This window comes from Ceratotherium simum, chromosome 2 (assembly GCF_057802395.1).
Source record: "Ceratotherium simum simum isolate JZ-2026a chromosome 2, ASM5780239v1, whole genome shotgun sequence".
Taxonomy (NCBI): Eukaryota; Metazoa; Chordata; class Mammalia; order Perissodactyla; family Rhinocerotidae; genus Ceratotherium; species Ceratotherium simum.
This window is the reverse complement of record NC_141901.1, coordinates 58225008-58513365: the sequence shown is the minus strand read 5'-3', so window position 1 is coordinate 58513365 and position 288358 is coordinate 58225008. Positions and strand designations below refer to the sequence as shown.

Genomic DNA, 288358 nt, shown 5'->3' with positions numbered 1-288358 from the left:
GAAGCACAGAAAAGTGACTTGCCCAAGGTCATACTGCTAGTAGGTATCTCCTTCTCTTACCACCCAAGCTGGTTCTTATTCATCCTTCAGTTCACTTGGTTGTTATTCTTTCTTTCTTTCTTTCTTTTTTATTGAGATAACATTGGTTTATATTATTATGTAAGTTTCAGGTATGCAACATTATCACTTGATTTCATATACTCTTCAGCGTGCTAACCACCAAAAGTCTAGTTTCCATCTTTCACCACACAATTGACCCCCCTTACACATTTCACCCTACCCCTACCCCCTTTCCCCTCCGATAACCACCAATCTGTTGTCTGCTTCTACGAGTTTGTTTTTGTTTTGTTTCATTTGTTCATTTGCTTTTTTTTTGATATTCCACATGAGTGAAATCATATGGCATTTGTCTTTCTCCATCTGACTTATTTCACTTAGCATAATACCCTCAAAGTCCATCCATGTTGTTGCAAATGGCAATATTTCCTCTTTTCTATGGCTGAGGAATATTACTTCATGTATACATATATGTATACATGTATGTATACATACACACACACACACACACACACTGCATCTTTTGTATCCATTCATCCATCAGTGGGCACTTAGATTGTTTCCAAGTCTTGGCTATTGTAAATAATGCTGCAGTGAACATAGGGGTACATATACCTTTTCGAATTAGTGTTTTCATATTCTTTGGATATATACCCAGAGAGGGAATAGCTGGATCATATGGTAGTTCTATTCTTAATTTTTTGAGGAATCTCCATACTGTTTTCCATAATGGCTGCACCAATTTACATTCTCACCAACAGTGCACAAATGTTCCCTTTCCTCCATATCCTCGCCAAGACTTTTTATTTCCTGTCTTTTTGATAATAGCCATTCTAAAGGCATGAGGTGATATCTCATTGTGGTTTTGATTTGCATTTCCCTAATAATTAGTGATGTTGAACATCTTTTCATGTGCCTGTTGGCCATCTGTATGTGTTTTTTGAAAAAATGTCTATTCAAATCCTCTGCCCACTTTTTAATCAGGTTGTTTGTTTTTTTTATTGTTGAGTTTTGTAAGTTCTTTATGTATTTTTTATTTTAACCCCTTATTGGATATATGATTTGCAAATATCTTCTTGCATGCGGTAGGTTTTCTTTTTATTTTGTTGATGGTTTCCTTTGCTGTGCAGAAGCTTTTCAGTTTGATGTAGTCCCATTTGTTTATTTTTGCTTTTGTTTCCCTTGCCTGAGGAGACATAGCCAAGAAGATATTGCTAAGACCAATGTCAAAGGGCACACTGACTATGTGTTCTTTTAGGAGTTTTATGGCTTCAGGTTTTATATTTAAGTCTTTAATCCATTGAGTTAATTTTTGTGTATGGTGTCAGATAGTGGTCTAGTTTCATTCTTTTGCATGTGGCTATCCAGCTTTCCCAACACCATTTATTGAAGAGACTTTCCATTCTCCGTTGTATGTTCTTGGCTCCTTTGTTGTAAATTAGTTGTCTATTTGTTAAGTTATATTTTCACCATCTTAACTATATCAATAAACATATTTTAAATGCTTGTGTTTTTATTTATTACAGTAACCTGCTCTGGAAGTACACTTGGAATGGGTAAGTCATTTTTCTCACGGATGAGATAGAAGGGAATTTTTGTTTTTGTTCTCTAGGGTAACTTAATGAACTCAGGATCAAAGCTGACTTTTCGATTAGTCAGAAAGGCAAATGCTTTCTTACTGTGATGTGAGGAGTTCTTGCTCCCCTCTTCCCATAAGTTTTTCTCCCCTCTTAGAATGCCTCCCCTCAGGTTCCATCAGCTGAGATTCCTTTGGATTCTGAAGTCTTTTCAGTCTTCCAGAGTCCCACAGGAAAATGTAAATATGTTTCAGAGAGGCAGCCGCTTCATCACTCTCTTCAGAAGAGTGGTCCCAGCATTCCTGTACACTAAGTCTCCTTGAGAGCTTAAGGGTAATTGATGCCTGGGCTCTATCACCAGAAAGTCTGATTTAATTCATCTGGGGTAAGTCTGGGCATCAGGATTTTTTTGTGTGTGTGTGAGATCAGCCCTGTGCTAACATCTGCCAATCCTCCTCTTTTTTCTTTTCTTTTCTTTTTTTTTGCTGAGGAAGACTGGCCCTGGGCTAACATCCATGCCCATCTTCCTCCACTTTATATGGGACACAGCCACAGCATGGCTTGACAAGCAGTGTGTCTGTGTGCGCCGGGGATCCAAACCGGCGAACCCCGGGCCACCGCAGCGGAGCGCGCGCACTTAACCGCTTGCGCCCCAGGGCCGGCCTGGGCATCAGGACTTTTAAAAGCCCCTTAGGTGATTCTAAAGTGTAGTCAAGGCTGAAGACTGCTGCTTTAGAGCAGTCCTTCTCAAACTTTATCCTGTATACAAATCCTCTGGGGCCTTGTTAAACCAGATTCTGATTTGGTAGGTTGGGGAGGGTCTGACACTTGTAACAAGGTCTTGGTGATGCTGGTGACATTGATGCTGCTGGTCTGACCACACTTTTTTAGTAGCCAGGTGTTAGAGGGGATCTGTTGACAGCCTGCAGAGAGCTAAGATGTCTGCTTCCGGTTTGCATGGGTGGATATGCCAGTGGAGGAAAAGGGGTGCTGAAAGGGGAATCAGAGTAGAGGTAACCCCCACTGCCTCATCAGGTGTGCTCAGGGCTGATCCTGTCTAGGCTATTCTGAGCGCCCCATTCTGGAGGCTACTCTTGGACCAGGCTGTGGAGATGACCACACAGAGCTGTGTGTGCCAACCCAGTAGGCAGCGTGTGCTACCTCAGGAGGATTCCTTGCAACACTCTTCTAGGGGCCTTGCTTGGTTTGGGGCCTTGGGAAAACCCCCAGGGAATATTATCAACCTCAAACTACAGACAGGACATGCACGCACACACACACACACACACATGCACACCCAGTCAGACATGGCTGACTTCAGAGGGTATCAGTGAAAATGAAGCCTTCCTACCACTGGACAGCCTCCCAGTCTGGGCCAGCTCCCCATCTAAATTTCTTTCCCCTGGCAGGGATTGGGTCTAGTATCTGTCTCCACCGCCTGTTCTCTATTTCCTCTTCCAGCCCATTGCTTCTCTGAGCACAGCAGGACACATGCTTTCCAATTCTTGCTCCACCTGTGGGTCAGAAATAAGCACAATCTCTATTAATTTTTAAAGGGTTTCTGTTTCCAGTGACAACAGGGAAACAGACATGGCTTATTAAAAACAAACTGTGAGGAAACTTCTAAATTATAAAGAATTATTTTAAAAAACTTCTGGAGTACTAATGACCATAAGCCCTGGTCTTCAGTGAAATGTATGCAGACCTAGGTTTGCATTCTTGGAAACTGTTCCCAGTATTATGGTGTTTTTTAATCAGTGTTCCCTGAACCATAGAGGGTAGTAGAAGAGTCTTGGAGGCCCCTAGGAAGATAGGAATGGTGTATTTTATACTGGCCTTCCCTAAGATGTTGTTAAAGAAAGAGTTGCAATCCTTTAAAAAAAAGTACTTGAAAACCATCAGTCTTAGACCTCGCTACTCGTTGGCATCACCAGAAAGCTTATTCAAAGATTTTATTTATTTATTTTTTCCCCCCAAAGCCCCAGTAGATAGCTGTGTGTCATAGCTGCACATCCTTCTAGTTGCTGTATGTGGGACGCGGCCTCAGCATGGCTGGAGAAGCAGCGCGTCGGTGCGAGCCCGGGATCCGAACCCGGGTCGCCAGCAGTGGAGCGCGCTCACTTAACCACCAAGCCACGGGGCCGGCCCCAGAAAGCTTATTCAGAAGGTACAATCTCAGGCCCACCTTGCCTGACTAAATCCCCAGGTAATTCATATGCATATTCAAATTTGAGCAACACTGCTTAGGTAGTAGTTCTCAAACTTTGGGGTGTATCAGAATCTCCCGGAAAGCTAATAACATCGAGGCCCAGGCCTGTTGAAGTGGGAGAGGGCCTGGGCCTCTGTTTTTCTATCAGGTTCCTGGTGTATCTGATGCTTTCAAAGTTTGAGAAGCACTGCTCTAGGTCACCACCCTCCCCTTCCTCTGTCCCTCTGGGCTCCCCTGATCATTGCTTCTCCCTTCCTTAGCAAGGTTTAGTCTTCATCCTGAAAATTTGGCCCTCTCTTTAAGTAGATCTTTGCAGAAATCCTGCAGGACCCTCAAAAATAAGAGTAAGCCGGGCTGGCCCTGTTGCTTAGCTGTTAAGTGCAGCGCACTCCGCTGCTGGCGGCCCGGGTTCGGATCCCAGGCGCGCACCGACACACCGCTTCTCCGGCCATGCTGAGGCCGCGTCCCACATACAGCAACTAGAAGGATGTGCAACTATGACGTACAACTATCTACTGGGGCTTTGGGGGGAAAATAAATAAATAAAATTATAAAAAAAAAAAATAATAAGAGTAAGCCAGGTCATTTGAGGGCCGCTACATCATATGGAATTCATTACATCTAGGGAGAAATTCTAAAGTGGTGTCTCCAATTTCAGCCTCCCTGTACACAGGACTAGTCAAATTATGACTAGTGGCTGAAATGAGGCCTCCAGATAAGCCAAGGGAAGCCTTGGAAATCTTGTTGGTCTAAGATTTTTGGTCTTCGTTGACTCTTGAATTATCCTAAAGCTTGTCAATGGCATGAATGAATTTTTTTTGTGTGTGTGAGGAAGATCAGCCCTGAGCTAACATCTGATGCCAATCCTCCTCTTTTTTCTGAGGAAGATTGGCCCTGAGCTAACATCTGTGCCCATCTTCCTCTACTTTATATGGGACGCCGCCACAGCATGGCTTGACAAGCGGTGCCTTGGTGCGTGCCCGGGATCCTAACCGGTGAACCCCGGGCTGCCGCAGCAGAGCGCGCGCACTTATCCTCTTGCACCACGGGGCCGGCCCCCTATGAATGAATTTTTAAGAGACAGATCTGGGTTCAAATCATGCCACTATCACTTACTCTTAGGCAAGTTGCTTCAATTCTCTCTAAACTTCGGTTTCCTTAACTGAAAATTGGAATAATAACCTCATAAGATGTTATGAGGATTAAATGAGATGTAAATTATTGGACACAATGACAGGCCATAGTAAGCACTTAATAAATGGTAGTTATTATTAATTCAGGATCAGCTTAAGCTCATATCACACTCTGTTATATTATGTGCCAGTTATTAACATTTTAATGTGCTATTTCTAAGATATTTGCATTTTAATCCCAGTTCTCATAATACCCTAACTCACTGGTTCTCAACATGTGGTCCCAGGGCCTACTGCATGAGCAATATCTGGGAACTTCGTAGAAATGCAATTTCTGGGGCTCCACCATAGACTGATGAATCAGAAATTCTGGGGTTGGGGCCCAACAATCTTTGTTTTTTTGTGAGGAAGATCATCCCTGAGCTAACATCCATGCCAATCCTCCTCTCTTTGCTGAGGAAGACTGGCCCTGGGCTAACATCTGTGCCTATCTTCCTCGACTTTATATGGGATGCCGCCACAGCACTGCTTGAGAAGCGGTGCATGGGTGCGCGCCAGGGACCTGAACCCGGGCCCCCAGCAGGGAGTGCGTGCACTTAACCGCTCCGTGACGGTGCCGGCCCTCAGCAATCTTTGTTTTAACAACCCCTCCCAGTGATTCTGATACACGCTAAAGTTAGAGAATGATGGCTCTCATTTAAGGAAGCTACTTTGGTGTTGGAAGTTTGATGCAAATTGCAAGGGAGAGGGAAAACAATCTATTTGAGGTGAGGGGGGCTTTAATAGGAGGTAGCCTAGAGAGGTTGGTGCCTGACCTCATTCCGTGGAGGCATACATGGTCTTCAGCATCCAGCCTGCTTCAGTGTTACCTGCACATTCCGAGGAAGTTTCCTCTCCACAACTCCCTCAGCAGTTGAACAGGTTTATGTTCTCCCTGCACCACTCACTGAATCAACAAAATTTTGGAGCTCTCTGACAACACATGGAGTTGGCCTGAGGGTGGAGAGGAAAGTTCTTTGTCCTGAGTTAGTAGTCTGAGCTCAAAGAAACTCTGGGAGGGAGGATTCATTTCATGAAGCAGGAGAGACATCACCCTGGTGAGTTAGAACCTGGTCAGTTTCTTCTTGCCCTTTGAACAGTTCAGATTATCTTAATTTCCTGCTTACTTGCTGTGAAGTGCTGTAAAAATAGCATTCCAAATTAAAACAGTAATCTAAATCTCAGAGACATTGGAAGGATTTTTAATTTAAGAAAATGTCTGCATATTTAATATATCTTGTGGCTTCTCCCCTTTCTTGTCTTTTTCAGTGATTTACAGAGGAAAGAGAAACGCAGAATGATATCGTGTACCACAGATAAAAACAGACTTGACCTAGTGAGTAATTTAAATTGAAATGGTGTGATTTAAAGGCAAAGTTTTTTGTTATTGTTTTTAAAAATTCTTCCCATATCTTTTGCAGAGTTGTCTCAACTGTTAGCGAGTGATAGAAAAAGATCTACTAGAATACAAAATGCCTCCAGGATAGGACAAACTCTTTGGGCCTTTAGAAGAAAACTCTGACTCCGCTTTCTGCGAGCAAGGTCAGATGTGTCCTCACCTGCACAGGAGTTCAAGATCTGCTGCTGAGAGGACTCAGTAGAGAAATGGATCTAGACAGTCCTCTGGAAGGCTGCCAGAGTGAGCCAGCACACTGGGAGAGTCCTGGAAACATGAAAGGAATCTGCTTAGCAGAAATTCTTTCTGAGAATTCACATCCAGACATACATCAGACTTCAACATATCCACTTCATAATTGTTTCATCAACGCCAGCGCTTGGCATACAGCCCTGTAGCCATTCAAGGGCTGGAAACGTTTACTCCCAGAGAAGTCAAAATCAAGCCACCATGCAGAGACACTGCTCGTTCCACGACAAACCACCACCAGGACTTCTGCGAGAGTTGGATAGCAGCAACTTCCAGGGCAGCCTGTAGTAACAAACACCCTCATCTCAAGTTAGGAGGAAGCTGAGCTGCTTGCAGGCTTTGCCGAGTCAAAGCATCACGTGATGTGACCTCTGTGTGAGCATCTGGGAAAGCAGAGCTGCTGGCTTGCTGCTAGAAGGATTGCAGTCACGCTTTTGAGTGAGCAAAGACTTCGGATAGAGGGACAGCCGGGGCAGAGCCTCAAACTAACATACGTGCATCTTTTGGGGAGAAGACCATCCATCTTGTTGGCTGTATCCCCCACTCTACTGTAACTGTTTTTTTCGTCTTTGGAGAGGAAAGTCAATTATATATAATATAAATCTGGTGTACCTAGAAAAGTTTTTGTGCCTCAAATACCAGTAACCTTATTAAAAATTATCACGAGTAGGACTTGTGTAACACACACACAACTAAAGTGTTTATTCCCCAAAAGCATAGCTATGGAGCCAAGAATGTCCGCAGTTAGGAACAGCCATAAAATTCTGCCCAGAGGGAACTGGAGCAAGGAGTTAGGCTTGAGGTAAGCTGGGTGGGAGGGCAAACTTCCCTTTCTATGTCTCCTTTCCCTTTCTGTGTAAGAATGATGAGAGATATATAATGTTTCACTGACAAAAGATGCTCTCTGGAGCATCTGCACTTGAAAAGGAGACAAGCCAAATACATAGATAAAAATGGAATTTGCTGCATCAGAGAGCACACGCAGAGTAGGGCGGAGTTTAGTTTGCTTTTGTTCCTAAACACCAGTGAATGAACAGGGGCTGGGCTAGGTGCATCCACATCACTTGGGGAACTCATTACTTAACAGAGATTCCCTTCAGGGTTAGAACCCTGAAGATTCTAACTCAGTAGGTGAGGGACCAAGCCCGGGAATCCATATTTTTAACAAACTCACCAAGTGATTCTGATATACGGCCAGGTTTGGGAAGCTTAAAAGGGTTGCCTTGGGGCCGGCCCCGTGGCTTAGCGGTTAAGTGCCCGCGCTCCGCTACTGGCGGCCCGGGTTCGGATCCTGGGCGCGCACTGACGCACCGCTTCTCTGGCCATGCTGAGGCCGCGTCCCACATACAGCAACTAGAAGGATGTGCAACTATGACATACAACTATCTACCGGGGCTTTGGGGAGAAAAAGGGAAAAAAAGGAGGAGGATTGGCAATAGATGTTAGCTCATGGCCAGTCTTCCTCAGCAAAAAGAGGAGGATTAGCATGGATGTTAGCTCAGGGCTGATCTTCCTCACCAAAAAAAAATAAAATAAAAGAGTTGCCTTGGTGAGCTCTTCCTTGAAGCAAAATTTCAGTGATGGGAGGCTGAGAAGTATTAAAAGATAAACTGAGGCATATTAAAAATTGTAAGAGTTTATTTGAGCAGAAATTGATTTGCATTCAGCAGCACCAAACAGGAAGTGGTTGTGAGCTCTCTTGGGGGAAAGACTTTTGTGGAGAGGCAGAAGCAAAACAAGGGTATTATTTGATTGGCTATAGCTTAAGCGGTTGCCTTTTTGGGGAAAGCCTAGTTGGCTGTTTGTGATTCGCTGTCCTTAGATTTTGATTTCTTAACCTTGAGGCATTTACAGGCTTAGGTTTTGGTTTGCTTACGTAGGCTGCTAAGGCATTAGAACCACCCTAGTCTATTGGCCTCCTTGTTTAATTAATTTAACAAAAGATAGAGGGTTGTGGCACATGAGGAAAGATTGGTGAGAAGCTCTGGAGGGTTTAGAGTAGGTGTCTGCCCTATGAGGGCAACCATGAACTGGGTCAGCATTCTGGGCTGTGTTTCCAGAGCCCATGTGAGACTGTGTGCCGAGCCCAGTTCCCCACAGGGTGTGCCCTCTGAATAGGCTTGTGTCCGTGGCTGACTGGAATGGCCAAAGACCCAAGGGCAAAGGCCAAATGGAAGGCCAGGATCCCTGGTCCTAGAACACTAGGGAGCTGAGACCATTATACACATATCCTATAAATACCAGGACACAGAAAATGAAATGGCCATGTACTTAGTGAGGCATCTAAGGCTGGGCTGCTTTGGTCAGAATTCCACAGAAGATGATGCGGTCCATACTTGGTGAACGGGAAACCAAAACATGGATGTAGCACATACTACGTGCTTCTAAGTGCTTTCCACATACTTATTTCCTTCTCATAGCAACACTATGAGCTAGGGTTATTCCTTTATACAGATTATTATACTATTCCTTTATACAGATAAGGAAAATGAGACCCAGAAAGGTCAAGTAACTCATCCACAGTCATAAAAGTAACCAGTTGAAACACAAATTCTCAGGGGCCAAGTAAATATGTAGCATTGATTAGTCCTGTTAATCTATGATATTTTTATAGAAAATATTTCTCTGGATAATCATGATTAGGTCACCAATTATTAGTGAAGAAGACCTGGGCATAGGGTGGGGAGTGAATGATCTGCCCTAACTCCAGAGCTTGGTTATTTTGGCTGTTTAACTGCTCTGCGAATTACGCAAAGCAGATTTTTCATTTCTGACCCATTGTTGGTCGATTTTACCTTCCATTCTGCCATTTCATGTTCAGGAATTAAAATTCCTTGTTCATTTTATTGAGGCAAACAAACTAGAGGAAACTAGAGAGAGAACTCAGGGAGGTTATGTGAAACCAGGGGAGCGAGAGAGGGGAGGCAACACGGAACAACAGAAAGGGCAACGGTCTTGGAGCCATCTTGAGGTCTCATGTGATTTATTTAACTTCCCTGAATCTCAGTTTTCACATCTGTAAGATAGCAAAAAAGGTTATCATCTTGTTGGGTTGTTGTGAGGTTTGAGATATTATATTCAACACATAAACGTAATGAAACTGAGGTGTCTGAAGTCACACTGCTAGTAAGAAGCAGGGCAATGATTTGGAGGATGTGGACCTGTGTCTATGTGCAGCTAAAGCCCACACTTGCTCCACTATGCCACACTGCCACCTTGGAATCTGGCCTTCAGAGGCACGAGCCATAGCTGTAGCCCATGTGACCCAAGTCAACCTTCCAACCCAGAAGGGCTTTTCTGTGTTGCTCCCCAGTACCTGGTCATTCTCCTCAAGGGTAGTAGATGGAGGCACTTCACCCACCTCACTCCGCTGTCTTAGTTTGACCCTCTAGGGCAAGGAGCTCCATTTTAGAAGGGTGAGTCTACATTGTCATTCTTTTTATTATGACTTGGAGCTCCACCCTGCTATACTAAGCAAAATCTGATCTAAAATTGCAAAGGGTGAGGGAAATAATGTGTGCATTTGTTTAAAATTCTGAGCATCTGAACTCATTTAAGTAGATTTAAAAGGGGCCAGGCTCCAGCTTCCATTCCCATATAAGCCTTGACTAGAAAAACCATTCACACCTTAGGTTGCACGTGAACCCATTTTATGGCTCTTTTTATTCTTCATTCTCCATTTCTCTCCTAAAGTGCAAAAACTGCAAGTTATCTCACAGACTGCTCTATTGCTTCCTATGTAGCTCAAGCCTGATCCTGGTTCCCACTCCACCTCTAGCTCTGCATCCTTGGCAAGTTACTTAACTTCACTAAGCTTCAGTTTCCTTGTCTGTAAGAGTTGCTTTGAGGATCAATGAGATAATCCACTTCGCATGGTGCCTGGCATATAGTAAGCACTCAGTAAATGTTAGCCATTATTATTACTAGCAATAAGTAACCGTTTCCACTTTCCCTATGTGACCAACTTGAATTAAGACCATTGGTTCTTTGCAAATCTCTGTGGGAAAGTCTACTTTCTAGTGTATATGATGGTATGTCACAGTTGGAGCTCTCAGCAACTTAAACTGATTTAATTCAAAACTGATTACTTTGATTTCAAGTCTCAAAAGAACCATCTCAGGAAATAGATCTCTACCTAAATTTTCTAAGTCTGAGCTCAAATCACCTTCCTTGTGAATCAGCTTTCAACAATAACTCCCTTCTTTTAAATCCTAAAGCACTGATAGTCCCTCCCATACAATTTTGCCATGAATTTATGTTTGTTGAATAATTATTGTTCTGTTGGTTCATTTACGTATATTGTCATCATTAAGCATTCACTTTTTCAACCAACTTTTCAGTACCTTCAGCCCGCCACGAATTGAGCTAATTAGATTTTAAACTGGTCAGAAGCGGGTCTCTCATTTCTTTGAGTTTCCTGAAAGTCCTGCAGAGTTCTCGGCACACTGGAGGGTACCTCACAGTTTTACACAATTATTATGTCCCCGAAAAATAAATAAAATAAACTCTTTGGGGGGTAAATTTTCCATTTGGTAGTTGGGCTGGCTACAGAGGGAAGTCTATTATGAACGCTTTGCAAAGAATCCTTTTGTAAAGCGAAAGATCCCTCCCTTCTTCATGCATCACATGCATGAATTCGAAATTTCTTGGATCGTGTTCACAAGCCGTCGCCACGGTTCGCTTTCTGACCCCACAGGACGTCGAAGTTCGGTTGACACAACTTCCCGCTAGGGGGCGCCCGACTACCCAGGGAGATTCCACCCGCACTGCGCAGCCTCCGTCCTGGAGTGGGCGGGAATTCGCGTGCAGACGCGCGTGACGTCACCGGAGGGCACGGCGTGTGGGTGGGGGCGGGGCCCCCCCCAGAGTTTCCATCTCACAGCTAAAAAGTAGGTTACGAGCAGGGGGCGGCGGCTGCAACTCTGCAGTATCGGGAAGATGGCGCCGCCGGTGACCGATCGGGGGCTGAAGAGCGTCGTGTGGCAGAGTGAGTGCGGTGGGGCAGGGGCTGAGAGAGGGAGGGCCAGCAGGCCGCCGCGCCGGGCCTTGCTTTCCCGCCCAGCCTGACAGTCTCTTGGGGAGCCGCCGCGGGCACTTGTTGCTCTGGGGTCCGCGCCCCTGTTAGGACTTCCTCCTGCTTTCCTTCCCAGCCCTATTTCTTGCCGGCACCAGGGACGCGGGCTTCTTGCTCGCGTCGGGCACCCCTCGCCTCGGCCGGGCTCTGGCCCCGAAGCCCGGCCCTGGGCGGGCGGCCCTCCGCCCTGCTTTTTCTCCCGCGGCCCCTGCGCGTCTCCCCGGCCGTGCTCCCCACGCTCCTCGGCTCCCGCCCGGCCCACCTGTCGCAGATGTCTCTCCACTCGAGATTGTGTGGGCAGTTTCTGTCCCGCCCCTCCTCTCCTCCCCACACTTGCGTTTCCGAAGACTGCTTATTCGGCTTGTTCGTGTTAGTACCAAGGAGGGTTTTACAACCGTACTTCTCAGTGTCTGTCCTTAAAAAATAAAACTGTTGAGCAGACCCTTCTTACTCTACTGCTAGAGGAGCCCACTGTCTAATGAGTTCTTGAGAAGGGACCATTGGCGTGGTTAACTCTCCTGCTGTTGCAGCTCTGCATAGCCGGGGCCAAGCTGCACCTTCCCCTCTCCCTTTGCACTCTCCGGGCCACTCCCTGCTGCTGGGACTGTGCTGCTGCTTGGTTCCTGATGGTCTGCCATTCTGCAATATCATCTACGACTTTAATAAAAGTCCCTCCAAACCTAAGTCTGCCGGGTTAGAGAAGAAATGAAACCCCTAAACAGGAAGAACCATCATTGTTTGGCATTACTGGGTTCAGAGTAATTATGGTCTAGTAGTGGAAAGAGAGTAACATCTAATTAGTATTTCTGACTCCAGCTTGTTGCACTGAGAACAGAGATGACCCAGTTAACAAAATTCTGGGAGTTGCAGAGCTCCTTGTGTAAAAACGCTGGATCAGTAACTGGCATAGTGCTTAACATGCCAGGCACTAAAAACAAGTGTATAAATAGGTGTGAAAAAAAAAAAATTATGAGAACATCTTTTTAAAAATTGGATAATTTTAAGGTTGGCGTTTTGTTTTTCAAGATTTACATGGGTGACTTAAGATTTGGTAATATTTTAAAATCACAATGACATTTAAATACGTTTATATGAAAATGGGTAACGATTGTGCTGTATAAATAATACGCAAGATATATATGCTCTTTAACATCAGTATTTTGTCAGCAAAAAGGTTAATGGTAGTACTTTTAGTTTTGATAGTGTGGAAACTTAGGTAAGAGGGAGAGTTTACAGATAACAAAATTTCTGTCTTGTGCTGTTAACTTGAGGTCACACCAGGATATCCAGATGGAGTGTATGGTAAAGAAGACAGGCGACTGAATGGAAGGAAAGAAATATAAGGGTTAAAAAATAGTTCTTTGAATCTTTATGTAAGTAGAAGCATAACCAAAGACAAGATGATTTTCTCATTCAACATTTATTGAGGTGAGAGAGAGAGGAGGGAGCTTCTGAGTTCTGTTAGCAAAAGATGACAGTCTGAAAGAAATGGTGAAGGAATCCCCTAAGTGGTAGGAGAATCATACATCTGACTGGGAAAAGGTTTTGCTAGGTTGAAGATAGTACAGTTAGGTGAGGGTAGAAAGCTAAATAACCTCCAATTTACCCGCAAAGTAGGGAAAAGGGAACTAATATTTCTTGAACATTGACTCTGTGCCAGGCACTATTCTTTGCATATATTAAAACTTCCTGAGAATTATTATCTCTATTTCACAGATGTTAAAACCGGTATAGCTATTATAGCTGCATTATTCATATAGCCAAAAAGTCAAAACAACCCAAATGTCCATGGATTCATGAATGGATAAACAAAATGTGGTATGTCCATACAATGGAATATTATTTGGCAATAAAGAGAAATGAAGTACTGATACATGCTGCAACATTGATGAACTTTGAAAAAATTATGCCAAATGAAAGAAGCCAGTCACAAAGAACCATGTGTTGTCAGCTTTTATCCCTTCCCCTGCTCATATCTGACTTACTACCTACCTATAACAGTGTGACTCCATTTGTATTAAATGTCCAGAATAGGCAAATCTACAGAGATAAATTAGTGGCTGCCTACATCTAGGGGGAATGGGGAGCTTCATGGATGACAGCTAAGGGGAACGGTTTCCTCTTGGAGTAATGAAAATGTTCTAAAATTGATTATGATGATGGATGCACAACTCTGAATGCACTGAAAGCCATTTGATTGTACACTTCGGGTGAATTATATGGTATGCAAATTTTATCTCAATAAAACTACTTTTTAAAAACTCAATGCAGCTATTAAATATAGACAGTATTCACACCCAGTTCTTTTTGGCTGCAGAGTTAATGTGTGACTTGTTTGAGACTTCCTGTAATATTTAAACCTTAGTTCAGAGCCTTATCTTATGCTCGGTAAGTTGCACTAGCCTCCTAACTGAGCCTCCAAGCCCTTGTTTTTCCTCACTCTAGTCTGTCCAGCCAATAGCTGCCAGAATAATTTTCCTGTAACAGTACTGTACTGTGGGCTTACTCATCTCCTGCTTGAAGACCTGCAGAAAGAGACCCCTGCAGTTGCCTAAAGATTTTCAAACACTTAGTCTACTTCTGAAGACTGATAACCTGGCCCCAGCCTACCTTGTTATCTGCTTTTTCCTCATATAATCTTGATATTCAGCTAGTCTGTATTGTTTACTCTTCTTGAAATCATCTACCTCCACGTCTTGATGCCAGTTCCTCTGTCTAGAATGCTTCCCTTACCCCTACTCTTTACTCTTCCAAATTTCGGCCAGCCTTCAGGTCTTTGCTCAAATGAGGCTACTACCTCCAGAGTGGCTTCTGATTTTACCTCAGCCTCTTATATTTCTGTAGCATTTAATTTATCTTTCTCAAATGGCACTTCTCACTACTGCCTAATGTGAGCCTCTTGAGAAGCTTCTTGAAGGTAAGTCCACTATTGTGTCTTCTAGAGCTTTACATTCCTAACAGGCCCTAGCAGAATGCAGTGGATAACAATGCTTAAAAGTAAACAGTATATCAGTTTTATAATTTTTCCTCATATTTTGCTACCTAAAGTCCCCTATTTATTCAATAAGTATTATAGAATTCCTGTGGAAATACAGCAATAGAAGGCAGACAAGTTCCCAGCCCTCTCGAAACTTGTATTCAGGTGGGGAATAACAAAAAATAAATACGTAAACAAAGAATAGACATGATTAATTCAGTTTGTGATATATATATGGGCGGGGTTACTCTAGGCAGATCAGGAAAGGTTTCTTGAGTAGGTGACATTTGAGCTGAAATCTAAAACATGAGAAGGAATCAGCCTTTAGGGACTACCTTAAAACTGTTTTCTAAAAAAACTTTAATATTTTGAGTGCAAAAGACTACATTTATTTACCAAATTCCCATACTTAAAATCAGTGAAAGTTTCTAGTGTTTGATATTGCTCATTTGCCACTTTCTGCTACAGGGAGGTGGTAGCAAAAATATTACTGATAAAAGGTTTTAAATAAAAATTTGATGAAGTGTATTTAAAAAATAATCATGGAAAAACAACAGTAATTAAATCAACTACAAAGCAAGTTCAAACCACCTATGATTTTTCTTTTCCTTATTCATGATATTATTCAATACAGTCTGTTTTCTTTTTTGTCTATAAACAGTAGTCTAATGTCTATAATTCATATCATATTTTAGAGGAAACAGAGAAAATAAACCTAGGAAAATTACAAATGCTTTTATTTTGTTTTGTTTTTTTATGAGGAGGACTAGCCCTGAGCTAACATCCTATGCCAAGCCTCCCCTTTTTTCTTGAGGAGGATTGACCCTGAGCTAATGTCTGTCACCAGTCCTCTTTTTGCTGAGGAAGATTGGCCCTGGGCTAACATCCGTGCCCATTTTCCTCTACTTTATATGGGATGCCGCCACAGCATGGCTTGACAAGCGGTGTGTTGGTGTGCACCTGGGATCTGAGCCTGTGAACCCTGGGCCACCGCAGCGGAGCGCGCACACTTAACCGCTGCACCACTGGGCCGGCCTCACAAATGCTTTTAAATAAAAGTAATCAGAATGTATTTATTTGAGCCAGTTCTTTACATATTAAATTATAAGCTTTTCCCTTTTTTCACATTCCTTCTAGTCCTTATATAGATCCAGATATATTTTTAATTATTTGTCATTCTGTGACTTCCTTTTTTTAAATGCCTAGCAGTGACATAACATTCTCCATGCTCCTTCATAATCTTAGTAATTAACATTTTAATCATTTTTAAATACGTTGATGTGGCAAAAGATTTTGGTAGCAGAAAAGATTATAAAACAAAGTTTATCTTCCTCCCAACCCAGACCCCCAGCTTCCCTCTCCAGAGACATCTACTCTTAGGTTTTTAATAAATTTTTCTAGAAGTTTTCTATGCAAATATAAGTATATATAAAATCTATTTTTGTTTTAATCAATTATCTTTGCTTTGTGTCATTTTTCGTTCTCATCTCTTCAAGTTTATTTTGTTGAGCAAAATTTTCTTCTTTTAATTTTTGGATGTTTTCACAGTTATGTATTCACTTAAATCCATATTTATTAGTATCTGCCCTGGGCTACATACACACTGTCCTAGGTGCATATTCCTTGACCTCCTGGAATTCACAGTTCAGTGGGAGAAGACAAGTACGCAAGTCCTAAGTGCTGTATTAGCAGTATGAAAAAGCTCCATAGGAGAAGGGAAAGGAATTATTTCCTCTTTGGAACTGCATCAGGGGAGACTCCGAAGAGGAGGTAACGTTGAAAGGTAGTAGGATTTTGCCAGACAGAGGGAAATCTGAGCCAAGGCCCGAAGGTGACAAAGTACATGATGTTTTATGGAAAAGGGAGCAATTCCTTTTGAGTACAGAGTATTTGTTGCAAGGAATAAGAGGATAAAGACTAAAAGGTAGGTTGGAGCTAAATGGTATAGACATTCTCTAGGCCGTGGGGAGCCATTAAAGATGGAAGATGTTTGTGGTTACCAGAGGGGAAGGGGGGAGGGAGGAGGGCAAAAGGGGTAATTAGGCACATGTGTGTGGTGATGGATTGTAATTAGTATTGGGGTAGTGAACAGGAGAACGCGATGTAATCCATGCAGAAATAGAAGTATTATGATGTACACCTGAAGTTTATACAATGTTATAAACCAATGTTACTGCAATAAACAAAAAATTTAAAAAACAAAAAAGAAAAAATAAAGATAAAATTCTTCTATCAAAAAAAAAAAAAAAAGGATGGAAGATGTTTTCCCCGTCTTTCTCAAATAGCTGTCACCAGTGTTTTGGGGATGCTATTAAAACAATGCTGAACGGAAGTCATTTTCTTTTTCCTATTTTGAAGGCAATGGCTCTTAAGATTTCATTAAGTATAATGGTAGTGTAAAGTGCGCTAATGCTAAGTGTACAGCTTGATGAATTTTTGTCCATGTAACTACCACCTAGATCAAGAGGTAGAATGTTTCCAGGCACCCCATAACCCTTCCCAGTCCAAATCCCACTCTCTTTCCCCGAGTAACTGCTATTCTGATTTATATTGCCATCAAATAATTTTATAATGGTGGCTTTTTACCTTTATGCCTTTATGTTTAAGAGAGAACTCTTCCAGACCCTTTATTGTAAACTATTTTCTTTAAGAATAAATACAGAATTTACTAAATGTCTACCTAGAAATGATTACTTTAATATTTGCCTTTGTATATATTTAGTTTGTTTTATAGCAGTCCTCAGTTTTCATATGTTCTACTTTCATACAATTTTTAAACAATGTACCGTGAAAGTCCTGAGTGGTCTTCCCCGTGCACAGTTCAGTCTGTTTTTATTTAACTGACCGACAATGAGTATTGCTTTTGCCTCTGTCCTAGGCCCATGGGATTACCTTTATAAAGATTCTTACTTGTTCACTAAATAACTTGGGCCACAGGTAGGCAGAATCTGTTGGAATCATAATTAGGAATTTAATAACATGTTTTAGTTTTCTGAGAATGTAAATCGCTTTATGGCCCACAAGTGTGTTTTTTGACTTTTGTCTATTCGATTTTCAAACACATTGTCATTAGGCATTAGTTATAAAAGCCTAGTTTATTATGTCTCCTCATTGGACTAATAGTTGGAAGACTTCGTTTCCAGTCCAGATTATACTTCACTTTCCTAACCTAAACAATGAGGAGTTTGGACTACGTTTTTCTTGAGCTTGAATTCTCCACCATTCCGTTTTTTAGATCTTCGTTTTCTTATATTTTCTTTATTTCTGCTTGCATTCCTGATGGTTTTCTCTTATGCCATAGTTTTCTTTTAAGTTATTTTGTTTAGGTCATAAATATTTAATGTTAGATTTTCATTGCTTAATGGCATTTTACAAATTATTTCTGTCTCAAGGCTTTTTGCTCTGACATCTGCTAATCATGATTCCTTGCTCTTTTATTTACTTAGACATGATCTTAGTCCAACTTTAGCCAATTAAAAATAAATTCTATATCTATTAAAAATCTAAAATGTAAAAAGTAAAACAATAAAATGTGGAGAAAATATAGGATAATGTGGGTTAGACTTTTTAAAACATTAACTGATAACTCAGATCCTATAAAAAAAAAGATTTCGTTAAATAAAAATTGTAAATTCCTGTGTGGTAGAAGACACCATGGACAAAATCAAGAGCTAAACTATAGACGTGAGGAAAATATTGACCACACATAGGAGAGAAAGGCTTCATATATAGAGAGTGCCTACAATATTGATGAGGAAAAGATAATCACTCAATCGAAAAATGAGCAAAGGATATAAACAGGCAGTTTGCAGATGAGGACATTCAATTGATTGTTTTTGACTGGCTAGTAACCTGGGAAATGCAAATCAAGACCAGTTACTCGCAAAAAGTAAAAGGACTAGTTACTCATCTTTTTTGTGTGTGTGAGGAAGATTAGCCCTGAGCTAACATCTGTTGCCAGTCCTCCTCTTTTGCTTTTGCCCATCTTCCTCTACTTTATATGGGACGCCGCCACAGCATGGCTTGATAAGCGGTACATAGGGCCGCACCCAGGATCCGAACCTGGGAACCCCAGGCCTCTGAAGCCGAGCACATGAACTTAACCACTACGCCACCGGGCCGGCCCCCAGTTACTCTTTTTAACCCGTCAGATTGATAGAATTGGGGTGATTGATACACACAATGGTTGGGAAGCTTGCTGGTGGGAATGTGAATTGTTATAACATTTTAGAGAAAGCTTTTGCCAAAGTTTAGTAAAATAAGAGACACGTATCTTTTGATGCCAGCAATCTCACTTATGGGAACTTCTGCTTCAGAAATAAAAGTAATGGTAAATAAAGATATATATATAAAGATCTTCATTGCAACGTTATAGTGGCAAAAGTGGCAAAAGGGTGACTGCCTGTCATATAGAATAGTTGAGTAAATTATGGTGTGCCTGAACTAAGGAATATTATTATGTAGCTATTAAAAGGAATGATTTATATGTATATGTTTATATTCTATATGGAGGATGTCCATGATGCCTGTTTAGTGAAAAAAGCAAGTGACATAGTAATGTATGTATGCTGATTCCGTTTTTGTAATAATTTGATTATTAGAAAAAAACTCTTAGAGATTAGAAGAGGGTGTGCACTTGGGGGATAAACTGAAGTGGGAGACAAATATATTGGTTTGGTTACTGTGTTGGTCCAAGAGAGAAGGCTGAACTGTGGCAAAGGAGATAAGAGAGGAAGAGATAGATGAGACTATGAGAGAGATTTAGGAGGTAGAATCAATAGGAGCTGAGGGAGAGTCATCCTAGACTAGGATTCAGGTCTAGGAGACTAGGTAGTGAGTGATGCTATTTATTGATAAAGGGAAGAGAAGGAACAATTTTGGAGGGTAAAAATAGTTTAGGTTTAGAACACAGTGAGTTTTAAGTGCAAGTTGAGGTATCCAGGAGGCAGTTCAAGGTAGATACGTCTAAATATCAGAAAAGGGCACTGAATTAAAGATCTAGCTTTAGGACATAGCATATAGGTGGTCTTGGAAGCCATGGATTTAGATAAGGAAAAGCAGAGAGAGAAAAAAGAAGAGGCTAACTATTCCAGGTCCATATTGAGATTACCTTTCAGGACTGGCATTTTTCCCCCTCCTATTTCCTTAACTAAGACTTACACGTTGCTAGGCTTTTTGTTTGTTTGTTTCCTTAAAAACTCTGTTAGTCATAGATTATTTCCTATTTTCCAGACAAATCGGTTTCTCTTGTTATTATCAGGTTTATTAATAGTTTCTCTGTGACTAAGATAGCTGTGCAAGTATGCCTTCAGCATTGCTGATGCTGCACACTAACTACTTTGTTAGTTCCATTGTCATATTTCCCTTCAGTGTTTTCACTTCCTCTTTGGCATTACAGTTCTTTTTTTTTTTTTTTTTTTTTGTGAGGAAGATCAGCCCTGAGCTAACATCCATGCTAATCCTCCTCTTTTTGCTGAGGAAGATCAGCTCTGAGCTAACATCTATTGCCAATCCTCCTCCTTTTTTTTTCCCCCCCAGAGCCCCAGTACATAGTTGTATGTCATAGTTGCACATTCTTCTAGTTGCTGTATGTGGGACGCGGCCTCAGCATGGCCGGAGAAGCGGTGCGTCGGTGCACGCCCGGGATCCGAACCCAGGTCGCCAGTAGCGGAGCGGACGCCCTTAACCGCTAAGCCACGGGGCCGGCCCGGCATTACAGTTTTAAATACATTTCCTTTTGCATTTAGGAGAAACAGAATGAGCAAAGATAGGGTAATTGGTATCAATAGGTAATTATTTGGGTAGCATTTGGACTGGGGAAGATCAGCTTAGAGATTAGGTAGAGGCCAGTTGGTGGAGGATGTGGAATAGTAGAGTCTAGGTTTTATTCTGTAGCCAAGAGTGAGCATTTGAGGGAATTTTGAGGTGGGTGTTGATATAAACAAAGGTTTGTGCTTCAGGAAGATGACTCTGACAGCAATGTGAAAGATGGATTGAAAAGGCAAAGAGGTTGGAGGTGGACAGCAGGAAATCCAGATAGGAGACTGTTGGCAGTAGTTCAGTGAGAGATGATGAGAATCAAGGCAATGCTGGTGACAGTGGCAGTCCCCGGAAAGAACAGTCAATACTGCCTAATGATTGGATATGGGGGAAGGAGGAAATAGCCAAAAACTATGACTAAGAAAAATCACAATAAAACTCATAGAAATGGAGAAGTCTCGAGCAGTTTTTAGGGAACTGTAATCTCAATTTGAGGCATGTAGGTACTTAAACCTTATTGTGTAATTAAGCGAAGTCCAAGGAGAGAGGGGCTGTAGGGTTTGTGGGAAATTGAAGGGCTGCTGGAGGTTAGGGGAAATGGGAAAAAGTTGATCAAAGAGTACAGACTTCCAGTTAGAAGATGTTAGTCGAATGTGAGAACCACTCTAGTTAGAAGATGAATAAGTTCTGGGAATCTAATGCACAGCGTTGTGATTATAGGTAACAATACCGTACTATATACTTGAAAGTTGCTGAGAGAGATCTTAAATGTTCTTACTCCAAAAAAGAAATGGTAATTGTGTGAGGTGATGGAGGTGTTAACTAATGCGGCAGTGGTAATTTTATGTGTATCAAATCAACAGGTTGTATACCTTAAGTTACATAATGTTACTTGTCAGTTATATCGCAATATTATTGGGGGGAAACATTGAAGGACTGATCTGATAGATGAAACTTTGATGATGAGTATCATCTCTGAGGGAGAGTGTACAGCAAGCAGAGCACAAGTAAGAGATTGAGTCTTAGGATATATCTATATTTAGATATATCCTAGATATATTTAGATATATATCTAGAGAAATGGATAGAAAGTCAAATAATTTTCATTAGTATTGAGAGAAAATACCTTTTTTCAGTTCTGAATATTAGTTGATGTATTATTTCCTTTGACTCCTCTCCAAACATACCTTAACTGGAACTATATCCCTTTTCGTGAATGCCCCTAATCTTTGTCCAAAGAACTGGTTATTTCTTTATCATTTATTTTTAAGATGCTAACACTGACTGTCTAGTTATCCTCAGATTCTAAGGCAGCACTGTCCAGTAGAAATATAATGCAAACCACATATGTAATTTAAAATTTTCTAGTAGCCACGTTAAAAAAAAGTAAAAAGAAACAGGTAGAATTAATTTTAAGAATATATTTTGTTTAACCCAATATATCCAAAATGTTATCATTTAAACATGTAATCAATATAAAATTTTAGGGCCGGCCCTGTGGCTTGGCGGTTAAGTGCGCGCGCTGCGATGCTGGCGGCCTGGGTTCGGATCCCGGGTGCGCATCGAGGCACCACTTCTCCGTTCATCCTGAGGCCGAGTCCCACATACAGCAACTAGAAGGATGTGCAGCTACGACACACAACTATCCACTGGGGCTTTGGGGGGAAAAAATAAAATAAATAAAATCTTAAACAAAAAACAAAAAAAATATATAAAATTTTAATGATATTTTACGTTTCTTTTTTTGTTCTAAGTCTTTGAAATCTGGTGTGTATTTTATACTTGCAGGACATCCCAGTTCAGGCTAGCCACATTTCAAGTGCTTAATAGCAGCTACATGTGGTTAGTTTCTACCATATAGGACAGTGTAGTTTCTACAGTTTTAAAGACTAATGAGATGAGTTCTGCCTGGGGAGCTCTTCAGTTTGCTCCATAATAAATTCTGTGAGCATTCATTTTTTAAGAGAAAGACACAAATCCTATAAAAACAAGCAAAATGTCTTTGATTTTCAGCTTGTTTGAAGGATACAGGAATAAAGCAAGCTTAGAGAGTAGCATAATATTTCAGTATCTGAGCTCTGCGTGAGAAAAATCCCTCATCTTTGCCTGTAGAGTACCAGAAACCAGTACTTTAGGCTTAAATTATGATTACATAATTCAGGCTTTTGCCATAATTCTCATATAATATTATAATCTTCCTGGCAAATATATATAAGCACCTTAACTAATATTTCTGAACCCTTTCAGATCTTCCCAATCACAATAAAACCTTCCAGATCACAATTCTTATGATGAGTATTAGTAACCCTTATTAAATATACCCTCTGTTTGAACATGTCATTTTTTAACATGATGCCAAAAACTTCATGGTAAATTTCCGAAAGCATTAACTTAAAACAAATATAAATCAAGAAATAGAAAAGTTTAAATGAGTTATATAAACATCTCATTACCAAGAATTAATGAAAGACAGAAGAGTTACTATAATTTACATTTTAATTATATTTTATAACATACTACATATTACTACGGTTTTCAAAATTAATTGAAAATTAATAAAACATTAAATATGAGAAATTGCCTTATAAAGTAGAACAGATATTTGTGTGAATTGCCTATGTGTATTCTTTAATACATAAATAATACATAAGTAAAATACCTAATTATTTATGTACTTTTATTTTGATTAATTGTTAAATTGTTTTAATTTTGAATAATTATAAAAATTATTTTATTTTAATTAACTTCTTTTATTTAATGCATAAGAAAAACGTTTTTGTAAATCAGTGAGCTAATTTAAAAAATAGATTAATTTTGAAAATCATTGCAAGGAACATATTAATAATATTTATTGGTTATGAATCAAGACTGAATATTTGTATCCTAATGCTGTGCTATATATTGTTGAAAATTGTAGTAAGTCAGAAAGAAAAGTACTTATCCAATTTTGATTGTCAGATGTAATTTAGCATTGGACTAGTTAGGGATTTTCTTATGGGTTTTTTGTTTTCATCTTGTTTACTTGGAATTTAAGTAGAATAGGAAAAACCAAATCAGATAATACTTTCAAAAATATTTTCCAGATATGTTTGTATACTTAAATATATGAACCTTTTTATAATACTCATATTCTCAAAAGTTTAAAAATATATTACAGTTTAAATGTACCATATAGGTTAGGTATTAAAGAAAATTGGATTTTTACTAAGAGTTTAACAAGTACATATATATGCTTTTTTTGTTTTTTGTTTTTTTTTCTTTTGCTGAAGAAGGTTAGCCCTGAGCTAACATCTGTTGCCAATCTTCCTCATTTTTTCTTGAGGAAGATTAGTCCTGAGCTAACATCTGTGCCAGTCTTCCTCTACTTTATATGTGGGTCACCGCCACAGTGTGGCTAATGAGTGGTGTAGGTCTGACCCCGGGATCCAAACCCACAAACCCAAGCTGCGGAAGCAGAACGCCCCAAACTTAACCACTACGGCACGGGGCTGGCCCCTATGCATATGCTTTTTATGTAGTTTAGCAGGTTTTCAAATTGGATATTTCCCCAGCCATCTTGGACCTTTTGAGTAGTCTGTTATTTATTTTGAGAATTCTACCATTCTATTTCTGTTGATTAATATTCATTTATTATTATTATTTTTTTTGCAGAGATAAAAGAAGCAGTGTTTGATGACTGTAAGAAAGAAGATGAATGGAAGGTAGAATTTTCATATTTTGCCCTTATATTAAGGACTTCAATATAATTCTGTCCTTATTTACTTCTGTAAGAGTATAGGGTCTGGAACCGTACTGCTTACATTCCAAGCCTAGGTTCACCACTTAATAGCTGTGGCTTCTTGGGCAAATTACTTGACCTGTCTGTACCTCTGTTTCCTTGTCTATAAAATGAGGATGATAGTACCTCATAGGGTGGTTGTAAGTATTAGGTGAATTAATCTGTGTAAAATGCTTAGAACAGTGCCTGGAACAATTATTATTGTTCCACAAGTGGCATTTTATAATTTTAAGAAAATTTGATGTTAAACGTAAGATACATTTAAAACGAACATGTTCTCTGCTTCAAAATGGAAATATTTCTATTTGTTTACTTATATAACACTATATATACATACATTGAGAAAATAAATCTCTAGGTCATGTAAGTTAAAAGATGAATTGAGATAATTTTGCTTACTGTCCTGATATTTTAATTTTATGTTATAAAAAGTTTGTAAGTTTGAGTAGGTATAACAGATGAAATTGTCTTTTGTGAATTCTTGGCAATCAAATGCTTATATTATTTCTTAATTTATATTCATTTTAAGATAATGCTTTTGGATGACTTTACCACTAAGCTTTTGGCATCGTGTTGCAAAATGGCAGATCTTCTAGCAGAGGGTATAACTGGTAAGTGTTCCAATACTCATCATGAACGCTTTTTTTATTGTGATCGGGAAAGTTTGAAATACTAATAAATTTTAATTAGTAGTTGTGTTTCTAAGGGGGTTATGTTTTATTTTTTGATAACTCTAGCCATAATAATTACACTGGATATTCTTCTTTTTTCTGTGAATCTTCAAAATAACCTCTGTAAGTCAAGTTTTTTTTTTCTCAGCAGAGACATACAATTAAGTTCCCCTAACCAAGACTAAGTCAGTTGCCTTGTTGAGTTTGTTCTCTAAATTTTTTACTCTTACATATTTGTTACAGTTTTGTATGTTGCTGCACTAGGTTTATCAGTGTTTTGATTAATGTTTGTGGTTTTCATATATTGCTTTTAATGGATAGTAAGATTTATGTCATAAAATCAACTTTTGTTCAGATTTACAAGTGTATAATACTGTTTCTCTATATTACCTAGAAATGAGGCAATTAATTATGTTTAAATCAGCTTTATTATGAGATTATGAAAAACATGCTGCCACAAGTTATCTTCCACTAGGCAGGATTGTGTCAATGAGATTTTAATCTCTCTTACCTTTTGGGGAAAATACCACTATCTTATAACATTCATAATTATATTATCCTTAATTCATCATCCTTTAACTCATTGATTTAAATTTGGCCTTCATAATAACCCTCTAAAAACAAATATTAAATACTCCTATTTGTAATGAGGAAACAGACTCAAAGTCAAATATAATTCTTTTATATTTTGTATCTTAAAGTAGTACATGCACCCTCCATCACTCCTAACTTGTGAGGTTCAACAGTACACCCGCCATTTTCAAGAAAGCCTGAGCAATGTGTGCAATGGGAGAATTGTCTAAAAATTTTTGTAATATTTTTTGATATTTATATATAAAATAATCTTTTATTGTTGATTACATATTCAGTTTGTGGTCTTTATGACCTTCAGTGGAAAAAGCTCGAAACTAGAAATTAGAAAATTAAATTATACTATTGTATAAGGGTACTATTGATTAAGCCACTTAAGTTTTTTAAGTTTCCAGAGGTCATTGTGATGTGGCTCTAGAGGGAGAACCATTTGGTAGTATGTGTGAAAGCACTATGAAACCACAGAACCATTTTGCAGTGTGAGGAGGTTTTATTCAATTTTTGTAGACCATTGTTTCTTACTGTGTACTCAGTATTGATAGGTATTCTTCAAGGAAAGGATTCTGTGGCCAAGTAAGTTTGGGAAGCAACATTAAACGGCTAACCAGGTTTCTTTAGGACTTTTCGGCGTTTTTTATATGCCAGCGTGTATGTGGGTCCCTTGGGTCCTGGTATAGTATGCAGTTTTCTAAGCTTATTTGACCACAGAGAGCTTTTTTTGAGAAGCACTTCATAGGACTATGTATTGTGAAGCACATTGCTGTGGACTGTTCTCAGTATCCTCCAGAGTCACCTAGGTTTGCTGTGGTTTAATCATAATCGTATCTGCTAACTTGAACTTGTCATAATCCTTTTGATTTCCACATGAGCTCTCCTGAGAATCCCCCTGTTAGACTTGGCATTGGCAGCTTCAGTGATAAGACTTTCTGTCGATTCAAGTCATTTATGAAAATATTCAGGAATGTCTTGGAACTTTTAAAAAATAGGTGAGAAAAAGGTATACGTATGATACTACTTGGATGGAGAATAAAGTCAAATAAAAACATTTAAAAAAATAGACTGAGAGTTAGATTATTCCTTTGTCGCTATGATAGGAATAATCATAAAAACCCTTCTTTTTCTTTAATCATTTAGTAGATATCCACTTTTCAGTGAATTGAAGAAGTGGCACTTTCTGTTATTGGTAACCAGACATTTCAGAATATTTTCAAAGTCTGTGTTCTAAATCATATCACAATATTTTCACGACATTTTAATATGTACATTATTCGCCGAACATAATAGTATAAATAGTATAAGGTGACTGTAAGACACTTCATTTTGAGTATTAAGCAATAAAGATAAATTAAAACAGATTTAACGTTAATCTTTTAAGGGTGAAATTACAGTTATTGGGAATGAAGATAAAAATAAAATTAAATATTTCCTTGGAAATCTTACTTGATATCTAATAGAAGCTATGATAAACCTATACTTTACTAATATAAAGTTAGGAATGCGAAAATGAATCACCATATTGAAAAGAGAAATCCGACAGTAACCTCCCTTGCATATCAGATTAATATTTTCATTCTTTCTAGGCCCTTTGCCAACATGAGTCTTGAAAGATGGTTCTCTTGATTTGTAAAATGATACTTTAGGTTTTCTTAAAATATAGCTTTAATAGTTAATTTGACAATTTAGAGTTGACTAGTTTTAAATTCACTTTGTTTTATATTAGGTAATTTTATAAACTTCTTAATTTCAATAATAAAGATGTAATTGAGTAAATTATGGTAATATTTTATTGTTGAAAAATACTTTATAAATATTAATGTGTAGTTTTAAAAGAATAAGAGTTAATTGGCAATTTATTTAAAGAATATTATAGTTGTTAAAAACTTGGGCTCTGGAGTTGGACAGATCTAGGTTGGAATCCTGCCTGTTCTACTTTCTAGCTATGTAACTTGGACAAGTTACTTAACTTCTTTAAGCCTCAGTTTCCTCATTTGTAAAGTACTTACCTTATAGGGTTATTATGAGGTTTAACAGATAATTCATGTAAAGTATTTAGCCTGGTATCTGGTATCATATTTGCTATTATAGTAAAATATTTTTAAAAAGAAATACATATTTTAATTTTTAATGCATTTTCTTGGTTTCTTCATGGCATGTTGATTGCTTGTGCAGGTAGACCTAACTATGAAATAACTGCTTATCTTTTCTCATAATGAGCACTTAGCCCAGAGGTTAGCCTTAGGGAAGACACATTTTCAGGATTTTCTGGTTTATCAAATGAAGACAAAGAAAACGTTAAACGCAGAATATGTAAATGTGTTTCCCTATCATTATAAATAAGAAGTACAGTAAAGTTTATTTAGAAATTGTTTCAAGTGTATAAATATTTGGTTATATAAAATGACTTTTTTTTCTGTTAGTTGTGGAGAATATTTATAAGAATCGAGAACCTGTCAGACAAATGAAAGCTCTTTATTTTATCTCTCCAACATCAAAGGTGAGTATTTTGAATCTTTAAAAAGTACGTTCTTCAATATTCTCACTATTGACATGATTTTCTCATGGAAAATTCAAAGTAATAAAATATCCTTTATTAGAAAAATAAGTGCCGTTAACTAGTTTGCTTAGGAAAGTTTTTCTGTGTTAGAAGATTGTTTCATTTGCATTCTTTTCGAAGAGAATATATAAGTGAAAGAATTCCTTTCTCCCCCATATATGAAAGCAAAATTTAAGTGTATAAAATGGTAGAATTTCTTTGAATAATTTGTTACTCATGCAGTTCCTATTCAATCATAATTTTTGGGAGGATGGAAATATAAAAGAAATAGTCTTGGATTAATCCTTTGTTTATCTTAGTGACTTCCCTATAGCATACATATATGTATGTGTATACATGTGTGTGTATATATGCATGTATGTATACTTATTTTTTATGTCAAAGGAATTTCTTTAGTTTATAATCTATCCATGATTTAACTCAAAGCCAAACTTTTAGAGCCGGATAAAGTATCAGATTTCTTTATTCTGTACAGTATCTAAGAATGCATTTTCCAACACATCCTAGGTCTTATTCTCACCTAGAATGTTAATTTGGCAATTCCAGTTTCATTTCTTCTAACTCTAGCAGACAGTAGGAAAAAAACCTAGATATGCACTATTTATTCTCTACATATTGGCTACTGATGGGATTTAATGACATTTTATATCTTATCTGTGATATAATTCCATAAGATAAAATTCACGATTGGAAAAAATGCACATTAAAAGCACCATTTTTCACATAGTAAATTGGCAGAGGGATTTAAAAATTATGTGTATATATTTATATATAGATAGCTAGAGATACATATATACATATAGATGTGTATACATGTATATTCTATATACATATAAATCTCATATTCTAGCTATTAATGGGTAATGGAGCAGAAACTACTACCTACTGCTAGTGAGGGCATAGATTGATACAGCCTTTTTGGAAAATAATTTGCCATTCTTTATCAAGAACCTTAAAACGTTCTATATTTTGGGCCAGCCCCGTGGCTTAGCGGTTAAGTGCACGCGCTCCGCTACTGGCGGCCCGGGTTTGGATCCCGGGCGTGCACCGACGCACCACTTCTCCGGCCATGCTGAGGCTGCGTCCCACATGCAGCAACTAGAAGGATGTGCAACTATGACATACAACTATCTACTGGGGCTTTGGGGGAGAAAAAAAAAGAGGAAGATTGGCAATAGATGTTAGCTCAGAGCCGGTCTTCCTCAGCAAAAAATGGGGAGGATTAGCACGGATGTTAGCTCAGGGCTGATCTTCCTCACACACACAAAAAAATGTTCTGTATCTTGCAGTTTATTGTAAAGAATAATCAAATGGTCAAATTGAATTCCTAGCAATAAATAAATCCAATTAAATTCTTAGCATTAACAAATAATGGTATGAAGGACCATGTGGCCATTGAAAATGATGTTTCTAAGAAATTTTAATGGTCTAAGTAAATGTTCACTTTTAATGTTAAGTGACAAAAGCAGAATACAAAATTGTATATTCAATAAAGGAGCAAAGGATTCAGAGAAATTTGGATTGATAGCCTAGAAGATCAAAATGGAATATCTCAAAGCAAAAAAACAAAGTCAGGGAAATAATGGGGGAGAAAGATAAGAGACTTGCAGGGTAGATTCATGAGCTCTAACAGAAATTTAGTTCTAGGAGTTCCAGAAAGAGAAAAAAGGACAGATGGAGGAGAAATAATTAAATTATTTGTTGTTCATTTTTGCTTCCAGACCATTGTATCTTTAAAACTACTAGCATTGAGGCATATACTACCAGACTACGTTACTGGCTATTCCTCGTTGCAGTCACCTACCAACCTGTGGGTCTTGCATTCTAATCCCTTGACAATTTTGGCTCCTAGCTCACTGTCACTCTCTTAAACATTTCTCCACTGATGGTCTTGGTGGTTTCATTATCCATGTAGATAAGACTTCCAAATTTGTTAACTTCTCAGATCCTTGATCTCTTATCTGTCAGTGGTCTTGTGTTTTGTGTTACTTCAGCTTCTCAGTCACTTGATCATTCATTCCTAGATCTCCTCATCGCCAGAACAGCACTCTGTTCATACAGATTATGTATGTATGAACTTTACTGCTTATTACATTTCTAGTTATCACTGGCTAGACAACATAATATCTTAAAACTCAGTTTATAAATTAAACATTTAGACAGCTAAGGTTTTATTTTATCATCGAAATAAAATAATCTTAGTTATTTCAGAGGCTAGCATGTTTAAATTAGTATTTGATGAAACGTACATTGACATCTAACCTCTTTTCAGTCTGTAGACTGTTTTCTACGTGATTTTGCAAGTAAATCGGAGAACAGATATAAAGCAGCATATTTGTACTTCACTGACTGTAAGTAGCTTTGTAAAGGTTATTGCTTCATTGTTTAAAATCCTATAAATTATAAAATATTTCTTATAATACTATTCCAGTACCAGTGACTTTCTGTTTATTGTTTGTTCTAATTAGGTTAAAAAGAATCTAAAAATACAAGATTATAGCTATCCTAATTCATGTTAAAGTGATAAAAAGTTAAAAGAAATCATTCCAAACTAGTTTCAAAAGCCAGTCATTTTCGCTGGTATACAGGGGTCGGGGGTTGGTGGAGAGGGTATCCCTCAAGTTCTGTGCTGATAACAGGAAGAATTCTTTTTTAAATCAGAGTTTCAATTGGGGATTTGATTATATAATAAAAAGTAAGACCCTTGGGAGGGCACTGAAGAAACTGCCGTCTGTTTGGCAAATATTAAGGGAGAAAATCGATCACATTTCTCTTACTATGCCGTATGTTCAAATAGAAAGCAGCCAAACTAAAGAATCACAGAGAAGTCCAGAGACACATATAATTCTGTTTTATGTTGTATCTTATGTAATTATGTTGTGAAATAAAAATGCCGTTTATCTAAGTCTTGGTCTCTGCTATTAGAGATTCATCATTTTGAGTAGTATATTATTTTTCCTGTAAATTATTATCTCATGCCTAGTAGTAGTTTGCGATTTTTAAAATGTCATACCCTAAGTATTTGTCACTTAAATAAGCTTATTATACAGCAGTTCATTTTTGTGGAATTGATAAAATTTAATGAATGTGAAGCCTCTTTTAACTTAAGGAATCTTGAGGCTAAAGGACATCACGTTAAAAGACACTAGGAGCCAACGGTTGATGTTCCAACTTAGATTTAATGGAACTATAAACAGGCAAAGGGGAAAAAAAAGTGCTCTAAGGTCCAGAACTGACTAGTTTAGAGTCTTAGAATTTACTAGCATTAGAGAAGTTCCTCTGATTCAAGGAAAAATTAACAATTTGTGTGATATGGTTGCGCTTAGTGGCAGATTTAGAAAAGTAGTGTAAATTCCTGAGAAGTTTTGCACGTCCTACAAAAGTTTATTAAAGTCATGAGTTTGGACCTGATTTTCCTGCCTAACAATTTTAGTTTGCTGTATTAGTAGCGCTCTAAGGAAGTGTATCTTAGGGGCGGGCCCCGTGGTGTAGTGGTTAAGTGTGCGCGCTCCGCTGTTGGCAGCCTGGGTTCGGATCCCGGGTGTGCTCCGATGCACCGCTTGTCAGGCCATGCTATGGCGGCGTCCCATATAAAGTGAAGGAAGATGGGGACGGATGTTAGCTGAGGGCCAGTCTTCCTCAGCAGAAAAAGAGGAGGGTTGGCATGAATGTTAGCTCAGGGCTGATCCTCCTCACAAAACTAAAAAAACAACGGAAGTATATCTTAGGTTATGGTGGATATGAATGGGGAAATGGAATTTCTATTAGAACCCTCTTGACTAGAATACATCTGCTCTGTAAAGTGAAGAATAATATTTACATGTTATCTCTGCCCTCATAGTAAATTACTTTGTGAAAGTCAGTAATTATATATAAAAAATAAATATTCTTGGATGTTGGAATAATTCATTCAAAAGAATAAAAATTTAGATGGAGTTATATGCTTTGATTTTTCTTTTTTCTTTCCCTTCTCAGTTTGCCCTGATAGTCTCTTTAACAAAATTAAGGCTTCTTGCTCCAAGTCGATAAGAAGATGTAAAGAAATAAATATTTCCTTCATTCCACTTGAATCTCAGGTACTTTCTATTTTTATTTTTAATTTTAGTTCATAATGGATTTTAAGATTTGGTTTTATGAGCTTTTTTGTTAATAAAGTATATCCTAAAGATGTTTGGTGAATTTTGAACAATCCATAAATAAACATTTCCCATGATGAAGGGAGAAACATAAGCACTAAATTGGAATACAACATTAATAATGAAAGTGGGCGTAAATTTCACATCTCCCACTAAGTCTTGTGTATGTCAAGTTTTACGGCACTATTAGATTATGAAATCAAAAGATTTTGAGCATAATCTTTGTTAAATGACTCCAAAGAAATAAATACTTGTAGCTTCTGTAACCATTTGTGATATTACAACAAATGTTCTTTAGTAAACTTTTTATATAACGTTATATAAATTATTTTAATTTATAAAATGAAGGATTTTTGTTGATTTGTTTTGCCTTTGGAATAGTTAATGAGCCTTCAGTTAACGGTAATAGCAAACGCATAGTACTCTCTGTGTGTCAGATACTTTTCTAAATATATTCATGTAATCTTCACAATAGCCCTCTGAATAGATGGTAATTCTGTCTCCATTTTAAAGATGGGGAAATCAAAGAGGTTAAGTACATAACTTGCCCCAGATCACACAGTTAGTGCATTGTTCAGCTTTGTTGTGTTCTGTTCTCTGTGTTTGGATTCTAGCATTTCATAGAATTGAAATAGTGTACTGTTTTTTGGAACTATAAGGTCAATATTTTAAGAGATAGAAAGGTCCTAGATAAGGGATTTCTCTTTTAAGATATTGCTGTTTTTGACAAAGATTATAATCTAAAGTATAAAATTTTAAGATATCTGCTTAATATTAAACTATTTTCCAAATGTTACCTTTAGACCTTTTCCTTTTAATATGGTATGTAAGTTTAGTGTAGGGTGAAAATGGGCTTCCTAAAATGATGTGGGATATAAACAGTGTGGTAAATGTTATAAACATATCCAGAACATCTTGGTGCACAGCAGATAAATACAGTTTTAGCCTTTAGATTTCATTAAAATTCTACAATTGCTGTATTTGAAGGAGAGGTTTGTATAGATATCTGACCAATTTGACAGCTGATGGAAACAGCTTGCCTTTGTGTGTATAGAGAAGTCTCATGAAAATCTTCTACTTAGCAATCTTTGCAAAATGCTGTGATTATTTAAAGTCCTATCTGTCTGCTATGTTTTTCCCCTAAGAAGTTTTTCTTTTAATTTACTTCCTTGATAAACATCTTAAGAGAGTTTGCTTAATAAATTTAACTGTTATGGAGAAATTACGGTGAAGATATTTTGAACTTTTGGTTGTTTGCAAGTGAAGATATAAATAAAATACCACTAAGTGCTTTGAGCTATGAACAGAGGACTATATGAACGTTTATCAAGATCATGTGCAGTGGACATTGTCTGAAGAGCAATCTGCTGTGAAAAGATGAGCAAGATACATGCCCTACCCTCATCTGAATGCTGTAAAAGAGATAGAGTATTGTACATTTTAAAAATGATATCAATTAAGATTAGGTTCAACTGCACGTAACAGAAAAATTTAAACTTTCAGTGGCTTAAACAAGTTGGAAATTTATTTCCTGCCAATATAAAGGAAGTCAGGAAATGGACTGTATAAGGCTTATATGCTGGCTCTGCAGAATTGTCAGGGGCCTAATCTCCTAGGCATGGCCCTCATGATCCAAGATGACAGGAGAATTATTACATCCTCATTTAAGGAAGCAGGATGAAGGAGAGAAAGAAGGAAGTACATAGTTTTCATTTATATCTTATTAGCTAAAATTTAGTCACATGGCTATCCCTAAGTGCATGGGAAGGGAAGTGTCATCTTTTAGCTGGGCCTATGGCTGCCTGCCCCAAAGAATTTGGTCACTGAAAAGTGGAGGAAGAATGGTTTGGGGGAGGCAGCTCACAGTCTGCCACAAGAGAAGAGAGATTAATTCTTACTAGGAGAATGGGAAAACATTTGAAGAATGGTTAGAATTTCATAAGATAGTAATGAAGAGGGAAAGAATATTCTAGGAAGTGAGAATAGCCTGAGTGTAAAGATACAGAAGCAGAAAAGTGCAAAGGAGCAACAAAAATATGGATTATAAGGGATAAAGTTATGATAGATAAGGCTGTCTGTGTAGGTAGGTTGGAACTGTGTTGTAGCAGCCTCCAGGTCCCATCAAGGACGATGGCAGAAAATGGGCTGGTACAGAAAACTGTGGGACTAGTCCTGAAGTCTTTAAGGAAAAGTAGAAGTCAGGAGATCATTGGGGAGAGATTAGTAAAGTCAGATACGATAGTGCTCTAAAGGAGAAAAGTTGGACATTCAACACATTTAGAAGTTGCGTGGAAAGGAAGGAGGTTGACTCACTCCTCCTGAATCCATGAGTCAAAGGGTTTAAGAAAGCTCTCTCTTCCCTTTCAGAGAGTTTAAGGTAATTAATGCTATCATATATACGTTAAGGCAATTAGTTGAAAATCATTCAAGAATACAGGGGAGTTTATTTACAGTGGACCTTAGGGAGTACAGAGTCTGGTATAGTTAGTGGAGAGAGTACTAGAAGGTGTCTAGGTAGAAATAAAACTAAGCTAGCTATAGATTATAAGAAAAGTAGATGGAAGTTGGGGGGGTGTCTATACTTAAGGAGCTGATTGTGGGTCATAAAGGTGAAGAAAGCATTTGGTAATAGTCTAAAGGAACATGTAATGGTGGTGATGGAAAGTGAGGAGGAAGAGGAGGAGGAGGAGGGAAAGGGAAGAAATGTGATTGTAGAATGAAAAGCAGCTCCAAAATTCTTTTTGGTTCATTGGAGTATTAGATAGTTTAGATTAATTTAAATTGTGGTAACAACTCCCCAGCTCTCAGTGCATTACAATAACAGAGTTTATTTCTCATTCATGTTATTGTCCATTCTGGTTTGACTGGGGCTTTGCTCTAGATTGTCCTCATTCTGGGATTGAGGCTGAATGAAGGAGTAGCTGCTGTCTGGGACATAGCAGAAGGAAAAGAGAAATGGTGGAGCCACACGATGGCTTTTAAAGCTTCTGTGGGGAAGTGGTGTATGTCACTTCTACTCACATTCCAATGACCGTAGCTAAGCCTGACATCAGGGAATGGGAAGTATACTCCGATAGGGACAGGCCCTGTAGGGAGGGGCAGTAAATATTTTTGAGTAGATAGTATTATCTACTGCAGTGGGATAGTATACGATGAGAAAGCCACAGTCTAGCTGTAGTGTGCTTGTTGGCAGTTAAAACAGCACTCAAGACTTTGAGTAGCACAGACATAAGTAGATTAGCTACAGCTAAATCTCAGTCCATGTTCAGGCTCCTATAGTTGGTGATGAGTTATGTTCAGAGAAATGAATGGCTTTATGTGAAAAGAAATGCAAGGAAGTTTATACATAATTCATTAGTTAACCTATAATGTTTATTATATACCTCTTTTACACTCAATACATTATCCTAGGCTAAGAGGGATAACCATCATTGTTTTAAAAAAACAAAAATTAGTTTAATGGAAAACTTTCAATCCCAAAGAGAGAGCTGCTGCTTTTGTTCTTGAAATAACACAGTAATAGTAAATCTCTAATACAGTTCTTTGTACATAAGTAAATGCTTTTGTTGTTGAATAAATGCGTCTGTGAGGTTTCATTGTATATATGGTAACACCAATGCTATGTCTGGCACAATGCCGTTTCTTTTAAGGAAGTATATCTTTATTTTAAGGACATGAAGAGTATAAGCTAAAGAATTGAAGATATATATCAACTATGGAAAGTTTCTAGGTTATTCTCTAATGGGTTAAGATTTTTAATGTATGTCAAATGTATAGACCAATTTTGGCTTTGTTGTACTTCTTTGTGCCAAGTATTAGATTTTTATTTTAGTTTGACTACCTCAGATTCCTTCATCTGTTGCACAGGTAGTGAAAAGCAAACAGTACACTCTGTATTTGAAACAAGAATTGAAGGAGAGGTAGACTAAGCAGGAAAGGAGAGAGAGAAAAGAAATAAAGGATGAAATCAAGATGACAGAGAAAATGAGATTTGATTAAGGTAAAGACACAGTTGTTTCAGGAAACAGCATGGTTAGTGCAAGCATTTTTTTTTTTCAATCATTTTTTTTTTAATTTATTTATTTTTCCCCCAAAGCCCCAGTAGATAGTTGTATGTCATAGCTGCACATCCTTCTAGTTGCTGTATGTGGGACGTGGCCTCAGCATGGCCGGAGAAGCGGTGCGTCGGTGCGTGCCAGGGATCCAAACCCAGGCCGCCAGCAGCAGAGGGCGCGCACTTAACCGCTAAGCCACGGAGCCGGCCCTGCAAGCATTTTTTTTAATGTCCCAAATAATAGCCGCATTTTTGTTAATATATTTTTTTAATGGAGTCTCCAAATTGACAGTGTGACTTTTTTTTTGGCCTAACTTAGGTATATACTCTTGATGTACCAGATGCATTCTATTACTGTTACAGTCCAGACCCTAGTAATGCAAACGGAAAAGATACCATAATGGAAGCTATGGCTGAGCAGATAGTTACAGTATGTGCTACCCTGGATGAAAATCCCGGAGTACGATATAAACGGTGAGACATTTGATAGTATCTGTATATGTTATGCTTTCTATTTGCTCTTCAGTATAGAGGTAAGATATGTCTCTGTGCTTATGTGTATTGGTTTGCAGAATTTATTTTCCTTGTAAAATTATGCTGTACGTATAGGAGATTTTAAGTTTAAGGTTTAAACTTCAGAGTAACTAATAGCCTCTGTTAACTGAATTTCAGAGCTTAAATTTAGTATGATTTACGGACATATTTTTTCATGAGTTTAAGGAATGCTTAGAGGAAATGTCTTTGTTGTCATATGGGAATACATTTTTACATTAATACTTTATTAAATTTCCTCTAAATTTAAATGGTTATATTATCTGGGTACCAGTTATAGTGTCTAAGTATGTATAGTATCTAATCCCAGTGGCCTTTTAAAATAGATTTTGGGTGTTTTTTAAGAGGTAAAGTTTGACTTTAGTACTATTTGCTTTATTTATTTGCTTCTTTTAAAAATAAAGTTTACTGTAAAGTGCATAAATTATATATATGGCTTGATAAATCATTCCACATACCCATCTAACCCCACCAAGCTCAAGAAATAGAACATTAACAGCATCTCAGAGGCCCCCCTCATGATCCCTTCTAGTTACCACCTTCTCTCTCCTCCCCAAAGGTAACTACAATCCTGACTTCTAACACATATTTTAGTTTTGCCTGATTTTGAACTTGGTATAAATGGAATCATGTGATATTTTTGTTTCTGTCTTCTTTGTTCAGCATTATGTTCTGAAAGTCAACCATGTTGTTGTGTGTAGCCAGACAGCTTAGATTTTAATCTCTGCTACTTGCTAGCTATGTGACTCTTTTGCCTTCAGTTTCCTTATCTATGAAATGGGAATGATAATAGTACCCACCTTAGGAGGTTGTTGTTAGAATTAAATGAGTTACTATCTGTAAAGCACTCAGGATAATGTGTGGCACTAGTAAAATGGTAGTAGTAAATATACTGTACTACTACTAATAATAAGTATTATCACACATTTCTCTTTTAAAAGGTTCTTTAGTTTAAAAATTGGCATTTGTCAAGTTAGTTGACTGAATTGTTTAATTTCAAATTCATTTAGTACGTTACCTTCAAGTTACATTATTCTTAACCATTTAGGAAATCTGTTATTTACTTGGAAAAATTATAGTAAATCTCCTTAATTCAAATGTTAACCAACAAGCTCTTTATTCATACCTCAGGTGTTGGAAACATTCTTTTTCTTGTAGGTGATGTGCTAATTACATTCTGAACTCAGCAGAGCAGAGCTAAGTGGTTTATTTTCTGCTAGAGTTCCATCTCTGTTCAAGCTTCTGCTCTTGGTGATTGACTATGTTCAGGGAAAGGAGTAAATATAACCAATTTATAATTTAATAGCTCACCTAGGGACCTGTATTGAGTTACTGTACCAGTTATATCTAGGCTTTTAAAATCCTACCTGTACTTTCACAAAGTATTCCTTTATGCCTTATGGACTTTTAAAGTGTAATTCTAGCATGAAATTACTTCCTTTTGGAAATATTTTAAAGCAAAACATGTAACAAATTATTCTTTGTAGTTGCCGCTTTATTTATTTTTAAGGGATAAAACCTAAAGATTCTTTAACATTTTGAAGCCTGCACAGTGAGACCCTCCATTTCTGAGATTGGTGTGCTAATTGAAGAGCCTTTTCCAACATTTTTCTTGTAGACTCGGAAGTTATACTAATGCCACTGGTCATGAAGTTACAATTTAGAGTACAGTTTTATCATTTTAGAAGACAAGTGATATACAAGATTTTATGCAAAAGACTATATTGGAAAGTTGACTAAATGTTAGAGCACATGTGGGAAAATCTCACACTGCTAGTGGGAGGGATAATTGGTCAACTAATTTGGAGAATTAATATGGTAATGTCTAGAAAAGTAAAAAACGTACATACTTTATGACCCAGCAATTATACTTTTAGATGTAATATATCTAGAGAAACATGTACGTGGAGATATATGTCCAAAGATATTTGTTTCAACGTTGTTTGCGTTAGTATAGAATTGAGAATGACTTAAATGTCCGTCTTTAGGGGAATGAATACATAGAATCCAATAAAAGCATATAATGGAATACTATATAGAACTAAAATTAATAAATTTGATATATGTGTCAACATAGATAGATCTCATATATATAACCGTAAAAACATATACTGTTAAAACATACATTAAACTGTAGATGTATAATAGTAATGACGGGAAGAATGCACACCAAATTCATCATAGTGGTTGCCTTGGTGGGGGGATAGTGGTAGGGGAGAAGACCGGGAATTGGGAGGGGAATAAAGGGAACTGCAATTTTATTTATTATATTTTATTTCCTTTTATTGAAAAAAAGTCTGAAGCACATATGATAAGGTTTACATTTGTAAAATCCAGGCAAATTGGTATAAGATTATATTTGATATATTATTATCAGAACTTTTCCATGTTTATAAAATCTTTTAAATTAATAAATTACATGGTTTAATTTTAGAATTCAATTTTATGATATTGTAAAGTATGTCTTGAAAGAAAGATAATTGTTTGAACATTTTTTCCCTTTCTAGGAAACCTCTAGATAATGCCAGTGAGCTTGCCCAGCTTGTTGAAAAAAAACTTGAAAACTACTACAAGATTGATGAAAAGAGCCAAATAAAGGTAATGTGTAAAAGGCAAAGAGTGATTATGCATAAAGTCTGTCTTATTTCTTTATAAACCAAAGAAACTGTTGTTCATTGATTTTCCAGTATTGAGTTGGGAACCATAAACATAGATCCCCAATATTGACTTGGGACTCGTTAACATAGATGGTAGTGGAAACCATAATAGACAGTGTGGTTTAGTGGGGAAGATATGGGTTTTGAGGTAAGCACTGTGTCCAAATCCTGGCTCTGCCATTTAATTCATAGATGTGTCAATTTGGGCAAATTATGTAACTTCTCTCTGTAGCTTCTCTAAGTTTTCTTATCTATAAAATGGGGGTAATAAGAGAATATCTATTTTATAAAGTAGTGAAAGGATTAAATGACAGTACATGTAAAGTTTGTAGGATAATGCTTGCCACTCAGTAAGCATTTAATAAATATGGTTATTACTGTTATTACTAGCTCTATGACCTTGGACAAATTATTTACTTTGAGTTGTATTTTCGTCTATAAAATGGATGAGATAATATGTACCTTGCTTGGTTGGCGTGAAGATCAGGTGAGTTAACATGTAAGTGTTTGGCATATAGGAGTTTAATAAATGGCAGCTGTTATTATCTTATGAAGGTAGTATAATCAGAGACTAAGGTTAGAACCCAGGGAATACCCACATTGAGGCTTGGGTTGGAGAATGAAGAGCCTCAGGAGACTGACAGAGGTGGTGCCTGAGGGCTAGGAAGCCATATTGCAGTAGCTGAAGAATGAAAGGAAGGAACTGTTGATAGTTTGGAAGAGGAGATGGGCAAGGAAACCACTGGTTACAGTGCTCTGTAATAAGTGGAATGAGAGAATACATAGAATGTAATGGGAGCATAGGCTGGAGCTTAATCTTATTCTGACTGGAGTCTTGGAAGGCATCCTGGAGGAAGAGGCCCTTGAGCTTGAAGAGTAAGTATAACATTATAGAAGAGGGAGTTTATTGCATGGCTAACAGGATTCTTTAGGCAGAGGCATAGAGAAAAAGGCAAAATTCATAGTCAAACAAGTTGGCTAGAATGGAAGGTGTAAGCTTAGATGTAATGTTAGTTTAGAACTTTAGAAGTTATTAGTTTTGGGCCGGCCCCGTGGCTTAGCGGTTAAGTGTGCGTGCTCTGCTACTGGCGGCCTGGGTTTGGATACCGGGCGCACACCGATGCACCGCTTCTCCGGCCATGCTGAGGCCGTGTCCCACACAGCAACTAGAATGATGTGCAACTATGACATAGAACTATCTACTGGGGCTTTGGGGGGAAAAAAAAAGAGGAGGATTGGCAATAGATGTTAGCTCAGAGCCGGTCTTCCTCAGCAAAAAGAGGAGGATTAGCATGGATGTTAGCTCAGGGCTGATCTTCCTCACCAAAAAAAAAAAAGAAGAAGTTTTTGTTTTGGAGGTCTAGTGAAAGCTAGTTCTGGTTGTAGTTATGAAGACAGTGGCTCAGTACACATAGCATAGTAGCTAGTCAATAAATGTTTGTTGAATGAAGGAAGAGATATTTGATCAATATATTAGTGAATATCCTGGTGGTCCTTTGTGATTTCAATGGAAAAAAGGCAAAATCCACAAAACCAAACTTGTTCTTTCCGTTCCTTGGGAAATTATACATCCTTCAAATGCTTGATACCTTTCCTCCATTCAAGGACGTGGTAAAGTGTCACCTCTTCTTTGAAGCCTTTACTGCCTCTTCAGGTCAAGTGATGCTTCCTCCCACATACTGTCATAACCCCAGGCCCTCATATAGCCCTTACATTGCATTATCTTTTTCCTATTCATATTTCTGAAGACTCATAATTTACATGTAGTGTTGAGCACTTACTAAGTTCCAGGCACTGAGTTAATTGTTTCATGGTATTATTACACTTAATCTTTGCAGTAATCTTATAAGGCAGAGGTTCTGATTATATTTTGTTTTACAAATGAGAATACTGAGATATTAACAAGTTAAGCACTTTGTCCAAAAGTCTTAACAACAAGGAAGTATTCAAGGCTAGACTCAACTCCGGATCCATCTCATTCCAGAGGCTATGCTCTTTACCAGTATATCATACTGTCTCAAGGTTTATTTAAATGAGTGAATGATTAATTAAAAAAATTTGGGGGGGACCAGCCTCGTGGCGTAGCAGTTAAGTGCGCACACTCTGCTATGGGGGCCCAGGGTTTGGATCCTGGGCGTGCACCAACGCACTACTTGTCAAGCCATGCTTTGGTGGCATCCTATATAAAGTGGAGGAAGATGGGCGCGGATATTAGCCCAGGGCCAGTCTTCCTCAGCAAGAAGAGGAGGATTGGTGACAGATGTTAGCTCAGGGCTAATCTTCCTCACACAAAAAAAATTTTTTTTAAAGATCTCGTCTATGTAATTTACCTCTGTTGCTATATGTAAATAAATAGGAAATGTTTGTCTAATGAGTTATAGTTATCTCTTACTACTTGGAATAATAATCCAAAGAGTTTATTACACTTTAAAATGAAGTATGAAAGATACTGATATTAACAATAATTTTTCTAGCACTATTCACTGTTTAATGATTAGTGCCATTTGTGAATTAATGATAACAAGGCCTTCATTATGATTTATCATCTTAGCTCTCATCAGTATATTCTTTTTAAATAGCATAATTGTTAAGAGCATAGGCTGTGGAGTGAAGCTGACCTGGGTTTGACTCTCCATTCCACCACTTACTAGCTGTGTGATTTGGGCAAGTTACTTAATGTTAAGCCTTAATGCCCTTATTGTCAAATGGAGATAATAATACATACCTGTCTCATAGGGTTGGTATAAGAATAAAATAATGTATATATTTCTTGTTTAGCACGATATCTAGCACAAAGAGCTCAAGAAGTAGCTACTATTCATAATTTATATCAGCTTTAATGTTTATGGAGCTAAATTTTTAAGAAAATAGATTTAGTGCAAGCCAAATGTTACTTTTTTTAAAGGAATTTTTACCATATTCTTGAGTATAGCCTCTTAATCTAATCATGAAAGCTTCTGGTGTGTTGTAATCTTGTTTTTTTCCACTATTGTGTCACTCAGATTTTTCTGTTTTAATATAACTTCACATTCTTAAAGTAATTAACCATTTTTTGGTATGTTTTTGGTGGGGAGAAGGGACAGAACTTAGGAAGATTCTGCTTTTGTTTTCTAAGATATTAAAAATGCATTCACACAGAGAAATTGAAGTTTCTTAAGATAATTTTATCTTGTTATTCCAGGGTAAAACTCATTCCCAGCTCCTAATAATTGATCGTGGCTTTGATCCTGTGTCCACTGTCCTGCATGAACTGACCTTTCAGGCAATGGCATACGATCTACTGCCGATTGAGAATGATACATACAAGTAGGTGTTACTTGAAGGGCTTATAAAGGACATATGCAAACAGGATAGGATATGAGCATTTAATGATTTGCATAGTCATCAGAAATCTAAAGGCCCTGTAACCTTTTTTATTCAGAGACTTTATCCTTCTCTTACCCCTATAGTCACAATCTATTAAAAATATCTTGACCCTGTAAGTTGATGGGTAATTGGACTGCTTTGAAGCTTGTTTGGTGTATTTGCTTCCTTAACTATGTCTAAAACAAAGCTACATTTAAACAGGTGGAATTTGGACTTTTCACTTACGTTAGGAGTAAATACCAGGCCCACTACTATATTTATTAAAGTGTGGAAACCATATTCAAACTGGCTAAGCTGTAATTATTCTGAATCACACAGGCAAAAGTATCTGTGTCTTTTCAATATAGTGTATTTAAAAAGATTAGAGGACTGGAAAACTAAATAGGATAGCTATTGAGAATAGAAAAAGTTTTACCAATTTGGTACCTATTATTGATTTAACTTGATATAAGAAGATTTACTTTAAAGGTCAAATAGAAAGCTAAATGAAAAATGAAATAGCTTTTCTATCAAGGAACCGTTTTACTGTATCTTTGTATATCATTTATGAGTGTATATATGTGTATTACGTGTGATTTGATATCATAATCTCTAAATCCAAATTGGCGTTTTTCAGCTAAGATTTACTGCTTGAACATAGTAGTAAAAATGAAAATTAGGCAGTTTTCTGAAATTTTATGTTTAATTTAGTAATTTTAATACATTAAAAAGATCCAAACACTAGTGATAATCATAATACTTAATATTTTTTCTTAAAGTATTCTTAAGCTAATTTTGTATTTTCTATTTCTATTTGCATTCTGGTCAAATCTTGGCTTCTGAGTTTTTCTCTGTGTTATTTGTATTAACGTCAAATGACATAGAGAAATCAACATAGCTATTTTTCTAATATAAAAGTAGTTTGAAGCAGTTTACAATCATGTGCCACATAACAATGTTTCGGTCAATGATGGATTGCATGTATGAGGGTGGTCGCATAAGATTAGTACCGTATAGCCTAGGTGTGCAGTAGGCTACACCATCTAGGTTTGTGTAAGTACACTCTGTGATGTTCACACAACAACTAAATCTCCTAATGTCACATTTCTCAGAACATATCCTTACCATTAAGCAATGCATGACTGTATTCAGAATTTTCAGAAGGGATATTATATTACCTCTCTTATCCTTTAGGTCTCTAAACCTGTATTGCTCAAGACCTTTAGAAAAGAATTAAACTGATAGATACTAAAGGATTTGGTTCCAGACTATGGACATACATTTCAGACACTTCTAACCTAGTATTTAAAATATTTTTCTCAGGGCCGGCCCCGTGGCTTAGCGGTTAAGTGCGTGCGCTCCGCTGGTGGTGGCCCGGGTTCGGATCCCGGGCACGCACCGACGCACTGCTTCTCCGGCCATGCTGAGGCCGCATCCCACATACAGCAACTAGAAGGATGTGCAACTACGACATACAACTATCTACTGGGGCTTTGGGGAAACAAAGAAAAAAAAAAAGAGGAGGAGGATTGGCAATAGATGTTAGCTCAGAGCCGGTCTTCCTCAGCAAAAAGAGGAGGATTTGCATGGATGTTAGCTCAGGGCTGATCTTCCTCACAAAAAAATAAATAAATAAGTAAATAAATAAAATATTTTTCTCCCTAAGTTTGCTGGCAAGCAAAGGAAGGTTTAATTTTTAAGAGTAAGGGAGAAACTTAAAAAAAAAAAAAAAATAGCCAGGGGGCTGGCCCAGTGGCATAGCGGTTAAGTTTCATGGGTTCCGCTTCGGCAGCCTGGGGTTTGAGGGTTCAGGTCCTGGGCGCAGACCTACACACTGCTCATCAAGCCATGCTGAGGGGGTGTCGCACGTAAAGCAGCTAGAAGGATGTACAACTGTGACATACAACTATCTGCTGGGGCTTTGGGGAGAAAAAAGAGAAAAAGGAGGAAGATTGGCAACAGATGTTAGCTCAGGGCCAATCTTCCTCAAAAAAAGGAAGAAAAGCCAGAGATACTCCCTTTTTTATGAATCAGAAATGTCCAGGGCTGAGACTAGTAGATAAGCGTGAATGCCCTGTGGTTTGTGCTCCATCACAATTTTTAATAGAAGCAGAAGACAAAGCAGGGAATTCTAAGTATCCAGATTCTATTTTTCATCTTGGTGACCTCTTTAAATTTACTTTTAGAATGGGATTGTCATCATCTTTTAGAGTTGTCAGGCTTGCTACCTAAATCTTTGTTTATAATTAAGGTTAAACGTATTGTATAAGTACAGAGTGGCATTTTAAATGACAAGAGGGCTTCTACTCTTAGTGCAAGTCTTGTAACTAAGCACACATCTGCAACTAAGACCACGTAGGTAGATGGTTTTATAGGTGGGACCTGTAATCTCTTAAGGGGCTATGAAATTAATTGTATTCATACAACAGAAATCTACATTTATTGTCTTCAGTCCAGAACTAGGAAAGCTCAGTGCTGTCCTTTCTAATCTTGGCTCAGGAAATTGACAGTCCCAAGGATGATTGAATCTCCCTAGCTCCACAAATGGAAGCAGGCTATCTGCATATAAAGAGAAGGAAGAAATTACATTTGGGGAAGCAGTCAGGAAGCGCGTTTTGAGTAATTTCATGAACACCTTGAATTGCTGCTCACTTCAGCAGAACTCATTAAAACAATCAGTTTTTTTATGGCTACATTAGTTTTTCTCTCATTGCTTTTCCCATTCTTTGAAGGAGATGTGGTTATAGGGTTAGGGAAGAATATAGAAACAGACATGTATGTTGGTGAATTTTGTAACAAATCTGAAACATATTAAATCTTCAATATTTAATATGCTTCATTGGGGGTGACATTTCTGTTCTTCACTTAATAGATGTTTGATAGTTGTGCTGGTGGTTATTAGTACATCAAAATAGTGTTTTAAGCAATTAGAATACAAATTGTTAGTATATTCGGTCTTAAAGTTCATTGTAGAATGTTGAATTTTTGTTTCATAAGATACCATTTTGCTGAGGTAAAACTCTATAATAATGACAGCTAAACCTAACATTCGAAAGTAAAAATGTTGAGGCTGGCTCCATGGCGTAGCGGTTAAGTGCGTGCGCTCTGCTGCTGGCGGCCCAGGTTCGGATCCCAGGCGCTCAACGATGCACCGCTTGTCAGGCCATGTTGTGGTGGCGTCCCATATAAAGTGGAGGAAGGTGGGCACAGATGTTAGCCCAGGGCCAGTCTTCCTCAGCAAAAAGAGGAGGATTTGCGTGGATGTTAGCTCAGGGCTGATCTTCCTCACAAAAAAATAATCATAAAAAAAAAAAAGAAAGTAATAATGTCTTGGTAGGCATAGCACTTAGATTTTTAACGTAAGCATAGCAGTATGCCTTAGTTTTGAGTGGGTATTCATTATCCTCCTAAAATAGTTGATTGAATGTAGGTACTGTTCAGTTTGTTGAGCTGTGTCTCAAAATTATTGTTTGACAAATGTCTCCTCCACTTTTTTGGGAGAAAAATAATCCAAAAGTTTTCTACTTCTTTCTACTTATAGATATAAAACAGATGGGAAAGAAAAGGAGGCAGTCCTGGAAGAAGATGATGACCTCTGGGTCAGAATTCGACATTGGCATATTGCAGTTGTATTAGAGTATGTAAACCTGTTTTAGTGTTTATTCCATATTTTTTAGGCACTGAATACATGATAGTACATTTTGTAGACTTAAAACATTTCTGTAAAGAATTACACCTTAGAAATTTAAAGAATTCTCTCACAATTTGACAGGGAAATTCCCAAACTTATGAAGGAAATTTCATCAACAAAGAAGGCAACAGAAGGAAAGGTAAGAGTCTTATTTAATTTTCAAAATAATGATCAAGGTGAATTTTAAAGTTTGTTTAAAATTTTTCTTTTACCTATGTAACTTTCCATTTAGGGGAATTTCTAACATATACAAAAGCAGAGGAATTGAACTCTCATGGATCCATTACCCTAGCAGCATTTGGTCTGTCTTGCTTCATTAAAGTTTATTTTTAAAAGGCCATTTAGCCCAGTTTCATCAGTGTGTTCTTGTTAGGTTTTTTATATTGAGGTATTATTTATCTAAGTAAAATGTACAAATCATAAGTGTATACTGAATAATTTTTTACTTATATATGTACACCTGTGGAACCACCACCTAAATCAAGATATAAAACATTTGCATCATTCCAGAAGGTTACACAATAATATCTATGAATAAAGAAAACTTAGCCTGATCCTTCCCAATCTTTATACATTTTAAACTAGTTTTCTTAGTAGTTGATACCTCCTAGCTCTGGCTTATATACCTCCAGTATAGTGTAGAATAGAACTGGTGATAGAGGATATCCTTGTCTCATTCCCAACCTTAGGGGAGATGTGTTTGATATTTCATCATTGAGTATTATGTTAGTTTTAGGTTATTTTAGATATATCCTTTATGAGATTAAGTTCTCTTCTGTTCTTAACTTGCCAGCAGATTTTTTTATTTTTGTTTTTTTAATCAGGAATGGGTATTGGATTTCATCAAATGCTTTCTCAGCATCTATTTAAATTACACTTTTGTCTCCTTTATTTTGTTAATATGATGGATTATATTCATTAATTCTCTAACGTTAAACCAACCATGTGTTCCAGGAATAAGCTTCACTTGGTCGTGGTGCATTGTCCTTTTCCTATATCACTGGATTTTATTTGCTAATATTTTGCTTAGGATGTTTGCTTCCAGGTTTATGAGAAATATTTCCCTGTAACATTGCCTTTTTTGGTAATGTTCTTGTCAGGTTTTGGTAGCAAGATTATATCAGTCTTGAAATGATTTGTAATGCTTTCCCTTTAATTTTATTCTCTGGAATTGTTTGTGTAAGATTATTATTATTTGTCTCATTATTGATTGAAAGAATTCACCATTGAAGCAGTCTGGGCATGGAGTTTTCTCTATGGGGAAGACTTTAATTACAAGTTCTTGAATAGATCTAGAGCTATTCAGATTTTTAATTTTTTCTTGTATGGTTTTGGGATAATGCATTTTTCAAGGAATTTGTCTGTTACATCTACATTTTCGAATCTCCTCTTATTATATTTTCAATATCTGTAGAACCTGTAGTTATGTTCTACTTATTTAATCCTAATGTTGTTAATTTGTGTTTTATCCCATGTACTATTAATATCCCCTATATATATTATTGCTGTTTCAAAGAACCAACTTTTGGCTTTGTTGATTTCTCTGTTGTATGTTAGTTTCATATTTAATTGATTTCTGCTCATTTTATTTCCTTCTTTCAACTTTCTTTGGCTTATTTTTTTCTTTTTCTAGCTTCTTGAGTTGGATGTTTAGAGTACTGATTTTCAACTTTTTTCTCTCCTACTGTATATATTTAGTTATTTCCTTCTCAACTTTGCTGTAGCTGCATCCTTCAAGTGTTGGAATAACATTTTTATTTTGATTCAGCTCAAAATATTTTCTAACTTGCATTGTGATTTCTTCTTTGACTCGTATGTTATATAGGAATATGTCTTTTAATTTCAAAGAATTTGAGAATTTTCTACTTATCTTTCTGTTATTGAGCTGTAATTTAATTATACAGTAGTCAGAGAATGTACACTCTATGATTTCAGTCCTTTGAAATTTGCTCAGACTTGATTTGTTACCCAATGTGTGATCTATTGTGATAAATGCCCTGTGTGTGCTTGAAAAGGATACAGATTCTATATGTGTCAATTAAATCAGTGTGGTTAATCATGTTATTCATATCTTCAGTTTCCTTACTGATTTTTTTGTCTGCTTAGAAAATATCAATTACTGAGAGTGGTATATTAAAATCTCTAATTATGACTGTGAATCAGTCTTTTTCTTTATAATTCTATCAATTTTTAAAGCTGTATCAGTTGATGAAGGCATGTTAGAGTCGTTATAAATTTAAGAGAGTTATCTCTCTGTTGAATTTATCCTTTTATCATCATAAAGTGTTGTTTTTTTAATCATTTGCAGTATTTCTTGCCTTAGAGTCTGCTTTGGCTGATACTTATATAGCCATACCTGCTTTATTTTAGTTAGTGTTTACATAATATATCTTTTCCCATCCTTTATTCTCAACTATATGTGTCTTTATATTTAAAATGTGCTTCTTTAAAAGAGCTTGTAATTGAGTTTTGTTTTTTTATTGTCTGGCAATTTTTGTCTTTAATTGGGATATTTAGTGCATATATATTTCATATAATTATTACATAGTTGAGTTTGTCTTCCATCTTGTTTACTATTTATCTATTCTTTTTTCTTTTCCTTTTCTGTTTTCTTTATATAGCAAATCTTTTTTTTTTAACTATTTCATTTTATCTCTAATATAAAATTCTTTGTTTTACCTTTTAGTATCCTTCTTACAGTCATTATGCTGGGTATTACAAAATGTATCCTTATTTTATCACTGTCTGTCTTAAAATATACTTTTGCCATGTCCTGAATAATTCAAGAACTTTATAATAGTTTAACTTTGTTTACCCCCGTCCTCTTTTGTGCTTTTGGTTGTCATATATTTTACTTCAAAATGTATTATAAACTTGATGTTATTTTTGTTTTAAGTACTCTATAGACTTCTATATTACCTACATATTTATGAAATCTGCTGTTGTTTACTCCTTATTGCTCTTCAGTTTTCCCATGAGGGCTGGATGAATTCTCTCAACTTTTGTTTTTATCTCAGTATATCTTTTTTTTTTTTTTTTTTTTAAAGATTTTATTTATTTTATTTTTCCCCCCAAAGCCCCAGTGGGTAGTTGTATGTCGTAGCTGCACATCCTTCTAGTTGCTGTATGTGGGACTCGGCCTCAGGATGAACGGAGAAGTGGTGCCTCGATGCGCACCCGGGATCCGAACCCGGGCCACCAGCATCGCAGCGCGCGCACTTAACCACCAAGCCACGGGGCCGGCCCATATCTCAGTATATCTTTGTTTTGCAAGTTTTTCAGAGACACTTTTGCTAGATTTAGAATTCAAAGTTGGTAGTTTTTTTTTTTTCCTTTCAGCAATTTAAAGATTTCAATACATCATCTTCTGGCTACCATAATTTCTGTTAAAGAAGTCATCTGTCATGTTACTGTTATTTTCCGAAGATAAAATGTCTTTTTTGAAGATTTTCACTTTATCTTTGATTTTTAGCCATTCTACCATGATATGCCTTACTGTGCTGTGTTTTTCTTGGTATTTATCCTCCTTGGGATTTGTTGAGCTTCTTGAATCACTAAGTTGGTAACTGTCATCATACAGGCATGCATTGCTTAATAACAAGGATATGTTCTGAGAAATGTGTCATTAGGTGATTTTGTCGTTGTGTGAACATCACAGAGTGCACTTACACAAACCTAGATGTTATAGCCTACTACACACCTAGGCTATATGGTGTAGCCTATTGCTCCTAGGCTACAGACCTATACAGCATGTTACTGTACTGAATACTGTAGGCAATTATAACACAATGGTAGGTATTTGTGTATCTAAACATATTTCAATATGGAAATGAAACAGTAAGAAGAAAAAATGCGGGCCGGCCCCGTGGCTTGGTGGTTAAGTGCACGCGCTCCGATGCTGGTGGCCCGGGTTCGGATCCCGGGCGCGCACCGAGGCACCACTTCTCCGTCCATCCTGAGGCCGAGTCCCACATACAGCAACTAGAAGGATGTGCAGCTATGACATACAACTATCTACTGGGGCTTTGGGGGGAAAAAATAAATAAATAAAATCTTTAAAAAAAAAAAAAAAAAAAAAAAAAAAAAGAAGAAAAAATGGTACACCTGTAGAGGGCATTTACCATGAATGGAGCTTGCATGATTGGAAGTTCCTCTCAGTAAGTCAGTGAGTGAGTGGTTAGTGAATGTGAAGGCCTAGGACATTATTATACACTATTGTATACTTTATAAACACTGTATACTTGGGCTACACTAAATTTATGAAAAATATATTTTTCATTCTTCAATAATAAATTAACCTTAGCTTACTATAACTTTTTTACTTTATGAACTTTTTAAACTCTTTGTCTCTTTTGTAGTAACACTTAGCTTAAAACATAAACATTGTAAAGCTGTACAAAAATATTTTCTTCATATCCTTATTCTGTAAGCTTTTTTCTATTTTTAAAATTTTTTATTTTTTACTTTCTAAACCATTTTATTAAAAACTAAGACACAAAAACACATTCACCTAGGCCTACACAGGGTCAGGATCATCAGTGTCACTGTCTTCCATCTCCACATCTTGTCCCACTGGAAGGTCTTCAGGGGCAATAACATACATGGAGCTGTCATCTCCTATGATAACAATCCCTTCTTCTGGAATACCTCCTGAAGGACCTGCCTAAGGCTCTTTTTGAGGAAGTGTCACTCTTTTAAGAAATATGTCCATGGTGGTTTGCTTGGTTTGTTTCTTTTTTTCATTATAGATTTGCTTGTAAGCAGATAATGCACCATGAACATTGCTCTCATTTATTAATGAAAAGCTTTTGGTGTTGGGTTCCATGTTTTCAAACTTTTTTGTTTTTTGGTGAGGAGGATTGGCCCTGAGCTAACCTCTGTCAATCTTCCTTTTTTTGCTGAGAAAGATTAGCCATGAGCTAACATCTGTCCCCATCTTCCTCTATTTTGTATATGGGACCCCGCCACTGCATGGCTTCACAAGCGGTGCATAGGTCCACGCCCAGGATCTGAACCTGCGAACCCTGGGCCACCAAGGCGGAGTGCACGAACTTAACCACTATGCCACCAAGCCAGCCCCTTTTCAAACTTTTTTAAGGAGCTTGTTGAGGTCTACAAAAACCTTCTGCTAAACCCTTCACTGTGAGTTTTCTTGAGGGTTCTTCTTTTTCTTCTCCTTCAGTTTCCTTTTCTTTTGCCTCTTCTTCAACCGTGCGATGTTACTACGACTGTGATGTTGCTAGGCAATAGGAATTTTTAAGCTCCATTATAATCTTATGGAATCACTATCTGTCATTGACCAAAAGGTCATTATGTGGCACATGACTGTATTTGTAAAATTCTTGGCCATTATTTTCTCATATCTTGATTTTGTCCTATTTTCTCCTCTCCTTCTAGGACTCCAGTCACTTGTGTGTTAAATTTTTTGACCATATTCTACATCTCTTACATTCTAGTCCTTTTTTAAAAAAATTTTTTCCCTCTCTGTGCTTTAATTGAATATTTTCTATTAACCTGAGTCCTCTACTTCTCTCTTGTCTAATTTTCTGTTAAACCCATTCAGTGTATTCTTTTTTTAAATTGAGTTGCAAAGTTCTCCTTTTATAGCATACAATTGAATGAGTTTTGACAAATGCTTACTATCATATAACCACAATCAAGATATAGAATAGTTTCATCACCCTTCCCAAAATTTCCTTATGCCCCTTTGTAGACAACCTCTCTACCCAACTCTGATTCCCTGGCAACCACTGATCTGTTTTCTGTCCCTATAGTTTTGCCTTTTCCAGAATGTCATCTAAGTGGAATATAGTAGTCCCCCTTTATCCGTGGAGGATACATTCCAAGACCCCAGTGGATACCAGAAACTGTGGATAGTACTGAACCCTACATATACTATGTTTTTTCCTATACATACATATCTATGATAAAGTTTAATTTATAAATTAGGCATAGTAAGAGATTAATAACAATAACTAATAATAAAAAAACAATTATAACAGTATACTGTTAGAAAAATTACCATAGATCTTAGCAACCTCAGCATATGATTTTTTTTCTTTCTTTATTAAGTCAAGAAGTTTCACCATTTTGCTTAAAGGAAGCACTTTACAGCTTCTCTTTGACATATCCAAATTGCCAGAATGATTGCTCTTGGGCTTTAGGGCCATTATTAAGTAAAATAAGGGTTACTTGAACACAAGCACTGTGATACCACAACAGTCTATCTGATGAGCAGGATGGCTACTAAGTGACCAACAGGGGGTCATATATAACATGGATGTGCTGGACAAAGGGATGGTTCATTTCCTGGGTAGGACAGAGTGGGACGGCATGTTATTTCATTTCAAATGGCTACTCAGATTGGTGCACAATTTAAAACTTATGAATTGTTTATTTCTGGAATTTTCTATTTAATATTTTTGGACCACAGTTGATCATGGGTAACTGAAACCACAGAAAATGAAACTGCAGATAAGGAGAGGCTACTGTAATACAGTATGGCTTTTTTCATTTAGCATCATGCACTTGACGTTCATCTATGTTGCATGTAACTGTAGTTTCATCACTTTTTATTGCTGAATGGTATTCCACTGTATGCGTGTACCACAGTTTTTCTAGTCACAAGTTGCGGAACATTTAGATTTTTTTCAAGTTGTTGGCAATTACGACAAAAGCCACCATAAACATTCAGGTTTTGTGTGAACAGTCATTTTCATTCACTTGGGTGAATAATTAAGAATGGGATTGCTAGATCATATAGTAAATGTATGTTTAACTTTATAAGAAACTTCCAAATTCTTTCCCCAAGTGGCTGTGCCATTGTACAGACCCACCAGCAAAGTATGAGAATCATTCATTGTGTTTTCGATTTCAAATATTGCATTTAGTTCTAGGGTACCCATTGAAATTTTTTTTTTTTTTTTTAAAGATTTTATTTATTTATTTTTTTCCCCCCAAAGCCCCAGTAGATAGTTGTATGTCACAGCTGCACATCCTTCTAGTTGCTGTATGTGGGACGCGGCCTCAGCATAGCCGGAGAAGTGGTGTGTCGGTGCGCGCCCGGGATCCGAACCCGGGCCGCCAGCAGCGGAGCGCGAGCACTTAACCGCTAAGCCACGGGGCCGGCCCTGAAATTTTTTTTAATAAATTCTAATTTTCTGTTGAAATACTCTTATCTTTTCATCCATTTATCCTATCTTTTCCTCTATTTTCTTTACCGTAAATATGTTATTTTGAAGTCCTTGAATGCTAATTACAACATCTGGATCATCTTGGGTCTACTTTTATTGACTATTTTATCACTCAAGTATCAATCACTTTTTCCTATTTTACATGTCCAGTAATATTTATTTTATGTTAGAAATTTTGGATGATACATTGCAGAGGCTCTAGATGATATTCTCTCTGCAAAGAGTATTGAGTTTTGTTCTGGTAGGCAGCTAATTTGCTGATGAATAACCTTGGTTCTGTTGAGATTTCATGTCAGACTTTGTTATGGCAAGTATTATTTCACTTTTGCACTTAGTCCAAAAACACAGTCCTAGGACTGAATGTCTGAGTGTTCACTTAGGACTCGTGGTCTACTTTGTCTGAATCAGAGAATGCCAGTATTTTCTTAGCACTAAGACCCTTCTGAAATCTCTGTCCAGCATTTAGCCACCCAGCAGTTGTTCTCTGCTAGGCCTTTAAGAGTTATGCCCTGTACATGTACAGCTTAGTATTTGGCAAGGAATCTGGAGGCAGCCCTTCTATATATCTTTGGGTTATGTTGTGACTGACTTTTTTCTCTCTGGTACTCTGCCCCCAGACCCTACCTCAGCAGCCCCAAACTCTGATCTTTTTCCTCTGCCCAGAGAGACTGTTGCTTTCTACTTGAACTGTACTTCCTTTCACTGTGTTTTGGGAGATGTCCCAGGGAAAAGCCAGAGTGAGTGCAGGGATCACCTTCTGTGCTTCCCTTTGCTCAAGTATCTTAGCTGTGGGCTACTTTTTTTTATCCATTCCTGAAAGCTGTTGTCTTATTTAGTTTGTCTTATTTTATTTTTGTTTATGGATGAATAGTAATTTTGATATCAGCTGCTTTATCGTGGCTGAAACTGGAAACCTCTTGAATTTTTTTTTTTTTGAATTTGCCAGATATTTAGTAAATTAACAAATATTTAAAACTACAGGATTTTAAAGATGTTATGTAGAATAACTGAATCGTAAGTTTGCTTTAAAGATGTTTGATTTTTCCTAGATATCACTTAGTGCCCTTACCGAACTGATGAAAAAGATGCCGCATTTCCGTAAACAGATCACTAAGGTAAGCAGTATTGTGTATGAGATACCTTATCACTTTTACTTTATTAGTCCATCCAGTTCTGTAGTCAGATTTAGCAGTGGGTGTCATGGAATACTTGGTGTTAGTTGTCCTCTAAAACCTTACTCTAGGACTGAGAAATATCCCAAATATCTAAGCTTCTCAATAGTATTCTCTCTATACATAATCCATATTTATCCAAATCCATCTTAAACTTTTTTACGTATTTGTCCTGAACAAATATGTATTTAGTATTTATTAACAAATTTAGTATTTATCAACTTAATAAGAAAATTCAACATTGGATTGACCAGTGGTTGTTATTCTACTTGGTTCTTTAAATTAATAGTTATATATTAGTAGATTTAAGAGCAGTTAAGCTGTGTGGGCAGGTAAACTTTTTTTTGGTGTTCCCGTTCTTCTTATGAGTATTATCATAATAATCTTCACACATTTTTTTTTTTATCATATTGCTCCCTAATCAAGAATCAGTAATACAAATTTAAACTTTTTCTGCTGGACTTGAAAGACTTCACTATTTTTTTCTCACTTTATTTTTCATGACTTATAAACCCAACACAAATTCAACCCTTCCATTCTCTTTTTTGCTATTGGTTGTTTGCTATAGATCATGTTAATTCTTACTTTTTTTCCGTTTCTTGAGCTGTTTCCCTTGCTTTTACATGGTACCTCCTTTCCACCTAAGCCCATACTTTTCTGCACGCCCATCTCAAAAGTTTAATATTATCAGTTGCACAAAAAGAAATTAAAATGCTTTAATGATTGATTTCTTCTGTTTTTCAGCAAGTTGTCCATCTTAACTTAGCAGAAGATTGCATGAATAAGTTCAAACCTAATATAGAAAAGCTCTGCAAAACCGAACAGGTATGTGCAGAGTCAGAAATACCTATGTTCATCATAGATTTCTGGAATGATTTTGTAAGGTAAAACCTAACTTTTTGCTCAGTACAGTGCCCTGAATTACAGAATCTCTCTTAGAAGGGGACTCCACCTGGGCAGTATTTAATACATCATTCCCCACCAGCATTAACAAGTAGCATTAATAGTAGCATAGTAAGCAGTCCTTCCTAATCTGTGATTATGTATTTTTGGTTGAATGGGATGATTTAAGTGTTTGGAGCATGATTTCAGGGTAGTGTCATTGGCAGGCCTCTCTCAGTGGCTGCAGCATTTAATGTAGCATCCTGCAGAGCACCGCATAGGTACATCTAACTTGTTTTAAGAGGCTTCTTGTATAATGTCAAAACTGATTATATTGGTGCTGTCTAATAAAAATAGAATGCAAACCATATGTAATTTTAAATATTGTAGTCACATTAAAAAGGTAAAAAGCAACAAGTGTAATTTTAATAATATATTTGACTTAACCCAATACACCCCAAATATTATCATTTCAACATGTAATCAGTATAAAAAATTATTAATGAAATAGTTTACATTCTTTTTTTCACACCAAGTCTTCAAAAACTGGTATTTTAATTTATGGTGCATCTTAATTCAGACTAGCCACATTTCAAATGCTCAACAGCTGTGTGGCTCATGGCCACCATTTTAGATAGCACAGGTTTAGAGTAATGATTTTCTTCTCTGAATTATTTTTTGACTTTTTGCATTTTGTATAGTGAGTAGCTTACAGGTGATGCCCACATTTTCTTGTGAAATAGCATCAGTGTTCCATTAAAATTTGGCAAGATTTAATAATAGACATTTTTAACTGAAAATGAATTTGAATTTTAAACCACTGACTATATTTCATTTTCATTAAGGACTTGGCACTTGGAACTGATGTAGAAGGACAGAAGGTGAAAGATTCTATGCGAGTACTCCTTCCAGTTCTACTCAACAAAAATCATGATAATTATGATAAAATAAGAGCAATCCTACTTTATATCTTCAGTATTAATGGTAATGGAGATTTTATTTTCATGAATATATTAAAATACTCAGCTCTGAAAGCACTTTATAATAAGTGGTTTACTATTGATCATAAGAGAATCTTAGAAGATTCAATTAGCTGAAGTTAGTTAAGATAAATAAAAGGGGGCTGGCCCCGTGGCTTAGCGGTTAAGCGCGCGTGCTCCGCTGCTGGCGGCCCGGGTTCGGATCCCAGGCACGCACCAATGCACCGCTTCTCTGGCCATGCTCAGGCCGCGTCCCACATACAGCAACTAGAAGGATGTGCAGCTATGACATACAACTATCTACTGGGGCTTTGGGGGAAAAAATAAATAAAATTAAAAAAAAAAACCAACTTTGTTTAAAAAAAAAAGATAAATAAAAGGAAAAATAAGAAATTGGGAGAAGATTGAAGGATATACAATTTAAGTGTTTGCTTTTTATTTGAAAAAGTTTATTTATTGGTACTACCTAAAACCTAGAAATGATTGTGGTAGCAATTCTGTGACTGTGCATTCATATTTTTACTTATCTAAGGAACAACGGAAGAAAATTTGGACAGGTTGATCCAGAATGTAAAGATAGAAAATGAGAGTGACATGATTCGTAACTGGAGTTACCTTGGTGTTCCCATTGTCCCCCCAGTAAGAAATCTTACATTCTGTATATACTAATATATATGCATGTGTGGTGGTTTGCATTAAATATGTTTTCTTATATGGAAATGCATGTGGACAGTTTTCTTAATTTCACTCTATAAATTTGGTAAGTAAAAAATTAAAAATTTTGTTTTCTTTCCGTATATGAGTAATTTAGACAAATGTGAATTCATATCTTATGGCTTCTGTTGTAATTTGTATTTATGCTGTTTATGATTCATTTATAACAAATTTAAAGGACTCTATTTAGAATCTCACTCTTTCCCAAGTTTTATAGCATTTTGAGTAAACATATTTTCTTATACTGTTAAGAAAATACAAAATACTATTCAGTGAAGTTATGTGACCCCACCTATTCAGATTTTTTGAGTTTTAAGTCAAATAAACTTAGTTTGTGCTGTAAATTAAATATCTTCATTAAAAACTTAATAAGAGAATATCACTAAATAAAATTTTTCCTCTAATTATGTTAGTCTCAACAAAGCAAACCATTAAGAAAGGATCGATCTGCAGAAGAAACTTTTCAACTCTCTCGATGGACACCTTTTATCAAAGATATTCTGGAGGTAAAATTCCTTAAGTTTTACTTATACCTTAAGTGCCTTTCTGTAGAGTATTCTTTATCTTGTTATGTTTATCTGTCAGTCTAAGCATATCTATGGGTCAGGAATTTTCTGCAGTACTAGAAGAGTTCACAAAAAAGGCTGTATCTGGGGTCAAGGGAGGAGAGGAAATTCTGGAAGATTCTTCCCTTGAAAACTTCAAATAAACTCACACCACTGACTGCCTCAGGATAAATAAACTAAAAAAATAAGCACACACATGCTTTATGAAAAAAAGCTGCCATTGTTTTAAATAACTGTATGTAACAGAAGGATAAATAATTTATGTGAATGAAAATTCAACAAATAACATTTATACGTGACCACTATTAGAAAGTATTCGACTCCAATATTCTTGAAAATGTATTTGTTTTTAAAATGTAAACCTCACTGTAGGGCCGGCTCCGTGGCTTAGCGGTTAAGTGCACGCACTCTGATGCTGGTGGCCCGGGTTCGGATCCCGAGCGCGCCCGGAGGCACCACTTCTCCGTCCAGTGCGAGGCCGAGTCCCACGTACAGCAACTAGAAGGATGTGAACCTATGACATACAACTATCTACTGGGGCTTTGGGGGGAAAAAAATGAATAAATAAAATCTTTAAAAAAAAAAAACAAAAAAAAAACCTCACTGTAGTTTGCTGTCAGATCCAACAGAGGGTTGATGTCTTCCATACTGTTTGCTTTTAGAAAATAATACTCAATTATAGGAATTTGGAAAATGAGCTAATAAAAATTGCATTATGAACTCAATAAAATCATGTGATTCTTCAGTCGTAATCATATAGTTCCGTTTATTCTAGTTTTCCTTTGACTTAAAACCCCAATTTCTACTTTCCTTTGGGAACTAATTGTGTACAATTTATTACTATAATTTTTCTGTTTTGCTTGGCTAATTTTATGTCATTCACAGATGCTTAATCATAGATGAAAAATTTAAAGGATTTAGACTTTGTTTTCTGCAACATAAGATTTTTTTTTCCTTACCCATAACAAGGATGTAGAACTAAGTAGTTTTTCTTGGCTAGTATTTTTAAAATAAGAATTGACTTTCTCAGATCCCTTAACAAGAATCTGTATGTTAAATTCAGGAAATCCACTTTTGGTTCAGTAGCAATGTAAGGCCTTCAGAATTTCTCCTGAAACTTGGTTTCTTCACTGCTTGCAGTCTTATTGAAATTTCCTTGGACTACTGAGTACCTTGTGCCCATTCCTTGTGTCTACTTGTTAGTACCATTTGTAATACTGTGCTGTAAAGCAGTGGTCTCCAAACTTTTTTGATTGTGCACACTTAACCATAAAAAATGTGGACACCAGCCTATGGTGTATGACTATTTATAAACTATTTATTACTGTACTAATAAAACATAATCTGTGTATACAGTGTATCCATACACATAAGTGTATCATATAATGTAACCCTAAAAAAAGGAAAATTTAAAAAATAATGAAGTGAAAAGGAAAACCTTCCCTATTTCATTGGATTCTTTTGAGTACCTCTAGGCGAGGTGTGCACATCCTATTTTAGAGCCACTGCTATGAAGGGCAAGGCCTGGACTTTCTGGTAGCCTGAGAGGTATGTCAGGACTAGGATGGTATTTAGAAACTAACTCCTAGTACTCTAGAGATAAAGGTCCTGGTAAGGTGCCTGGAATCCTTACACTAGTGTGGGGACCCCCCAAATGAAGAAATAAAGGCATGCAATAAATATTGGTTTAATAAATAAGTAAATGATTGCATTAACTTTTGAAGTAAGATTTGTGAGTTTCAAAGAGAGGGCTAACCTTATTTTATTAAATATATATCCTTATGTTCCTTAATTGTAAATACAAGTTTTAAGTTTTATGCAAAACAAACAAAAGAATCCTGGAATTTACAACATTTTCTTGATGGTGTTAACTCTTTTCTTCCCTAGGATGCCATTGATAATAGATTAGATTCAAAAGAATGGCCATATTGTTCCAAGTGTCCAGCAGTGTGGAATGGATCAGGAGCTGTAAGGTAAAATCTATACATGAAAGTGAGTGAAATTTTCAGTGTGATATTGCAGACTAATAATTGAAAGGTACTCTTACATTGGCAACTCTCCTTGAGGCACATAGTCACTTAAGAGGCAGTTTTTCTTTAACTGTAACCTGTTTTAAATGAGTCCAGGTAAGCAATATGAAAACATATTTTATTATAAAAAATATTTTCATGAAACTAAAAAACAATTTTTCCCGTTTATCTCTTTTTTCTTCACATAGCAGAGGACATAATCCTTTTTGATAATTTTTTTTGTGGTGAAATATTTGAAACATTCAGAAAGCTATAGAGAATGTTCTAATACATACCCTGTACTCAGGGCCCAGCTTAAGAAATGAGTCATTATAAATACAATTCAAGCTTCCTGTATATCACTCTCTGATTTTATTATTCTCCCTTTCTTCCCCATCCTGAATTGGGTATTTATCGTTCACCTATATATCTTTATACATTTTCTACATATATTTGTATTCTAAACAATGTATATAGTCGTGTTTTGCAGTATTTTCTCCTAGTCTTTGGCTTTCAGCAGCTTAGCTATGATGTGTCTAGGTGGAGTTCTCTGTGTGTTTATTCTGTCTGGGGGTGTTGAGTTTCTTGGATCTATAAGTTAATGCTTTTCATCAAATTTGAGAAGTTTTCAGGCATTATTTCTTCAGAATTTTCTTCTGCCCATTTGTCTATCCCTCCTCTCCTTTTGAAACTCCCATTGCATATATGTTTGAAAGGTTTGACATTGTTTTCATGGGTTACTGAGGCTCTGTTTACTTTTATCTTTTTTCTTTCTGTTCTTCAGATATGGTGATGTCTATTGATCCATCTTCAAGTTCTCTGATTCTTTCTTCTGACATCTCAAATCTGTTGTTGAGCCCAGCAGTTGAGTGAATTTTTCATTTCAGTTATCATACTTTTCACATTTAGAATTTCAATTTGTTTTCTTTTTTTTTTAGTTTCCATTTCTCTTTTGAGATTCCCTATTGGTTAACTTATTATTAGCATAGTTTTCTTTAATTCTTTGATCATATTTATAATAGCTGCTTTGAAGTCTGCTAAATCCAACATCTGAGTCCACTCAGAGTCAGTTTCTATTGATTGCTTTTTTCCCATTGTGGGTCACACTTTGCTGTTTATTTGCAGATCTACTAATTTTTGGTTGAAAACTGGACCTTTTAGATAATGTAGCAACTCTGTTGTTTTTTGTTTTTGTAACTTGAGTGGACTTAAACTGTGGAGTTATTCTCCCTTGCAGTTTGTAGCCACTGATGTCATTGTTGAGGTTTTTAATTTTAATTTTTTCGCTTGGCTCCTCAGGGTTGCCCCTGTGTCTGTGTAGTTTGAGGTTGGCCAGTTACCTGGGCAGAGGTTGTGTTTAGATACCTCAAGCCTGTAAAGCTTCCATCTTCTGCTGATCAAGCTGAGTGTGGGTTAAGAAATGCGTTCCAAGTCACAGTCAGTTCTTGAGTCTCCTTTTCTTTTTTTTTTTTTTTTTCCATTTTTTCCCTGGGCTTTCTCAGGCTTTTCCCCAACATGCATAGTTTGGCAGTCAGCCAAGGATGTGTGGCAAGCTTGTCCTTGCCTTTCTTACTTCTAGAATTTCCCTGTTAAATTTCTGGCTAATTTGCCGCCCACCCCAAACTGGGACCAAAATGTTGGGCTCCCAAAACCGCAGGCCTTTCTGCTCTGAACCAGGTCCACCATTTTTAACCAGCAAAGCTGCAGGATTTTGCGCTCCCTTTGCCACCCTACCTTGAGTCAAGTCTTCCACCTCTGGCAGTAAAGCTTCAGGTTTTCACAACCAGCCTCAAGTCAATAAAGCTATAATTTCTGCCAACCGAGTTGGGGGAACAGTCGGGGTTGGGTGCAGCCTCAGGCTAGAAGGTGACATAGTCACCACCACTGTTCTTACCTGATAACGCTAGCATGTATTCAAGAGGAAATGCTTCTTAATTTGTTGTCTGCCTGTGGTTGATTTCCAGTTGACCTGAAATGGTTTTTTTTCCCCACAATTTCATCCAGGTTTATACTTGTTTTCTTAGAAGGGAATCTCCTGACCATCTTATTCCACAATGACCACAGTTCTCTCTGTAGTTTTGTTTTTAAACTTAATATGAATGGTGTCATCTCATGTGTGTCCTTCTGCAACATGGTTTTTTTGTTTCCCTCAATATTATGTTTGTGAAATTTGTCTCAGATTGATACATGTATAGATTTTCACTGCTGGTTGGTATATTCTTATAAGTATTACAGTTTATTCATATATTTTCCACGATAATTTACGCTGTGTCAAAACTGGTACCATTACAAACAATATTCAGTGAACATTCTTGTATGTTTACATGTATTTGAGTGTTTCTCTTCCACTGAGGACTTTTTCTTTTGTTTTATTTTTTCCTTTTCTCCTGGTTTGGAAGTTATATAGACTATTTGTATTTTTGTTGCAGTTATCCTTAGAATTTTAGTACATTTCTTTGACTTGACAAAGTCACAGATTAATTAGTATCTTTGCCCTCCTCTTGCACAATACACGAACCTTAGAACAACTTAATTCAAACCACACACCCCTTAAATGTTATCTTAATACTTTATTTTTGCTTACCTTATATCTTTTTTACTTCCCAAATTAATGATCAGCTTTATTATTTTTTTAATTGTATGTGCATATTAACCAATTATATTGCTTACCACTCCTTCTCACATCCCCTTTTCTGGGCTCAGATACCTTCTTTTCCAAAGTATGTCCTTTAGACGTTCCTTCAGTGTGGGTCTGTTGATGGTAGACTTCATGGTTTTGTCTGTCTGAAAATATCTTCATTTTGTCCTTGTTCTTACATGTTAGCTATGAATTTCTAGGTTCACAGTAATTTTCATTCAACACTTTGAGATTGTTGTTCTCCTGTTTGTTTCTGTTTTAGCTCTTGGGAGGGGGTGGGTATGGGGGTGGGGTGTTTTCTGTCGGTTTTATCATACTTTTTATAGGTAATTTGCCTTTTCTCTCTGGTTGCTTGTTGTCTTTGATGTTCTGTGTGTTCCATAAGCTGTGTCTGCCTGAGGATTTATTTTTATTTCTTTCCTTGGGAGTCAGTGTGTTTCCTGAATTTGAGGTTATGTTTTCATAAATGCTTCAAATATTGCCACTTTTGCGGTTTTGCTTTTGTTGAAACATCTCCTTCTTTCTTCATGTTATGTAATCTCTTAAGTTTCAACATTTCTCTTGTGTTTCATTCTGGAAATTTTTCTTCAGATTTAGTTTTCAGTTTTAGTTTTCTCTTAAATTTGTGTCTAATCTGCTGAGTAAACTATTTTTTTTTTTCTATGTTCAGTGACTTTGTTTTTTCCATTTTAGAAGTTCTGCTTGTTTCTTTTTCAAATATGCTTGGACTTCTTCATTATTTCTTATTTTGTCATGCTTTCTGTCCTACTTTATTATCATTTATCATTTTAAACATACTTAGTTTTAGTCTGTTTTTACTAATTTTAGTATCTGACAGTCAGTTCTAATTCTGCTGCTTTTTATTTCTGTGGACACTTATGGTTGCATATTTCTTCACGTGTTTCATATAATTTTGGATTCAGAGCTTATTTCAGTAGCCAGGATTGAGAGTGGGTGCCTTCGGAGAGATTTAGCATTTGCTTCTGCCAGGATAAGAGACTTTTTCTTTTATGTGTTAATTTCTCAGTTGGGATTCCCCCGACTGCGAAGATAGTGTAAATTAGAACTCTCATGGGAAAGGCCTATGTTGGAATTATTGGGAAAAGTTTCTTTGTCATCTCCCCTTGCTTTTGAGGGTGTCCTAACCTTATCCAGACTCCCAGTCCCTAACTTGCACAGTACCTAATGCTCTGTCTCCTTTCTTCATTAAACAGGTAAACACCCAAGCCCCATGTTTGCTCAGATTAGACTAACACATCACAAGGCGGACCAAGCCTCGACTCAGTTTACTACCCTAGTTTTAAGCTTCCTTTTTACTGCTGGCTCTTGGAGATTTCTCTTACTTGTTTACTTTCAGCTGTGCTTTTAAAAAGATGTTTGCTCTTATTTTAACTAATGCTTCTAGGAGGTTTCCTGACTGAGATTTTCATGATCTAGGGATTTAGTCTTATTTTTGTATCTCTCAGAGTCTAAAACGCTAGCACAGTGTCTTACATGTGTATGTGAAAAAAATTAAGTATAATCCCATTGTCCTAAAATTGCTATTCAGAGGTTTAAAAATGGTTAGAATCACATAGTTTTGAGTAATATCTCCTTTTCTTTTGCTTTCTTACTCTATTTCACTGTCTTTTGAAAGTTTTTAAACCAAATTTGCACTTTTAGTATGTCCTTGATTTATTTGTATGGGAACCAAGAATGTATCTTGTTCCTGTTTTATCTTTCAAAGCCAGCTACTAATTCTCTTTACTTTTCCTGTTGTTTACTACCTCATCATTCATTGAGATGGTAGATGAAAATTATCATCCCAAAGGCTAGACTAAGAACAATATTAACAGTTTACTGTGGGATCCTTCATTGCAGTCTTCAAGGTCATCTAGAACATGGTTTCCAAAGTGGGTAACAAGGTGATCTATTGGGTAATTATTTTTACCTAAAAAAGGCAGAAATTAAGCTTTATTAATATAACTAATACACATATATAATTTATAAACTAAAGATGTACACAAATGTTTATTTTTAAAGACTTGTTTACTCTTCAAATAAAAGCTAAAAATTTTTACCAGTGGGGTATGGGAACAAGAAAAAGTGATTCCTGTGATCTAGAGCAGTGCTATCCGATAGAACTCTCTTGCAGTGATGGAATGTCCTATATCTGAACTGTCCAACAGCCACATGTAGCTTTTGAGCACTTGATATGTGTCTAGTGTAACTGAGGAACTGAATTTTTAATGTTATTTAATTTTAATTAATTTAAATTTAAATCGCCTTGTAGCTGGTGGCTACTGTATTGGACAGTGCAGGTCTAGAGCAATCTGGGGGAGGAAATGGTAGAAATAATGGCTACTATTTATTGAATGCTTTCCTGGTACTAGAGTCCGTACTTAGTGTATTCTGTACATTATTTCATTTAATCCTGAAAACGCTTGAGGTTTAGAGAGAGGTTAAGCAACTTGCTGAAACTCATACTGAATTAGAAAGAAGCAGAATCAGAGTTGAAACACAATAACAATAAAACAAACTAGAAAGAGGGAAATTATAGTAAAGATAAAAAGGTGAAATTAATGCAATAGAAAATGAAAAAAGTAAAAATGATAAATAAATTTCCCCTCCCAGAAAAAGAGTTGAAACCCAGGTGAAACTTTTTTTTTTTTAACAACTTTATTGAGGTATAATTGACTTAATAACATTGACTGTGTTTAAGGTATACAACTTGATGTTTTGATACATATATGTTGTGAAATGATCACCACAAGCTAAGTAATATATCTGTCACCTCCACAGTTACCATTTTCTTTCTTTCTTTTTGTGTAAGATGACTTAATTTAAGATCTACTCTCTTAGCAAATTTCAAGTATAAATACAGTTTTGTTAACTATAGTCACCGTGCTATACATTAGATCTCCAGAACTTATTCATCTTGTGTAACTGAAACTTTGCCCTTTTACCAATATCACCTTATTTCTTCCTCCCCTCAGCCCCTGGCAACCAACATTCTATTCTCTGCTTCTATGCGTTTGAGCATTTTAGATTCCACATATAAGTGAGATCGTGCAGTGTTTGTCTTTCTGAGTCTGACTTATTTCACTTAGCGTAATGTCCTCCAAGTTCATTAATGTTGTTGCAAATGGCAGAATTTCCTTCTTTTTTAAGGCTGCACAATATTCCATTGTATATATACACTACATTTTCTTTATCCATCTGTCTGTCGAGGGACGTTTAGGTTGTTTCCCTGTCTTGGCCATTGTGAATAACGCTGTGGTGAACATGGGGGTGCAGATGCACGTTCAGTATCTCCTACCATCACACTTCACTGAGCTCCAGCGAGAGATGTCGCTCTACCGCGCCAGCTCCAGATCAGGACCTGCAGCCCCTCCCGTGTCTTTAAAATTCTGTTGTTTTAGTGCCACTCCCCTCTCCCCTTTTTGTTTAACTTCAAGAAATTATAGACTTTTCAAGTATATTATTTCTTCATATGAAATAAATAAGAGCAGGTGTTAGCTTTGTTTTATAGGTAAACATACTGAGCTAGATTATGAGTGATTTGTCCCAACTATCTATCAAATGAAAACTACATGTGATGTGGGGCTGGCTGTCCTGCCTAATCTTGGTGCTCTGGTCATACCATAGTGAAGTCTTTTCCTTAGAAATCACTGTAATTGGAGCCAATGTGAGTTTCCTGAAGTTAGGCTTTTTAAAAAGTCCACAAGCAGTATGGCTTTGGAAATTTTTTTAACATGTTTGTGTTTTTTCATTTTTTAGTGCTCGCCAGAAACCCAGAGCTAATTATTTAGAGGACCGAAAAAATGGGTCAAAGCTGATTGTTTTTGTAATTGGAGGAATTACATACTCTGAAATGCGTTGTGCTTATGAAGTTTCTCAGGCACATAAATCTTGTGAAGTTATTATTGGTAAGACTTTTTTTTCCTCTCTTCTGTTTTTTTAAACTCTAAATGCAAAAATATATGTGTAAAACTTGTATTTTACATTTAGGACTAAATTGGTAAATGCAAAAATACTTTTTAATCATAGTATGTTTTATCTGATGTCCTAGAGTTTTTTCCTGGCTGACGTTTTTGATAATTTTATTTTTAAATATTCTGATTGTAAGGGAATGAGCTTCAAAATGTTATATTCTTTAAATATTATTAAATGTGTCCTTTAAAATATTATGTTCTATACTTTTCTTGCTCTCATTAAATGATTTTTGAGAAATAAATACATTTTTACTGCAGAAATATTTTGAACTTTTTTGTGGATGTGGAGCTGACGTTGGCAGGGCCTGCATGGAATTTAGTTTTAAGAATGTCAGTGAAAGCCACTGATGCGTAACCTCTCCTGACCGTGGAGGTGCAGCACCTGTGCAGAAAGCCTGGCTCTGCAGCTTCACCTGCTGGATGGTTCTCTGTGATGGGACAGTGACTCTCGCTGTTCTGTCATGAGGACAGAGTAACCTCTAATTTTGCTCTTCAGTGTATCAGGATATAGCAGAAAGGAGACAAAGCACGAGGAGTGGGCAGTGTTTCTGAAGGGTTACTGAGCATGCTCAGTGAAGAGGAAGGACTGAAATATTGTAGTATAGGCACATTTCAGGAAGGTGTCCTATAGAAATTTTGTTAAATTGCCCCAAGCTACTGCACTTTGCATATTTAAGGACAGGACAATATAGTCAGCCAATGAAAGTCGATGTAACTGCTGGCCTCTGAAAATTTATCTTTTCCCCTACCAGGTTCTACGCATATTTTAACACCCAAAAAGCTGTTGGATGATATAAAGATGCTGAATAAATCCAAGGATAAAGTCTCCTTTATGAAGGATGAATAGCTTTTTTTTTTTTGGAAATTCTTATTAATATGTTCAACTAAAATAGATCAAGATAATGTTGCTATCATGTAATTTAACCAATGTAAATATTTTATGGAATAATGACTTTTCAAATGTATTTCTTAAGGGACTGTTTATGATTATGTATCATTGATTTGCCATTTTTAATAATTTAAATATTGTTGCTGCTTTGTAGATGATGAGAAGAAATGTTAAAATGCTTTCTAAAAGGAAATTTTTTCACCTTTGGAACAGAATATATTAGAGTTGTGGGTAATTTTTCACAGCCACCTATGTACATACTAATTACTTATTAGATACTTTATCTGTCTTATGCTGAAGTATAGTTTTTTGGAAAAGAATGATTTTAAATGAAAAGGTTGTAAAAGTAAACACTGTAAATGTATATGTATGATAGAATGATTTCCTATAAGTGCAGTTTTTCTTTCAACTGAAATTCCTAATTTCTTTTATGTGTAAAATAATTCAGTCATTAATAGAAATAGAATGATTTCACAATGTATACTGTCTTGCTGGATACTTCTAAAGAACTCAACTTTATATAATTTTGAAATCATGTATGTTTAAATTAGAAAACTAAAAATAATCACGAACATTCTAAGAGAAAATAAATATATAGTTATAAAAATTATCTCTTTTTTTTATGGGGGAGGAGGGAGAAGTTGGAAAGTTTAAAAGTTCTGAATCAGAGAGTTACAAAGAAGAAAAAGAATGCACCATAGTCTTCCCACCAAGATAACCCCTGTTGACTTAAAAAAATAATAGTATAAGGTTGGATAATACAAGGATATGTCTGTAATATGTTACACAAAGGGAACGTGTTACACACGCAAAGCACGTTTGAAGCATGTGTTACACAAAGGGAACATCTTCATTTCAAATCTCTCCTTTTCCCTGGCCTCATAGTCTTCTGTGATGCACCATAATTTTATGTATCACTCGTCTTCAGAGTTTTGCTGTTAAAAATAATGCTGCATTGTTTGGGTACATACCTTTGCAGACTTACACAAATATTTCTGTAATATAAATTTCTAGCAGTGACATTGCTGGTCAGAGTACTTGTGCGTTTAAAATACTAATAATGGACATCACAATTTTAAATTTTATGTAGATCACTTTTCATCAGTTTTCCTTTCAGGCTTCTGAATTTTATGTTGTACTTAGAAATACCTTTTGCACCCAAGATTATAAATTGGCCCATTGTTTCTTGTAGAACATTTTGATAGGTTCATTTTATTTTTTACCGGTAACTCTTTCATCCATCTGGAATTGATTTTAGTGTGAGAATGTATGCTAGATATTGTCTCTTAGCACTTGGCATTATGTCCCATACCTCCCCCTCTCATACCACAGCGATGAAAGGCTAAAAATGAAGTTTTGAAGACTCAAAGGTAAGTAGAGTTCTAAACAGGTTAGATTCTGCCATTTGGTAGAATTTGCATTTGGTAAAGATTTGGAAGGTAGAAAGGAGGCAGAGGCCGTCCACCGTGGCTGTGCCAGTGGACAAGCTCCTGCCGAGAGGAGGTGTTTGTAGCAATCAGACTCCACGTGTTACTGTCTGTCACCTGCTTCGTGGCTATGAGGTCGTGCTGATGTCAGTGGCAACACTAGCTTCCTGTTCCCGGGATCGCAGATGGTGATATGACCTTGAGTCTAAAAGCACGGTGGCCCCCAGTTTCTGTCCCTACAGCCTTTTCCATTATTTTTAAGGCCCTAATTCTCTGTATAAATCCATTTCTGCTTGAATCTAAGAGGAGTTTCTGTTCCTACAGTGAACCCTGACTGATACAGTATTTAACAGGGATCCAGCTTCTTTCTAAATAGCCAGATATCATACCAGGTTTTATTGGGTAATCCCTCTTTCCCCAACTAATCTTAAATGCTACCTTTATAGTAGTAGACTAAATTTATATTTGTATTTTGGTCTATTTCTGGATTCTGTTTTATTGACCTACGGTTTGTATTTCCTTTTCCCTATTTTAATTCATGGTGTGTTTTAATATGTGATGGATGTAATCTCCACCCACACCTAAATTACTATTATTTTTCAGAGATTTTCTGGCTGTTACATTTTGCTAAATGAATTTTAGTGTCATTTGTTAATACCAAAAGTTACTTTGGTATTTTCATTAGGTTTGCAGTAAATTTATAGGTTAATTTAGGAAAAATTGACATCTTGTAATGTTGAAACTTGATATGCAGGAATATGGAATGTCTTTTCAATCACCTAAATCTTGATGACCTTGAGAATCTTCATTTTCTTCATATAGGTCCTGCGTATTGCCATAATGTCTTTCGTAGTTCTATGTGATTTGGCTCTTCTCTTCTTTTCAAACAGATTTTTTATATACATAAAAATTACTGTTTTTGATATATTAACTTCATAACTTGCTATTTTACTAAGTAATGCTAATAAAATAATAACACACAAATGCTTACTTAGTGCTTTATATGTGCCAGGCACCATTTTTAAGTGCTTATATTACCCCATTGAATTCTGTGAGGATAGGTACTATTATTATTATCTCCATTTTAAAGCTGAGCAAATTAAGCACAAAGAGGTTATGTAATTTAACCTGGTTGTGTATGTGGAGAGGAAAGGCTTGACGTTAATAAACAGCCCTCTTTGCATGTTGAGCATGAGAACAGTACATTGCCAGTGAGAGGGTTAATTTTTGGTGTCTGCATTTTATCAGAGATTTTGTATGCCTTGGTAACTATCTGCCCAGGGTTAGTACATGTGTGGAACAGAGATTTAGACTAATCCAATGCCCTGTGGCAAATGGAACTAAGAGTGTGATGACAGCAAACATTGGTCCGGTCATTCAGTCACTTACCACCTCAGTGATCACTTTGCCCTATCACACTGATAGGGGATCCTTTAAGGCCTACATTTCACATATATTTCAGGCTTATAATTGGACAGACCCTTTGTTTCCTAAATCTCTTACTGAATTTGAAGACATAAGAGATCATCTCACATAAATTCCTAGTATAAGCTAATTCCCCCCTCAGGATTAGCAATTATAGATTCTGATATCAAGACCCTGAAAAAGGGCCGGCCCCGTGGCTTAGCGGTTAAGTGCGTGCGCTCCGCTGCCGGCGGCCCGGGTTCGGATCCCGGGTGCGCACCGAGGCACCACTCCTCCAGCCATGCTGAGGCCGCGTCCCACATACAGCAACTAGAAGGATGTGCAGCTATGACAGACAACTATGTACTGGGGCTTTGGGGGAAAAATAAATAAATAAAATCTTAAAAAAAAAAAAAAAAAAAGACCCTGAAAAAGACTTTTTTTGTTGTCGAAACTAACCATTTATTCACTATCTCTGAGGCACAGTTTTTCTTCCTGTTGAAATGTGCTTGGTTTATAAAATATAGTGGATTCACATTCTTGAGCCATATTCACAAAAAATAAATATATCAGCAGTTCACACAAAAATTCTTGGATTTGAGCCCAAAAGGCCCAGATCCTGGCAGTTTATTTTGTAAGATGTGACGCCTCCATAACTCAGTTCTGCTATAGGTGTTTGTACCTTTTGTGAATCCCATCAGGATGCAGGCAGATTTCTTTTAAAATCAAAGGAGCAAGAAATGTATTCTCCCACAGTAAAATTTCTACTATCAAAACAACATTTTGGGTATTAAATATAAATAAATATATATTCATATTTAGTATGAATTAGGTCTATTTTAAGTAACTCATTAACAATAAAATTACAATAGAAAGGAATGATGAAAAGATGATGAGTTTTCATTAGTATAACAGTTAACTAAAGTGGATGGCTAGAACTTTCTGTTAAAGAGGTGAAAGCATTCTGCAAACAGTCTCATCCCATCCTGCTGTCTTGCTCCTGGCAGCCCCAAACAGCCAGAGCACACCCGCACACTGAAGAAGCACAGAGAGGCCTCTGCGCTGTGGAAACTGCCAGGTGTGTCTGCAGTACCACTGCCCGCAGCATTGCTGAGCCCCTTGACTCAGCATTAAAGATGGGACTCCTTGTATTTAGCAAGCTCATTTTTCTGGGTTATTACTGCGGCAGAATTAGAAGAGAGGTCTATCAGAATTGACACAACGAACTGACTGGGGGAGGAGACAGCCAAGGCTACAGAATCAGTAAATTTAAAATTATCCTGTAAATCAGAGCCTAGCACTTTCCAAAACTCCTTGGGACATTGCCCTGTTTCTGTTCCTTGGATTAAGCATGTTGCAGTGATGGTCATAATGATCCTCAATCATCAAGGAAATGTAAAATTACATTTAATAAAGCAGCAGTGGGCCATATTTTAAGTCAAAAAATGATTACAATAGCAAGTTTGTATAAAGGTTAATTTGAGGGATTAGGAACATTCATATATGGCAGTGTTTTCTAATCCCTGGGTTCCACGGATTTGCTTCAGGAGCCCATGAACTTTTAAAAATTATGTGCGGAATGGTACATGTTCATATATCCCTCTTCCATGGGAGGGTGGAGCATGGGGGAGGGAGACCCCAGAGCTTTCATCAGATTCTCAAAGAGGGTTGAACCCAAAAGAGGGTTAAGAACTAATGAGTCATATAAGAACACTCTAACCAAGCCGGGGAGTGTGTAATTTTAACCTTGAGGACACGATAGTGATGCTTAGCACAAAAGAGGATTTCAACTTGTGATTAAATTTAGGTATCTAGAAGCCTCTTAGCACATACACAGTGTAAGCTCCTTTTTTTCTCTTAAAGTACCACTACTGGTCTTCACTATCTTCCTTACAATAAGTGCCACAGCTTAAAGTAAATTTAGCCACAAAGTCAGAGGTATCTTGAAGCTGGTCTCTGCTTTATCTCTTCCAAGACACCCTAAACCAATTTCCAAGCCCCCAAGTTAAAAATAGCCCATTCTCCAGCGAGCTAGGCGAACAGCAGCTGCCTTGGTCACCACAAAAATCTTCAAAGTGGGAATAGATTCAACTCTCCTTACCACTGGGCAAAGCTCTGGGGGTTGGGAAACCATTTGTTGATTGTTTGAAGTGAATGGAGGCCTCAGGAAAGAGGGAACAAGCCAATGATCTGCTGCTCTGTCATTAGGAGGTTATAAATCAGTCTGAAGCAAAGTAAAATCTTGTTCTGGCATCCTACGTGAAATGCTATAAATTTATTTACTCCCTGGTACGCAGTTTTAATGAATTGTGTTCACTTTTTTCTCAAATTTCATTAATCTAGGACTATTGTTTTTGCATATTTCTGACTTCAAGAGATCTTTAAACAAATAATTTATAAGAATATCATAAGAATTTCATACAGTACAGAAAGTAAATGAAAAGTAACGATCCTCCATTCCCCGCAAAACCAGTTCCATTTCCTAGCAGTCCACTGAATATTTTTGTGTATCTTTCCAGAAAATATGTATGCCCTTTGAAAAACATACACAGGTGTCACCACGCTGTATATATTATTAGGCATCTTGCTTTTTTTCACTATCTTGCAGATAATCCACTCATTCTTTTCAGTGGCTGCAGAATATTAATCATCTGACTGTCGTTATTTATGAATCGTCACATGGGGAATTAGATTAGTTCCTCTTGGGGGCTGTTCCCATCAGTGCTCCAATGGCCATCCTCGTACACATTCCATGGCCTATTGTGTGAGTTACCTATAAAGTAAATTGTTAGTAGTGGAATTGCTCCTCAATTTAGAATTTGTAGAATTTGATAAATATTATCAAGCTGCCTTCCAACAAGGTGGTACCAATTTATACTTCCACCAACAGTGAATGAGAGTACCTGTCTCCCCATCCTCACTGACACCGGGTTTTTTAGACTTTAGTTTTTACCACACTAATAGGTAAAATTATATTTTATTGTTTTGATTTCTTTTATTATGAGTTAGGAATAACAGATTTATTTTAAAATAATTGTTGATTTTGATTTTAAGAATCAGAGGTCCATTTTTTTCATTTAAGCCCTTTGTGTCCTCCATATCTTATAGTTTTGGTGTTTTCTCTGGAAAGTCATCTTCCTAAATTGTGTAATAAGTAAAATACTTTTTTGGAGAAAGTCAAGTTTTCTTTGCATTTTTTTTTAATCCTTAATTGCCTTAGGTCGAACTAGTATTTCAGTTGATTCCTCCATCTCTGTATTTTGGCAAGATCTGCTGCAATAGTTCTAATCATTTGATCAGTAGTTTCTTTCAAAATGGTTGCTGTCCTTAGGGCATGATCCAAAGATGAGTTTAAAATCTACAGAGGAAAAGTCCACACACTTAGTTACATAAATTTACTACTCTTTCTGTTAATTGGGTTCTTCATTGTTAAACATTGCAAGGTGGGATTTTTGGAGCGTTCTATTTTCCACCCAGTCTATTTCTGTTTTTGAGAGTGGGTTTCCTAGGAAACCAGTCTGAGATGGAATATATTTTTTAGGGCAAGGGACAGAAAAAAGACCAACACGTGACTGATGAGCATGAATCAGAGGGTGAGGTCAGCAGCCTGCTGGCCTGTGTCCGTGCTGCAGAGAAAGAAGGAAAGCTCTTGGGGGGCTGTTGAAAGGGATTTAGGGGCCATAAGCACTGAGAGGGCACCCGGGGATACAGCAAATACATTGGAAAGTGGCCTGGGATTAGAGTTAGCTGATCGGAAAACAAGAAACTGCTGGCAGCTCTAACCCCAGTGTCACTGGAATGGATTTGTGAGCGGCTGGGGAAGGTCTCCAGTGCCTTCATGCCTGGGCCAGGGGGATCCTGTAGCTGAGCCACCACCCACAAAACACTTTGTCCAGGAAATTTCCCTTGGAACCGATTTAGGAATAATACCAAGCACATGGCTGCTCTGGTTGTGGGTCTTTATGTTAGTGCTGAGCACAAATTGTTTTTAGCAGAGCATTTTCTGATGCCCTCATACTGAAATAATTTAAAAGCCATCACTTTTGTGATCATCAAGACCAAACTTACAAGCTGCAAGGATTCCAGAATGTTTTTGTCTAGGTCCTCACCTCAGATTCCATTTCTTCAATACTGCTAAAGTTGCTTGAGGATTTGCTGCCAGAAATCCTGCAGGAGTGGAAATGGGGCGAGGGTGTAGCAAGGTCTGAACTGTAGGTCCTGGAAGGCTTAAGATTTTTTCTGGAAGGCAAAAGCACATCATTGATACTTGTATAAAGCGCCACCCTCAGTTCTGTGGTTCAGTACTGGCCGTGTGTGTGTGTGTGTGTGTCTGTGTGTGTGTGTCAGGGGTGAGGAGTTCATGCATCATCCTCTGCCATTTGTAGCTCTCATAGTCCCATTGTGGCTGACAATACCTGAGCTTCAGAAAAAGGTTATTCCCATGACCATGAAGGGCATTTCCTCCTGGAATCTGTCTCCTTGGCATAGAAAGAGGCGAGACTCCAAAGAGATTTTTACTCAGTTTTCATTCTTTTGGGGCCAACCTTCTACCTGCATATTTATAAAACACACAAATCTAACAATTGCAGACAGTTTGAGTTCATTCTAGCACCAGTGAGGTTATATAGCAAGGAGCCAGCAGCAGTAGAAAAATAAAAACAGCACCTCTTTAAGTAAACAGGCTCCCCTGGAAGGAAGGAAGAAGAGAAGGTGGAAAAATTGAAAAGACATTCTAGAAGATGGTGTACGACTGTAAACAAGAATGTTATCTAGAACAAATTCTTTCACACTTTCTGTTTTTTCTAGAACAAATTCTTTCACACTTTTCAAGAAACATACTATATCAAGACAGCAGAATAAGATAAAAAGAGAAATTCTAATTTTTGGAAACAAATTAGGATTTTTAATAAAACACTATAACTATGACTCTATCTCTTAGTGATGGTCTGGCTGAATGAGGGGTTCCAGGGCCACAGTGTACAGTTGTTCAGGTTGTGCACTGCATAGCTCTAGGGAGTTTCATTCACAAAGCGTATGTGAAAGACACTGCCTGGAGTTATGCTTTGCACAACCATGAGTAGTGGCCCTAAGGGATGCCACATGACCTAGCCTGTTGACAGTGGGCCATGGAGCCATCCTCACATCTTTTCCCGGCTTGAGATTCCTTCTGTGAAGCATTACTTCTTTGGTACATACAGCACTTGTGAGCAATATCATCTCCAGAAAGTCTGACTTCAAATGCTTGTGACTCAAAGCCTCCCTTTATCCCTCTCCCCCACCACATTAACTTTAGTTGGTTCTGCACGTTAGTTTAACACATTGGATCTATCCTCCAGTTGAGAGAGGAGGTCAGCATCGGGGCCCCCAGCTAATGACAAACTGGGCAGAAATGGCAGTGTGGTGCAGTGGGAAGAGCGTGGGCTTCAGAGTCCTCTGTCTCCCCACATCCAGTCACTCACCACTGTCAACAATAACAACAGCTGTCACTTGCTGAGTGCCATGTACCTCTCTAAATGCTTTATATGTATTGACTCAGTCCTCAATGAGGTCGGTGCTGCTATTCTTCCCATTTGGGGAATAATGGGGAAACAATGAGGAAAGGGAGGCACAGAGAGGTCAAGCAACCCGCCCAAGAATAACGAACCAAGATGCAAACCCAGGAACTCCCCAGAGGCCACGTTCTTAAACACTACACTGCACTATGGCAGCGGTAGTGGGTTCAGACTAAGTGCGTATGATTGCAGAGCCTGAACTATTAACTCGGCTACACTAGTGGTTCTGCCTCCTAAATAGCAACCCAATACTAGACTTCTCTCTTTCCTTTTCTACCACCCTTGGCCAGGCTGCCATCATCTCATCTGGATTATTGCACTAGCCTTTTATTTGGCCTCTGTGCTCCAGCCCTAGCCTCCTCTAGTCCATTCCCACTTTCTTAGTAGCTAGAGTGATTTATTTATTTATTTTTTTGGTGAGGAAGATTAGCCCTGAGCTAACTTCTGATGCCAATCCTCCTCTTTTTGCTGAGGAAGATTGGCCCTTGACTAACATCTGTGCCCATCTTCCTCTACTTTATATTTGAACGCCGCCACAGCATGGCTTGACAAGCAGTGCGTTGGTGCACGCCCAGGATCAGAACCTGCAAACACCAGGCCACCGCAGCGGAGCACGGGCACTTAACCGCTACGCCACTGGGCCGGACCCTAGATGATCTTTTAAAACACTAAAAAAATTTTTAAACTCTGGCTAAAAAACTTCATTGGCTTCCCATTATCCCTAAGAGTCTGAAATCCTTCCTGTAACTGACAAGCCCCTGCACAGTCTGGCCCTGCCCATCCCACCAGCCTTCCCTCACCAGCCCCATCTTGCCCCACCGCCACTCCCTCGTTTAGGCTCCAGGCATGCCGCTCCTGAACTCGCTAAGGGCCTTTCCGTGCCAGGAAGCTCTCTTAGAATGAATGTTCTTCACTCTTACCCCTCCATCTCCTTGCTAGTTGATTCATATTTATCCTTTAGAGCTCAGCTTCCCTGAACCCCCAAATTAGGTAATAGCATTCTGTATGCCCCCTTCTTGGCACTTATAAAGACTGACTCCAATACCAAAAAAGCAAGCACCTAAGTACTGTCTCTGAGGGCAAGAACAGTAGTTGACTTTGTCACTGTGTCCTCAGCACCTAGCCCAGCACCGTGCTGTTGACACTCAAATATTTGTTGAATGAATAAATGACTAAAGTATTAGATAGACTTAGGTTTGAATCCTGGCTCTACTAGTGATCTAGGTGATCTTGGGCAGGTAATTGTGCACCCAACCAGTAGGTAGCCAATTTTGTTATAATTTGTGATAATAAAATAAAATAATACTTACTTTCCTGCTATGGGTTCATGTTCGTCTTGAGAAGATTTTGAACTCGCTCTCTGGGAACAGATCCAGTTTGGTTTTGAACAAGCTGAAAAATGTTAGCTATGATTAAATTCAGAGCACCAAAAATGATCCCCAAATGGTGGATATATTGGTATCATTTCCTGAACTTTTCTGTATGAATGAAATATTTTATGAAATTTTAATAAATAAATAAGAAAATTAGGGAACATAGAAGACCAAGAACTTTCTATCAAGTATTCTGAATTCAGGAAAAGAAATTCAACTTTTAAAAGGAGTTTTATTAGCAGACAAGAGACCAGGAGTCTAGGTTCCCTGGGTGCTAGCTGTGGGGCTGGGCATGTTGTCTCACTTCTCTGGGCTCAACTACTTCATCTGAAAAATGGAGGGATAATATCTTCCAAAAGTTTGGAACACACGGATCCCTGAAGTCCTCTCCAACTTTAGGAACAAGGATTCTAGGAGTCAGAAACTAATAATTATGTCACTAAGACATTCTAGAAAATAGAGACTAAACAGAGAAGAAGGTAACTGTAGAAAAGTCACCATGGAAGGAAAGAAGAAAGCCAGGGAGAGGAAGAGAGAAAAGTCAGTGGCCAACAAATCTGCGTTCTCTGTCGCTGGGGCTCCCTCCTCCCCTCTCTTTCCCCTTGTCCTCCTCCTCTTCTCCTCTTCCCCTCTTTCTGCTTCCAGGTGACCTGTCTCATTCCCTGGTCTCTAGTGGCTAGGCTTCACTCCCCCTCAGGAGGGTCCCATTTGACAAGGGAACTGGGAGAGATTGTCCCTCAGCCAAGGAAGGCAGAGCAGAAGCCAGAAAGTCCAAATTTAGTCCTGCTGACCCCCCAGACTAGAGTCGTGATGAACAGAGGCACTAACGAGCTCAGTCTTCATCCTTTGGTAGTCTCTAGATATAATTTTACTTGAAACGTAGAAACTCAGAGTTGGAAGGGACCAGAAGGCCATCTGGTCCAGGTCTAGTCCAGTCTACAGATCTACAACATCCCGACAAAGTACATTGTCTCCCAGTCTACAGATGGGGCTCGTGACCTCCTGCAACATCCCACTCCATTTTCTCTCTGTTCCAGTTGCTGGAAAGTTCTTTTTTAACGTTGAGCAAAAGATACCTCCCAGTGACTTCTACCCTCTTGGCCACTATATGTTTATTAACGGAGTTCAAGATCACATTTCAGGTGACTCAGTTACTTTCCTCATTCATGTATTGGAATAACAGGTCTTGTGGGCTATAGACCCAAAGACCAAAGTGATAGTAAAGAAATCTGCCCTGTTGCTTCCGCAGAGTCTTAGTGCCTGTCACCTCGAGAGAATACATCCAATTGGAGGATTTGGCAGCTGCGGGGGTGGGGGTGGGGGAGGGTGGGAGAGGAGGCACAGCTGAGGTCAGTCAGGTAAATGACATTCTTCAGTCTCGGACATTGGCACTTGTGAAAGATAAGAAACATTCTCCCTGGTGCCCTGTCCCCAGAGAGGGAGAGAAAGAGCTGTGACGGTATGAAGTCACCCCCAGGGAAAAGACGTCTGAGAACCGGGTATCGCTGTCCAGAGGCAAAACAAGGAGCATTTCCTTCTCTCCTCCGTGTTCGCTTAGCATACTTTGATTTTGCTGTTAGCACTTAGCGTTTTGCCATGCACTTTCCTTATTTGGTATGAGTTCCTTTCTCTCAACAGATTGTAAACTCCTCAGGAGGGAGGAGCCATGTCTTATTCATCTTTATAAATAAATGTTTGTGGGATTTTAATTTTTTCCAAAGAGCACAATTTTGGATCAAAATTAGCAATATGATGTCTAAAGAGTATAAAAATAGTCTATTTCTTTACATGCTGACTTTTAGTAGGGATATATTTAAAGCTTTCGCCACTCCTGAATAATAACACTAATAGTTGTGATTACTCAGTTGTTCATTTGTTCAGCAGATAGTTATGATTTGCTAACAGCTTACACTGGTATAGACTTACTACCTTTCAAAGTCCTATATCGCTAGGATTTCATGTCTCCCAGCCCAGCGCAGCCTCTTGCCATCCAGGCGAAGGGCTGGATGTAGAAGTGTCAGATGAGTGCTGGAGACCCAGCAGCATCCTGGAGAGGGCAGGGGCTCCCCAGATGGAAGCAGGGGCCAGTGTGATGTGGGTCTCCCACACCTGGGAGACTAGGTTGTTTACAAAGATGGGATCATGCAGGAGATGTACTCACAAAGTGAAGAATTTTTATTTTCATTTAAAAAGCAGAGCGGGACAAAGGCACTTCTTTCACTATGATTCAAGTAATTCTGTCCTGGGGTGTTGTGTCTATAATGAAATTCTAAAAAGAAAAGATTAAAAATACAACTCATTGCCTGAGAACAACAGCTGTCCCCGCTTTGCCTTCCTTCTGAGGCCCCCTGGTCGCCCTCACCTTTAGGTGGTTCTTTGCCGCAGACTCTTCCGGAGTCACGACTCTTAGTGCCGCAGGCCTCACATTTGTTACTCTGCGCTCCAGTGGCAGAAGCAGAATAGCAGCTGTGTCCTGCATCAGAACCTGGAAAAGCCCAAGTTATGCAAAGGAAGTGTAAGTTTCTTGAGTATAGTCATAAAATATGGTGTGGAGTGTAGAGCTCTAACCGTGCAAGGTATGCATTAGGCACCAACATGTTCAACTTCGCCAGCTGCATTACCAAGGGGAGTTGCCAGCCTAGGGGTGACATTTGGGATCCCCTTCTGACAGCTGAGAGATGTTTTGATAAGTAACAGTCTGATGTGAAAGTCTCAGGATTTGCTTAGTGCATGTAGGTGCTTAGTAAAGGGCTGCCACACGGATGGATCTGTGAGAATTTGGCCCTCTGAATTATCAGACAATCTTGCATTTGTGGTTATTTTTCCAGATTTGCCCTGATACGCCCACATTCTCTTCTCAGACCCTGCTGTGGCCAAGAGCTTGTGTTTTGTCCTCCAGGCAATTGGAAAGATGGTTTTCCTCCACAACAAATTCATAAGCCCATATGGGAACCTGAATCAGAGCTTTGCCCTCAGCAGTGCCACAGAAAGGCTAGTAGTAGAGAGCAGGTGTGTCTGGTGCAGGTCTAGAACTTGTGGGCAGTGGAGCTCTCCAGGTCGGGCCAGAGCGTGGAAGCCTGGGCCAGGCAGGTGAGCATGTCAGGCTTAGATGTCCAAGTCTCAGCTCCAGGAGAAACAAGGCCAGGGGACAAAGCCTCTGCCAATGTTACCTGCCTTGCTGCACTCATGATACACTCATTTGTAACATTATGTTCAAAGTGGAAGTCACAAATGGAATGAGCTCTAGAAAAGTTTTTTCTTTCCCAAATCTCACTCAATCAATAGTCATTGAATGCCTTCTCGATCCAAAACCCAAAGAAATTACAAATAGAGGACAGGAGGCATACCCTGGGAAGGTTGTGTTGTACAGTGGAAAGAGCATGAGGTTCAGAAGCCTGGCTCTGCCACTTATTAGCTGTGATGGTTGAAAATACGTCCACAAATTCTTTGACGTGCTTTTCAAAAGGTAGAGCCTAATTCCTCCTTGAGTGTAGTCTGGATTCAGTGACTTGCTTCTAACAAATAGACAAAGTGGTAGTGATAGTGTATAACTTCCAAAACTAGGTCCTAAAAGACATTGAATCTTCCATCTTGGTCTTTCTCTTAGATCACTTGCTCTGGGGGAAGGTGGCTGCCATGTCATACTGACACTCAAGTAGTCTATTGGAGAGGCCCACATCGCAATGAACTGAGACCTGCCAATGGGCATGTGAATGAACCAATTGGGAAGCAGATTCTCCAGCCCCAGTCAAGCCTTCAGATGATGGCAGTATTGGCCAATATCTTGATGGCAGCCTCATGAGAGACCTTGAGCCTGAACCACCCGGCTAAGCTGCTCCCAAATTCCACCCACAGAAACTATGAGATAGCAAATGTTTGTTGTTTTGAGCCATTAAGTTTTGGGATGCTTCATCACACAGCAATAGATAATACACCAGCTCTTTGACCCTGGATGGTCACTTAATTTCTCTGAGCCTCCATTTCCTTATCTATAAAATAAAGATAATAATTCCTACCTTACAGGGGTGTTATGATAGTTAAATGATATATATTACATCAACAGTTCTCAAACTTTTGATTTCAGAACCCTTTTATACTCTTAAAATTGAGGATTCTAAAGAGCTTTTGCTTATTATAGTTTTTATCTACCATATATCATTAATATATGCCATTTTTTATACCTATGGTGAAAATCTCCCCCTGCACTGGAGAAGAGCTATCATACAGCATTCAGTCAGCTGAAGATGGATTGGTAGAGAGGTATTTATTTATAAACTTCAAGTCATTTTTTCTGTGCAGAATCATTCAGATCTTCCTCAGACTGAAAGGGCAGTTCTGAGGCTATTTTTTTTTTTAGAATTTTAAACTGAGGCATTTAAAAAATATTTTATTATGTCATTTAAAAACAATAATCCATTTCATGTTCACAAAATAACATTTTTTATGAAAAATAGCTATTTTCGAAAATAAAAGAAAATAGTAAGAAGAGTGGCAGTGTTTTATGTTTGGCAAGAATCTTGAGTATCTGGCTTAATAGAAGGCAGCCGGATTCCAGAGCCGCATCTCCGTCCAGTCTGTTGCAGTAGTGGCCTTGCACAGATATGTAGCTGGAAAAGAGAGGACTTCATGGCCCCCTTGAGAGGGTCACAGAGACCCCCAGGGGCCCTCTGACCACACTTTGAAAATCTCTACTCTAACAGCATCTGGTGTAGTATGAAACCTGTTATTATTATTATTATTAGAAAATGTATCATCTACAGAGAGGAAATAGAACTAAACATGACCTGACAGAAAGAATACAGAGTTGAAGGAAAGGCTCTCGGCTAACAGGCTGTATGAACAGAAGCGACTCCTGTTAGCTGTCTGGCCCCCGGTGTCCTCAGGTATAAACTGGGTAGATTGGGCCCGGGCGGTGATCTTCATGCTCAGGAGCTGCCTGAGCAGGCAGGCCTCAGCCCCACCTCTTCCTCTCCCAGGGCGGTTCTGCCAGGAGATATTTTTCTGCTTAGACTATCTTTGGAGAAAGGCTCCTATGACTAGAAGTCATTGAATTCCACACACTAGTGCTCTCTGGGTCTCCTCCCAGCTCTAATTCTCTTTGCTTCTATGAAATGTGTGTGGACAAGTCAACAGCAACTCTCCGGTGGTGGGTAAGATTACCAGGTGCAGATTATGGGTCATGCTGGAAGGATGATGACACACCAGACTTGAGGCCACCTAATGACTGAGTCCATGGAATCCTGCGATTCCAGCCAGAAACAGACGTTGGCACTTTCACTCTTACTTGACCACATCTTATTTAAATTGATTCAATTATTAATTCTTTACATTTTGCAAAAAAATACACATGCAACACCCTAGTCTAGGGCAATGCTATTTGGAATGTGGATGCCAAGCTGGCGCCCACCATAAGCTGACCCTATGGAGAGGGACCTTGAAGACTGACCACCCATAGCCCCAGGCCCCTCAGCTTACAGAGAACTGAATCTGGGTGCAGTGCCTTTTCTTGAATGGCGCTGGGAAACCTTCCACAGTTGATCCTTCTGTGGCTGTTTTTCTCCATTTTTTGCTTCCTAAAAAAGGTGCATAAGATCCCATAAACGTTTAGTACACTTCTAATAGAGATAGTGAAAGTATTGGTAAAACTGAAATGTTAAATTTCTAATATCAGAGCCTGGAACAATGTAGGAGTGGCACGTCATCCTCCACACAGAGATCCCCTCTGCCTGCCTGTTTGAGAGCTTCCCTCTAAGAAATTGTACCCAGCACAATTTGGCCTGATGAGAATGTGAACAACAAACATTAAAAGTAAATCTGTTTTGTTCCCCAGAGGATAATATCTAATCATCGTGCACACATACATAACAGAGAAATCTGAAGTATGGGATTATAAAGTTTGGTGTTTTCTTCTTATTCATATCTCAAAATCAATTGTCGGGGGAAGAAGCCGTGCTGTGTCAGTACCGGGTCACATGGCTTTGGCTCTATAAGCACAAGCTGAATGTATCCAGAAAAGCCAGCAAGGTGGATTTTGTCCAGTGTTTATGGGACTAAACACTGTGGGAGCGTGGGGGGTTAATTTTAGCTGTACGAGGCCACCAGGGGGCATCAGAAAGATGTCCTACAATTGTCATTTACCAGGATGCTTCCGCTGACCTGTCTGTAGCTTCAGCCTCCCTTCTTCACAGAAATTCTAACTTCTCCAGAGGAATTCTAATTAATAATAATTCTTAAAGCTCTTGCTTAGCCCTTGGGATACAATAATAGCCCCTGGGGAGAGTTGCTCATTCTTAATGTGGAGGGCACGGTGCCCAAGGGGTCCTGGCCCGAGCCAGTGAGGCAGGAATGAGGCTGATTCCCGGGAATGTGGCATGAGCCTGAGGTGTTGCTTGGCAAATGCATGCACGCCCACCTATGCCCGGGGCCTGCTGCTGGGGCAGAGGGCCACAGTGCTTGGAGTGTGTGGGGCTGGGGGCTGAGAAGCCAGGCCCTTGCCCTCCTATTGGAAAAACATGCTCTCCTCCTGAGTCACATATTTTCTCACACATCATTTTCTGTCTCCACCCTCCTCCTCCAGGGCGTTTGTACATCTGCTCTCCAAAGTGGAAAACTTGGATCTGACTCAAGTGAATTCAGTCCAACACACGATTTTCTTTTTCTGCGTCTTTTAAACTTCTTTGTGCACTAAAATCTTCTTGCCAAACATAACAGCTAAGGGCAATTCTACTTGAGAAGGCAGGTTTTCAACAAGATCAAGTAACTCAAGTGTACTCTTAAACCCAGAGTTCTGCTTCAGAAATAACACAAAGGGACAAGCATTTTACATGTGGCGTATATACTACTTATCTGCATATTTAGGACACTTTGCAAATATCCCGCAAACAGTATGTACATCAGCAAGCTTCACAAAGAATGTGTCCCATTTGAGAGATATCTAGTCTTCCAAAAGAGTAAAGAGTACATAGCCCTCCTTTCAATTAATTCCTCAGGGATTATGTAGTTCACCAAGACCAGTTTATAAATCATGTCTGTCTCCTCATACTCCCCAGCAGTAGATTCACTGTTAGGTCTGATTTTACACTTGGTTGCACTTTTCTTTGCTTCTTGTCCATCATAAAAGAGTCAATTTAGTCTGGAACATTGGTTCCTGTTCTGGTACTTAAGTGGTTCTGTACGGTCTAGACTAGGAATTTGGAAGAGAAACACTTCATACCTTAAATGTTTAATCAAAATGTTTTTTAAATGTCAAACTATTCTTATTATTCTTACAAAACCTAAAAGAAAAACCCCAAATCTAAATTTTAATACAACTAATAAAAATAGTAGCTGGGATGACAGGGTGAGCATCGTTAGTGCCCCTTGTATTTAAAGGAGAGTCAAAGCTAATGACTGACATCATGTTGGTAAGGTAATGGTCCACTCCAGATGACACATGGTAATTTTTAGCACAAACACCACACTGTTTCTTTTTTTAGGGGCAGAAACTCAATAAAACATTTGTGACCAGAGCCCATTCCCATGGTGGAATGCTTTCTACCAGGAAACTTCAGTCTTTCGGACTTCGTCATCTGCTTCTATTAGAGCCCACTAAGTACAGGTAGTTGTGGTTGCTGAACAGCTCCTCCCTCCCTGACCCTTGACCTTTGGAAAGCGGATTAGCCAAACTCAGCCGGAGTCCACAGAGCAGGCTGAGCTCGGAGGTGGTGCCTCTCATTAACTGATAGAAGCTTCAAATAAATGATTCTGAATCCCCATGGGCTAACAGTTGATCCAAAGAGTGTTTCAAAAACATTAAGGATTTTTCCTGAAGATTTTACATTTATGGCTTTTCACAAGATTTACAGCTTGTTACTTCTGGAAGGTTTTTTTTGTTTTTTTGTGAGGAAGATCAGCACTGAGCTAACATCTGATGCCAAGCCTCCTCTTTTTTTGCTGAGGAAGACTGGCCCTGGGCTAACATCCGTGCCCATCTTACTCTACTTTATATGGGACACCACCACAGCATGGCTTGACAAGCGGTGTGTCAGTGCGTGCCCGGGATCTGAACCAGCGAACCCTGGGCCGCCACAGCGGAGCGCTCCCACTTTCCGCTTGCACCACCGGGCCTGCCCCTGGAAGGTTTTTTGCTGAGGAATGGCGAGAAGCAAACCCTGAGATGTGGGATTAGGCTTATTTCTGGTGGGACTGGGGGGCAGGGGTGGAACCCAACAGGGAAGATTTTCACTTATCATGAGGAGAGTGTAGTGAGGGTGGGAGCTGGTAGATGGTGTTTGTATAAAAATCTCCTGTCTGGGCAATGTTCAAATGGACCCTGCAGGACAAACCACCCTCCATGTGCTGTAGCCGTGATTTCTTAACCAAGGGGGCTTACCAGAATCACCTGGGGAGACTGAAAAGCAGTATTCCTATCAGGGCGCCACCCCTGGCGAGACTGATTACAGCAGGTGGGGCTTAGGCATGAGTATTATTTAAAAATCTCCCTGGTGACTTTGATGCTCTCCCCAGTTGAGAAGCACTGCTAGAGGGATTTGTCAGTTGGAAGAGAGGTCGGCCTATGTATCCAGCCCTGAGATCTGTGATTCTATAACTCGGCCGGTGGCTTCTGGCACCCGTTCAGTTAGTTGACGCCCACTCTCTCTGGAATTATTATCCCAGGACCGGCTCCCACCCATCCTGGGAATTTAGCAGCAAGAAGCCCTCACCATTCAAGGACTCGGCGGCAGAAGGCACAGCTTGGACTGGTTATCTCTGCATGTTCCTGCCTTCCCGAGGCGTTGCTGGGGTCCTCCTGCACCACAAAGCACACACAGATGCGGATATGACTGAGGAAGTGACTCATCCCTTGGCTGCTCTTGCACAGCCCAGCAGCAGCTCAGACTCGGCTGGGCGCACCATTTCAGGACTCCTGCGTTCTGATTTCGCGCTCTGTGGGGTCTGTGCTCTAGTAGCCTGGGGCTGAGAGAAAGAAAGCTTCAACAATGGCCTGACTGCCTTCTTTCTCCAAACATTTAAAAATCTAGTTTACGGGTGAGAGACTATTTTGTCTTTCCTTTAGTTTCAAATTACCCCAAGCTCCACCAGAGGATGAACACATTTAAGAAGATGATTTTTAAATCTATTAATCTGACGAATGATTAGTAGAGGTCTAAAAGCTTTTCCAAAGAAATGTATTCAACTATGCATTAAAACAGGCTTTTGGGACTATCTAGAGGCCTAAATTTTTGTTTATATGTCCCCTTTTAGCACAAATAAATTATACTACTGAACTGAAAGGGCTGACACCTCACCAGCATGTATTTTTTACTATGGTTTTCCCCTTTATGTAAATGGAAAATAAGCATACTTTTCTCACCATTATAAGCAATGCTGGCATAAGCATCATTGTCCAGATAGCTTTTTCCACACTTTGAATTACTTCCTTAGGAAATGTCTGGGTCAAAGGTTGCGAACATGTTTAGGTGATGATGCAGATTGCCAAATTGCTTTCCACAGAAGTGGTACAAGTTGCATAGCCACCAACGCTGTGGGCGGTTCAGCTTGATCACACCTTCCTCTGCACAGGAATTGTCACTTACAAGTGTTTTTGTTAATTTAAAAAGGCGAAGTGGCACCTTGTGTTAATTAGCATTTCCTCTGTTATTAAAGGGGAGAACATTTTCCCATATGCTTCTTTATTGGTTGTATTTCCTACTTGTGACTTTTAGTTCATAGACTTGGTCCATTATTTTTTTTGGAGGGTTTCAGAGTTTTCTTATTAATAAAAATAACCATTTGAGGATTGCTCGTTGTGCCAGGTGCTTCTCATGTAGCCTCCTTTATTCCTTCCCACCTTCCTGGCACATTGTCCCCATTTCAATGATGAATAATCTTTTTTTTTTTTCTTGTGAGGAAGATTAGCCCTGAGCTAACATCTGTCGCCAATCCTCCTCTTTTTGCTGAGGAAGACTGACCCTGGGCTAACATCCGTGCCCATCTTCCTCTACTTTATATGGGACGCTGCCACAGCATGGCTTGACAAGCGGTGCGTTGGTCTGTATCCGGGGTCAGAACCTGCGAACCCTGGGCCACCGAAGCGGAGCGCGAGCACCCAACCGCTGCGCCCCCGGGCCGGCCCAATGATGAATAATCTGAAGCTCAGAGAATTTAACCAACTCGGCAGAGCCACACAGCAAGTAAGGGGCAGAGCTGGGATCTGAACCTCTACCCACCCGTATGTAAGCGTGTGTTCTTAACCACAATGCTGCTTCTCCTTTGTGTGCTTGTCAGATCACTTTGTACAATAAAAATCCCAATACTGAACATTATTTGCTCTTAATATTTTCCAAGTTGTCTGCCTTTTTCAAAAAAGATTGACTGGTTTCAGCTTGGCAAACACTGGTTAAAATGTTGATGCTGTCCAAGAGGTGGTGGAAATGGCTAAGAAACGTGAAAATGGGTTGAATTTCACAAATAGTCAAAGAAATACAGATTAAAACAATGAGATACCAGTTTTCACTTATCACTTTAGCAAAGGTTGTAAAGAAAAGAAAACATATCCCCGGGGGGCAGGGGGGATCAGGTTGGAGATGCCTCCATTCCCACGCACGGCCATGTGCCTGTAAGCAGGTACCCCCTTGCTAAAGGCCAGTTCGTCAGAATTTTCGGTGTGTACCTTCTGAACCATTAACTACACTGCTAGGCTTTTATTCTAAGGAAATATTCAACTATGGCTAAAAGTTTGCATATAAAATGATGTTACTGAAGCAGTGTTTATAATATCAAAGAACTGGAAAAAACTAAATGCCCATCAATAAGGGACTGGTTAAATGAATCAGGGTATAGCCATACAATGCAGTCCTTAACACTGAAGCTGTAGGTTTATTCTAAGTGGCTGCTGAGATGCCCACAATATAATGTTAAATTAAAAAAGCATATCATAAAACAATATATATAGTATGATCCCATTTTTGCAAAAATGGGTGTGTGTATGCAGAGAAAAAAAAGACTGGACAGATAAACACTTAAAATATTAGCAATGATTTTTCTCTCAGTAAAATGTTCTTTATACTTTTCTCTATTTTCTGAATTTTTTTTGCAATAGGCATATATCACTTTTATAATTTAAAAAGTAAACGTTTTTTCCTCTATTTTCCCCCTGTGTTTTCTTTTATCACTTCTAGGCCCACAAGGATACCTCTGCACTTCACGTTTGAGTCAAATTTAATTAGCAGAATGTAGGGAGGTGCCCTCCACCCGAGTGGGGAGACCTGGGCTCCAGTGTCTCCTGTCATTTGTCCTGGGCAAATCTCCTCACCTCTCTAAACTTCCAACTCTTCTTCTGCAGAAAGGCTTTGCAAACAGTTGCTATCGACTTGGTACCAAGTAAAGAAGAACAAACCCAGACCTGAGGGAGCTGCTGGGCGGAAGGCTGGGCTGACTCACGAGGCTCCCTCACACCACGCTGAAGCTAATTCAGGTTCTGGACTAGAGGGATGACATGCCGTGAACCTTGAAGACTGCGTATGAAGTGTTGAAATCATTTGTTAAATCCACAAAGTCTCAGAGTTTACTATACTGAGCATTCCCTCTATACCAGGCCTTCAGTCAGATGTTCGGGATACAAAGATGGGTGCAAAGGCGCGAGGACAAATGAGACACAGTTCTGTGGGGAAACAGGGGCCAGAGCAAAGAATTCCGCCTGGGCTGGGGGCTGTGCATCAAGGTTATAGAAATTGCCTAACTCTGAAGCTGGCTTGAATAAATGTGATTTTGCCCAGCAGGTGAGTGTTTTGAGGAGGCAAATACACTTCTTGGGAAGGGCTGACACTTAATACCATCTTTACCATTTTGTTTTTAACTCTGACAAAAACCTGTTCAAGTTTTGAATATCAGCCACAGGCTGTGTCTTCAAATACTGTCTGAAACAAAAGAGTCAATTTAAGGCAATTATCCAGATGATTCAGTTTCTCAGAATTTTAATTTAGTCTGAAATGTTCTGATAGTTTAGACCACAAAAACAAAAGGCGTAGAAAGACATGGTGATTGATTTGAATTCCTAATCCTGCATGTGTAGACAATCCAAAAATTTAATTTCAGAGAAAGAAAATGCAGAAGTGGACTCATGGGAAATAGTTCTTTCACTGAGTGTTATTCTTTATTTAGAAGAGGGAGTACAAAACTATTAAGAAGAAAAATTGTTTCTTCCAAGCATGATCCGAAAAAATGTTACTATTCATCCGGGAGAAATAGCTCTTCAGCGATGCATCAGTTTAAACTGCATTGTTATGTCCTAACCTAATAAGAGATTTCAAAAACCAACACTTGAAATAGGTTCTAATTTTTAAAAGCTGGTTCCATTTTAAATAATGTGATTCATAGGACTCTGGAAAGTTAAATTTTCATGAAATATTAAAATAGAATTCAGTGTTTCCATGAACTAGAATTCTATAAATGCATAAAAACTATTTTTCCTGGCATGAAATCAGGCTGTAGCTTGCTATATTACCTCATTTGAAGATGGAGAGGATGCGGATGCCAACTCATGGGATGATTGGATGATTGGAGAGCTCATGGGAAGAGAGAGAGCCGAAGTGTATTTGCCTTTATCAATTTTCTCTTTAACATATTCAAGTAGCATCTCCAACTTGAAGATTTCACCTTCCACTTTTCTAAGTAAACATAAACAGACAGGCATCTTATAGGGTATGCAGTCAACATTCTAATTAGTAACAACAGTTCTTGAATGTAGCATTGATCCATATTATTAATGTGGTCTGTCTTCAAACAGGAAGGTTAATGGACACTTGCCCTGACAGGTATCCTGTTTATAGTTTCACTCCAGAGGCCTAGGCTCTAATCCTCATTTTGTTATTCATTAGCTGTGTATCCTTGGGTAAATCACTTAATCTTTCTGGGGCTGGCCTGGTGGTGTATTGGTTAAGTTCAAGCACTCTGCTTTGGCGGCCCGGGGTTTGCTGGTTCGGATCCTGGGTGCGGACGTACGCACCACTCATCAAGCCATGCTGAGGTGGTGTCCCACATAGAGCAACTAGAAGGATGTACAACTATGACATACAACTATCTACTGGGGCTTTGGGGAGAAAAAAGGAAAAAAGGAGGAAGATTGGCAACAGATGTTAGCTCAGGGCCAATCTTCCTCAAAAAAAAAAAGGGAATACAGATTGTTCAAAGTTTAAAAAGAAAAATCACTTAATCTTTCTGTGCCTCTAATGTCTCAAGTATAACATGGGAAAACAATACTTTGCTTATCTGGATCTGATTATTTTGAGGTCCTTTATAATTCTAAGATCTATGATTCTATGGCAATAATTTTTATATCAATTGAAAAAGAAGAAGGATGTGAAATATCTGATTTATTTCATTAACAAGCTTGATCTATTTTTGTTAGTGCCCTCAAGTCAATTTAGCCTCCTGGTGACCCTGCATAGAGCAGAGGCGAAACCCTGTCTGGTCTTTTTGAGCCCTCCTCTCACCTTCTGTCATTATATCAGACAGTGCTCCATTACTATCCATAGAGTTTTCATGGCCAATTTTTTCAAAAGTGGGTGGCCAGGTCCTTCTTCCCAGTCTGTCTTAGTCTGGAAACTCCGCTGAAACCTGTTCACCATGGGTGACGCTGCTAGTATTTGAAATACCAGTGGTGTAGCTTTCAGCATCACAGCAACACACAGCTGCCACAGTATGACAAACAGACAGGTGATGTGGTTCCCTAACCAGGACAGGAACCTGGGTTGCAGCGGTGAGAGCGCCAAATCTTAGCCACTAGACCACCAGGGTTGGCTAGCTTGATGTATAGGTATATGTACATATATGTACATGTGTATATAAATATATATTTCACCCAACAAAGAGAATCCATTTTTTTACATGCATTACATTTACAAAAATTTACCTTGTGTTAATCAATAAAGAAAAATTTCAACAAATTCCAAAACATTAAAAATTATACCACGGCTTTCCCATTAAGATCAAGAACAAGGTAAGGATGTCCCTTACCACCACTCCTTTTCAACATTGCACTGGAAGTCCTAGCTAATGCAATAAGACAAGAAAAGGAAATTAAAGGTATACAGATCGGAAAGAAAGAAATAAAAGTGTCTTTGTTCATAGATGACATGATTGTCTGTAGAAAATCTGAAAGAATCGACCCCCGCAAATAAATAACCTCCTGGAACTATTAAGCAATTATAGCGAGGTTGTAAGATACAAGATTAATATACAAAAGTCAACTGCTTTCCTATATACCAGCAATGAACAAGTGGAATTTGAAATTAAAAACACAATACTGTTTACATTAGGATCCAAAAAATGAAATACTTGGGTATAAATCTAAGGAAATATTTACAAGATCTATACGAGGAAAACTACAAAACTCTGATGAATGAAATCAAAGAACTAAATAAATGGAGAGATATCTCATGCTCATGGATAGGAAAACTCAATATTGTCAAGATATCAGTTCTTCCCAAATTGATCTATAGAGTCAATGCAATCCCAGTCAAAATCCCAGCAAGTTCTTTTCTGGATATTGACAAACTGTTTCTAAAGTTTATATAGAGAGACAAAAGATCCAGAATAGCCAACTCAATATTGAAAGGCAAGAACAAGGTTGGAGAGCTGACACTACTCAATTTTAAGTCTTACTATAAAGCTACAGTAACCAATGCAGAGTGGTATTGGTGAAAGACCAGACAAATAGATCAATGGAACAGAATAGACGGCCCAGAAATAGACTCACATAAATACTGTCAACTAATCTTTGACGAAGGAGCAAAGGCAATACAATGGAGCAAGGATAATCTTTTCAATAAATGGTGCTGGAACAATTGGACATTCATGTGCAAAAAAATGAATCTATACACAGAATACATTCTTCACAAAAATTAACTCAAAATGGATCATAGACTTAATGTAAAATGCAAAACTATAAAACTCCTAGAAAAGAATATAGGAGAATGACTAGATGACTTGGGGAATGATGGTGACTTTTTAGATACAACACCAAAAGCACCATTCATGAAAGAAATAATTGGTCAGCTAGATTTCACTAAAATTAAAAACTTCTCTGCAAAAGATAATGTCAAGAGAATGAGAAGATAAGCCACAGACTGGGAGGAAATATTGGCAAAAGACACGTCTGACAAAGGACCATTATCCAAAATATACAAAGAACCTTAAAACTCAAAAATAAGAAAAACAACCCAATTAAAAAATGTGCTGCTAAAGACCTTAACAGACACCTCACCAAAGAAGATATACAGATGGCAAATAAACACATGAAAAGATGCTTCACGTCATATATCATCAGGGAAATGCAAATTAAAACAACAATGAGATACCACTACACACTAGTAGAAGGGCCAAAATTCAGAACACTAACACCACCAAATACTGGCAAGGACACGGAGCAACAGGAGCTCTCATGCATTGCTGATGGGAACGCAAAATGGTACAGCCACTTTGGAAGACAGTTTGGCAGTTTCTTTTAAAACTAAACATACTCTTACCATACGATCCAGCAGTCATGCTCCTTGGTATTTACCCAAAGGAGTTGAAAACTTATGTCCACACAAAACCTGCACATGAATGTTTATTGCAGCTATATTTATTATCACCAAAACTTGGAAGCAACCAAAATGTCCTTCAGTAGGCGAATGGATAAATAAACTGTGGCACATCCAGACAGTGGAATATTATTTAGCACTAAAAAGAAATGAGCTATTGAGTCATGAAAAGTCATGGAGGAAACTTAAATACATATCACTAAGTGAAAGAAGCCAATCTTAAAAGGCCACATACATATTATATGATTCCAACTATGTGACATTCTGGAAAAGGATAAATAAACTGTGTTTATCACAACAATAAAAAGATCAGTGGTTGCTAGGGGTTAGTGTGCGGGGAGGGATGAATAGGTGGAACACAGAGGATTTTTAGGGCGGTGAAAATTCTCTGTATGATACTATAAAGATGAATACACATCATTATACGTTTGTCCAAACCCATATACATTTGTCCAACTCATGTGACAAACAAGATGCATGAAACCCAAATCTACACGAAGAATTTACAACAGGAAGAGTGAAACCTAACATAAACTATGGACCTTGGTTGATGTGTCAATGTAGGTTCATCAACTGTGACAAATGAAGCCTCTGGTGAGGGATGTTGTAATGGGGGATGTTATGCATTGCAGCAGGGGGTATAAAGGAAATCTCTGTACCTTCCTCTCAATTTTGCTGTGAACCTAAAACTGCTCTTAAAATAGTCTTTAAAAAAATTATACCACCCATATTCTCTTATCACCAGAAATTAATAACAAAAAGATAACCAAAAAAACACTATCTAATTAGGAATTTTGACACTCGCCTAAATAACTTTTGGCTCAAATAGAAAATAAAAATAGAGATTAGGGATAATTTACAAATGGATAATAAATGAGAGAACAACATATGAAAACCAATGTAATGCAGCTAAAGCAGTACTCTGAGGAAAATTTAGTCTTAAAATGCACTATTAGGGGAAAATTCCAAATCAATAAACTAAGTATTCAAAATAGGAAGACAGAAAAAGAACAACAAAATAAACCTAAAAAAGGAAGAGATTCATAAAAGGAGAAATAAATCAAATTTAAAAGAATTTGATCAATAAAATAAAACATTTTCTTTGAAAATATTTATAAAATAAACCACCAGAAAAATCTGACCGAGAACCATAAGAAACATTAAGAATGAGAAAGGAATCGTGCCATTTGTGACAACATAGATGGACCTTGAGAGTATTATGCTAAGCAAAATAAGTCAGACAGAGAAAGACATATACTGCATGATTTCACCCATATGTGGAAGATAAACAAACAAACAAACACATAGATAAGGAGAACAGATTGGCCGTTACCATAGGGGAAGATGGTGGGGGGAGGGTGAAGGAGGTAAAGGGGCACATAAGTACAGTGATGGATGGAAACTAGACTTTTGGTGGTGAACACAATGCAGTCTGTACAGAAGCCAAAATATAATGATGTATACCTGAAATTTACACAATGTTACAAACCAATGTGACGTCAGTAAAATATTTTTTTTAAAAAAAGGAAAAATACCAGAAAAAAAATTTAAAATCAAATGGAATTGAGCAACTTCATATCAACATAGTTTAAAATCTAGGTGAAATGAATAAGTTTCTAGGGAAATATAAATTATTAAGATGTACTCAAATAGAGGTAGGAAATCTGAAAAGACTAATAACCAGAGAAAAATAGAAAAGATTATCAAAAATCTAACCCCTGAAAGGCACCAAATCCAAGTGGGATTATGGGTGAGTTCTACAAAGACTTTAATTTAATGTCTTCTCGGACATTAAAAAAAAGAGCGAAAATTTCCCAACTCATTCTATAGTTAAAATTAGGATATTTATTAATATACTTCACCACATTAATAGATTAAAGGAGATAAACTAACAAACTAATAAAAACTAATAAACTAATAAAAGTAGATTTCTAAATCTCATTGGATTAAACATTTTCCTAAATTAGAAAAAAAACTAATCCTAGTAAACTAGGAACATAAGGAAACTTTCTTGATAAAGCTTATACGCTTGAATCTACAGCAATCATCATACTTGGAAGAATTCCTATTACCACTAGGGACGTGACAAGAATGCTTTCTTTCATTAGTGTTATTCAATATTGTTCTGGAAAACCTGCCAAATAAAATAAAGCAATACAAAGAAATGTGATACTTAAGATTTGGAAGGAAGAAAAGATACAAAGCATAAATATTTAGGGGGAAAATGAGAGGGGGGGACGTATCATTATTTTCAGATGCTATGATTGTCATACCTAAAAATTAAGATAATCAACTAAATATCAACAAAACGCTAAGAACAGAATGGCATAAGTTAGCCAGTACAAGTTAAATATACAATTTTCTTTATTTCCTGTATATTGATTAGGGAAAAATCTATTAACAATACTCTGAAAAACTATAAAATAGCTAGGAATAAATTTAACAAAAAAAAATGTGTGAAATCTACATGAAGAAAACATGCCCCTTAATGGGAATACTCATTGCAAAGATTTTAACTCTTCCCGAACTAATCTGTAAATTCAACACAATCCTAAACAAAATTCTAATGGAATTCTATTAAGGAAATTTGGTGAACTGATTCTAAAGTTTATTAGTAAGAAGAGTGTGCAAGAATGCCTAAAGAAAGTTTAAAAAAGAAGGAATATTTCAAAATATACAGTAAATTATAGTAATTGAAAACTGTGTGGTTAATGTAGTAATGGAAACATAGATCAGTGGGATGGAATAGAACCACTCCATATACACGTGGAGGTTCTGTATATGATAAAAGTGGCTTTTCAACCAGTGGGGAAAGGCTACACTATTCAATTAGTGGTGAGACAAAGATCTAAGCACGAAAAACCATATTGATAATCAAATAAAATATAGGGAAATATGTTCTAATCTAGCAGGTAGAAGAGAATTAAGGGGACCAAGGGAGCCTGAAAATGTAAAGGAAGTGAAATGACGGAGCAAGGTAGTGGGAAGAGATGGGCTCAAGGACCATGGTTGGAGAGGGTGGAAAGTGAGTGAAGGAAGAAAGAGGAGGTGAAAACATGCAGACTTGGAGATGGAAAAAAGACTTTTTTGAGGGAATTCGTGATCTTTTCTGTAAAGCAGAAGACAAGATTATATGCTGCTAATATCAGAAAGAAGGGACTGATTTCTTGACCACCTCATTTCTTGACTCCTTGGACTCTGGTGTTCGTGTGTGAAAGAATCAAATGACTATCAGACTACATTCTGACAAACAAGAAGCATGAAATCCACACACATATTTTTGCATATTACCTTTTAAAGGCAATAATAAGAAGGTTTTCATAAGAGCAGAGCAGCTGACTTAAACAAGTGATTAGTCAATGAATTTGAGAATTCTTCTCCCCCTACAGAAAGCCACTTACAGTGGCCTTCGGCCTCAACACTTAGAAGGTTCTCGGCAAGCCAAGACCTCAAGGTCTGTATGAGGTTCTGCTTATTGCCACATTATGCCTATGCAAGAAGGAGAGGACCGATCTCGAGCTCAGCAGTCTGCTTGCTCTGAGGTGGCTTTAACTGAGTTTGGGGAGAGGCCAGGTCCTTCCCTTGCCCCAGTGTTGAAAGCTTCTCCTGTATATGGGATATAATTGCAGTTGAAACTCTTCATTTGTACTGGGGCCAGACACAGTGTGGGTGTAACCAGGGTATAAATAAGTCATTGCATAACTTTGGTCTTAATGTGCACAGAGGCCTGGCTTTAAAACGAATGTCAAAACAAGTGGGATCCCTTGGAAAATAAATATCCTTACTCTGTTAGTTTTTAAGCAAACAGTGAAAGCATGTGGAGACCTTTTTTTTTCCCAGAAAAAAAAATAAGCATTTGGGGGGAAAAAATCAATATTAAAACTCCATCCTTGCTGTCTAATTACTCAGTGTTGAAATAATAGTAGACAGAGAGTTCATTCATTTCGAAAAAGTAAAATTGTACTTTGGGAAAAATACCTCTGGATGCTAGTGTCAAAGTATATACCATTAAAATATTTTGGCATCAAGAATGATTTCATATTAAAATGCTATGAACAGAAAGAGTTGAACTTACAAATATTAAATCTACTAAATGGATTCTTTTAATTCATACCAGGAAATTATATGGAAACAATCCTAGCCTTGAGTCCTGGAATGCATCTTAAAATTATTTGGATTGGAGAGAGAGGAGCATGGTGCCATAAAAAATAGCCTGTTGGAAACTTCAATACGGGTTCGCATTCAGGTTTCTAATGTGAATTAACTCAGGAATCATTTGACTTTAAGCTTTAACATTTTCCTTTTATCAGGATTTGTGGGTCCCTCACCCCAACATTAACTAACCAACCTAACCATGATCCTCTCCTTCCCACTGCCCCTTTGGAATTGTCTGTGGATGGGAAGGAAAAGGGGAAAAAAGAGAGAGAGAAGAGAAGAACCAGGCAAAGGACATGAAGGCAGGTGTGGGGAGAAGGAGAGGACAGGAGGAGCTTGGAGAAGAGAAGGACCTCTGGGGTTAGCATGTGAGGCTTTCTAGGGTTTTCTTGTGCTCCTCTGGGTCTCAGAACCAATTATAATGACATTCAACAAAATACAAGATGGTGGCACAATATCTCTCCTCCAGAAGACAAATGTTGGTTCTAGGCACTCCATCTGGGTCAGTGCCCAACACAGGACCTGACACACAACAGGAAGTCCATACTACTTGTTGCATACGGTAACACTTGTTCATCGGTGGCATAGGGACATGGCTGACCCTAGACCAGTGGCTCTCCAAGCACTAAGCCAACAGCCATATCAGAATGCCACCCGAAGGAAGTCACCTCTGATCCCTCCACCCCTCACAGTTTAAGCCTTACCTGTCTGGATCAAAGTCACCGACAACTCGGGGTTCATGCTTGTGGACTTGCTGCTTCAAAGTCAGACGCTTCTCCTTCTTGGCCAGAAACTCCTGCTCCAGCAGTTCAAGATGGCCCTGCAGGTTCTCCAGGACCTGTAGCAGTGAAGTCACTGGAATCATTCACATGTAAGCCTGTGCGTGTAGTTGTTTTTTCCGATAACGCAATGAGGCTACGACCTACAGTAGTGTCAAAATGAAGCTGCCATCCTTCTCCTGGCAATTGTTTTGTTTCAGAGTCTGACATTTAACATACAGACAACCCAAGAGCCATCTCAACCTTCACATCACCCTCATAGCACAAAGCTGAGAAGTATAGTTACTTCTGATAACTGTAGAATCCATTCGGAGGCCTCTGAACTTCCTTAATGGGACATTAATAATCCTGCATATTTGCAGAATGATTTTTAGCTTATAGAGCACTTTCCCATTCGTTATCTTATTTAATCCCCACATCAATGTTGTAAATGTTGCCAAGTAGATTTTATTATCCCAGTTTTATAGAGGAGGAAATTGGAGCTCTAGGAAGTACACCTGAAGCCACATAGATCGTAAAAAGAACTGAAGTTAGAGGACCCAGGTTTGAGTCCGTGGCACTTGGAGGGTGAGACGGGGAAGGAACAGCAGGAAGTTTAGCCAGAAGCTTCGAATGTGTCTTCCAGACGTCACCATGTGCAGTGTCGAGCGGATGAATGTTTAAACTGTGCCGGTTGGGTCTGGTCTTGAGGTACAGAGGCTTCAGCCGGGCAGGCCCATCACTAAACATTCCCTGAGCACTGCCTATGTCTGTCCCTGGGCCAAAAGTGTGAGAGATACAAAAGTTATATCAGGTACAGTCCCTGGTCTCAGGGATTTTATTCCAGTTGGAAATCCATGGAAAAGAGACCATGGATTGGAGCACTTTGCTCAATGGAAATAGTGAGACATGTCAGGCTTGAAGTATGCTCAGGAGGGCCTGGACCGGGCAGTATCCAGGAAAATGGAGAGGAAAGGATGAACTGGAGAGATATTGCCAAGGGCAGGAATATAGCACAGTGGGGTTACAGGATCAGACACACCAGAGTTCAACTTCCGACTCTGTCGCCTACTAATTGTATGATTTTAGTCAACTTGAACTCTCAGCTTCAGTTTTCTCATCTGAGATAATAGTAGTCCTTACTTCCTATTGTGAAATTAAATGAGATAACGCTTAGTGCTAGGAGCATAGTACATACATAGTACAAGTATGTACTACGGTAGATATCATCATCATTATTATTAATTATTAGATAGATGGTAGCTATCATCATGATTATTATTAATTATTATTATTTAAAATGAATAATCAAGTTTGGAAATGTACTGGCTATGGGGTATAAAAAGTGGCAGGTGCGGTAGATGTTTTCCATTTTCCCCCAGATCAATCCTCCATCTCTCTCTGCACCTCAGCCAGGAGGCTGACCTTCAACGGACTGCACCAACAGGCTCCCTTGCCCCTGGCTTTGGTTGGTTTCAGCCAATGGAAGGCAACAGCAGGAAAGAGGAATTGAAGGATGAGGTAGGGGTCTTTATTTCCCTGATTTCCTCCTGCCTGCATCATCATGGATTGGCTGTGTCTCTCTATCAAAAGCCACAGAGGTTGTCAGCTACTCCTACAGCTACAGCTACTCTCCTTAGGCTCCAGTATCCGCTCTTCCTCCATCCCTTCTGCCCCACTATTCCTTCCCTGAGATGCTCTCCGTCCCTTATTTGTTTCCCTTATTAAACTCGCCTCAATTACTCCAATGGAGTAAACCATCTAGTTTCTGCCAGGACCCTGACTGATACTGTAAATCTCACAGATAAGGCTCAGGTTTCTAGCTTGGGTGGTGGGAAGAATGTGAAACCCCTGACTAAAATGAGGAATTTGGAAAGGCTAATAAGTCTGAAGGAAGATGCCAATTTTGGACAAGGTAGAATTTTCAGTGAGAGTGGGATATCCAAGTGAAGATACACACAAACATTTGGAGCTATAGATGAGAAGTTAGGACTAGGAGTTTAGGAATTAGTAGCAAGAAAATGGCAGTTAAAGCCATGAGAAGGAATTAGGTTCTCAAAGGAAAGAGAAAAGAGAGGAAATCCAATTATGAATTATAATTTAGGATCTTGGAGTTTAATTTGTGTTATGTCTCAGAAGAAGATAGGACACAGTTTTCTAGCCATAAATGTACCTCATTTAATTCTCATAACAACTCTGAGATGGGAAGACATGCTACATGTCTAAGATTGTACAACCAATATGTAGAACTAAGATTTCTGCTCCAAAATCCAAATGCTTTCTACTATGTTGTGCTGCTCAGGCTGAGGTTAGTTTTAGCCCTGTCTGGCCTTCTTCCAACACTGACCCAAATGGGCCTGGAACTCTCAGACCAAGGCTGACACTGTTAGGAGTCATCTTTACTCTCCTCTCAGTCCCAACACGAATCCCCACATACCATCTAACATCAGGAAGTAACTTCCTGAATCAAGGCCGCTGAAGGCTCGTGCCTTGAACCAGTTCCCTCTGCTTTGCTTGGCCCTTTAAAATTCTGTGTTCTCCCAGTTCCTGAAAGCCTGGCTTTTTGGAGATCTCCATTATCATTCACTCTTTAACTCCTGCAATCTGGCTTCCATAGATTCACCACTTCATTGAAACCAGTCTTGCCAAGGTCCCCCATGCCCTCTTGGTTGCCAAATCCAATGCACATCTTGCTTTCCTTCCTTACTTGAACATTGGACGGTGTGGCCCACTCTCCCTTCTTAAAACTCTCTTTTCTCTTGTCTTCGACAGCTCTGCCCCTTCCAAGCCTGCCTTGACCTTTTGGGTAGCTTGTCTTCTGTCTCCTTTGTGGACCTCTTTTCTTTTGCCTGACCCTGGTTGCTATTTCTCGTGATTCTATCCGTGGGCTTCTTCACTGCTTACTCTGCTTGTTTGCTGAGGCAACCTCATCCACCCCATAGCTTCAACCCACAACTATATCCAAATTTACATTTCTGGCCCAAAAAACTCCTCTGAGGTCCACATCCATTACTCTAATTGCCTACCAGACCTCTCCAATTGGATGTCCTATAGGGACCTCAAAATGTCCCAAACTGAACTTGACATCTTGCTTCCTGCCTCCCTCCCACACCCATTCTGAACTGGATCCTCCACTTTTATTCCTGACCTTGGTTGCCCAACCTAGAAATCTAGAACTCATCCAAACCTCCTCTTTTCCTTTATTCACCCCTTTCAATCTGCCACCACTTCCTTAATCCCTTAGATTTGTCCTCCTCTCCATCCTCATTGCCAGCCTTGGTTCAGGGACTCAGAATTTGTCAGCTGGATTATGGCTTCCTAACTAGTCTCTGTGCCTACAGTCTTGCCCCTACAGTGCTCATCATTTTTCAACTTTAAATCCTCCAATATTGCCCCATCACTCAAACTCAGGATAAAATCTAAACTCCTTAGCACAGTGTAGAGGACTTTCATGATGTAGTCCTTATCTACCTCTCTAGTCTCCTGCCTTCCTCTTCACCATGTGTGCCCTGAGCTCCATCTGGTCAATTACAGTGCCATATAGTTCCTTACACTATCAGCACTTTCTCGTGGGCCATTGCACCTGCTGATCCCTTTTCCTGGAACATCTATAGTCCCCCTACAGCTCAGAAGTCACATCCAGGAAGCCTTTTACAGTGCCTTGCTCTAACTGGCATGGGTGAGCCTCTTCTAGGCTGCCATTAGCACCATCTGTAACATTTCTCAAGCTGCATTTCGTTTATCTGTTTACCAGTCTGCTGTTCCTAGGAGACTATAAGCCGCTTGAAAAAGAAATTGTTTCTTCATCTCCAAATCCTAGTGCCTGGTACAGAGTCTGGGACATACAAAGTACCTGGTAAGTGTTTGCTGAATAAATGAATGAGTTATTTAATTAATATGATGAAAGAATGAATAATGAGTTGTATCCCTTAACATTTGGGTCCTCCTGGTTTTTGTCTATGCTGTCTGGTTTCTGAAGCACAGCCTGCCTTGAGTTTTGCTTGTGTCCTTCATATCAGGACTTCTGACCACCTGCCTTGTTGCTGACCCAATGGCCTAAACTACATCTTCCACTTCGCACATTTATGGCTCTACTAGTCTCAGCTTTTTGCCCCATTGCCATGCTCCACCCCTACTTCCCATGATCCTGGCACTGATGAACAAGGCTGTAACGGTTACAACATAAATAAGTGATTTGATTAAATGCAACAACAAGGATGTGAAAATCAAAGAGTTTGATTGATTTTAAGTTTTCAAAGTTTTATACATTGAGTTGCCAGATACTGGCATATTTTATAACCTGTGTCCACCAGGGTCCCTCAACTATGGGCAAGTTTGTCCTTTATAACAGCTGACATTATTCTATTGAACATACCATAGTCTCAGATTTATTATGGGGTGACTGGTGAGGAATAACAGCCATAAGTAATAGATCCCTTGAGAAAGAGAGAGGATTAATACACATATAAATAGAATTCTAAGCTCTTTTAACCCCTGTAACACAAAGATAGTTTAATCTTCAGCAAAAGATATCCTACCAGAACATTTCCAATCCCACCAGTGTAGAGAAAACATGGTGTTATAAAGTCATTTGTATTTACCCATGTCAAATTCCCTAATAAAGATTTTAAAAACTGGATAAAATTTATTACCAGCCTCCTGTCTTGCAAATGATAGGGAGAATCCTGTGCTATGCTTTTGGAAAATTCTTGTACCTGCAGTGAAAAATGCAATATTTCATTAATGGTGTGATATCTTATGTTTAAATTTGGTTACTTCTATTGTTCATAGTAAGCTTTAAAAGTATTACTTTAGTCTTCAGTTGATCAGTCTGTTCTTTTAACTTCTGACACATCTGTTTCCCTTGGGATATCTTTTGAAATATGTAAGAAGAACTTGAGGAAGGTTCTTTCTGAGAGGTTGATGACAACTTCAAGAGACTTGTCTCAGATTCTAGTCCTATATAAGAAAGAATAAGTTTTGGCTACTGTTCATCCCAACTTCATTGCAGTTTTATTAACTGCTGAAAACAGAAGTCTGTATCAATCACCACCATTTGCTATTAAAAAGTTTTCAAAATGTATATCTAAATCAAAGAAGTTTAAAAACTCGAGTACCTGTGAGATGTTCTTGGTGGACATGTATTGTGGGCTCCATCTGCACAATTAAAGGATAAGAAAACATTACTGTTGATACTGATCAATGGTGCCATTATTCAGAATGACCTGATGTGTTCTGGTCATCGTGGAGGCAGCCCAGTGTTGCATCAAGAGCTGGGGCCCTGATGCTGAGGTTGAATTCCGTTCTGACGCTTATCTGCTGGGTGACCCAGGGCAATTACTTCATCATTGTTAACCTCAAATTCCTTAGCAGTAAAATAGTAACAGAACCTATCTCATAGGGTTGTTATGAGGATGAAATGTTAAGTATTTACCATAATATCTGGCACATGGTAAGCATTCAATACACGTTAGCTGTTACTACTATCCTGTTTGATACTATTATGTGGAATACTCAAACATTTCTCCTAAAACTAGACCATAAGATCCATGAGGGCAAGGACCATTGTTGATCTCATCACCAGCTCGTTGCTGGTCCTCTCACTAACACCACACACACGGTAGCCGTACTCTAGAGTAATGTAAAACAGTATGCATTGAGTTCCAAACGTTTGTCAAGACAGTAATTGTTGACACAGGACATGCCCTTTTCTACTCATCACAGTTAACTGGACAGGAGTTTAAATTCCAGAGTGATTCGCCTTGAGGGTCTCCCCATTGTTCCCAACACGTAAAGCTCAGAAACACACTAGTGCCAGGGAGTTAATGGTAGTGGTCAAACTAGACTAAGGTTATTATGAATATCTTAATTAAATGATGGATATGGAACCTATAGAGTCCAGTTCTCCAACCTGAATAGACAGGTCTAGAGAAAATCAGACACCTAACTTCAGACTCCCACTGCCAGAGGGAGATGAGCCTGATATCCATTCTGCTCCTACTAACACTGGGGCACTGAGAATTGTGCACATCCAGGGGTATTCTCCTGCAAGCAGAATGGGAAACTCTGAGACTTCCCAATGTCACAGGGTGCAGATTTCTCCAAGACTTAGGGAAGCATCCCAGTCAAGGCCAGGTGGGCTGCTGGCTCCAGGTGTGTGTGTGTGTGTGGGGGGGTTCTACTCAAACTCCCCAGAGTATTCAGGTGAAAGAGAAGGGAGTTGAAGTATGAAGGGGTGGAAATAGAAACAGAGAATGTTGTTCAGTCCAGGGTGCCCTTCATATAAAGCTTAAAAGATCTTCAACAAATGGTGTTGGGAAAACTGGATAGCCACTTGCAAACAAATGAAAGTAGACCCTTACCTTACACCATACACAAAAATTAATTCCAAATGGATTAAAGACTTGAATGTAAGACCTGAAACTATGAAACCTCTAGAAGAAAACATAGGCAGTACGCTCCTCGACATCGGTCTTAGCAACATATTTTCAAGCACCATGTCTGACCGGGCAAGAGAAACAATAGAAAAAATAAACAAATGGGACTATATCAAACTAAAAAGCTTCTGCACAGCAAAAGGAAACCATCAACAAAACGAAAAGACAACCTAACAATTGGGAGAAGATATTTGCAAACCATACATCTGATAAGGGCTTAATCTCCAAAATATATAAAGAACTCATGCATTTCAACAACAAAAAGACTACCAACCCAATTAAAAAATGGGCAAAAGACCTGAACAGACATTTCTCCAAAGAAGATATACAGATGGCCAACAGACACATGAAAAGATGTTCAACATCATTAACTATCAGGGAAATGCAAATCAAAACTACAATGAGATATCACCTCACGCCCGTCAGAATGGCTATAATTAAGAAGACAGGAAACAACATATGTTGGAGAGGATGTGGAGAGAAGGGAACTCTCATACACTGCTGATGGGAGTGCAAACTGGTGCAGCCACTATGGAAAACAGTATGGAGATTCCTCAAAAAATCAAGGATAGATCTACCATATGATCCAGCTATTCCACTGCTGGGTATTTATCCAAAGAACTTGAAAACACCAATGCATAAAGATACATGCACCCCTGTGTTCATTGCAGCGTTATTCACAATAGCCAAGATTTGGAAGCAACCTAAGTGCCCATCAAGGGACGAATGGATAAAGATGTGGTACATATACACAATGGAATACTACTCAGCCATAAGAAACGATGAAATCCAGCCATTTGTGACAACATGGATGGACATTGAGGGTATTATGCAAAGTGAAATAAGTCAGAGGGAGAAGGTCAAATACCATATGATTTCCTTCATTAAGTAGTAGATAATAACAACAATAAACTAACACATAGAGACAGAGATTGGATTGGTGGTTACCAGAGGGGAATGGGGGAGAGAGGAGGACAAAAGGGATAATTCGGCACATGTGTGTGGTGATGGGTTGTAATTAGTATTTGGGTGGTGAAATGTAATCTATGCAGAAATAGAAGTATAATGATGTACACCTGAAATTTATACAATGTTATAAAACCAATGTTACTGCAATAAGCAAAAAATTAAATAAATAAAATTCAAAAAAAAAAAAAAAAGCTTAAAAGAAAGATCATACAGTCCTGGCAAAGTGCCAGAGAACTAAAACATGTACTTTGATCATTACTGTGAATTTACCTAACTACTGAATCTCAAATAATCAACAAGATCCTAAGCCTCAGCATGTGGGGAAGTTGGGTAGGGGGATGGAAAGATGGGGAAAGGAGAAATAGTATAAACTAAGCCTTAACAAAATTAATAGTTACCAATATAACAATCTTGGAATATTTTATTAGAGATCTTAATTCAATTCAATTTACCATTAATAACTAAGGGCATAATATATGCAAGACATAAGGCCAGGCCTCTGGGGGAAGTTAGGCAATGGAAAGATGAAGACAAGGTTGCTGCTGTCCACGGTCTTCAAATCTAGTGGAAGAAACAGATATTTCCAAATTATTATGATTCAAAGCAGGCTGAGATAAACACCCTGAGAGTACACTAAACAAACAAGGATGGGGAAGATTGTGACTGGGGGGATCTGAAAAGTCCTCTGGCTAACGGGGAATTGAAAGAGGCAATGAAAATGAGCAGGTCTTTGGTAAGCAGAGGTGGGATAGTCCATGTAAGGCAGGAGCTCAGAGAGTTCAGGGCCTGAGGAGAGATTGAAGGACCAGCCAGGTAACTGAGGATGACTCCTGGGGAAGGGGGCTAAGTTTAGAAGGGTAGGATAAAGTAAAAATAATGGGGAAACTCAAATTCTGGATCAAAGAATTTGGATTTTATTCTATTATGTGTTCTTGTTAGTCCAGCTCCTGATCTTCCCGTGAGGACACTCACTGAGCTTCTGAGATGTCAAGGTACTCAGCTAGAACTAGAACCCAGAACCTCAGAACTAGAACTCAGTTTCATGCACTGTCCAAAGACCCACAGTGATACAGAGGAGCAGTGGCCCTGATTATACATTTCCTGGAGACCACTACTACTTACCTCTATCAGTTGTGAAACTTTGGTAGTTTTCATTTTCTGCTCTTGTTTTTCAACAACATTTGACCTAGACATGTTTTCTAAAATATCTTGCACAATAGCTGATTTATATCTCCATGTAGGAGAAAAGTTGGCTTGTTTATCTATTGTAAGTGTTTTATCAGTTATGCTATTTTTAGGGATTTTTACTTTGGGAGCAACCTTAGAGAAATCAGAGAGCAGGTAATGAACTAGACTTTGGCCACGTTTGAACCCACTGCCTGAACTTGCTTTTTCAGGCTGCTGTTTCTGGGATGTCTGCCCGTGGCAACTTTTTTGTTTATCACTTGGACTCTTGATTTTAGTTAGAAAATTTGAATTTTCTTGATGGCTGCTGTCTCCAGTCAGCTCTTCTAAATCAGAGATGTTTTCTTCTGTTGTAGTTGGAGAACAACTGGGCTTATTGCTGTTTTCACCATCCCTTTGGGGGTTGAGCTGGTCAGTGAGTTCTGGAGTTTGTTCTTTTGGCCAAGAATTCTTAACATACTGCAAAATAATATTTTTAAGAATAGCTTCATCAAAACTGTCAGCATTAGAGATCTCTGGGAGAGTTTCACAATTAATGCCTTGACCTTTTAAGAATTCCTCTTTAGAAAGATGATGGAGTAACATACCAGAAATCTTTGACTTTGCAGGGTCTCTGTTATCAGCCAGAATAGGAAGATTTATGGTGCATTGTTTCTCTTCATCATAGTTTTTGTTGACAGCATCTTCAGTCATTTTGTCCAGAGTCATGGCCATGTCTGCATTTCTGCAAGTCTCCTTGTGTGTAGCCTTTTCTTGAGGGTCATCTTTTGTTAAAATAATTTGATTCGAGACATAAAGGAACTCATTTTTTGAGGTAAAATTGGAATCATTGTATATCTTAACTTGGGAGAAATCCCCATCATAAGGCAAATCCTCCTGTTGCTTAGAAGTTGTATCTTCTGAGAAATCGGCTTCATCCATATAGGTACAGCCTGACCTCCTTCGTCCTTTGCTGCCTGGTCTTGATGTTCTCAATCGCAATAGTAGATCTTCTGGTTTTCATGGATTGTCTTCATTGTGTGTCCTATTCTGTGCAAAATGAGAAGAGCCTCTTTGTTAAATATATTGGAATAATGTATGTAACTGTGCTTATTCTGGTGTTTATGCCAGAACAAAATGGATGCTTTTCATTTAGAGAAATTCAATTATAAACCTGAAGGCAGAAAGCTCAGTCAAGAGCTAACTCATTCTAAACATAGTGTTAACATAATCCGTGGTATATAAACAAGGAATTTTAAAAAAGACAGGGGAGGTTTTAAATTTTTCATTCATTAAATTTTGAGGGAGACATTGATCTCTAGTTAGTGACCAAATATTTATCAACATCTCTTAGTAAATGTTATTTGGAATTTATTCTCCGAAATAAGAACTTGGGATGCAAGTAAAGGATTGATTTTTTTAAAGTGCCTTGGCTGTCACTTGTCCACACATCACTGATGGGCCTCTTACATTGTGTGGCACTGAAAACTGGCTCAGCTCAAACATAACCACCATCTTTCTCTGTTCTGGTGCTTTTTCATCTGTCCCTCCATCCTGGTCGCCTTCTCCTTATTTTCCCTTGTATGTTGGAGAAAGGCAGAGAAGGACTGACGGAAATATGAACAAGGAACAAAAAGGCCTTTTGAAGACCTGGAGGCTAGTCTGCCGCCAAACATCCCTCTTCTGATTAGAACCCAGGCAGAACCCCGAGTGAGAGAGGCTGCCTTGCTCTGAGCAGCCCCAGCAAGCTGCCACAGTCTGGTGGTAGCAGCATATCTTGGGGCTACTCCTGAAAATGGTCAGAGCAAAATCAGCTGCCATTTACTATGAGTCTTTTTTTCTTTTAAACAAAACTGGAAACATCCATTTAGATAGCTCTTCTTGATTTGTGAACTTTTGGGACAACTCCTTAGAAGTAGTATAGTTTCCTCCAGTTTTAGGTGGAGTAACTGAGGCTCTGACTCAACCAGGGGATCCGCAACCACCAGCCAGCCTCCCTTGCCCATATAATGACAGGGTTGGATAAGCAGATCTCTGAGGTCCTCTCCCCATCTAAATTTTTATGAGTCTATGAAGTTGTGATTTATTAGATAACCCAAAAAAGCCGAAGTAATGTTTGACCATAAAAATTGAGCTAAATTCTCCAGGAAAAAAGGGGTACAAAGTAACTGTGATAAAGACATCTATAAAATATTGTACAAAAATCTTAATTTATAGATATGTGCCAATGTTAGAGAACTCAAATCAAAAAGTATTTTGTTTAAAGTGATAGAGAGACAGAGAGAAAGAGAGAGAAAGACAAGAATCACTACAGGATTACTTTAAGTCATTTACAGTATCTAACATTTACTGCAAAGTGAGGTCTATCTTCATGAACAGAATTACAGGCTACTCCAACCCAAGTTGAAGAACAGGGGAAAATGCTTCCCAAGAAAGTCAAAAACACAGTGGGAAAGCGGGAGCTGAGAGACCTGGATTTAAATTCCAACTTCTGCACTCATTAGCTATATGCCATTGGGCAAGTTACTTAACTTTTCTGAGTCTTAATTTCCTCCTCTGAAAAATAGGAATAATAATACCTAGTTCACAGGATTGGTGGATGAACATGAAATAATTCGTGTGAAGCTCTTGGCATAGTCCTTGGTACAGAGTGAGCATTCAATAAATGATAGTTTAAAAATGAAAAACGAAACCAATCTCAGTGTTGGAATACTGAAGAATGCCTAGGTACAGAAGGCCAGGTATTCTTTGTCTGTGGGGATATTTAAAGGATAAAGGAAGAAATGGCATATATGAGACATGATCTCTATAAGATCCTTAAAACTATTTTAAAAATCTCCCTGTAAATGCGTACATTGTTTGATGGTGAAAACTATCACTAAATAGTTTTAAATAAAACATTGTCTAAGACACCCAAATGGCCAACAGATACATTAAAAAATGCTCAACATCACTGATCATCAGGGAAATGCAAATCAAAACTACAATGAGATATCACTTCACACCTGTTAGAATGACTACCATCAAGAAGACAAGAGATAACAAGTGTTAGAGCGGGTGTGGAGAAAAGAGAACCTTTGTGCACTGTTGGTGGGAATGTAAATTGGTGCAGCCACTATGGAAAACAGTGCGGAGGTTCCTCAAAAAATTAGAAGTAGATCTACCATATGATCCAGAAATTCCACTTCTGGGTACATACCCAAAGGAAATGAAAACAGTATATCAAAGAAATATCTGCACTCCCATCTTTATTGCAGCATTATTCACAATAGCGAAGATATGAAAACAACTTAAGTGCCCATCAGTGGATGAAAGGGTAAAGAAGATGTGATATATATATACAATAAAATATTATTCAGCCATGAGAAAGAAGGACATCCTGCCATTTGTGACAACATGGATGGATCTTGAGCACATTATGCTGAGATAAGTCAGACAGAGAAAGACAAGTACTGTGTGATATCACTTTTATGTGGAATCAAAAAGCCAAACTCATGAAAACAGAGAGTAAAATGGTGGTTACCAGGGGATGCCGGGTGGAGGGATAGGACAGACGTTGTTTAAGAGTACAAACTTGCACCAAGTGGTTAATAAGCCCTAGAGATCTAATGCACAGTATAGTGAATATAGACAGCAATATCGTATTATAATCATCAAACTTGCTAAGAAACTAGAACTTAATTATTCCAACCATTAAAAAGAAATGATAATTAGGTAACATGATAGAGGTGCTAATATCACTATAATGGCAATCATATTATGATATATAAATGTATCAAATTAATATGTTGTACACCCTAAAATTATACAATGTTATATGTCAAATATATTTCAATAAAAAAATTGTCTAATTTTTGAGGGGAAAAAAAGAGGATCTTTAAATGCCTACAGGGAAAAGAGAAAAGAAAGATGTTTTCTAGTTTTGTAGGACTTTTAATGACCCAAGCTACAGCCCCAAACACATTCTCATGCCTTCTTTGTATCTTGAGGTGCTCATTGCTGAGCTCCACGACCTTCTAACTAAGGAAGAAAAGACCCTTTGTTAGCCAGAGCCCAGTTTCTAAAATATCATTCCATTTAAACAGATAAAACTTAATTTTTGCTATGACTCTTAAGAAAAAGAAGAAAAGAGAGATGACCAAGATAAGCCAGAAGCCTGAGAAACTCTCTCGTTACACACAGGAAAACAGCTTCCATTATTATTATTGTTACTGTTGTTTTTTTACATGATGCAAAATATCAAAAGGAATTTTTCTGTTAAAGGATCATCTACATCCTTAGCATTGTAATGGGCCCCTTACAGGTAGCTGGAAGGAATTGGAACATCTCCCCGCATCAATACCCAGCTCAATCGTGGAGTTCAAAGGCACATCCAGAGAGATTCTAGTCAGAACCCAACAGAACCTTTCTATAGAACCCAATTTGATTTACTGAGTTCAAATGAACACATTTGGGCCACGACTGCTTACGCAGCTATGCTGACCATTATGTGCTCAGCAATAGCTCACAAATCACCCTGAGCGTGAACACCTTGAGCAAACAAGGGCAGCACATCCCAGGGACTCAGCCCTGTGGAAACACTTCAGTCCGGGCCCCGAGCAGGGATGAACAACGAGGTGCTTGCCATGCTGACGACTATTCCCTGTGTGCTCTACCTTATTATGAAGTCTGAATTTGGTGCTGAAGTGCTGACTTAAGCTCACTAATTTGCCTAGTTTAAGAGAAGAAGATAACCGTATCTGGGATGACAGGGAATCTGATGGAATCAATTAAGAATGTCTATCAACGGGAAAACCAAAACTCCTTAGTGATTAGAGGCCAAAGATGGTCAGCGAATCATTGTTTCTGGCTGGTAGGTGATGTTTGTTCTATTCACTAAGCCCATTTAGTGGTAATACAAATGTTAGATATCATGTTATGTATCAGTGGAATGTCTCCATATTCAAAGGAAAATTGTGGGGCCATGTGCCTGTGACTATCTCTTAACCTCATCCCCAATACTCTCTGTTCTGTGTTTAGACCTCTGATGCCTCCGGAGGGGGTGTCTATGACCCAGAGGTGGAGGAGAAAGCAGGCATTGTTTCTACCCACCCTCCCCTGCCTCCCTCCACTAAAGTACTAGCCACTTAACACTCCCGGGTCCTGAACTCCCCTCTTCCAAGATCAACCCCACAGACTGTAATGAAAATAGGATTTGACTCTTGGAGGCAGTGATTCAATAATCCAAATTCTTTTTATTCCTTTATATGTGTGTCACTAAGAATGTGAATAGATTACAGTTAGGAGCTTTAAGTACGTGATCCAATGATACTTTGTACTACGTAAAGCAATGTGCTGCTCTAAGTCTTCAACATGCTGCAGTCAACACAAAGAGGTAAGACAATAGCAGTAGCAATAGAAACTCACCTCCATCTTGGGGTCCCTGGACGTCATGGAATGAACCGGTCGAAGGGCCTTGCAATACAGATGAGCAATCCTTTAATTCTAAATCACCTTTCTTTTTTTCAGTAGTTGGATGTCAGCTGCAATTGAATAATAGAACAGTAACTGAGCTTCAGTGTCATGGTGTGCCTGCTTCTTCCGGGTTCCTTCAACTACAAGAAATCAGCTTTTAAGACTACATAGGGAACTTCTGATGTGATCTAAACTTGTCTTTTTTTTTTTTAATCTTTTAAGAGCATTCAAAAATACTTAGTTTGACTCTGTTTTAATTTTCAAATTCTCTCCCTCTATTTCTAGCTCAAGATTTCTATTTACCCATGAAAGCAAATAGGAGATGATTCAGAATAGCGTGTCCTTAGGCCACGCCCAGAGGTCAGGTATTTGTGGATTTTGTATCCGGCGTATGGTGTTTCTCGATTAAAATATTTTCAAAGGTAATGTGATACAGGCTCCCTCTGCAATGACTGCATTTGATTACACTCTAGTAATCCTATCAGCTAACTTTATCTCAGAAACGTGGGGTGCCCACAAATGCAGTGCCTATGACTGTAACCATATACCATTCAGCGTGGCAGTCTGGCTTCATCCTGTTGTTAAGTGGCAGAAGGGAGACACTGCGATGGAGCAACAAATCAATCCAATACTCCCTTGAGAGTCAGATGGATATATTATTTATAGTCGGTCTTAGAGATGTAGGCCTTCCGTGGGTGTGCATGAATTTGATGACCAGCTGTTACAAATTATTTATCCTGAAACTATTTTAAAAGTCAGAACCAAAAATCCTTTGAAACTGTGAGCAAACCAGTATTTGGAGAAGCTTCTTTTCAGTGTTTTACCGGAAGACTTTGAATGTTTTTCTTGCCCTTTGGGGGTCAGTGCTGTCTTCATCCAATTTTCCCATTGATATAGCCACATAATCATCATAAATTGTCTAATTTGTACAATAAACCATGGACCTTTGCTGTACTTTGGGAACATCTAGAAAATTCTTGCCAATTGATTTTCTAAAAATAGTTCTAATGACAAATTTTAAAACATACTGATTTAAAGAAGTATAATTTAGGGGGCCGGCCCAGTAGTGCAAGCGGTTGGGTGCGCGCGCTCCGCTGTGGCAGCCCAGGGTTCGCCAGTTCAGATCCAGGGCGCGCACAGGCGCACCGCTTGTTAAGCCATGCTGTGGCGGCGTCGCACATAGAGTGGAGGAACATGGGCACAGATGTTAGCCCAGGGCCAGTCTTCCTCAGCAAAAAAGAGGAGGATTGGCATTGGATGTTGGCTCAGGGCTGGTCTTCCTCACAAAAAAAAAAAAGAAGAAGTATAATTAAAAAAAAAAAATACCTCGTCCTTTCCCTAAACTTTCTAGCTTAAGTTTGGCAACCTCTGCCTAGAGATAAGAAGGTCCAGAATGTTTTAGGAACATTTTTTCTCTTTTATATAAAGACTTATCCTTCTCTCCCCTACCTTCTATCCCCTGCCTAAAGGAGGAACATTGACTTGAAATTATAAATGAGAAAAAAATAATAATGAATAAAATCATTCATTATTTTATGAATAGCCTGAAGGATGCAAAGCCAGCTATGCAAACATATTGTACATTGATGCCTGATCTATGCTGCTCAAAATGATTTCGAAAAGTTATGATTTTGATAAAAAGTCTATCCTTGCATTAGAAAAAAAAATCTGAAGGATGATTCCCAAAATCTCTCTGTGGGAGGATTGCAGAAAATAGATTTTATTTTCTTATTAGGGCTGTTCCTTCACTTATTAAATGAGTAGTTATTGAACATACCTATTAGGTTCAAAGCATTTAGCTAGGTCCTGGATTGAAAAGGAAATACAGAAAATGGTTAGGAGTATGGACTTTGGTGTCAATCTGAGCTTGTAGCAAGGCTCTGCTACTCACTAGCTGTGCAACCTTGGGCAAGTTGCTTAACTTCTCTGTTGTTCTGTAAAATGTCCATCTCTACATTGTTTGTCCATCTGCAAAATGGGGATATTAATAGCACACATAGGGTTGTGAGGATTATGGGAGTTGCTTTTTTAAATCATCACTTATATAGCATTTACATGTGCCTTACACTGTTCTAAGCACTTTACAAATATTAATTTGTTATTTGCATGCAAAGGATTTAGAATATTGTATATTATTATAAATGGTGATAAGTGCTATGAAGGATAGGAAAAGAATATAAGGAAGGAAGACTTTCTTGAGATAGGATAGGCAGGGGAGAGCTCTCTGAGGTTGTGCTTTTCAAGCTGGAGCCTGAAGGATACAAAGCAAGCCATGCAAAGAGTCGAGGCAGAGCATTCTGGTCTGAGGAGACATGTGTGCAAAGACCTGAGGATGAAAAAGGACTTTGTGTACTGGGGAAGCTGAAAGGAACTAGCATGGAGGGTGGCAGTGAAGATTAAAGAAATGGATGTCTTCAAGACATAGGGCATATTTTGGAGGAAAAATCAACAGAACCTGGCAATGTGCTTGTACAGGTAGGTGAGGGTGAGGAAGGAATTAATCATGACTCCTTGGTCATGCTTTCTTGTATTTTCCAAGTATTTTATAATAAAGATCATTTGAATCAATAAGAAAATGACCCCAAAGAGCAAAGCACATGAATTAACAGAAAAGGAAATATACATGGCATTTAAAAATATGAAAAGATGATTATCAAAACACATGAAAAGATGATCACCTTCATTAGAGCACGTTGTTCTATGGTTTAAACATATTTGTAGTCGATTAACATTTACTGAGTACTTATGAACCACTTACCATAGGTGTCTATATTCATACAGGCACCCCATGTTCTGGGGACAGCAGAACATGAGTTTGAATCTCGGTTCTGCCACTTTCTAGATTCACAATTTTGGGCAATTTACCTAACTTCTCAGAGTCTTATTTTCCTACTTTGTAAAATGGTGATGACAATTCTACCTCAAAAGTTTAGTGTAAGAATAAAATAAGATAGTGCATTGACTTAGTCCAGTGTCTGACATGTAGTGTGTCCAATAAATGGTAGCCATTACTATGGAAGCAAGTCCCAATCTGTATAAATCCTCCTCCACCCTCACCCCAATCTGAATAATCCTGATGAACCAGTTATATATTTGGAAATGCATGCAGATAGTAATGTTCTCTAAATAAATGTGGTGCGGTGGAGTTGGATTATGCCTATTTTAGCTTTAATGCATGCATAAGGTTTAGAACAGTGTGGTACATAAAGTCTGATAAATACTACTTTTAAAAAATTATTATTAACTATTACATAAAGTATCTCTTTCAATACTTCAAAATTTTAGCTTTTTAGTCAATTGGTATGGTTTTTATATAAGAGATAAGGAATTGAAATGTTGTATGAAATCTGTTATAAATTAGGCCTTTGTAGAAAAATCATAGCTCGCACTATTTCCCTAGTCCCTTTCTGTAAAAAGCGCAAAGCTCCTTAAATAGTAATCAATGAGACACCCCCCAACATGATTATGAAGTAAGTATTACCTAATCCAATGCTGAAATGCCAACTTTTATCAGATCGTTTTAGCTGCCATATTAAAATATCAAAAGTGACAACCATACAAAGATAAGTAACACTCAACATTTAGCGTTTTATGACAGGCTTGTGCAGGCTTAATAAACGTTAATTAATTAAGACTCCCAGCACTCAGGTGAGGTATTTCTTCACCCTCTCAAGCAATATCATCATCTCAGAGATGGAACCTCGGTACTGTGCTAAGCAATTTAGGACCAGGAAATAATTACCTGCTCAAAAGATAACAGCATTTTGCATCTAAATAACACTTTTTAACCAGGAGTATCCAGCCACATTACAAACTAATTAAACACCCTCAGAGACTTAGTAAGTATCTCTGTATAATCTTGTGGGACAGATTGAAGGAGAGAAAGAAATTTATCCAAAATGACACAGCAGGTCACTAGCAGCAATCTAAGGATTTAGTCCCTTAGATTCAAGTATTAGGTGGGAAGTGAAGCAAGTGAGGGTTTGTTGAGGTCTTGCTATGTGCTGAGATCTTTGTGTGTATCATCTCATCAATCTTCTCCACAGTTCCCGAAGGTGACTACTATAGCATCCCTCCCTAAATATGAGGAAACAAGCTCAGAGGAGCAGCTAGGTCAGTCTGAGTCTAAAGCTGATTTGCTTCTGCTCCTATTAGACCAGGTGTCAAAAAGTAGAAGAAATAGAGATGGTCAGACTCACTAGAGTTATTTATTTTTTTTACAGGACTGATAATTAGTTTTCTATTGCTACTGTGACAGATCATCACAAACTTAGTGGCTTAAAACAACACATATTTGTTGTCCTTCAGTTGTGGAGGTCAGAAGTCTGAAAATGGGTTTCACTGGGCTAAAATCAAGGTGTCGGCGGGCTGCATTCCTTCTGGAGGCTCTAGTGGAGAATCCACTTCTCTGCCTTTTCCAGCTTCTAAAGACTCTCTGCATCCCTTGGCCTGTGGTCCCTTCCTCCATCTTCAAAGCCGACATCATAGCATCCTCAAATCTCTTCTAGACTCTGACTTTCCTGCCTCCCTCTTTCACTTTTACATTTACTGTGATTACATTAATAATACACCTAGATAATCCAGGATAGTCTCCCTATCTCAAGATCCTTAACTTAATCACATCTGCAAAATCCCTTCTGACGTGTAAAGCAACATCTTCACAGGTTCCAGGGGTTAGGATGGGAACATCTTTGGAGGCTATTTTGCTTACCACAGTAGTCCTTTTTATTTTGGAGAATTCTTAGAAAATTGGGGTCTATACCTCATCATTTCCTCTCTAAGCAGTATCTCTTGTACCTCCAGGGGGGACTATTACCCCCAAAGCCCTCCCTAACGTGGAGCTTTGTCATCTAGCAAATCTGCTGAAATACAGTAAACACTGTACGAGGGCATACCTCGAATGTGAAAAGTTTTTAAAAAATAAAAAATGATAACTATTGATACGTGCAACTACATGGATGAATCTCAGAATAATTATGCTAGTTGAAAGAAGCCAGACCAAAAAAAAGAGTACATCCTGTATGATTCCATTTAGGTAAAATTCTACCAAATGCAAATTAATATCTAGTGACAGAAAGCAGATCAGTGGTTGCCTGGGTTTGGGATGGAGGTTGGGGGAGGGATTACTAAGAGGCATGAGCAAATTTTTAGGGGTGATGGATACGTTGATTGTGGTGATGGTTTCACAAGTATATACTTATGTCATACAAATGTTAGAACTTAACAAATCGTGCACTTCAAATATGTGCTGTTTATTATATGTCAGTTATAGCTCAATAAAATTGTTAAAAAATAACAATACATGAAAAGAAACTTTGAAATCCTCCAACACACAGAGGAACTTCATAAATGAGATTATAGAGCCAGGGAGAAACTTGTGTCACACTGCAGTAACCTTATCTATAGAGCTCTTCAGAAAATTTTTAAACACCTCATTCAGATGGCATCATTTCAGGACAATTGAAAATTTGTAAGTATAACACATTTGGGAGTTTATTTTGCATATTGTCTAAGCTCCTTAGCGTGGCATATGAGGCCCTTTGTGAACTGTGGCTGCCAATCTCTCCAACCTGTCTTCCTGCCACACCTTGTCTTCAAATTCATGCTTCAACAATGGCACGCTATTTATAGCTACCCAAGCTCACCTGGTGTTTTATGTCTCGATGGCTTTGACTGTGCTGCTGTCCTCCCCACCTGGAATGCCCTTCCTCACTGGCCTCCTTAGCCAGGAGAGGCATCATTTCCTCCTCCACCATCTCTACCCCTTGTTCAAGCTTCCTCGGTTGAACTTTCCCCACCATATTGTGATTAATTGTTTCACATCTGTCTCTGTCATGAGCCAATCTGTACTCTCAACCTTGGCATACAGCAGAGACTCAATAGTTACTACATGGAATTAGGAATGCTCCCAGTCTGCCGTAGAGACAAACATCAGAGCCATTAGGATGTCTATAGAGAAGGACGTCCACCAAAAGAGGAGTTCGGATGTTGACAGATGAAAGAATAAAGCATGGTCATGACGTTGGTGGCAATGACACTCTTGCAGCCCAAACTAGAGCATGGTTCTCGACAGGAGGCAGGACCACTCCAGAGGACCTCAGAAACGTGTGTGGTGTTTTTGGTTGTCACAGTGCCTAGACTGAGAGGGATGGAAGTTGCTGCTGGCATTTAGTACCTGGAGACCAGGGCAGAAGCTAGGTACAGAGCAGTCCTGAACGAAGAATTATCGCATCCAAAGTGCCAGCAGGCACTTCATTAAGAAACACTGCTCTAAGGGTAAAAAGTGTTTTCTCTGTAAAGACCGAAAATACTCCTCTTCCTTCGTGCTCCAGGTGAGTGTGAGGTACATTCGGTGAAGGACCAGAGTCCTCTCCTTCAGCTACAAGCACTCACTCTTCTTGGTCCCCGTCTGCCTCACCAGCCAGGTTTCACTCTGCCCTCTCACTCTCTGCACTTCATTTATTTTTTTTCCTCAAACACCCTGTCTCCTTTCCACCTTGGGGCCTTCCCTTCACGCTGTTCACTCTGCCCCACCTTCCTCCTTTCTACCTGGTTGTTTCTTACTCATCCCTTAGCACGTCTCTTCTTCCAGAACTTTCCCTCATCTCCTACACTAGGTCAGGTTTCCCTGATATAAGCCTTCAGAGCACTCTGTGTATCTCTTTAATAGCATTTATCACAATTATAAAATATTGGTAGAAGGAAGGAGGGGAGAAGGGGGAAGGAGGGAAAGGAAAGAAGGAAGGAAGGAGGGAGGGAGGAAGGGAAGAAGGAAGGAGGGAGGGAAGAAGGAAGGAGGGAGGGAAGAAGGAAGAAAGGAAGGAAGACCCATTTGGCTGCTTGAGGAGAGTGGAAAAGAGCACACGTTTTAAAAAACCAGGCTCTTAGCTCTGCTTCTTATTAATTGAGGACCTTGGATAAGTTATCTAAGTGATTTGAACCTCAGTTTCCTCATCTACAAAATGGGGATAATGGGTGTTTGCAGGGATTAAATGAGATAAGTACGTAGAGTGCCTTGCATGTGTCTGACAAATGGGGGTTACTCCATAAATGTTACATCTTTTTTCCTACTCCCTCCTCTGCTCCTAATGTAAGGGCATGCAAGTGTAGAAATTTAAGTGAGAAAGCTGGACTGAAAAAAGCCTTTATACCCAGCTCGATAGAGAGGAGAACATCTATAAACCTTCTAAATGGGTTTAAAGGGCTCTGAGAACTGACAGATGTCTTAAAGAAAGCCTGTGGTCAGGGGGTAGGCAGATGTAATAGATTATGAGGAAAAGCAATGAAGAGAAGTCATAGACACTGATGTGGTAGTGTTGCTCAATATTCTTAAAAGATCTACTCTTTCTGCACAATCCCTCCAGCAGGCCAGCAAGTATCTGTAGGATGACGACACCTGGCTTCTTGGGAGGAATTTGAGATAAGTGGGAAGTCAGGTACCTCTAGAAAGTTGCTTAGTCCTTTATGTCTCTGAGATCAGGGTCACACCAAGGTCCTACTGGTGCCAGAAAAACATAGTTGGGGAAAACATATCTGAGTTGGTCCAGCCACTAAGGTAGAAAGAGTTCTAAATGACTACAATTTAGATTCATATGATTTGCTATCAAAGGGAACCTATGGGCACATTTGCAATAGCATAATTAAGACTGATAATAGCGTCATAAAACAGTGGGTATTATCTTCAGAGAAGGACATCTGAGTATGCATAATATCCTAAAGGCAAACAGACTCTTAGAAGTCAGGCACATGGAGAATTGCTAGGGTAGTCAACGAGAGAGTCTCATTTCCTTTCTAAGCAACCCACCCTACTAAGTGATCTTTGGAATAACAGGGTTAGTAAATGAGTTTCATTGTGCAACTTCTTTCGCATATGACACCATGTGAATTAAGAGCCCTTGATTGCTTTGCTAACAGGTAGCCTCCAGCTCTGCTGTTAAGCGGTGATATTGACCACCTCAACTTTAGAAAACCCCAAAAGTTAATGCTGCAAAAGAACACAGGGCTGCTTCCTGGTTAAAGCCCTGAACTACTTACTTGCTTGTCTTTCTCAGACAGGCCTCTTAAATCTACCTTCTTTGTTCCACAAGCCCTAAAGGGTTGCCATGCTCACCTGCCTTTACCAACTCCTGTCCTGGATTTAAAATAGAAAGTTCTGCATCCTGGGACCCCTCAGTCCCGGAATGGTTAGTCTCCTTAGTGTAGGACAGATTCCCTCACCCCCACCAAACTCCTAACCTGTCTGTTATCCCGTCACCCCTAAGCACTTAATCCCGTCTAGCATCTAAGTATTTTTTGTAGAAAACCACCAGAAGGAAGTAACAGAGGGGAATATACAAATCCACAGTAATTTTTTCTTAGTATTTAAACTTTTAAAAAAATTGCTTTATGTTTTTCTGCTTAAGAAATATGAAAAGTAGAGAAAAGTGTAAAGAGTCAGAATGCTTCAGCATAATTCTTTCTAGTGTTTATTAAGCATGTTTTACATAGGTGGGGTCATAATACATACAGAATTTTGCAACACGCTTTTTTCACTTAACATCAAGAACATTTCCCCATGTTATTAAAAACCTTGAAATAAATACCTGTTTTTAATAGTTATATCTGATACATGGCTAGACTCTAATTAATCGATCATTTTCCTAATGACAGACATTTAGGTTGTGTCCAATTTTTCAATATTTTAAAATAACGTAACAGTAAGCATCCTTGCTTGTATTTTAAATTATTTCCTTGGCATAGATTCTTAGATGGGGAAGTATTAGGACAGAATATAGTACTTTAATGCTCTTAATATATATACCAAATTGATTTCAAAAAGGCTGTACAAGATTATATTCTCATCAGTAACATGAAAATGATATACTACATATTCTGCAAGACTGAACAGAAACGTTAAAAATCTTTGTCAATTAAAAAGGGTATTTCAATGTTGTTTTAATTTGCAGTACTTTGGTAACGGGTAAGTTTATACATTTTTCGTATGTTCATTGGCCATTTTTATTTCTTCATTTATGAATTATCTTGGTCCTTTGCTCATTTATCTATTATCCATAATATGACTAGTATTTTATTATAAAAAGTAACACATGCTCATTGTTAAAGTGTATTAGAAAATGTTAATATTTATAATGTTTTATAACTTACTGTTTAAAGAACTCAAACCAATACATTATGAATGTCTTTCCATGTCAACCAGTATACATCTAAGCCATCATTTTTAATGGCTGCTTAATATTCCTTTGTATGGATTAACAAGAACTATTTTCACCAATCTTTTGGACATGTAAGTTTTGCCTAATATTTCTGTATTAAAAATGATTGTGTGATGAATGTGATGAACATCAGGTACATTTATTTTGCACACTTCTCTTATCATTAATATAGGTAAAGTCCTAAAAAATGGAATTATTTGGTCAAGAGGTACTGAGGATTTTGGATATATTATCAAGTTTCCTTTCAAAATGGTTATACTAATTTCCAGCCCCAACAACAGCGTATGAGAGGGCTAATTTCATCATGTTCTCACCAATAGTAATTATCCTTCTTTTTAATCTGCAATCTGATAGGCAAAAACAGTGTCTCATTGTTTTAATTTGTATTTATTCATTTATTTTGCTGAGGAAGATTTGCCCTGAGCTAACATCTGTTGCCAATCTTCCTCTTTTCTTTTTTTCTTTTGCTTGAGGAAGATTAGCCCTGAGCTAACATCCGTGCCAGTATTCCTCTATTTTATATGTGGGTTGCTACCACAGCATGGCTGATGAGTGGTGTAGGTCTGCGCCTGGGATCCGAACCTGCAAACCTGGGCTGCAGAAGTGGAGTGTGCCGAAGTTAACCACTACGCCATGGGGCCAGCCCCTGCATTTATTTAAACATGAGTGAGGCTGAAGTTCATGTGTGGGCTCATTGTGGTCACTCAAGGTTCCATTGTCAAGTGCTGGCCCTTGTCCTTTGCCTTTCTGTTGGGTTGTTGCCTTTTCTTCTGTTGGGTTGTTTCATTGTAAGAGCTCTTTAAATACTAAGTATTTAGTATTAACCCTTAGTCATCACATACGTCTCCATTTATCATTTCCTTTTGACTTCATAAGAGGCAGTATAGGAAGAGGTTAAAACCATGGCCCCTGAGGCAGACTGGCTCTGCCATTCACCAGCTATGATGGACGCTGGTTAGGTGCCCTGTTCAGATGATCTTTACTCGCCAGTACACCCATCTCCCAGCTGCTGTGATGTTGGCTACTAAGGATTACAGCAGCCCCACTCTCTGGAGAATTTGCACCTGAGGAAGTTACACCCCACCCCACCCTGATATAGGGGTACAACCCCATCCTGATACAGGGGTACAAAAAGCCAGCACCCTTTTGTAAAGTGGGGACTAATTCCATGGTGTGGTTATGCTCTAGACTCTAGAGCCCTCCCTCTACGAATCAGACCAACATGAAGATTTCCTAAGATCCATTCTTGCTCAGCTCTTTTTTTGTTCTCTATTCTGTGTCACTCCTTTTCTTACAGGTTTCTCTTGAAGAGCCCTCCCTCAATAAATCATGTGGATCTGAATCCCCGCCTCAGGATCTGCTTCTAGGAAAAGCAATCTAAGATTTTGTAAAATGGGGATGATAATTAGTACCTACTTCATAGGGTTATTGTGAAGATTGAATAATAATTAAAATAATATTATAGCAAAAATTATCTAGCACTTATTATGTACTAGGCATTTTCCTAAGCACTCTACAGGTGTTAATTCTTTTAGTCTTTATATCAGTCAAGGTTCAGGTGTAATCCTCAAACATGTAAAGTGCTTGGGACAGCATCTGGTGCATATTTAGCACCAATAAATCTTAGCTATCATTATTTATTGATTCACTCTACATTTCAAGTGGAAGATTAAGCCTGTTAATAGGCTGTTTCCCCTGCATTTTGAGGTCTCCTTCCCACGCCCCTTTTCTTTGCATTCCTTTGGAAAGCTCCTTCCTTCTCACTTTTTCCCTCTTTTATTCCAAAAGGTAGAGATACCAAGTCCACATTCTTGCTGGGGAACCTCCACACCCAATCTTCTGACTTTTTTCAGTCAAGGGAAGGCTGTTATTCTCTGATAGACTTTGTTGGAAAGGAAAGCAACAAGTGTTATCTACCTGGTTATTCAAATTTGCCTTGACTCAATGGGGTCATTTATAATTGAGAGAAAAGTCCAGCCACTCTGGCTTTATCTTTAAAAAGAAAAGCTAAGCTTGGTCTATGCTAACAATCCAGCATGTTGTTAAAAGGCTATGCACACTCTCATTGCTCTCCCCTACTCCAAGGCACTGGAGAATGGTCAAGGAAGCCTGTCAGCAATGTCAACACTATGGAGTTTCACCTAGTAATGTGGAAATGCTGCAGTAAAAACCCCACTGCCGTGTCCCTAGTGCCCAGCATAGTGTTTGGCACATAATAGGCATTTAAACATATGTGTTATTGAACAGATGAATGAGTGAATTTACAAGGCAAGAAAGAGTAGTGACATCAGTTTATAGTTGTATTTATAGTTGTATTTATCCACGACCACTTTGTTGTTTATATTTGTTTATATTTATAGTTGTTTATATTTACAATGACCACTTAATAATATCACCATTTCCTTCCTACATCTTTAACCATCCATGTAAGATCATTTTCCTTCTTATTGAAGGAGAATCTGTATAATTTTAGTTATTCAGGGTCTGTGGCGGCAAAATCAGTTTTCCTTTGCCTGAAAATGTCTTTATTTCACTCTCATTTTTGAAAGACGTTTCCCCTGGATAAATAATTCTAGGTTGACAGTCATCTTCTCTAAGCACATCAAAGATATTATTCTTCTGTTTTACATTTTTGCAGTTTCAAAGTCACCTGTCAGTCTAACTGTTCCATTGGAAGTAATCAGCCTTTCCTCTCTTACTGGTTTTAATTATTACTTCTTTGTTTTTGGTGCTCTGCATTTTCATTGTCTTATGTCTGGGTGTAAATTTCTGTTTTTTTTCTTCTCTATAAAAATCCTGCTTAAAGCATTGTCCATTTCTCTTCTCATCTTAGAGTTTTGATTAGACACATGTTAGATTGTCTCACTCTATCCTCCATGTTTCTCTTCTATATGATAAAACTACTTAAGTTCTAGCTTCCAGTTTGCTAATTCTCTCTTCAGCTGTGTCTGTCCGCTGTTAAATCTGTCCATTGAATTTTAAATTCCAATTATTACATTTTCTTAAAGTCTAAAAGTTTTAGATTCCTTTTTAAACTTGCCTGTTCATTTTTTGCAGAACTTTGTTCTTTATTTATATTTTTAATCTTTTATTTCTTTAAATATATCAAATATACATATTTATAATTTACAACTGGTAATTCTTGTTTCAATGTCTTTATGAGTTTGATTCTGTTATCTGTTTTTTCTGCTAATTCTTGTATAAGATGCCTTATTTCTTTGTATGATTTGTGATTTGATTGAAAGTTCACATTTCTTGGAACTTTCTCTATGGAAATCTTTGGGGTCTGGGTTAAGTTGGTGTCTTAGTCAACTTGGGCCAACAAAATATCATAAACTGGATAGCTTAAACAAAACATTTATTTCTCACAGTTCTGGAGGCTGGGATGTCCAAGGTCAAGGTTCCCGCAGATCCAGTGTCTACTTCATAGAAGGGCATCTTCTCTCTGTATCTTCACATGGTGGAAGGGGCAAGGTTTCTCTCTGGAGTCTCTTTTATAAGGGCACTAATCCCATGCATGAGTGCTTCACCCTCATGACCTAATCACCTCCCAAAGGCCCTATCTCCAAATACCATCACACTGAGGATTAAGTGTAAACATGTGAGTTTAGGGGGAACACAAACATTCAGTCTTTAGCAGTAATTTTCTTTTCTACTTTTTGTTCTGAAAAATTCCAAATTTCAATAAAATGTAAAATATATGAATGGTATAGTACAAGAATAGTATATATATGCTATATATATCTTCACCTAAATCCAATTGTTAACATTTGGTTTGTATTTCTCTCTTTATCTCTGTCTTTTGCTGAACCATTTGAATATAAGTTGCAGAAGTCATGGTTCTTTACTCTTAAATAGTTCAGCTTGCATCTCCTAAAAATAAAGAAATTCTCCTACATAACCATAATTCCATGTCACATCTAAGAAAATTAACAATAATTCCATAATATCATCTAATATACAGTCTATATTCAAATTTCCCCAATTGTTCTTAAATGTCTTTTATAGTCTCTCTCTCTCTTCTTCTCTCTCTCTGCTTCAGGACTCCATCAAGATTCATGTAGTTTTTTTGGTTTGTTTTTCATGACAGTGACATTTACGAAGAGTCTGGCCTAGTCACCTTGTAGAACATTTCAAATTCTGGATTTGATTCAGAGGACGCTTTTAAAAAATAAAAATCAGGAGCCAGCCTGGTGGCATAAGTTTAAGTTATGGTTTAAGATCGCGTGCTCTGCTTCGGTGGCTTGGGGTTCGCAGGTTCAGATCCTGGGCACAGACCTATGCACCACTCATCAAGCCATACTGTGGTGGCATCCCACATACAAAATAGAGGAAGATGTTAGCTCAGGGACAATCTTCCTCAGCAAAAACAGGAAGATTGGCAACAGATGTTAGCTCATGGCCAATCTTTGTCACCAAAAAAAAATATATATATATATATATTTATATTATATATATAAATTTATTTATTTAATTTATAAATTAAATATATTTATAAATTATAATATAAATATATAAAATATAATATAAATATAAAATATAATAGAATAAAAATATAAAATATAATATAAATATATTTATAAATTATAATAAAATATAAATATATTTATATAATTTATAAATTATATAAATATATATTATATATATATAAATATATATATATATCAGATGAAGTTACTCCTATGTTTATAATCTTCCACTGGCTATTATAAAATTTAGAAAATAAGGCCTGAGCTCATTATCCTGGCTTACAGAGGCCTGCATGATCTGGTGTGACTTCATCTTGTATGTTTTTCTCTCCCTCACTTCACTTAAGCCACAGTGGCCTTATTCCAGTTTCTCAAACCCACAAGGCTTGTCCTCACAGGACTTTGCATTAGCTGTTTTCTTTACTTAATGTGGTCTTCCTGAGCTTTGCTTGAAGGCTAGCTGCTCCTTGTGTAATTCAAATCTCAATTTGACACCATCTTCTCAAAGTGGCCTTTCTTACCTTGACCCTCAATCTAAAGTAGTCATTCAGTCATTCAGTATTCACTCTCACATAATCCTACTTTGAATTCTCTGCATGGTACCTATCACAACCTAATATTTTTCTCGTTGTTTATTTTTATTAAACTCCATGATATCAGGGGTTGTGTTCTGTCTTGCTCACTACTATATTCCCAGCACCTAGAACAGTTCCTGACACATAGCAGAAACTTAAATAAATACTTGCTAAATACTGCAATGGATAAGCTGAAGGATGAAAAGAAGGCAGCTATTTAAAGAGCTTGGGGAAAAAAAATCTAAGGAGAGGGAACTGCCAGAGAGAAGGCCCTGAGGCTTGGTCTGTTCTAGGGCCTGAAGAATGTCTTGTATACTTAGAGTGAGCCAGGTGGAGAGGGAAATAAAGGAGAGTAGAGAGGTGGGCAGGGCAAGATGACTTAGGGCTCTGGGGGCCATGGTAGGGAATTTAGATTTTATTTTATTTTTTTAAAGATTTTATTTATTTATTTTTCCCCCAAAGCCCCGGTAGATAGTTGTATGTCGTAGTTGCACATCCATTCTAGTTTCTGTATGTGGGACGCGGCCTCAGCATGGCCGGAGAAGCGGTGTGTCAGTGCTCGCCCGGGATCCGAACCCGGGCCGCCAGCGGCGGAGCGCGCGCACTTAACCGCTAAGCCACGGGGCCGGCCCTAGATTTTATTTTAAATCAAATGAGAAGTCACTGAAGATTTTCAAGTAGGAGAGGGACATAATCTGATTTATGCCTTTTAAAAGATAATTTAATTTGAGTAATTGGGAAGCTGGAGATCAATATCAATGATAGAAAGTCACTGTAAGAGAAGATTTGCAGGGAGGAAATGATTCATTTTGAACATGTTGAATTTGATATATTGTACTTCCTTTGTGGCTTTCATATTAACACCCAAAAAAGAATTTATGAGTAAGAAGGAATTATAATACCTAACTCTGAATAGTACAGCCAGCTGATTCAGTTGTTTATAAGAACCTGCTACTAAAGGTAGTTGTTGCTAACAACAGGCACCATTTATTGAGCAGTCAGGCACTATGCTAACCACTTAATGTTTACATCACTGAAGCATCACAACCACCCTTATTAGAAGAGGACTTATTATCTATATTTTACAACTGAGGAAACTAAGGCTAAAGAAGATAAATAACTCATTCAAGGTCAACCAGCCAGTAAGTGGCAGAGAAGGAACTCAAATTCCAGGTCTAGTTTGATGCCAAAGCTATTTTAACCAATTTGCCATAACATGTTCCCAATAAGAGAAAGGCTGCTTGGATCACTGGTTGTGGCCATCATTCACAGAGAGATTGAAACCGAGGGTTTCTTTAATATATCCTTAAGCCTGTAGAAACACTTAACTTTCATTTCAGTGGAGAAATACCTACCTGAGAAATAAGCTAATTAAATTCATCAAATTCTGTAGCCCAGAGAGACAATAGTCTTGGAATTTTTGAGAAAAACAAACTGAGATCTATTTTTTGTTAACTCGATATGGAGAGGAAGTGAATGGAAATAAAACTTATTCTTCCCAGTGTATTTGGAATGTAGCTGCCTGAAACTGAGTAAAACGGCTACCCAATTTTGCTGGGAACCAGCGATTCTGCAGTCAACAGAAGTTTGCTTTTTTAACAGCTGGAAACGCCAGAACTGTGACACAGCCTCAAGAACTGAGGCTGCCTTGTTCAGACCTCCACACGGGTCCCTCTGTTCCTTTCACAGAGCCCTCTTTTTCTGAAACATCCCGCATATGCCGCTTGGGATACTCATTCTCTGGGCCAGGACCGAGTCCTAAGGGCAGGAGGCACTGGTTTTGGGCTCCCGTCTTTTCAAGGGGTCTGGACAAGAGCCCCTCCGAAGACCTCTTTCTGGACGATATTTATCGCTCCACCCTTCAGTGTCTGAAGAACAAAGACGACGACGGGAAAGAAACTTCAATTTGGTGCTGGAGGGCAGATCCCGGAGCAGCGGAGGACCGAACCACCCAACGCTCCCCTCAGCCTGACACGCAGAACCCCACCCACCCAGGACGGCGGAGGCCGCGCGGGGACGATCGCCGCGCCCCGCCCCACCGCCGGCCATTGGCGGGTCCGAAAGTCGCGGGGCGGTGTCTGTTTGAATGTGAGCGACTGGAGCCGGGGCGCAGGCGCAGAGGAGGGGAGCGGTGAAGAGCGGGCGGCGCTGCGGACCCCTGGTTGGCGGTGGGACGTGTCGGGAGGCGAGGCGAGTCCAGGGAGGTCTGGCCCACGTGACCCGCCGGGGGCCGGGTCGGGGGGCGCGCGCCGGCCTCCCGCGGTGCCCCTGCCTGGCGAGGCGCCCGTGGCGAGCTGACACGCCTGGTGGAGGGGCTGCCGCCGCCCGCCCGTCGCCCGAGGCGGCCGCTGCTGCAGCTTCGCCGCGTCCGCCGCGCTCCCAGGACGCGCCGGCCCGCGGGAGGTGAGTTCTGAGGGGCGTTTGAGGGCGCCCCGCGGCGGGAGGTGACAGGGAGGGGGCGTGTGTGGGACGGGCTCTGTGTCCAGGGTCTGGGGGCGACCGCCTTTGTTCGGGGCGGGAGGAGCCGGGGGTGGTCGGCGGGGACGCGAGTGGAGAAACCAGAAACTCGGGATGAGGGACAGCTGCGTCCAGGACGAGCGCTCAGCTGCTTTCTGGTGGACGTTTTAAAATGAGAGTAAATCTTACGAGCCTCGTTCCCTAGTATTTTTTTAATAAAAAGTATATTAGGATACAGTGATGTGTCACGTATTCTCAATGTGAGTAACAGACCTGAAAAATCGGAATCCCTGTGGAATTAGACCCCAGGCAGATTGCAGTCACTTGTAGTCGTGCGCTGCTGTCTAAACCAGGCAGTTTTTGTCAAACACCTGCGTTTACAATATTTAAATTCATGCTCTTTCGGACACCAACCTGTCGATTTACCATAAAAATTGGTAGTTGCTGCAAAAAGTTTTAGTAAGCATGGAATGTTAAGAAAGCCCTTTGCTGAAAACCTATAGAATATCTTCGAATAGTAAAAAGTGGAAAATGTGTAATTTCCTTGTTTTGATGGTAACCAGTTAGATCATTTTAACTAGTATCATTTGAACTCCGTTAAAGAATAGGAGTAAGGATGGAAATTTTATTTGCCTTAATGCATAATTAAACCCTACCGTGGAGTTAAACGAAGTAGGCTCTTGGCTCTGCTTTCTTCGGCTTGTGTTGGAGTCTCTCGTCGTGGGTGTGGGAGGTTGATGTACCGACCGAGCTGAAGTTTCAGGCTGCCACTTTAGCATGGTGCGCGAAAGATTTCCAGCCTGATAGCCGCCAGGGTGATTACCTCTGATAAATACCACTTTTGCTTGAATTGTCACTTTTCAAGAAGCAACTGTGGTTGATTTTTAGAACTGAGTAAGCAGCAGATCACTGTTGGTTGACATGGATGTGTGTGAGGGCTCAGGGGCTGAGGGACAGTCTCATACCTACTCTTCTTTACACCTTACCGTGGATTCGTTCTGACAAACTCTTTCTCAGGCTGTTCTTTACAATGTAAGGAGTGGAGCGGATACAAAGTAAAAAGTTGTGTGATATTGTTGAGAGGCATTTCCTCCTAATCCTCTTTGGCTAGATAAGCAGTTTAGGTGTATTTTCTTCTGTTATTCAATCAGACATGCAGTGTTACAAATATTATATTTTAATATAAATCTCAGACTTGGTACTTAGGCTAATTGTAACACAGATAGGATATAGTCGTTTTTAAAATGGCCTCGTTCTTAAGGATAAAATATTTCTAAGATTTACCTAAAAGATAAAATTTTGTAATTAGTAATCTCTGGAATTTTAAAATTGAAAATCTGGTATAGATTTAGACTATCCTAAATCTATTCTAATAGACATGTTCTTTTTTATAATAATAATAATAGCTATTATTATTATTGCTACTATACTTTGAGTACTTTCGTTAAGTACCAGAGCCAGGCATTGGGTTAGGTGCTTTATAAATCAGATCTCCCATCATCACAACACATGTTGGTGTTGGATAAGTATCATTATGCCCAAACCAACTCTGAGAGTGTAGCTCAAGATCATATAACTAAGTTACTGTGCCGGGCTTCAAACCGTGGCCTGATCCCAAAGCACATGCTGTATCGCGTCTGTGTGTTTGTTTAAATCTCCTCCAGGTCTCTGGATTCCATTTGTAAGGACATAATCCTACTTTTAAGATGCCTGTAGGTGCTGTGTCTTGTTGTGAACTATGCAGAAATATTTCAGTCCTTAGTTTAGGACTTCTGTCTTCCTTTCAATACCTTATAAATCACAAATCCTTTTAATCATCTTTATAAAAACAGTAAAAAATTAAGAGTAAGACTTTCCTGAGTTATTTACATGAATATGAATATATTCTTTACTGTGGAGCAGAAACGTACTAAAGGCCGGTTTTCTCATTATTATAGGATTCTTTGCCGCTTCATAGTTTTTATCTTCTTTACGGGCAAGAAATCAAAAAAGTTTGTTGGACATCGATTATGTGCAAAGCAATTTGCTTGGTGTTGTGAGATGACAAGAGAAGGCTTCCTATGCAGTAGTTGCTGCTGGAGTTTTTACAGTATCTTTCATCTGTCTCCCTGTCCTGCCCCATATGTTGCTGACAGTTTATCTTCCTAACACAGATCTAACTTTGCTATTCCTTTGTTGAGAAAATTACAACGTTCCTCATTATGTAATATAGGGTTGAATATGTGCTTCAGCCATGTACGTATTCAGAGTCCCTCACAGTTTAGTGCGTTCTTGGACTTCTCTTTCTCTACTCCTGACCCAGTGTGCTTGTCCTGGCACACGTGCATTCTGTGCATTCCCATCCCCTTGCTTGGCTTGAGCCATTTCCCCGTGCTGGAATTGCCTTTTCTCCGTTTGCCTAATAAGGTCTACCCATCCTGCAAGATGCAGTACAGATTTCCTTGCTTCCTCAAAGCTGTCCTTCGTCCTTTTTACTTAGAATTATTCTTCCCGTATCATCTCATAACATTACTGAATTGAACTTTTCCACAGAATGGTGGTAACTTTTGGAAGGAGAAGACGGAGTTATATTTCCTATGAAGAATTCTGAATTCAAAGTCTCTAGGGATCCTCTTTAGGCATTTATAATCCTTTTGCATTTGGGATTTATTTCTGCTTAAAATTGTGTTTGAAACCAGTTTTGCCTTTTTAAAGTCCTTCTGTTAAGAGAACTGATTTATTGTCATTTACTAACTCAAGAACAATGCTCAGTAGAAAGGACCACTTTTCTACTTAACTGTTGAGTTTTTCATATATGTATTAATTGGTTTAAGCTGATGGCTGACCAACAATGGTAGTAATAAATGGCGACTTGGTGACTTGGTAACCAGTTTTTCTCAAAGTTGTGTTCTCTCCATTGTTAACTAACAAGTATTTCTCTTTTTTTTCTGGCATAGTAATGTCTTCATAAGGCTATTTATTTTGAATTTACTTCTTTGAGCTCCTGTTAATTGCATCGCTTTTGTCCAGTAATTTGTATAAGCCCTAAAAAAATAAAAACAAATAAACATATATATTTATTGATTGATAAAAAGATCACAGATCAGAAAGGGCAAGGAGTAATATATATATTTAGGGGTTTTATTTGTAAAAATTGGACTTAGTGTGAATCATAGCTGTTTTTGGATTGCAGACATTTTCTTGTGATCTCCTGGTCTTATAACCTGAGTTATCATTGGGAAGCACTGAAAATATAATTTGAGTTGTTAAAATTCAGAATGTCTTCTTTTTTTAAGTCATCATTGTGTTTTCTATAACCTCAATATAATAATACTTTTATGTATCCAATTTTATGTTTATAATAATTAACGAGAAATCATTTTTCTTATGCAAATGTCTAATTGAACCTCTTTCAAAAGGTTATTAATTTTACTAATGGATTAAAAGGACCATCTCTATTTAAAATTATTTTATAGAAGGGAAAATTAACATTATTTGTAAACTCTGGGTTTCAGTTTGATGAGAAATAAAACCAAATTATAGGGAGAAAAATACTAATTTTATTCTAATGAACATATATAAGATCTTTTTCCTTTAGTCAAACATATTTATATTCTTAAATATAAATAACTAATCTTGTTGGACTAGGAGTTTTGATTCAGTAACTGCTTTGCAGAGAAAAAGGTAACCAAGATTAGGATGTTGCATGAAAGTAATCTTCCTTTTGTCCTTGAAATTTTTAAGCAACTGCTTCATTCTCTATTGAATTGTAATCACTGAGTATTGTAATTACAAAACACCAGTTTTAATGATTAGTGTAGTCACTGGCGTAATTCACATTTATTCCATGTATAATCTAAAAATAGAGCCCCTTTCTAGTTTATCACCCTTTAGAAAAATATTCAGTTCAACTTCTTCCTGATTTATCACGGGCTACCAAACCTTAAGACATTAAGAGGCTGCTCGTGTAGTAATTATGATAGCCATAGTGCTTTGTGTGGAGACTGCTGGAAACCACTGTTGAACTACAAGCATTCAGCATTTTCCATGTCACTAGACTCATACGCTTGGTCCTTTCTCACTGTTTAACAACGCTAAGATGAAGCCTTGAAATATTCAAATCTCTTTCTTCTAGATTACATTTTGTTTCAGTATTTATCTAATTTGAAATTTCATATATGGCTTTTATGAGTATTTTGCTTATCCAGGGAACATAATTTGTAGGAGTCCTTTAGCTTTATGTGATGGATAAAAATGCAAATGTTCATCACCAATAAAGGCAGTTTATATATAGTTTAGTTGTTTAGAATGGTGAGATTTTAGGTGTAAACATTCAAAAACATGAAAAGGAATTCTTATTTTTTCTTACTAAAATTGTTTTTGGATTATACTACTCTGAAATGGTTGCACTCATTGTTGTACATTTTTAATGTTCACAGCTCTGGACCTGAATTTTTTTTTTAAAGCTGCCAAGAATGAAAATGAGAGTCTGAAATTAATAGTGCCTTTACTCTGCATCTATTTGATATCTTTCATAATGACCTATGAGAATTAATTTCAGATACTACGCTTGGGAACCCTTCTGACTGGTGGTGTGCCTTTAAGATATAGATTTATTAGAGCCTAGAACCATTTTTCCAATCTGTCCTTTTGCTTAGCTAATTGATAGTCACAAACAGTTTATCAGAAAGTTTTTTATAATGAAATTTGTGTTTTGTTAGCAGTTATACTGTTAGTTACACTTGTTTTCTAAAGTAACTTGGCTTTACATCTCACAGACTAACATTGATTGTTGCAAACTTAAAGATTAGTGATAAATTAAGACAACCTTAATTGGAGTACATACTTTAGGATTATATATTTGCTTAAGGAAAACTTCATTGATACAGTTTTTACAGCATAATTTGTAGTAAATTCTCATTTCTCCGGAATGATAGAGAATAGAATGATCTTCTTAACTAAGCAATATGATTGTTTATTTTATTAATTTGGGATTGTGTAAAGTAATTTACATTTGATATGTATGACGATTATCAGTTAACACTAAAACTGTGTTCAACACTATAGATAGATACAGATAGAAATAAATACACACACACATATAGTCTTGAGTTATCTTTAGCTGACAGTAGTATTATGCAACAGTTTGATTTATATTATTGGTTTAGAGATTGAGTATGTTGAATGAAGAATCAGAACTTTCATGCATTGCTTTAATTTTTTTCTCCTATTGCAATTTCTCTTTAATTTTGCCACTGACCTATTGCGGTGTTAACTAGTTTTAGTTTTCATTGGTACTTTAAAAAAATTTTAGTTTTAAATATGTACAAAAATTCAAAAATATCAGTCATTCAGTGTTTTCTCCCCCAGATCCTTTCCTGTGTATCAAATTTTATCTGATTTAAAGTTATCTCAAGCTTGATATCTTTCTTTTTCTTTCAACTCTTGTTGGTGAACATATAGCACTTTACCAAGCACAAGTTTAATATAAGTATTCCATTTTCTCCTCTCTGAAGTATCACTCTTGCTATCCAATTTTTCAGTCACCGTGCCTATTGCTGCTGTTCCACCTGTCCTCAAAATTGGCCATCTTGTGAGCTCTCTGTTCCTGCTTGACCTTTGCCTCTCAACGTCTAGTCAGTGGGCATTGCTTCCATTTTTCTCTGGGTACTCTTAGCCAGATTGCTTAGTTAAGTACCCAGCATTTCTTGAGCCTGACTTCCCTTGCTTTAGGTTCTAATTTCACACCTCAGTCATGTATTCTGATGTCAGAATAATTTTTCTTGCCTTTAATTGGCTCCTCAACACCTGCCACACTAAAATCAAGCTCTGAACCTTCCCTCTCTTTGGACTTCTCTCTGTTGGACTACACCCTTTGCCTTTTCTTACACTCTTCTCATATTCTTCTGTGGAAACTTCCTGCTTTTACCTTCCTGCTCTTAATTATGCAAGTATTGTTCCTTATACTTGCCATCTGGTTTCCACTATATCTTTCAGATAAAGTGTAATTAGAAGTTTGGATTAGGTGACAAGCCATATTTAGTCCATCTAAAAATAAATTAGTGCCTGCTTACAGATACATAATTTGACAGAAAATAACTAGTTTACCTAGGGTAGTTACTTGAGTTGATTTTAGAAGTGGCTGTTTTGGCATCCTGCTTTATTACCCTCATTATTCCTAGGATGTGTATTTGTTACTATAACCTGTACCCTGAATTCTAACATGAAATTAAATGTGTTCTTGATTCATTTCATTTTAAATGTGTTCTTGATTCTTCCCCATTATTTATCCCTGCTCAAATTGATAAAGGGCTCCTGTATCTGACTTGAAACATTACAACTGAAAGGGGTCTGGAGAATTTGAGTATTGTACCTTAGAAGGAATTATTAGGAGAAGAAAAGTTTAAAGAATTTAGATTATCTATCCTGGAGGCAAGAGAAGTAAGTTATATTTATTGCCTGATGGGTGTTACCCTTTATAAAGATACTTAAAGAATCGGACCAAAAGTTACTGGCATTTAAGTTGTAGTAGAGAGTAGATAGTTTAGATAAATTGAAAGAAGGACAAAACATATAAATGTAACTGTCTATCCTTTATTTTTCTCCATCACCTAGTTGTAAACATTTTACTGCTAATGGAATAAAGAGGGCTAGGATTTATTGTTTATTCTGATTGCAACCTTGGACAGTGCCTAGAAGTCCACTAGCTGTATAATGGGAGTCTACCTATTTTGACTTCCTAATTAGGAAATTAAACGTGAGGCAATCAGAGTCAGGTACTAGTTGATTTTTCTGTATGTTTCTATCAGTTTCTAGGATATGGAAAAAAATTATTGCTTCTCTGTATTTCTCTATGGTCAGACCAAAAGATAGTGTGAGCTAACAATTTTGTTAGCAGTGAGGTTTTTGGAGCATTGTTTGTTAAAACCTGGGAGATGCTATTAAGGACATGTGTGTTCCCTGCAAATTATAAATCTAAATGGAGGTTGGAGGTTAAACTTAATGACTTCTTAATATTCTTTCAAACCTATAATTTCCATTCCATTTCCTGGTCCTGTCATTAAATTTTCTTATTCTAATGAACAATTCATAATTTAATGTTTGTTGCAAATTTTATTAGTGTTACACTAGTAATGTATGAATTATGTGTTAAACTATGAAGTGCGTTTGTTAACTCCAGGTAATGTGAAGCATGAATGAACACCTTGTTACTAAATTGGTTAGAGAGTTCTTATAACGTGAATCATTGAATCAAGAATTGCTTGTTTGTTCAGTGAATAATTGTAAGATGAGAAATGCTACTTAATTGTTATGGAGATTGTAATGTAGGAGTGACTTTTTTGGGGATACTCTTCTTTTGAGAATAGTAAAACCATATTATAAATTGCCGTTAGTAAAATGGTGAATAACATTCTCTTGTCTTCTTATTTATTTATTTTTAAAGTGGTTCTCTATGCAGTCTTAATCAAGTAAGCTATTTTATAACGCCATGTATATATATTGGTAATTTGACTACATGTTTACATTTTAATAAGTACGAAGTTAACATATTTTTAAATGATTGGTAAAATTTGGAATTTCATTATAATCTCATGGATGAAAAAATATTTCAATTCAATTATAATTTAATTTAATTATAAGTTAAATTAATTCTAATACCTCACCTTCTGCCCCATTTTATAAATTACAGCCTAAACCTCAAAGTAGATAGTGGAAGATAGCTTGCTTGACAGTTTAGCTGCTGTGTAATCTAGGTGTACTTTGGAGCTATTGCTATGAATATCTACACTAATTCCCGCAACAGTGTTTTTTATTAAGGAAAAACAAGGCACAATGGAATTCTGAACAAAAGGAAAACAGAAGATTTGTTGGATTAATAGCTGCTACCTATCTTTTCATCCTTTATTAAGACACCGCTTCATTTGTTGGCCAAGGGACGGGATAAGAGGAATACTGTTTTGTGTTTCTTATGTTCAAAACTGGTTATTGATGTGAAAACCTCATTTCCTTTAGGAAGCTTGTCAATATTCCCAAGGTGGCTCTTTTCCACCTTCCATCTTCCTCCTCCTCAAAGGTCCTGACTACTCTGTTCCCTGCTAACCTCTCTCTAACTGTACTTAATTAACAAGGCAGTGGGTGTGTATTATTTAGAGTCTAGTTTATGTTATAACTGAAATACTTAAAAAGATGTTATGTGGAAGAGGAATTAGGCTTTATTGGACGGCAGCAGAAGGAAGAAATGGGTCAAAATGGAAAGATTGCTCAAAGTACGGAACAATTTACTAAAAGGACTATTCAAAATTAGGCTTAGCTGCCTTATGACCTTTCTGGGAATGCTGTAGTAAATGTTGAACTAACTGACCTATAGGGTTGTTTATAACACTGAGATACCAGGACTTTATAATTCTGTCTATTAATTTATATGTATATTAATTGTGTCTATTAATTTATTTATATACACACACAGATATCTTAATCTTATCTTATTTGTCTCTCTTAACTGTTACCTTAAAGGTTATAGTTTATATCTGATGGTCTGTAGTTTCTCTGTGATATATCTGGGTATGGATTCATTTTTATTTATCCTGTTTAGGATTTAGTTTGCTTCTTCAATCTGCTAATTCATGTCTGTCTTCAATTCTGAAAAATTCTGTCTTTATCACTGAAGATTTTGCCTTTAGTCCTCTTTCTATTTTTCCTTCTGGTACTCTGATTAGACCAAGGTCATTTTGTCTTCCTTTTATCTGGACTGCTCTTGAGTATTTTTCATCTCTTTATTTGTGTGTGTCTGGATAATTTCTTCAGATATTCTTGTAGTTCCCTCATTCTCTCTTTAGCTTATCTGCTGTGCTGTTTAACCAGTATGTGGGTTATTAATTTCAGTGTTCATATCAATACTTTTAATGGTAGCAAAAACAAAAATCCAAAAATTACAATCCAATTGCCCATCAACAGAATGAAAAATACATTTGGCATACAATGGAATATGATATAGCAATAAAAATATGCAAATTGTAGCTATGTGCAACAAGTGAGATGAATCTCAGAAACATGATGTTAAGCAAAACCATACAAAACAAAATGATACATTATTTAGGCCTATGCAGACATTTGTGGCAAAGTTATAAAGACAAACAAGAGAATAATGACAAAATTCAGTTTAGAGATCACCTTAGAGGGGAAAGGAAGGTGATGGGTTAGGTTGAGGCACCCAGGAGACTTCAAAGGCAGTGATAATGTTCTTTATCTTAAACTGGGTGGTGTTATATAAATGCTTGTTGTGTCATTCTACCTTACACATATTTCGTAAATTTCTTTTGTACCTACTCAGTATTGATAAAAACATTTTAAAGACCTTAAACAGTTTAAAAATAGAATATACTTTGAGAGCAAATAAACACAAGTATAACCTAATTATCAGCACAGGTATCTTCTTTGAAGAAATAAATGTACAGTTTAGAATTGACTTGTTCACATAATTATTGAATTTTCATTTTACTTGTTAATAGCAGTTTTTAAAAGCTTGAAGTATCAAAGTTTTGATTTTAGATACTAATATCATAATATTCTTCTTTGTTTATAATAGAAAATATTACATAAAATTATTATATTTCAAACCAATTTAAAAAATTAAAGTACAGTTCTCAAATAAATCTCATACTTCACATCCTTGTTTAGAAGGTTCATGGTGACAGTTAAGCCCTCTGCTGTTTTTCTCCTGTGATTGACATGACAGCAGTCTGTGGACTTACCTGTGTGATTATGTACAGCTTGGAATTACTTTAGGTTATTCTTTGAAAATAGGACTTCAAGCAAAGCATCTTGTATTCCTTTTGCAGATGTTGCTGAAGTGCTGCTGAAAGGGCCACAGATGCAAGGATTGGGACACATTTTGAACTTTTAAGCTGTCTGACATTGACCTCCTTTCATTATTAATAAAGAAGCAGCAGGAGCTTAGGATGTATTAACACCAACTCATTAATATACTAACCGGACAATGTTCTGCAACAATTCTGCATTGTAAAGAACTGGATTGGCAAAATAAAATAATTTCGTATTGTACTCAGCTTATAATATGACTCCATGGAGGAAAATTTGATAAGCATGAGGGAAGACCATTCTTTTCATGTTCGTTACAGGTAAGACTACTGCTTTCTTAGTGGGTGATTTTTAATCCTTATTTATATAAATGTGTTTAACTCTGATCATTTCAAATTTAAATTTGAAAATATTCAAAATGTACCAGCCATAGTTAGTATCTGCTGTAAATAATGTTTTCTTTTTGTTGTGGTTAAGTTCTATATCCTTTCTGTAAGAAAATGGTAGTTGAGACCAGTTATATACTATAGTTTGTTTGTTAATCTGTGGAAGAGTTTATGAATAGTTACTTTATAGTTTATAACTCTATATAATGCAATATAAAAATGAAGTATATTTCTGTATCTTTGGGGGTAAAAGATCAATTTTGTAGTGTGGTCAGCTGAATGACCTAATTTTTGTGTTACAACTTTTAAATGGTCATCTTTTATAAATGAGCTTTTTAAAAAATGGGTGTTAACATTGGAATGGGTGAGTACTTTCTAAACATGATAAACTAGGGCCGGCCCCGTGGCTTAGCGGTTAAGTGCGTGCGCTCTGCTGCTGGCGGCCCGGGTTCGGATCCCGGGCATGCACTGACGCACCGCTTCTCCGGCCATGCTGAGGCCATGTCCCACATAGAGCAACTAGAAGGATGTGCACCTATGACACACAACTATCTACGGGGGCTGTGGGGGAAAAAAATAAATAAATAAAAATTATAAACATGATAAACTAATTGCCAGTTTAATATTTAGTGATAAAATATTAATGATATTTCTGATACATTTAGGGACAAAGGAAGGATATTTGCATCATCATTATTTAACATTTATTCTGGAAGTTCTAGCCATTGCACTAAATTGTAAAATAAATAGAAACACAAATATTAGAATGGAAGATATATAATTATTAGTAAAGTGATTAGATACTAATAGATTCTGTATCAAAGCTGTTATAAGTTAAATAAACATCAGAACTTATAGCAATCTCTATATCTTTAATGAGTGAAGGTGTTTGCTACCAAACCTTAGATGTCTTAACACATGTTTAAGAAATGACGAGGAGATTTATTATCCTTTGGAGCAGATGGTTCATGTTAGGGCATGGTGCCAAGCAAGTTTGTATAGGTAAGGTGAGGGCATTTCTATTAAAAATTAAAAAGTTTCAAATAAAAGAAAATGGAAGACATTCAATATAATTAAAATGAACTTTTGATATATGAAATGCCCTCACTCTACCTTTTTGGGCATAGTTCCAGAAGCCTGGGAGTTATTTTACATACTCTCTTCCTTTCTCACTGTCTGTATCTAGCGTGAAGTCTTGCCAGTTTTGCCTCCTAAATGTTGTTTAGATTCATCTACCGGTCTGGATCCTCCCCACCTCTGCTATAGTTCAGGCCCCCATCGTCTTGCCTCTAGACTTCCTTCATTCCCATTCTTATCCTCTTGGAATCCATCTTTTAAACTTGCCACTAGAGGGCTCAGTCTAAAAGCAGAGCTAACCATGCAACCTCTCCTTAATCCCTATGGTAGCTCCTACTCACCTGTGGGGCAGAGCCAAGTTTAACATAGTACACAAGTTCTTTCATTATCTGGCCTCTACCTATTCCTTCGTCCTTCCTTTCAGTCCTCACCTTGAACTTTGAGCTCTGGTTCCCTGTACATGTCATGCTGTTCCGTGTCTTAGTGCCTTTGCTCATGCTATACCCTATGACTTGAATGCCCTTCTCACTTTCTTGTTTTAGCTAATTCTACTAAATATCTGAGATTCAACTCAGAGATTATCTTCTCCTGGAAACCATTTTTAAACTTCATAGTTTGGCTGTGTGCCCTCCATGTGCTCACATAACATCCTGTGCATATCTCTTTCTTAACACCAACTATATTAAAATTCAGTGTACCTGTTTATTTGTAATTGTCTCCTCCTCCCTCCCCACTCCCTTCTTTGACCATTAGCTCCCTTAGGGCAGCCATGATGTCTGGCTCATAGTCCACATTTGATGGAATGTCCATTGGACATAACCATCAGATGAACCTAAGAAGAACAAAAGGTGTTTTTCTGTCTTGCTAAATGTTTTCAAGAGTAGTATGCTTCTTAATACTCTAAGAGCAGCAGATAAGGAGGAGTAGATTGCACCTCTGCCTGTAGGAAGGTCTTAGATTTGTCCTTTTCCCATGATACAGCATAGGTCAAGCATAGTTATACATTGCTATAGGACTTCACCAAAAGAAACTTAAAACTCTATTTTTAGTAAGAATATACCAAACAAATCTCTGGCTTCATCAGTGCTCTAAGACAGCACTTTGTATATTGATTGGATTGTTGTATAATTGCAGGTAATAGTTTGTATCCCTCATGTCAGGAGTTATGGCCTAGTATAAGTTGTTATTCTACTCTGGTAAGCACTTAGCATGTAATGTTTTGTCCATCTGGGTCTTTCATTGTGGAGGTCCTCATCTATCCCTGGAGGAGTTTCTATGGCACAATGAGTTCATAATGTTGAAATGGAATAATTCTTTGGACACTAAGGAACCTCCTGAGAGATATCAGAATGCTTTATGAAATATTTTTCAACCTCTTTGTGAAGGTAGAGAGAAATAGAGACTGATAGTAAGATGGAATTAGTTTCTAAATTTTAAAAAAGTAGACGATTGATTTTAAGTAATTACCGTTAATTTTTTTAGGTATGATAATGTGATTATATTTTTTTGAAAAGGACATCTTTTAGAGATACATACTAAAATATTTACAAATGAAATCATATGCTGTCTGGAATGTACTTCAAAAGAGCCTGGGGTGGAGAGTGAGGATGGAAGTAGAGATGAAACATATTGATAATATATCATATATTGGTAATTGTTGATGTTGAAAGATGGATATATCAGGTTCATTATACTAGTTTCTCTAGTTTTGTGTTTGAGAAGAATTTTTCTTTCCTTGTTCATACTTGTTACTATGAATAATAAACATTTCAATACATTAATATTGTAAACATTAGACTATTGCACATAAGTTGTAAAGGAATATAATTTTGGTGTTGAATTCTTCAATTTTGCTAGATAAGTGTCATTGTTAATAATGTTTTTTCCTGAATAATAGTTTGAGGTAATATGGAGTTGTGGAAAGAGTACTGGCTTTGGAGACAAAGACAGGATTTCATTTCTCATCTTTGCCATTGTATGATCTTGAGCAAGTCATGTAACCTGTCTGTGCATCAGTTTTCCCTTCTGTAATAATTCATATCTCAGAGGGTTATTTTGAGAATTAAATTTGATATAATATATAGTAAAATCACTTTTAGTTTAAGTTACCAATCAAAATTTAAATCAAGATAATTTTGTGCTACTTCCCCTTTTTCAAAGTGTACTGGAATAACTAGATATATGTGGTAAATTGAATGGATTAAATTTGTTTATGGGATCTAGGACTGGTAATAGAAAAGGGTCTATTTCCGTGCGCAATTAGATTACATAGAAGGTGGAGCTAAGGTCCATAAAAAGAGATTTTTTTTTTTTGGTGAGGAAGATCAGCCCTGAGCCAACATCCGTGCTAATCCTCCTCTTTTTGCTGAGGAAGACTGGCTCTGAGCTAACATCTATTGCCAATCCTCCTCCTTTTTCTCCCCAAAGCCCCAGTAGATAGTTGTACGTCATAGTTGCACATCCTTCTAGTTGCTGTATGTGGGATGTGGCCTCAGCCCGGCCGGGGAAGTGATGCGTCAGGGCGCGCCTGGGATCCGAAACCGGGCCGCCAGTAGCCGAGCTCGCGCACTTAACCGCTAAGCCACGGGGCCGGCCCCATAAAAAGAGGTTTAACAAGCACAGAAGACAGAGCACAACGGAGAAGATGCAGAGCACTCTTGTTTTGAATCTTAAGTCCTGCATCCCATCATTTATTCTTAAATAGTGTGTAAGTCCTTTGAGAGGAGAGTCAGATTTGGATATAACTGGTATTAAATCTTTTAAAATGATGTAGCATCAAGGTTTTAATCCTCTTTTGCTTTCACTGATATACTATGAACACAAAAAAAACAAAATTAAGGAGGTAAAGAAAAAAACCTAGTGTAGAAGAAAAGTAAAAATAATAAAATATAAAAATTAAAAGAAATTGAAATGACATGAGTTTGTGCAGAAAATGAGGAATTACAGCTATAATGTTCAATCTGTTAGGAAAAATGAAAATATTTCAGTCAAAGATAGCAGTACTGGGCCGGCCCTGTGGCTTGGTGGTTAAGTGCGCGCGCTGCGATGCTGGTGGCCCGGGTTCGGATCCCGGGTGCGCATCGAGGCACCACTTCTCCGTTCGTCCTGAGGCCGAGTCCCGCATACAGCAACTAGAAGGATGTGCAGCTACGACATACAACTATCCACTGGGGCTTTGGGGGGAAAAAATAAAATAAAGATAGCAGTACTTAGTTTTTTATAGTTATTAGATATGTGCTTTCTTTGCTTATATAACTAGATAGGCCATTAGGAAGAATAAAAGAAAACTTTGTGTTTTAATGGAGAGGTATTTTCCTGGTTTGTCTTCTACTCTGGGTATGTTCTTTGTTTTCAACCCAACTGGTAAACAAATGAAGTAATTCTATTCTCTCATAGAGATAGAGAGGATATGAAATTACTTTCTCTGTTACTATTTAATGATCTTCTGAAAAATTTATAAACTAAGACTGCCTTCACTATTTTGCAATTAGATATATTTGATTGAGGTGTTGGAGATTTTGCCACATTATTGATTTCTTTTTAATAAAATATACCAAAGTCATAATATAGCTCAGAATTAATCATAAACTAGAGAGTTTTGGACTTTATTTTGGGCATTAGTTACTGAAATAACTTTTCTAAGGCAGTTTCTCCTAGAGGGCATTCTCACTCCATGGACTTCAAGGACGGCTGGGTAGCCAGCAGGGTTCTAGTTTGCTATCACTGTTTCTAATGAGAATCACATAAAATGCCTTTTTAAAAATTTGTAGACACCATTCAGTCTATGGCTAAATTTTGTCAGATGCAACATCATTTGGATTGATGTTTCTAGTATAACGTTGTATAAATTTAAATCCAGAAGGTTGAATATTTGTGGTTATTTATTTGAAGAAGGCACTTCTCTGTTTTATATGGATATGGGCAAACACTGTTGCAAACTTCCAATTTTTACACGTCTGACATAGGAAGAGCCAGTTCTGCTTATCCCTGATTTCCTGGTCAGCAACCTAATGGGCTTGATGGTGCTGCTGTGTGTGACTATTTCTCTACCTCTCTCTCAGTGAAATCATGTGCCATCATTAGTATTCATTGTACGGTGGCATGTAAATTTTTTTTTTTTAAGAAGAACAGGGATTTTATTTTATTTTATTTTATTGAGGAAGATTGGCCCTGCACTAACATCTGTTGCCAATCTTCCTCTTTTTCTTTTTTCTCCCCAAAGCCTCAGTACATAGTTGTGTATCATAGTTGTAGAGTTGTAGCTCTTCTGTGTGGGACACCGCCTCAGCATGGCTTGATGAGCATGAATAGGTCCATGCCCAGATCCGAACCAGGGGAACCCCAGGCCACCCAAGCAGAACACACGAACTTAACCGCTACGCCACTGGGCCAGCCACACGTGTAATTTTTTTAACCAATACTCTATTGATGGACATTTAAATTGTTTGTTGTTTTTTGCTGCTATGAACATCGTTTTACATCTATCTTTTTGAATTTGTGTACATATAACTTTAAGATCAGTTCTTAGCAAGTGAAATTGCTCAGTATATAATTTTTTACATAATTGGAATCATACTTAAATTAAAAAATTTTAATAGAAAAAGTAATGTATTTTATATGTAAGACTATTTTTTTCCAGTTTTTTCCCTATCATAATTCTTAGAATCTCAGTGGTTTCAGTAATTAGACAAATAAAGACAACTAGTTCAGGTACCTCATCTAGCAAAAGAACCCTTTAATAAAAAGACATTTTTACATATTGATCTTTTGCTGACTCATTTCTCTTCAAACACAGAATACACCAGTAACCTCATAAAACCTTAAACAAAGATAATCTTTTTCTTTTATGAAATCTCATTTTCAAAAATATAGTTCTAAAGGGAAGTTTTCATTTGTGAAAGACAAAAACAGGATTTATTATTTGAAATGACATATAAAGAAAAATAAATATAGCAATTTAAGGTTTCTGATTTAACCGATTTATTTTTCCATGTACTTTAGATCTTCCCTCCTATATCTAATTGACTTGATCTGATGTTGAAGCAAAATGTTAAATAGAGGTTTACTTGCATTATTTTGCCTAGATCCATAAAGTACGGGTGAAATCACTAGTCCAACTGTGAACAAACGTTAGCCTTTAGCTAACTCACTTGAATTATAAAAAAAGATACCGAGATACAAAACTTGAAAAATTACCTATCAGAGATGACTACACAAATCTGCTTTCTTCTGAACCAGAAGTCTGCTCTGAACCTTTATAATTGGCTCTGTTAATCTTAGTCCAGACTTTTCTTTTAGCTGTGTCAGATTTATTTTCCACTGTTACAATTACATTTTAATTTATGGCTCTAAAGAATCTTGAAGTTTTATAGGCTAAAAGACAGCACCTGAAGAAACATGTTAATTGACCTGCTACTAGAAATATACAAGTATACTCATATTTGAATGAATTTAGGGTGAGTGGTGGTTTAATTCACATTTCCAGTTAAAGCAGTGGTACTCAGCCCTGGCTTGTTCATTGGAATAATGTGGGGCTTTTAAAAACTACTGATGATGGGCCGGCCCCGTGGCTTAGCGGCTAAGTGCGCGCGTTCCGCTGCTGGCGGCCCAGATTCGGATCCCAGGCGCGCACCGACACACCACTTCTCCGGCCGTGCTGAGGCCGCATCCCACATACAGCAACTAGAAGGATGTGCAGCTATGACGTACAACTACCTACTGGGGCTTTGGGAGAAAAAAATAAATAAATAAATAAAATTAGGGCCGGCCCCGTGGCTTAGCGGTTAAGTGCGTGCTCTCCGCTGCCGGCGTCCTGGGTTTGGATCCCGGGTGCGCACCGAGGCACCACTCCTCCAGCCATGCTGAGGCCGCATCCCACATACAGCAACTAGAAGGATGTGCAGCTATGACAGACAACTATGTACTGGGGCTTTGGGGGAAAAATAAATAAATAAAATCTTTAAAAAAAATAAAAAAATAAAAAATAATAAAAAAAAAATAAATAAAAGGTATGTTAAAATAAATAAATAAATAAAATAAAAAATAAAACTACTGATGGCCAGACCTCACACCCAAAGAGGGGGACCCAACATTGAGAGTTTTAAAGAGTGCTCCATAGGAATTCTGCTTTTGTGCAGCCAGGATTAAGAACCACTGCTCTGTTAGAGTTGCTCAAAGCTAATTCTAATAAGGAGTAATTTAGTGCTGCTCCAGAAATCAAATGATTGATGAGCTAAATGAGAGTTTTCCACTGGGTGATATGTATACCATGGGTGGTACATAAGGTAATTTTACTCTCTTTTTGATTTTAATAGTTAGATATTTGTCTTAATGTGCCTTAGGAAATAAAAATAAGTATCACATCAAACTCAGTTTCACAGATACTGCTTTGGATGAAGCTAGAGTTTTTTTAATAACTGTGCCAATTTAAAGGAAATTTGCCAAATTATAGAAACACATTTAAGTGAATGATTAGGTAGTACATAGACTTGGCAGAAATCACGAAAATGTTGAAGAAACACAATGGCACCTTTGAGGATGGGCACCTACTAAAAGTCAGGATTAAAACCTGAAGTATCAGTGGTAGACTTTGAGAATTGGAATTTCTGCACATCTTTAAGTCATTACTTTCTAAAGTAAAGTTTCTTGACACTTAGTTCTCTTATGGAAGTGTGCCTTGTAGATCAAGATATTTTGCTCCTCTGTTTTTCTAAGTACAGGTGATCGTGTGGGGGTAAGAAAAGGAAGGAGTGTGTGTGTGTGTGTGTGTATGAGTGTGTGAGACAGAGAAGGAGAGATGGATGGTAGGAGGGGTTGATGGACAGGTAAGTAGATCACCTGGATACCTGGATAGAGAAGAGTAGTATTATACGACTTCATCTTCCCCAGGCACCCCTGTTCTCCCCAAACTCTCAGGAAGTCCATAAGTCTGCCACAACTCAGAACAGTGTAGGAAACACTACTTTAAGTTCTCTCATTGGTAAAGTGGGTTGCTCTGGGTAGGCCAGTTAAAATGGGCTCCATGGGCCGGCCCTGTGGCTTGGTGGTTAAGTGCGCGCGCTGCGATGCTGGTGGCCCGGGTTCGGATCCCGGGTGCGCATCGAGGCACCACTTCTCCGTTCATCCTGAGGCCGAGTCCCACATACAGCAACTAGAAGGATGTGCAGCTACGACACACAACTATCCACTGGGGCTTTGGGGGGAAAAATAAAATAAATAAAATCTTTAAAAAAAAAATAAATAAATAAAATAAAATAAAATGGGCTCCATATAGATATATTTAGCTATCCTATATAAAAGACCTCTGAGGCTCAGAGACACTTTAATAGGCAAATTAGGTCTTGCTATAAATAATAGTTTACCGTTTTATCAATGATGTGTGTATACTTCAATTATAGAGGCAGCTGTTCTGAGCCAGAGTAGCCACAGTCCACATTTAAATTATATTACTTGAAGTTAAAAACACTGTGATGCAGTTGTAATGTAATGTTGTAATGTCTGTCCTGTATAATTTTATAGAATGGAAGCTTCTTGTCTAGAACTTGCCTTGGAGGGGGAACGTCTGTGTAAATTAGGAGACTGCCGTGCTGGTGTGTCCTTCTTTGAAGCTGCAGTTCAAGTTGGAACTGAAGACCTAAAAACACTGAGTGCTATTTACAGCCAGCTGGGCAATGCTTATTTTTATTTGCATGATTATGCCAAAGCATTAGAATACCATCATCATGATTTAACTCTTGCAAGGTAATTAAGTTTTTTAATACTCTTTCTTCCTAAATTAACTGTCACTTTAAAAAATATTTTCATTCAGTTAAATTAAAAATATTTTCATTCAGTTAAAAAAACTAAATACATTTAGTGAGTTCTAATTCAATAGCATTACATTTTAAAACTAATCTTTAGGCTGAACACAGAGTTGAATTAAATGAATGAATAGTAGTGAAATGATCCTAGAGTTTAATTAAATGAATGAAACATTAATTAAATCTAAATACAGAAATGGAAGTTTTAAATTTTTATTTAAAGTAGGTTTCAAGGCTAATGGGTCTTTCTTACCTTAAGCGTGTCCGTTGTCCTCTAGGGAAAAATGTGCTCTGGCTGCTTCTTTTTAACACCATTTGCTTTTCTTTTTTTCAGGACTATTGGAGACCAGTTGGGGGAGGCCAAAGCTAGTGGTAATCTGGGGAACACCTTAAAGGTCCTTGGGAATTTTGATGAAGCTGTAGTTTGTTGTCAGCGACACCTGGACATTTCCAGAGAGCTTAATGACAAGGTAATAAGGAAACGTTATATAGTAGGCCAACTGTTTTCATTGAAATTGCTTTATGTTTTAATTCTATTTCATTATTCTGTAGTTTATCTAAAAGTTAATACCAAAAAAGAAAATACTCATAGAAAAATAGAAGAAAAAGAGAAACATCATAAAAGTATTAAAATAGAGGAAAAAAAGGAAATAGTGAGAGGCCCTTCTTTCATTAAGTAATCATTCGTCCGGTTCTGTATGGATGGCCAATGCAAACATTTCCCTCTTTTGACCATAATATCAAGGATATTACAAATAAATATGTGTGATAAATATTATAATACCTGTCCTCTGATTTTACAATGTAAACTCTGCTGTTATCTTCATTTAGGTGGGAGAAGCAAGAGCACTTTACAATCTTGGAAATGTGTATCACGCCAAAGGGAAAAGTTTTGGCTGCCCTGGTCCTCAGGATGTAGGAGAATTTCCAGAAGAAGTGAGAAACGCTCTGCAGGCAGCTGTGGATTATTATGAGTGAGTAGCAGTGATGCAGTCATGTGGCCCACCTAAGCTGGGGATCTACTATACATTCTGTATCTGGTACTAAGTTTTTAAGTTTGGCAAAGGTTTTAAAGTTATGGACTAGTAACTAAAACTAAATCATCAAATCGTCGCCGGAATGTTGTATTATTGTATTAGTGGTAATTCTTTCCCCAGGAAAGCTTTCATTTAAACTGCAGACCAGTGCCACTTAGTGGCAAAAGAAAGAAATATCAATGGTTAGTCTAAGTTATTTGGAGTAAATTTAGTCTTTTATCAATAGAATTTCATAGAACTTCTTAGCTATAGGGGTTCCAAGATTAGCTGTGTCCTTGACCCTGGGCAGAAACCTACCTGAATGGTTCAGTCAGGTGTTCCCAGCTATTTCCTATAATCACCCTCCATCATGGATGTATTTTTAAAATGTGGCACATTATGGCTGAAAGCTTATTTAACTTTTTTTGTGTGTGTGAGGAAGATCAGCCCTGAGCTAACATCCATGCTAATCCTCCTCTTTGTGCTGAGGAAGACCGGCTCTGAGCTAACGTCTATTGCCAATCCTCCTCCTTTTTTTTCCCCGAAGCCTCAGTAGATAGTTGTATGTCATAGCTGCACATCCTTCTAGTTGCTGTATGTGGGACATGGCCTCAGCATGGCTGGAGAAGTGGTGCGTCGGTGCACACCCGGGATCCGAACCTGGGCCGCCAGTAGCGGAGCGCACGCACTTAACCGCCAAGCCACGGGGCCGGCCCTTATTTAACTTTTTTTTCTGGTAAAAAGAGTTAGATTTGTAAATCAAATCAATTTTGTTCTTATCAATAAATTTTTTTCTCAAACTTATTTTTTCACAACTGTTTGTATCTCTTAGGGAAAACCTATCACTAGTGACTGCTCTGGGTGACCGAGCAGCCCAAGGACGTGCCTTTGGAAATCTTGGAAACACACATTACCTCCTTGGCAACTTCAGGGATGCTGTTATAGCTCATGAGCAGGTACAGTGCAGGTCATATCCCCATCAGTGGTTTGAACAGTGATTAGATTATTCTTTAGTTTTTATTATAGCTGTATCTAATTAAAATTTTCTGTTTCAGCGTCTCCTTATTGCAAAAGAATTTGGAGATAAAGCAGCTGAAAGAAGAGCATATAGCAACCTTGGAAATGCATATATATTTCTTGGAGAATTTGAAACTGCCTCTGAATACTACAAGTTAGTTTAATATTTCTATAGATAAATGTAAAATGAGTAGTTATGTAATCTTATTAAATCATAGGCTTTGGGTTTTTTATTTTATTTATTTATTTTATTTATTTATTTTTTGTGAGGACATCAGCCCTGTGCTAACATCTGCCAATCCTCCTGTTTTTTTTCTTTTGCTGAGGAAGACTGGCCCTGGGCTAACATCCATGCCCATCTTCCTCCACTTTATATGGGACGCCGCCACAGCATGGCTTACCAAGCAGTGCATCGGTGCACGCCCGGGATCTGACCTGGCGAACCCCAGGCCGCCGCAGCGGAGCGTGCGCACTTAACCACTTGCGCCACCACGCTGGCCCCAGGCTTTGGGTTTAAACCCTGCTTTTTGCTGCATGCTAGCAGCAGGACCTTGGGCTTCTACACCTCGGTTTCCTCATCTTTATCGGAAGATATCAATACCTTGCTTTTGGGATTGTTGTGAGGAATGAATGAAAGAATATATTAAGCACTTACTTAGCACATACCAGGCACATAGTGCTCAATAAATATTATTGTACCTAAGATTTAATAGCAGCACTATGACCCCTTTATATTTTTATTAGTTTTTATCTTTAAAACTAATTGTTTTTAAATGAAATTCTAAACTTTTAAACTTGTTTAGCATGTGTGATGTGTATATTTATATGCTTTTTTCCACCTAATTATGGGTTTGCAGGTAGGCCACAAGAAAGCCTGGTAACAAAAATATGCTGTAGTTTCCACCAGTGATCACTGAATTTTTTTCCCCACCATCGCACCCTCCTATTAATAAGTTCTCTTCCCACCCTCTCTGCCCGTCTTGGATCCTCACCGTAAACTGAGGCCTCATTCATTTACCTGAGGAGTTGGCAATCCCAGCTTCTTCTGTGGCAGGGTCTTTTTAACCTATGAGTAGACTTGAAACGTAGATGATAGCAAAGTTTAGACTGCTTCAGGTTGCCTGGTCTGTGCTTTCTAGATTGTTTGGAGTTTTCCCTAATTAGTGGGGATTGAAGGCCATACAGACCTTAGTTAGAAGCCAGTTTGACTGAACCAAAGACACAGTGATTTATTTGTATTTTATTGTTAAAGAATCCAATGTGAGAAAGTTCTGGATAGTTTGTCATCTGAAAAAAAAAGGTAAAATTGCTTTAAGTCCATCTAAAAAACCAGAATGTTATCCCACCCTACTTTAAACATTGACTAATGGTTAGTATTTGTTGGTTGATTAGTTTAGATATGAAATATCCTCCCAAATAAAATACATTATATAATTTATATTATGTATTTATCTTAATATAAAATAAATATATTTTATATATTATATATTATATAATTTATATTACATATTATATATTTTGATTTTAAATATAAAAGTTTCTTATATTTTAAAGCCAAGAGACATAGAAAAATCTTAATAAATGATGTACCTGTATGAAATACTGAAAAATTCTATAATAAAGTGGGTGGTGGCTATTTGACTGAAAAAGCATGAGTATAAAGTAATGCAACTTAACCCCTGCCCCCCATAAGCAGTCTAGAACTCAGAGCTTGACACATATTCCAAAAATATTGGTTAAAAATATTTTTAGAACTCTCCTTTGGAGTTGTTTTCAGGGCCACACAAGAAGACTGTCAACATCATAGATCTATATCCTTCAAGATAGAAAGCAGTAGTTTGGTAAACCCACTTGAATAATTGAATGTGGTTCCAGAAAGACTTCTGACCATGTACAGTTAACTGTACCTTCAAAAAATAATGGTGTGCCAGAAAGGATCATGCCACAGGATCTGAAGGCAATTACAAAAATCTTCCAAAAATGTTTGAGAGGACAGGCAACATTAAAATAAGTGTGTAGCCTCCCAGGGTGGCAGCTTTGAAGGTATCATCATTAAATATATAATTTCAGGTTTGTTTAAAAAAAAATCACATTATCATATATTTATTTTTCATATAGTTATAAATGATATGAAGTATTTATACAATTTGGCAGAAGTTTGGGGAAAGAGTTATTTAAATTATTGGATCCAAAAGCATCTGTAGGTTTAGGGCCGGCCCTGTGGCTTGGTGGTTAAGTGCGCGCGCTGCGATGCTGGTGGCCCGGGTTCGGATCCCGGGTGCGCATCGAGGCACCACTTCTCCGTCCATCCTGAGGCCGAGTCCCACATACAGCAACTAGAAGGATGTGCAGCTATGACATACAACTATCTACTGGGGCTTTGGGGGGAAAAAATAAAATAAATAAAATCTTAAAAAAAAAAAAAAAAAAAAAAAAAAAAAAAAAAAAAAAAAAGCATCTGTAGGTTTAAGTGTTGATAATAACAAAACAATATTAACGTTTATTAGCATCTGTGAGCAAGATGCTATTCTAAGCACTTTATAATTCATTTAATTTTTTTTTTAATTTTATTTATTTTTTTCCCCCAAAGCCTCAGTAGATAGTTGTACGTCATAGCTGCACACCTTTCTAGTTGCTGTATGTGGGACGCGGCCTCAGCATGGCCAGAGAAGCGGCACGTCGATGCGCGCCCGGGATCGAACCTGGGCTACCAGCAGCGGAGCGCGCGCACTTAACCACTAAGCCACGGGGCCAGCCCTAATTCATTTAATTTTTATAAAACCCTGTGAAGTATTTTACATATGAAGAAACTAGTGCCTAGAGAGGTTGAGTGACTTGCTCTAATCACAGAGCTAGTAATTGGCAAAGTTGGGATTTGAACCCAGACACTCTAGCTCTGCGGTCCGTGCTCTTAACTGCTACACACTAGCTTCTCATTGACAATTCCACATGTTTTGGTAGAATTTGGTTAATGTTTAAATGTAGTATTTAATATTTTTCATAAATCAGTGATTAATGGCCTACACATAAGAATTTTAACTATTTTAAATTTTGACAAAACGTAAAGGCAAGAGTATGATTGAAAAGAGGTTATGTGGACAAAAGTCTCTTACTTTAAGTTATTGCCACTACAACAGGGAAAGTTTTTTTAAATGTTAAAAATAACAATGTTAATCTTTAGAGGTAGTTGATCTCCTGTGTCAATACTCCTTTTCTCTGGAGAATTAATAGGACTCTCAACTTCTAAAAGTCTGGATTTGCCTTTTGTGTTTTCAAAGACATCTTTCCATTTTGTCTAAAAGTAATGGAGAAAGTATGGGATATTAGGCTCTAAGACAGATTTACTGTAAAGGCAGGAGGAAAAGTGAGAGTTTTATTTTATTATAGCCAAAACTAAAAATGATCATTACGTAAGAATTAATTTCTTCTTTTAGAAAGACACTACTATTGGCTCGACAGCTTAAAGACAGAGCTGTAGAAGCACAGTCTTGCTACAGTCTTGGAAATACATATACTTTACTTCAGGACTACGAAAAGGCCATTGATTATCATCTGAAGCACTTAGCAATTGCTCAAGAGCTAAATGATAGGTAAGCTATATACCTTTTTACTTTAGTTACAGTAAAATATAATACATTGTTTAATCCCAAGAATTTTTCCGTTAAGTTGCTTGTTTGTTTTTTTCCTTTGCTTTCTTTTTAATTCCTTTTAAGGAATTTCCTCTGTTTCAGTGACATCCTCTGTATATTATTGTTTGAAGGGCTAGCATGTGTTAGAGGATTAGATTCCTTCCATATAGTCTGGAACCAAGATCAGTAACTGGGTCATAAACTCAGTCATTTTCACAGGTCCTGCTGTCTACGTCAGTGTAGGAATTGTGGTGAACTTAGAGATAAGGCCTGATGTAAAGGGGACAGTTGCTACTCAACTCCAGCTGGTTGTTGCCAGGCAGGAATAAGGGTCCATTATGTCCAGATCTTCCTCTTTTTTCAAGAGAAGCTGAAAGTCCTGAGTTTTATGTGATGTCTTCTGATTTTTAAATGTTAATGGCTAATTTTTTTTTAACTGTATGAAAAAATAGCATATCTCTGCAGGCCTTGAGTCTGTGATGTTTGCTTTAGGAAGATAGATTTTTACCTCAGTATGAAGAAGAACTTCTGTATACAATTGTTAAAAATGAAGTATGTGGCCTCAAGAGGTAATGAGTTCTCTCTCTCTGGGAGGTGTTCAGACATGGACCAAATGATTACCTGGTTGGGCTGTCATAGAAAGAAACTGGGGTAGTTGAACTAGAAGACCTATCCCTGAGATTTTATTATTTTATAAAACATTGCATGTTTTAAAAGGATGTTTTCCATTTTAATACTTGTTTCTTTTTTTTTTTTTTTAAAGATTTTATTTATTCATTTTTTTCCCCCCAAAGCCCCAGTAGATAGTTGTATGTCATAGGTTCACATCCTTCTAGTTGCTGTACGTGGGTCTCGGCCTCGCGTTGGACGGAGAAGTGGTGCCTTGGGGCGTGCCCGGGATCCGAACCCGGGCCGCCAGCATCAGAGCGCACGCACTTAACCGCTAAGCCACGGAGCCGGCCCTAATACTTGTTTCTGAGTTCAGTATTATGTGGGTATTCTAATATGTCTCTATTATTAAGTTAGTATGTCCTTTTTTTTTGTGAGGAAAATCAGCCCTGAGCTAACATCTGCCAATCCTCCTCTTTTTTTGCTGAGGAAGACTGGCCTTGGGCTAACATCCATGCCCATCCTCCTCCACTTTATATGGGACACGGCCACAGCATGGCTTGCCAAGCGGTGCATCAGTGCACGCCTGAGATCCAAACCCCGGGCTGCTGCAGTGGAGCGCACGCACTTAACCGCTGCGCCACCGGGCCAGCTCGATAGTATGTTCTTTATATGAAAGACCAAATAAGTCCAAAGTAGTGTTTATACCTTAATTAACCTGCTAGATAGCTTTTATTCCGCATACAGACTTCCTTTCAGATAACTGCATGTTAGCTTTGAATTATTTTGTAGAATTGGTGAAGGAAGAGCATGTTGGAGCTTAGGAAATGCATACACAGCTCTAGGAAATCATGATCAAGCGATGCATTTTGCTGAAAAGCACTTGGAAATTTCAAGAGAGGTATGAGACTAAAAAATTGCTATCTGTGCTATTGTGATTCACCAATCAGCAGGGAGGAAAGCCCTCTTATTTCTCTAGATTGCTCCTGTATTGCTGAGTAATAAATTTAATTATACGTTGTTCTCTTGGCATTAGAACTGCACAAAGCATTTTGAGATATGGATCAGTGGTCTGTTTGCACTGGCCTTGATGTAGGAGGACAGGAAGGTAAGGCTGGGCATGGGGGAATGGAAAGATTGCTAAAATATGCCTCCACCATACCCCATCTCTCCGTGGAAAAGTAGTATGGTATGGAAGGAAAAACATGATTTCTAGAATCAAGGACTAGTTCCTGTTACAGTTCTGCCACTTGCTGCCTATTTGAGCTTGGAATCCTTTTCTGAGCCTCATTTTTCTCATCTGTAAATGGGAATAATAATAATATCTACCTTACAAATCATTGTAAGGATTAGACATAGTGTATATAAAAGTGCCTAGTATAATGTCTAATGCTGGCTTAATAAATAAATGTTAACTATTACTATAGAATGGAAATAAAATATTCTAAGGACATTTTATTCACATGATCCAAGTTAACGTGTCACAGAATAACCTACATTATCATTTAATATGATCATAGAGATTAAGAGCAATCTAATATTTAGAGAACTAAAGAATTGATAGAATACAGTTAGCTATCCTATTGCCATACTTTAGAAACTTCCCTTTTCTTTCTTTATTCCTTAAAAGAACTATTAATGAAAAAATCCATTTCATTCATCATCTCATAATTGTATTATAATAACTGTTTTCATTCTCTCTTTTCTTCCAGTTTTAGGTTCACAACACTTTCAACTAATCTTCACCGTTCTTTGTCTTTAAGTACTATTCTAAAATATAAATGCTTGTGGTTGTAGGTTGGGGATAGAAGTGGTGAACTAACAGCACGACTGAATCTCTCAGATCTTCAAATGGTTCTTGGTCTGAGTTACAGCACAAATAATTCAATAATGTCTGAAAATATTGAAATTGATAACAGTTTGCATGGTAAGTAATAGGTGTTCAAAACCTAATTTCTTTATCTTCAAGATTTACATTTAAATTACTTAGCACATGTCTACCATATCCAGAGAGAATATATAACATAGGAAACTCAACTTTTTATACCTTTTTGGTTTACCACAGTCCTGTTAATTTATCAATATAGAATATGGTATTTTATAGCTTTTATCATGAAGTTAGGAATGGTAAGGTTATAATTATTTTCTTTTGTAAAAATACTTTTAAATTCTGTATCTGTAGGCTCACCCTCACATTTACAAATGTGAAGATGCCAAAATTAAAACATTTTATTGTTTTGTTTATCCTTTTTATTTCAAATGTTTTGCCATGTTTGATTTTTGTTTAGCTCTTTTTTCCCCATTTCATTTCTAAGGTGAAATCTCTTAGGATTGTTTTATTTTTTAATTCGGAGAACTTAGGAAATTTTCTTTAGGTGCTGATTCGGTTTGACATTGCCGCAGGGAAAAACGTGCTATAATGTCTCTAAGTGAAAAAAAAATCTACTTTTGATTAAAGAAATAAAAAAGGACAAGATTAGAATTTTGGATTTTTGAATATTATCTACATGACTCTGTATGAGATCCATTTTAAAGATCTGGCCTAAGCTTAAATTCTCAGTCTGAAAAAATACTGACACAGACAAATGTTTTGAACTTGAAAGTCAGTGAAAAATCTAGCTTTTACCTTTCCTTCTCTCAACCCATATAAAGAAAAGGAAGAAGGAAAAAAAAAGTAGTGGCTAGTTATCTGATTAAGACTTTAAAAGAACATTTAGGGGGCTGGCCCCGTGGCTTAGTGGTTAAGTCCACACGCTCCGCTACTGGCGGCCCCGGTTCGGATCCTGGCCGCGCACCAACACACCGCTTGTCGGGCCATGCTGAGGCGGTGTCCCACATACCAGCAACTAGCAGGATGTGCGACTGTGACATACAACTATCTACTGGGGCCTTGGGGAGAAAAATGAAAAAAAAAAAAGGAGGAGGATTGGCAATAGATGTTAGCTCAGGGCCAGTCTTCCTCAGCAAAAAGAGGAGGATTGGCATGGATGTTAGCTCAGGGCTGATCTTCCTCACAAAAATAAATAAATAAATAAAATAAAAGAACATTTAGTGAAAAATTCTGAAGTATGAGCCATGTAATAAATTGTGACCTGTGTGCTTCGCAATTAAATAATGAGCTAAAAAGTTTTCCTGTGTTTAATTTTCAAATAGGTTATAAATAGCTCTCATATTTCAACAAGCTGTCACTTGTCCTCATGGACTCCTCTAGCCATAGACCTATTCCTTTGTTCCTCTTTATAACAAAACTTGAAGATAATATCAGTGTTCATTGTCTTTACTTCCTCACCTCCATTCTCTCCTCAGTCCACTCCACTCAGGCTTTGGCCTCATCATGACACTGAAGCCTTTTCAGGATTACCAGAGACAACCTCCACTTTACCAAATACATTGATCAGTTTTCAGATGTCGGCTTACTTGATTTCTCAGCAATATTCCCTACAGCTGATCATTCCCTCCTCAAAATACTTTCTTCATTTGGCCTCCAGGATTACCCTCCTTTTCTGGTTTGCCTCCCCCTCACTGGCCACTCTCAGTCTTCATTACTCTTTCCTCCTCGAAATCTGTAGTGCCCAGAGTTCAGTTCTTGGACCTCTTCTCCCTTCCCCCTTTCTTCTTCCCTCTCCCCCTCCCTATTTTCTGTCCATCTATCCTTCCCTCCTTTCTGATGTTATCCTTTTTCCTCTTATCCTTCCCTCAGTGCTTCTAATAGAACTTTCTTTGAAGATGGAAATGTTCTGTATCTGTGCTGTCCAATCTAATAGCCTCTACTCATATGTGGCTGTTGAGCACTTGGAATGTGGCTACTGCAAAAGAGGAAATTAATTTTTAATATTATTTAACTTTAATTAAGAATTTAAAAGCCGCATGTAGCTACTGACCACTGTATTGGACAGCACAACTCTAGATGATATCATTCCATTGGTTGGCTTTTATATCATCTATATACTGATGATTTTCAAATTAATATTTCCAGTCACAATTTCTCTCTTGAGCTTGAGATTCATCTATTTAACATTTCCATTTGAATATCTAATCTAATTGGCATCTAAAACGTAACAGGTTCAAACTGGACCTCTTGGTTTTTCTCCCTAAACACATTCTTCCTCCAGTCTGCCCCATCTCAGGATATGGTACTACCATTCACCCAAGTGTTCAGGCCAGAAACCTAGGGGTCATCCTTGTTCCCTTTCTTCCACTCACTCCTATATCCAACCTATCAGAAACCTGACCTTCAAAATATAACCCTAATCTCTCTTAAAACGTACACTGCAACAATCTTAGTATAAGCTACCAGCATCTCCCAGGAGAGTCCTAGCCTACCAGCTGTTTCCCTTGCTTCCCTTCTTGATCCCTCACACTGACTTTTCCACACAGCAGCCAGAGTGCTCTTTTAAAATGTAAATCACATCATTTCATTCCTCTGTTCAAAACCTTCCAATGACTTCCCATCACACCTAGAACCAAATCCTCAGTGCTCACCATGGTTAAAAGGCCTGTGTAATCTGGACCCAGCCTGCTTCTTCAGCATCATTTCCTACCACTCCCCACTTGCTCAGCCGGGCTCCATGAAGACAGGTATTTTTTGGTCTCTTTTGTTCATTGCTGTAACCCCAGTGCCAGGAAAAGTCTGCTGGCTAAAGGAACTGCAAGGAAACTTGTGTATTTCTGGTGTTGGCTCAGGATAGAGAAAAGGAGTCTTCCTCAAGAATCTGAATTCATAAGCCTACCTACATACTAGTTTGGAATTTGATTTATTCTACCTGCACAGTATAAGAAACCCCAATCCATTAAAATGCTTTTGGGTTAGAAATGCTCCTAGGGACTTAGCAGAAGTAAGACCAAATATTTTTTGGAGGAAAGCATCCTTGATCCAGGTCTGTAAAGGCTCACAACAAAACAAATTATCAAACACATAAAGAAACAGGCCAACATGAGTAAGAAAACAAACAGCAAAATTAGATCATCAGGATCTTCAGATACTGGAATTATCGGATACAGAATGTAAAATGACTATGGTTAAATGTTTACAGAAATAACAGGATTGAAACAAAGGAATAACAAAAATCAGGCAGATTTGAAAAAAATAATAATAGCTAACATTTATTGAGTGATTACTTTGTGCCAGGCACTGTTTTTAAGTGCTTTACCTGTTTTAACTCATTTAATTGTAACAACTCTAGGAGGTAAGTTTCTGTTACCCAAATTTACAGATGGGGAAATGGAAGCAGGAGAAGTTAAGTAAATTTCCCAAGGTTACCTGTGTAAGTGGTAGAGATGAGAGTTAAACACAGTCAATCTGGCTTCAGAGTTTCTATGTCTTATCTGATATTTATGTCTTAATGTGATTTTAACCTACCTCTCAATAATTGATAGGTAAAAATCAATCAGGAGTCAGATATCAGTAATAATATAGAGGATTTGACCAGCGCAATTAATGGGCTTGATCTAATGCAGTATTTTTCAAATTGAGTTGTAAAATCAATCTCAGAGGTTGCAACTAGCATTAAATACGCGCACACACACACACACAACAGGGTTGTCATACATGATAAGGGCAAGTACTGTTATGTGAAGATTTTGTTATATATTTGTGTATGTGTGTTCAGGATTGCAATGCAAAATGTATTTCTTAATATGGGTAAAAAGTGAAAAGGTAAAAAATGAAAAACTTTTTCACAGGTAAAAAGTGAAAAACACTGATTTAATGGATAGAGAAAATACTGCACCTAGAAATTAATCAGTTTACATTCTTTTAAAGCATTCATGAAACATTTCCAAAAATTTGACCACATGCTAAGCTAATATTAAGCACATCTCAAATTTGAAGGAATCTGTGTCACATAGATTTCATGCCCTGAGCATAGTGCAGTTAAGTTAGAAATTAACAAGAAGATAATGTATAAAACATATTCATTTAAAAACTTAAAAACACTTCTAAGTACTTACGGGTTGAAGAAGAAATCTTAAATACAATTAGAAAATAATTTAGGACTGAATTATAATTTGTGGGATATGACTTACATTGGTTCTTAGAGCAAAATTTACACTGTGTTATATTTAAAAAGGAAAAAGGCTGAAAAGTGAGCTAAATACCTAGCTTTTAAAAAGTAAAAAACAAAAGAAAACAGAATAAACTTAAAAGAAAGTAGAAAGCAAGAAATAATAACAGAAATTAATGAAAATAAAACAATTCAATAGAGAGAATTTTAAAAACCCCAACTTTGGTTCTTTAAAAAGACTGACAAATCTACAGCAAGATTATTCAAGAAAAAAGAGAGAGAGAAGGGGACATAATATAGATGCAAACAGAGATGTAAAAGATAAGAGATTATCCTGATTAGTTTTATGACAAAATATTTGAAAACCTAGGAGAAATGGACAATTTCTTAAAAAAAAAAACTTACCAAAACTGAATCAAGAAAAAAATAGAAAAATCTAATGGTAGAATGTAATGTAATAGCATCCCTAATGCCTAAAACCATAAAGAAATTTGATTAGTAATTTAAAATCTTCCCACCAAGAAAATACTTGGCCAAGATGGTTTTACAAGTAAGATCTACCAGACATTCGAGAAAATCGATTCCAACCTTCCACAAAATTTTATAGATAACTAGAAAAGTGGGAACACTTTATCAGTCTTTTTAAGAACAGTATAATCTTTTATATCCAAACTAGACAAGAACAATACAAGAAAGGTAAATTACAGGCCAGTCTTTGCTCATGAACATAGATGCAAAAATTCTAAACAAAATATTAGCAAACCAAATCCAGCAATGTATTTAAAACAAATAAGCAGGAATTCAAGTGGATTGAATATTAGAAAATCAATTAATGTAATTCACCAATAAACCTAGTAAAGGAGGAAATAGGCCAAATACCCAAATATATCAGTAACTCTATTAAATGTAATGTTCTATTTAATGGACAGGAGTATCACATTGGAAAAAGAATAAAATCCGACTAAATGCAAGAGAAATAGAAATATCTAAAATGTAAGGATATAGTAAGCCTGAAAGTAAAAGGATAGAAAAAGATATACCACGGAAAAACTGATCAAAAGAAAGCTGGTATAGCTGTAATATCAGATAAAATGTACTGTAAGGCAAAAGATCTTGTTAAAAATGAAGGAGGTTAACAATTCACCAGGAAGATAAAAGCCTTAAATTTGTATGTGCCTAGTAAGCCTAATAACAAAGCTTCAATGTACATAAAGTAAAACCTACCAAACTAAAAGGAGAAATGGGAAAATCTAGAATCATAATGGGAAATTTTAACATATTTCTCTCAGTAATTGTTGTATTAGAAAACTAAATATTATGAAGAATGGAAAACTAAATATTATGAAGGATGTCAGTTCTCCTCAAATTGATATAAATTCAATGCACTGCCAAACAAATCACGACAGTTCTTTTGTGGAACTTGATGAGGTCATTCATGAATGTATATGAAAGAAAAAAGGTCTGAGAACTCAAAGCCAAAACAATCCTGATAAAAAATAAGAAATGAGAAGGGCTTTCTATACAGATATAAAGATTATAAAGCTACAGTAATTAAGACAGTGTGCTATTGGCATAGAGATGGACCAATAGACCAGTGGAATGGAATATAGAGCCTATATTTATATTCCTTGCATATATGGAAACTAATATCTCACACAAAAATAAATTCTTGATGGATTAAGGATTTAAATATGAAAGACAGATTTAAAGCAATAATAATAGTGATGCTAGCTAACACTTGCTGAATACTTACTACTTAACCTGGCATTGTACTGACCTCTGTACAGATAATGATGCATTTGTCATCATACAATATGAAGTAGGTATTGTTCTTTACAGGTGAGAAAACTGAATCACAGAGAGATAATTGCCCAAGGTCATATCACAATTGAGTGAGTGGTCTGGCTTTAGAGTCCATGCTCAATCAGTATGCTGTACTGCCTCTGAAAATAAAGGAGAATATCTTCATGCTATCAGAGAGGGGAAGGATTTCTCAAGACACAAAAACAAAACCATTAAGGAAAAGATTGACATTGAAACTAAGAACTTCATTTCACTGAAAGAAACCATAAGGAGATAAAACACAAACTGAGAAGACATTTGCTACACATATGATTAAAAAAGGACTTGTCGGGGGCTGGCCCCATGGCCTAGTGGTTAAGTTTGGCGTGCTCTGCTTTGGCAGCCCGGGTTTGGTTTCCCGGGCTTGGACCGACACCACTTGTCGGTAGCCATTCTGTGGTGGTGAGCCACATACAAAATAGAGGAAGATGGGCACAAATGTTAGCTCAGGGCCACTCTTCCTCAAGCAAAAAGAGGAAGATTGGCAACAGATGTTAGCTCAGGGCAAATCATCCTCAAAAAAAAAAAGGACTTGCATCCTCAATGTATAAGAACTCCTATGAATTAAAAACAAGACAAACAACCTAACTAAAAAATGCACGAAAGCAATGAACAGAAGAAGAAACACAAATAGCCCATAAATATTGAAAAGATATTTAACTTATTTAATCAGGGAAAACCAGAGTGAGGTAATATTGAAAACCTGTGAGGTGAACGGAAATTGAAAGGTCTGATAATATCAGTATTGAAACGATGTGGGTATTGGAAACTCTTATGCAATGTTGATGGGAATAGAAATTGGTGTACTCTAAAGAACAGTCTGGCAACATTCTGGTATAGTTGAAGATGTACCAACCATATGATCTAGCATCTCTCAGTTACATATAACTCGCAGTTATATACCCCTGATACCCAAACTGTGGAAGAAATGCTTGCTTATGTACACAGCCATTTCCAAGAATTTTTGTAGTAGTATTGCTTATGATAACAAAAAATTGGAAGCAACCTAAATATCAGTCATCAGTAGAATGGATAAATAATTGCCTAGTCCTAAAATGGCAATGAAAATTATTTAAACTACACATATCAACTTGGATGAATCTCACAAATGTAGGGTTGCTCAAAGGAAGCAAGTTAGACGATATATATAGAATGAGACCATTTTATATAATGTTATATAAGCTATATTGCTTAGAGCTATATACATATGTAATGAAAATATAAAAAGTTGCAGGGAAGAAGAGGCAAATTATGGGGGGAGTTAATGTGTTGGTAATGGTTTATTTCTTAAACTGGGTATTAGGTATCATATATTCCTTATATTATGCCTTTTAAAATATTGCTTAATCTTTAAAAGATTGAATGGATATGAAAATTTGTATATATTTACTGATAACTTTATTGAAAAAAAATTTTGAGGGCCTTTTTATTTAACCTGTTTCCCAACTGGCAGTAAATTTGTCATCTAATGAGATCTTCAAATGGAAATGGATAACTCAGAAAAGAGTAACATTATAGTACTGAGAATGTTATTTTGATTCTAATCTCAAAATTGAAGGCCTAAAGCCTTTTCCTTATGTTTTTACTTACTTAAACCACTGCATAGTTTGTTTGGTTTTTTATTTTCTTTTTAAGAGACTGTGTGGATAGTATAAAACCAGTTAGTATAAAATGCCTTTTCTAAATTAAGGGGTAATGTTAGTAACCAAAGTTAGTTTCCAACCAAAATGTAACTTCCTTACATCAAAGCATTTTAGAGGGAGTGTATCTTCTATTTTTATGTAGTTGGTATGGAAAATTATTATTCCTAAAAGAATACGTGTTTGTACATGTTTCTCCTCCCATATGCATTTATGTAACAGACTTTAAAATTGAATAACGTAGTAATGCTGAATTTGTAGTCTTAAGGTCTCCCTGGTTTATTTGAATTAATTCTTTTTATGAAGGTGCACGCCCTAAGTTTGGACGCCGACACAGTATGGAAAATATGGAACTTATGAAGTTAACACCAGAAAAGGTTGGCAGTTTTTATGTTTTAAATTTCTTGAACTGTCATAATAAAATATTTTAGTAACTTTTAACTTAAATGAAATAGTTTAAATAAGACTTGTCCTATATCAGTGTCACTTTAAAATTTTCCTTTAAAAAGAATCAGAAAAATGTACAATGCCAAAAGAAGGTGTACGGTATGCTGCCATCTGTCTAAGAAAAGTTTTATGTGTGTATATCCTTTGTAGATGCATAAAACATTTCTGGAAGAATGTGTAAAAAACTTGCTAACCACGACTGTCTCTGGGGAAAAGATTGGGTGTCCGAGTTAGGAGAAATACTTACTTTATATACCAGTTTGAACTGTTTGAATATTTTACCATGTACATGTATTACTTTTTTTTTTAATTAAAAGAAGATCAAGAAAATCAAAGAAGAAGCTTTTTTTTTCCAACTAAACAATAGCAACATTATTGGCAAGATTAAAGATATTTATGATCAAGCTAGTTTTTCTAGCTGCATTTTTGAAAAGCACTTTTTTAACTAATAAAGAAATAACGTCTTATTCAAGTTGCATCTTCTCTAGGCTTTTTTTTTTTAAGTAACAGAGAAGGGACTTTATAACTGGAAAAAGGTTATTGAAGGCTTTTATAGGCTTTATATAGGCTGCTTTCTTCCACCTCCATTTAACTTAATTTTTACATTGTTTAAGTAGACTCTTGTTCCTTTATGTGTATTTTTAAAATACCTTTTATAAAATATGTTCATTATAACAACTTCAGAAAATTCCAACAAGGAAATTAAAATTAGCAGTAATCCCACCTCCCAGTGGTAACTACAATTAATATTTTGGTATTTACTTATCTTGTGTTTCTGTATGAATATTATCATAATATAGATACTATTTTATAATATGTAGTAATATGTCAAGAACATTTTTCCATGTTGTTAAATATTCTTCTGCCCTATTGTTATAATACTAGGCATATAATTTTTGAATATTGACCTTTTTTGTGTGAACAGTCTTCATAAGACTAACATCTAATTGACTTGAACTTATATCCAATATTTTTTATTCCAAACAATTACAGAGTTGCTTAAAAACTCTGGTTAACTTCAGAAGGACTTTGTGATTTCCCCAAAATATCCATCTCTTATCTTGTGAGTGGTTCTCAAATCTGTTAAATCTACAAATTATTTTTAAAGAAAACACCAGAACACAAAAAACTTGTAAGTCAATTTAGGTCTCCTTTCCTTCTTCTTGTAGGAACCTGCTAATAAGTAGCAAAATTAATTTGCTACCTTGTGCCTACCTCCCTCATGGTACTAACAGTGAATTCCCTAAGAAGCTGACCAGACACAACCCTGTAATCTTCCAAGAGCCAAATGACGAGGAAGTTTTATCTCTAATTTAAAATATGTTTGAGTGGAATTAGTTCTTTGTGTTGGTTTCTTTTCCTCATAATAAAGTTGTCAAAGAATTCATCATTTCATTACTCACAACGAAGTAAAGAAGTATATATAAAGAAAAAGGGAGACTTCTGGGTTAAGATGCTTCTTGGGAAAGAGTACAGTTGGAGGGAACTTTTGAGACCTTGGATGTCTGAAACTGCCTTTTTCCTACTCTTACATTTGATTGGTAATTTTGCTGACTATAGAATTATTGGTTGGAAATAATTTTCCTTCATAGTTTTGGAGACACTGTTCCAGTCTGTATTCTTCAGTGTTTTTGTTGAAAAGTCCAGATAATTACATAGGAAACATTTAAAATTTTTCACATTTCCACTTGGGATTTAGATGCAGTTTTATGTTCTAACATTAAGGGCCATTTACTTTTTCTTGAATCAGTAGACCCTGAAGAATTCCACTCTAGTAAATAATTTCCCCTTATATAACGTGTATGAGAAAATGAGCAAAGGAATAGAGAAAAAAAAATCCAGCTCCATTGTGAAGGAGAGAGCTGGCTTGGTTCACTTACTAGGTAGTTGTTTCACTCAGGTACATTAGCCTCAGTGCAGGAGTTATTCTAATTTGTGCCTCATGGGGGAATATTCTGGATTGATGGAAATGATCTGTCTTCATTGGGGTAGAGGTTATATAACTTCCAACTACACACTTAAAATCTGTGCATTTGACTGTGTATGATGTACCTATGGAAAAATGTGCCTCATCAAATGACCAATTACTACATAACATGGACCTTTCGACTTGCTTGTAAACACTTAAGAGTGGATGTTAAAGCTGCAAATGTCACATAGCTACTATATGTACTGTTTTTCCTTTGCACTCAAATATTTGTTATTTTGAGTCTGTTATTTAGAGGCATTATGTATATATAAACCAGATCTAGACTTATATAAACTGCTGATTAGATGTTTTGCCTATTGAGAATTTAGTACTGTTAGTGAAAACAGTACAGTTTTATCGACAGAAAATTACTACTGCTGTATGAGTTTTAGATGTTAATTTTTATGGTTAAAAATTCTGCATACATCCAAAATTTCCAGTTGTACCAGATTTTTAAGTAACTCACATCTAGAGTAAAACTTTGGCTCCTTCTCTGACCATTCAAATTTTATTTTTTATGGGATTTTGGCAAACTTTGTTTTCTTATTCTTAAGTTCTTAAAAGCCACCATTTTAATGTTTTGGTAATGAGAAATCCACAGTATACATTTGTTACAAGCTGCTGAAAATCAGTGAGATATACTGGCAAAAAGGAATTTATTAAGAGATCTAAGCGCCCCCCTGCCCATACTAAATGAGTGGAGGTGGCAGGTTAATATTATGGGAAACCAGAGAGAGCTTTGTTGTTTTTTTTTTTCATGTCCTGCTTTCCATTTATGTTCATAATTTTATAGGTACAGAACTGGAACAGTGAAATTCTTGCTAAACAAAAACCTCTTATTGCCAAACCTTCAAAGCTGCTCTTTGTCAACAGATTGAAGGGGAAAAAATACAAAACTAATTCCTCCACTAAAGTTCTCCAAGATGCCAGTAATTCTGTTGATCACCGAATTCCAAATTCTCAGAGGGTATGTTTAATTTTTATTTATTTATTTATTTTTCCCCCAAAGCCCCAGTAGATAGTTGTATGTCATAGCTGCACATCCTTCTAGTTTCTGTATGTGGGACGCGGCCTCACCATGGCCGGAGAAGCGGTGCATCAGTGCGCGCCCGGGATCTGAACCCCGGGCCGCCAGCAGCGGAGCGCGCGCACTTAACCGCTAAGCCACGGGGCCGGCCCTCAGAGGGTATATTTAAAATAAGTTTTTGAGTATTGTGTTTTGAGTACCTACATTTTAGTTTTCTTGTATTCATACTGAATTTTCAGTAATTTATATTAGGCGGTTAATATAAAATATCTTTGTTAGCCAAAAACGTCTTCCATATTTCCCTAACTTTTCTATCTTCTTCAAAGCTAGAAACTGTTAATTACTCCATCCATAGATAAGTTGCTCCACTGCTTTGGACAGTAATTATTTCTTTGTGTTTCAGGTTATTTTTGTTTGCAAAAAGACTACCTTCTATTTCACTGCAGTGTCTCCCAGTAAAACTATCCTCCATTCAGCTTAGAAGTCAGAACAAACAAATTAAATTCAAATGTTCAAGGATTTTTAAATACTAATTTAAAATGAAGAGTTTCTGCTAGCATCAACTTCTATTTATTTATATTTTTGAAATTATAATAGAGTTAAAAACTAATGAAAAATGAGTACAGGAATCAGGTTATTAAATAAAATTTAAAATACTTAGGAAAAAAATACCCGGGGTTTACTGATAAGTATCAGGAGTATGTCTAATCTAGCTACCCTACACTCTGATAAAAGGATCAAAATAAATTACAAAGAAGATACTTCAAATTATCAAGTCTATTTTTCAAGCAATGAGAGCCTTTGAAACAATTGTTAGTCTTTTATTTTTTTAACAGATTTCTGTTGGTGCTCTTGTCAGCATTCCCTCTGTATCTGCACCCTTGTAGTGTCCTTCCCGCCCCCCCCCCCCAAAGCCCCAGTAGATAGTTGTACGTCATAGCTGCACATCCTTCTAGTTGCTGTATGTGGGACACGGCCTCAGCATGGCCAGAGAAGCGGTGCGTCGGTGCGCGCCCAGGATCCGAACCCCGGGCCGCCAGCAGTGGAGCGCATGCACTTAACCACTAAGCCACGGGGCCGGCGCATGTAGTGTCCTTTACCTTGATTTTTATCAGTAGTTTTTTCACATGTTTCTTAAACATGTATGACTAACAAAGGAAACATTATGGGATATATAAGAATGGCTCAGGAATATTTTTGTAGATCCAGAGCAGAACTGGAAGGTATACCTTTGTTCAACGTTTGAGGTCTTAACTAAGCCCACTTAGCCCAATTGAAAATATCCATACTTCTAGAGCCTTATTATGTTTTGCTGTTCAGAATTTTGAATCACAGGCTTTTTTTGCCCCTAGCAAAAAGTCTTTTTGTTAGTGATTAATGCATTTGACTGTAGCTTATGTACATACTTATCATTCCCAAACCTCAAACTTAACATGTTAAAAACTATACCCTCTCGGGGCCCCGTGGCATAGCGGTTAAGCGCTCCTGCTCTGCTGCTGGCGGCCCAGGTTCGGATCCCAAATGCACACTGACGAACCGCTTGTCAGGCCATGCTGTGGCAGTGTCCCACATAAAGTGGAGGAAGATGAGCATGAATGTTAGCTCAGGGCCAGTCTTCCTCAACAAAAAGAGGAGGATTGGCATGGATGTTAGCTCAGGGCTGATCTTCCTCACAAAAAAAAAAAAAAAAAAACTCTCTCAACCCCTCCTGTTTTCCTTATCTCAGTTAAAGGGATGCCGTGTACTCTGTCACGCAAGCTAGCAACCCAAGTGTCATTCTAGACTCCCATCCTTCACTAACCACATCAGTCAATCCCTGTATCCCTCAGATCTGCACCCTGCCCCCTTTTAAATCTCTGCTACTGTGTCTTAGTTCTAGGTGTACTACTTCATCTCAACCAGATTTCTGGAATAGGCACCTGAACTGATCTCTCTCCCTGCATTATTAACCCCTGCAACCCATTCAAGGGGCCAGTTCTGTTTCTGTACAAATCTGCTTAAAATTGACTCTTACCAGTGCTCCTCTTATTTCACATAGGATAAAGCCTTAATGTGTTAGTATGTCACACGAAGGCCGTCGTTTTGGCTGCTTCTTCCCCTTCCCCTACCCCATCTTTACTACCCTGTCCCTTCGGTTTATTATCCCCTGAATAATATGTGACTGGAATTGCATATTCATCAATATGAAACATCTCTACCCTGCAAATGTTTATTCATTCTTCAGGAGCCAACTCAAATATCACACAGTTTCCCCTAAGTATTAGTTATGCCCTTCTCCCGAGGCCCATTTTGTATATATGTACCTCTATCATTATGAAAAATAAAATAATTACCTTTATTAAACATTGCATTCATCATCTTAGTTTTGAAGCCTTCCAAATAAAGTGTGACAGGTTCCCCTCTGCCCCAAATATTCATTTATTTGAAGTTTATATTTTTCTCAGGATCTTCGAATCTTTAAATATAATAAAATACCTTGGAAATCACTATGCTAGGAAAATACACATGCTTTCTTATTTAATCAGTTCTTAGATTAGTTTACTTAAATACTGTTGTAGAATCTTAGAACTGAATTTTGAGCCTGGGGTACATGCCTGAATCACTAATATTTGCATAATTCATTCAGTATCTGAAGCGGTTCCCCTGAGTCTGAGGTACATTTCTTTAGCCTTAGAAATACAAGAATTAGAAATGCTTTTTGTTAGTTGGATTGAAATAATTTTTTATTACCAGTGCTGCCATCCTGTATTCTTTGTCAGTTTTTATTTTTAATCTTCATCCTTTACCTTTTGCTTTTGAGTATATCATGATATTGTTCTATTGATGATCTAAGGATAATGCTGGCATATTTAGATTTTCTCTCAATATTTCAGAAAATCAGTGCAGATAGTATTGCAGACGAAGGGTTCTTTGACCTCTTAAGCCGATTTCAAAGCAATCGGATGGATGATCAGAGGTGCTGCTTACAAGAAAAGAACTGCAGAACAGCCTCAACCACAGCTGCTTCCACTCCCCCTAGAATGATGCTAAAAAGTAAGTTATCAATGCTTCTCTCCCAATTTAGTAGTTCCCTTTGATATTCTTCTGATTTATTTCTGAGAATTTAGTTCTCATCATAGCAGGTATGATAAATGAGCCTGAATCCAGGTATATCTGAAATGCTGGTATTCGTACAGTTCAAAACTGTAGGTTTTGAACAAAAGGTTTTGTTTCAGTTCCCCCAAGTTTATCTATATTTCTAGTCCAGTGCACTTTCTATTAATTATATCATACTGCCTCCCTGGTTTCTTTGGGGTTGGGATAAAATCTAACTTTAAAAAATAAAAAAAATGAGGAAAAAATTATACCTAAATGTACCTTATAATTGTATGTAAAATGCAAATGCTTCATATCTGGATTAAAAAAGAAAAAGCAAGACAGACTGAAGAGGAACTTACAGCTAAGGCTGAAGCTAAGGGCTGCCTGAGACTTAGGTCTAAAACAGATTACTTAAATTTCTCTATTTCACCTACCAGCAGACTTCCTCTACCATAGACCTAGACTTGCCAGCAGCACTTAACTCTTAGTTAGCTAAATGGTTCCTATCCAGGGCATGGAATAAAAACACTGTCCCACTCATCCTGGTCTGAGAAATTATGTAAGAAAAACAATTTATTTACCTTCCAAAATCTAGCCCCATATCTTGTAAAGTTACATTTGGGATGGGCATTAGATAAAGGGAAATATAGTCAAATCGGAATAACCTCCAAGTGGGTCATATCAGGTCCTCTGGGATTCATTCTTCCCTCCCTGTCCATCCAATCAGGCTCTAGCCTATCAGTGATGCTCACTGACAGAGCTCAAGCAAGAGGGCAGGGCGAGTGTTGGGAGTGAACAAGGCAAAAGGAATTATATGTATGTAACAAGTATGCTTAAACATTTTTGTAATGTCTGGATTTTTTTTCCTATTCATAGCGCCACCTGTTTCCATGGTGTCCCCGAACACGGATGAGTTTTTAGATCTTCTTGCCAGCTCGCAGAGCCGCCGTCTGGATGACCAGAGGGCCAGTTTCAGTAATTTGCCAGGGCTTCGTCTGACACAAAACATCAGTCAGTCGGTACTTGGCCACCTGATGACTAATGACAACAAGGAGCCTGATGAAGACTTCTTTGACATCCTTGTAAAATGCCAAGTATGCTTGTGTATTTTTTTCATTCTGTATATAGCACAGATGCAGTTGAAAGCTTTGGCAGTTTATAATTCTAATTTGGAAGGGCTCATTTTGTATTAGGGAGGCTAATAATTCAGGGGTCCATCAGACACTATAGATTCCTTGTGATAGCTTCTTATTCCTTTTGGCTGGTGAGGTGAGATGTTGCTGATGCCTCCCTCTGAGCCGTGGTGGAAAGGAGACTATACAGGATATGGGATGAAACCTAGAAAAGAGTCCCTTTTTCCTAAATTTTAGGAGATAGCATCAAGAACAACCAGTGATTAATATGGGAAGAGTCTAGCTGGGGCCCTGTCTACACAGTTTACCCTTTGGCAGAAATGTATATATTGAGATAGCTTTCGTATTTTAGCTATGTTAATAATTATTAACCAAAGTGGTTAAGGAATATCTCAAATGGCTTGGACAAGACCATGAGAAAAACAATGCTTGTTTTCACTAAAAAGACACATTTCCTCTCCTTGATCCTAGTTCTGTCTCAGTTTTCTCATTCATAAAAAGATGAGATGATGGTACTACCTAACTCGCATTCATTCAACAAAAAATTATTGAACACCCATTATTTTTCAGGTGCTATTCTAGGCATTGGGGATATACTTGCTTTTTAATTTTTATTTATTTATTTTTCCCCCAAAGCCCCAGTAGATAGTTGTATGTCATAGCTGCACATCCTTCTAGTTGCTGTATGTGGGATGCGGCCCCAGCATGGCCGGAGAAGCGATGTGTTGGCGCGCGCCCGGGATCCGAAGCCGGGCTGCCAGCATCGGAGCGCACGCACTTAACCACTAAGCCACGGGGCCGGCTCTATACTTGCTTTTTAAAGGATCCTACATTTTAGTAGGAGAGAAGTGTGTGTGTGTGTGTGCATAGATAGATAGTATATGTCAGGTATGATACTTGCTGTGAAGAAAATTAAAGCAAGATAAAGGGGTAGTGGGTAACCAGGGGTGGTGGTGGTCATTGGAGGAGTGTGTGTTTCAGATATGGTGGTTAGGGAAGACTTTTTAGATTGACATTTGAAGAGAAACCCGAATGAGGTGAGGCAGTCAGCCACGTTAATACTTAGTGAAAGAGCATTCCATGCCGAGACAGCAAGTCTGCTCTTGGATATAAAAGCTTAGCAGGTTCAAGGAACGGCAGAGTGGCCAGTGTTACTGGCATGGAGTGAGTAAAGGGTAGGGGAGAGCGGTATGAGATGAGGATGGAGAAGCAATCAGGGCCTAGATCACACAGGCTCTTGTAGGCCACAATGAGGTCTTGTGTTCCAAATGTGATAAGACATTGGAGGGTTGTGAAGGATCATCCTGGCTACTGCTGAAAGAATGCAGAAAGGCAAAAGGTGTTAGTAGGAAAACCAGCTAGGAAACTAATGTGGTGATTCAGGCAAAAGATATTGGTGACTTTGACTAGTGTGGTGGTAGTAGTGATGGTAAGTAGTCAGAATAGGGATATATTTTGAAGTTACAATTGATTGGTGAGACAGACCTGGTAATAAATTGGATGGAGAGTATGAGAAAGAATTAAGGATAACTCCTGTCTTTTTGGCTTGAATACTGAGTGAATGATTGGTGCCATTTACTGAAATGGAGAAGACTAGAAGAGAAACAATAATAACAAAAAAAGTTACTCCAAATTCAAAAAAGAAAGAAAAAAAAACAAATGAAAAATATAAGTACTTCAAAGTCTACAGTATAGTATCTGATAATATAGCTCAAGAATAAGAATAGGACTGTGAGAGCTGACATTTGAGTGCCCAATACGTTGCTAGGCACTGTGCACTTATGTGCCTTTACATTTAACCCCACAGCCCTGTGAGGGTCCAGTTGTTTACTGGCCTCCTAGTCAGCACCACCTGCACCCCTCCCCACCCCCCACCTCGCTCACTCTTCATCATTTCTCCTGTCATAATTCTTGGTAATTTCATCGTCCTCCAGTTCATCCAACACTCGGGCACTTCAGTTTCTAGACCTCCTTTCTTCTGTGTTTTCATTCTTTACTGTTGCCTTAGCCATTAGTTCCCCCTGGTCATAGACTACATCCTCATTCTCAATAATTACACCATCTTAAAATCAGGATTTCAAACATCCCCCGTTGACCACCTGCCTATTTTTCCAGGTCACATTTTAACCATTTTTAAGTATACAGTTCAGTATCATTAAGTACATTCATATTGTTGTGTACCTATGGCTATACTTCTACATAATACTTGTTACATTCTGATTACATAAGTCATTTTAAAGAAAAAATTTTACTAGGTTGCAGGTCTAAAGATTAAGTAAATTTCTAAGAAGAGGCAAAAAAGGAAATGTTTAAAGCTACATTTTCTTGTTGTGAATGACAGACATAACGTAGCTTGGTGCTCTCCTTCCCTACAGTATTTTTTTAATCTCGTTCTCATAAATTTTTAGGGGTCCAGATTAGATGATCAAAGATGTGCTCTACCTCCTGCTGCCACAAAGGGACCCACAGTACCAGATGAGGACTTCTTTAGCCTTATTTTACGGTCTCAGGCGAAAAGGATGGATGAACAGCGAGTTCTTTTACAAAGAGATCAAAACAGAGACACAGAATTTGGGCTGAAGGACTGTTTGCAAAGTAATACTTTGTTGGAATTTAAAAATTCAGGAAAAAAATAAGCAAACCACTAGTTACTATGTGTATATTTTTTAAAAGCAACCTTATTTCCTTTCAGAACACTGCAGGGAAATTCAATCTTATTACTTTTTTCCTTAAAAGGAGAAATTATAGCACTGTAATACAGCTCAAAATGTTTTTAGAATGATGTACATATTTAACCTGTAATAGTGTACTATTAATTACATTCCTCCAGACACTCACTTGTTTCAGGGTGGAGGTGTCTTATAAGGTGCTTCATCAACTTTTGTGATTACTGCTTGGGACTGTGTTCTTTGGCAACTTACTCGAGTCCTTTACCTGGTGTGTGTTTGTAAAGTAGGAAGTTAAATGAATCCTAGACTAGAATTTAATCCTCTTGCTGAGATAATTTTTTAAAATCTTAATTGACAGTGGCGTTTTTTTATACTTAACCATGGATGTAGTGAGAAATTATGCTGTTTAGTAAAATAATGTACTTGACCAATGTGTAAAAAAGTTATATAAAGTAATTGTAAGAAAAATCTAGATTTTTTTCCTCTAAGAAAATCTATTTTCAATATATTATTTTTAGGCCAAAGCCATTATAAAAGAAACTCTTAATAAACTTCTTTTAGCATGTTTGGGGTCTTTGTTTAATATTGTCTCTTCTGTTGCAAAATACTGATGTAAAACTTTAAGACCTAATGTCAAAAAAAACTCATGTAGTTATGTCAAGAACCTAGGCCACGAAAACAAAACAGATGTCAACTCACAAAATTTAAGTACAAAAGATGTAGGTTAGGACCTCAGTTATCATCAAGCCTTGCCCTCCTTATCCCAGAAACTGAAGGTAGTTTACATAATAGGACATAACATAAAGTTTAGCAAAAACAGAACAAGCATGGGACAGAGCAGGGCCTGGACTCTAAGGCTGAAGTGCAGAATGCAAACGCCCACACCTGGAACAAGTTGGCAGCTCAGTCACCTGGTTGCTTCTGATTCTGCACGGATGGGATCCGGGCCTCTGTTCTTTCTTTCTAAAAATCCTTCAGTGATTTTGATCGGCAAACAGTGAGAACTACTTCTCCTAATGGCCAATGTTTTAAAAAAAAGAAGAAAGTTACACAACCTGGAATCACATTAAGTGCTAAAAAAAAGATTCTTTTTGGTTCTAAGATCAGACAGAAATTTTGTCAAAAGTACTCAGTTAACACTTGGTTTATATTGTTTTATTATTATATATAGGGTATAATATCCTGCATGGCATCCTTTTAAAAACTGCACCTAAGTTTCCTGGGGCTTTTTCTTATAAGAATACTCAATAAGCAAAGACAGCATACCAAACCACAATAATGTAGAAATAAGTGTTTGTGTATATGGTATTTCTTAGACCCTATAAACATTCAACATTATCTATTCCATTCAAAAATTGCCTTTAAAAGCTGTCTACCCCATTCTGATTTTCCTAAAAGCTTGTCACTATAATCCTTGATTTTAATGATAAATATTGGCTAGACAATAAACAAGCCTATCTCTTCTAGTTATAAACTGGCCTTGATATGTTCAATTTGCTTTAATAAGTCTTCCCTGAATTGCTGCAATCATTCAACAGCAGTACCATGTTGCCTTGCTAGCTGACAAAGTAGATTTCATCCCCAAATGTTATCTGTAACGAAAGAATACCAAGATGAAATTTTACTTAAAATTTTTTTTAAAGATTCATTTTTGGATTGATAGCAAGCAGTCAGGAGTGCGTACAGCAACAACTCTACTCTCATAGTTATCACCTGGCACATGCATTTCTCTTCAGAATCGAATCACAGCTCAGAGGACAACTACCACCTTGGGAGCATATTCAAAATCAGTGAGAACAGGTCCACCCCCCAAGAGGACTACTTCATATGCATCAACGTTCACAGATCTATTCCAAACTGCAAGCATCCTCTCATTAGTTCATTCGTTACATGCCTACTGTTATAAAATTTTATATAAAATCCTTTTGTATTTCTTGGGAAAAAATATTACCTTTCTGATGAAATACTAAAGATGTTTGCAATATTAAACTAGAAAATAATATTAACATATAAAATTAAATGTTTATTTATTTTTTCCCCCAAAGCCCCAGTAGATAGTTGTATGTCATAGCTGCACATCCTTCTAGTTGCTGTATGTGGGACACGGCCTCAGCATGGCCGGACAAGCGGTGCGTCCGTGCACGCCCGGGATCCGAACCCGGGCCGCCAGCAGCAGAGCGCGCGCACTTAACCACTAAGCCATGGGGCCGGCCCTAACATATAAAATTAAATTGTTAAAAGCATCTAAGTGACACTTCTAGGAGCCAAAAAGGGATATTTTGCATTTCATGTAAAAAATATATCAGAAAGTAGATGCTTTCAATGCATCTTTTTTTCCTGAAACAAATGCACGCAAATTTTAAGATCATTCCTGACTGGTATAGTTTTTAGTAAGCAGCTGAACATAACCTGTAGTGTGAAGGTTCAAACAAAGGACACCTGTATGTGAAATCTGCTTCCCAGCCAGGTATGTGTGCAAAATTTATAAATTGCTTTTTAAAAAAGGTTTAAGGGGCCGGCGCAGCGGTTAAGTGCGTGCGCTCCGCTTTGGCAGCCCGGGTTTTGCCAGTTTGGATCCCGGGCGTGCACCAACGCACCGCTTGTCAAGCCAGGCTGTGGTGGCATCGCATATAAAGTGGAGGAAGATGGGCACGGATGTTAGCCCAGGGCCGATATTCCTCAGCAAAAAAGAAGAGGACTGGCATTGGATGTTAGCTCAAGGCTGATCTCCCTCACACACAAAAAAAATAATAAAAAAATAAAAAAGGTTTAAGATGAATAAATTTTAAAATCAGAATAACTAATTAAAATGTTGATTGTATCACCTGTCTAGTTAAGAGAAACACCCTACTATGTTTTCCTTATCATGGTATTCTCGATGTACAGATCTCTAAATATCAGAACTTCAGAAGGCTCAGACAATATGGTTTGCTATAATATAAACAAGACACAGTAATAGCTAACCGTCTCAACTGCTGGGATTCTGAGCAACAAGGAAAATAGGTCTTATAAAGCCTGTGCACTTCATTTGGTGGGGAAAGAATCAAGCCATTCTCCAAGTCTGTTGACCGTGTATAACTGAGATCACCAAGTTAACAAGCTATGTTATCTAAATTCCCTTGGCAATCTTCAGTTCTGTCACATTTAAGGATAAAGTAAAAAGGGTGATAAGGGAGCAGGCCCGGTAATAGCTGCCCAGAGTTGCGAGATCAAGGTAGGTTATGAAACTACAAAGCCACTTTGACCTGTGGGCAGCCTACACAGGCAGAAATGGACGCGGGGGCTGCAGGTGCCGTGGCGGCATTACGATGCTGAAGTGCATGAAGAGGGTAGACCCGACTATAATAGACTTTCCTTAAAAATTGTTTTTGAGTACCGACCACTTTTGGAAACATTTTGAATCCACTGCACAACCAATTATTCTGTTAGCTAAAGTAGGTATTACAGGCCTTCCACAAATATACACTTAGTTAGTTAGGTTAGTTCCTATATATGCCTGTAAACAATAAAACTTCTTTTTCAATGTTCTTTAATTCAAACTGGCCTCCTTAATTATTCAGAATCAGTGATCTTGCCATATGTTCATCTATGAGATCTTGTTCCCAAATTAACACCTCAAAACTTTATGGGATTTATCTTAATATCAAAGAGAAGATGAAATTAAACAGATGAAAGATGAAATTAAACAAATACATGAGTGTTTGTTAATTCTGTTTGTTAATGTTAATTCTGATTGTCAGTAAAAATACTAATAAGTTGGCACCTGTGTAGTAAATATCAGAATATTTGTAGAGAAGAGTAAATAGTTGTGAAGAATATACTTTACAAAACCCAAAGATGATCTCAGATCTGTGGTTCAAGTCTGTGTTCCTCTAGACTCATGGGCCGCTGTCCAGATCCTTTCCACGTGCTCCCGTGTCAGTGCTCGCTGGGCTGGAAGTGCTGCCTTCCTCTGGGCTGCCTCTGGCATCAGTCTTGAGCTGGGCCTTTTCCACTGCCGGTGAACCTTCCACACTCTCTGACATCTCTTGGCCAGAGACAGGCTGAGCCGGCTGGCTGCTTTTAGTACTGCTTTCCGTCAGTGTGCTTTCTCCTGGGATTCCACCAATGTCTTTGGGCTTTGTATCCGAAATGGGTGATTTATGCTATAGAGAATTACATTTTGTTTTAATTGTTTAATGTAATGTGGAGGTTTAGTAATCAAACATGTTTAACAACTTCCTATGCAGATCTATGGTGGCAAACTCTGAACTCTTTCAAATCCTGGTTCTAGTGCTGGACTGTAATTATATAAATGTTATTAAGCCTCAGAACTGTACATGGAGGAGGGGGACACTTAGGATATGCTAGATGGTCTAGTGACCCAGTTTAGGAAAGGTCAAGAAGACTGGTGACCAGTATTGCTAACTCCTCTTGCCTGGTGAGAAGAATTCATTAGACAAATGTTTACTGAGCATATATTAAGTTCTAGGTGCTAGGGATACAGCAGGAACAAAACAGACAAAAACCCCTGTCCTCACTGGAATTTACATTTAGGCTGACAAACAAACTAACAAAGTTAGTTAGTTAGTCAGGCAACAAACAAACTAACAAAGTATCATGCTGGAAGTGGGGTGGGGGTAGTGGGGTCAGACTGCTGTTTAAATTAGGGTGGTCTGAAAGGTGATACATGAGTCAAGACTTGAAAAAATGAACCATATGAACATATAGGGGAACAGCATTCTAGATAGTGAACAAGTACAAAGGCTCTGAGTTCAAGGAACAGTCAGGAGGTTCTTGTGGCTGAAGCACAGAATGAGCGTGGAGGGAGAGCAGAAGAGAGCAGTATGGTAACAGAAGTGGGACACGGGCAGATCAAGGAAGCCCCAGGCCACTGCGATAACTCTGGCTTTCCCTTCAAGTGAGATGGGAAGTCACTGGAAGATTTGTGAGTTGTGATAACCATTAACTATTAGAGCTGAAAGGAAAGGAACATCTCCCCCCTCCGCCCCCAAAGCCCCAGTAGATAGTTGTATGTCATAGTTGCACATCCTTCTTAGTTGCTGTATGTGGGACGCGGCCTCAGCATGGCCAGAGAAGCGGTGCGTTGGTGCACGCCCGGGATCCGAACCCGGGCCACCAGCAGCGGAGCGCACGCACTTAACCGCTAAGCCACGGGGCCGGCCCAGGAAAGGAACATCTTTAAGTTTCCTAGATGCATGCAGACATGCTTATGCTTATAAGGAACTCCATGGGAAGGGATTCTATAATTTCTTAGATTCTCTTGTGCTTGCAACTATTTCTCAAAAGTTTACAGTTGCAACTTAAACTTTGTAAATGACAATACAAATTCCTGTCTCAAACAGAAACAGCCAATAATGGTGGAAAAAACACCTCGCCATTCCACAGGTAAAAAGAATAGTCTAGCCAGCCAATGATATAAAAGATTTAGGAAAGCACTTTTTGATCCCTCTACACCCTTCCACCCAGCTCTCCTGGGGGTTCCCTAGGGCTTCTGGCCTTCAGTGAGGAATTTTCTCTGATCTCTTCAAAGGTAGACATTTCAGTCATGCTCGCTTGTTGGTTTCCTATAAAATTTCAAATGAATTACCATCTGTTCTAACAAACTACTGTTAAATAGTTTTTAATGTAAAAATTAAATCTCATTATTTTTCTTCTGAGGAGGCTGGACTAACTTTTGACCAGAAAGGAGAAGAGAGAAAGTGAATCATTATATCATTAATGCTACAATTAACTGTGAAAGATCAAAGTTAGAGTAAAAACACTTAACTACAAGTTTTTAAGGAAGCAGTTAGGCCTAGTATGAAGAGACAGCAAATAAACAGTTGCTGACTTACACTGGGTACCTCCTTGGGATGCTCTCTCGCCTCTGCGCGTGGTAAATCACGTGCCGGGTGCACTGCAAGGCTCTTGTTGCCAGTCTGAAATCTCAAGTCAACATCTCTCTCTCTCAAAACGTCTCTTCTACCCTCATAGGTTTTGTCATACAGGCCTTGCTCAGGGGGGCCAATCTGGCCTCTATAACAGAAATCTGCATCACCTGCTCCACCATGGGGTCTGTAGTCAACTTCCCGCTGCCGTCTTCTATCACTTGGCAGAAGGGCCCAGGGCGGTTCTCTTTCAGGACCACCTATATGTCTCAGCACATTAACTGATTTTCCAGCACCATAGCAGAAACTCTAGAAGGAAAAGAAATTCATATTCCTGAGTCCTTTAATGGCTGACTTACAACGAAATTATGAGATGTTTTACTCAGGTTCTAGCACTCAAGTGCTAACAAAATGATGTAATTTAACTTGTGGCATTTATAGACATAAACATGTTAATTGCACTGTTTTTTCAGTAGAGATCTCTTCTTTAGATAAATAAGGACCACAGTAGCCAATGAAATTTGAGAAATCACTAAGCATTAAGAAAACATTGCAGTCAGCTGAACACATTTTTATTGAATTATATCATAACAATGGCCATTTGGCTAAAGCCTAGAAATTTAAATTGGAAGGTACTAATTGTCTTATAATTGCTTGTATGTTGTCTATATCCACACCCATCAAATAAATGCTGAAAATTATTCAAAGTTGTACATCATTATGTAAACATTTTCCTGTAGGATGATTTCTTCTACAAATACAAACTTGGCTTTAGCTACAGTTAAAATACACCAGGCTTTGAGTCACATTCCATGGGAAAAACTAGGCAGCAGTTCTCAGAGTGTCACGGCCCAGGGACTCCTGGAGGGATCCCTTAGACTCTTTCAGAGACCTGTGAAGTCAAAGCTTTTCACAGTACAAAGACATTAGTCGTCTTCATTCTGTCATGAGGGCACAGTAGAGTCTTCCGGGGCTAGAATGACTTCTTCACTCTGATGGCTCATGGGCTGTGTGCTTGGGTATACTGGTATTTTAGACCTTTCTTAGTTTTAAATTCCTAATTATAGTAAAAATCAATAAAGGAAACCCCTATAAACAAGAGCTCTTTGTGGTCTTCAATTCTTAGGAATGCAAAAGGGTCCTGAGAACAAAAAGTGTGCAAATCCCTACACTAGAGATACTATTTGAAGACAGAAGCAGCAAAAGGCCTTTTCTTAGGCAGCAGATGAAGCAACAAGAGATGATGGGGTTTTTGCTTATAATTTCAGTTTCAGAAACTAAACTACTACTGTACAACTAATGTCACCTAACAAAACTATACCCCTAAACCACTAAATCCTGTAAGTAATCACAAGCCAAAAAACAAAACCAAAGCAGGAACAATTTCAGAGTGAACAGAGCATAGTGAATTTTGCATCCTTAGGCAGGACCATCCTTTAATAACTTCCCATGGCATTTATGAGTTCTTTACATGTTGTTTTATGTGACAAGTGCTTTATTTGGGTGAGGGGTGAAAACCAACAACAAAAAAGCTGACGAGACCATGGACAAATGACGCGTACTCTTTCTTCTTAAATGTCTGCTCCTGGATCCCCAAACTGTTCTCAATACACCCAACCTTCTTCCACATCTCTTTCTGATTCTGTGTTAAACCCAATGGTCTTCCCTTCTCAGTGGTGCAAAAACTCAGACTGAAATAAGAGGGCCCCCTTTCTCAAAGATGGTATAAACAACTGATTTCATGTGTATTAATTCACCAAGTTTCAAGAATAAATTTAAAAAGAGGTTATCAGTCTACATCACTGCTTTGACATCTACAATCAAACTTGAATGGCACTGCCTTGCTTAGAGGAATATACATGTAAGTATAAATAAATCTGTATCACCTAAAAATCATCTTTTCATACCATTAAGCATGCTTTAGCCTGATTTACAACAGCAAAGAAGCCTAATGATTTTAGAATTGCCTTTTTCCTATAAATCCTGTAATTGTTAACAGTGCTATATACTCACCAGGACAGCTAATGCCATAGTTATCAGCACCGGAATGTGCAGTAACACTGGGATCTCCTTCATGAGTGCTCTAATAAATTCACCAGCTCCTTTTCCAATGTGCTTCAGCGGCTCTGTGACAAAGTTGGTGAATGTAACGGCCAGTGCCTAAAACAAAAGATAAAAGCAAGTTGATTTTTTCCTCAAAGGACTGAGGCACTTAAAATGAGTCAAAATTCACTGTGCACTGAGGCTGAAATTATGTTATGTAAATTCAAATGTTGTCAGATGCTTTTAATGTGAAAGTCACTGTGTAATGGAAGTATTTTTCTAGAACAAAGGTTTATTATTAGCAAAATTCCTCTAAAAAACACTCACAATTTTTAATAAATACAAGGGATTTTTGACTTACTTTTATATAAGTAATTTTTACAAAATATATTCCATACCTTTGTTGGTGGGACCAACCAAATAGGGTTGACTAATAAGAGCTCATAGTATTTTTGGCATGGGTCATCCTTATAGGTCCATGAACTTCTAAACCATTCTATTTAGAGAAACAGACAAAACACTGAGTCATTAAAAAAAAAGTCAATATTTCATTCCCAAATAAGACAATATTTTGGTTTTAACTCTCCTCCTCTTCATCCAATTTTAAATTGTTTTACAAATAGACTCTTTGTAACGCTGATTTTTAAAATTTTCATCCTATGTCCAAAATGTTTACTTTAAAAAGCCATTCAAATTATACAAGACTTATGTAGATAAAATGTTATATTTTATGAAGATTTCTAAAAGGCAGATAATTAAAAGCAGTTCTTCACACACACAAATGAATCCGAGTAAAACCTGGGGAAATCTGAATAAGATTGGTGGACCGTATCAAAGTCAATATGCTGGCTGTGATACTGTACTATTATCGTTGTGCAAGATGCTTCCACTGGGGGAAAAGGGATAAAGGGTACACAGGATCTCTCTCTATTATTTCTTACAACTACCTGTGAACACTTTGAAAAGTCAGTTCTTTACTTATTGCACAAAATAAAGTAGAACATTAGTTCTCCCAATTTTTTTAAATCAGGCTTATATTCATTATGTATGAGCCTGAGCTAGAGGAGGCATTTAGTTGTCCCCTGAAGCCAGGAAGGAAGGCTGGATTGGTTTAGTTCCCATAACTTTTTAAGAAATATTAATTTTGGACACCCTGATTTGCAGAATCTGCTGAGATTCTATTCTGGGTCAGTCTTTACGGACTTGCATGTATAAAGTGCCTGTGAACATTAAACCATTCTCACTGCTAAATACACATAACTAAAGGCAGTCTACATCAGTGAGAATGTTTAAAAATCTATAAAACAAAAGTAATTTTCCCATTAGTAAAAACAAAAAAGATATAGTAAAGCTACAATATAAGATTTCATAAGTCAAAATAAGGAGATTAAATCTAAGATGGATATTAATTCATATCTACATTAATTCCTTCTTTAATAAACTTCTGTTGAGGACCTAGAATGCACTAGACACTGTGCTAAGAACTAAATGAACAAAAGCGAGCATAAGATTCTTCTAATGGAATTCAGTCTAATGGAGGAAGACAGATAATATCAGAGCCAGCATATATACAGTTTCTATTGCTTCCCTGCGGCATTACACGAACACAAAAGTCACTGGCTGGAAATCTAAGACTCTTTTTGCATGCTCTTCTGATTTTAAAGATTCAGTCATGAAAAGCCTCTTTCTGGCATTTTATCATTTCTTTGTAATTATTAATATGTCTTCTCATTCTCAGAAATTCTATTTAAAATAAGGCCAAGTGAACCAACACTTTACCCCAGAGACTTCCAGACCAGTCCATCTTCTCGGCACACACATTGTTTAAGGGCTCCATCTTGGCAACTTCAGCCTGATGCTGTGCGAAGGCTAGCTGAGCAACACCAAAAGGGAACCATCAAAGGCTGCTAACAACGAAAGTTACATCTACGCATCCAAAAACCCGAGTTCAAAGTGTGTCTTCACCATTCATCCAAACCAGACTGCTTACAAATTTTTAACAGAAAAAATATAAATATACTATTTTTTAAGAGTAGCTCTTTTCAGCTCACGGCAAAGCACAGTCTTAATGCAACAAGTAAGGATAAAGAACCAACTACAACTGCCTTCTTTGTAAGTAATTATGAGGAAGGAAAACCTTTTTACTAAAAAGATTGTTTTAAAAATTACTTCAAATATAGTTCATACCATGTGCCAAAATATAGCTATACATATTAAATGACTACTCATTTTCTTTTACAATTCACGATAAAATGGTGTTTTGCTTTGCATAGTTTTCAGCACAAAAGACCAAAATAAAGATAATATATCTTTTATAAATCAAAGCCCTGGGGAAAATCATTGAGATAATATTCAACCAAATGACAATCCTTCCTCTAATCTATAAATAAGTAGTTCTAGAAGCTATAGAACTTAGAGCAAAAGGTTAAGGAAATATCACAATGATTTAATCAGATGAATTCATTGAAAATAGTTGCCTACTTGACTGACACCCTGCTAAAATTTTCCTTCAATGATTATGCTATTTTGACAGGAACAGTAGTGCTCCCTTTGAATTTCTATATACAGCATGATCCCAATTTTGAAAGAATTAAAATTTAGAAAAAAGATTGGAAAGAAACACCTCAAAATATTGACAATGATTATCTCCAGGTGATAAAATTAGAGGTGATTTTAAAAAATTAAATTTCTCTGTATTTTTCTATCTTTTCTAAATTCTCTACCATGAACATACCACTTTTATATTCAGAAAATAATCTCTTTAAAAATGATATTTTAGTATCATTTCTAGCAAAGAATAAAAGGACAGGGCCGGCCCTGTGGCTTAGCGGTTAAGTGCGCGCGCTCTGGTGCTGGCGGCCTGGGTTCGGATCCAGGCGCACACCGAGGCACCACTTCTCTGGCCATGCTGAGGCGGAGTCCCACATACAGCAACTAGAAGGATGTGCAGCTATGACACACAACTATCTACTGGGGCTTTGGGGGGAAAAAATAAATAAAATCTTAAAAAAAAAAAAAAAAAAAAAAAAAAGAATAAAAGGACATACCCCAAATCACCCACAAGAATTTTTAAAATGTATCTACCTAGCTCTTTTCTGATTTACCTCTCCAGATTCTGCCCACCAGGAACTGGGTTATGAAAATTAGGACTGCACTTTTTTCCCCACTAACTGGTCACGGACCCAAAAAACCAGGCACACCCCAGCTGTTGCCCATTTCCTCCCCTCCCCCCACCGTCTCCATCACTGCCTCCCACCCTCACCTAAGGCAAGATTATACACCAGCTCTAAACAGGTGAGAGTCTTATTATGAAATAACATTTTTAAATATGAAAACCTTCCACCTATTTAATACCTTATATAAATACATCCAATTCCATGCCAAACTGAAGAGAAAACTGATGACTAAAACACGTCTCAACTGGGTGTACCAACGAACGTACGTCCACAGCTCGGTAGCTATTAACACCACAATGCAGAGCAGACACAAAAGCACCTCGAAAACAGAAAGAAGAAAAAGCAGAGTCACTGCCAAGCCATCCTCCCCACCACAAAACATTAATTGTCAGCAAAAACAAAAACTGGGACTCAAATACGCAGAATCACCTGTACCATTTTGCTTCATGTTCAGTGCAGTATCAGTGACTTAGTACAAGTTCTTAATACAATTACGATGGATTTTTAAAAGTATTTAAAAAAGAAACCATTAATCATGTCCCCCTCATCCCATCTTACCATGAACACATTATATGGATCCACTCCAAAGGCATCTTCAAATTGCCACTTCCATGTTTCAAAATCATGAAACTTAAAATTAATTAAAATATCACTTAGTGCATCATCCAAGGCTCCTGGTTTCCAATCCTCTCCATTGAGAAACTTCTGTATTTCTAACAAGGTTTGTCTTTTAAGTATAATCTCGGCATCATAATGCATATCGTCTTTGTTTTCATCAGGCTGAATTAAATTTGCCAAAAAAAAAAAATTGAAAAGGAGAATTTTATCATTATATCACTTAGTGAAATATTTTAAAACAAAAGCTAATTTGGAAATATATAATTACTTCACAACATTTCATACGTATAAAATGAGCAATAATATCTACTTGTCTGTCTCATAGGCCAACATGAAAACCAAAGATAATAGGTGTGTGAAAAACATTTCAAAAATTATAAAGCTCTATGCAAGTAAGATACTGTACATTTTACTAAAAATACAGTTGATTCTGCTATCTCCAATAGTTATATTGTGTAAAGTCACCTTGGACACTAATTAATAAATACTGAACCATGGCTCCTACAGGAAATACAGGATTAGGTTACTGCAAACACATTTTCATCACCAATCAATATGTAATCTTTTTTTTTTTTTTAAAGGTTTTATTTATTTATTTATTTTTTGGTGAGGAAGATCAGCCCTGAGCTAACATCCATGCCAATCCTCCTCTTTTTGCTGAGGAAGACTGGCCCTGAGCTAACATCTATTGCCAATCCTCCTCCTTTTTTTTCCCTTTTTCTCCCCAAGGCCCCAGTAGATAGTCGTATGTCATAGCTGCATATCCTTCTAGTTGCTGTATGTGGGACGCCGCCTCAGCATGGCCGGACAAGCAGTGCGTCAGTGTGCGCCCCGATCTGAACCCTGGCGCCAGTAGCGAGCGCACGTACTTAACCGCCAAGCCACGGGGCTGGCCCCAATACGTAACCTTTTTAATATATGCTTCCATTTAAAGACACCTTAATATATATTGTTGATTCATTAACACTGAACTCATGGCCAACAACACTGTAACGCATGCCTGAACCAAGCTTAACTAACATGGGAATTTTCTCTGTAAGGCACATCACAGCCTTCTTGCACTTAGGAACACTAGACAGCACTATACATGGGAGCTATTTAAACAGCAAAATCACATACACAAAAAATGTAGCACTGAATAGAGCACGAAAAAGTACTCGTTTATAGTATGAGAACCAAAACAAGGCAGAACACGGCCTTGTTCCACCTCAGCTGAGAATGGGCTCATCAGGAAACTCAAACATCCTACTGCTCTGTGCATGTCCAGAGTGACCACAGAAGCACCACGAGTATTGATTTTGGGGTTACAAATAAAGGTTAGTGAGTAGGAAAATTTGCAGATAAGGAATCCACAATAAGGAGGAGTGACTGTCTATTTTATGATTCAGTTTATGACTTTCCATTTGCTGACAGTTTTCAGATAGCCTAAAAGTTGCAGTAGTACAAATAAGAAAAAAAAAGGGATCTCAAAAAGCAGCAAAATCCGGGTTTTCCATGAACATGCATGATATTTATAACTATCTTTATTGGTGTGAGTTCAGGTTAGCAAAATCACTATACACATTTTACATTCATTAACCAGTTAATAGACATAAGAAAAATTCTTTCTTTTCTAAGAGTAAATGCAGATATTTATATAAAAAAGTAAATGTAAAATGAGAAAAACCAAAGTGTCATGTAATCTCACAAATCATCAGTAAGTATAAAAAAGCAGTCATTGATGAATATTTTTTAAAAACCAGGAACTGAATATTCCAAGCATGTCCATCTAGGTATTCCTGGCTCCATCCGTTTCCTCATCTATACAATAGGCTCTGTTCTACCTCGCACACAGTTACAAGACTTGAATTAAAGGGTGCACACATGAGAAGATCTACATTTCCAAAATAAGGTGGGATGAATAAATTATTCATCTAACACCCCTTTTCCTTAAGTTTTCTTAATGTTTTGATTCTCAACATGAAAATGATGACTCAAAAAAACGGAATCTTAATATGAATTATGAACAATACATGCACAATACGTAATTCTATAAAGCAGCACATGCCACAGTAAACAGCTAGGGGAAAAAACTACTTAAAACACATTTTTCTTTTCTTCAACATGTAATGATCTTACATCACCTGAATAAGGAAGTGGGGAAGTAGCAGAGAACAGGAAGTAAGGACCAGGATAGAATTTCCTTACCAAGTCACGAATTTGTTAAGTTTCCAACTGTTTAGTAAAGTTCAAATGGCAAATTTAAAACAATATCCCCAATTCAACTGAGTGGTACTACATTGCACAGAACTGAACAAGTAAATCCCCATGAACTAGAAGAAAAAAAAGGAGTGGTCTGTACTGCCTGCTCACCTTCTACCAGATGCTGCAAAGCAGACTGGTACCTTTAATTCTGCAGGAATAGGTTCTGGTCAAGGGTAAGTCAGGTATTCTCTGTTAAAGCATAATGAAGCTTTATCACTGCTCTACATACTTTGAAATTAATAAGTAATGAAAACACCCACTACACTGATTAGTGTCACACCACCAAATACTCACAAGTCCGAGCTTTCCAGCTTCAATTAAAATCTTATTTAAGTATCTCCTGAAAACAGGATTGCTTTGACTTTCATAGTCTTTCCTCTTTTTGTTTTCACACTCAGCAATCTGTAATCACAAAATAAATACAATACTAGTTAGCATCAAAGTTTAACGTAAGGGTCAAGTTTCTAGCCTAGCGGTCTCATCCAGATCAAGGTAAAGAGCTGGTTATTTTCATCAAGCTTGCACTGACACGTGGAGCTTGCCTGCTTGCTGTGGCTTCTCTTGGTGAAGGGCAAGCAGGCAAGGAGGAACTCACGTCCAGCACTTCGCCCTGACGGCAGCTTTCCCACTGACTTGCAGCAATTCTAAAGCTGAAGATCAGGAAGAAAGGAGGAAGGGACGTGGATAAGCACAGCGTCTAGACCAATCTGCCTCTTCCTAATCCCAGAGTAATGATTTAACAAACAAAGGAATGAAAGGAAGAAGGAAAGAAAGGAAGAAGGAATGAAAGGAAGAAGGAATGAAAGAAAGAAGAAACAGAGACATACAGAGAAAGAAACAGAGACAGGATAAAGTCTGAAGATGAAATGAAGGACATAGCAAAGAATTTCTTGAATGTGCATATTCCTTTTGGCCTTTTATTAATTTTTCCTGTCAATGAGTGATCATCCCCCGCGATATGGGATGCTTCAGGAGGGCAGGAACCACGGCTTCTCCAGAGTGTCCACACATGGCAACCTCTCAACACACAATTCTTCATTAAAACAGACTTCCTCTGAACCTAGCCCTGCAAACACCACAGCGGCCAAGTTGCTGAGCGAGGGTATAGTGTATATCTCACAGACATGAGAACTTGTGTTATTGAGTATGGACCACGAGATGAGCTGAGCACTGGGACGGGCTTTAGATGATACACATGACAATAACTGAAAAGCACACAGACAGGACAGAGGGACACTCAAGGAGTCATGTGGCAGTTTCCTCTGCTTTCAGGAAGGTTTACAAACCTTTTAAAATCTGTAAATTTCTCTTCAAAAGAAACAATTTTTTTAAAACAAGGACTCAAGACTCCACTTTACTGAGCACGTTTTTACAATGTTTGAACCAAAGTCACAAACAACGCAAGGAAAAATATTTGTAAAAAGGCATTTCTGCCTTTCCTCCTGTGGAGCCAGACTAGCTCCCCACACACAAAATGCAGTTAAACTGAGGCAAAGCTTACCCAAGCGAACACTCAGGTGGGACAACACTAATGTTTGATAAGAACCACAGGTGGTGCTTAGAGATCTCAACCTGAGACCCAGCTGGATCTCAGTTACCAACCCTCCCCCTTCTCTTAGGCTGAAAACCGCCCTTGTTCTCTCTAGCTCTCCCCTATCCTTTTTCCCTCCTCCCTCAGCTACCTAAACTTGCCTATTCTACCTGGGAAAGTCAAACTTTCCTCTTCTCTTCAACCCCTGTCACTGCCTCACTCGGAGCCTTCAGCATTGCTGGACCTCTGCCACCCCCTCTCCGTCCCAGGCCCCCTCCACACTCCACCAGCTCCCCCTGCCCACACAAGCACCAGAGGCTGCTGCCCACAGCGTAACAGAGGTCAAACCCCTTCACAATCCTGACTTATTTCCTTTCTCATAAACTCCGCTTCAGCCACATAAATAAAAGGATTGAATAAATGAAGGAATAGCTACCACACTAAATTATAGCAACCCCTTACATTTGTAAGAGTAACTCTTACGCTTATAAACTGGTAATAGGCCCATTTCTTCATTTGCTACATGACAGGTGAGAGAGAATCAAGAATGAATAAAACAGATTCCTTGTCCCAAGAAATTTTCAGTCTTGTAAAGAAATAATTACAACATAGTGAGATAAATGTTATCATAGGAAAATAAAAGTACTATTTAAAAAAAAAGCCAGAGTAACTAAAGAAAAAATTATATACATAAATATAAATGGTACATTATATAGAAACAAACAGTGTTAGCAAAGACAGGAAAACAGAGCAATTTAACATACTGTAAGTAACATAAAATTCACAAATGAAAAAAATCTAACCTTATGAGTTAAAGAATCAACTCTGCTGTAACATTCTGACAATTCATCAGCAGACAAGTTAGGACTGACCTCTTTTTTCTCTGAAATATCATATTTCACCTAAAGCAAAGTAGAGATTTATTTCTTTATAGTTCAGTTGTAAAAATAACCTACTGTTAATGAAGACTAAAATTTTGACTTCATCATTTTATGACTTTGCTTGTTATATTCTTCAGCTGTCCTGAACCACCAAAAAAGTAAGAGTCTCAAATTTATATACTAGCTAAGAACTAAAATCAAATTAGTTTGCTGCTTGATGGGCTTTACATTCAAATCCAAAACAGAAATAACCAGGTGGGGCTAAAATCATCTTAGACTAAGAGCGTCAGATATTCTGCATGATTGCTAATCACTGATACATGACTCTCACAGCTCTGTGGAAAACAATAAGAAAAGCAGAGTACTTCCATCGTAGGACTGATAAGGTCTCACACACACACATGCATTTTTTTTTAATACCTGAGATTTCCTCATTGTTCCTGAAGCAGCATCATAGTTAAGCATGTCTGTGGGGTCAATCCAGTCATCATCATGAGCATAACCAGTTATCAGCCACAGACATTCACAAAGGAGCAGACAGCACAGCATCCTGCGTGAGGACTAAAAAAATTTTAATAGACATAATAAAATATAATTATTTTTAGAAGAAATTATTTTGTAATAAAAACCATCTATTTCCTTCTAGTACTAAGACAACGTTTTCTTTCTGAATAACAACAGAAATAAAAATACTCAGTAAAATGGTATTCACATATAAATACATACACACAGGCATACGTATTCTCATTGAGTCAAAAAGTAAATAAGTATTTTTCCATACGATTCAGTAATTCAATTCCTAGGTATATACCCAAGAGAAATGAAAATGTATGACCACACAAAACCTTGTACACATGTTTATTGCTGCATTCTTCACAAGAGCCAAAAACTAGAAACAACCCAAACGTCCATCAACTGACGAATGAATAAAATGTGACATCCATACAATGGAGTATTAGGCTATAAAAAAGAATGAAGTACTGATACAGGCTACAGCATGGATGAACCTTGAAAACATTATGCTATATGAAAGAAGCTAGACACGAAAGACCATATATTATATGATTCCAGTTATATGAAATGTCCAGAATAGGCAGATCTATAGAGACAGAAAGTAGTTTAGCAGGTGCTTAGAGCTGGGGATGTAATAAGGGACAGAGGGTGCTAGCTAAAGGGTACAGGGTTTCTTTCTGAGGTGATGAAAATGATCTAAAATTTATTGTGGTGATGGCTGTACAATCTGTGAATATACTAAACACTCCTGAATTGTACACTTTATTATTTTTTTTGTGAGGAAGATCGGCCCTGAGCTAACATCTGCCAATCCTCCTCTTTTCACTGAGGAAGACTGGCCCTGGGCTAACATCCATGCCCATCTTCCTCTACTTTATATGGGACGCCGCCACAGCATGGCTCGACAAGCAGTGTGTCGGTGCGTGCCCGGGATCCGAACTGGCAAACCCCGGGCCGCCACGGCAGAGCGCGCACACCCAACCGCTTGCGCCACCAGGACGGCCCCCTGAATTGTACACTTTAAATGGGTGAATTGCATACTATGTGAATCATTTCTCAGTAAACCGTTTAAAAAAAAAAACAAAACAGGCATTTTAACCAAACCCTCCCCCCGTTTTTTTAAACAAATGGGAAAAAAAGATGCAAAATTAAGATTCAAATGAGGTGACTAAACTCCAAAACCATTCAGGAAAAATAATCTGCTTCATCTAAGCCTCTGCATAAATACTGTGAAGCCATTTCAACACTTAATACCTCCTCTATTCAACACTGTCCAATACAGTAGCTACTAGCCGCATGTGGCTATTTAAATTTAAATTAACTAAAATTAAATAAAATTAAAAATTCAATTCCTCATTCATACTACCTACATTTCAAGTGCTCAAAAGCCACAGTGGCTAGCGGCCACCATATTGGACAGTGAAGATATAGAACATTTCCATCACTGCAGAAAGTTCTGTGGGATAGCCTGTCTTATGCCTACTACATATAAGAACCAAGTAAGGGAATTCCAAGAGGAGAAAGCCTGGGCCCTGCCCATAAATGGCTTCCAGTCTAGCTGTACGAATACAAATAACTCCAGGGTAAATTAAACACTCCTTCTCTGTACTCCAAGTGGGCTCTCCTTATTCTTCTAGCATAACACCCAATGAAACTAGCCACTTATTGATCTGTCTCTTCCGTTAACACAGTGGTTCTCAATCTCGGCTGTGTATTAGGATCACCAGGGAGCTTCTAAAAATCCCAATGTTCTGGCCACATCCCAGAACAATTAAATCAGAATCTCTAGGGGTGGGACACAAGCATTGGGAATTTTAAAGCTCCCCAGGTGGGTCCATTATGCAGCGAAGGTAGAAAACAGCTGCGCTCCAACGTGAACTATATTGCACTCAAATCAGAATTCACCTTCCCTATGACCTCTCCATCGTGCCCCCTCCACCTCTCCAAGCCCAACACCGAGCCCAGTGGCTGGCACATGAAAGGCATTCAGTAAACGTTGGTTAAACAGCAAATGCAAACGATCAAAGCCATAGCAGGGATTCAAAAGGTTTTAGAAGTTCAAAGGATGAAGAAAGCACATCTGATTGGGAGAAAGTGGAGAGTTCATAGAGGAATGGGCATGGGAAATGGATGTTGAAGTATGGGTGACATCCTAAGAGTGTGAGTTATGGGAGGCAGAGGCAGAAGAGCAAAGGGTATGCTTCAGAAACGGTGAATGCAAGGATGGATGTAGAGATGGAGAGGTAGGCTGTGATGACATGTCAAAGTAAAAAGCTTATGACTAACTTGATCTGCTAACAGCTTTCAAGGGTGAGGGGAGCTACATCCTGAGAAGATGAAACTAGCATTAAGTGTACAGAACGAGGAAAAAACCAGATTCAGAGTCCAACAAGGAGGCTGAAGTAGAAAAAGGACGGTGGTCTGAAAGAGTGGTAGCAATGAGAACAGAAAGAACACACGTGACACATTTTGAAATTAATTCTACAGACCTCAGCAACTAATGCACGTGGAAGGAAAGGAAAAGAATGACGGCAAACAAGATTTCAAGGCCTACTACCAAAAATGGTACTATCATTAACCTAAAACAAGAAATTCAGATCGAGAATATGGTTTTGGGAAAAAGTTCAGCAGGCATTTGTTCAGCATTTAATAAATACACACTGGATACTGCACACTCTCTTAAGTGACAGGGATACCAGGAAACTAGACTGGCCAGGTCTTTAGGAAATGTACATTCTAGGAGGAGAGGACAATAAGTTGGCAAAAAAATAAACATAACTTCAGAGAGAGATAAGTCCTGTGAAGAAAATAAAGCAAGACAATGGTATGGTTGGATTAGGTGATGTTGGGTATTTTAGAGAAGGCCTCTGAGATGAAAGATGGTCACAAATTATTTGTCATTTCCCCACAGAGAGACGCAGTTTATCTCCCCTCCTCCTGAATTTGGGCTGGCCATGTGACTACTTAGCCAAAATATTGTGGTAGAAGTAACGCTGTGTTGTTTCTGGGCCTGGTCTAGCCTACACGAGGATCTGCTGCTTCTACTTTATCACTTTGGAACACTTGCTCTTGGGAGCTTCTGGAACTCAGCCACCAAGCTGTGAAAAGGCTAAGCCACGTGGAGAGGTCATGTGTAGGTGCACAACAAGCTCCCAGCTGACAGCCAACATCAACAGCCAGCCAAGTGAGCCATCTTGGTGGTTCCAGTCAAATCCCTTGGTAACTCGGTGACTGAACAGCATGTGGAATAAAAGAACTACCCACCTGAGCCCAGTTAAGCTCCATAAGCCCCCGGAATCAGGGGAGATAATAAAATGGTTGTTTAAAGACACTAAACTTTGGGGTGGTTTGTTACACAGCAGTAGATAACCAAAACAACATTTAAGTAGAAAAATAAGAAGCTAACCTTAGAAACATTTGAGAAAAGAACATCCAGAGAGGACATAGCAAGCATAAAGACCCAGAGTAGGGAATAAGTTTGAAGCATTCAAAGAACAGCAAGAGGGGCTGGCGCAAGCGGTTAAGTGCGCGCGCTCCACTGCGGCAGCCTGGGGTTCGCCAGTTCGGATCCTGGGCGCACACCGACACACTGCCTGGCAAGCCATGCTGTGGCGGCGTCCCATATTAAGTGGAGGAAGATGGGCATGGATGTTATCCCAGGGCCAGTCTTCCTCAGCAAAAAGAGGAGGATTGGCAGATGTTAGCTCAGGGCCAATCTTCCTCAAAAAAAAAAAAAAGAAGACCAGAACAGCTGCATCTTGTGAATGAGTTGGGGGTGGGGGTAGGACACAGTAATGAGTGTGGTTTTTCACTCTAAGTGTAACAGAAAGCCACTAGAGGGTTTTAAGCTGGGAAGTGATAGAATTTGGGTAACATTCTAAAATAAATCACTGTGGCTGCTTTGTAGAGACTGTAATGGAAGAACAAAAGCAGGAGACTAGCTGGGAGGATTTGCAGTAGTCCAGCTGAGAGATGAAGGTGGCATCAACTAAGATAGCATCCAACGTGATGATAAATGATCGGATTTTAAAAATGTGAGGTAGGCACTATGACATGAGGCAAAGACCAGCTAATAGGTCACCAAGCACATTTCTTCTTCTTTCTGGACACATGGTGACTACATATCCCAGCCTCTCTTCCAGTTAAGTATGGCCATGTGATAACTAAGTTCGGGCCAATGCACCAGGAGTGGAAGGAACATGCACTACATCAAGGTCTGGCCCATGAAAGCCTCCCACACTCGATCCTCCATCAGCTCTCCCTCCCCACCAGGGAATGGAGAGGACACTGAGCCCTAGAGGAGGGCAGCCAAACTACAGAAGGAACTTGGGTCCCTAAATGACCACATGCAAGGCCACCCACTAAGTGGGAACACGTGTTTGACTTTCATGTGAACAAAAATAAATTTCTTTTATGGTAAGTCCTGAGATTTGGGGGTTTGTTTTTTACACCATCTCGTGCTACCCTAACAAAACAGCAATACACTGCAGAAATCGCTGGTAAATGGGATGTAAGATGTAAGGATGAGAGAAGATTCAGGATGACTTCTAGGTTTGTGACCTGGGCAACCGGGAGAATGGGAAAGACTGAGGGACACTCAGGTAGGCAGACAGCAAGTTCTGACAGATCAAGAGTTTTGTTTTAGACATAGTAAATTTCAGATATCTACTGATGTCCAAGTATTGATGTTGAATACACAATACAGAGATAAGGAGAAAAGTGAGGCTACAGAAATACATTTGAGAGCCATCAGAATACAGATGGGGTTTAAAGCCATGGACTGAATAAGATCACCAGAAGATGTATTATGAGGACAAAAGACTGAGTCCTGGGGCATGCTAACATTTGGGGGTCAGAAAGAAGAGGGAGAGCTGGCAAGAGATACTACCAACGAGTGCTAGTGACGCAGGAGGAAATCCAGGAGAGGCTGGTATTCCAGAAGTCCATGAAGAAAGGAGGGAACAGATAACTATGTCGAATACTGCTGACAGGTCAGGTGATCAGAGGGTAGCAAACTAACCATTTGGATTTGGCAGCTTTAATGGAGTGGTAGGGATAAGAGCCTGACAGGAATAAAGGAAGAATTCAGACAGAGGTTTTGGGTCAAGGTGACACAGGAACTCAGTGCTCCAACAGTCCGTTGACTCCTACTTCTGGCCAATTGGGGTAACAGGAACCAGAGTTACCCTCCTGCCTGAACAACCAAAAACTCTGCACAAAATATATGAAACGGTTTACAATACACTGGACATTAGGCAAGAAAGAATAGTGGCCCTTGAAAGATGGGAGACAAACAAGGCCAGCCCTTCCATTGCCCCAGCTTACTGCCACAAGAGTTCCCGGGCCATGGGCACAGGGAGGGGGAACTCAGGCAGAGCCCAGAAGGCTCCCTGGGGAGATGGAGCTGAGAGTCTGGGGAGACCAAGGCAGCTGGAGTTCACAGGATACAGTACCCAAGTAGGAGAAAGCTGCATAGGGATGGAGCTCCAGAGATCTGCAGAGGGTCCCTGCAAAATAATAAAGGAGAGCTGGTCTTTGTCCTCAGTTCTTTCAAAAACTCTTGGAATTTCCTGAATGCTAGGAATGTCTTTTTTACGTTAATGAGCTGACTTATGGTGGGCCCCTAGATAGCTTCAGGATAGGGGAATGGTCATCAGAAAGACCAAGCACGTGATTATAGAGGGTTGGAACTTTCAGCCATCCAACCTCTGGGGATTGGAGGGGGGCTGAAGATTGAGTTCAATCATGTGGCCAAGGATTTAATCACAGTACTGTTAACTCTGATAAAAACTCTGGACACCTAGGCTCAGAAGAGCTTCCTGGCTGCTGAACATACCAATGTGCTGGGAAGGGACGAGCCTGGATTCCATGAGGGGAGGATATAGACGCCCTGCATCTTTCCTCACACTTTGCCCTATGTTTCTCTTCATTTGGCTAATCCTGATCTATATTCCTTGCAATAAAACTCTAAGTATAGTTCTTTTAGTGAGTCATTCTAGCAAATTATCCAACTTGATGGGGTCATGGGAACCCCTAAATCTATACCCAGTTGGTCAGAACTCCCAAGACATGTGTCTAAGGTGGGGCAGTCTTGCAAAGGACTTTGCCCCTAACTTGCTGGGCGTGCACTGTGTACTAATTCCGGGTTTTTAGTGTCAGAAGTGAATTGAATTGTAGGACATCCTGCCTGTGTCAGTGAACCGGTATGAGAACAGACCCCCTTGAGTATCAGCAAGGCACCGCTCAGTGCACACACATGAGGAAAGTACCTACAGCCTGAGGAAGAACCACCGAAAGGATCGATACAAAAATAAAGAGTAACAATTAATAAATTAGAAAACAAACGTGTGGGAGATCAAAATTTGGCCACCCTGAAATATATCTCTTCACCTTGATTGTTTTCTCTGACGGACATTTGACCTCCCCCACTAACTGCCTAAAGAATTTGATGTGGTGGCTCCTTCCTGGAACAGATCTTCTATCATAATGGCTGTAAAAATAATGTAGGATAGAGATTACAATAGCAAAGGCACCAAGCCTCTTTTATCAGAAAACTCTCTCTCTCCCTGACCATATTATCTATAGATGACCCCAAAAAGAATTGTCCTCCTGCCCTCTGAAGTCCCAGGCCACTACCCACCTCCAACACGCTCCTCACCTTTAGCTGCAATACTTAAGCAAGCAGCTTAGACAGAGGGACGAGTTGCTCATTTCTGAGTTTCTCCCATGTATACATGTTATTAAACTTGGTATTATTTTCTCCTGCTAACCTGTCTTGTTGATTATTTGGCCAGCCATAAGAACCTTAAGGAATAGGGCAAAGGGAGATTCACCCTCTTCCCCGGACACACGTAAGAGAGAAGAAAACAAAGCCAAAAGTTGGTTCTTTCAATACGATTAATAAAAATGATAAACCTATAGTAAGATTAATGCAGAAAGGAAGGCCCCAAAAACCAATATCAAGAATGAAACAGGATAAACTCATTCATGATTAAAGCAAAACACTTAGCAAACCAGGAATAAAAGAAAACTTTCTCTGTCAGAGTATCTACTACAGCAAGCACTACAATTGGGGGTAAATACCGGGAGAAGGTGCTGGAGGGCTTCTGGATACCGGCAATGTTCTATTTCTTAACCTGGATGGTAGTCACATAAATGTTCACTTTTCAATAATTTGCTAAGGTGAACGTTTATATTTTACACACTTTTCTGTATGTATGTTATGGGTCACAATTTTACAAAAGGTTTTTTAAAATGGGAAAAACTAATTAAGATATTGTTATGGGCTGAATTGTATCCCTCCAACATTCATATGTTGAAGTTCTAACCCCCAGTTCCTCAAAATGGAGACTGTGTATGGAGATGAGATAATTAAGTTAAAATGAGGTCATTAGCATAGGCCCTAATCCAATATGACTGTTGTCCTTATAAGAAAAGAAAATTTGGACACAGATGGGTCAGAGGGAAGATGATGTGAAGACACACGGAGAAGAGGGCCATCTATAAGCTAAGGAGAGAGGCCTCAGAGGAAACCAACCCTGCCAACACCTTGATCTTGGACTTCCAGCCTTAGAAACTGTGAGAAAATAAATTTCTGTTGTTTAAGCCACTCGGTCCGTGGTACTTTGTTATGGCAGCCTAGCAAAATAATGCAGATTTCTTCAGACATAAAAAGACTAAGAAAGTCTACAACCCATAGACTTTTGATATGTTAAAGTTGTTTAATCTCAATGAGGAAAGGTGTAAATAAAAGAAACAACAATGAGCACAGGAACTGATCAAATATACTGATAAATTCGATAAACTACTGATGTAGAAAACAAACAAAAAAAGCCCCAACTTTTTGTGTTTAAAAATGTAAAACCAAAACACTAAATAAAAATAACGATGGGAAAGGCATCCTAAGATTCCTGTCACACAATGGAGACACTCGGAAATACCGGATAACTGTATACTTTATTGGGGGGAAAAAAACGAGTTAAGCTAAGGAATAAAGCCTTGAGAAGACCCAAATACAAGAGGAGACGGTGAAGACTAATCAGAGCAATAGAAGCTAAAAATGCAATGTCGAGAAACCAAGAGGGACTTAATCTGAAGGAGGTGATATTAGTAAACTATATTAAATACCTCAGAGAAGTTCAGAAAAATAAAGTCTGGAAAAAAGCCATTGTATTATTAGTTGGTTATCTGTGAAATGACTTTCATAGAATGACAGGAAGAAGCCTACTTCTAAGCACTTAAAAACTAAGTAGGTGACAAGGGAGTGTGTGAACTGAGCAGAGGCTCTGAGAAGATGGGAGTGTATGAAATTAAAGCTACAGAAAAGGCTTTTCATAGGTAACAAGGTTTTACACTACTTTATAAATAGAAATGAATGAAGAGGGATGGAAATAAAGGTTCTAAAGCAAAAAGGGGGCCGGCTCCGTGGCTTAGCGGTTAAGTGCGCGCGCTCTGATGCTGGCGGCCCGGGTTCGGATCCCGGGAGCGCCCCGAGGCACCACTTCTCCGTCCAACGTGAGGCCGAGTCCCACGTACAGCAACTAGAAGGATGTGAACCTATGACATACAACTATCTACTGGGGCTTTGGGGGGAAAAAACTGAATAAATAAAATCTTTAAAAAAAAAAAAATAAAGCAAAAAGAAAAGAAGCTGACAGAGTTCACATTATTTATTATATGATATCAAGAAGATGGGGAAACAGTCCGCTAGAAAGCTGGAGTGTCACTGTGTGTGGGGTGGCTGGGATGGGGGAGAATGCAGATTTGGAATAATGGCGCTATAGGGGGCATTACACAAAGGGAGATAAATCAAAAGCCTGTCAAGCAGCTGAGTTTTGACTATGACCCCCACAAAGTCATGCTACTGGCAACTATGTTACTTTCTCCAGTTATGACCAGCAGATCCAGAGCTTTCTCCAGGGCTAGGGATTAGCAGTGCAGAAATGATGGGAGACCAGGAGGTGAGGTAGAACAGCGGAATCAGCTGGAAATTCAAGCCCTCCAGCCAAATCCCCGTGGCCACTGATCTAAGGCTGGAACTCCTCAAGAAATCTTACAACTGATCTCACACTTCCTCCAAACAAAGCTGCATCTAAACCTGCTGGGGATCTTGTTAAAAAACAGATTCTGATTGAGTAAGTCTGAGGTGAGCCTTTCTAACAAGCTCCTAGTGATGGCCGAGATGCTGGCCCACAGGCCACACTGAGTAGCAAAGTGTTAATGAACCATCCTATATCGGTTTAGTTTAACAGTGACACCTGTTATTCAATTAATCCTCAGTAATAGTCTCCCTCCCCCAGTTCCTACTATTTTTATCATTTTTTTCATCTGCTTCAGGCTTTGACACTAATAATATCAAAATTATAATATATGGTATTTGATTACTACGTGCCAAACACTGTTACATGTATTCATTCATTTAATCCTCACGAAAACTCTTGGAAGTAGCACTACTGTTATCGTTATTTTACAGATTAGGAAACAAGGAACTTGCCCAGGCCACTCAAATAGTAAGTGGTAGAAGCCAGAGGGGCTCTAACTAAACTGCCTCTCCAGGGCAAGGCGCTTAGTGGCCTGAGGGCTCAATCAGAGAGGCTAGACTAACGAGGATAGCAGAGTCAAATTCTGTATTATCCTAGAAATAGCATGGCATAAAAGTCGGGGGGTTGCAGTTTAGTTCGCGTGCGTACGTGTCGTCTCCCGGAGCTGTGGCTCTCAATCTTGACAATGTGCATTTCTAACAAATTCCCAGATGATCATGATGATGATGCAGCTAGTCTGGGGACCACACTTTCATGACAACAGAGAGAAAATCTGAATTTTCACCACCCACTCATAAGTAGGCATCTATAACGTTTTACATTCAAATTAGACTTGGAGATTTAAAAAATGAACTACAACCAAATCCGAGCTATTCCGCTGACGATATTTGTTCGAATTGTGCTTCAAGTTTTCAGAGATAACTGAAGCCAACAAAATTCACCGTTCGCTCGGGTCCCTCTGCACTTGCTTGCCCCCTTTCCCTAGGCCGCTCTTTGAACCGTGTAACGCCGCAGCAACCGCGCAGCAACCAGAGATAACGCAGCCAACCGGCCCGGGAGATGAGCGGGCAGCGCGCCCGCCCTTCCTGGTGAACGCAGCGCTCCCAAGTCCCCACACGCTCCGGCGGGCGCGGCCTCCCCCGCCCCGGCGCAGCCGCCCCAGGGACACGCCGCGGCCAAAGCCGCAGCCCCGCCCAGCACACCAACACACCCCTCTGCGCGCACCCACATGTCCCCTCGCCTGCCTGCCTCTTCACGAAGACAAACACCTTTTCTGGGCCGGAGGGAGAGGAGGCGATGCGAAGCCGTGCGCCCGAGTCGAGCCGCTGTACGTCTCGCGCGTCCTCCTCGACTCGCTCGGCCGGCGGCTGCGCGTCCGCCTGGGCGGCGGCTGATTGGCCCGCGGAGGGGGCGGGGCCGGCTTCTGGCGGCTTGTTTTAGGTCGGGGTTTTTTTTCTGTCATCCGCGGGACTCTATGCAAATAAAGTCTTACAGGGAAGCGGAATATATAGAACAGATAGGAAGCGTATTTTCTTAATATTGATTTATTTATAAGTTCGAATGTGTAACATTTGCAATCAAAGCAGGAAATATATTTTGAGCATAATTTTTTAAATGAGGGATAATGAATGCGACGATAGTCCTATATGGGGCGGGGGGTGGGGGGTGGGGAGGAAGGAGAAGAGTTGCACTATATGGAGTACTTGGAAATACAGCTGGCCCTCCACTTACGATGGTTTGACTTAGAATTTCTCGACTTTAAGATGGTGCCAAAGCCATACGAATTCAGTAGAACAGTACGTAGGATTTTGATCTTTTCCAGACCAGAGATAAGCAGTACGTTAGGCCCTCCAGATGCTGGCCTGGGAGGGAGCCCACTCCCAGTCAACCACCTGATCATGAGGGTGTCTTGACATGAGTACAGCCATGTTTGACCGCTCCATTGACCTATAGCCACCAGCACACAAAGAAATGCAAAGCTGCTTTCTGTGTGGTAGGAACTGGCCTTTTCCCAGGAACTGGCCTTTCTCCTGCGGAGAGAGTTGCAAGTTGTAACATTTCAAGGCTCTTGGAGCGTAGTAGCGCGGGATGGACTGGCCATCTGTGCCGGGCTAAGACGATAACCAAAGAGAACAATGCACGTACACAACTACTGGGCTGGGACGTTAGCCAGGGGGCTCAGTGCACGTATGCCACTGATAACCATTTGTGCATGGAAACACTAAATGCTTGCTCTGCAAACTCTGTAATTGCTTACTCTGAAAATTACTGATGGTATAAAAACTGCTGGAAACTGAGCCCTAGTGAGAGTTCCACCTATGGAAGGGACACCTTGCCCAAGACGTGTGATCCTTGCCCAGCCACGTCGATTGACAGGGCTCTCCCGGCAGTGGGGCGTGGATGTTGTGAGTAATTGATTTGATGTGAAGTAATTGATTTGATATGAAGTAATTGATTTGATGTGTTCTCTTTTCGGTCAACCTGGTGTTTCTCTTTCCGGTTGATTTGTGTCATTTCTCTTCAGCCGACGTGGGTGTTTTCCCTTTCCAGTCGGGCTGATATTTTTTTGCTCTTAATATTTGACCTATTCGGATCTGTTTGCAGACTATCGCCTTTACTATCCTCTATATAATAAAATATACCTTCAGTCCATTTGTTTGGAGTGGAAAGTGTCTTTTACATCTCCGATTGAATCCCCGAACCTCTCATAACAGAGGGTAAACAACCAATACGCTTACAGCCATTCTGTACCCATACGACCATTCTCTGTTTCACTTTTTGTACACTATTCAATAAATTACATGAGATATTCAACACTTTATTATACATAGGCTTTCTGTTAGATGATTTTGCCGGACTGTAGGCTAATGTGTGTGTTCAGAGCACGTTTAAGGTAGGCTAGGCTAAGGTGTGATGATGTTTGGTGGGTTAGGTGTATTAAATACGTTTTAGACTTACGATATTTTCAACTTATGATGGGTTTATCAGGATGTAACCCCATCATAAGTGGAGGAAGATCTGAAGTAAGTTTTGTTTTGTTTTTGTCTTTAACTACTGGCCTTGCAATCTCAGGAAACTCTCCAAAGAGGAAATGATGAGTTTTACACACTAAGAGGAAATGAGAGATGTATATAAAGTACGTTATTTGCAACAAATTAAAAAGTGTGTTAAAATTTGGTATATAATGTAGTACACCTGAGTGTGCATGTTGCTTATTACAATTTTTTAAAGTTAAAATACACGACATAAAATTTACCCTCTTAACCATTTTTAAATGTATAGCTCAGTGTTAAGTACATCCACATTGTTGTGCAATCATCATCACCATCTCCATAACTTTTCATCCTGCGAAACTGAAACTCTGTACCCATTAAACAACAACTCAACATTCCCTCCTGCCCCCAGCCTCTGAAAACCACCATTCTACTCTGTGTCTCTATGAATTTGACTACTTTAGGTACCTCATATAAGTGGAACCATACAGTATGTCTTTTTGTGACTGGCTTATTTCACTTAGCATAATGTCCTCAAGGATCATGCATGTTGCAGCACGTGTCAGAATTTCCTTCCTTTTTAAGCCTGAATGATATTCCATTGTATGCATGTACCAGATTGTTTATCCCTTCATCTGTCGATGGACTCTTGGGTTGCTTCCACCTTTTGACTATTGTAATGCTGTTGTGAACATGTGTGTACAAATTTCTCTTGGAGACCCTGCTTTCAATTCTTTGGGGTATATACTTAGAAGTGGCATTGCTGGATCATATGGTAATACCATTTTTAATTTTTTGAGGAACCAACCATACTATTTTCCACAGTGGCTGCACCATTTTACATTACCACCAACAGTACACAAGAGTTTCAATTTCTCCACTTCCTCACCAACACTTATTTTCTGTTTTTTTTTGATAGTAGCCATCCTAATGGGCATGAGGTGGTACCTCACTGGGTTTTGACTTGCATTTCCCTAATGATTAGTGATGAGCATGTTTTCGTGTGCTTATTGGCCATTTGTCTTCACCGGAGAAATGTCTATTCAATTCCTATTTTTAAATCAGGTTGGTTTTTTGGTTGTAGTTGAGTTGCAAGAGTTCTTTATATAGTCTGGATATTAACCCTTTATCATATATATGATTTGCAAATATTTTCTCCCATTTTGTGGGTTGCCTTTTCACTCTGTTGGTTGTGTCCTTTGGCTTATTATAATTTTTAAAAATAAATATTTAAAAAATAAAATTAGAATCAGACCTCTAAAGCTTCTGCCAGGGAAGAGTTAAGACCCTTTGCACCACCCTCCCATCCCTACTCTCCTTCCCTACACCCCGAACTGAGGATTCAGAGAATGTAGATACTTCAGTCCTCTTATTTTCTCTTTCACATAAACCTCCAATAGTCTATTCCCCTCCATGTAGAAGACAGTGTGGAGGCACAGGAAAAAGGACATATGTAACCAGATATTTATTAAATAAGACAATTTCTAATGTGTATTATCTAATGCGCTGCAAAACGAATTCCATACCCCATACCTAGGAGGGTCTTTAAGTTTTCTCCCTGACAATGATGAAGCTGGAATATGTAATTTTATGAACATTTTTTACCATGAAGTTGAGTTGGTCTATATCAAGAAATTTTCCTAGTTTTAAACTTAATACTAATGACCTGCTATAATATCTCAAATGTGTGAAATTAAGCATGAAAGTAAACTAAAGAAGAAACTATGGCCTATTTTTAGCAGAATTCCCTTCTGCATGCCCGAGATACAGGAAAACTGTGTACCTATTGAATACCCACAAGCTAATTAGATTTCATTTCTTTCTAAAGCACTCAATTTAATGTATTTGTAGTCTAAGTTAGAACTTACACATTTTGCTGAACTTTGATTAATCAATTTCACAATATATTCAGGAAATAAAGTTCTCTAGATCTTGAATAAAAGAGATAGAAGACACAGGAAAGTTATGCAGTTGCCAAGGGTAACTTGGCAACTTAATTTACTAAGAAATAAGTTAGTGGAAGAGCTTTAGAAAGAACTATAAGAAATTGATTGTGAGGTTCATCCAGTGGACCACACTACCTTCAAATAAATTGGAAAAAATAACACTCTAAATCGAAAGCCACAGACACTGAGAAACAGGAATAGTTTTAGGTGTCAAGAGGTCTTTATTGAAATAATAGCACAGTTACACTTCTAATACCCTTTCCACTTGTATACAATAGATTAAAAATGCTTGCTACATACAGTGCACAGACAGTTCAATAATTAGAACCAACTCAACTGCATCTGAAATAAATAAAATAGCCTATTTAATAATTTAAAGTAAAATTCTGTACAATATGAAAATAAAGATACACAAATGTTAGGATCTACAATGCCATGGAAATAAAATCATTATTCTGCCTTACACAAAACAAGTGCAAGAAAAAAATCCAAAGAAGCTTTTGGAGTGCAAAGTTTAAATTTTCCATTTTAAATTATCATGCAGACATAGCATTTCAAGCCATGCTATAGTCTTATGGCAAAGTTTTTAATTTTTAAAAGGAAAAAAGCTAGCCAGTAAATTTACTGTCCCATCAAGTGTTGCACCACCTAACGCTGCTGCTCTGCTTCTACAGTACAGTTTAGAAGGGAGGTATCTCGTTGCATTCAAAAAATTGAAATTAACAAGTTTCTGAAGCAAACACTTTTACCTTTTAAGCCTGAAACAAAATAGTGTGATAAAATAGTAATTATATCCCTGGGTTTAAGAAAAAAGAAAAGGCCTATACCACCTAATGAACTACGAAGCAGTTTTCCATCCATCTTTAAATTCCATAACAACCCTTAGTGAAAACAACCATATAACTTTTGAGAGACATATAAAATTCTGACCTCTAGCTGACAAGTGATACAATATCACTGGATTGTGAGAAAAGCAAAAGTAATTTCTGAACGCCTATGTTTAATCTGTGTAGAAGTTGGTTGCATTACATGTAATAATATGCTTAAAGTATAGTTCAATTTCAATGTGTATATAAAACTGTTATTTAGGCAAAGACCAAGGAATGCATTTAATACTGAACTGTAAACACATCATCCACCTTGACTTGGAGTGCACACTGACAACAAGAGCTCTTCCGCAGACTTTGGCAACAAGACTACATATAGCAGGTCACAGCAGCACGAGCTCACATGGAAGACTGAAAGCACTGCAGAATAACACCACCCAATACCTCCTATCAAAGGGATATATGGTTATAAGGGGCCTTCTCGTGCTAAGCCACGTTCCTGGTCAGTCTATGTTCTTCAAATTTGTAATTTTCACAACTCAGTAGTCTTAAGTCTCTGTGCTTGCACTGCATAGATTAACATTGAGTGTACTCTATCCATTGTAAGTCCAGAGGGTTACAGTTCTGTCTGCGGAGGATGACAGGAAGGAAAGATCCTGAGTGTGCCACCTGCACTGAATCACTTTGTCCTTGTGCTCCCCCACCACCATAATAGGAAGCTGCTTGGTGAGGTCTCCTAAATTAAAAAATAAAAGAGATATTGATTTACCATACAAAATAAGTATATGCATAGATTTCAGACTTCCTGTTACTTTAAGATATTACAGTATAGAAAATCCTCAATTCATTAATATAATACATTGAAAAGTTTAAACAGGGATAAATTAATGAATACCTAATTATGTTAGCAGAATTTGGTAACATATACACAGCAACATGTGACACAGCTGCCACTCTCTCCTTGAAACTCTCTCAACTTGATTTCTCCCTGACTTCAATGCCACTACATCTCTGTCTTCTTTTCTGGTTTCTCTTCTTCCTGACTTAAAGTTTAATGAATCCAGGAGTCAGCCCTCAGATTTCTTGTTCCCTTTATACCTCACTTCCTATACAACTTCATCTAGTACCATGGTACCACAGCCATTTATATACTTATAATTCACACACATTTCATCTCCAACCTTGACTTCTCACTTGACCTCCACACTAGTATCCAAACAGCTATTCAATTTCTCACTTGATTACCTGACAGTCATCTTCAATTTAACTTGTTTAAAACCAAACTCTTGATTTTCTGGGCTAAACCTGTTCCTCCCCCTACCTGTCTTCCTCACCTCAATGGCACCATCTGGTGGTCATGCCAAAAACTTAGGAATCAACACTGATTCCTTTTTCCCTCACTCCCCAAATTTAATCCAAACAAATTAAAATATATCAGAAAAAACTCAGTCACTTCTTACCACCTCCACCTCTACCACCGTAGTTCAAGCCACCATCATCTCTCACCTGAACTATTCCAATAGCTTCCTCACTGATATTTATACTTATAATCCATTCTCCCTACAGAACTCAAAATTATCCTTTAAAAATGTAATTTAGATCATATCACTTCCTGTTTTAAATCTTCCAGAGGATTCTGTTATGCTTTTTAAAATGCCTATAAAACCCCGCCTCTGATGTATTCTCCTGTCTCTCTCTCCCTCAGTTCACTAAGTTCTGGCCACGCTGGCTTCTTGCAGTGTCATGAATGTGCCAAGTTCGTTCCTGCCTCAGCACCTTTACACTTGCTATGGCCTTCTCCTAGGGTCCTGGCATGGCTTGTTTCTTCTCATCACTCAGGTCTCTTCACAATGGCACTTCCCTGGAGAGAGCTACTCTATCCAATCTAAAATAGCCTTCCCCTATTCACCCCAGTCACTCTCCTACTCCTCGCTAATTTTTTAATAATAGCACTTACCAATACCTAAAATTACATTGTTTGTTGGTTTGCTTTTTATTGACCTCTAAAACGTAAGCTCCATCAAAGAGGAAGTTACCTGTCTTATTTGTCTGTGTGTCCCTCGTTGGTACACAATAAATATTTGCTTAATGAATGTTTAAAAATAAAACTAGATACGGAAGACATAATTACACAGATTATAACTAAATTTTTTACGGTAGAAGCAAATAGGAGTACATAAATGCATATTTTAACATCTATCATCATTGACCTCAGAATGATTCAGTATAATAATATGTTGATTCTTTTAAATATTTTAAAAATTATTTAACAATAAAAATGGGCCGGCCCCGTGGCTTGGTGGTTAAGTGAGCGCGCTCCACTGCTGGCGACCCGGGTTCGGATCCCGGGCTCGCACCGACGCGCTGCTTCTCCGGCCATGCTGAGGCCACGTCCCACATACAGCAACTAGAAGGATGTGCAGCTATGACACACAACTATCTACTGGGGCTTTGGGGGGAAAAAATAAATAAATAAAATCTTTAAAAAAAAAAAACAATAAAAATAAGACTATTCACTCAATTTATGTAATACTTTGCTACAATTCATCTCAATATAGTACCAGCAATTTGCTCAGTACATAAAACTAAAATTTGAAAATGTTATACAATTGATCACACTAACAGAAAAGAAAGATCCCAAATAGAACAGGAGAGGCCAATCTCAATTACCTTGTAGGTCTGTCACCTTTATCTTCATATCATAGGATCCTGTCAGCAAGTAGTGAGCTCCGGGAGAGAATCGAACAGAACGAACATCACTGGAATGAGGATGATAACTTTGTACCATTCTTCCTCCTCTTATGTCATACAACATGCAGCTAGAATCTTCTTGTCCTGTGGCTAGGAGACGGCCACTGGGATCCACAGCTACAGATGCCACTGCACTGCCTGTAGCAGGAAGAATGGAAGTTTCAATATGGAAAAATCAATATAGCTTAACTGCAATAGCTAATTATGTTCACTGAACCATACACTAAAAATTTAATGTAGCTTATCAACACTGTTCAGTTATGGAAAAATCCAAATCCACTTGTGTCCTTTTTAGGGGTAAGGTATAGAGCAAGAGTCTGTGAGAAATGAAAAAGTCCATTTTTTTGTCATTTGAGAGAAGCCCTGGGACACAACACTACCTACAATGCAATAGATGAGCCACTTTTCCCAATGCAGTGCTCTTGTTGCTGGGTAAGTGTCCAGAAATACTCCCATACCCAGCTTAAAGTCTAGGTGGGGGAACAAGAAATTAAATAACAAATATGTTTTAGGACACAGTGTAGGAAATGTCTCAAAGCAACACATGATTTACTGCCAAGAGGAAGTGAACAGAAAACAAGCTCTGAGTCCACAGGCTGAAGCCCTAACTCTAGACCATGCATTCTCAATGGGAGCAATAATATCCTGCAAAATGGTTCTCAGAGAACAAAAAAATCTTTAACAATGATTTGTAGCGCTCCAGAGCTCAATCCTATCCAACAAAATCTTATTCCTTAGTATTTAACTTCTCTTGTTAGGAAAAAATTAACTTAGTTTTTCTCCTTTGTGGGGGCAATAATGAAAATAAGGCTGAAGAACACTGCTCCAGATCTAAGTGGCCCGGGAAGACTTCACAGAAAAAAAGGGACATAAGTTAGAACTTAAAGAACAGTAATCAATATAAATAAGAGAAACAATGTGTGTGTGTTTGTATTTATTATACACATATGCAATTAAAAGTAATCTTTGCTTAAAATTTTAATAGAGAAACGAAGAGGGCTCTTATGATCAGGAAGAATTACATGAGAAAATTTAGAAGAAAAGTAAAAAAATGTTTCAAGATAGGTAACTTAGTTTGGCTGCAGTTACTTGGTTTAACAAGTTAACATAAAAGGCAGCTTGCAGCTGAGATATAAAAGGCAGGTGAGGCCGGCCCTGTGGCTTGGTGGTTAAGTGCACGCGCTGCGATGCTGGTGGCCCGGGTTCGGATCCCGGGTGCGCATCAAGGCACCACTTCTCCGTTCATCCTGAGGCCGAGTCCCACATACAGCAACTAGAAGGATGTGCAGCTACGACACACAACTATCCACTGGGGCTTTGGGGGGAAAAATAAAATAAATAAAATCTTTAAAAAAAATAAAAATAAAATAAAATAAAATAAATAAATAAAAGGCAGGTGAGGGCCAGACCATCAAGCATCCTGAATGCTAAACTGCAGTTTGAGCTTATTCCTATATATGGTTAAATATCACTGCAGGTTTCTAAACAAGAGAATTAAATGATCCAAGCAGTAGTTTGGGAAGATTAATCTATGTGAAAACGTGTGTATCAAATTAAAATGGACAGATTATAGAAAACGAGAGGCCACTGGAAGACAAGATAGAATAATAGAATAATGAGAGAATAAGGGCCTGAATGAGGACAGATAGACATATCCCAGGAAAAAATTGAATAAAGAAGCAACAGGGCCGGCCCAGTGGCATAGCAGTTAAGTTTGCGCGCTCCGCTTTGGCGGCCCGGGGTTCACAGATTCGGATCCTGAGCGCGGACCAACGCACCGCTTATCAAGCCATGCTGTGGCAGTGCCCCATATAAAGTAGAGGAAGATGGACACAGATGTTAGCCCAGGGCCAATCTTCTTCAGCAAAAAGAGGAGGATTGGCAACAGATAGCTCAGGGCTAATCTTCCTCACACACACACACACACACAGAAGAATCAATAGTCTTGGCAATTAACTGCCTGGATCAGGGCAAAACAATGAGTTCCAGATTTCAAATCTAGTTGCATGACAAAATAAAAGAATAATTATCAAAAACAGGGAAAATAGGAAGAAGAGCTGATTTGCAGGGGAAATATGAGTTTAGTTTTACACAAGCAAAGTTTATGGTGCCAACAGAAATCCAGGTTCATTTATTCAACAAAGTTATGAGATTACTATTCCTTTGGGCCAAGAACTATGGTAGGTGCTAAATCTACTCCAGGAAATAAAACAGATATGATTGCTGCCTTTGTGAACTTAAAATCTATTGGAGGAGACCAGCAATAAATAAGGAAACAAATATCTAATTTTAAATAGTGGTAAGAGCTAGGAAGGAAATAAATGCAGTTCAGTGATAGAAAATAATGGCGAGGTCCCAATTAGGGCAGTCAAAGAAGGCCTCTCTGGCATGGTGCCATTGAAGCTAAGACCTAAAGATGAGAAGGACATGATCATGAGGAGACAAGTGGAAGACCATTTCAGGTCAAAGAAATAGCATGTGAATTCACTGGAGGTGGGAAGAGTTTGGCACATCCCAGGAAATGAAGGAAAGAAACAAGTGATCTGAGATGAGACTGTATGGGTACACGATGCCAGATCAAGCAAGGTCTCACAGGCCATGGTGAAGAGTCTGCACTTTAACCCAAGAGCAATGAGGAGTCACTGAAGTGTTGTAAGCAAGGTGTAATATGCCCTGGCTGCTGTGTGGACCACAGACTGGAGGGGGCAAAAGTGGAAGTGCAGAGTAGAGCAAGGAAGCTATTACAGTGGTTGAGAGATGGTGGTGGTACATCCTAGAGTGGTGGCAATAAAGACAAAAAGTAGCAAATGGATTTAAGATAGATTTTGGAGGCTAACACAACAGGATTTGTTTACAGATTGGATACTGGAGGACAGGAGAGAGAAAAGGATCCAGGGAGACTCCAGGGTTTCTGGCATGAACAATGGGTGGATGGTACCACTCAAGTGAGGAGGTCTGGGGCAATTTTGTTTGAGGGGAGACGTCATGATTCAATAGTTTGGTTTAAGACATGTTAAGTTTGAGATATTCTGTGAGACATCCAAAAAGGAGAGGTCAAGTAGGTGGGTTAGAAACGTGAGCCCAGCACATAGAAGAGTTTGGGCTAGAGATAAAAATTTAAGGTCTGTCAGCATAGAAGTTATACTTAAAGACAGGGGAATACATGTACTCATCTAGAGAAAGAAAGGAGACAAAAGTCCTGAGCTCTAGGGAATGCCAAAATTTCGAGGTTGAGCAGAGGAGGAAGAGCCAGCAAAGGAGTAGTTCTCCAGAAAGGTACAAGAGGAGTAGAAAACTCGAAAGAAAAGAGAAAGAGGTCAACTTTTGCATGCCCCCGAGAGCTGAAGTAAAATGAGGATTTAAAAATGATTTGACAACACGAAGATTGTTGGTGATCTTAAAAAAGGCAGCTCTTGTTAGAGTGGTTGCAGCAGGAGATAGCCTGGAGTAGGCCAAAGACTGACGGTGGGAAAATGGGAAACAGCATATGTAGGCAAGATTCTTGAGACAGCTGGGTAAGAAAGGAAGCAAAAAATTAGGGTAGAGCTGGGAGGAGAATAAAGAAGTCAACAGAGGAACTTTTGTGTATTGCCAATTTTATAAAATTTTTTTAATATATGGTAGAGAAGGAGAGATCCAGTAGAGAAGGAGATGATAATATTGCAAGAGAGAGAAGGAGATCAAAAAAATGAAGCCTCTGAAAATGAAAGAAAATGGGCTGAAAATAATTTAGACAACTAGGGGAGAGTTTTGAGATAAATTAGTGATAAGTTTATAGAAACTAAGCAAACAAAACAGAAAAATACAATTATTAACACCAAGGAAAACAAAAAGACATACAAGAAAAAAAAAGATAGGAATAGCACCTATGTGGTTAAAATAATGTAAACAATGACTACTGATCTACCCAAAACTGATATAACTATATTGAAAGGATGGGAGATAGGGAGTACGTAAGTGGATGAGGGATGATAGGAGTCATAAAGGGACATGAAAAAGTTAAATCTTCATTTTCTATGGTGGGGAGAAAATAATCCTAAAAAACTATGATTACAAGCATGTTATTTAGAAATATGGAAATAAATACAAAAATAAAACTGCCACAAAAGTTAAAAATGGGAAATGAGGCAGGGGCTGGAGGGCAGAGGGCGATTCCCAAGGCAATGCTGTTTTTCTTAATAATAAGCCTTATTGAACTGTTTAGTTCTTTAAACTGTTATACATTAACTTTGATAACAATGCCAACTAAACTTTAACAAATCAATGATCACATGTTCATTTATAAAAATATAATTATACATGTCTGTGTAATCCAGACTCAAATTCGCTGTAACAAATCATACCTGGTTTGAATCAAAGTACAGAAAAAGGTCCATTAAAGTCAAGAGAATAAATAAAGCATTCAAAACAAACCACCAAAAGTTAAGTATATAGGCAGGCCTTTTCACTTGGAACAGTGCCACAGAATTACTATTAAAAACTACAAAGGGAGACAAGGGACTCTAAAATAAAATAGAGACAATGGCAGAATACTGTGTCACTTTTAGATATCAGTGTTTTAAAAGGTGATACAACGCAAAGAGCAGTAGCCTCAGTTTACGTGCAACAAACCAAGACACATTAAGTTAAAAAAGCGGGGCATGTATTATTTGCTACTATTTGTGTATGTGTGTGTTTAAAGGAGAAAGGAGATGATGATATATACAAGTGTTTTGGTTATATATTTACAGAATATTTCCAGAAGAATAAATAAGAAACTGGTCGCTTAGGAAAGACACCAAGGAATAGGAGTGGGAAGAAAATGGTATAACCTTTTTGTTCCGTTTCAATTTTTGCCATGTGCATGCATTTTAAAAAATGTTTTTTAAAGGTCTGAGTTCTAAAATGGCCCTACTACGGCCGGCCCCGTGGCTTAGCGGTTAAGTGCGTGCGCTCCGATGCTGGCGGCCCGGGTTCGGATCCTGGGAGTGCACTGACGCACCGCTTCTCCGGCCATGCTGAGGCCGCGTCCCACATACAGCAACTAGAAGGATGTGCAACTATGACATACAACTATCCACTGGGGCTTTGGGGGAAAAAATAAATAAATAAATAAAATTAAAATGGCCCTGCTAACAGAATAATTTGGAACATAACACTTAATCTCCTTGGGCCTCGGTTTCCTAAGATGACTATTATATGTACAAATAAAGTAACAGATGAAAGCATTTTGAAAGAATTTAAAGTAATCAATAAAATACCAAGTATTTATTTTACTATTGTTCCTATCTTTTTTAACACACATGTTGCAGGGGAGAGGAAGTAGGCGAGTGCAACTTCTAAAGTTTCTTTCTCATATAAATTCATCTAAATTCCAGAAAAACCTACCAGTTCCATGGAATGTTGTGCCAACAACACGAACACAACTTGGTACTCGAAGATCCCAGAATCTAACAGTCTTATCTTGGGAACCAGATGCAATCATCCAGCCACTCCAGGTGTAAAGAGCTAAAATATGCCCTATAAAAGATCACACACTCAATTATTACTGTGGAACAGTACTTGCCTATAACACATTCAAAGCTAAGTACTCCTTATTATTGGGCATGTGATGGTCTGGTTAATCAAATATACTATGCAGTAGGGGCCAGGCCAGTGGCAGAGTGATTAAGTCCACGTGCTCTGCTTTGGCAGCCTGGGGTTCACAGGTTCGGTTCCTGGGCCTGGACCTACGCACTGCTTGTCAAGCCATGTTGTGGCGGCATCCCATATAAAGTAGAGGAAGATGGGCACAGATGTCAGCCCAGGGTCAATCTTCCCCAGCAAAAAGAGGAGGATTGCCAACGGATGTTAGTTCAGGGCGAATGTTCCTCACACACACTCACACAAAAACAAACAACTATGTGGTAGAGATTTTCCACATATATCAAATATATTAGCAATTTTCAAAAAATTAAAATTCAGTAAAACACACAACTTTAAAACCATACCAAACAAACTTAATCTTTTCTGGTGATTCAGTATTTCAGGACATCATAATTAGTACTGAAAAAAATATTATCATTTGAAATTACAGCAAACTTTCCACAGAGGAAGCACAAGACTGTGGGGTTAGATCACCAGCCTTGGAAAAGACAGAGCTGGGGGACATATCTCAGTTCTGCCACGTTCAGCCGTAAGACATCAGACAAGTCATTTTGCCTTTTCAAGTTTTGCCTTCTTCATGTACAAGATGGAGATAAAACGTCCTGCCTCATAAGGTTGTTGTGAGAATTAAATTAAGGAATCATGGATTTAAACTAAAGTATGAAAGGATGTAGGACACAGGGAAATGTTAGCTATCATTGCTGTGTTGTTATCCAAAGTTACAATTTAAATTTTTGAAGTAAAAATTCCTGTCTTGAGGGAATCTCTTTTGATAAAATATATTCTATTAATGAAAATGCAGAAAGGGGGAAAAGAAGGAGTTGAACAAAAAGAAAAGTAGCACCTGAGACTGATTCACATACCGGTATGTCCACTCAGAGCGTGCAGGCCCTGTCCCCTCTGACAATCAGTCGTATAAATGTTACAATCCCCTGCTCCAGCACTTATCAAAATAGCTCCACCACTTTCTGGGCCTTCCATAAATGCCAAGTCTCTAATTGTCCCATCATGCATACTAAATTCCAGATCCGGTCCTGAAACAGCAATAAGAATTTAAAAAAAAAAGATGCTGCTCAACTTACTATGATAATTTGAGATTGTTAAACTGCCTCAAAACTGACCAAGAATAATGGTAGAGTGGTATGGTTTATATTTTCATTTAGGGATTGATATTATAATCAATTTCACTTTACAGAGCAAAGAACTTCAAGAAATCAAAATACTGATTCAGTTATCATTATCCCTAAAACAGAGCCATATGTAGAGTTACCTTCTTGTCTTCTATCCCAAAGAAAATGAAGCAGAAGACAGAGACTCTCTAGAAAATATTCATTAATATATATCTGGTAGTTATTTAAAAGTTATTTTTCTGGGGGCCGGCCCGGTGGCATAGTGGTTAAGTTCATGTGCTCTGCTTCGGCGGCTTGGGGTTTGCAGGTTCGGATCCCAGGCATGGACCTATGGACCGCTTATCAAGCCATGCTATGGCAGGCATCCCACATATAAAGTAGAGGAAGATGGGCAGGGATGTTAGCCCAGGGCCAATCTTCCTCAGCAAAAAGAAGAGGATTGGCAACAGATGTTAGCTCAGGGCTAATTTTCCTCACACACACACAAAAGTTATTTTTCTGATAATAATTTTCCAAGGATTAGATACCACCTAGCCACCTGTAAGAACTTACTAAAAAAGAATAATGCCTCACAAAGATAACTAAACAATTAGAATGTAAAAAAATTCTTCTTAAGGTTATATTCTTAGATTTTTATTCAAGACAATACAGAGATATATCAGAGCTATAACATGGTGAAAATATAAAGAATACATTGGTAAGCTACTGTTTACATACTTGGGCCCTACCTGTTGCATTACAAGTCTCTGCATTGAAGGGCAGCACTTTGACATATTTGTCATTTGATCCTGTTGCTAGTAACTGTCCACAAGGACTCCAGGCCACACAGTAAATGGATCCTTTATGATGTTTATTCCTTTTGAAACGTACCACTGGCTGCTTAGGGATGTCATGTGCACTAAAAAGAAAAATTACAGAAAGATGTTTCAATTTCTTGCTTGCTAAAGTTAATGAATATGAAGTTCTATATTATGGTTGTTCCTGAGGGAGGGAGCAAAAAGAGTATCAGACAACATGTTAATAACAATTTTCAAAATCTTAGAAGAAATAAATCTAAAGCATATTTAAAATCCAAAAGTAAAATTATAAACCATTATTATACTAATCTCTTATTTCAGACCACATAGGAAACAGAATATTTTAAAAAGTCTCCATTTCACATATTTTTCATAGATTTTAACTCAGAAACACAAAAGAAAAGAATTTTTAAAAAGCTGATAATGTTTCCAAATTCAAAAAACTCAATAAACATTTATTAAACATATAATATAAGCAATTGCCTAGGGCTGAGGGGAAGCCAGGAATGGATAAGAAATAAAGGAGGCAAGAGCTCTGTCCAGAGTTTAAAATCTGTCAGGGGTAGATGTTGTCATGACTACGCACAGACAGTAAGGCAAGTATAAGTGTTATAGTCCAGTACAAAGTACTAGGCCTTAAAGGACAGGGAGAATTTTCACAGAAAAGGATGAAGGCAGCAAAATAGCTTCAGTGAGGATAAAATATAATAGGGAAAGTACAGCCAAGTGTGCAGCATGGGAAAGTGTCAGTGGGGCTAGAGGGGAGAAGCCCGGGGCATTCTGGAGACTGAATGGAATGGACATGGTGGGTGAGGAGCTGCAGGCACAGCCGTGGAAGGTCCTAGATGCCATGCTCCTCAACAGTTTAGCCTTTAATGGGAGTCAAACACTGGTTTAGTGAAGTAGTAGCATCTTATCTGCACTTGAAAACACAGACTAATACAAGGATACTAAAGATTTTATTAGGTATAATGATAACATCAAGTCTATGTAAGAAAATGTACCTGGTTTTGGAGATTCATCCTACACATCCTAAAGGGTGAAATGACATATCTAGGATTTACCTTAACATACTTTAGCAAACAAACAAAAAGATGACAAAAATATTGACAACTATTGCATTTCTGTGTACTAGTCTTTACTTTTGTGTATGCTTGAAAATTTTCATAATTAAGAAACAAAAAAGATTGATAAATCTCCAATACATAGAAGGTATTTAATATTGATCTAGAAAATAGATCAGATCAAAAGATTCCCTTTTCAGTTGCACATCCAATTCATCGTCAGGGCCTGCTAATTCTTTCTTTAAAAGGATTTTACCTCTATCCACTTTGCTCCATCTCCACTGCCATCACACTAGCCATCAACAACAACAGCCTCCTACCTTTCTCCTAGCATCCACTCTTATTGCCATCTGACCCACAGCCAGAGTGATCATCTCAAAACATACTTAGATCACAACATTGCTCTGCTCAAACTTTCAGCAGCTTCCCCCTACACTCAGGATAAAATCCAAAATGGCTACAAAGCTCTACATAATTTAGTTCATGACTATCTCTGTAACCTCATCACACCCCAGCTCACAATACTCCAGCCAATCTGAAACTATTTGGGTTCTTCAAAAGGCCACGCTCTTGCTCACTTCATGTTCTCCCTGTTGACTATCTTCTCCCTTCTCTCCACATGGCTAGGTTCTACTCATCCTCTAATCTCAGCTTTAATACCTCTTCCTGAAAGACAGCTTTTTCTGGCTCTCCAGGCCCCTCATCTCCCCCGTTTTACTCTGGTACAGCACCTTGTACTTTTTCCTCATAACACCTACCACGGTGTATACTTATATACACTTGTGTGTCTATCTGCATAATCTCCATCTTCCCCCCAAACCACAAGTTCCATGAAGTCAATGAACATGTTTGTTTTACTCAAACTATCCCCAAAGCCTAGAATAGCACATAAAAGGAGCTCAAAATAGATTTGTTAAATAAATGAGTTTATTTTCATAAAAATCAGTTTCTTCATGAACAGTCTATGAAACATCTGTGCCAGCATAAGAAATACAAAAGAAGAGAAAGTTACCTTAAGATCAGGTTAACCCTAAATATACAAATCTTTGGCGCTCTCTCTGTAATTATTGCTATTTTCCACTCCCTGATCTGGAATTCTGCCTATTCTCTGTCATGTATTCCTACTTTAACACAATGAGCACCAATAAATTATAATACTATCATCTAACATGAATCCTATTCCCCTTCCCAACCTTTAAATGCTACGTAGTCCAAAAGCCTAAATTTCTGGTTTCAGATTCAGAGATACCAAAAAAAATGCAAATAAATAATCTCACCTGTCTGTTCTCCAAACTGGGGTTATAATAAAAAAGGCTTAAGAGTTGTAAAACATTTCCAAAACATACTATGACATGTACTGCTTTTTATATTTAAAATTTTAAATATTTGTAGCTTGTTTTGTTTGGGTGCTTTTTTCTACTGCTATGAAAACTATTCCATTTGTGGCATTCATTTCTCTAATCACAAAATCTACCAAATAGCTCATTATCTCTATTATGCCAATTTATTTTGATAGTAAAAGCCTTAATAAATAAATTGACAAAAAGAGTACCTGATCAAAGAATGAAAGTTTAAATTCAGTGTCCTCTGAGGTTTATATCTAAGCTATTTGCTTTCTTAGTAACTTTAAAGAATTTGTTGTACCCTTTATAGATAAGGTCATATGCCCATTTTTAGTGACATATGCCTTTAAAGACACATGCCTTACGTTCAAATCCCATAGTCTGTTAAAACAAAAGGGTAAAATCATAGTTAGGTTGGCCAAATGAAAATGGAATTTTTGTATGTCAAAATGGTCAAATATCAGCAATTTCATATAGTTCAACCTAATACTTCTTTGAAGCTATTATTATAAGAAATTTTTTATTTTATTAACGTCTATAACTAGCATTATTCTGTCTTTATCTTATGTAATTTACTTGGAATATAAAGATCTTTCAGATAAAAAAAGATAATGAAATACGAAAGCCATGGAAATAAAGACTAGAGTATTGAATGAACAATGGCCTAATTGAAAAAAATTTATGAAAAAAAATTGATAAAATTAATGATTCTTATGTGTATTTCCTAAGCATTGAAAATAAAAATTTACAAGCTTAATAAAAGGAAATAAAAATTAAACACTACTGAATGGTAATTGTGAAAAAGAGAACAATATAGCTAATTAAAAACTGAAGCAAGAATGGCAGTACAAACCATTTATCCTTACCTTGGATCAATTACTTCTGGATAGGCACATACTCTCAGAGTTTTTGAATTTGAACCAACAGCATATAAACCACCACTTGGATGAAAAGCCACTGCTCTAACAGCTTGTGTGTCTTCTAAGGTATTAATACAAACAAACTGCTTTTTTGATTTGTCATCCTGTGGAAAGAATGAATACGACAGTTATCCTATGAAAAAAATCAATTTGAAAGAATTCATCTTTATCCCATTTTAAATTCATTTGAACTGTATTATTTACTTTATCACTTTATGTTCACTACCTACAATCATATATTCTTTTAAATGGCAAATCTAAATTAACCCCAATTTTTCTATTTTTTGCTACCCATTGCTAAACTAAGTTCAGAGAGCTCACAGAATTCAAGTTTTTCTTCACTTACTATGACAAAATATAAGAATATGCATTCCCATATTAAGTTCTCTTTAACTGTCAAGGAAAAAAAATAGCCCACATATATAGTTCTCACAAAAACAACAGAGCATCATTTGTGTTTCTAAAAGTAGCAAGTATAAAGGACTACTATTTAATCCATTTAGGGTTAAAAAAAAAAAGTTTGCCATTAATTCGAGCAATGAATACTTTAATATTTCAAACTGAAATTTTACAATACCGTTTTAAAACTGTAAAAATCATTTTAATCAGAACATTTAACTTGAGCCTCGTTTTTATTTTAAACTGTCAACTTGTCTGTCCACAGCCCCCTTCTGAGGAAGGCAAGTTGAAGCAGTTCTGTATAAAAGCTTTGGTGACTCCTGCTATTGGTGTTATTTGAAATCATCCTGCTACCCTGACCAAGACTGACTGGGCCTGAACAGGGAGTTCCAGACTGGGTGCGGCCAACCAAATCCCGTCTTTGGGAGGTATGAATGTCAAGTACACACGCAAAGTCAAATCACTTCAGCTCTGCTTGCATCCTCAGAGCTCTAGGACCCTTAGTGACTATATCAGTGAAGAGATTATGTCTCTCTCTACCCAAACTTTTATGTATTCATGCAATACATCCTCATGGGGGAGTAAGGGGTAAACCTGGTATGTCACATTATGTTTGTCTTATGTAATTGCAATGAATTCTTATATTATTCATATGAATTTATTTGACTAGAAATGCTACATTTTCCATTAATGCATATTTATGAAATGTGACTGCCAAATGAATAGCATGGTAGATAAAAAGGGAGGGGAATGACTAATTGATTAAATGGCCTGTAGCACATAAATAATAATCACTAAGGGTTGCTTTATAGCAGAAGTGGCAGAGCCACAAATTAACTTTATTTGCTCTTCTCCAGTGTGTTTAAAATTTTTTTAATTTGTTGCCATTCAAAAAACAAATTTCACATGAAAATCTACATTTCTAGCTCTTCTTGAAAATCAAAAGGACTGGAAAAACTAGGCGAGCATAATTATTTGTGCAAGGGACAAATATTCCTATGTGCTCATCATAAAAATGGTCAAGTTTATTCATTTATGTTACCTGTTTGGCCCCATAAGCATCTGAAATAATGATTTTGTTTATGAGGTTAAAATCTGAACTAGGGAAAATAAGAGAATGAAGCTGTATACTAGTTAGGGAAGGATGTCTGGTTCCAAAGCAAAAAACAGATGCATTGATGAGAAGCCCAAAGGAGACACAAATACTATCTGAATAAATTAACCATAGAGTTCAGAGAGTACTATACAGCCCCAACTCGTGCCAAGATCACCACTGGGCCATTAATATGAATACTCTCAAGTGTGCTTTCTGAGGCAACCTCTTCACTTAGCCCAGTGAAAGCTCAACTACCTTGAGATAAATATCAGCACTAACAATAATGACTATTTCTAAAAATAGTCTTTTTTTGAATTGAGAATTCCCTAGCAAAATACGCAAGTATATATAAAAACAATGAAACCTCCTTCCCCAAAGTATTACCTCTTCCCCTCTGGACCGTGATAGATTCCCTGAAGAATCTCCAAGGGGTGGCTTAATGACCGAATGTTCTGATGAGCTGTGTGAGTAGAAATTCAAATAAAATTTACTCTGGATATCAAAACAGAAGCGAAACTAATTTATCCTTTCAATCTCTAATATTTATTTTTTTGGCAAATGACCCTCACTGACCCCAGTCAAAGTTACTATTTGGAGCCATTTATTAGGCTCTGGACTCAGTGACACTAAGCATAGTTGTAAGGAGTAAGTGAGAAGCCACTCTGGAAAGGGGATTAAGTCAAAGTCCACGAATTTTATAGTGAAATGTCAAGTATCTTTCCCTTGCTTACTTCCAGAATCTCAGTTGCTATGCTTAAATCCTACCCCAGGCAGGAACTTGGATTGCTTTTTAGGAAAATTAGCTAGCCTAAGAGATAAGACTAACAGAAACTGACAGTTGAGAGTCCCATAATACTACAATGTTTCCACTTAATCACTTTTTTGTGAGGCCAACAGGTAGACAGATCCATCCATATATGTAGTCCTTCCTTCCAATCAATTTGTTTTTAATGCCTCACTTTACAGATAGTCAAAGATTTCCAGTTACTTGAAGAAACCCTCCTAGATAAAAGCCAAAGACTAAAACAAACAGAAAGAGGAATCTGGAAGAAGAGAGGCAATTCAGAAAACAAAAGCTACAAAAGTATAATTAAAATCCTTAGACGTATAAGAGGAAATGATGAATCCAGGAAACAAAAACAAGATCTATAAAAAAAATTTTTTTAAGGAAAATTAGAGAATAAGAAAGAGCTTAGAAAATAAAAATATGGTAGCAGATAAGATTTAATCAATAAAAAATGTAGGTGAGGAATGCTAAATAACATTTTCTCAATTTCCCAGAACTTCAGTTTCCAGCTTACAAGGGTGCATGAAGTACCCAGCAGAACGAAGGAAAATAGACCCACTCTGAGGTATATCATCATCAAGTTTTAGAACATCAGGGAAGAGAAAGTCCTAAAAAATTCCAGAGTGGAAAAAGCAGCAGGCCTCATACAAAGGATCAGGTCACAATGGCATCAGACTTCTTAATAAGAATACTGAAACTAGAAGATCATGTAGCAACGCTTTTGCAACTCTGAGGAATGATTTCCATCCTATACCCAGCTATACTAACAAATCAAATGTGAAACATTTAGACATGCAAGGTCTCAGAAACTTCACCTCCGATGTACCCCTTTTCAGGAAACTACATGAGATCCTAAAAACAGGGGATCTAATACAAGGAAGAGGCAAAGGAAATTACCAGGAGGATGGTAAAAGTAAGTCCCAAGACTCTCTATGCCTGAATGAAATGGCCTAGAAGCAATGAATATAAAGTGAAGCAGGAGTGATCCTGGAGGGATGTCTCCCAGGGGAAAAAAAAGGTAAAGAGAAAGTATCTGGTATTTTTTACTGTAATGAAAGGAGTTTTATGATTTTACAGTCCTGTCAAAGCATCCACAGATAGTTTAGGGATAGGTACTAAGAAAACTAAGCATATGCGCACATACACACCAAATATAAGGCAATTACTGTGCCCATGATAAATAAAATGTTGTAGGAAAGGGAAATGTAATCATATTATACTACATGACTCATTTATATGGCTGTAATAATGTTAACACTGAATACTGATTTGAACAAAAATTGATATATATTGGAAAGAAGGAGTATACAATGTGAGTGTGTTGTGGGTAAGGAGTACAGTAGCTAAATCTATTTGGCAAGGAATCAATGGATAATAAAAATAGTAATAGAAGCATGTTATTCAGAAATGTGGAAATATATAGCAAAAGAAATAGCTAACTTGGTTGAAAATGGCAGTCTACTCAAAATAGAAATCATAGACAAAGATGGGTAAGACAGGAAATTCTGTTTAATTTTAAGCCTTGGAGTGCTATTTGTCTTTTAAAACCATGCATGTATATTCCTCTGAGAAAAATAAAAATTAAAATTTAAAATCTGAGTTCTAGGGGCCGACCAGGTGGCATAGTGGTTAAGTTCGTGCACTCCGCTTCAGCAGCCCGGGGTTCACTGGTTCGGATTCCAGGCACGGACATGTGCACCACTTATCCATGGACAATTATAATATATAATTTACGGACGCCTAAGCCATGCTGTGGCAGGCATCCCACATATAAAGTAGAGGAACATGGGCACGGATGTTAGCCCAAGGCCAATCTTCCTCAGCAAAAAGAGGAGGATTGGCAACAGATGTTAGCTCAATGCTAATCTTCCTTACACACACAAAAAATCTGAGGGGTACACAAAACAAATGTTATAAGAACTATAATAAAGAAGAAAATATTAGATAAACTTAAGCTGTGAAGTATAAAACTAGAGTTTTTGATACTAAATTTATAAGGTTAATTCCTATAAGCATCCAAATGCCAAAAGCAAGGGAAGCCTTTTTAAATGAACCACTCTCAGAGGTGTTTAATGTTAAGAATAGATGAAGAAAATGCTCCTTAACTATTCCTATTGCATAAATTAACACTTCTTTACTAATGATAGCAAGATAAAAGATATTCCCTGACTAGGGAAAACATAAACATGTAAGAAGTCTTCAACTGCTGTAACTACCAGAGCTGCCAAGACTGTCTTGCTACAATCATTCCACCATGTTCTAAAACATCTTCTTGTGCCCTGAAAGTCTGTGAATTAAAAGATTATTTATTGAAAGGTACCAATGGCAAGAAAAAAAATCAGGAAGAAAAGCTAACACTGTATGATCTCTGAGTAAGGTGGCTTATAAAAAATAGAATTGTCTTCGTGGTGGTAAGAAAGCAAAAAGAAAAATAGGAGAATAAAGACTACTAAGAGACTTAGAAGTTAATAGAACAGAATATAGATAAATGAAGGCAAATTAGAAAAAAATTTGGTAGGTAACGAGCTCCAAAAGCTTTTATTTGTAAGGCTTCAAAGAGAAGTTCGACTTGCTATGTTTCTATTCATTATTAGGAAGTTTTAATATTTCCAGGTTTTACAAAGTAAAGCACTTACATTTGGTTTCCACAAGAAGGTGATTCCTCAAGAAAAGGTATGTGATTTGTTGATCCAGGATTACGAGGAGTGCTTGTGTGAATATTTGAAGCATCATGTGTTAACCTCTGACTAGAGTCTTGGGGTGGTGTAGTAAAACTAGTTACAGAAGAATTATTAGATCCATTGCCTTTGCTCCCATTACATTGCTGGTTGAGCACTGATACCTCATTACCAAGGCTATCCATTCCAATATTCAATTCACCAAGCTTTTGAATGGACCTATAAAATAAAACAATGCAATTACATTAAAATAAAAACTTAATCACATTCTTAACATATAGGAGATCAAAAGATAAATACATGCACTTATAATATATAATTTATGGCAAGTTTAGTACTACAAAATCACCATCATCAGCTCAAGATGTCACCAAGATACTGACAGAAGATCCAAACTTTCCTACAGTACACCACTGTAAAGGAGATAGGTATAATGGGTACCATTGACTTTTGAAAAGCACCTCTTATGATAAAAACAGGAAAAAAAAATCTGCTTCTTCTCCAGTATAACTCTGGTTTAATTTTCAATTTAAAACTTAATTTTCCAAAATAGTCAAGAAAAATAGCACCACTACCAAAATTTCTCACCAACAAAACAAAACAAGCCGTTTTCATTTAATCTGTCTAGTAATATTATGTCAACTAGGAAATGGATGACTAGAGCAGGCCATGATGGGACAAAGTGAAGAGGTATCCCTATTATTCACACATTCATTCATTCATTTTACAGAGACTATTTGCCAGGCTCTGATCTAGGCACTAGAGAGATAAAACAGTGAGCAAAACAAGTCAGCTTCAGCGCCTTTCCCTCACCACAAGTCTCTCTACATCAGGGTAGCCTGACTCCTTCTGTTGGACTCAGGGCTCCAAAGAGCACAAAGAGGAAGCTGCCAGGCCCTCTTAAGATTTAGACCCAGAACTGGTCCAGCGTCACTTTCTTCAGCCTAGATTCAATATGAGAGAGGACTACACAAGGGATGTGATTACCAAGAGGTGGTGTGGTTCACTGTATTTTCTAATTTTCCTATGTTAAACATTAGTGTGTATGTGTTTAGGGCTTAAAAAAGACTTTAAAAGAGCAGTTCAATATTATTAAAGGAATTGGCAGCCATTACTAAATATTTATCAGTTAAAAATTTTAACTAGGCGGCATTTCCCAAATTGTGTTCTATGAAACACTAATCCTGAGAAATGCTCCCTATGAAAAAAGAATCTGAGGTCAAATAAATTTGGGAAATGCTGAGTTAACTATAAAGAGTCTGAAATGCCACATATCATTTGACTCTCTAAAAGCGGGGAGGATGGGGGAGGGACAGAATATGCCTTTAATAAGTGCCAAATCAGTGGTGCCAATTATTAATACTAATAAAATATCAAGAGGTATGAAGTAGTGATACAGTATTGTTAATAACAATCCTATTTTTTTTTTCAATAAGATCTATTATATAACATGATTCATTTCTCTTTCTATGCCTTTTGGAAGGAAGAAGCAAAATTTAAATCTGGAAACTATGCTCTGCTACTAGAATAATTTGGAAGAATAAAACATTAAGGGGGAAAAGTGTATTTTAATTTATAGATTCTATCTCTATTCAAGTTGTCCTTGGTATTAGGTACTTTAAAATCCTGGCACAGGCTCAGATATATAAAACTAAGGGCCTAGAAAAAAAGGATCAAATAAAAGTACTATATTAAGGAGTTAGAAAACAGAATAGAGAAGAAAAGGTTAAGAGAACAACAGATAATTTACATGAAATTAATTTACAAAAGTTTAGGATAAACATCTATTCATACTTATGAGAGACCTGGTTATCCTATGGATTGTTAGAACATATCTTACTTTCTAATATAATTTTAAATTCTTATCTCTAAAGAAATTGAAAAAAAACTGTTAAACAATAAATATGCTCTAAACTGAACCTAAATTACAAGAAAGAATTTGAATTCCATTTCTGATTGTCTTTAAAGGAAGGATAAACTATTTTGAATAGTTTACCTTTTTTCCTGAGGAAGTACATCTCTAACACTATTGGGATCACAGAACTTTGCCACTTCGTCTTCTGACTTAATGCTAGATATCTGCTTGCACTTAAAAATAAAACGATCAGGAAGTCAAATCACGACTATGACTTTTATGGATATGAAGAAGACATCCAAGAACCAGAAGTGGCAATTCATCAAATTAGGATAATTCTGATAAGCCACTTCATCAGAGGTGATAAGAAAATGATCTTCAAATTCAATGTTCAGAGGCCTACTTAGACTCTTTAGATCACTACTATAAACATTCCTTGTGTGAAGGTTTGAAGACAGGATCAGTTTCAGGCTCAGTGACTTGCACAACCCTCAGAGTGTCAAGCAGATTACTTCCTATATTACTGAACCAAGTAAGGGACAGTCACCACTGCATTGCCTAATCATAATCATGATTATAGCCAACATTTATGGCACACTTTCTTTATGCCAGGAATTATTTAAGTAACTTTATATATATTAACTCATTTAATCTTCCAACAACCCTTGCTCATTTAAATACACATATTCTGGTTCATTGATTTTTAAAAAAACACATTACCATATATATACCTCCTATAATTAAAAACAATATAAGTTCATACTGTCTTGGCAGAAATTATAAGAAAGAATCATTTTAATACATTGAATTCAAAAGAATCTGAAAGTTTAAGTTAAGCACCCAAAATAACAATAAAAATAACAGCTAACACTTAATGTAGTGCTTACTATGTGCCAGGTACTCTTGTAAGCACTTTACATAGATTAACTCATTTAATCTACATGGCAACCCTGTAAGTAGATGAGGAAATAGGCAAAAAGAAGCTAAGTAACTTCCCCTAAGTCCTCAGCTACCCTGGGACAGAGCCAGATTCACCTGGCAGTCTATTTCCAGCCTGTACACTGAACCACCACACTCTTCTGCTCTTTTGCTTAGATGTGAAAGGACGTTTAAAGGGGAGGACAAAACTAAATGAAATCCTCAGAATGCTGAGACTGGAAGATATTATGTAACTCCACGTTACTAAAACACTTTAAAAGCCCTAAAATTTCAAGTAGCAGTTAACTGCACACTTTAAGTAGCTTTTAAATAATTCCTTATAGGGCCGGCCCTGTGGCTTGGTGGTTAAGTGCGCGCGCTATGATGCTGGTGGCCCGGGTTCGGATCCCGGGTGCGCATCGAGGCACCACTTCTCCGTTCATCCTGAGGCCGAGTCCCGCATACAGCAACTAGAAGGATGTGCAGCTACGACATACAACTATCCACTGGGGCTTTGGGGGGAAAAATAAAATAAATAAAATCTTTAAAAAAATAATAATAATAATAATAATTCCTTATATTTAAAAAAGTGACTAAAAGACCAACCTATTAAGGAATTGTTCAGTAAGATTCTGCTGCTGATCAGGACCATCCTCCTGATTCACACCTCCTTCAAGCAGCATCTGTTGGTATATCTGTCGTTGCTGCTCCTTCTGTTCTAAATGCTGTTGATAGCGTAATCTTTGCCTATAATATTCTTGAAATTGTTCTGTTGAATCTCGAAGCTTAAAAATATTAGAAAAAAATAATATATTTGAGCCGACTATAATTGAATATGTCATCACTCAATACTAACTTCTACAAATGCTGAATAAAATACACAAGTAGCTATATTTAACAATTAGAAAATACTTAACATACTGCTCTTTGAAAAATAACATAGTATCCATGAGTCTTAACAGTCAAGTAGATCAGCTAATTTGCTTTATTCTACAGCAAGAGATTGACCAAAATGAATGGTCTTCCTGGATCCTTGACTACCCCAAATAAAAATACAAATTATAGTGGTCATAAGGGGGACATGGTTAGAGAATATGAGTGTAGATAAAGACTAATAAAAATCTATCTTTATTACTTTTAAAAATATTTACTGAGGGACTGCATTAATATTTAATAAACTCAACATGAACCTGATCCAACACATTTAGTTTAAGCATGTAAATAGTTTAATAGGTTAAGAGAGAAACTTATAAAGTTTCCCTCAAAAACAATAATTCAGGTTTCAAATGGCCTTTCACAAGAAAGTGGAATAAATGGGTGTTAAACTTAGCAGTCTCAATATCCCTACTTCACTCTTCTAAAAGAACTGTATAGCACTCAAACATACAGGACGGACTTAGATATTTAGTGAATTTCAACATTGGCAAAAAAAGATTCCCCTGCCAAGCTGCAGTCTGGTCATATTACACACATCATGTGCACCTGGGGGGTACCTGCAACAAATCAATCATCTCTAAAACTGGCCAACACTGTGGCAAAGAAAGACTCCCCAGCCAAGCTGGATTCTGGTCATATTACATGCAGTATATGCACGGGGGGTACCTGCAAGAAATCAATCATCTCTAAAATTGGCCAACACTGACAATTAGCTTAACGAAGAGTCTTGTACAGATAACTAAAGCTAAAACAGTCTCCCTTTTCCAAGAAATAACAATCCTCCTATATTTCATAAATTATAGCAATAACTCTGAGACAAAATTATCTATATGTCCTTTTTAAAGAAATTTTGTTGTGGTAAAATAAATTTAAAATGTGTCACTTTAACCATTTTTAAGTGTACAATTCAGTGGCATTAATTATAGTCACAATGTTATGCAACCATCACCACCTATCTATTCCCAAAACTTTTTCATTACCCCAAACAGAAATTCTATAACCATTAAGCAATAATTTCCCATTCCCCAAACCTCTGGTAACCTCTATTCTACTTTATGTCTCTATAAATTTACCTATTCTAGATATTTCATATAAGTGGAATCATACAATATTTGTCCTTTTGTGTCTGGCTTATTTCACTTAGCATGATGTTTTCAAGGTTCATCCATGTTGTAGCATAGGTCAGACCTTCTTTCCTTTTTATGGTTGAATAACATTCCATTGTATGGATATACTACTTTTGTTTATCCATTAATCTGTGGATGGACATTTGAATTATTTCTACCTTTTGGCTACTGTGAATATTGCTACTATGAACAGGGATGTACATATATCTGTTTGAGTCTTTGTTTCAATGTTTTGGAGTATATACCTAGGAGTAGAATCACTGGGTCATATGGTAATTCTATGTTTGGCTTTTGGAGGTAGGACCAAACCATAGTGACTACACCATTTTACATCCTAACCAGCAATGTATGAGGGTTCAAATTTCTCCACTTCCTCACCAACACTTGTTATTTTCCACTGCTTTGATTCTAGACATCCTAGTAGTTGTGAAGTTACATTTCATTGTGGTTTTGATTTGTATTTCCCTAATGACTAGTGATGTTAGGCATTTTTTACGTGCTTATTGGCCATTTGTATATATTCTTTAAAGAAATGTCTATTCAAGTCCTTTTTTTCTTTTTTTTGGTGAGGAAGATTGGCCCTGAGCTAACACCCGTGCCCATCTTCCTCTATTTTGTATATGGGACACCACCACAGCATGGCTTGATGAGCGTTGTGTAGGTCCACACCTAGGATCCAAACCTGCAAACCTGAGGCCACTGAAGCAGAGTATGAGAACTTAACCACTATGCCACCAGGCCAGCCCGTATCCAAGTTCTTTTTTAAATTAGGTTGTCTTTTTGTTACAGTAGTTGCAGTAGTTTTTTTTATATATTCCAGATATTAAACTCTTATCAGATATATGATTTGCAAATATTTCTCCATTCTATAGGTTGTCTTTTCACTTTCTTGATAATGCCCTTTGATGCACAAAGTTTTTAATTTTAAAGTCCAATTTATCAATTTTTACATTTGTTACTCATGCTTTTGGTATCATATCTAAGAATACATTACAAAATCCAAAGTCATGAAGATTTACGCCTGTTTTCTTTTTTTTTTAAATTTTATTTTTTCCCCCAAAGCCCCAGTAGATAGCTGTATGTCATAGCTGCACATCCTTCCAGTTGCTGTACATGGGCACGGCCTCAGCATGGCCGGAGAAGCGGTGCGTTGGTGCGCGCCCGGGATCTGAACCCGGGCCGCCAGTAGAGGAGCACACACACTCAACCGCTAAGCCACGGGGCCAGCCCAACACCTATGTTTTCTTTTAAGAGTTTTATAGTTTTAGCTCTTTAGCTTAGGATGTTGATCTATTTTTAGTTAATTTTTATATATGGTACATTTGTATATTTTTGTATATGGTCTGAGATAGAAGTCCAACTTCACTCTTTTGCATGTGGAAATTCAGTTGATTCAGCATCATCTACTGAAGAGACTATTCTTTCCCCATTGAATCACCTTGGCACCCTTGCCAAAAATCAACTGGCCATAGATATATGGGATTACTTCTGAACTCTCAATTTATTCCCTGGGTCTGTATGTCTATGCTTATGCAAATATCACACAGTTTTGATTACTGTAGCTTTGTAGTAAGTTCTGAAATCATGAAGTGTAAGTCCTACAACTTTGTTCTTCTTTTTCAAGATTGTTTTAGCTATTCAGGGACCCTTGCAATTCCATATGAATTGGAGTATTGGCTTTTCCATTCTGCAAAAGAGGCTGTGGAATTTTTATAGGAATTACATGGAATCTGTAGATCATATTGGGTAGTACTGACATCTTAACAATATTAAGTCTTCCTATCCATGAACACAGGATGTCTTTCCATTTATCTAGATCTTTAATTTCTTTCAGCAATGTTTTGTAGATTTCAGTGTACAAGTCTTTCACCTTCTTCTTTTAATTTATTCCCAGGTATTTTATCCTTTTATATGCTATTGTAAATGAAACTGCTTTCTTAATTTCCTTTTCCGATTGTTCGTTGCTGGTCTATAGAACACAATTCAGTTTTATGTGTTGCTCTTGTACTCTGCAACTTTGCTGAACTTGTTTATAAGCTCTAGCGGCTTTCTTGTGAATTCTTTGGGATTTTCTATATATAGGATCATGTCATCTGTGAATAGAGATAGCTTTACTTCTTCCTTTCCAATTTTGATGATTTTTATCTCTCTTTCTTATCTAATTGCTCCGGGTAGAACTTCCAGTAAATGTTGAATAGCAGTGATGAAAGCAGGCATCTTTGTCTTCATTCCCGATCTCACAGGAAAAGCTTTTAGTCTTTCAACATTGAGTATGATATTAGCTTAGGTTTTTCATAAATGCACTTTACCACCTTGAGGAAGTTCCATTCTATTCTTAGTTTTCTGAGAGTTTTTATCATGAAAGACTGTTTGATTTTGTCAAATGCCTTTTCCGTATCAATTGAAATGATCATGTGTTTTTTTCTTCATTCTATTAATGTGATGTATTATATTAATTGATTTTTTTTTATGTTGAACCACCCCTGCATCCTGGGATAAATCCACTTGTTCAGCATGTATAATCCTTTTAATATGCTGATGGATTGGCTTTGCTAGTATTTTGTTGAGGATTTTGGCTTCTATATTCATAAAAGATATTAATTGGTCTGTAGTTTTCTTTTCTTGTAATGTCTTCATATAGCCTTGGTATCAGGGTAATGCTGGCCTCATAAAATGAGTTATGAAGTGTGCCCTCCTCTTCTATTTTTTTGGAAGATTCTGAGGATTGGTGTTAACTCTTCTTTAAATGTTTGGTAGAATTCACCAGTAAAGCCAACTGATCCTGCACTTTTATTTGTTGGGAGGTTTTTGATTACTGATTCAATCTCTTTACTTGTTATAGGTCTGTTGAGATTTTCTATTTCTTCCTGAGTCAGTTTAGGTAATTTGTGTGTTTCTAGAAATTTGTCTATTTCATCTAGGTTATCTAATTTGTTGGTTTACAACTGGGCATAGTATTCTCTTATAATCCTTTTTATTATTTAAACGTCAAAAATAATGTCCCCAGTTTCATTTCTGATTTTAGTTATTTGTGTTTTTTCTTTTTTTCTTTGTCAGTCTAGCTAAGAGTCTGTCAATCTTGCTGATCTTTTCAAAGAATCAATTCTTGGTTTTATTGATTCTCTCTATTGATTTCCTATTCTCTATTTTATCACTCCTCTAGTCCTTATTACTTCCTTCCTTCCTTCTGCTAGCTTTGGGTTTAATTTGCTCTTCTTTTAAGTTAGGTTATTGATTTGACATCTTTCTTCTTTTTTAATGTAGGAATTTACAGATATAAATGTCCCCCTAAGCACTGCTTTTGCTGCATTCCATAAGTTTGGAATGTTGTATGTTTTGGTACGTTGCATTTATTTCCATTAGTCTTTAAGTATTTTCTAATTTCCCTTGTGATTTCTTCTTTGACCCAATGGTTGTTGAAGAACATGTTGTTTAATTTCCACAAATTTGTGAATTTTCCCATTTTCCTTCTGTTATTAATTTCTAGCTTCATTCCATTGTGGCCATAGAAAATACTTTGCACGATGTTAATCTTTTAAAATTTACTGAGACTTGTTTTGTGTCCTAATATATGGTTTATGCTGAAGAATGCTGCATGTGCACTTGAGAAGAAAGTGTATTCTGGTATTTGTTGGAGTGTTCTCTGGAGGTCTGCAAGGTCTAGTGGGTTTACAGTGTTGTTCGAGTCCTCTATATCCTTACTGATCTTCTGTTTAGATGTTTTATCCACTCGTGTAAGTGGGGTATTGAAGTCTCCAACTATTATTGCAGAACTCTCTATTTCTCCCTTCAACTCTTCCATTGCTTACTTCATATACTTTGGGATTCTCTTGTTTCGTGCACATCTGTATGTATTTTTAATAGTAATTTTTCTACTTCATTCCTAATATTTAGTTGAAAACAAACAAAAAATTTATTCACTTTTTAAAACTATCTACTCACCCCTTCTATGTGGCATACTACATAAGATAAAATTTACACCCTACTTCACAATACAATTTCCTTTCCAAAACACCACAGAAAAATAATCTGGTACTCTAAAAGCTTAGATAAAAGTATTATTCTATATTATTAATGTCAGAATTTCTTATTCATTAAATATAATTAGTAAAATATAGAGCATATATCTTAAAAATACAAGCTATCCACATTTAATGTGAGTTCAATTAGGTGAGTCCTGAAATATGTAAGATTAACTATGGTATTTTAGATTGTTAATAAATTCACCTGTTAAAAATGCTCCAAAATACATGACAACTAAAAACACCATATATTCTTCTGGGAGACGGGGGAAAATGAGCTAATAATAAGAAAATCTAGATATTCTCTCTCCAACTCCCAAATATCAGAAACTTCTTTTAAAATTCTATGCAAGCAAATACTACTACTTCTTACAAAGAGAATAACTCTAAAAGATATTAGATGTAGTAAATATTACCTCATTTTTTTCTTGCTTAGACGGTCCTGGATTCTGTGCTCCATTTGCAGGCTCTTTTTCTGAAACTGAACTCTGGCCGAGGATTTCACTGCCAATAGGCCGCTGTGCCTCAACAGGTGTATCACTTCTTCCAGAAAAATACAAAAAACAAAAAGGAAAAGATGGAAGTGAAGAAAAATATATTTTAGTTAGAGAAATTTTAATTTAAAATAATGAATATTTAGCCTAAGTGTTTATCAAATGCACAAAAACAGATTTTATTTTTCTTTCTTCTCTTAAGTACACCACATAAGAGATTTCTTAAAACAGAATGTGCTTATAATGGAAGAGCACTGTATTATTAAGCAAGGAAGGTAGGGGTTCCATCCAAAATAAGATGTGTGGCCTTGGGAAAATCACATAATATTCTCTGTGGCTCAGCTTCATCTATAAACTGAGTACTGCCATGTGCCGCTTAACGACAGGGATACGTCCTTAAGTGATGTCGTCGTTGTGCGAACACCAGAGTATACTTAAACAAACCTAGATGGTATGGCCTCCTATACACCTAGGCTATATGGTACTAATCTCATGGGACCACCATTGTATATGTGGTCCGTCATTGACCAAAACATCATTATGCAGCGTGTCACTCTAATAGGTTGGATGACCTAATGCTCAAATTCTCTTTATGAACTCTGAATCCGTGATTTTGTTATCCAAACTTTTATTATTATCCTCCAATAGGTTTGAACGAAATTTTAAGAACTGTTGAGATTTATTAAAAGGCTTTCTTTGGTCTATGTGCACTTAACATAAAAGCTAAACATACACCTTTCCAATATTTTTAATGTATACTAATTAGTAAGCTTGACATCTTATGTCAGGTTGTTCCTAATATTCTTCTAAAATGCGAGCAATTTCTACTTTTCATAGTAACTCTATCCAAAATTTTTAATAATTAACATCATCCAAAGATGATGAAAACCACAGACATTTACACAAATTACCTATTGGTACCAGGCACCATGGGAATAAGTACAAAAGTAAAATGATTTCTGTCTTCAAGGAATTTGATGAGATAGCCTCATAATGCCTCTCCAGGCAGAAGTATGTAAGACATAACAAAATATAGGTCTAGGGTTCAGGAAAGCAAAACTAGATAGTCACCTTCACAAAGGCACCATTAGTTAGGAGCCTTGTACTCATAAGTACCTAAACAGACATACACATACATGCATCAGAGGAGGAATTTAGAAAGATGTGGGAAGAGGTTTCAGCTGCTAGACTGTGCTGTAAGCTGCTAATGACCATAAGAAGTCCCATTTTATGTCCACAAAATAGAATTTGTAGGAGTTATTAACTGTACAGAGATAGAATAAAATGACCTTCATAAAGTACCATGTAATTTTGCAATTTATACAGCACTTCCATTTGCATTATTTGTTTAACTTGCACAATAACCTGTGAAATAGGTTATAACTTCCACTTCACAGAAGAGGAAACAGACTCAAAAAACAAGTAATTTTCCTAAAATTGTAGAGGTAATAAATAAAGTTAAGACTTGAATCCAGGTCTTCAGACTCCAAATCCATTGGCAGCCCATGCTTGAAGATACTTTTTTTTTGGTCATTTAATTTTGAGACCATTACATTGAATAGCCAAAGCTTCCATATTTCAACTGACTTTTCTCCTTTTTTGTACTCAGTTTGTTTCTCTTTGAGTGAAAAGATATTCTTCAAAATACCACATACTCCTTTACAAACCTCTCTTTCGTGTTTTATCTTCTTGTTCACCATAGTAACTCAATCTCTGTAGCCCAGGGATGCAGCATGGTGCTGGCACAGAGTAGACACTCAAATATTTTTAAATGAAGACTGACTTCAAACATGTATCACCACAAGTGGGAGTCTCTTCATGTGGCATCTTTAACATAACTGATCTAATCAAGCTTCCCAATATTTTAAAATTACACCTGAAATATTTTTAAAAACAAGGTAAATTTTTTCCAAAGTAAATTTTTATACTTGATCCACAGCACACTAGCTCTCCCAGCACGTTATCAGCAGCCATTTTGACACACTGTCCTTACCAAGAGTATGAGCTCTGAAGGGGAGGAATTTATATTTATTAAGCACCAATCACATGCTTGCTGCTCTACTAGGAGCTTTATCTCACTTTGCAAGTCAACACTTTGTTTTATAGAGGAGGTCATTGAAGCTCAGAGAGATTAAGTAACTGTCCCAAAGTCACACAGCTAGTAAATGGCAAACCCAAGTATGACTCCAAAGACCATGATCTATTCATTATTCCACACTGCTCTGCCTCATAAAGCTTTCCAATTTCAGAGGCATGGCAAATGTTTTCTGGATTATTGCTACTGCTCAGCTAATAACAAGTGTATTATACTTCTTGACATGTCACATTTTACCTCTCTGCTTATTCTATAATGGTCTAATAACTTATACTCCACTTTTTCCCATCTTTATCCAGTCATTCCTCAATTTCTACTACTTTCTTTACATAGGCAACAGCACACGTAGAGTCAGATTTGACTAGATTTGTGTCATTTTTCTTTATAAAGACAATCCCACTGGTGCACAAGTCCAAACATGCCATTCATTATACTGACCAAGAAGCTCCTGTCATCTTAAATACTCAGAGGAATATCAGCAGTTCCCCCAGAATTGAAGCCCAGCATGCCAGACAATGACAATTTCTCTAAAGGGATTGGAAAATCCAAGAAAAGTTTAAGACAGTCTCTACGAAAACTCAAGACTCTCTGTTCCTTTGTGATTTAGATAATAGGATGCTGCTATAGTAAATTATACTCATCCACTTTCATCACTAGATATTATCTCTATCTTTCAAATACGAAATATAGAGCAATAAGATAGATGACTTAAGAAGGCACCCTAGGCTTTAGGAAGTCCCCTCACTTAAGTGATCCTAGAATCCCCCCTTTCTTTAAGAAACATTAAAGAAAGTATCACAACCTCCCCTCCTCTACCATCTCACAGCAACTTAACAGAAAATGCTTCCATATACATTTATCCTGTATTTCTTGTGCTTAACTAAAGATTTCCTCTTGCTTTAATTAGAAACAGAAATTCCGAGTCCAGTGCTCCTTCCTCAATAAAGAATGCCTCCAACTATCCTATGTGAATAAGAAAAGATTTAGTTTTTGAGCTCTTTTGTGCTCATTCAATAAATTTATTGCAGTCAACAGTAATACTTCATAGTATCAACTCTGAGTATAGGACACCAGCCTTATGTCCCAATGGGTTTCCTGGAAAAGAAAGGCTGGAAGTTTCCTAACCCTTGAAATAAAGAACTATTAATGAGGGCCGGCCCCGTGGCTTAGCGGTTAAGTGCGCACGCTACTACTGGCGGCCCGGGGTTCAGATCCCGGGCGCGCACTGACGCACCGCTTCTCCGGCCATGCTGGGGCCGCGACCCACGTACAGCAACTAGAGGCATGTGCAGCTGTGACATACAACTATCTACTGGGGCTTTGGGGGAAAAATAAATAAATAAATAAAATTATAAAAAAAAAAAAAAAAGAACTATTAATGAGAAAACTATTATTTTATGCCAGATTTGAGGGAAAAACTGAGTGGTGGCTTTAACACATTTCCTTCACGTATACAAAGAATTACTAAAAGAAGATAAGTAGAAATAATCAGAGATTTTTATGTACACATGTTCAATACAGTACTATTTACTTTAAAAAAAGAAAATGGGGGGCCAGCCCCGCGGTTTAGTGGTCAAGTGTGCACACTCCGCTACTGGCGGCCCTGGTTCAGATCCCGGGCGTTCACCCACGCACCACTTCTCTGGCCATCCTGAGGCGGCATCCCACATACAGCAACTAGAAGGATGTGCAACTATGACATACAACTATCTACTGGGGCTTTGGGGAGAAGAAGGGAAAAAAAGGAGGAAGACTGGCAATAGATGTTAGCTCAGGGCCGGTCTTCCTCAGCAAAAAGAGGAGGATTGACATGGATGTTAGCTCAGGGCTGATCTTCCTCTCACACACACACACACACACACACAAACACACACACAAAAATGGAAGCAATCTGTTGTCCTACAGTAAGAAATTAGCTAAAATTGTGATACAGTCATACAGTGGAATACTGTACACCTCATTAATCACTGATCTCCATAAATGTTTAAGAATATGGGAAAATATTAATAATGATCTATCAAGTGAAAAAAAGCAAATTATGTGAAAATATATACGGTACATTCCAAATTTTAAAAAATGTATTCAAAGATAAAAGAATGGTCATCTAAGTGTAAGATTGTGTGGGATTTTATTTCTCATATTTATATTCTTCTATATTTTCCCAAATTTCTTCAATGCACATGTATTGCCTTACAACCAGCAAAAGAATAATATAGGATATAAAAACAAAGATTTTCCTAGATATTTTTAATTACCAAAAATTTAAAAATCCTGTAAAGTTTTAAGGACTTTCAACTAAAAGGACTTGAACATTAAGAAAATACACACACCTACAAAAATTAGACTATCTCACACTTGCAGAGATTTCCTAATTTTTATGAGCAAATACTTACCGTTCAGGGGATTCTTCATAAATACTGTGACATTCTGTATTCTCAAGCATGAGACTTCTACTGAGGTTTTGTACCCCTGGATAATGGAAGTTAGCAAAGGAGTGTGACATTGGAGAAGTTTTGTTCCCAAGGTCTGAGATTCTCTTATCATGACTGGTTAGTCCACAAGTGAGGCCATCTAAAGCAGGATTCAGAGAGCGGGTCATATAGGCATCAGCTGATTGAGGCCTCCTCAGTGGAGATGATGGATAGGGAGAAAGTTTGCTGATAAGAGGAGTCAAAAGATCAGCATACGCAGCTTTTGTGGGTTTCAGAAGTTTGTCAACATGAATATTAAGCATTTTCTGTTCAAAAGCACAGGAGAAGACAGAAGATGGGAGATTCTGAAGCCATGACAATAAACTCAGATCCAAATCATCACAACCATTACCACATAAGAGATCAATGCCAAGAAGTACTTCACTTTCTGTAATTTCTTCTCCAGTTGCTTTACTTTGACAAAATTCTACACAGCATTCATAAAGTAGGCCCTTCATTACAAGCTGAAATAAACGGTTGTTACTTGCTTTAAAACCAGCCTCACTTAGCTTCCTATCAGCAGGGATGAATTCTGCAACCATGACACAAGCCTCTTCAAAACAGTGAACTCGTGCAGTGCTGGGATTCCAGTCCTTAAATTCAGCATGATTGGTCAGACGAGGCAAAGTCAAAAGCAAACAGAGCTTGCTATAATCATCTTTAGAAGGACAGTACTCTTCCAGGGCATGTAAACATTGCACCGCTTCCTGCATGGTAAATTCCAACTGTAAGAAAAATATAAGCGATTACTATAGAGAGAGATGCTGTGAAATATGAAAACAATGAGAATATTTTACTCAAATTAAAAGATACTCTGCAAACTTTCATAAACTATTCAATTGCAAAAGGATAAACTCTAGTGTCACAGAATACTCATATAATTTGCGGGATATTTAACAACTTTCAAGTTAGGAACCAAAATGTTTTTCTCTACTAAAATAAAAACATTAAATAATTTGGTTAATTAGTACATTAAATTTTTATCTATAAAAGTAGTATTGTAATTTAGGCTTAAGACTATCATTTTCAAGTGTATAATTTTTTTAAGGGTAAGAATAATTGAGTTTTCTAGAAATGAAAACTGAAGCATACCAATCTTCAATTGTTTATACCATTTGCTATCACTCCAGCTTACTCAATAAGCAAAAGAGCCATTCTCTTAGCTCAAAGTTCCCTTAGAACAAATTTGTGTGGGGAAAGAAAGCCAATCATCTACAGTTCATTTACTACAAAAACAGTCCAGAGACTGAACAAGAGAAAACTTAGCTGAGAGACAAACTACAATAACCTGTATAGTGAATATTATCTTAGAATTATAAGCTTTTAACGATGTAAGGGGGCTGGCTCCGTGGCTTAGCGGTTAAGTGTGCGCGCTCCACCACTGGCGGCCCGGGTTCAGATCCCGGGCGCGCACTGACGCACCACTTCTCCGGCCATGCTGAGGCTGAGTCCCACATACAGCAACTAGAAGGATGTGCAGCTATGACATACAACTATCTATTGGGGCTTTGGGGGGGGAAAATAAATAAAGTTTATTTAAAAAAAAAAAAAAAAAAAACAACGATGTAAGGAAGCTTAGAGCTTATGAAGTCCATATCTTACATATGGGAAAAGTCAGGTTGCAGATTTAACCAAGCTAATTCAGTTGGTTAGCGAAAAAGACAAAAAAAAATTAGGTCTTCTGACTCATATTCCAGTGGTCTTTCCACTTTTGAACATCAATGTCTGGTAAACATTTCTCTATTATATATGCAAGTCCCCACTGTAATATCCTTTTGGTTTACCTCAATGAACACTTACTGGCACTTAGTAGAAGTTTCCTTGGTTCTGGATGTAACAATACTAACATTAAAACTTTAAAAGTAACTCTCTAATCAATTAAATTTAAATTGTCATAAACACATAAACATTTTATGAAAAAACCTCCTCCAGATCAAAGAAAATATTGACAAGACAGAAAAAGGAGGTAAACATAATTCATTTCATGGGCCGGCCCTGTGGCTTAGCGGTTAAGTGCGTGCGCTTCGCTGCCGGCGGCCCGGGTTCGGATCCCGGGTGCGCACCGAGGCACCACTCCTCCAGCCATGCTGAGGCCGCATCCCACATACAGCAACTAGAAGGATGTGCACCTATGATAGACAACTATGTACTGGGGCTTTGGGGGAAAAATAAATAAATAAAATCTTTAAAAAAAAAAAAAAAAAAAACATAATTCATTTCCAGGATATGAAAAGAAGCATTAACGTAGAGTCATCAAGTGAAACATCTATTGCTATATAAATCATAAACAAGAGAAGAGCACACACTCTCCAACTAGCCAGACATTCATTGATCATCTTTGCCTAAACCACCAAACAAATTTAGAAGCACTACAGCCTGAAAGTACTACATCTGGAAAAGAGCAGATCTTGCCCCACCCCGGTTCATAAAAACTTTGTAAACTCACGATACTAATCTTTTGTTTTAGTGAATAAAATACTTATGACTAAAACAAGACTATGGCGCAAACCTTCAGGAATAAAAATCTTACATGCTGGGGTTCATCTTCTGCTGACATTGCATTGTTAACACATAAAGCTTCTAAAAACTTCTGCTTCAGGATAATATAACGAAACCTGTGAAAAATTAAATATGAAATATTAAAATGATTAAAAAGTTGAATAACAGAAATGTCAAAGACCGGAAATGAAACTCAAGTTCATGAAGCAAAACAAGCCAAGTTTGTTTTAAAGGGTTATTTCTTTAAAAAGAATTTTTAAAATTAATTTTCCAGGGGCCAGCCCCATGGCATAGCGGTTAAGTGCGCGTGCTCCACTGCTGGCGGCCCAGGTTCGGATCCCGGGTGCGCACCGACGCACTGCTTCTCAGGCCATGCTGTGGCGGTGTCCCACATAAAGTGGAGGAAGATCGGCACGGATGTTAGCTCAGGGCCAGTCTTCCTCAGCAAAAAGAGGAGGATTGGCAGATGCTAGCTCAGGGCTGATCTTCCTCACAAAAAAAAAAAAAAAAATTTAATTTTCCAATATCTCATAAATCAAGCATACTTATAAGTTACTGTTAAGTACCTTTACTTTCAGAAAATTCTTTTTTTTTTTTTTGAGGAAGATCAGCCCTAAGCCAACATCCATGCCAATCCTCCTCTTTTTGCTGAGGAAGACTGGCCCTGAGCTAACATCTATTGCCAATCCTCCTCCTTTTTTTTTCCCCAAAGCCCCAGTAGATAGTTGTATGTCATAGTTGCACATCCTTCCAGTCGCTGTATGGGGGACGCGGCCTCAGCATGGCCGGAGAAGCGGTGCATCAGTGCGCGCCCGGGATCTGAACCCGGGCCACCAGTAGCAGAGCGCGTGCACTCAATCGCTAAGCCACAGGGCCAGCCCTCAGAAAATTCTTAAAATACTTTACTAATCTTATCACATTGAAGCCGTAATTAAAATAACTTCAGTAGCAAGTAGTCATAATACTCAAACGAAGGATTTCTATTTCCAACATCAATTCTAAACAAAAATCAACTTTTTATGGAAGATGTCAAATGTCACCTAATACGAAATCAAAATCCTTTATATTCAAAATGTTTTGTTTTCCCAAAATATACGCTTTTTTCTTTTCAAATATGAGAAAGGTCTAATAAAAACAGGGCTGAAAGGGTAAGAAGAAATGAAGAAGATTTCTAAAGTCACAAAATAACTATAGACTTAAAACTTTTTAACAGGGATTTTTCAGGGAGGGGAAAGGAGAACAAAGAGCATACCTGACTTGTCTAGGAATCAAAAAAATGTTGGATGCCTTAAGCACTTTAAATAAAAGGTGTTTCTAAGGGCTGAAAGGAAACAATAATGAACCTTCAGTCATTCTTTCAACAATTGTTGTAGTAGCAAATATGTGTCCAATAAAACAAAATCCCTGCCTTCAAAAAGAGGGTCATCTAATAAATTGTATGAAATATGTATAGGCTTCAGCAAAGTCTCAAAGGAGTGTGAAACCAATTCAGGCAGAAGGGGTAGGAAGCAAAAGGAAAATCTTGTAAGAATTGACTCTTGGAAGATGATCAGGAGTGTGCTATGTAAAGGCTGGAGGTGGTAAAAGGAATAGCATTCCAGATAAATGAAGAATGTACAAAAGCAAAGAGGTATCAAATAGCATGGTATGAATGGAGAATCAAAAAACAATATGAGGTTCCACTTCTGGTAATGGTGAAGAACTTGTATTTGGCTAACATTTCTACAGATAACAACGATAAATCCTAGATACAATACAAAAAATAACTATTTGAAAGCACTGAAGAAAAACAAAAACCTGGCACATCTAGAGGGAAGTCAATTCTTGAAAAAAAGGCAATTTTAGGGGATGAGATTCAAAGTTATAAGACCTTCCAGCTGAGGGCACTCCCCAGTTCACACAGTGTGAGCTAGAACTCAAGCAGAAAGCTGCAGTTTTACAGGCTTGAGAAATCAGCAAGAAGTTTAGTACTGTCAGAATAGCTGAAAAGCAGCAGGGAGAGTAAGGGGACCCAAAAAAGGAGGAAGCAACAACGAGAAATACACCAAAATCTATTATATAAACTCTGACCCAATCCTTAGCTGTCCCTGAAACTGAGAACATGCAAAGGAGACTCCAAGGAGCCCAGGAAATCAACAGATGGAAGGCTAAATAACTGAGCAGAGATTTTAGCTGGCATTCACAAGGCAAGAGACAGACTTTGCATTTTCAGTATAACCAAGTCAACTCCCTGCATGAATAAAAATCAACACTTTTCAAAGGAAAGTAACCAAATATAGAGTCTCAACAAGGAACCCATAATGTGCAGAATACATTAAAAAATGACTAGACACGTGGAAAAAAAAAGTGACTCATAGTTAAGAGAAAAGGCAATCAATAGAAACTAAGCCTGATATGCCCTAGAATGGAATTAGCAAACAACGAATGTTAGGAAAGGAGCAGTTACTATAAATATGTTCAAGAACTTAAAGGGAAATATAATCACAATGAACAAAGAGATGGGAATATCTCAGCAGAAAAATTATAAATAAAAGGAAATTCTGAAACTGAAAGGTACAATATTTGAAATGAAGAATTCATTGCTTATGAGCAAATTGCTAATTTACAGATCCAAAAATGCTCAGCAAACCCTAAGTAGGAACAATACAAAGAACCACACTTAAGCACATCATAATCAAACTGCTGAAAAACCAGTGATAAAGAGAAAAACTTGAAGGCAGCCAGGAGAGAAAAACAAAAAAAGAAACATTACATATAAGAGAATAAGGATAACTCTTTGTCAGAAATAATGGAGGCCAGGAGACAATGCAATGACATCTTTAAAATCTTTGTGCTAGGGGCCGGCCCAGTGGCGCAAGCGGTTAAGTGCATGCGCTCTGCTGTGGCAGCCTAGGGTTTGCTGCTTCGGATCCCAGGCGCGCACCGATGCACTGCTTGGCAAGCCATGCTGTGGCCGCGTCCCATATAAAGTGCAGGAAGAAGGGCATGGATGTTAGCCCAGGGCCAGTCTTCCTCAGCAATAAAAGAGGAGGATTGGCAGATGTTAGCACAGGGCTGATCTCCCAAAAAATAAAATAAAATAAAATAAATAAAAAATAAAATCTTGTACTATTGTGAAGAAACAACTGCCTCAGATATGGCCCTTGTGACTTTTTAAATACAGACACTGTTGACTAAATAGGTTTGTATATCAGATTTTCAACTAACTGAAGTATATGCAACTTGTCCTCTAGAAGTGCTCCAACTCCATGGGATTGAGATACTACACTATTTTCTAGGAAAGCTAACTAAGAGTCTTGTTTTTAAATTTTTGTTTATTGTTTTGTTTTGCTAAGCTTCTACCAATGATAAGCCACTAAATATTTCAGATGAACTCTTACCTTTTTTTGTCAAATTTTTCCATACATTCTAGAGGCTGAATGAACTGAAGAACTTCATCCCATTGACCATCAAGGATTAGCTGCCTATATAAAGAAAAACTCATGCACGTCATCAAATTTAGGTTACACTAATTAAAAGCAGAATAGATGACAAGATAGTATTAAAATTTCACAAAGCAGGTAATGAGATTAACATTTTACTTGCTTCCTCAACCACTACAATAAATTTTTTCACAACTTATTTTTAATAACATGTGCTATACAAGAAGAATTTGTGAATCTACAACCACTCTTTATTCTAACATATATGTGGTTTTTTCACCTATGTAAAAACATTGGACTAAGTCTAAAAGTTCCTTTATTTTCCTATTCATCTTACAGTTTTGAAGCTATTCTGTATTATTTAGGGGCCAATGTGTGGGTATGTTCCAGTCTCACTAGATCAGTGGTTCTCAACTGGGGACAATTTTGCCCCAGGAGACATTTGGCACTGTCTGGAGACATTTTTGGTTGTCACAACTAGGGTTCTACTGGCAGAGATGCAGCTAAACATTCTACAATGCACAAGGACAACCCTACACACACACACACACACACACACACACACACACACACACACAAAGAATTATCTGGCCCAAAATGTTAATAGTGCTCAGGTTGAGAAATCCTGCTCTAAACTGTGAATTCTACATCTTGGAGGCATTTGACACTAAAGTTTACACTCTGAGAATGAAATAGCAAGGAATAACTTCAGGTTTCATCCTATGTTAGTGGTCTATGAAAACTTCCAAAAGTTATAAGGCATTCTTATTGCTGTTCTTCTTTTATAATAGTAATCTCCCTACTTTTGTATTTTTAGAACAGTAAAATTTAAAAGGGAAGGTATGGGCAGGAGGATCCACATAGGACTGCCAACTTTTGATTCTGTAAAGAAGGAATATTAATAAAATGCAATCACAATATATATATCATTTTATCAAGAGACATTTTAATATTTAAAAAGTAGAAGCGACACAATTTCAAAGGCCAGTCCTTTAAGATGAATACATTTAGTTTAATGAAAAACTTACTACTCTATAATTCTTTGCATTTCACCTCACTCAGACCAGTAAAGCTTCATTACAAACCACAAAAGCTTGTTCCTTGAAGGGGATATTTGAGAGCCACTGCTAAATTCCAGGAGCAGCAATGCTTGAAAGAGAGGGCCAGAAGAATACTGCCTCAGTACTGGTTCCTGACCATATCATTGACTAAGCTCCCTGGGGCTGAACGACACTCACAGCACCAAAAAAGGGAAGTGCAATGAGTTTAAATAAATTCCCCTAATATACAAAAGCATTTAAAAAAAAAAAAAAAAGTTACTTTTTCATGAGTTAGGAACACTTTATTTCTTAAGGCTTTCCAAGTCACAAAATGCCACATGTCCCAGAATCTGTACTCCTTGTCAAGGATATTTGGTATCACATAAGCATAGAATACATTTCTGTCTGGAAATTTGGGTTTTTCTTTTTCCGTCCAACTCAAGTTAGGATATATTTAGTTTTTCCATTTTGGCAAATATGTTAATTCCCTTTTGCTCTGAAATTCCACTTCCAAGAATCTCAGTCTAAGGAAATAGTCCAAGATATAGAAAAAGTCATATGTATAAAAGATGCTCAGTAGAACATTTATTTAAGAAAAATTGGAAACAATTCAAATGTCTAAGAATAGGGGAACCACTAGGAAATTAAGTAAATTGAAAAATTTCAAAGTATAAATTTGTAATCACACAGAGAATCCTTATGATGTTAATGGATAAAGTAGGATACTAAATTATAAATGCAACAGAATTGCTATATTTTTTTGTTTTTAATACGCACAGAAAATTATCAGTAGCGTGTCTGGGTGGTGGGGGGTGATTTTTCTTCTTTATTTTTCTATATTTTCTATAATGAATATGTTTATATAATGAGTATGTTTTAATTCTATAGCCAAAAAAAAAAGGAGGTATTTCAGAAATGTTTTCTTTATCTTTCCAGGGGTCTCTGATTTCTTAATCAAATATGTTTTATGATGATGCCACAATCACAATGGAGTTGTGACTCTTGTTTTTTTAATGGACCTCTGGATCTTACTACTGAAAACATTCTACAGAAAACATTATTTTGTAAATGTTCTATTATAAAAACAAACATTTTTAAAAATTATACTTACATAGCCTTTTCATGATTTAAAGAGCTACCTATATTGTACATATTACCTTATTAATACTTAACATTTCTTTGAAAGAGCTACAAACCTCACAGTACTAATGAAATCATACCTCAGGAAAAGCATATCATCTGAAAATAGGCCATTTATGACTCCACTTTCCTTCTCAAGGGCCAACATACTAATGTGAAGCTTCTTTGAATTCAAGAAGTCTAAAATTAGCTTAATGATCTCAACCTCTTTTACATTCACTGTTTCTTCAGCCGTCATGTTGATAGCCTAAATATTAAACCAAACAAAAACAAAAATTAGTCTTATATTTTATTTCTAAGTGTTATTAACTGTCTGGAAACTACACATAAGTTTCTTGGAAATATTTAGTACAGGTATTTTGAAGTGAAATTAATTTCTTATCTACCAAAAGCAGGTCATTCTTTAAGGTGTCGATAAAGGTATAGCTATGATATTTCTTAAAGTCCTCATCTTCGAGAGATACACATTGGCACAATTATAGATTAAATAGTCTGTGATTTACTTCAAAATAATACAAGAAGAGGCAAGTGGGAGGAGGTAAAGATGAAACAAGAATAATCATGACTACTGAAGTGGGGTAATAGGTAAATGGAGGTTCATTATATTTGCTATGGTCTGAACATTTGTGTCCTCTCAAAATCCATATGTTGAAATCCTAACCCCCAAAATGATGGTATTAGACGCTGGGGCCCTTGGGAGGTGATTAGGTCATGAGGTCATTTGCTATAATAAAGAATATTTTAAAGAGTCACTAATAATCAAACCACATTTAGCTGTGTCCTAAATACCTTGCCCTAGGTATGTCCTAATACACTCATTCAATAAGCACTAATTGCCTTTTCTCTGTGACAGGCACTGTCTTGTACTCAGGAGACACTGGCCCTGTCCTTAAGAAGCTTATAGACTAGCAACAACACACAAAATGTCGTACCCTGTACTTTGGAGCCAAACAAAACAAGGCTGGATAAAATGTGCAACTTTAAGTCATATTGGTACTATCAAATCATTAGGTCAACATTCTCATTTTACAGATGAGGCCACACAAGTTAAATGGCCTGAGTTTTTGCAGTTTTCAAATGTTAAGGCTCAGAGCAACACAAAAGACTACCATGCTCAGGGGACTAGCTGTAAAGAAACCTCATCAGATGAAACAGACTGTAAGCATATCTTTCTCTCAGGACCAACTAACTTTACCCATGCTCACAGAAACAAAAACACATACATGTATGCACATAGGTTAATGTTTTTTTCAATTGTTTACTATTTTGTCAATTTATTTCTGCATAATGAGAAATGCAAATGTCTAGCAGACTAGAATGCTCACATCAGATGAGTACATTTTCCCTCTTAGGTAGAGAACGTGGTAGAGTAAACAAGAGACAGAGCATGGGAAGAGAATTATATGATTTAAATATTCAATGACATCAGACTAAGCTAATCTCATATACCCATCTCCACGATAAGGACATGCCTGCCTCAGGAAACAGACAAAGCACAATCTCTCCCGATGGGCCAGCAGTCCAATTCCTCATGCTTTGGGTTTCTCTTTGCTATCTTCTGAGCTGAGCACCACCCTCCTTTTGATAGACTTTGTTCAAAAGAGGATACAATAAAATTAATGATATTTCCACTCACTCACTTCTTTTTTTTTTTTTTTTAAAGATTTTATTTATTTTATTTTTTGCCCCCAAAGCCCCAGTAGATAGTTGTATGTCATAGCTGCACACCCTTCCAGTCGCTGTATGTGGGACTCGGCCCCAGGATGGACAGAGAAGTGGTGCCTCAATGCGCACCTGGGATCCGAACCCGGGCCGCCAGCATCGCAGCGCGCGCACTTAACCACCAAGCCACAGGGCCGGCCCTCCACTCACTCACTTCTAATCACACTTCAGAATCATCTCCCTGAGATTACTCCCAGAGCACACTGTTTAGTGATTTTAGCATTCCCCAAATATTCAGATATTCTTACTAGCAAAACAATAGCTTTTACAAATTTAAATCTCAGAAAAATAATTGTATTCCCCCCACCCACCTTTAAGTTCTTAGAGGGCACTTCACTTATATCACTATATACCTATCATACAATTTAGTGCAGAATTGAGACTACAATTTTCTAATGTTGTTCAAAACACCCAATGATATTAAACATTTTATAGGCCTCATATTATTCAAACTTCAGTCTAAATATTAGATAATTCTGGAGTTACTATGAATCTTTGGCAGTACTCCCACTTTAAATCATAACTACAAGTTTCATGCTGCCATCATTTCTGGTCAATAAAGCCTAAGAGAAGAAATATATTCTTACAAATACATATTTGACACTGACTTTACATTTAAATTTTGAACACAGAAAACGTATGCTAATTAACCTAGACTTTTTCATGGTTTTTTTTTAATTAAGTAAAAAAATACAAGTTTTAATTCTATACTGTGAAATTGCCAGTAGAAAAGTATGGTATTTTAATCACCCAACCTGAAATTTAGTTCTTATAAACTTCAGTGTTGCTGGATACAATATAAAATATAGGCACAGGCTTAATGACTGTATCTTAGAATTATTCTTTTTTTACTACCCTGTGTTACTGAAACATTTGTAGAGGCTCCAAAAATCCTAACTATATAATTTAGAAATTAGATACATTATGTACATATTTTTAAAGATAACATATAAATTTCATGAACATTTTTAAATCTCCTTAAACTAATAATGACCACAAAGCCAGAATTCTTCTCTAATTTAGAGAAGTAGAATTCAATAATAAACACTTCTTCCCCGCCTCCTCGGGGGGGGCTATAAATCAGTAAGATTTAACTAGCTTAGGAACTACTAAAATTATTTTTTAAATGTGATGTACAGTACATGATAAGTGTTCAATAAATGTTAGGTAAATTAACTTAAGATGCAAAAATCAATGAAGAAATGTTTCTAAAGAAGTACAGAGTAGATGATTTTGTTTCCAACTATTCTAAAAGCCATTCAAAAGGACAGAGCTCTGGCCCTTCTACCTGACTATTTAGCCAAAGTCAACTGTGACAACATATTAGGTAGACTTGCCAGCCCCTGGTACATGTGAACAAACAATTACTCACCAGGCAGAATTTATGTACAGCCTACAATAAAGTGTATTCCACTGAAAACAGAAAACAAGATGAAAAAAAATTAGAATGTTTCAGTATTTTTATATATTTTTTTAATTTTATTTATTTATTTTTCCCCCAAAGCCCCAGTAGATAGTTGTACATCATAGCTGCACATCCTTCTAGTTGCTGTATGTGGGACGTGGCCTCAGCAAGGCCACAGAAGCGGTGCATCAGTGTGCACCCGGGATCCGAACCCGGGCCGCCAGCAGCTGAAAGCGCACACTTAACCACTAAGCCACAGGGCCGGCCCAGTATTTCCATATTAAATGACAGATTTAACTGTAAAAAAAAATCATGAAAACATAACTCTATGGATTTTTCTTTAAGAAATAAATTTTTACTTATATCCAAATATCCAGACTAGGTGAGGTAAGGAAACAAGAGTTTTCTTTAAAAATAAGTTTATCCGGGGCTGGCCAGTGGCGTAGTGTTTAAGTTCACGCACTCCAATTTGGTGGTCAGGGCTGGCCATTTCTGATCCCGGGCATGGACCTACACACCGCTCGTCAAGCCACGCTGTGGTGGCATCCCATATACAAAGTATTGGAGGATGGGCACCAGTGTTAGCTCAGGGCCAATCTTCCTCATCAAAAATAAAAAATAAGTTTATCTGGAAACCAGTATTAAACCAGTATTAGTACTAAAACTTAGTATTTTAGTACTAAGATACAATTAACACCTACAAAAACTAAATTCCAAATGGAGTCTCTATGTGGACTCCTACTGATTACCATCTTAGTGAATCAAGATTAGAAAGATGTATTAAGGGGCAAGAAACAAAATTATTTTTAGAAATTGAAGATTAAAGGTAAAATGTTAACAATAGATAAGAAAAATAATGGCAATAAAAATACATTGACTTCTCTATATATTTCCATACACAGTTATGGGAAAAGTTTCATGAAAAAAATATCAGTGGAAGCTTTCTAACCAAATATAAACAGATATGATTTAAATGTTCCTTTGCAATAAATGAGGTTATTTTACTTACTTATAATACAGATTAGAAAGGAAGAAAAATGCACAAGGCTAAGAATGATTCAGAAGTATAAGATTAAGAAAATCAGGGCACAGCCCATCATAAATTTTATAGTCAAGAAAAAAGTGCTTAAAGAAGGCTCCATTAATTCCCAACTCCATTCCAAACAACAAAAATCACTCTCTTTAATCTTCCAAGTATTACAGAGTGCCTAACACTGAACAATAGTGCTTTACCATTCCAGCTTACAGGCAAAAATGCAGAGAAGGAAATGAAGTACTATGAAGCTTTTAAATAAAATATCAAACTGCAACATAAGACTACTGTACCTTCTCCTTAAAAAAAAAAATGGAGGAAAAAAATTTGCTAGCTACCCTTTTAATAAAATAGCATTGCAAAAACTTATCTTGCTGCCAGGTTATTTAATTTGTAAATGTCTGGTCCTTCAGGAATATAAATGTGATGTTGCAAGTCATTTAATCTCTATGGGCCTCAATTTCTTCATATATTGAAAAAAAAAAAAAAGAGGGTTAGTTTGGCTAATTTCTATGATTTCAAGTTTTATAATTTGCTTTAACTCATTTCAATAACAGGAAGTATATATTCTTAGCAGGAAATATCAAGTCTGGGATAATCAAGTCTACAATCTACAAGGTCAGTTTAATAAGAGGAAACAAAATAAATTTGTTTTAGATCATTTAAGCAAACAAAAGAAAAGCCCTTCTAAGTGCAAAGCTCTGTCACGTCTGCTAAGCAGCTAACGTCTGTAACATGGATGCAGCACGTGTCCCTTCTTACTGCTGACAGCTGTTCTCTATTCATCAATTATTTTAATTTACCTTCTGGAACTGTGAATGATTTTTGGCCTAAAGAACAAATTATGTTTAAAGCAGGTGCAGCTTTATATAGCTATAAAAAGAAAAGAATTCAATTAATATAAACGTTATGTTGTATATATGTATAAAATCTCTTGAAAAAGATAGAAGAAACTGCTAAAAATGGTTGCCTCCAAGAAGGAAAACTGGATAATTAAAGCATAAAAACTGAGAAGAAGACTTCACTATTTACCCTTTTGTACCTTTTGAATTTTGTACATGTACATGTACAAATATTACCTATTCAAAAAATTTAAAAATAATAAATATGAAATATAAGTAATAAATTTCCAATTGCAAATAACTGGAAGGAACTAGTAATATAACGAATATAACATATTCATTATGTATATAATGAAGTAATAACATTTCAGACTGATTTATATATTTTTTTTTATAACCCAAGACCTCTCCTCAGATCTGATTCAAATATTACTTCAATCTTTCTTTATGAGATTAAAGTATTTGTGTTCTTTCCATATTCAAACCCACAAATATTTTAAAAACATAATTACTCAAGTACTAAAAATTTACAAGAGAAGCAAAAACTATTTTTAACTCACACTGTGAAATTAAGTCACACAAACTAGAAAAGGTAAAGAAAAAAATTGTCAAATTTGGCACTAAAAATGTAAACCTTCCATTTACCAGAAGTTGCCATAAACAAAGCTAAAAGACAAGGAACAAGCTAGGACTAAATACAACACACATAAACAGTTCAATGGATACCATCTAGAACACATAAATAGCATCTCCAAATCAATAACCCCCCAAAATTCCAGTTGAACATTAAATAAGGACAACTCACAGAACTACAAAATAACTGATAAATTTATGAAAAGATGTTCAATCTCACTAGTGATATTAAACTAAGACACCATTTATGGCCTACCAGTTTTGCAAAAATAAAAAAGACCTGATAACATCTAATATTGGCAAGAGTGTAAGTAACGCTCTTTCATACATTGTGTTAAGAATGTAAATTGGGACAGACATTTTGAGAGAGAATCTGATAGCATAAAATTTTTATCTTTGAAAATTTTAAATGTATATACTCTTTGACTTACCAATTCCAGTTCTAAGAACATATCCTGCAAAAATACTGGCAATTATACACAAAGATACATATACAAAGATGTTCTTTGAAGACTTTCTTGTAATAAAGAAAAACCAGAAATAAAGTGAGCTCCCATCAATAGGAGAACTGTTAAATTATGGTAAATTCACACTATAAAACACTAATGCAGTGATGTAGATCTACGCATCCTAACAATGGAAAGGCATATCACAAAACAATACAGCTACCAATATTTGCTGAATGGATGAATATAAATAGGCCCTTTTTTTTTTTTTTTAAGAGAGGGCCTAATATCTCTGTGTCTAAATAAATAACAAAGAAAGGTCTGAAGGAATACATATCAAACTGTTCAGAATGGTCACTTCTGAAGAGAAGAATGGGATTAGATGGAGGACAGGGAACTAGGAAGGGAAGGGGGTTGAAGGTAGACTTTTTTTACTCTTCATCGTTTGTATTATCTGAATGGTTTACAACCAACATATATTCATGCATTACTTGTATGTTTATACAAGTAATGTTTATACACACATTTCTTGTACGAATATAATTTTTAATTGTAAAGAGAAAAAACTATGAAAATGAAAAAACAATTATAGGATTAGATCTCAGAGGTTGTCTTCTATCAAAGTACCAACTAGAGTAGAATCCCAAAGATAGGATTAACTGCTATATTTACAATGCAAAAACTATAGGGTACTATTCTAGGATCTTTACTTATATTGTTTAATTGATCCTTATAACAATCCTTTGAGATAGACAAGTTCATCCCCATTTCACAGATGAAGACACTTGGCTTTGTAAGGTTAAGAAATTAGCCCAGTATTTACATTAAGGCTAAACATATCTCACTAGCAGCTGAATACTTCTTTCAGAAGTGTGTCAGGACGTGAGTCCTGATATCAGCGTCCATGTCAACACCATCCAGGAAATCTTTCAAAAGTACTGGAGTACCGGAGGGAACCTATTTAACAGGGTAGCAAAACAAACAAAAGGACAAAGAGGAGGCAAAAATATGTATTTTTCTAGATTAATTTTTAGATCAATTTTTCATTAGTTTCTTAAACATCTGGGCTGCCTTATGTCAGTAGCCAGACAAGAAACTGTCTCCTCCTCAATTCATGTCCTAAGCTTTATAGCAATGAAAATTAGAATTTCTGACTGAGAAAGAGAGACAGAAATACAGAGACAGAGAGGACAGGCAAAGAGAGAGAGAGACAGACACAGAGAAAGAGAGAAAGAGGGAGAAAAGGAGGAAGGGAGGGAAGAAGAAAGGAAGGAAATACAGAAGCCAAAGGTTACCTCCCTAGGTCAAGATTGGAACCGTAAGTCTTCCAGATTTCTAAAGCTCTTTCTGCTATATCACACTGATTCCCAAGAAAGGGAAGGGCAAAGATACCTTACAAAAACAAAAGAAAACATAAAATGGATACAGAAAGAGTTACCTAAATATGCCAAAATGAAAAAGCTTCATTTACTGAAATAATTTTTAAAAACTATTCCAACAGAGGTTCCTAGTTCTATGTTAACAGGGTAGGTAAATAATCTAGAAGTCTGCATTAATAACAATCTAACCAGCCTTTTAAAGATTTTATTTATTTATTTTTCCCCCCAAAGCCCCAGTAGATAGTTGTGTGTCATAGCTGCACATCCTTCTAGTTGCTGTATGTGGGACGCGGCCTCAGCATGGCCAGAGAAGCAGCGCGTCGGTGCGAGCCCGGGATCCGAACCCGGGTCGCCAGCAGTGGAGCGCGCTCACTTAACCACCAAGCCACGGGGCCGGCCCTAACCAGCCTTTTAAATATGCGCTTTTAGCTAAAGAGACAAAAAGTATTAGCTTAACTGTGTAAGAAACTAAAATGAAAGTAAAGATTGCTTTTTATTTTAAAAGATATCTCCAGGTCTAATAAATATATTTCCTAACCCTTACTTAATAAACCCCACTTAATTTTTATATTACATTACCTAAATGAATACTGTCATCAAAAAATAAGCAGTATTGAAACTGACAGAAGCGAAGGGAACCTCCAAAAAGAAATACTTAGATCTAAGAACTCTAAAGTTTAACTGCTTAACTTTCAAGTTTAAAACGAACTTCAGTTTTCAAAATCTATGAAAACCTACACCAAATATGGGTAAATCTAGATAAATTATAACAGTGTATTGCTACAATGCTTTACTATTAAACATAATTTAGTTTTTGAGCACAACTAAAAGCAAAATTAGGGTGTTAATTTAATGCATAAGAATTTTAGATCTAAAAACAAAATGTGTAGAGAATTTTATTTTATTCTTAAATAATACACTTTTTAGCTAATTTGCTAAATAGATGGAACTGTTTAAGACCCATCAGACCTCTGCTGCGTTCTCTGGTCTCAGACTCCAAACTTTTCCAGTCAGAAAACTCACAAATTGTGTGACTGATCTCAAGAGAAACCCGGCAGGTTAAGTATGGACAGACCAAAGCAAGTGCATTCTTTAAAACAATTCAAAATGTGAATCCTACTTACCAGAGAGCAACAGTGCCACCACTTGATTATACAATTATTATTAGACATTAGGCAGAGCTAAGGACTCAAGGTCTCCTGACTCCCAGCCAAAAGCTTTAGGTATTAATCACGCAAAGAATTAAAGTCGTTTTAAACAGTGTATTCCTTAAGTCACCACAGCAGCTCAAAGTGAAAATTCAAATGTTTATTAAGCATAGTTTCAACCTATAAACACACGTAAATAAGTAATGTAGAAAGTTTAATACTAATATTTGTAATAAAAATTTTAAACTCTAATCACAAATTTATGCTATATTAACTAAGATCAAAGTAAAATATTCATATAAATTCATATAGTATTCCTCATTTATTTGCTTGTGTGTTTTTACCTTATTTATTTGCTGGATGCTTTACCTAAGAACACAATTTCACCTTTTATTATATGATGAGACCTCCAGTATAGTTTTCTGTCACACCTAAAGCCAAGGTACCAAAAGCATGCTTTGTAAAATAGATTAAAATTGTCCCTCAGGGGCCGGCCTCGTGGCGTAGCAGTTAAGTTCTCGCCTTCTGCTTCGTGGCCCAGGGTTGACCAGTTCGGATCCTGGGCGCAGACCTACTCACAGCTCATCAAGCCATGCTGAGGCGGCGTCCCACACAGAAGAGCTACAACTCTACAACTATGATATATGACTATGTACTGGGGCTTTGGGGAGAAAAAAGAAAAAGGAAGATTGGCAAGAGATGTTAGTGCAGGATCAATCTTCCTCAAAACAAAACAAACAAAAAAAAGCAAAACAAACAAAAGAAATTTGTCCTTCACGTTCTTTTTTTTACTTCCACACTTACTTTTTTGTTTTCAAAGAGAAAAGCAGAACTTAAGGTATTTGCGTATGCTTCAAAAACTGAACTACATAAAAAATGGTTTAAGTCAGTAGGTCAACATTCAGAAACATATAAGGAAACGTACTGAACCAAGAGTCACAAAAACTTGAAAATGTACTGAAAAAGCCAAAATTATACAAGCATTAACTACTGAAAGAAGTACAATAGAGTATATACTATATAATTACCTATTAAAGTTTTCCATCCTTAGCTTTTCTACTTCCTTAGCATTTATATTTTTATCAGAGAATTGAGTTGGAAGATACTCTCCTATTTAGTACAGAATATCCAAATACTTATCTCTGGTAGATGGTCTGCCAACCTCTACATAAATGCCTCCAATGACAGAAAATTTCTATACCCGCTAGGGCACCTGTGGAAGGCAGTCTCTATGATGGCCACCAATGAGCCTACTAGTGTTTACACCCCTTTGTAGTCCCTGGCCCTTGACTGTGGGCTGGATTTAGTGGCTGACTTCTACCCAAGAGTACAGTGGAAATATTAAGATGTCACTTCCAAGATTTATAGAGACTGCAGTATCTGTCCTGAGTGCAGACATGTGCCCTCTCTCAGACTGCTCACTGTGAGGGAAGCCAGCTGCCATGTCATGAGGCAACCTTGTGGAAAGATCCAAGTGACAAAGAACTGAGGGAAGCCTCCAGTCAACAGCCAGTGAGGAATGGAAGCCCTCAGTCCAATAGCCTACAAGGAACAGAGGCTCACGTCATTGAGCTCGGAAGGACATCATCCCTGAGTCGAGTTTTCAGGTGAGACCATAGCCCCTGTGGCAGCTTGACTGCAACCTCAAGAGAGACGTTAAATCTGAGGCACCTAGCTGGGCTACGCCCAGATGCCTGACCCTCAGAAACAGTGAGATAAATATTTGTTGTTTTAAGCCACTAAGTTATGGGGTAATTTTTACACAACAATAGATAATACAGAACTCCTTCAATTTTTTTCACAAGTATAAAAAGGTGGGGTTTTTTTTCCTAATACTGAATTGATATCTACTTTCTTGTAACTTTTATCTAATTATGTCTTCAAGGTCAGCATACGACAAGTCTGTTATGTTAAAAACTTGCACACATTTAAATGGGACCATAATCACGTCTATTCCCTTACTTCCTTCAACCATTCTTCACATAGCTTGCAGATCCCCTACCACTCTGGTCATTCTCCTTTGAACATCTGTTAATCTCCCTCTTAAAACCACCCAAAATAGAACACAATATTCCAGGTGTGGCCTGATCAGCAACTGTGTACAGTAAAACTAACACTTCCCATGCTGTGGGCACTATACAATGAATATACCCGAACACCTAAAGTTGCTTTACATCATCATCTGTTCCTTACATACTGTTTTTGCGTTTCCTAGAATTTCATTTCCAAAGCTTTTCTGAAAGTTGGAAAGAAAACCAACTCAATTCTATCTCCAAGCTTTCAAAATATTGTAAAAAAAAAAAAAAAAAAAAAAAAGTTGAACCAAAAATGGACATTAAGGCTCGAATTTCAGCTCAGTTCTATAAAGTTTTCTCACAGATTTTGTTTCCATTTTCTTTTTCAACACATCAACAAAAGTCACAAAACATGGTACTTAGCCATAGAAATTCATTCATTTCATAGAATTCATTATTTGAATCAAACGTATCAAGTATAAATAGTATAATATTTGTATGTCCTTTTTCATGTAGTACTGTTTCTCTATAAAATAGAGTGTTGACTTACAAAGTGAGATAAAGCTCCTAGCAGAGTGGCAAGCATGTGACTGGTGCTTAATAAATATAAATTCCTCCCCTTCAGAGCCCATACCCTTGGTAGGGACAGTGTGTCAAAAGGGCTGCTAATAACATGCTGGGAGAGCTAGTGTGCTGTGGATCAAGTATAAAAATTTACCCGGGAAAAAGTTTTACCTTGTTTTTAAAAATATTTTAGGTGTAATTTTAAAATATTGGGATTCTTAATTAGATCGATTACATTCAAGATGCCACATGAAGCAACTCCTACTTGTGGTGATACATGTTTGAAGTCAGTATTCATTTAAAAATATCTGAGTGTCTACTCTGTGCTTGCACCATGCTGCATCCCTGGGATACAGTGATTGAGTTACTATGGTTAACAAGAAGATAAAACATGAAAGAAGGGCTTATAAAGGAGTGTGTGGTGTTTTGCAAGGGTATCTTTTCAGTCAAACAGAAACAAATTCAAAACAAAAGGGAAGAAAAATCAGTTGAAAAAATACGTAAGCGTTGGCTATTCAATGTAACGGTCTCAAAATTAAATGGCAAAAAAAAAAGTATTCTTAGGCATGGGTCAGCATTGGATTTGGAGCCTAGAGACTTAGATTCAAGTCTTCTGTATAAAAATAATATACATAAAATACAAAGAATATCATAAAAGAATAAGAAATAAAATGCTATGGAAGTTCAGAGTAATGAGGCTTCCTGCTAAGAATGGGTTTGAAGGACTGCTGATACCCTAATATGCAGAGATGGGAAGGGAAAAGGTTCTAACATTTATTGTGCATCTACTATGTCAAGCCCTATGCTAAATATTCCCATACATTATCTATGTAATCCTTACAACTCTATAATTTCATTTTACAGATCATTAATAATCAGAGATATTAGATGCTTGTCTAAGATCACACAGCAAAAAGGGCAGAAGCAAGAATGGGACGACAGGCAGGTCCATCTGAATAAAACCCTGTGACCTTTCCACTATAACATTCTGACCTTTACAGCAGTAAAAACAAGAGGAGATAATTAGAATTCAAGTAATCTTGAGCCCACTGTCAGACAAAGTTTTATTTTTTTATTTATTTATTTATTTTTTTAAGATTTTATTTATTTATTTTTCCCCCAAAGCCCCGGTAGATAGTTGTATGTCGTAGCTGCACATCCATTCTAGTTGCTGTATGTGGGACGCCGCCTCAGCATGGCCGGAGAAGCGGTGTGTCGGTGCTCGCCCGGGATCCGAACCCGGGCCGCCAGCAGCGGAGCGCGCGCACTTAACCGCTAAGCCACGGGGCCGGCCCGTGAGACAAAGTTTTAGATACCGGAATTCAACTTATTTCTTGCGCTATGTAGTGATTTGTCATTCACTAGCTGAGTAAGTCTAAGGCAATGCTTCTTAAACTTTTCTCCATTAGGGCAGAAGAAACTGAACACATCCCCAGAGAACACTTAGGCATGAAATTTCTTCAAAGTCTTTGAATTTTACCTGAGAAATTAGTGTGAATATTACATTCTCCATGTCATCTTTTTGTGTTTTAATATGAAAACAATATTTTTTACCCAAGTCTTCAAGTGAAATTGATCACAATTCCATAAGTGTGTGCCATGTTATACGATCACAGATTTTTCTCTTGGCACATTGCAGCTTATTTCTAACAGTGCAAATACTCCTATTTGGAAAGCATAGGTCAGAGGGGATAAAGTAAGCTATTTCTTGGTTATTCAAGAACCAGTGATCCACACTAAGGGTTCTTTAATACCAAACGAAGCTTAAGTCAGACTTAGTAGCCACAGCCTTATTTTCTAAAACATGAGAATATCCTACTGAAAGCAGGAAAGCAATCCTGACCCACATATAGGGAGGAAACACCCTTTCCTCCATGTCACCACAGTAATAAAGAACCTCTGCCAAGGAGTAAGGATACACCTTAATAGTTCCCATGAGCCCTTTAAGGTCATCGCAAGAAATAAGGTTCTGGACCTAGAAATGCTAAATAGATCAGGCATAAAATTTTAATTATCCCTGCCAATGCTCCACTCTATTAACAGGTAATCAACAGATGCCTTAATTTTTTTTCCAAAAATGGTTTCAAATACATTATTTTGTTCAACTTCAGAGCTCATTCCCAGACTAAAACAACAGCAGGTATTATCCCCATTTCACAGATCTAGAAATTACAGTCAATAGTAAGGTAAGTAGCTCTTCTAAGATTGTAATCAATAGCAAAGGGAAACAAATCCAGCTTACTGAGCTACTAAGGAAAACCGCATCTTTTCATACTTATTTTGAAACTGCAGCATATATGAAGCATATCATATGCTGTCCATTCGGTTAGTAACTGATAAACTCGATTTCACAAACAGAAAAAGAGGCTGAACACAATTATGTAACTAGGAACATAGGCTAGTACCCCTGTTCTCTTATGATACATTCTCTTAGTACTGGCTTTTTTAAAAAAGAGAAAAGAATTAAGAAGTGGGAGGGTGGGAAAAAAACAGGTTGAAATCCCTTCACAGAAAATTACATATTTATAATAGCATCTAAATTCAAGTTTGTTTGTTTTACCTAACAATATAATGTTATGGCTTAATTGCTTGGTCACTGTATAATAATTTTTCTTTCCTGTGTGGAAGCAATCTACCCTCTAAAACGTAAGATAAAATTATTCATTACATCTTCCTCCTAAATGAGACCTGGAGAATATACCATATAAAGGAAAATGGGCTCTTAGGCGTTTCTCCTTTCTAGTAAAATTTCAATGCAACACATCCCAACACCGGAGACAAAAAAAATTCTATTTGGATTTACTGTGAAAAAAAAGATTTATAGCATATTAAAAACCTACATGTTAATTTCTGTGCCATTAACTTCTTGAAGCATTCTATGAAGTCTACAACAAAGGGAGGGAAATAAGTGTTAGGATCACAACCTATGAATCTGGGTGGAACAAAGACTTCTCCTTTCATTATGCAGACAGAACCAAGTTGCCAAAAACGCTCCGCTCAGACACCATGCGTGGTTATTGACTGCACGTCTGGGTATAGAGAAGAAAAATCAAATGCTGGTCAAATGCCGCCCCTGCCTATCCCGCCCCCGCCCCTTTTGCCCAAGGCCTCGCCCTAGAGCTAGAGCCCCAATCTCTTTCTCCCCAACACAGAAAAGCGGTTTAACCCTATGAGTTCTACAACCTCCCGTGTCTTCTAAGCAGGAGCCCCCGCTGCTCCCCGCCCCGGCACAACCCCAGTGCAAATCCAGTCGCTGCCCCTCTCCCCGACCCCCGCCGGCCTGCTCCTCCTGACCACTGACATAAGAAAGGCCAAACCCGTCCCCCGCGGGGCTGCCCTGCGCCGAGGCTAGGCTCCCAGCCCCGCAGCTCTCTCCCCTCCTCCCGGCCAAGGCGTGCCCAGAAAGGGACGCAAGCGCGCCCCTCGGTTCTCGCCCGGGCTCGGCGGGGGAAGAATCGGCGCAATCAGCTCTCCTGCCGCCTCTCAGCATTGGCGAGGTGGGCACGAACGCTGCGCTCGCTTACTGCTCAGGGGTGGACAGTGCCAAGGCGAGAGCTGGGCTGGCAGGGAGCGGAAGGTGTGGTCCAGGAGCAGCGGCCTCGAATCCGGGCCCGGCTGTTCCCAAGTCCTCATCTGGCGGCGCCGGGCCTCACCCACGACCCCAGTCCCCACCCGGTCAGCACCTAAGCCTACCCAAGACCCTTCTCCCGGCCCGCGAACGTCACTCTTGGGGTCGCCTGGGTCGGAGCCCTGTCTAGTGATGACAGGTGGCGACGGGTGACCATGGCAACCCGAGGTGTGCAGCGCGGCCAGACCCCGCCTCCGCCTCCCGGAGTCGCTCACCTGAGGGCTCCTGGGCGAGCCTGGAGAAGCGGCGGAGGAGAAAGCGGCTGAGAGGCCAACAGACGGGGCCCCGAAGCGGCCGGCTCTGGGCTGAGGCGGGAGCGCGAGGGCGGCGTCTGGGCTTGGCTTCGGTCCTCCCTCCTGCCACCCGCGCGTCAATCCATCAGTTCGTCAGCCCGTCCTTCCTCGCGTCTGCCCCTCCTGGGCCGCCGACCGCTCGGCTCAGCCTCTAGCAGACTGCGGTTGTCAAGCGCCGCTGGAGCTGAGCCCCAGCCCCGAGCCTCAGCCAATCGCCGCGCTTCCCCGAGGCGCCGCAGGACCCCGCCGAGCGGGGCGGCCAGGCAGGTGCCTGCGCCGAAGGGGACGTCGGCTGGGCGGGCCCAAGCCCGGGGCGCGGTGCGGACCCGCCTGGATGGGCGAGCCGCCAGCCAGCGCTTTAAGGACCAGCTGGAGTCGGAGGAAGAGCGGGGCGCGGCGGTGGCGCGACAAACCGGCAGCCGGGATGCAAACCCCTTGCCAGCCGGTGACCTTGCGTCCCGAAATAGCGCGGAGGGGTTGTCACCTCCTAATCGAGAGTCGTCTGCGCATTAGAACTGACTCTTAATACTCCTGCCCAATAACGTATTAATAAAGGCTAATGAAATAAATCTTGCCGCCGCCTCTTCTCCCCGGCTTTCCCAGGCCCTACTTCCTTCCTGAAAACTCCAGCAGCTTTTTTGCCGCTGTCTTGATTTTCCATTTTGTGATGTTGATCTGCCTTGAAACATTTTAAGTTACTTAATCTTAACATGTTCTCTGTTTTTTACTTCTGCCTTTGGTTGTAAGACCATTGGCAGCAAAACCTCACTACTTCCCACCTCATCGGTGCAGTAGTATTCCACAAATATATGTGATGCTTAACCGAGCTGAATTAAGCATTCGGGGGGGTATAACCATGTAGAGCAAAGGAAGAATACAGTGACACAAGCCTGTAAGAACCTCGTCCAAAGGAAGGCGAAAAGCCAAGAGTGAGCTGGGCCTCCGAAAATGGGAGAAATGTGATAAAAGAGACCACAAAGAATAAACATCAAAAACATTTCTGGAAAGGAAGAATTTGATCCAATTCAAGATAAAAGAAGCAATAGCTTGAGGAAAAGATTCTAAGGAAAATATTTACAAATTCAGGGAAAACAATTTAAGCGCAAAAGCTGAGCTGCAAAACTTCAATTGCCTAGTCCTGATTAACTCCTAGATGAAAGTCTTCATTAAGAATCCTCTCAGTGGGGAAACTCATAGCGATACAAGACCACCTTAACAAACAAGAAAAAGCCCAAATAGGCAACCTTAAATTACACCTAACACAACTAGAAAAAGAAGAACAAACAAAGCCCAAAGCCAGCAGAAGGAGAGAAATAATAAAAATCAGAGCAGAAATAAATGAAATTGAGACCAAAAAAACAGTAGAAAGGATTAATGAAACAAAGAGTTGGTTCTTCGAAAAGATAAACAAAATCGACAAACCCTTAGCCAGGCTTACTAAGAAAAAAAGAGAAAAGGCTCAAGTAAATAAAATTAGAAATGAAAGAGAAGAAATTACAATGGATACCACGGAAATACAGAGGATTATAAGAGAATACTATGAGAAATTATATGCCAACAAATTGGACAATCTAGAAGAAATGGATAAATTCTTAGACTTATACAACCTCCCAAAATTGAACCAAGAAGAAATGGAGAATCTGAATAGACCAATAACAAGTAAAGAGATTGAAATAGTAATCAAAAACCTCCCAAAAAATAAAAGTCCAGGACCAGATGGCTTCTCCAGTGAATTTTACCAAACATTCAAAGAAGATTTAATACCCGTCTTTCTCAAACTATTCCAAAAAATAGAGGAAGATGGAACACTTCCTAAATCATTCTACGAGGCCAACATCACCCTGATACCAAAACCAGACAAAGACAATACAAAGAAAGAAAATTACAGGCCAATATCGCTGAGGAACATTGATGCAAAAATCCTCAACAAAATATTGGCAAACCAAATACAACAATACATTAAAAAGATCATACACCATGATCAAGTGGGATTTATACCAGGGATGCAGGGATGGTTCAACATCCGCAAATCAATCAACGTGATACATCACATCAACAAAACAAAGAATAAAAACCACATGATCATCTCAATAGACGCAGAGAAGGCATTTGACAAGATACAACATCCATTTATGATAAAAACTCTCAATAAAATGGGAATAGAAGGAAAGTACCTCAACATAATAAAGGCCATATATGACAAACCCACAGCCAACATCGTACTCAATGGGGAAAGACTGAAAGCCATTCCTCTGAGAACAGGAACGAGGCAGGGCTGCCCACTCTCACCACTCCTGTTCAACATAGTACTGGAGGTTTTGGCCAGAGCAATTAGGCAAGAAAAAGGAATAAAAGGAATCCAAATAGGTAACGAAGAAGTGAAACTCTCACTATTTGCAGATGACATGATTGTACATATAGAAAACCCTAAAGAATCTGTTGGAAAACTATTAGAAACAATCAACAACTACAGCAAAGTTGCAGGGTACAAAATCAATCTACAAAAATCAGTTGCATTTCTGTATGCTAATAATGAAATAACAGCAAGAGAGCTCAAAAAGATAATACCATTACAATTGCATCAAAAAGAATAAAATACCTAGGAACAAATCTTACCAAGGAGGTGAAGGACCTATACAATGAGAACTACAAGACATTATTGAAAGAAATCCATGATGACATAAAGAAATGGAAAGATATCCCATGCACGTGGATTGGAAGAATAAACATAGTTAAAATGTCTATATTACCTAAAGCAATCTACAGATTCAATGCAATCCCAATCAGAATCCCAATGACATTCTTCACGGAAATAGAAAAAAAGAATACTAAAATTTATATGGGGCAACAAAAGACCCCGAATAGCTAAAGAAATCCTAAGAAAAAAGAACAAAGCAGGAGGCATCACAATCCCTGACTTCAAAACATGCTACAAAGCAATAGTAATCAAAACAGCATGGTACTGGTACAAAAACAGACACATAGATCAATGGAACAGAATTGAAAGCCCAGAAATAAAACCACACATATACGGACAGCTAATTTTCGACAAAGGAGCTAAGAACATACAATGGAGAAAGGAAAGTCTCTTCAATAAATGGTGTTGGGAAAACTGGACAGCCGCAGGCAAAAGAATGAAAGTGGACTATGTGCTATCGCCATTCACAAAAATTAACTCAAAATGGATCAAAGGCCTGAAGGTGAGACCTGAAACTATAAAACTCATAGAAGAAAATATAGGCAACACACTATTTGACATTGGTTTTAAAGGAATCTTTTCAGATGACATGCCTACCCAGACTAGCGAAACTAAAGAAAAAATAAACAAGTGGGACTTTATCAGATTAAAGAGCTTTTATAAGACAAATGAAACCAGAATCAAGATGAACAGACAACCAACCAGCTGGGAGAGAATATTTGCAAAACATACATCTGACAAGGGGTTGATCTCCATAATATATAAAGAACTCACACAACTGAACAACAAAAAAACAAACAACCTGATCAAAAAATGGGCAGAGGAAATGAAGAGACACTTCTCCAAGGAAGATATACAGATGGCCAATAGGCACATGAAAAGATGTTCAACATCACTAATCATCAGGGAAATGCAAATCAAAACAACACTAAGATACCACCTCACGCCCGTTAGAATCGCTATAATCACCAAGACAAAAAACAACAAATGTTGGAGAGGATGTGGAGAAACAGGAACCCTCATACACAGCTGGTGGGAATGCAAATTGGTGCAGCCTCTATGGAAAACGGTATGGAGATTCCTCAAAGAATTAAAAATAGAGATGCCCTATGATCCAGCCATCCCACTACTGGGAATCTATCCAACGAACCTGAAATCAACAATCCAAAGAGGCTTATGCACCCCTATGTTCATTGCAGCATTATTCACCATAGCCAAGAAGTGGAAGCAACCTAAGTGTCCCTCGACTGACGATTGGATTAAGAAAATGTGGTATATATATACAATAGAATACTACTCAGCCATAAAAAAAGACAAAATCATCCCATTCGCAACAACATGGATGGGCCTGGAGCGTATTATGTTAAGTGAAGTAAGCCAGAAAGAGAAAGACGAACACTGTATGAGCTCGCTCATATGTGGAATATAAACCAACACATGGACAGAGAAAACTGGACTGTGGTTACCAGGGGCAGTGGGGGGTGGGCACAAGGGGTGAAGGGAGTCATATATATGGTGATGGACAAACAAAAACGTACAACCCAAAATTTCACAATGTTAGAAACCATTAAAACATCAATAAAAAAATATTTATTAGATAAAAAATAAAAAGAATCCTCTCAGTGATAAGTCACAGACAAATGAATATAAACACAACTTAATGCTACCCAGGGTCTTGATATTAAAGAAAAAAAAACTTTACAGAATGCTTAAATTGAAAAAGTAGGCAGATATGATATATCCTGGAAATAGTCTGTCAATTATTTTGCCAGTATAGTTTACCTGAGAACAAATTCTCAATCTTCGTTCTCAAACAATAGCAGTTGCGAGAACCAGCACCATTTAAATATTTAAATCTTCAACTGGATCTAGAAAGAGTTACTAATCAGGGATAATCTGACAAACATTTGACCACCTATTAGGGGTAGCGTGCTAAAAAAACGAAAGAACCTGAACTGGTACTAGATTGGTTTCGCCATTCATTAAGCACAAAATGAAGTGCTTTGTCTATGTTCTCATCTAAAGCTTCACAATCTCTCTTAAAAGGCTTATTAATTATTTCCAATTTAGAGGTTAAGGGAAATAACGTGCCCAAGGTCAAACAGCTGATATGTAGCAGAGCCAAAATTCTAACCATTCTGAATCTTAAAACCTTTTTTGTCCACTCTACCTCACTGTGTAACAACTGGAAATTTTAGCTTGAAGAAAATGGACTTGCTTCTGATAAGGTAGAGGGAATAAGAGTTCTTACTCATGTTTATATCCCCCATACCCTTTGGCAGAGTGTTATTTGCATCTAAATTTTCAGTAAATAGTAATCAGAACTATTAGAAGCAAATGCATAACAATTATATTTCCAGAAAAAGGTGATGGGAGGAGGAAAGGAACCAGGCACTGAAATATAAGACATCTGGTATGTCTTATCACTTGCACACTGATAAATGCATTGACTGTCTATTTGCTTCCTAATGTAACATCAAGTTTTACACTACAACCTTAATAGCTGTTAGCCTAAGGTATCACCTTTCCTTCTATACTGAGCCACACTGGTTAAGATTAGATCTTTTTCACTCTAGTTACTGCAAAGCAGCGAATTGTTCAGAAAGGACACGGCTGTCTTAGATGAAGGACTGTCCTTAGTTCCCGAGGTACTGCCTCAATCATTCACCAAATATTTACTGAATGCCTGCTCTGGTTCAGGATCTAGGTTAGGCATCATTTGAAAATGCAGGTTCTAACTTGACAGAATGATTCATGGTACCTTGTGACCTAAATGCGTGTAGGCTAAGGTACACTCTTTTTAATACGATTCTCAAATCTGTCTAAAAAGGAGAATAGAAGTTTTTGGCTTTCCCCAAATAGTAGAAAGGAATCTGAGTACAAGACTAAGTTAGGAATTCTTGCCTCCAGCTGTTCAGCCAAAGTCCAGTGGGAATAAGCGAACTTGTTTTAAAAGCTCCACTCTCATCACTAGAACACACTCATAAATACACACACCAAAGAGCTGTGTGCTTCAGAGCGGGCAGTGTCCTGGTTTTGGGAGAAGAAAGTACCACCACTGCTGCTTCGCTTTCAAACAGGTTCAAGAATTATGTAGGTAAAATACTGGGTCTACCAGAGCTCCTATCTAGACCCCTAAACAAAAGCTTAAATTATAAGTGGATGGTTAAAGAAAAATATATTCTTGTTTCAACATACAAGAGATGTGCTTTTATTTATATTAAGTAAATATCTGGATGTTATATTGAAAACAAAAATAAATAAAATATTTTGTTTTGGAAAAAAAATTTATCTCATTTTAATTATTGAAATACTTTAGAGTCAAAAAAACGGAGAAACTATATGTTAGGACATGTTAATAATACATAAAGCACGTTAAACATCATAATTTCAGATGGGTGGTTTAGGATAAGGTTAGTAAGTTTCTAGTAATAAGCTTGAGACCATGTAGTAGAACTTGCTGTAAAGATGGAAGAAAAGCAGAGATTCACCAAAATGAGTCTAGGTAGGTATCTTATTGTAAGTTCATGTGCCCCCAAAATATTTATAAAAATTCTATTTCAGAAAAATTAAGTATAGTGTTAACATTTCTTTTCGAGTTTGGTTAGTAACTAAGTAGGTTCTTTCCTAAAAAAATTTCAATTATTTATCTAAAATGGCCATGCAAAGGCAAATGACAAAATGATTTATGTTTTAGAAATTGTTCTTCCTATCCTAAAAGAATATACCCAAGGATTTCAAGGCAGTTTACAGGCTTTTTGTGTAAGTATAATAAAATGAGTATGTGCACAGAAATCTTAGTACTACAAATAAAATGAATTGGGATTTTGTACAAAAGTTCAAATTGAAACTCATCAATATACTGGTAACATATAAGAAATTTGCTCCCTTATTTCTATAACTTTAGAATTCCATTTATCCAGATACCATATAGCAAAATGGCAACTGTGCTATGCCTAAAGGTACTTAATAAATTCTTGTCTGATATATCAAAATGTTTGCCTTGATCCTATTCTATAACAGTCTGACTAGCTCATGTAGTCATTTACAGGACCCAGGAAAAGCAGCAACCTTCAACAACGCATTTAATACCTTGCTCACTGGGTCATCCACCCCATCGGTCTCTATTTGTGGTAAGAAGGGAAGCATAGAGACCCTAAGAAAATCAGGCCTAGAGAATTGAGGATGTTCTGATGCAGGGAGAGCTCTTAAAAGTTTTTGATTTTCAGGTACAACGCTCAGTGTCGTCAGCTCTTAGGAGCAACTTTGAGGCTTCCATGAAGAACTTGGAAGTAATATTGCCCTCTTTGAATTACCTCTGAGATCATTTAAATGAATTAGAGTAGAAATATGCAAAGTCACCTTAAAGCCTATGAACAGACAATGCTTGGATGGATATTGTCAGTGGAAGTGAAAACTCAAGCCAAGTTTCCAGTGTTAGTAACAAGGCAATCTTGAAGGTAGCTCCCCAGACAACACACCCCTGTGCGTTGCTTCAGGCCCTGGGGAGCCATTTTTCTGTTTCTGTATTAACTCTATCCTCATCTTACCTGATGCTCTAGGCAGTGCATTCATCTAACTCCCTACATTCTGATGTACCCTCATAATTATGTTTCAGTTTCCCACATGTGTCTGCCTAGTGAAGGGAAGAATTAGCTGGCCATGCAGATGCAAGTTTCACTTACATCTATAAATTGGCATACATATTCATATATTGGTCTTATGAGCTTGGTTTCTGTGAGTCAACCCAGAGAGATGGATGTGCTCTCCATTTGCTGATGAAATTGGTTTCTGAGCCTGCAGTGCTGCAAATCAAACTCTGAACTATAGTACATTCTCCCAAGTAACACAACCTGCTGAGGCCTTGAACTATTTCCCCCATTTTAAAATTTCTACATTTAGAATTAATGTTACAGTTTTTACTTAAGAAAACCAGTTTAAATACAGTAAAACCAACGACTTCAAGTGAACCATAGATATATTTTAGACACTCTGCTTGAGCATCTAATAACCATGCTAGCTAGAAAAATAAAAGATATAATTTTTTTAAAGAAAGAGCTTCACTTAAAGTGGGGGAGGGGAGGTATTATAGATTAAAAGAAATTTGGACATACCAACCAAATGCAATGGGTGGCGCCTTGTTGAGATCCTATTGCAAACAAACTGTAGTAGGCAGAATAACAGCCCCATAAAGATGTCAATGTCCTAATCCCCAGAACCTGTAAATATGTTACCTTACATGGTAAAAGAGACTTTGCTGGTGTGATTAAGTTAAGGACCTTGATATGGGGAGAGTAGCCTGGGTTATCCAGGTGGATCCAATATAATCACAAGGGTCCTTAAAAGCAGGAAACCTTTCCCAGCTGGAGTCAGAGGGAGATATGACTATAAAAGAAGGGTCAGAGATGCAACGTTGCTAGCTTTGAAGGTGGAAAGGGGTCAGGGATCAAAGAATGTAGCGTCTGGAAGCTGGAAAAGGCAAGTAAATGGATTCTCTCCTAGAACATCCAGAAAGGAATGTAGCCCTGTAGGTACCTTGATTTCAGCTCATTGAGGCCTGTGACAGACTTCTGACCTAGACAACTGGTAAGATAATGAATTTGTGTTACGTCACTAAATTTGCAGTAACTTGTTACAGCAGCAATGGAAAACTAATATACAAACTCAAAAAGATATTTTGAGACAAATCAAGAGATTTAAACAGGGATTGGGTATTAAAAGGAATATTGAGGAATTAGTGTTAATTTTTGTTAGGGTATGATAGTAGTTTTTGGGCTACCTTTTTTAGCTTTTTGTTAGAGATACATACTGAAGTATTTACAGATGAAATGATACAATGATAACTGGGATTTACTTTAAAAAATACTACCTGTCCCCTGCCCCAAAATGTGGGGAAATAGACACATTAAATTAGCAAAATCTTAGTTAATTGTTGCAGCTGAGGGCTCATGATACTATTCTATTGTGTATACTTGATAGTAAATTTAAAAAACTAAATAGTAAGTTTAAAAAAAAAGTGAATTAACTTAGGAGAGAGCACCTGAACACTATAGATCAGCACTGTCCAAAAGAATTTTCTGTGATAATGTTATATATCAGTACGGTTCAATGCAGTAGCACTAGCCATGGGGCTGTTTTTTTTTTCTTGTGTGAGGAAGATCAGCCCTGAGCTAATATCCACGCCAATCCTCCTCTTTTTACTGAGGAAGACTGGCCCTGAGCTAACATCCATGCCATGCCCATCTTCCTCCACTTTATGTGGGACGCTGCCACAACATGGCCTGACAGCAGCGCTTCGGTGCGCGCCCAGGATCCAAACCCAGGCTGCAAGCAGCGGAGCACGCGCACTTAACCACTACACCACGGGGCCGGCCCCGCCATGAGGCTGTTGAGCACTTGAAATATAGCTAGTGAAACTGAGGAATTTTAATTAACTAAATTTAAATAGCCCCATGTGGCTAATGGCTACCATAGTACACAGCTCAGCTCTCGATATTGGAAGAGAGCCATGCTGCCTTATTATTAGAATTCAGTTAATAAGTAAGCTTATGAATCAAGTTAGTGCACATCTGTTATTTTTGTCTGCCCAGCCTCTCTTTACCTTTCTTACTAATAGCAATACCCACCTCCCACCCCAACTCCAAGCCCTTCTTCACCACAGAAGTGGCGCACGAGATCCAAGCTATAGTACAACTTCTTCCTGGCCACAGTGATTGGTCGAAGAATGACCAGAGCCAGGACAATCATAATCCTTGCTCAGAATTTTCTGTATTAGGAAGTGAAGTAGCTCCCTTGATCAGGAGTTGTATGGATGGAACCCTAGATCTGCGGGCCATCATGTTCCCTTGACATACCGAGGTTCCTGAGGGAGCAAAACCAAATTTAGGATAAAGACAGAGTCTTGATTCTCCTTAAGTTCTTAGATCAAATCAACCCTGGAGTCAACTCCATCCCTTGCCTTTGTTTCAGTTATGGAAGCCAATAAATTCCTCTTTTTGGCTTATGCTATTTTTGAGTTAAGTTCTATCACTTGCAATCTAAAAAAGTCTTAATACAAAGTCCCATAAAAAAAATTCCTTGAATACCAGGGTCATTAGCAATAGTAAGACTAATGGCATTGCTAGAGACTGAATTGTGTCCCCCTGAAATTTATGTTGAAGCCCTAACCCCTCATCTGACTGTGTTGGAGATAGGACCTCAAAGGAGGTAATTAAGGTTAAAAGAGGTCATAAGGGTGGAACCCTGATCCAACAGAATTGGTGCCCTTATAAGAGTAAGAAACAACAGAGCTCTCAGCCATGTGAGGACACAGTGAGAAGACAGCTGTCTGCAATCCAGGAAGAGTCCTCGCCTAAACCTGACCATGATGGCACCCTCATCTGGGACTTCAGCCTCCAGAACTGTGAGATAAATTTCTGTTGTTTAAGCACCCTAATGTAGGATATTTTGTTATGGCAACCCAAGCTGTCTAATAGAGGCAACCAGTATAACTCCCCTAGTGCCAGTTACTATCAGTTCCTTTTTCAGGGTGAAGACGACCTTGATTAACAAAAATAGTGATATACTGATCTTTTATTATTCCATTCCCATTCTTAATTTCAGCTTAGACTGGAGCTTTTCAATTGGTTTTTACTTTTTTAAACAACAAAAAGATCAGCCCAGCTATCTTGAATCTCATTATCAATTCAAGAGCATTACTATATACAAAAAAGTTTTTAGTGAGATTAAGCAGCTAGAATTATATTACCAGTAATGGGGATAAAAGCTGATAAACCACATAGTCAAATTCAAGTATTAAGCTTTTTAATTTTTCTTACTTTATTCCTTATATTAATAGGTTAAGAAAGTAAAATTTTCCTAAGTACTGATTTATAAATAATGTTCATAAGCGGCACACAAAACATTTAGTTTCACTGAGTAATATTCAGTGATCCCTTTAAATTCAATTTTAATCCTTATTTTAAGCTAAGTGCAATAATAATTTAATACAATAAGCTAATACACACAAAACCTGTATATCCTGAACTACAAAAGTGGTTTCTATAGTCACATATGGTTTTAGTCATGTACACATTTCCACAGTGAACAAGTACTAACAAATACCTTAATAAAACACTATCCCAAATGCTTATCCTGCCATCAGCTTTTTAAGCAATGCCATTCCTGCTACTGAAAGCATTTATTTTTGGAAGCTTTAATCTGACCTGAGAAAATGAGTTCCCTTAAAACTTGACAAGCAGTATATTATAAGCCCCAAAAGTTTTAAATCAAAAAAGCCTTCCACGACAGAAGCATTCACATGAAACTTTTAGTTTCTCCAAAAAAAAAAATTCACTCATTATCTAAAAAAAAGATTATTGAAACAAATTATCTTAAGACAGATAAACATTCCTACAAAAGACTGTATTTTTCTCATTTTATGCTTTTCTCCATCCTCTTCTTAAAAGAAACAACCACTTCACTACCTTTTAATAACCTTTCAGATTACTGTAGTCTAAAAATTTTAGAATACATGAAACAAATGATTTAGCTATCATAAAGTCAAAGGTGCCATTTAGATTTCACATATTAAAAGCTACAGTATAGCCCACAATGGCACAAATACACCTGATACATAAATACTACTTTATCACTTAGACAAGTCAAAAGTCAGAAGTTTACAAGTTACTTTAATTTACATGTGGTCATTAAAACCCAGTAAGTAATTCAAGTATGGTAATACAATGGCAGGCAATTAAAGGTTCAAATACTCTAAAATCGAAGACATGAAAATAAAGGCTGAAAGTTTGTGTTTCCCCATCTTTCATTTACATGGCTAGATATCAGGATATTATTGTGGAAAATATACAGTTATTATATATGGTTTCCCCAGAAGATAATGAAGCTTCAGAAAGTAGAAAAGGTGTCAAGATCCATAATTTGCTTCATCAAATGCTTTTCTAGCTCGTTTCAATTCTTCATTCATTGTAAGCAAGTCTTTAACTCTAGCGAACTTCCTTGGGTCCTTTCGAATCAAGAAGACAATATCTTCAACTTGTACCCGACCTTGTCTTCCAATTGACATTGCCTTGTGAGTCTATTCCAAAGAAACACATTAAATTCAATTAACTTTTTTTAAAAACCTAACATTTTACTCTTCTAGTTTGCATTTATTTAATGCTCCTGAGTTTGAAGATTTTCTCTTCTAATTATAGCTATTCATTTGTGAATTGTCTATTTATGTCCTTTGTCTACTTTCTACTGTGTTATTAGCAACAATTCTCTTTTTTTTTTTTGAGATCAGCCCTGTGCTAACATCTGCCAATCCTCCTCTTTTTTTGCTGAGGAAAACTGGCCCTGGGCTAACATCCGTGCCCATCTTCCTCCACTTTATATGGGAGGCCGCCACAGCACGGCTTGCCAAGCAGCGCGTTGGTGCGCGCCCGGGATCCAAACCGGCAAACCCTGGGCCCCCGCAGCAGAGCGCGCGCACCTAACCGCTTGTGCCATCGGGCTGGCCCCTAGCAACAATTCTCTTAATGCTTTATAGGCATTTTTTCATATTAACGACATTAAAACTATCAAATGTATTGATGTTTATTTTGTTTTTTGATAGATGTAGCTTTTGTCTTCATTTGTATAAAATTTTATAATTTTTTGGTAACCATCCATTCCATTTAAGCTTTGTGTACATCTTAGTAGCCAATAAATATTGGGGGTTTTGTTAAAATCAAATAAATCTCATCCCCTATCATTATACATTCATCCTGTGCAAAAACAAAGGTTCACCATAGCATTATTTTTAATAACCAAAAAAAGGGAAACTAAATATTAAGGCATTGCATAAACAAATTTGAGCACATCCAGTCAATTATGATTATGAAGCCATTAAAAATATTATCAAGTATTATACAATGACATGGGGAAAATGTTCTAGACTTAAGTGAAAAAGAAGGTTCTAAGACTGTATATACTACATGATTTCAATTTTATAAAGTTAAAAAATATGTGCAAAAAGACAAAAGAATATTCACCAAAATCTTAGCATTAGTTGTCTCTAGGTGGAAGGATTACAGATTTTTTTCTTTCCTGCACTTTAATACTTTCTAAATTTAATCAATATTAATTACTCTTATAAGTAGAAAAAGATTTTAAAAAATGCATACTCTGACCCAGTAATTTTACTTCTATTATTCTGTACTAAGAAAATGATCCAAAAACACAGGGTAAAAATTCCTAAGAACTGAACACAACCAAACTCAGTATTCCTATCCTTGTGAATATATCCAAAGGAGTGAGGGGAAATTTCATGAATATGGTCATTCCAAATTATCTATTCAGTTAAAAATAATCTGTAAATTAACTTATACAATAGGGAAATGGTTAAGTATATTAGAAAACAATCTGAATGAATTTTATGTAGCTACTAAAACTGATTAGAACACAGGAAATATGTATTATAAAATTTTGAGTAAAAAGAATGTTTACCATGATCACCACTATATAAAACATTGTGTACCTTTAAATAAATACTGGAAGGGGGAAATTTATGTTAGATGATGGGATTACGGGTAATATTTTTAATTGTATTCAAGGATCTTATTATTAGGTCCTTATAAAAATTCAGGAGTAGGGGGTGGAATATACGTGTGTGTGTGTGTGTGTGTGTGTGTGTATCTTTATCTATCTCCATCCTTAATGACAAATAGTAACCAGTAACTTCCACAAAATAGGCTCTCAGATGGATAGCTTATTTCAAAAGGATGCCATAGTTCTAGTCTTATCTAAAAGTTAGAATTTCAAATCAATTCCTCAATTAACTAACACCAATTACAAAAAAATCATCTTACCATTTCAGTGATGAACTCGATGACAAGGTCTTCAAGAATATCCACTGACTCAGTATAAGGATTCTGGTCATCCCCAAACCCATACATCATACATCGTACTGTAAAATAACAATCATTTTGTTTACTTGAACAAATTTAACAATTTGACCAATACTTTTTTCAAATTAGATATTGGTATAAAAATATATTTACATTTTATTTATTGTCTCTAAGTATGGGTTTTGGTGTAAAAGGTTTTAACCAACTGTTCCTACCTAGCCTTCCCTATTCCTTCCCTAACCTCTATTATCTACCCACCAACAACCCCAGAATACCTTTAAGTAGGAAACTCCATCACAAGGACACGAGCAGTAGCAATGGCTCAACCTGTACTAGGAGTGTTTTCTGTGTGTGACAGTGGGGCATTGGAAAAGAGACAGCAAAATCCTTTCTGATACTACCTCAGGGAAAACAACATGAGAAAAAGTGCTCCAATTACCTTCTTATAGGAGGGATAGGGTAATCAAAAGGAGAAAGTAAATGGCTTACTATACAGAATCTTGACATGTCATTCCCTAGATCAATGCAACTGCCAGGAAAGCCCTTTCAAGGTTCATCTGAAGGAACCATAGAAAATGCAAGAGAAGGAAAGTTTAATAAAAAGTAAGAAAAATAACTGCTAATAGCTAAAACTTATATAGCCCTTACTATATGCCAGGCACTGTTTTAAGCCCTTCACATATTTAACTCAATTAATCCTCACAACAATCCTTTGAAGTAGATACTATTATTATCCCCATTCTGTACAGATGAGAAAACTGAGGCACTGAGTTAAGTGATTTACCTAAGGTCACACAGATAGTAAGAGATGGAAGCTGAATTTGAACCCAGCTGATCTGGCTCCGGAGTCTATATTCCTATCCACAACAGTATTACACTTCTTGGTAGTTTAGGGCAAATGGGATCCATATGGATTCTTATTCTATAGTCTATAAACTCCCAGTTAGTCCACTGATAAGTTTCAAGACGTCCTTGAACTCTCTTGAAATTATATATGCAAAAATTTTATACATTATTTGTGTGCATTTTTCTGGAAAAAAAAGATTCTCAAAGGGATATATAAAGATTTTATTTATTTTTCCCCCCAAAGCCCCAGTAGATAGTTGCATGTCATAGCTGCACATCCTTCCAGTTGCTGTATGTGGGACTCGGCCTCAGGATGGACGGAGAAGTGGTGCCTCGATGCGCACCCGGGATCCGAACCCGGGCCACCAGCATCGCAGCGCGCGCACTTAACCACCAAGCCACAGGGCCGGCCCTCAAAGGGATATATAAAAGTTAAGAAACTCTGTCATACTTTAGAAATGTTTTACATCTTGACCTAAGTGGTGGTTACAAGCATATGTATATATGTAAAATTCATCAAGCTGTTTACTTAAGACTAGTAGAATTTACTGTTCTAAGTTGCACATTTAAAAAAAAAGGAAAGAACTCTTAGAACACTTCTAAAGGCATGAATGAGTACGTTAAGAATAATTCCTATTAGGGATAAGCAAAAGTTGGTAGAACTGAAAAGAGAAGTAGAACAGGCCTAGGGAAGAAAAGAAAGGGGTGACTTGGAAGCCAGCCTGGAAGGTCTCCCCAGGGTCTATACTGGCAAGAGACTTTCGCTTCAGATACAAGAGGGAGAAAAACACAGAAGCCAATGTTTTCTCTCTCGGATTCTGAAAAAAAATTTTTTTTGAGATAATTTCAGACTTACAGAAAGTTGCAAAAATAGTACAGAATTCCCAAATACCCCATACCCAGCTTCTCCGTATGTTAACATCTTACCTAACCATAGGCATTTATTAAAACTAAGAAATCAACACTAGTACAAGTACAGAACTTATTCAGATGGTACCAGTTTTTCCACTAATGTCCTTTTTCTGTTCCAGGATCCCACATTATTTAGTTGTCATGCCTCCTTAGTTTCCTCTGATCTGTGACAGTTCCTCCGACTTTCCTGTCTTTCATGACCTTGACACTTCTGAAGAATACTGGTCAGTTATCCTGTAGAATGTCCCTCAGTCTGGGTTTGTCTGATGTTTTCTCATGATTAGATTGTGGTTATGCATTACTAGAGAGAGTACCACAGAGGTAATCCCTTTAAATGCATCATATCGGGCCGGCCCCGTGGCTTAGTGGTTGGGTGCGCGCGCTCCGCTGTTGGTGGCTCGGGTTTGGATACCGGGCGCGCACCGACGCACTGCTTCTCCGGCCATGCTGAGGCCGTGTCCCACATACAGCAACTAGAAGGATGTGCAGCTATGACATACAACTACCTACTGGGGCTTTGGGGGAAAAAAATAAATAAAATTATAAATGCATCATCAGGGGTACATGATGTCAACATATATTACTGGTGATGTTAACTTGGATCACTTGGCTAAAGTAATGTCTGCCAGGATTCTCCACTGTAAGATTACTATTTTCCCTTAAATATTTTGAAGAAAATACTTTGTCAGTAACACCAGAGTTCACCAGCAGGGAAATATATTTCACTGGAAAAGGAAAACATTAGACAGGAAGTATGTAAACTGTATTTAGTTAAACGATCTGTAAAGACAAAAAAATACCAGTGAGTGCTTTGAAACTTGCTGTGTTATAGTAGCAAAAATTTTTCTAAAGAGAAGGTTTGGGAGAACAGAATTTGGTCAATAAGACATATCATGGTTCAGGTAAGACAAGGAGAAGGCTGTGAAGATTCCAAATTCTTGTCATCACAAAAATAAAACAATCCAAGTGGAACAAAGGTTTCCGCTAAGAAGAGACTATGCAAGCATCACTCTAGGAAGCTCTAGTGTAGGAATCCTCTTATGCTGAAATAAGAAGTAAAACCACATATAAATGGAGTAAATAGCATCAGAGATGGAATGACGAATGGTCAGTTTTAGATGAGGAATTGACATATAGAGAAGGATTTGAGTGGTTTAATTTTTTTTTTTAATTTATTTTTTCCCCCAAAGCCCCAGTAGACAGTTGTATGTCATAGCTGCACATCCTTCTAGTTGCTGCATGTGGGACACGGCCTCAGCGTGGCCGGAGAAGTGGTGCATCGGTGCGTGCCCGGGATCCAAACCCGGGCCGCCAGCAGCGGAGCGCGCGCACTTAACTGCTAAGCCACAGGGCTGGCCCCTGAGTGGTTTAAAAAAAAAAAAAAAAAAAAAAAGACGACATACTGACTGCAGTTTCAAGAGTATTTGGGAACTGCTTACATCTGACCCAGCATAAATAAACCAGGTATTCACATGTTGCCTCATCTGTCAGGACTCAGACATGACTATACGTAAAGTACCCAGGACTGGGAGATGGAGAGTACATTCTCACGGTGCCTTTCAGGGGCTGGCCTGGACTATCAGTAGTAGCAGCAGCTCTCCCTCTTGCTGCTGCCAAAAAGGGTCAAACCTGTCTACTGAGGGAGTTAAATAGAGGACCAAAATATAATTTCTATGCCACTGTAATGCCTCACACCATTCACCACCTTCCTGCCTTGTCCATTGCCTTAGTCCAAAGCCCCAATTTAATGCCTACCCTCAGCACCTGTTCCAGGATCCATCATAACTTTTGGCTTACAGTCAAAGAAGTCCCTGCTCCCAGTGCTGCAAAGATAAGGGACAGGAAAAGTAATGGAAGTATGTTCTTAGGCCCTGAATTGAAACACTGATCATATTTCCTTACTTAAAAAAAACACATACACACACATATATAAATATATAAATTGGGATTAGGATCATTACTATCTATGATTCACAAGCTAAACAGAATCTTATAGGCAAGTCTGAGAATATTGTCCCTATAGGGAAACACAATCACAACAATAAATGCACTCTGAATGGATATGTCCAAAAATTTTTATCTGTAATAAAATCATTGTCAAGTACTACTTACATTCTTTAGAAAAAAGTCTCTTTCTTTTACCCTGTCCACCTTCTGCACCTCCTCCAATTTCTTCATTTTCTTCCTCAAACTAGAAGTTAAAATGTATACATAGAAATGTCAAGCACTGCACTTGATTTTTTAATAATTAACATTTTTTTTCCATTTTCAACACTGATATCATGCCAGAAAGCCTAAAGCAAGCAGCAAAAAAAACATGAAACCGTAGCATCTTAGGAGCCTTGAAGACTATGCAGTCCAAGTGCCGACTCACGCAGGAACGGCTTCTGCAATGTCCCTAACAAATAATCCTACTGCCTCTGGTATGCCAATGACCATACGTTCTTTTTTTTTTTCTTAACCAACTAAGTTGGCCTATTGCTAGACAGTTTTACTATTAAAAGAGTTGGTATTGAATCAAAGTTAGCAAAACTAGTATTTACTAATCGCTGCTTATACAGTGCTAGGAACTTTCCTCAAGTAAGCCTTAACCCCATTTTATGACATGAAAACGGGCTCTAAGTTAAGTAACTTGCTTGCAGAGAATATGGAATTTGAAATCCAGGTTCCCTGAGTTTCGGTCCACTATTTTTCCACTATTTTACCATAAGTACATAGTTTTGTTAGCAGTTGACTGTTGGTTCATAACGAGCGCTAACAAATACACATTAGCTTTGTCCTCTAATGATTCTCTAGGCGTTTGAAAGGGTATCTGCCAAATAACGACCAAAAGCCAAGGGCAAGGGCCCCCTTCCTACTCTTCCTTCACGTCCTGCCCCACGTACTAAAAAGATGAATCCGAAGGGAAAGGCTAGCTAGCACCGAGCGAGGTCCGCGATTCTGTCGGCTGAACTCACTAAGGAAAACAAATCCGATTCTTATTCGGCCTCCGCTACCGTGCCGGAAGGAGTAAAGAAAAGAGTGGGTTAAAACAGAAGTGGTCACTTACGGTGGGGTCTTCCTCCTCATCTGCCATGCCACCAGGCAGCCAACCTACATGCCCCAGCCGCCTCGGTGCGAGCCGGCTTTACTACTTCCGCCGCCTCACTTCCGGTGACGCGCGTGGCCGGGGCGGGGCCTAGCAGCCCCGCCTGCGGGAGATGAACGTGTGCGTTCCACCTAGCGGTGGAACAAGGCAGTGCTTAGGCAGAGAGAGATGAGGTGTTAGCTCTGTAATCCTGAAGAAGGAATGAAAAATTAGCAAAGAAAAGGAAGTCATGGGCTAGGGGGCTTGTATCTCAATGTCACCCTGAATTTAAATTTGTTTCTACCTATCGAATCATCGCTTCCTGATTTGGGACTGCGAAGCTAGGGATCATTGTGGAGCTAGTCAGCGGTCCTCGGACTGCCTGGAGGGTGTATTTAAACAATTTCAACAATTTAGAGTTCCACTATTATTTATTGCCAAGCACTGGATTGGTTATTAGGGATACTGTTCTTCGATACTAGTTCTCAAGGGGGTGATACTATCTCTTAGACTGAGGATTTCAATTTTTGTGGGTTTTTTTTTCTTTTTTGGTCAGAACAGTGATTGGGAAAACCATGGGCATTATGAGGCTAAAGCTAGCGATATATAAGATGTTCTGCAATGCAAAGATGATGCCACACAAGGAAAGCTGCCCCATAATACACTATTTCTGAATGTCCTGCTAAACATTTATGTGAGTGAAAAACCTGTTTATAATTATCTGAGCATAGAACCTTAGTTAACACATAAACATAAAGCATTTTCCTATGCTTTTAACGTGTGTTTTCTAGGAATGCAACTGTGAGCTAATAGAAAATATATTATGTTGGTCTCTGTTCCCAGTTCTTGCCATAGGGCTCCTAAAAGCCTTGTAAATTCCTAAGTGATAACTAGGAGCATCTTTTGTTCTAATGAGGTGACTCTGGGTGGGTTCCTAGATGGGGCTGATCACCAAAAGACCAAGCCATGATTAGAAGCTTGGAATTTTCAGCTCCAGGCACCCATCCTCCAGAGAGGGGAGAGAGGCTGGAAATGGAGTTAACAATTGACCATGCCTACATGAGGCATAAAAATCCCAATAGTAGGGGGTTCAGAGAGCTTCCAGGTAAGGGACCACATCCACATACCCAGAAGGTGATGTACCCCAACTCCATGGAGACAGAAGCTCTGTGCTCAGGACCCTCCCCAGACCTCACCCTATGTATCCCTTCATCTGGCTGTTCATCTGTATCCTTTATCATATCCTTTAATAAACTGGTATACGCAAGTGTTTCCTTGAGTTCTGTGAGCTGTTCTAGCAAACAGTAGAATCCAAGAGGGAGGAGGTCATAAGAACCTCCAATGCGTAACCAAAGTTGGACAGAAGTTGTGGGTAACCTACTGCTTGCGACTGGCATCTAAAGTGGGGGGCAGTCTTGTGGGATGAAGCCCTTAACCTGTGGGATCTGACACTATCTTCAGGTAGTGTCAAAATTGAGTTAAATTGTAGGACACCCAGCTGGTGTCGCAGAATTGCTTGGTATGGAAAAAAACTGCACACATTTGGTAATCAGAAGTGTCAGAAGTGAAGTGTACTGTGTGAAAGTAAAGGAGAAAAATACACAAGAAGGAAAGAACTGGGAGTTTTTCCCAAAACAGAAACTACCCTGAAATTGGAAGGATATTATACTTTGCTTTGTTTGGAACTTACCAGGGGCTGTGAAACATTTCAGGAAATAATGTCACCAAAGGCCATATCACTTGTAATAATTTGAGTAGCCAATATTCACTGGAATCAGTCTGCATTTACAGCTCCTGCATTCACGGTGATTCTACATATAGGTGTAAGCATCTGAAATCATTATACTCTCTAGTGTATTCATGCCTGAGCATTTACATATTGAAACACATATTATTGTTTTTTTTTTTAAAGATTTTATTTATTTCCCCCCAAAGCCCCAGTAGATAGTTGTATGTCATAGCTGCACATCCTTCTAGTTGCTGTATGTGGGACTCGGCCTCAGCATGGCCGGAGAAGCGGTGCCTCGGTGCGCGCCCGGGATCTGAACCCAGGCCACCAGCATCGGAGCGCATGCACTTAACCGCCAAGCCACGGGGCCGGCCCGAAACACATATTATTGTAACTTACTGTCTTTATTTTACTTTTATATTAGTTTGCACATTATATATTATTTCTTAATTATATGAGTAGTTAGGTGTATTAGTTATTTTTTGCTGTGTAACAAATCATCCCAAAATTTAGTGGCTTAAAACAACGAGCATTTATCACACAGTTTCTGTGGGTCAGGAATCTGGGTGGAGATCAGCTGAGTGCCTCTGGCTCAAGGTCCCTAATATTGCAGTCAGGGTGTTGGCTGGGGCTGCAGTCTCATCTGAAGTATTGATGGGGAAGGATCCACTTCCAAAATCACTCACATGGTTGTCAGCAAGATTTAGTTCCTTCAGGTTGTTAGACTTCATTAAGGGCCTCAGTTCTTCACTGGCTGTTGCCAGAGGCCTCCCACATTTCCTTGCCACATGGTCCTCTTCAGAGGGCAGCTTACAACATGGCAGCTGGCTTCTCTCAGAGCAGATGAGGGAGAGAACAAGGAAGAAAACCCAAGACAGAAGCCACAGTTCTTTTGGTAACCTAACCTTGGAACTGACATCCCATCAGTTTTGTCCTATTCTATTCACTAGAAGTCAATACGTGCCACTCACACTGAAGGAGAGGGGATTACACAAGGATGAGAATACCAGGAGGCAGACATAACTGGGGGTTATCTGAGAGACTTCCTACCATAACAGGTTATATTATATGTGAATTTCATTTCAGACTAATAAAGGGTCTGATAGAGTTGAGAACTGTGTTAGGTAGTGATGAAATGCTGGCCTTGTCCAGGGGATTAGGTATAAAACATTCATAATGTCCATTATCAGGGGAATGGATAGGTAAAATGTGCTGGATGCACACCAAGGAGTACTATGCAGCAATAGAAGCAATAGACTAGCAACAGGGACAGAGCTTAGAAACACAGTGCTAAGTCTAAAAAGAAACACAATGAGATCTATAACACACTACCATTTATATAAACATACACAAAAACTACATATTTTACAGTAACATGAAAAAGCATAGACATTAAATACATTAGAAAGGTTGCGGGGTAGGAGAAATGAGAATAGGGATAAAGGGAATGCATAGATAAATAACAAGCGAAGGACTTTGCAAGGGCCGTTTATGATAGTATGTCATGAACTGTGGAATGTGAATAATTCAACCTTCTGAACCTGAGATCCAAAAGATAAAGGGGAAAAAAACTGCAGTGTTGTGAGTAGAGCAGAAATAAAGCGTAGGGAGTGAAAAGTCATGGTGTGCTTGTACAAGATGTTTCCCGCGGATTGCCAGAGCCAAGTTTGTTGGGTGGGGATGCAGTGAATGAGACTGGAATGAAGCTGGAGTTCAGAGTGTGAAAGACCTTGAATGTTCTCTTCAGAGACTGAACTTCAAACTGTGGAGTTCCTGGGAGGTCTTTAAGCAGAAGAGTCACATGACTCTCTCTTTTTAAAAAAGATCACTTTAGCAGGGAGACCACCTAGGATGAGAGATGATTAGAACCTGAATTAAGAAGAAGAAGAAACTTTAGGAAGAGAATTTACAAGACTTTGTGTCTGAATGAATGTGAGAGCTAGGGAGAGAGAGGTTTACATCCAGATGGATGGAATGCTATAAATATAAATTGGAAAGAAAAAGAGGAAAGCAACTGGGGAATGAAGAAAATGAGTTCAGTCTGAGTTGGAGAGTCTAGAGATGTCCTAAAGACAGATGGAAGTGCCGGCCTAGAAATCCAGAGAAATTAGGTCTGGAGAAAATGGTAGGGGAGACATCAACCCAAAGGTGATAGTTTAAAGACCGTATAGGAACAAAGACGAGAGAGGAGGGAGGCAAAGGGCAGATCCTTAGAAATAGTACAGGAAGAGACAGAAAAGAGACAAAGAATGGTTCAAGAGGTAGCAAAAGATAAAAGAAGAAAGACAAAGATGAGGAAGAGAGAGGAAGAGGAAGGAAGAATATATTTTGGAAGCCAAAGAGAAGAAATTTCAAAACAAAGCAAGTGGCCAGGTGTGCTCAGTGCCACAGAGATGAAGAGATTTAAGAAAAGGTCTTGGAGGCAATTAGGAGGTGGCAGAATAATCTGGACAAAATAGTTTGAGGGCCATGGTGACAAGGGAAGCCAGATTATAAAAGGTTAAGGAATGAGTGTATAGCTGGATAGTGAAGGGTAGAAAAACAAAGAAAGGAAAGTAGCCTTATTGGGCTGTAGGATCAAGGAAAGTGGACTTTGAATAAATGATTACTGAATGACTAAGGCTGTGAATTTGCATCAGACACTTAGCTAACTGCTAGGAAAAGTCAAGCTTGCCTTATAGCAAAAAAGCAGAACGAGCTTCTAAAGAAAAGATTAATGACAAAAGAGATCTGTTCAGAGAAGAATGGAGTCAGCAGAGAGGCAGATGGGAAGCTGAGAGAAGGGAGAAGTAGAGCTGAGTTATGAGAGAATAATTTGGAAGGAATGGCAAGCGGGGGACTATCAGAAAAGAGGAAAACAGGAGGTTGGGGGGTGGGCTTGAGGCACAATGGGAGAGGGCAGGCAGGAGGTAGCAACCAGACCCCCAACCCAGGCAGAAGCTGTGCAGTCCCACCCTCTACCCCCACTGCCACCCCTCTACCCCAGGGTACAGATCTCTGCAGTGCTGCTCCCTGTTTGAGGCTTAGCGAGGTAGTATTATTTTTTAAACGGCTTTCACAATTTCCACAACAATCTTATGCAGTCTTAACCATATGTTTATTTACCAAATAACGTCCACACTCCTTGGTTAAACACGCAGGCTCTGAGGTCAGATGAATTGGGTTTGAAATCCTAGCTGTACTACTTATATGTTACTTTGAGACAAATTACTTGACCTCCCAGTACATCCACTTCTTCATCTGTGAGATGGGGATAATAATAGTTACCAACCTTATAAGGTTAATGTTAATACCCATAAGGTGCTTTGGGTAGTACGTGGCATGTAGTAAACATTCCATAAGTGTCAGCTCTTTTTATTCAAGAACCCACCTTTCAGCATTATCTTCTGCTATTCTCCTTCATGAACTCTACATTCCAGTTCCTCAAGGCCGTGTTCAATTATTCACACAACAAATATTTATTAAGCACCTGTAAAATGTTCAGCACTTGCTATGGGACTGGGGATAAAATGATACTGTATGCTCTGGAAGCTTATAATGGGGGAAGGGGACCCAAGAAGGTCAGAGAAGCCTCCCTTGAGCAAGTGAGGTTTGAGCTGAGATCTGAGAGTGAAGAGTTAGCCAGTGAAGGAGGAAGGGAAGAGTGTGCTGTGCACCAAACTTATCTTGTACTTTGCCATCTCTATGATTTTGATCACTCTAGTCCTTTACCGCTAGAATACCTTTCCTTTCTATTGAAATGCTACATGCCTTTCAGGCCCAGCTAAAAGGTCTGCTCCTCATCCATAAAGCCTTCCGTGGGCTCTCCTGAGCTGAAAGCACTTTCTTCTTTACCCTCTCACAGCACTTAGTTTTCATTTTCCTTCCACGCTTCTCACTTTCTACTGTATTTTCTGGTTACTTATACACAGAGCCTATCTTGTCTACTAAATCTTAAACTTATTAAGAACAGAGTCTGTTTCTCATTCGTCTTTGAGCTCCCAGAGGCCAGCACATTCCTTAGAAGTCCCAGAACAAATATCTGTAGCATAAACTAATGCCTGTTTGACATCTCTTTTCAAATACGTTGTAATTCAAATGAAGCTATTGTTGCAAGCTGTGCCTTTGGGACTGAACTTACTCTTTGGTTAAACCAGAATGCCATCATCATGGTCCCCATGACTGATTAGTGTTCGCACAGGGACTGCAACAACCCTAACAAACAGGCCACTGTTCTTGACTGACAGACGTTTGGCAACAACTACTCGTCCTCCAATGGAGGCTGAAATGAACTGAGGGAGGACTGTCTGAACTGAGGCCCCTGCCAGTGGGGCTCTATTTATTATTCCTTGCAGTTGGGCTGCAAGAGCCTGTTGGGGGAAGAGGGAGAATGCCCCTCTGCCCCTTCCCTTAAGGTTCTTATGGCTGGCCAAATAATTGACAAGACAGGTTAGCAGGAGAAAATAATACCAAGTTTAATAACATGTATACAGGGGAGAAAGCAGGGACACTGTGTTTCTCAACACAATAGCAGAAATTCTCATCTTAAATACCATCTTCTTCTAAAGACAACGGAGGATGTTGGGGGTGGGGGGTGTCAGTTACAGGAGATTACCACTAAAGCACTGTAAACAAGGGTAAGGTTATTATGCAGATTTAAGACCTCACCTTCCACATTGATAAGTTTCTAGAAATGAGGTCATCCCCCCTCTTCCCAAGACAGAGAGGGAGATACCTTTACAAATGGAGATTTCCCTTATAAATGTAAATGTTTGTCTGGCAACTCCTCGAAGGGCCATCCAGAGAATGTGGCCAGAGAGACAGAATTTCTGATAAGATGGGCTTGTTGGTGCCTTTCCTATTGTAACATCTATTTTACATTATATTACAGCCATCAGATGGAAGATCTGTTCCAGGAAGGAGCCACCATGTCAAATTCTTTAGGCAGTTAGTGGGGGAGGTCAAATGTCCGTCAGAGAAAACAATCAAGGTAAACAGATATATTTCAGGGTGGCCAAATCTTGATCTCCCACCAGCCAATGACCCAGGATTTGGCCTGATGTGAGGCTGTGGGGCTTTTCAGGGCAACAAAAACAGTAATGTTCGGAATAAACATCAAACATCAGTATCAGTGGACAGCATCCTAATTTGAGGCAGTATGATAACAAGGGGAAGGGAGTTTTGAAGTCAGACAGACCTGGGTTTGGATCCTAACTAGCTATGTGATCTCACCCATGTGTCTTCTCTCAGCCTCAGATTTCTCATTGAAAAGCTATTCTGCAAAACAGTTGTGAAGATCAAAGATAATGTCTTTACATACGCAATGCCTGTGCTCTACTAAAATGTGTTTATTGATCTATCTTCCCCAATATAGCTGTTCCCTGAGGGCAGGGACTCATTTTTGCCTTTATTCCTGCAAAATCTAGCAAAGCGCCCAACACATAGTAGACATTGGTAAATATTTTTTAAACAAATGAACAACAACAGTAATAGCTAACATTTACGGAGCACCTACTTCATTCCAGGTATTGTTGTAAATAGTAATTCATTTAATCTTTCAACAACCATAGAAAGGAGCAATCATTACAACCCAATTTTACAGACGAAAACAGAATATAATTTTTTTAAATATAAAATTCTTGGTATAATTTTGAAATAAAAATCTGGTGAGATTCACTTTATTCAATAATAAAGGTAAAATACTTTATAAAACCTGGAAAAGAAAAAATATGGCAGAGGGAGAAAGAAGGAAGGAAATAAATGTAAGAGAGGGAAGAAAGAGTAGGAAGAATAAAAAAAGAGACAGACATATGGAAAAAGAAGAAACAGAAAACGGTAAATTCTGAGCAGAGCTCAAAATAACGGCTTAATCAGAGTAAGAAATTGTGGTCTATCACTGTCCTTTGAAATCATAATTAGCCAAGTAATTGCTCTTCCCAGCTCTTCAACTGTGATTTCTTTGTCCTTAAACTTTATTCTTAAACTCGGAGGGTGACAGGGGAGGAAAGACTTATCTTTCAGAGCATGACAAAAATTGGAGTAGTTTCCATCTAGTACAAAACGAGGAGATAAAGTTTCTCCAAAAGAGTAAATGGCATGAACAAAAATGTGAAAGCAAAGAGTACATTTGAAGAACATAGAATAGTCTTTTCACAGCTGAAGCTTCAAGTCCACATAGGGGAACAGTGGAAAAGGCTGCTGGAAAGCCTTGAATAGCAGGCTAAGGAGACAGACATATATTCAGCAGGCAGTGGTTGCTGTTAAAGGAAACAGCAGTTGTGGTTGGGAGCAAAATTTTCTAGTCCTGAGTTCAGAAGACCAGAATTATTGTTTGAATGTGATACTGGACAGTCTTTACCCTAAACCTCAGTTTATCTCTAAAATAGGGATAGTAAGGCAGTTGTGAGGATTAAATAAGATCATATGACAAGGTGTGTTTGCTTCTTCGAAAATGTCAAAATGTTATATAAATATAAGGTTTCATTGTTGTGAGGATATAATTGATGCTTAAAGAAGACTGAAATGGTAAAATCACTAAAGCGATGGCTGTAGGAATGAAAAGCAGGCAATTTGAACGAGATTTTGAAAACAAGAGTTAACTCAAATATTATTTACAAATTTTAAATTTAGTGATTAGGGAAAAGGAATATTAATCATAGAAACTGGGAAATCAGAGGGGAATGATGGGCCGGCCCCGTGGCTTAGTGGTTAAGTGAGCGCGCTCCACTGCTGGCGACCCGGGTTCGGATCCCGGGCTCGCACCGACGCACTGCTTCTCCGGCCATGCTGAGGCCGCGTCCCACATACAGCAACTAGGAGGATGTGCGGCTATGACACACAACTATCTACTGGGGCTTTGGGGGGAAAAAAAAAATAAAAAATCTTTAGAGGGGAATGAGTTTGGCTTTAAACATTTCAGATGTCAGAAGAACATCTGTTAGAAATGCAGGACTGGAGCTTGGGTGGACATTAACTTAAGAACTCTGCATAGCGGTGGTAGTTGAAGCCATGAACAGAACAGGTCACCAAGTGAGGTTAATAATGAGAAAAAGAGGGTATGGGTATCTTAGGAACATCTATATTTAGGCAGAAGAACCTGGCTAAAGAGAATTAGGTGCAGGTGAGTGAGGATAATGCACTTAGTTCCATAGCGTCCAAGAAAGATGAGGGGTTTTTTTAGATGAAGATGAGCTACATGATTCAGTCTAAATCAGTGAATGTGAATTTGTTTAGGA

General features: G+C 37.9%; 7 protein-coding genes across 23 annotated transcripts in view; 3 read left to right on the top strand and 4 right to left on the bottom strand.

Annotated features, from left to right (window-relative positions):
- The window catches only part of FNDC7 (fibronectin type III domain containing 7), a 29988-nt gene extending 23672 nt beyond the window's left edge, over positions 1-6316 (top strand). For both annotated transcript variants that reach the window (XM_087419917.1, XM_004420747.2), the window contains 2 exons: positions 1584-1613; positions 6285-6316. In XM_087419917.1, the coding sequence (XP_087276043.1) occupies positions 1584-1613; positions 6285-6316 (62 nt within the window). The remainder of the gene's footprint in view (positions 1-1583; positions 1614-6284) is intronic.
- Positions 6317-11509: 5193 nt separating this feature from the next.
- Positions 11510-68124, top strand: STXBP3 (syntaxin binding protein 3). Its single transcript, XM_004420746.3, has 19 exons — positions 11510-11647; positions 24123-24172; positions 24779-24860; positions 27929-28005; positions 30338-30416; positions 32041-32141; positions 36575-36729; positions 39315-39405; positions 42646-42770; positions 46351-46446; positions 46582-46639; positions 54743-54808; positions 55610-55690; positions 56593-56731; positions 57260-57366; positions 57855-57947; positions 59895-59980; positions 66414-66562; positions 67381-68124. Exons 1-19 carry the CDS (start codon positions 11599-11601, stop codon positions 67473-67475), a joined length of 1779 nt encoding a protein of 592 aa, XP_004420803.1. The 5' UTR covers positions 11510-11598; the 3' UTR covers positions 67476-68124.
- Positions 68125-73390: 5266 nt separating this feature from the next.
- On the bottom strand, positions 73391-107261 carry AKNAD1 (AKNA domain containing 1). 2 transcript variants are annotated; one of them, XM_087419901.1, is made up of 13 exons: positions 106278-107261; positions 102867-102906; positions 102560-102708; positions 102402-102464; positions 97696-97829; positions 89758-89920; positions 85976-86061; positions 82749-82846; positions 79636-79758; positions 79435-79542; positions 77211-77292; positions 74458-74587; positions 73391-73706 (listed from the first exon to the last, which is right to left on the bottom strand). In XM_087419901.1, exons 1-13 carry the CDS (start codon positions 107259-107261, stop codon positions 73575-73577), a joined length of 2292 nt encoding a protein of 763 aa, XP_087276027.1. In that variant the 3' UTR covers positions 73391-73574. The 2 variants fall into 2 exon arrangements, with proteins under 2 accessions (XP_087276027.1, XP_087276034.1); XM_087419908.1 differs by having other exon boundaries at positions 74458-74557.
- Positions 107262-128197: 20936 nt separating this feature from the next.
- On the top strand, positions 128198-174191 carry GPSM2 (G protein signaling modulator 2). Its single transcript, XM_087446278.1, has 15 exons — positions 128198-128432; positions 138305-138604; positions 147266-147487; positions 147881-148016; positions 148378-148520; positions 149395-149518; positions 149618-149733; positions 153014-153169; positions 154610-154718; positions 155615-155744; positions 163608-163678; positions 166511-166684; positions 169618-169777; positions 170699-170916; positions 173364-174191. Exons 2-15 carry the CDS (start codon positions 138549-138551, stop codon positions 173589-173591), a joined length of 2043 nt encoding a protein of 680 aa, XP_087302404.1. The 5' UTR covers positions 128198-128432; positions 138305-138548; the 3' UTR covers positions 173592-174191.
- A 573-nt stretch (positions 174192-174764) lies between these two features.
- Positions 174765-200897, bottom strand: CLCC1 (chloride channel CLIC like 1). Of its 9 annotated transcripts, XM_087446284.1 has the most exons (12): positions 200810-200882; positions 195954-196007; positions 190408-190548; positions 189910-190008; positions 187870-187977; positions 185272-185493; positions 184892-185032; positions 183317-183410; positions 181936-182033; positions 181508-181654; positions 179462-179803; positions 174765-177769 (listed from the first exon to the last, which is right to left on the bottom strand). In XM_087446284.1, exons 2-12 carry the CDS (start codon positions 195972-195974, stop codon positions 177503-177505), a joined length of 1680 nt encoding a protein of 559 aa, XP_087302410.1. In that variant the 5' UTR covers positions 195975-196007; positions 200810-200882; the 3' UTR covers positions 174765-177502. The 9 variants fall into 9 exon arrangements, with proteins under 9 accessions (XP_087302410.1, XP_087302423.1, XP_087302417.1 ...); XM_087446297.1 differs by lacking the exon at positions 195954-196007 and having other exon boundaries at positions 200790-200897; XM_087446291.1 differs by lacking the exon at positions 195954-196007 and having other exon boundaries at positions 200810-200897.
- Positions 200898-204687: 3790 nt separating this feature from the next.
- WDR47 (WD repeat domain 47) lies at positions 204688-261178 on the bottom strand. Of its 7 annotated transcripts, XM_087446244.1 has the most exons (17): positions 260947-260980; positions 259944-259988; positions 249011-249051; positions 245997-246163; positions 243695-243778; positions 240325-240430; positions 237738-238540; positions 233172-233298; positions 227277-227455; positions 223856-224116; positions 220817-220892; positions 218884-219041; positions 215542-215711; positions 214547-214717; positions 213426-213557; positions 207978-208196; positions 204688-206043 (listed from the first exon to the last, which is right to left on the bottom strand). In XM_087446244.1, exons 4-17 carry the CDS (start codon positions 246152-246154, stop codon positions 205901-205903), a joined length of 2787 nt encoding a protein of 928 aa, XP_087302370.1. In that variant the 5' UTR covers positions 246155-246163; positions 249011-249051; positions 259944-259988; positions 260947-260980; the 3' UTR covers positions 204688-205900. The 7 variants fall into 7 exon arrangements, with proteins under 7 accessions (XP_087302370.1, XP_087302364.1, XP_087302374.1 ...); XM_087446238.1 differs by lacking the exon at positions 259944-259988 and having other exon boundaries at positions 260947-261178; XM_087446248.1 differs by lacking the exon at positions 259944-259988 and having other exon boundaries at positions 233172-233295; positions 260947-261178.
- A 10330-nt stretch (positions 261179-271508) lies between these two features.
- Positions 271509-279526, bottom strand: TAF13 (TATA-box binding protein associated factor 13). The gene is made up of 4 exons (XM_004420739.3): positions 279398-279526; positions 278461-278539; positions 274552-274649; positions 271509-272798 (listed from the first exon to the last, which is right to left on the bottom strand). The coding sequence occupies exons 1-4, from the start codon at positions 279422-279424 to the stop codon at positions 272628-272630; spliced, it is 375 nt and encodes a 124-aa protein (XP_004420796.1). The 5' UTR covers positions 279425-279526; the 3' UTR covers positions 271509-272627.
- Positions 279527-288358: the final 8832 nt, after the last annotated feature.

Coding starts and splice junctions, on each gene's coding strand:
- TAF13 (XM_004420739.3), bottom strand. CDS start 279,424: ATGGCAGATGAGGAGGAAGACCCCACC. Junction 274,650..278,460: donor GAGACTTTTTTCTAAAGAAT/GTAAGTAGTACT, acceptor GTTATTTTACAG/TACGATGTATGATGTATGGG. Junction 272,799..274,551: donor TCGAGTTCATCACTGAAATG/GTAAGATGATTT, acceptor TCTTTGGAATAG/ACTCACAAGGCAATGTCAAT.
- STXBP3 (XM_004420746.3), top strand. CDS start 11,599: ATGGCGCCGCCGGTGACCGATCGGGGGCTGAAGAGCGTCGTGTGGCAG. Junction 11,648..24,122: donor GAAGAGCGTCGTGTGGCAGA/GTGAGTGCGGTG, acceptor TTTTTTTTGCAG/AGATAAAAGAAGCAGTGTTT. Junction 66,563..67,380: donor ATCTTGTGAAGTTATTATTG/GTAAGACTTTTT, acceptor TTCCCCTACCAG/GTTCTACGCATATTTTAACA.
- CLCC1 (XM_087446284.1), bottom strand. CDS start 195,974: ATGCAGCTTTCTCCTACTTGG. Junction 185,494..187,869: donor AAGCTGGAAAGCTCGGACTT/GTGAGTATTTGG, acceptor AATTTAATTCAG/CCTGATGAAAACAAAGACGA. Junction 182,034..183,316: donor CTGGTCTGGAAGTCTCTGGG/GTAAAGTGTTGG, acceptor TTCTCTAAATAG/AATGGTTTAGAAGTTCATGG.
- WDR47 (XM_087446238.1), bottom strand. CDS start 246,154: ATGACGGCTGAAGAAACAGTGAATGTAAAAGAGGTTGAGATCATTAAG. Junction 238,541..240,324: donor TAAGATTTTTATTCCTGAAG/GTTTGCGCCATA, acceptor TTTTTCTTACAG/TTGGAATTTACCATGCAGGA. Junction 213,558..214,546: donor CGCTCTGAGTGGACATACCG/GTATGTGAATCA, acceptor GATCTTTTATAG/GGCATATTTTAGCTCTTTAC.
- AKNAD1 (XM_087419901.1), bottom strand. CDS start 107,261: ATGGATGAAGCCGATTTCTCAGAAGATACAACTTCTAAGCAACAGGAG. Junction 86,062..89,757: donor CCTCTCCATCTTCAAATGAG/GTAATATAGCAA, acceptor TTTGTGGTGCAG/GAGGACCCCAGCAACGCCTC. Junction 77,293..79,434: donor AAATAAAAATTCTTCACTTT/GTGAGTACATCT, acceptor AACATTTTTCAG/CTTGTTCAAAACCAAACTGG.
- GPSM2 (XM_087446278.1), top strand. CDS start 138,549: ATGGAGGAAAATTTGATAAGCATGAGGGAAGACCATTCTTTTCATGTT. Junction 153,170..154,609: donor GCTCAAGAGCTAAATGATAG/GTAAGCTATATA, acceptor ATTATTTTGTAG/AATTGGTGAAGGAAGAGCAT. Junction 169,778..170,698: donor CCCTAGAATGATGCTAAAAA/GTAAGTTATCAA, acceptor TCCTATTCATAG/CGCCACCTGTTTCCATGGTG.